Source organism: Melospiza georgiana, chromosome 3 (assembly GCF_028018845.1).
Source record: "Melospiza georgiana isolate bMelGeo1 chromosome 3, bMelGeo1.pri, whole genome shotgun sequence".
NCBI lineage: Eukaryota > Metazoa > Chordata > Aves > Passeriformes > Passerellidae > Melospiza > Melospiza georgiana.
The window spans coordinates 66,052,058-66,328,072 of NC_080432.1; the positions used below are offsets into that span (position 1 = coordinate 66,052,058).

Consider the following 276,015-nt stretch of genomic DNA (forward strand, 5'->3'; position numbering starts at 1 on the left):
AAACACTGGCTATCATACCATTTGTGGTTAAAGATGAGGGGACAGAGGAAATCCCTTGCGGTGATGTTAAGGTTTTCAGTTTGTCAATGACAAAATCAGAAGTACACAAACCCCAAAAGTAATTTCCTTAAAAAGGAAAGCAAGCAGGGTAGAAATATCACAAGAACCAGCTGATATCCAGGCAGATAGGAACATTACCACCAGAAAATGTTTGCCATCCATCCTGTCATGTGAATGACACAAGGTATGATGGAGCTGGTACGTGCACCACGTCCAGTGGAACTTGTGGGTACGGTTCCTGAAAAGAGAAAGTGCAATGGCACCTGGCTAGTTATTATTCAGGTTGTTCCAGCACAGATTTATCATCTGCTTTAAAAGTATTTAGGTGCTTGACAAGATGCAGAATGCAACAGAAACAATCAGCAACTTTCTAGTCTGCAAAATTTTATTAAGCAACAGCTGGACAACTCTTACAACTCCAAATCATCAAGGAAAAATAGGGCAATCAGTCCATCTCTCAATCATGTAGACAGTAAAGAATCTGGACAAACCACATTTTTATAGGGAAACCAACAATACTTTCTAGGCACCTCCTGCAAAATCTATTACACAAGATACATAAAAGGAGAGGCAGATCAGGGTAGTTTTTAAGTACAACGGAAACCAAGTATACCACAGTATATTCAGGAGAAAAAAAAAGAAAAAGGAGATTTAAAAAAATGTAATTAAAAAATAGTCTAGGTAAATAAAGTTCACAAATGGTGTACCAAATTTTCAAAAGCCTTGAGAAAAACATGCTGGGCTTGCTCACTTAAGAATGCATGCACCTGCATGACTCTATGCTCATTAAATTTAAAAGAAAAACTAACAACCAAAACCAAACCAAAAAAAAAAAAAAAAAAAAAGGGAAAAAAATCCCAAATCACTTTCAAAGTTATAGTACCAAAATAATGCATTTATAAACAAATGCAACTCCCCTTCTTTTTCAGGAAACACTACAGTGCCTTTTCAATCGAATGCATCCCCATGCTATTCCACAACACCATATATTGTATCTACAATAAACAACGAGGTCTTGAACAGACATACCCTTCCCCAAACACACAACACACAAACAGAAAAAGAAGCAGCAAATGCTGAAACAGTGAAACAGAAATGAAAAGCAACCAAAGGTAAATCAAGTATCAAGCAAACTAAAGAAACAAAGGGCAAGTTAGAAAAGTTCTGAACAAATAGTTTCAAACAACATAGGTAAGAATTACTGGCCGAGCATTATTCCTGTGAAATACTTGAAACTCAGGTGTCTAGACACTGTTCCAAAATGTTTCTCTTTCATTATTATTTTAATCCATATCTATATCTTAAGCCGTCTACTTGGCCAGTCAGATAAAATTCAAAAAAATAGACAACCTTTCTCAGGATTTAGAATTGCTGATCAGTCCATATTTTAAAACTGTAAACCAGAGGATTAAGAACAGACTGGCAGGCTTTGACATCACACCATCAAAATTTTCATTGAACACTCTGGATAGGTAAGTATTTGGTGTTTTCATTTATTTAATTTTGTCTCACAACAGCATGTTTTCTTGATCCTGCAGTCAGCTCTGTGACAGCAAACCAGTGCACTTGCACAGTGCTCCCAAACAATCAATTTGCCTTGAAACACAAATTTCTCATTACTGATTCATTTGCCAAATCCAAAGTTAAAGGGTGAAGCTTTTAGTTTTCTTAGCAAGAATTGCTTCACTGAATCTTATTTAATTCTTTTGTTTCATTAATTGCTTTTGCTTTAAAAATTTTCTAGATGCAGCAACAATCAAACCGCCCAAAGAAACTCCTGATATATCTTCAGTAATATCAGGCAACAGGGAAAGCAGTCTTTTAATCTTAAAAACATCTCTGTGGGACTTAAGAATATTAAATAAATACAAAGACAAAATAATTCACATAGACCATTGTTCACGAGTAGTAATTAATTTTATTCCTTTGAGAATGGTGCATGTAAATTCCAATCCTGTAAAGAGGACCCGTGGTGCCTCCCTGCAGACTACTCCTGAGGGCAGCAAGACTCTAAATTGGTATTTACTAATGAAGGTTGGTGCCTTGAAGGGGAAGAGACATGAACACAAAAACCAATTTGTCTACTGGAATTTTCCCATTTTTGTAAGCAGTATAGGTGACTTGCTCTCTTACACTGGGAAAACTATTATGCCAATCTCTAAATAACATCAACAGCTTGCCCTCCTGTCCTGTGATGGAATCCTACAAATGGGAATAAAAGTCAAAAATCTGAATGACTACTCTGTGGCCAGGATTTTACTTCTAGCATTCTTCAAGGAGGGTTATATTGAGCTGTCAACATGGCTATTGGGTAATGCTCTATAATTTCCTTGAGTGGATATGCATGGGTCACACAAGTCAACTTTTATCACACAGTAATGGGGAAGTACTTTTTGGGTTGGATTCTGGTCTCTTATGCATCTTGGTGTAACCACGTGGTGAGGCTGGAAGTTGGCTCTCTGTCAGCATGCCACACAAGGGTCTCATCTCTTACCAATCTCTAAGTCTGATTTACTGGTCTGGAGTAATTTGGGCCCTTCAGACATGCAGTTCCTGACTGCTGCTCTGGGAAACACATTTTTTAAAGTTAATGAAAATTTACTGTGTCTTCTCTTTCATCAAATCAGTTTTTGCATTTTCTGCTCTTTTTATATGAGGATGTAAAATGTTTCTGAGAGGTAAGAGGGTACCAAGGTAACATAGGATCACACACATCAGGCTGCAAAAAGCAAATGCACAGAAATTGTCTGAGGCAACAGTCAGGCAAGCTCCATAATCTCCAATGTTTGTAATTTCTGAGGACACTAAAAAGACACTTCAAGGAAAGCCTGGATCTATGGAAAGTTTAGGCTGAAGGCTTCAGCAAAGTTAGATATCCTTGTCTGACACCTGTAGACCTTCATGCATCTTCATAAAAACACTGTTTTACCTGTGGCCACATCACAGGAAACTTTTGTAACTGAGCTTAACCTGTATGCAGATTCACTGATATTCAGGCAGCCCATGGCACATGATACTGCAGTCTCTGGAAGTGAGTGCAAAATTGCTAATGTGATAATGCCTTTTTTTCCCTATCTCTTACCCCCCACCTTCTCATAGTTTCTCAGCATGTTGCAGAAACATGCATTCTCACAGTTTAAACAGTAAGAATGCAGAAATATGTATTCTTACTGTTGCCCCTCCATTTATGCCAGACTTTAAATATCAATTTTTGGATTCTGTTTGAGATAATAATATTCCAAGGATATCACCATTATTTTTTCAAAATTATCAGGTTTTTTGTTTCATCCCTTTGCAACTCCAGCAGAGCAGATTCTGACTTCACACGGACACCGTGGCTGCTGGCTGGCATCGGGGCTCCCTCTGCCCAAAGCTGCTGCAGCCAAACTCCATGGCAGCTTCATGCTGCTCTTGGAGCAGACCTAGAAGGATGAGTGGAGCAACACCTGCTCCAACAGATCTCCTATGGAGCATCCTGGAGAGGCAAAGCTGCTGCAGGCAACGTCAGGGCACAGCTCCATGAGCTCTGTGCAGCTCCTGCCAGAAGCACTGTGGCAGTGCTGGAAGCAGCTGAGCCCAGCTGCAGGAGGAGCACTTTTAGGCTGAACAGAGGAAAATGCTTCAGAGGAAACTGCTGCACTATTCCTTGTGCCTCGGCTGATTCCAAGCTAGTTTGCCTGTACCTCCACCTGGCACTGAATTGTGCCATCACCAACCCCAACTGAACTACAGTGACCTCCTTTCAAACAGCCCATGCCATCACACCCTCTCTTATCACATAACTCACCTTATCTTGTACCTCAACAAAAAGCAAACCATGCCTTCTATTTTTCAAGCCACTCCCAACCAGAGTATAATTACAAATAAAGAAGGAAAACAGAGGACAGATTTCTGCAGGTCCCAAAGAACTCCTCTAGACTCTGTAGTCTGCATAGCTCTCCATAGCAAACTCATTGTGTTTAGCTGCCAAAAAATATTTTTGCCTGCATTATGAAGTTTTTGCATATTATCCAGCAAAACCAGGTCTTCCTATAAGCAGTTTTAATTTCTTGCAGCAAAATATAACTGCTAGCAAACAATTGCTTACAAAGATGCTCTTTAAACATAAATAAGTGTGTATAACTCACTGATAGATAGTAAAAAAATAATCCCTAAATCACTCATTACCTAATGCAAAAAAAAAAAAAATTGTTTTTTGGACATTAACAGGAAATCTGCATTAAATTATCTTCAAAAAAACCACTCAAAACTCCCTACAGAAAAATCAAACTTAAACTAAAACAAAACAAAAGACCAACCCAAAAAACCCAAAAGACACTCCCTAGACTGTTAAAATTATTGCACAACTGAAAAAAATAGGCTTTGGAAAAAACATCCTTTACATCCTTTCAGTGGAAGTTACTGCATGTATAAAATAACTAGATATTCCTGAACACTTTGCTACATTCTTCCTAGAAGTACTTAAGTTACCTACAGAAAAACGTACAAAATAGAAAATGTAACATCTATCCTTCGGCTGAACACAATAGCAGTCTTCACAATTTAAGGGATTAAGTGGGGATATTCTTACTTGTTTCCTAATATTGTATCTCAATTTAAAATAAAATTACTTTCATTTGTTCTTTTTATAATTTAGGATCCAGTTGCACACTCAGATTTCTATGTATTTACCATTCCTTTCATTAACATTCTATATATTTGAGAGTATTTTCTTCCTCTAATTGGGGATTCTCTAAATATTAAAATCCTTAATTAAAGAGACTCGGCTAAATTATTTTCAAAAAGATAAAAGACTATCTTATCTTAAAGAATTTTCTGACAAGTAAATGGAAAGGATGTTGGAAATAGGATTTATTTTCCCATTTTTTTGGCAATTATTCCTTGTTCTTTGCTGAGGCAGAAACCAGAGCTCTTTCTGTGCCATGGCTCTTTGTGAGTGTCATCAGAAGGATGCAATCATGACCTGGACCAATGAAACCAAATTACTAACTCTGTTATTTTTTTTACTGGTTTAAATTCTTGGTTCTCCATTAGAACAAAACTACTGATAACTGGAAAAATTTGGCAATAAACATAGTGAAGAGGAATACTATTCTCTGGAAGGTTAGGAAATTGCAAGCAGAACTCCTTATTTAGATTAGATTTTCTTCAGAAAAGAACATTCACATTGTTTCCAAGTCCTAATAATTTTGGCTGGTGATGCTCTTCCAGCAGAGTATTTCTGACATATGACTAAGTGGCCCTTCCCTCAGCAAGCAAACAAGCCAGCCCTGGTATGTTTCTTGTCTTACAGTGTTCACTGTGTGCCTGTCAAACACTAATTAGGGTACAGCTGGTTAGCACAGACCTTAGGGCAGGTGAGGCCTCTCACCAGCCAATTTCCCTCCTTGTGCACTGGAATCAGTGGACTAAGAATTCAACCTACTGTTTTTACAGCATGTAACTCAATATAGACAAAGGGCTTAATAGTGTTTCCTCAATAAAAAACAACAAGTGAAACATTTCCATTGATTTTCAAGGGACCAGAACCAAATCTATTTCAGTTCCTCTGCTCCACACACATTAAACATACAGGCACTCAAATTGTTGAGTAAATCAAGCACATGAAAAAGAACACAAGTGGGCCCAGACAATTAAAGAAAACAAAATTAGTTAATTAAAGAAAACACCTTGATAGATGCCAAAGGTAATGTTGGGCCTGACCACTCCCACACACAAGCAGAAGCTGCTAAGCTTTGGGATAATACAGGCATGGTATCTACTGCCCCACTCCTTCCTTCCTACTTCTCCTTCCTCCCTTCCAATGACACCATCTCACAGGTGGTTTTTCCTGGACCTACCCTGTGGGGCATTATCCAATCTAACTCATCACCTCCCCTAGCAACTCTCTGAAACTCCTCTAGGGACATTGCTCCTCCGTGCTGATCAGCTCTGGAAACCTCAGAAGAGCAGCTCACTGCATACTGGCAATTTCTACTACAGCAGGGTCCTATGTGAAATGTTCCTCTAGAATAAATCAAACACAACACCCATCAGCCCTACTACTAGGACTCAAGAAAAACAAAGAGAGAAAATCACACGTATTCATCTTAAGTTATATGGGCTTTTTCAAGTAAAGAAGCTAAACCATGGATGAAAGACAAAGCAGCTGATGACATCTCAACCAGCATATCTTTCCCAGTGATCTTTTAACTTCAAAAGATCCATTTTTACAAAAATCTGCTGTGATGTTTTGTAATCTAATGTCCAAATAATTATATGAATAGTTTGGGGGTTTGTACATTACTGGTGAAACTATTTCCATATCAAAACATATTCTGTAGCAAAATGCTCACAAGAAAAGAGAAAAAGCAAGTAAACATGTGCACAACACATGGACAACAAAGAAACTCTTCTGTGCAAGCAACCTTCTGAAATGCTCAACACGTCCACATGTGCACCAGAGAGAACTGCACAGTCATACTACTGGTATTAAGCTTTCCTCCATCACACTCCATGTAGACACTGGCTTCCTGCTCTTAGCTGGAGCAAGTAGCAAGGTGGGTCACAGAAGACATGATCCTGTCCAATTTTTCCTTTCTCTTTCAAATAATTTGTTCTCCAGCCAGCCATGATGTTGTTTCCTGCAATGAATTTGCTTCTCTGATGAAATTTCTTCTTGTAATGACTTGCTACACACTTCTGTCTCCTTCCTAACTCAAGCACTGCTGTAGAACTTGATTGATACTGATTGCTAAGACGACTGAATGCACTGGGTCTTCTCATTTGCTGGAAAAGCTTTGTTTACATGGTATAAACACAATGAAATGAGGAGCAAGCACAGGCATGGCCTCAGAGATACATCTGATCACACTGTACCTCTCCCAGCTACAGGCCAAATTATATAATACTGCTGAACAATGTGAACAAAAAAGCAACACTCATGATTATATCCTCTCCAGTTTTTTTTCACCTACTGAAAGATGTTTATGCCAGTAACAAAAGAAGCAGTGCTTGTAACTGCTCCTCTGTCTTCTGTCACCTTCTGCAAGATGTTTATCCCCCTTAACAGCATACAAAACAAACAGACATCAACTTCTTTGATGCAGTAGGTTTTTAAACCCTGGTTCTAGCCAGGCCAGAGTTAATTTTTGCGGTAGCCAGGAGAGGGCATGGCTAGAATCTAGAGGCTATTCTATAGCACCTCCAATCATTTTCTGGGGCCATGGGAAGGGTCCCATAGTGTGGCAGCACACTCAGGTATTGGCAGAGGCTCCCCTTGGTGAGCACACACGTGTGAATCCTTCACCTCTCATGCACTCTGTTATTAACATTGATGCTGTTACTGTTTGTCTTCTTATTTCACTGCTATTTGCAGTACATTGTTCTTTTCTCTACCTGTGATCTTTACCTTTTGTGCCTCCAATTCTCCTCTCCATCCAACTCAGGGAAGGGAAAAGGGGAGGGGGCAGTGAGCAAGTGGTGCATGGTTTGAAGTGTTTTGGTGGAAACACTAAATTGGAGAAAACCATTCCTAAACCATGACAAACACTCACTGGAAACAATTTTTTCTCTTTTGAGTAATATATAACTGTTTATAAATTAAATGTTTACCTACATAAGCCTCCTTGGAAACTGTGATGCTCAGTTAATAGCAGGTATCAGAGAAGAAACACGTCTTCAAGTATTATAGCTTCTTTTCTTTTTTTACTTTTTTGCTGCTATCACTGATGTTTTAGTAGTAGAAGGACAAACTGGACCAGAAAAAAGTCATGTTCCCTGTTTTAAAAAGAATAGCATGAGATAAGGCAGTCTAAGAAGAGCAGTCTGTTTTAATCCCCCCATGAGCTTACATCAGCTACTGTAGCACACACAGCAGAACCACCACAACAAGCCAAAAGCCACACTTCTCCACGTAACACTGAACGCTTCTCAACCCTTTGCTCTTTCTGAGACCCAGCACAATGCTTGAAAAGAAAAAGAAACCAGAAAACAAACAAGCTAACAAACAAACAAACAAACAGAAAACAGCCCCCCACCCTCCACCCCGTGACTGATTAGAGTTAATGCCCTTCTGGTGGGCACCAAGAGACTTTTCCAGTTTTACTGCCTTCTTAACTCCCAGGCATCTCTGCACACCTAAAGCAGGCTGCCCTGACATTTCCCATTTGGACTTTATGAGAAGGTTAACATTTTCCTCTCTCCAGTCTCTGCTTTTTCATTTGAGGCGTTGAGTCACATTAGCCAGAGCAACAGCAAAGGCTTGCACTGCAGAAAATGGATACTGAAAGTCCAAAATGTAAGCATTGCCATCAATTCTTCCAAACTGCATCACCTGGGAAGCAGGGGAAGAGGAAAAGGAAGGGAAAAGAGAACAAGGTCAAAAAAATGAACCACAGAAAAGGAAACAGAGAAGAGAATAAGAGCAAATTTTTTCTGCTTTGTAGGAACACCCCCCTTTCTCAGGTAATATGATTGGAGCTCCAGACAGAATGGGGTATGATGCCAAAGAACAGTGAGAGCACTCTACTTTTTGTCTATATAGAGAATTTGACTGCAATATTTTATTCCACAGAGTAAACTGACAAAATATGCTAGATTGCATAGAGCATTGGTTCAAGTAGCTTGTCACCAAATACTTCAGCAGATTTGGGTACACCAGCATCATGCTTCCTGCAGGAAAGTACCAGTCTCTCCCTTGGAAATATCCTACCATCAACCCAACAGGAAAACAGGCTTTGTTTTCAAAGAAAGGAGCTTTCAGGGAAGGGGAATAACCTATTTCCCTACTCTAGCACTTCATAGCTGATAAGGTGTTCATTCTTTGCAGTTCTGTTTCTCTCTGCATAAATATCTTCACTAGCACGTAATTACAGCAAGAATAAATTAGCTAAGGAGCAGTGAGAGCTGTTTGAAATGCAAAAAAAGCAAAACTAGTCAGGTTGTTCATTGCTCTTCCTCAGTGAATATCTGCAGTTTGGCCTGTTATTACTGTTTTTTCATTCACTTCGTCAGAAATCCAGATTTTATTTGCTGTACAGTGAAGATGCTTGAGCTAGACTGGGGACTGACTGTGCAAGTCAAGGCAGGTTTTGTTACCCCTGGCAAGAAAAAACCCCTTGGTTGGGTGGCTTTGTACAGCTGCCCATGGGCACATATCTACAGCCATTTAACTGAAGAAGAATGGCTCTGATTGCTGCCTTTGAGCTGCTGTTTCATACAAGCAAAACCAAAAGACTTCCACTGGTCATGCATGTTGGATACTTAAGACATCTAACTCCCAACTTATCAGAGGAAGTCGAGAGTCTTGGTATCTTTAGTAAACCAGAAGTGACTTACAGCTGGAGAAGGAAACAAATGAGAGTCTCCTGAATCTCAGTCCAGCATCCTGCTAATTAGCACCACTTACAAGCCTGGGTTTGGTGTAGTAGTAGTAACATACCACTGCCAGGCCAAAATTAAATGTTTTGATTTTTTGAAATAGCCATTGATCCTTCTGTCCACAGGCAGTTCAAAAGTGGCCCAGGAGCACTTTGCTTTGGGGTGGGTCAGTGTGTCCCTCCTCTAGCATAGAAAGCCAACCCCAAGGGCCCGGTAGCTGCTCACAAGTGGAAATTTTGGCACGAAGGGAAGCTAACTGCCTTAGCTATGTGCTGCCTGGCTATGTGAGCAGGGCAAGAAGGAAACAGTGATCACTCAATTAGCTGCCATCCACAACCATCACTGATGGCAAGTGCAGCTACTGCTGTGAAGAGCCATTGTGTTTATTACAAAACCTTCAGCAGCGAGAGCCAGCCAGACTAAAGGAGGCCCTTGTTCCCATGTCTGACTGCAATAAGACCAAACATATTTTGTGTATTTACTTTACAGCTGAACTTCACCCCATGTGCTGAACTTAGACCTTTGACAGCTGTTTTTTATCAACCATATGGCAAAGCTTTTTTTTCATGGAACAGCTGACACAAGCAAGAAGCACTTTACAGCATGAGTGACAGCATATTCCTGGCATAGCTTTCCCACATCCTGGCCCCCATCCCAGCAAGCATGTGCCAACCCTTCCTACCTGTCGTCCTTCCAGCTCAATCTGGAAGTTTTTTGCCGACTCCTGGGTCACCCGCCCTCCGAAGTCCAGCTGGTAGACTTGCGTTGCCTCGTTCCACAGTGGCTGCTTGTTGGCCATCACATACACAAAGCCTTGGCTTCCCAGGCGCCCATCCTCCTTCTCACTGGCCTTCCGGCACTTGAATTCATCCAGCTCACTGGCTGTCCTCAAACTCCTTTTAGTTTTCCAACCCTTTTTACTGCCCTGGCTCTGGTTCATCAGTTCATCTCCGCTGATAAAAAGCTCCGGCTCACTCTCTGAACTGTCCTGAAACTCATTTGTCTTGTTTAGTTTCTTGGACTTCAGCTGATCTTTTTGGCTCTTGACCTTCTTTTTCTCCCTCCCCAGCCGAGGGCTGGCTATCAGTGAATTGAAGTCAGTCAGTGTCCTTGCCTCCTTTTTGACCTTGCCCTCAGTGATAGCCTGCACATTTCCTTCCTCGGCTCGACTGTCCAGGCGTTTCCGGCTCTTCTTGCCAAATTTGTCTGTCCTTTGGGGAACAGGGCTTTCTGTCAAGGAGAGCACCTCCTGGAAAGTGTCTGCCGTCTCCACCATTACCTCTGTGCCCACGTGGCCCTGCAGCTCCGCCGGCGGGGGAGACATCACCGGCTTCTCCACCACGAGGAGCGGCTTGGGGGGCAGCGTGCCCTGGGGGTTCTGTACGGGCGGGCAGGCGCCGTAGGAGCTCCAGGGGTGCAAGGCGATCGGTGGCAGCTGTAAACTAGAGCAAGTGCTGCTTCCCGGGTACATGGGCGGCAAAGGGCAGTAGGGGAGGTTGGATGAGTAACCTGGCTGAAGCACAACTGAGGGCTCCTGCTGTGCAAACTGTGTTGGGGCCAGAGCTTCTTTGGGGGAGCAGGGGGCCTGCATTCCCTGAAGGGGTGGGGCGCTGTAGCTTCCTGGGTAAGGTACTCCAACCCCATAACTCGTCTGAAAAGTGGCAGTGGGACTGGTTGGAGACTTGGGGGAAACAAATGGCACTCGAGACATATCCAGATGTTGAGCTTGACCAATGATGAGAGGAGGAGGTTTTAGAGGGTTGGGCACTGAGCTCTGAGATGTCCTTTCCTGAGGAACCCAGATCTCTTCGCTCACCATAGGGTCCCACTGGTACGGTGGTGGCCGTTTTACACTCAGGGTAGCCTCTGTCAAGGACACAGGTACGTGCCGTACCGATTTCTCCACTGGACAGTGCTGAGAAAGGGCCTCATCCTCCGTGAAAGCGGAGTTGATATAATCCGCTCGGTCACGGGAGTTGTCAGGCGGGCTCAGCAAGCTGTAGGAGGACTGGGAGGCCAGGGGCGAAGTACTGACAGAGTGAGCAATGACAGAGCTGTGTTGGGAGACACTCCCTGTGCTCAGATCTGGTCTCATGGCACCAATGCTGGAAGCGCTGCTACCAGCAGCATTGGCACCAGCGATGTTGCCCGCGCCACCAGCGCTCGCACTGCTGCTGCTGCCAGCGCCACCACTGCTGCATTGGCTGCAGGTGTACAAGGCCGTGGGCACTCTCTGCTGGTACTGTGCTGACACAATGTTGCTCTTGGCCTTAGGGGGAAGCTGCAAGGTGGCTCTCTGACCATCCATCAGCTGAGCCATTTTCAGGGCTGCCTCTCTGCTGTTCCTCCGCAGAGTAGCATGAATGATACTGCTGTCCAGCCTCTGCGCCATGCTTCTGCCCTGAGACAGCTGGCTGGCAATGTCAGGGTAGGGCGGCGGGTCCCCGGCCGGGATGGAGTAGCGGGGCACCGTGAGCCGGTTCAAGGTGGCGCTGGCACAGGGCTGCTGCATCTTCTTCTCGGCAGCCGTGATGCGCAAGGTGGCGGAGCTGCCGGGGCCCGGCAGGGTGTAGGTGCTCTGGGCACAGAGCATCCTGGTGCGAGGCCGGCACACCTCCTCCACGTTCCCGCTGCTGTCGAACGTCGTTATCCGCTCGTAGCCCAGGGGCGTCTGGTAGTGCCCCGCCGGGTAGAGGGAGAACTCGCCCTTCTTGAGGCAGAGATCGAGGGGCGGCTGCGGGGGCCCGGGCGGGGGCGGCAGGGGGGTGGCGGGCACGGCGGGGATGGTGCCGGGGTAGGGCGGCGGCGGGTTCATCTTGTTCAGCTGCAGCTCCTGGGCGGCCCCGAAGATGACGGCGTCCCCTTCCACCAGCGGCGGCCCGGGCCGCGGGGCCTTGGCCTTGGGCGGGGGCTCATGCTCGCGGTCGCCGTGGTCCCGCAGGTCGGCCAGGGCGATGGCGGGGGGCGCGGGGGGCGGCGGGGCGAGCGGCGGCGGGGGCGGGCGGCCCAGCTCGCCCACGGCCAGCGCGCCCGCCCCGGGGCCGGGAAAGCGGCCCGGAGCCCCCGGGAAGGGCCCCGGCCCCTCGCCGCCCGCCTCGGCCGGCGGGTTTGCCAGCACGTCCAGCTGCACGTTCTGGTTGGCGAGCAGCGACTGCACCAGGCCGATGCTCTGCGTGGGCGACATGGCCTGCGCCGAGCTGTGGATGGGCGCGATGGGGATGTTGACGGTGCAGGGCGGGCTGCTGGCGGGCGCGCCGGGGGCGCCGGGCACTGCAAGGACAACACAGAGCGTCACCGCCGCCCGGCCTCCGCTCCCGCCCCGCACACCTCCCCTGCCGTGGCCAGGCCGGGCCGGGGCTGCCCCAGGCACAGAGGGGCCTGTCAAATGTTTGCTGCCTGTAGGGACTCTGCTGCTACCTGCTCCCAAACCGGTGGATCAGACCTCAGTGGGAACACGTCTCCAGCCGGTGACTCCCATCACTCTCCCTGATGACTCTCACCACTCCCATCGCACAAGAGTTTCTTGTACCAGCTGGGGACCAGCTTTAAAGCCACTTCTTGGGAGTGACACTTCAGAGGTCAAGCTGTGAGCGTGCTTTCAGCCTATACTGGATCCCCATGGGCTGTCATGATACCACTCAGCATTCACTCATGATCAGGTTTTAACTGCTTCTGCTCAAATCAGTAAAAGTTTTGCTAAATCAGGACTCATTAGTTTTCAGGGAGGGACTTCCGATAGTAAATGCAACAAATCAATAAAGAACTGAACAAAGCAAACAAGCAAATAAACAAAATAAGTGGAGGCTAAGAAAGCTGAAGACCTGCACTGAAGACACTGTATAATATCTAGTATAAGGTTCCTAGACTCACTGAGCTGGGGAGAACCGGAGAACACAGACAATAGTGGGCAAAAGCTGAGTATAGTGCGTGACAAACCTACCAGCCATGCAAAAGCAAGGAAGCTGAAACAGAGAGAGGGGAATATGATAGAATGAAATGCAGACAAAACTTATAAAAATTGTCAGATTTGTAAGGAGAAAATGTGAGGAAATAGATGGGAAGCGAAGAAGATTCAGGAAGTGGGTACTGTAGTCAGGGCAACTGCAGCATTAATGTTTGGACAGGCTGCAATCAGAAATGTATAAAGAAGCATATGCATATGAGGAAAAATTTCACACATGTGGTGGCACTGAAAAAGGGAAAATGTGGCAAGAAGAAATTCGCATGATTTTGAGCAGAAGAGTGAAGAGTGCTCAATTGTTTGCAGTTCCTTTTGCAAAAAGTGATTGTTTCCAATAGGAACTACCACTGAAAAGCTGAAGCAGGAAAATGGAGACACTGGATCCAAGTAGAGGTGCAGTAGTCAAGAAGGAACAAAACAGAATAAAGGGGGAAAAGAGTAAATACCATATTAGAACTTCCAAGAATATTGCAAGTTCTTTATTTTTTATTAAACTTCCTGTAAAAAACCCCACAGAAAATGCTGAGTGAGTTGTATTAGTAAGTTTGTGGAAGGAAAAGAGACCAAGGATCTAGTGTCATATCTAATTTTTATCCCGTTCTATATCCATATTTAAGCGTGCCAAAATCTGTGGAGACCTCTGATTTGCAAGCCCAGATCATGTAAGAGATCCATTAGTCAGGACCCCTCCAAACACTGCCCCATTCCTAAATAATTTCTAATTAAAATTCAGGTAATCTACCTATGCCCTATGATTACATTTTTGGTAACATCAGGCTTTTAGCAGCATCAGTCATGAACATGGGAGGAGTGTACAGACAGCACTGTGACTGCACTGGCAAATCCTTATGGTAGTTCAGTTCATTCCTTTAGAGGAAGACCAAGAGCCAAACTTAACTGACCCCAAGGCAGTTCTGTGGTTCTGTGCTTGGCTGGCAGGCCATGCTTTCACCCTGATGCCTGCAGGCTTAGCAATTTAGCTGCCAGAGCCTGAGGTTTAATTGTTAGCTTGGCTTGAGCAGCCCCAAATGTTGCTGTCATTTTACCTTATCCAACAAAATATCATTTGTTGTGGTGTTGCTTATTACTCTTGAGTGTTTAAATCCAACGTTTTCTTCATTTCTCCAATGGTTTTTAATTGATTAGTTTGCATACTTTGTAAGTGAAATCAATTCACTGTGCATTTGTCTTGCCAAATCTTTACTGACCACATTAAAAAACACCTGTCCCAAGTGTACCTCACTATGAACATTGCACTGCCCAAGAGCAGCTTTCTACCATGTTTTTTCTAATCTATCAGGTAATCATTATTTACTCTGCAATACTTTTTCCTTTAGTAGATGGTACTTTCTTCCTTTATATGCAGGCTTTAGAAAGGATAGCTCCAAAAACATTTTTGAAGATTTAAGTAGCCACCATTTACTAAGTCAGAAATATATTTTCAGAAGAAACTAGAAAGGAAAAAATAGACAAGAGGAAGGCTGTTAGAAGGACAGAGTAGTATAATTCTTTTAAAGCCTTCTCAAACAGCTGTTGCAAGAGTCTCTTATAATTTTCTCTCTGTTTACGTACCTGCAATTATAAGCACCATTTCATCTCTTAGTGCAGATTCAACCCAATTTTCAGGAAGAGATGTGAAAACTTTGCATTAACTTCTTTTCTATTTAGTTTTTATACTATTTTCTGACAGCTTGGACTGTGTTTCATAATAGCAAATGTTGGGTGCTTCCTGTTAATAATATATATATGGTCACCAATGTCTCTATTATTTTCTTCAGACACGACAGGTGAGTATCATGTAGACAGAAATTAAGGAGGACAAGTTCCCTAGATTGTGAAAAAAATGGGCTTAATTTGAAACATACAAGTATTTCTTTAGCAGTCCTGAGGACTGTTCTGATGCTTGGGTCAGACAAAAGCTTTGCTGCTGTCAGCAGTTGAAACCCTGGTCTGAAATAATGAGAACATTTCCATTTATTTCAGTAGATTTTAGCACTGCTCTTAATTGCTTTGCAATGCTCACACTCCTTCCTTTTTAAAGGGTACTGGCATGACAGCCACTTCCATAGTTCCAAAAACCTGTGACCGGGCAACAGGAATGTCTCAGTCATATGAAAATTCTGAAAATGTATTAATTTATCTTATTTTATGTTGTTTGTTAATTTTATTGGTATGATGACTTTGTTTTGATTGGAGGAGGTCTTGAGTACTTCCAGTCCTTTCCCCTTCCACATCACATCACCTGCACCCAAACCTTCCCTGCACTGCTTAAATCTTCTGCTACCTCAGTGAAGTGAAAAATTCTTCCTGATCCTGCTTTGTTTGTTGACTACTTTACTACTTTAGCCTCTTAGTAGTGATAAAAATCCAAATGAGCATTTATCACTTCTCAAAGGGTGGCTGAGTTTTATGGGAACCTGCTCTCTGACCCAAACTCCTGTCAGCTTTGATGCCATCACGTCTCAAGAACCGCCTGTCTGGATTTCCAGCAGATTACAATTCTGTCCCATCAAGATGCAGAATGCAAAGCTTCAGTCTGTGGAGAATTCCTAGCAAACTAAGATGAATTAGCAGATGACTAATTTCCCAATGAACTTGAAACTAAGGAGCTCTTTATGGATTATATTTTCCACACATCATAGAAAACAATGTCCATAATACATATGTAGCCTTATTCTAACTCAGTTCTACAGAACTCCATCAGACTAAAGGATTTTGATTTGTGTGTTTGCCAGAGGGGACCATGACACAACCAACCTGACCTCCATCTAGCTTAACCCATAACATGGCAGCCCTCCAGCTCCTCCTTACCTGGTAGATCATCTTCGTCTTCGCTGAAAACATTTGGATTAAAGACAGGCATGTTAATGTAGTCCATTGAAATCTTCCTCACTTCTGGGAGATATATTGTCATTTGCCTGGGCTGCAGATGCAGCAGACTGGTTTTATATATTACTAGAGAAAGAACATAAGAAACAAAAAAGTTTGTTACACAGATAGCATGTAAAGCCAAGGAAGAAGCAATTCAAAGCAGACAGAAGGGCTATGAATATAGTTATTTACTGTATACATGTGCATGGGTGAGCCATTATTTGTCAAATCACTATGTAACACTTTGCATAATAATGGGATAAAAGAGATTGTTGCTTTCAGCTATTTCTCTTTAAATGGAAGCAGCATCTCTGTGATTAAATAATTAATTACTTCATCTTGTATTCACAGCTATTTTTATGGAAGGGAAAAAACTTCTTATGGAAGAAAAGACTTTTTTCCATTCTACTTTTGAAACTTTTCACCACAGGATGCTACCAATTTACAGGGGAAAACTGGAAAGCTCTCAGGAAGGAAATCTGCTGATGGTTACCACATACAAAGAAATCTCACTGGGCTCAGGAAATCCCTGGGAACCAAACCATTGGAGACTGGGAGAACATTTGAAAGAAGTATCACTATCCATTTACTCTACACTTAAATCCTTCCCTATCTGCCACTAGCAGTGAGAGAATTAGAATGACCTGTGATCACTCAACTGCTGACAGCAGGCCATATAGCCACAAAAGCTATCCACCTAACTCTGCATCCAGGACACCTTTATGTACTCCTGACCCAACTACATAATGCAGCATGAGACAAAATAAGTGTTCTAAAGAGCTCATTAGACTGCTAGACTTGTGTTAATATTTCAGTTCAGAGCTCAGTTCTGCAGTGTGGTACCCTGTTTTTTATCCAGCCTTCTTCCTTCCCAACAAGACTATTGGGCAGAACTGGACTACCCTGAAAAAAGGTTGATGATAGACAACTGCTGCTTTTAATGATGGCTACCAGATTACTGATGCTCCAGCAGGAGAACCACATGATGAGGCTCTGCACTGACTTAAAGAATCTTGAGCATGAGGCTGTAATAGCTTTTTCATAGAATTTGTAGCTACATAACTATAAAATCTGACTTTAAAAAATACTTCTATGGCAGTAATTTAAACCTATTATTTCTATAGTCCTCTTGCAAAACCCTTTTTTTATTTGTGTGGGTTTTGTTCCAATAAACTATAAAAATAGAGGTCTGGGCTCAAATGTTGATTTACTGTTTTATTACAAGTGAGACTTTTAGCATTTTATTGATATCTCCTTATTGTATTTATAGATTTTAATCTTCTTTAGTTACAGTGAATTTAATAAGATCTAACTCTCACTGTCCACAGAAAATAAGTGCTTTGATCACTTACAAAAAATCTCATTGCATAAGTTTCTTGTTTGTTAGAAAGAAATTGATATGCAAAAAAATCAACAGTTTACTGTTACCTGCACCAAGGTTAGTTGGTAGGAAAGCAGCCAAACCCACAATTTTAAATTTGGTTCCCCAGATATTAGAGGTGACCTGAGCAAGGTAGTTGTGCTGCAAAACAAAAACAAGATCATTTTTATCTGATAAAATCTGTATCAAGCTCTAATAAAAAACTGCACAGCAATCAAGCTATTGCAAGTGATAATGCAATTTCAGTCTATCTTGTTTTTATTGTATTGAAACAGCCCAAAGTGCCTATGTAGCAACAGTTTTATCCAGTCATTAAGAAGACTCATTCTGATATCTTAACACCATCAGAAATGATGTATGCATCAGCCACAGGGTGATTAGAGCTATTGAAGATCTGAACAACACTTAGTGGAGAATGCTTGTTTAGTGAGAACAGGTCTGCTTTCTGGCACTTGCTGCTCCTGCCCAGCAGGACCACGGCTATTCTGTATTTCAGAGAGTGATACACCCTGCCCGTTGGTTCTATGCTCATGAATCACTTTATAGAACAATAAACAAGACAGAAATTAATTACTCATAACAACAAACATATATTCCCCTGGAGCTCCTAAAGCAACTTCCCAAACCACTGTTGCCATGGCACACATATTTATGGGTCTGAAAGACCAACAGACTTTTCTCAAAGGCCAGGAGTTATGCTGCTAGTATCAGGAGCAGGATCTAATCCTCAGGTCTTCTGCTCTACTCAAAGGGCTTCTGGTCCTAGCTTCGTGTAACTGTTTAGAATTTTTCACAAAAAGGAAAAACAAGAGAGCAGAAAAAACCAAGCCAAACAAAAGAAAATTACAATAACACAGGCTGTTACTAATGAAATATACAACCTAGACAGTTCTACAGCCTGCTAAGTTTCATTTTCCCAGAGGACATGAATACCACAAAGAGCACAAAGTGGTAATTCCTTTCCTTCCTTCCAATTAAGACTGTTTCATGTTAATTATGAAACGGACTATGTGGTCCTCTGAAGCAAACATTTCCTTATCTCTGCAATCCCTAGCAAAGCAGAGAATCATGGTGGCATTAAGATAGGTCTGAAAAACTGATGAAGTGTTTTCACATACACTTTCAAAAAGCCAACAACATCACCTAGAATAAAACATCTCACACGGATTCACACTGACAAAAGTAACTGCTCCTGGTACTTGCCAAACACCACCTCATACTGGCACTTTCAAACATTAGTACTGAACTGGAAGATGCAATTCTCTAGTTCTATCTACTTATTGTAATATAATGCAAACTTTCATTGCTGATCATTTGATCTCTACCACAATATGCTGCCTCATGAAAAAAAAAAGCATTTGAATCAGGTATGGTAACAATGTGCACAATACCTGAGTAATGTCTTCTAAAGGAAACTCTCTTCGTGTCAGGCTTGGAGAACCAATAGAGGGTTTCCTTATTGGTAACCTTGGTGATCTTGAGATCTCCTGTGCAGCTCGTGACATCTTTGGAGATTTGCGAGCTTCTATATTGATTCTGCAGGTAAAGCAATACTAGGAATCAACAATGAGCAGGCTAAAATGCACAAAACTCATGTCTTTGAACGAAAAGATGTAAGAAGAAGACAACTGGTAGGATGTCCTCAAAATGACTAATAAAGACTGTAGAGCCTGCAGGATGGAAAATTATGGGTCAAATTTGAAGACCTGACACACTTGCAGTAACTCATGCTAGATGTTTTCTAATTAATCTAACAAAGCTTCCAGCAGCTCTGCCAGATACAATTTGTCTTCCACTAATCCCAAAAAGGTGTAGAGATGAATGATCTCAGCTATGCAGACTTTGAGCAAAGTCTCAAGAAATGAGAACATGACACCTCAGCTGACAGATTTTCACATTAGTATATACAGCAAACCAAAGCTCCACAAATGTTGTCAGTGTTCCTACCCTAAGCCAAGTCATCTCTACCTCCCACTACACAAGGCAGAGTCAAGAATACCAGCTCAAGCACCTAAAGAGTTCACTGGCAGAAATGTAACAAACAAAAGTAAAAAACAGTCTGTTGAAAGGACAAAAATATATTCCATGGTGGCAAGACAGAAAGAAAAGGAAAGGTGGGAGAGTTTATAAAATCTTTCTTTGAGACTGCCTGGGGAGAAATTGTGCTCTATTGTTTCCCATTACATTGTGTCCCAGAAATCTTCCCATAAGTCCAGCTCTATGCCAATCTCTGAGATCACCCCAGAACTGCACATTGCAGAGCATCCCAATCTTACAGAGAATTCCTATTGCCCAAAGGAGTTTACTTTTCATTTTACAAGGTGTCAGAGAGGGAAGGAGAGGCAGGGAGGAAGAGAGGCCACTTGAGGAAAAAGAAGAACTATCCAAGAGGTTATTACCTGGGGAGTTTAGGTGATTTGCTAGCTCGGCTGATTTTTGGAGATTTCTTTGCTGCCCAGTCATCGCTGAGTTCGATATCGCTGGAGTCAGAGCAGTTGCAGCTGTCAATCACAGCGGAAATCAAGCTGTTTCCATAGATTTCATCTATCAAGACAGGCCCCAGAAAATTTAGGTGCTGCTTCAGAAAACTGCTATAAATTATAACTCTCAGTCATCAGAAGCATAAACCTGATCCACAGGCAGCAGTTGAAATAAAACTTTGCAGAGGGAAATTGAATGTTCTCCACTCTGCCTTCCAACTCCAAATTTCCAATGGTTTGAACTCAAGTGAACATTATTCAGAGGGATGAATAGCATTCAACTGACTTCGAAATTGAGACTAAAGAATATTTTCTGCTAATTAGCAATCTATATTCCATTACTCAGAATACAAGAAGTTCTCTTCTGTAAAACAGAAGGCAGCAGGGTATAATTTCAGAAGCTTCTAGGTCACGCAAAAGATTTTTTTCACATCAGAAAAAAATATCAGATGCCACCATCCATGCTGCACATATGTATTTTTTAAAACTCCTGAGGATTTAGTGTCCAAAGTGTTGCTAAATCATTTTTACACAGAGCAACAACTGAATCGTACCTGCTTTTCCGTCTGTTTTAGGATCCATGATGACAAACTCCGGCCGCAGCTTGCTGATCCGACGTCCTTTGAGGATGGGCACCAGCCCCCCAAGGTATTCCAAGTACAGTGTGTAACAGGGACCCCCCACCTCCGGGTCATCCTCCGTCCGCTTCATGGTGCAGTGCAGCCGCTCGTTCCCAGCTGTTGGGTAGCTGACAAAATCTCTCATATTGTTTGGGTCTGGGATTGGAGGCTTCATTCAACAGAGGAAGGAAAGAGAAAGTTTTCCCATATTGGTTGGGGTTCTTTTCTGTGGTGACTTAATCCCAACAAAACCAACTGAACTTGAACCCAGCTCTAATTTGGCAGGTGAAGATTAGTATAGGTTACTTCATGAGTTATGCAGGACCCACATGCAAGATGGAATGGCAGTGTGTTATTTAGTTAGATCAAAAGCAGTTGTATACAGAAAATAAAAACTAAAACTAGTTACATCAAAAAGGAAGGTTGAACCTGTGGTCAGAGCACTGAATGAGACAACAAACCTGTCTTCAAGTTCCAGCTCTTATCAGAAACTTCTTTTTGAACCCTAGTAATGTGGTCAAGTATCAGAGTATCTTGTCTCCTGCAGGCCCTGGAAGTGCACCTGAACACTCAGATCCCATTCCTGGTTAGTACTGGTACATGCTATGCCACTATGCTACAATGCTGTCAACTCTGGAAGAAGCTTGTACTTTTTACATCACTTCCAAGCACATGTCCCATCCTAGCTGAGGGCTTATTTGTGCACCATGTAGAGAAATACAAACACAAAGCTTGGATTACTTTGCCCTGTTTGCCTGCAGGCAAACTTCCAAGAACATGTCCCATCCTAGCTGAGGGCCTATTTGTGCGCCATGTAGAGAAATACAAACACAAAGCTTGGATTACTTTGCCCTGCTTGCCTGCACACTGTATTAATCCATGAAAAACTCAATCCTAAAGCAGTAGGACTGCTTTTGTCTAGGACAATATAGCCTGTATGACACTAATACTATTCATGTGTGTAAGTCAACAGAGTTTCTTTCAAAATGAAAGCATAAGGAAAAAAAGGTAGGAAAAAAAATAGGCTTCCTTTACCTGGCAAATCTGTATAGGCTCAGTAGTGATCTGTAATGTGGTCTGCAAGCTGGAGGGGGAAGAGGAATATTTGCAGGGAAGTGGGTGCCTTGCCTAGCACTGAAGGCATGGCTGACAAGACAGGTTCAGTGGGTGACTGAGATGAGCCAGGGTAAAGCGTAAGTGCTGATGAGGCTCCAGAAACAGCCATGAAACAGGACAGGCACGTGGCTTCTGGAAACCCTGCTCCCACCTCTCAGCTACACAACACCACGACCGCTTTGCATCGTTGAATCTCCACTAGGAGGTGACACAAGGACTGCTGGCAGTGATGTGTCCCTGCACTGCCCTCTGACCCCCACCAGGGCTCCCAGCCAACTGCTGCCTTCATCCAGCAGGTGGTACAGGAAAAGATGTGATACCTGGCTCATTATCCCATAGCACTATTGGAGCAGTAAGATTAGCAGAACTCAGTGTTAGTAGAAATGTTTGGGCAGCCCCAGGTCTTAAGCCTAACCTTCCTGGGAATATAAGCACTCCTGTGACATGTAGAGGGGGTACAGTTCTATCCCTGTAACCGTGACAGAGCATTATCACCAGTATGAGCTTCTTCAGAAGTCTTTGTGAGTCACCAGCATATTTTACCCTTGTTACGTACTTGGAAAGGCCATCTCCATGGAATAATGCAGATCAGCATGTGTGAGCCTTCTTTTCAGATTTTTAATAGGCACCAAATGCATCAGTGGGGCCTTGAAGAGGATGCGAAAGCTTTTAAAATGATAAAATCTTATCATTTAACCATTGCCACTTAGGACCACCGTGGAGGGGAGAGATCTAGCAGCACTTCCCTCTTCACAGCACCCATCTCTTTCATTTTACCTTGATTGTTGGTATGAAGGCAGTGGTGAGGTACGAGCAGAGCCGAGGGGGCAGGGTCAGCTTGCTGATGTCCTTGTCGTCCCGCAGGCAGCTGGCGATGGTCTGCTGGCACAGCAGCTGCAGGCTGGAGACCCTGTGCTCCACTCGCACCACGTACAGCGCGGGCCCAGAGGCCATCAGCAGGCGGGAATCCCTGTGACCCCAACAGATGGAGATGATGGGACGCTGCACGAAGAGCAAAAGGAAACAACTTCAAAAGATTTTGTGCAAAAGAGCTTTTTCCAATATGGCTGCGCAACAAGCGATCACATGAATTCACACCGATCACATTAAGTAAAGTCTTCCAGAAACTTCAAGTGCCCATCACTGCCCCTAGGAGCAGAATATGAGCATCTCAAATTGTAGGAAAGACATTCTGTGCTGTTCTTGAGAGGCAGCAAAGGCCTCCTGAAGATAAAGGAAAGCCCCATATCTCCCCTGAGGAAGATACCAAGGTTGTCACCATGGAGACACGATGAAGGAGAGAAAGTTAAGAGATACAGACTCTAGCTGGCTCACAGAATGACCTGGCTCCTTGGTCATCCACTGAGAACTTTGTTTCTTTCCTATAACCAATGGGCAGTGAATGTGTATGTTAAGTGAATGTAAATATCTTGGAAAAGTATAAAAACAGCATGTTGCTATAATAAATCTCTCTTGCACCCTTTTGATGGAGTTGTGATACTTTGTACTGTGTCGTGCTCTATAACGACATCAAATCATCAAAAACAGCAGCTGATGTTTATTCAGTGCTTTTTACTCAGGATGCTTAAACTCTTCACGCAAGAAATCAGCTACCAAATTCAGTACCTAGATAGGATAAGTGACTTTAAAGACACAGGGTGTTGAGAAGTAGGATTTTTTGATGCCCTATCCAAATTATTTATTCAGTTATCTAATCAGTCTTCACCCACTGGTAACAGCTCAAATTTTACAACTGAAAAGTTAAATTATATGCCTGGAGACACTTAAAAAACAAGTGGACAAAACCCAACCAGCTTTCTTGTTTTGTGCCAAGTCTTCTGCTGCAGCATCTTTTGAACTATTCCCGGAGGAACTGAACTGTGAAAGAGCACCAGGAATGCAACAGAGAATGGCCTTTTGTCTTCTACTTGTCTACACTCAGAAATGTCCAAACCACGACAGTAAAACCAGAAAGAGTCAGGGCCAACTGATACGAAATGTCACAATGTGGAACAGAATAACGATGAACAAACCCTGCTGCTTAGAACATTTATTTCCTGCTTGCAAGGAGCTCCCTAAACTTTCCTTCTAAATCCCATACTTTTTTGTAAAGTACCAGTCTGTTGTGACCTCCTCCAGCCTTATCATCATTACTTTTGCCCTTAAGTGTTACTTGCATCCACCTGTCATCTCTTGCTTTCTGGGTTACAAAGCTCCTGTATTTGCTTATATACACACACCCTGTGGTATTTCAATCCCATCTGCTACCTCTGTGCAAATAACATAAAGTAAAGATGAAGCTCTAACTCCATGAAGAATGCTATACAGCAGGTTGTCATCAGTGAACTACAAAAGATTTACTCCTTTCTGTGAAGGTCTACCTTGTTTTCACCATCTGTGACACTCAGAAGTTTAAGCAAACATGTTTTGCATCTAAATAATGAACTGTATTTATTGAAAAGTCAGGGTATCTTTGGAATATCTTTTCACAAGACACATCAAACAAGCAGACAGGGTCAAGACAGCAGCAATAAGAGCTTTTATTCACTCCTCTATTAGCAGTATGGTCCCAGATAGCAGGGTTAGATCAGCCCAGAGATTACTCACCCAGTCTGGGGAAAGAGCCTCCCTTCCATTTACAAATTCAAGATGCTTAAAGGCAAGAAACTGGGCAAAGATTGGTTTATGTGACTGATATGAAGCAAAATGCAGCTGGCACAGCACTATACCAACATTTATCCTCAAGATAAAGCATTAGCTGAAAAACATAAGAGATCTTCCCTACTATGTCACCTTATCCTAGATTTAAATTCTGAGGAAAATATTGATTTTAAAGTAGGAGGAATGAAGGAACTTCTTTTTAATTACATCTAGGCAATACCACACACACACCTCCACAAAGGCACAAATCTTCAGGCTGACTGATACGCAAATAGAAAGAAGCAACATGTGAGTCTTGAGATTTTCACAGTAATTGTTGAATGCATTTTGTAGTGGAGAACTTCAAAAGAATTGAAAAATCCTTTGTGTACCATCAATAATTCTACATGGCTTGCCATAACCATAATCTGTGGGATACAGCCTTGCATTTGAGGAGAGGCCACATGAGGTATCCCCTACTGATTGGTATTTTCATGATTTGTGAGTGTGGCTTGGCCCTCACACTGTCTGGCAGCAATGAGACAGTTCAAGCTGCTTACCAAATAAATGCAATTGAAAAGGCACTGGCACAAGGTAGGTACCTGCCACATCTATTGCATGACAGCCTGAGAACAGCACAGTAGAAGTGACCCTGATTTTCCCCAAGAGCTGAACCCCAGCATGGACAGCACTATCTACCTGATCATTACTGAGGGATCCAAACTGCATCCTGCTGTTCACTTTGCATCAGCTGCAGCTTACCTACAGACACAGTCAGGGGACAAACAAGTATGTGCCTTGCCACACAAATGTTTATTTATTGGACAGACTGTAATGGCAGAAGAAAAGTGGATATCCCAGCTATCATAATCCCATACAGTACACCCAGACCTGATGTCTCATACTGCAGCTATTATAACCCAATATATCACACCCAGGTAGGACATTCTTCATCCAAACAGAGTCAAATAAAACCACCTCTTTCCTCAGGTTACTGCTGCACACAGAGAGCACCAGAGGTGCAGGCAGTAGCAGTGTAGGAACCTCAGCCATTCAAAACACTGTCTCAAGGAAAAGGTTTTTCAGAAGCTTTGAAATGCAGGGTAGGACCTCTGGCAACATAGCACTGGGGAGCTCTGAGGAGTGGAAAGTCAGAAGTTGAAAACTTCACCACTGTTTCTCTACTGGCAACCATAATTCAGTCACCTTCTAAACTTCTCAATGTATGATGCTTCTATGTTCTGTTTATGAATGTATATGCAAACAATATGTGAGTGGGTGGATGATTAAACAAACACACACACAATACCTACATGTGCTGCACTGTTTGTAAATCATGACATTTCTACTCTTCCATTTGTACTATTAGTCTCCCCACATATCTCATTATGTTTTAATATTTTCAACCTCAACAAAGAGCACTTGCACCACACCACCAAAGGAAGACATACCTTGCCTTCCTTTCTCTGAAATGGTCAGACCCTTGGTACTCCTCCAGCCCGGTGTTCAGCAACATTTAATTTACAGTGAAGGGCTAAGACTTCAGATGAGCTTCAAGGAAAATTAGCCTGTCATTACAGGCTTGGAGAAATAAAAGATCACCCAAATGCCAGATCTGACCTGACCTTTAAAGTACTGCTCCAATAATATTTTTCAATAACTATCCTTCCTAGTCTTTCCTTTGCTGGACAAGAGATATGAATCAATTACTGCAGCAAGTCAGTTATGAGCTGGCCACAGCTTTCTTTTCAAACTCTACTGAGAAAAAGCAATTGACCTCAAACATCCAACATAAAAGTATTGTTCCTCATAAAGCTTCCACTTTGTACTGTTTTAGCAAAACAAGGAAGGACAAAAGTTGTTGTATCCAAAAGTTGTTGTAGCTACCTGTTAAAAAATGAAGAAGCAGAATCAAGGACAGAAGAATTTTATTTTCCATGTTTGCACAGTTGTTTTTTTTTTTCTGCTAGGAACGAAGAAACGCAGCTACAAATATAACATGAAAATTTCTAATCTCACTTTGCATATAAAAATATCATCAGGTTTTGAAAAATCTCAGCATAAACTGTAAATACCTGAATGAATTCCAGGGTTTAAATACCAACATGTAGCTCTATGACAATTAAATATTAGAAACTATTGGCTGAAGCACAAGAAAAAAAATGCTTTATCAGGAGAAATACTGACTGAAAACACATCTCAACAAGTGACTAACACGGAGCTCTTTTGCCATTTCTTTCCAAGTGGGCTCGAAAGTGAGCTACAGTTACTCAAATCTGTACCTCCAGCTGGGATGTTGATTCCCCTTAGAAGAGCATGCAGGAATGGATATTCCCACTCAAAGCCCTTGGTTGCTTCTTATGAGTCACTCTAGTGCCTCTATTACAGGAGAGAACATAATATACATACATTCCATCACTTGTATGCAGTTCAGTCAATGGAAACACTGTTCTAGCTGATTCTTGCTGCCTGCCTTGAGCTCAGAAATCCTGAGCCATGGGGTCTGCCTGCTGCTTGAACTAATCCCTTGTTTGTTGGCACTGGGACTCCCACTGGTAATGAAATAAAAATAGTATTCCAGGGCAGAAAGCCCAGGAACTAGCAGGACTTTTCTCAGGAGGAAGAACACAACTGCAAAATGGTATCCAGTGAATGGCATGTGTAAGCAGGTTGCCTGCTTGCTCTCACTCCGGGCTGCTGATGTGGAGATGCACACTCTTCCCTCTCAGAGACAAGCTGAAAGCTGCAATGGCTGCAGCGCCCACCTGGCTCTTGCAAGTTGTGTGTGCACACCTCTGTGCTGCCACAGCACTCATGGATGGTGTGGGAAAGCCACTCCTTCATTCTTCTGCTCCTCAAATTTACAGTGGGAAAAGTATTAACTGCTAAGAACTGATGGTGACAAATGATGAGAAATCAGCCACTGCTGTGGCCTGATATGATTTTTGATGTCATAAACTCTTTTTTGATTTGCAGCTGTTTCTTATACCCTCTCTACTTCTACAGTATCTTTGAAGAAATCAATACAATAAGATTCCATTTTAGCAGAAAGAGTTGCTTAGAAAAGTGTCTTCAATTTCCAGTGCTGATCAAAATCCATTTGTGCAGCAGAGACGATCCTGTGCCTATATAAAGAACACCAAGCTCCTTACTGATATACTAAAGCACGTTTCACCAGTAAGTTCTAAACTGTTGCTTTTTCTCCTGTAGGAAAATAAACTCTTCTTGAAGCTTTGTTGTCATCCCATAACAACTAAATAAAATTGATTTTAGGCAATATAAATGAAAGGCAACATAAATTCAGATGCAACAAACCTGAAAACTCTGTGTGAAATAAATGAAGAAAAATAAGCAAGGTCTGCTCAGCAGAATTACATAAAAAGCAGCCTCTTTTTTCAGAACCTTTTGATCTGAATTAAACCTAAAATTGCACCTTCCTTCTCTAGCCTTTACAGAACTACCAGGTTTCTGCAGGATCATATAATCTTCAATCTATTCATTTAGATGCTGGGACATTTCCAGCAGAGAAGCAGTCTGTGAAATGCTGACAGCAGCAGGTCTATAGCAAGCTGGTTTTCTTCTCAAAGACTTCTTCCATAAAAATTTGGTCTTTGGTACACCACTTTGAATTTGGTTTAAAAATATGACACAGATAAACATGGGTGTTTTACATTTAATTTTGTTGTCTATACCACATGTGAAGCTTAGCTCCCTCTCATCCTCCTTCACTGCACTCGAGATGTAATCTGTACTCGCACCAGCTACACAGAGATATAAAACCTTAAAGTCACGTAAATTTACTGTAGAATTAAAGGTGTATGGAGGAGATCTGCATTGTAGCTTCTAAATCTGTACTCTTGCTCCCCTGGTCCTCTCTGGGGCATATTAAAAAGTCATAAAACCTGAAGAAGAGACCAAATATAAGCCACAAGACTGAACCATTACAAAGAAAAAAATCAAAAGTTTGTTACAGTTAGATAATGTTGAAGAGATCCTGTAGGAGAGTCCCATTCAAAGTTCAGGATATAGGAAGATATGAAGCATCTGTTTCCAATCAGAAGTGACAGCAGGTAAAGTTAGTTGATATAATAAAGACCTGTCTGCACATTAGAGGAGATCTTCTAAAGTGACAGAACTGGGTTGCAGCATTTGGTAAACAATCTTAGCAGGACTATAAAACAGTCTTAAAGGAGTTGATTATTCTCATCCCTGCTTGATGCCAGGAACAGGTTGTGAGGACTTACCAAACAATGTAAGAAATTAACATCCTTCCAATAAAAACATAATGACCAGCAGGGCAGCCTGCTGTTGCAATCTCATTTTTAAATCCTGAAAAGGCAGGACAATGAAAAACCTGGGCATATTTTTGGTACCTCACATTGGTGTTTGTAGTGCATACAAGGATGGGCATAGTAAGAGGTAAATTTTACAAAAACTGATAATATGTTTTTGAATAGCCATCAGCTGATCACCAGCCCTTAAAATATGCTCTCTGCATAGAATTTAGTTCAGTTTTTGACCAGCCCTTACCAATGCTTTTTCAGCTCTTTCCACTCTATTCTGCAAACACATCCTTGCAGGATGCCAGGCTGAAGCCCCAGAGCCAGGAACAGGAGTGAATGCTACACTATGCCAACTCTACATTCTGGATGTTTATGGATGTTGTTTTTCACGCAAAGCTACTGCTTTTATTCCAATACTTCTAAACAAGTGTGATTTCCCTATCTACAGCTTTATAGTCAGCAAAATAGGTTTATGAACTATAAATTCCTACACTGAAGGTAAAAGCTTAAGAGAGTTAATCAAACGAGACAGAGGATGCCAAAACCACACTAAAGCTAGAGCAGAAGGCAGCATATGGAACATCTTGAAGGGATCCATGACAGCAGTCATCATTGAGATGAGTTACCTGCAGTTCCCAAATCTATTCTACCACTGGGGTTTGCAGTGACTTTATGTTCAGCAACACTCTAGCCAAGTTGCATATAAATCCTGTCAGTCTTAGACTGAGTTTTGTTATAAAAAATAAAATCTGTTTCCTGGCTATCCTACCAAAGACAGGACAGACACACAGCAGAAACAACACAGTTCAGTATATTTTACTGATAAAATTTTCAGACATGTGTTATGTCAAAGAATTGGGACAGAGAACCACACTGAAAATCAGTTTTGTAACTGTAATCCATTATTTTTTATATTGATGGTTGTTTTATTTTTCCTGGCTTTTGTATTCAGAACAACAGTCATTTATAATCAATGTGCTTTTCCAGTCACACATTTGCTTCTTCACAAGAAAGTCTTAGCAGAAGAGTTCAAAATGAGGAAATTCTTTTATTTTCTTCTTTTATATTTTTTTTTTTTTAGTTCAGTAACCAGTGATGAATCTTATAAAATCCCATTACAAGGCTGACTGTCATGGTACAGAAAACTAATTAATTTATTCTGATGAATTTGTCATGAGACAAATTACTAGGACCACTGACTCACTCTCATCTTTGCACATACATCTTTGGAGCACAGGCACAGCACAGCAGAAGTTACCAGTAATTTTTTTGCAACACTGGTTTTTCTCTGGTTTTGTCAGTAAACCAAATACTTAACAATGTTGCAGCATACCTGTCATTTAGCTGGTAATACTGCTAAACCAGCATTCAAATACACAGGAGAATAAAATCCATGAGAGCAGACACAGGTGTTCCTCTGAAAGATCACTCACTTCCTCCTGCAGCTGAGTAAATATGAATTTAGATGCACCAAATCAAGAGACTAAATGCTGACTAATAAGAGAAGAGGCGTGGCACTAATTTTAGGTAGGTTTATGCACACAGCTTTTTAATAAACATAAATACATCAGTTTGAATGTTACTTTTATTCTAATTTCCAAAGGAAATGAGACTCCTTGATTCTGCTATTAATTGGTGGTTGCCTCTCCCTGAGTGTCCTCATCCTTCACTTAACAACCTGGCTTACAACTTCTGAAGTTGTTGGCTTTTAGTCTGCAGTTGACAATGGTGGAAGAAATCTCCATTACATTAAAATATTGCCATTCCCAACAAAAATAGCAGCTGGAAAGAGCAGAAAGGCTTATATTACTACTTCCACTATTGGAAATACTGCAGTACAAACTTGGCATGCACCTGTTCTGTCTGACCTCTCAGCTGCCCTGTAAGCACTCACATAATGGCAGAATAATTAGCCCCCACATCAGGCACAATATGTGCTTTCTCCCAGCTGGTTGGGTGGAGGAGAAAGGAAAGAGCTGAAAACATGAAAAGAAGTTGAAGCTATACCTGGAGAACTAGAGGAGATGAAGGTATTTAAACTAAAGAGAATTTGAAATCAGCAGGAAAAAAGCAGTGAGGGAAAAGCCTGCACACACATAGGTCACACCCTGACCTGGTGGGTTCTGATGCTCAAACCACAGAGTGATTTCACAGCCTGGCACCAGAGGGTTCAACAGCTGATCTGCACATACTGAGTTCTGGTACTGAAGTAACAGAACAAGGTTTGCTTTCACCTGGGCTGGGAAAAAGCAACACTGATATAAATATGTTTTCTTCAGAACTGACCCAGAGAGGAAAGGGCTGTGCTACTTTGCTGCAAGGGCTACGTTGGAGACAATACAGCTGTGTTTATGGGTGAGTCCTTTAGGTACCTAAATCAGCATTAGACATCACTGTACATATTTAGGTTGGCTTTAGAGACCATTATTTTACACTTTACACAACTAAAGAATTCTATCTAAATTAGAGTGCTAAGGTTAATAAGCACAGGTTAATGCTAAATATAAGCAAACACAAAGGCTTGGCAGATGGTTTACTATGTCACCCTTTTGCATCCATTCCAGGTCAGGGTACTGGAAAAAAAATGATAATACATGGTATCATCATTAAATATAATAAATATATCTACAGCATTTTCCTTCACTTTTAGATTTCAAAGCTATCATAAAGTTTCATTACTAGCAGCAGAAGTCAGAATGGAGTCATGCCTATTCTGAGAAAATGACACAATTCAGCTGGGCTCTGAAGTATCAGCAAACACCTATGAAGCATGTTGTGCTCCTGAGCAGCTCACAGACCATGTGCTGGCATTTACTTGGCAAGTTACATGACTGAGGTTACTGCATCACACCAAATGATTGTACATTAGAAAATTACAATAACAGAATAATCCTGTAGTTATGATACTGGACTTGGAATATTTTTGTCCATCTCTTGGCTCTGCTACAAGATTAAGCAGGTAATACAGTTTTTTTTCTCCTCAGTCACTTATCCATAAAACAATGGAATTTTCTTTTTCTGTTTGTCTGTTCTTGGCCCAGTGAGTTTGTGAAACAGACTTTCTCCTTTTGTATTTCCACAATGCCTAGCACAGTGGACCTTAGAATCAGGTGGAGTCCTGCATGTGTCCCTTAATGCAAACAATCATTGCTTATAGGTCATTGTTTATAGCTTATTTTTATCTATATTGTGTTTTAGGATGGATTTGGGATATTTTGCAACCTTTTCCACATAGCAATGAGCTAAAGTGGGAAAAGCATGTCAGCAAAGCATGGAGAACAGACTTTAAAAATGCCCCCTACCTGCACAGGTGTCTCCAGGGTGTAGATGTGTTCCCCACGCACGTTGTAGAACTTGACCAGGGCACTTTTCAGCAGGGAGCCATTGCTGAGGTCAAGCAGCTGGTTCTGCTTCTCCATGCCTGCCACTGCCAGCAGGTCTCCTTGTGTGCACCACTGCACCACCACATCTGAAACCACAAACATGTCTGAGCCACCACTGACAAGAAACAACAGGAACAGCACTTCCAGATGCTGCAAAGTGACTTGAACAGATAAAACATCGTCTCAGAAGTTCCTTAAGTACTTAGAAACCTATATCCTTCCATTGAAATAGTAGAAAATATGCCACAGATGCACTTTTGAGAATGACTCTTCATTTTGTAAACTGAAAAAAATGTGTAAAAAACATTATTTTCACTCTATTGTGAGTCTAGAATGTAATCAGTAGTTGCTCCTGAACACTAAGAACTAGAATTTACTAGAGATGTTGAAACTGATGTGGAAGATCCTACATACAGCTTTGGGGTAAATAAGTGGAATCAAGTTAATATGCAGACAAATAATCTTACTAAGAGAGTAGCAAAGAGTGTTTGCCTGGAAAGGCCTATAATACAAAAAAGCAGAATATCTGGCAATGCCTCATGTTCTCATGGCTGTCGATGTAACTTTTAACACCACTCAAACTAGAGTTACAACAGTATAGCATGAACCTCAAAGCACTTGGATTGTGTCCATAAATACAGATGGCCCACATCTATATTTATGTTTTCATATGTTATATGTTTTCTTTTGCCACCATCACACAAAGATGATGAGAGCTCTGGAGAATCTCTCTTACAAGGAGAGACTAAGGGAGCTGGGTAGGTTTGGTCTAGAGCAGCCTGACAGTGGACCTCATTATTATCTCAAAGTTTTGTGCAGAGAGGATGGTGCCAGACTCTTTTCAGTGGTGCCCAGTGACAGGACAAGGAGCAATGGCCATAAACTAAATCACAAGAAATTCAACCTCTTGAGGAAGAACTTCTTTACACTGAGGGCAGCAGAGGAAGAGGCTGAGGAGTCTCCCTCTCTGGAGACATTCAAAACCCGCCAAGACAACCTGTTCTGCAACCTGTTCTGGAGGACCTACCTTGGCAAGGGGGTTGGACTGGCTGATCCCCAGAGGGCCCTTCCTACCCTAATGATTCTGTGATTCTGACTTGTAAAAATCTACTCAGCTGCATAGCAGGGTTTTACTGGAATCACACAGGGGCTGCTCAGACTCTCATACACATGGATATGAATATACATATCAGTTACTTCTCATACAGGCACCTCACGATGAGGGACGCCCACAGCTTAATTTGGGGATGCTTATTTCAAACCCTTATATCCTCTAGTTCTTTGTCACACTTCTAGAGTAACTCTAAAAAAGCATTTTGCATTTCTGCATGTGTTTCAAAGGCGGATTTCCATGTTGAAGGAATACCAAGCTAGTGTTTAAATCTTTTTACTCTTAAACTAGAGGTGAAAGGCAGTTATTTTGTGCTGAGACAAAGTGAAGGTAAAGACAAAACTTTGTGCTCTGGGATGCTCAGTCTGCCAAGAACCTTTTGAAGACACTTGTGGGCGAGAAGCTGTCTTCAAATGAAGAAGCAAGAGAGAAATGAGAGTTGGCAGGAAGGATCTCAAAATTGTTTCAAGTTGTCAACTTGTCATTTTTAGGGACTTTTATGTGCAATTTAAAATGGTTTTGTATTATTTCAACTTTCTGATATTTCTCATGGGAATTATGCTTCTGTACATATCAGAGGGAAGCCGCATGTTCCTCAAGGTAATTTTTCCACAGCTAGGCATTGTATGCCTCTTGTTTTCTCTTAGCTTTCAGCCCTCTAAGTAACCTACAATGGGATTTAATTAATGTTTCTTAGACAGGAAAAAACAGACAGGTTAGAAATAAACAAGGCAAGCTGAACAACTCCACTTTTGATAACTGGATAACTATGGAACTACCACAATGAAAAAACTGTCTCCTTTGGATACATGTCCTCAGGTAAAACTTTCAGGTGATCTCCATGACAAGAGGAAGATGGGTGTCCAGCAGTTTTCTCTCTCTCTCTCCAAGTCCTAGATTAGACTGCTGCAAAGGGGGTGGGTGTGGACTGCAGCATCCCTCCAGGGCAGTGTGGCTCTACTGACAGACTTGCAGTGCCAAGAGGCTCTTCAATGACTACTGGACCTTTACACAAAATAACTGCTGAACAGGTTCTCAGCACTAGCACAGAGATTAAAAATCAAATGGAGGTTTCATTTAGGGTAATGGTCTACAGGTGAATCAGTGGGTCAGTCACCCCTACTTTCCAGCCAGCACAGGCATGGAAATCAGCAAACCTTGAACACAGAGCACTGTAAATGTGCAACAGCTCTGCAGGCAGTGGTTGTGGCCAACTAGTACAATTAATAGATGTAGCTCAGCAGTTCTGCAGGAAGCAGTGCACTGAGAATCAGAGTTAAAAGCACCAAAAAAATAAAGGATATATTTGAACAGTTCAGGACCTCCACTAGGACTCACAAACTACCAGGACTGTTCAAGCTGGATCAAAAGAAGTTTTATTTGGGTAATCAAATTATCAAGGTTTTTCCTCTGTCAATTTAACAGAAATATTATCAGTAAAATGAGAACTCTGCACAACTAGTAGAATATGTATATTCTCTATATATTAAAAATATATTGCTACTGCTTGAAATAATTTCATAGTTGTCTACTTTAAAAATACAATGAGTAGCCTGCAGCAGCCAATAAAGGCAAGATATCTGCTGCAGAGATCACAGAGCAATACTTTGAGATTTTAAACACAAACACATGAACAAGGACTTGCAGTGGTTTTGCACTTTCTTGCCTGTGATAAAATCCAGTAAAATTTACAGTCACTTGAAAAAAATTATGAAGCTACAGAAGTGTGAACATCTATATAGAACCAGACATAAAATACTTTCCACTGTACAGTGCTTAAAACAACAATATCCCAATCATCTTTTTCTATCTCACACACATTCCCAATCCAGTAAAATGCTGCATGTTTTTTGTCTACTGATGACAAAAATGTAGTCCAGCTTATAACTAATAAAAATATTCCTACCCAATCTAGCACATTAATATTTTGCTACAGGAGGGCAATATACTTAAGGGATCTTTTTTGTGCTAGTGAAAGCCAGTGGGGAAGGAGAAACAGGACACACATCCTCAGCAAGATAGAGCCCTGCAACTCTAAACAGAGAATAAGATGGGGTCTGTTTCTCCTACTGTTTCCAGTTGAAAGCTAGACTAGATGACAACTCAAGACTGCTCAGTACCCTGATTACTCTAATATTGTAGAAATGCTGAACAGATCCATTGGTGATTATCACAAGAGCTTTTTTAAGTTGGCCCCAGTTCTCCACACTTTTGGGTTCCTTTCAACTGATGAAGTTTTCTGGATTGTAGGGTTGTCTCATGATGCTCCATTTTGGCACTCACATATTTCTGGGGCTGGCACAGAAGGAGAAAGGAATGGAACAGAAACTTTAAAGGTGATGTTTTTACCTCCCAGGACTACTGTACATAACAGATCACCCAAGAACTATGGGGACAGTGTTAGGGCAACTTTTCACCAAAAACAACCCACTATTTCAGAACAGCTAAGAGTCTGCTCCAGCAGCCTAATTCTCTTTTCATCTAATTTAAAACTAATTCACCTGTGGAGATGAAAAAGCTTCAGTGGAACCTATATTTAAGCATGTGCCTATGTGCTGTATTGAATTAAAATGTCTCTGCAGGCAAAGCACAGTAAATTGCACACAGAGTCCTGGCAAAGTAAAGGACATTTTTAACAGGTAAGAACAGTAAAAAATTCAATGTGAGCTAAAGATTTTACATGGAATACTGATTGTACAAACATTGGTGCACATCACTTCGCAAAATGTATAGTAATTAATCACAGGAATGTTTTCTCTCTCAGAACAAGTTGCTTCTTGACAATTAATAATTCTAGCAAGTTTTCAATAATTATGAGAACCAAAGCAGCATTGCAATTTATACCAGGTTGCAAAAAGCACGGAAGACCTTGTGAATTAGACATGCAAAGGAAGTGTTATGTAGCAGAGACATTCACACAAAGAACCATAATCATATTAATGCATTCTGCTGGAAAACTGCAGAACAGATCAGTTTTCCTACAAAACTGCCATGAAAACACAATCTCAAAAATAATGTGAAGCATTTTTTCAAACACAGAAACTCCATCAGCCAAGAACTGCTCTTCCTCCAGCAGGTGTCACTGCTGGAAACGGCAATAACAGCGCTCAGGGCTCCTGGGTTAAGGAGCAAGAGGCACAAAAATGTATCCTATGCACACATCATCAAAAATACAGGAAAAACAGGGCATAGGAGAGGGAGAAACAGCTTCTTATTGGTACCTTTCAACCCTGAGCGGATGATAGTGGGAGACAAGTCATCGTAATTGTTCATTAAACTGATGTCTCCTGACGTGAAGCTGACAGTCAGCAGTGGCTTGGTGTTCTGCACCGGCACTGGATAGGCAGCTGGGCCATCTGCAAAACAAGGCTCTGAGTGAGCAAAAGGTGAGCAACCAAAAATAATCACATCCAGGTCAAAACACACTGTACTTCAGCCTATCACCATCAGGAGCTGTTCCAAGCCTCTCTACCTGCTTATTTCTGCAACATCTGTGGGCACAAACAAAGCAGGTTTAGCTAGTTAAGCTTCTCTGTTTCTGTGAAACCTCAGTGCTTTTACTTTGTCAATTTTTACTGCTCCACATCCACAGTGATTTATGCATATACTATTATGTTACATAGTGGTGGTTTTCAGTCTTCATTCTCAATGCCTCAAAGTGACAAAGAAATGGAAAACCAGTGCCTTGGAAGACTTTCTTGGAACCCCAGCTGAAAACCAGCATGATGAACAACATAATAACATTAAAAGTGATCTGCTCTATACCCTTTTTGCTTGGGCAGGTACCAGGGACTCCTCCTAAAGTCACACAGAGACATTTTAAGAATTTCAAAGAGAACATACTGACCTTTCACAAATTACTGCATTCTAAATGTCTAGGCAGCAGCATGAAAAGATACCTGCCATTCTGCATAACAGGATCCAATGCACCCAAAAGGAGAGGGGAGCCCAAATGGAACACTTGGCTTTAAAAACCATTTCTGCAAAGTCTCTGGTCCTCTGGGCCTGTTTTTCAGCAATTCACTAAAATTCCTTTGCTCAAATACTTCATGACCAATATTGGCATCTGCAGCTTTTGGTGTTTAACTCCTGTTTACAGTTTCTGAGAGGAGATGCCACTGGTCCCTGATTAAGTGCCTGTCAAAGCCCAGCCAACATCTTTCCAGTCAACAAAAATGTCAGAACCAGTTAAGAGTAGTATTGTTTCCTGAACTCGTAAAAAAGCTGATGAGAAAGAATTTTGGAGAAAGATGTCTAGTAACTGGCACCTCCGTGTGTATATAATTTAATAAGAAAATCCCAACAAACTTCTAGTCCTTCCTACACATCTGTGTGAGTCAAAGGCTTGTCACCTTTGAGAGGTTTATGCTACATCTGCTCTAAAGAAAACACATCATGTTTGGGTAATCATTAAAATAGGCTTGTAACGAGTCCACCCACCCCCTGACTGACTCAGAAAAAGCTAACACACACATTTGGATCATTTAAGCTCTCATCTGCAATTTCACCATCCTCCAAATGGAAACCTCAGTATTTCTGAAAAACACAACAAAAACCCAGGAAAAATCCAATTTATTGCTGTTGTCTGTCTTGCTTTAGGAGTTTGCTAGGTTGAAGTTAGTTTCTTTCCTTCTAAGGTAAGAAATCTTACCCAGTACCAGCAGTAAGGCATGAAAGCCAAAACAAAATCCAGTTTTAAAATATTCTAACATTTTCCAGGTGATCAGATTATCTTCTTTCAATATTTGTTAAATACATAAGCTTATTATATAGACACATATAGTGGAAAAGATAGATTTTTTAGTGTGAATCCAAATTAGAGTTAAAACTGCAAAAGTCCTCAATTCAGAGGTTCACATCCAAGACCCAAATTCAGAATTACTTCTGAATAATTGTTATGTATTTAAAATTTTCACTGTACAATCACTGACTGTTATAGCAAGTTAGTTCTTAATGCAGTTCAGGCTTTATACACTGAAATACAGTAACAGCTCACCTAGAGCTAATAAAGTGATCAATCACATAAATGGAAAGTATAATCATTACTTGAATGAGAAGGGTGGGACAGACTGTGCATGGACACCTAGGCCTCAGAAGTCTTTGCTACTGATGATTTCCAAAGACTTTAAAACCAAATATTTCACCAAATGAGTTGTATTGAGACTTAAGGAGAGGGAAGGATTTATTCCTGACTCTCAAACTGGCAATGTGCTCTGAAGCATGTGAATTAATAACTCCAGCCAACTCCAGTCACCCTGCTTCTACCCCATGTCATTGCAGGAAATGTCTTGATTTCTGAGCCTTCTGCAGTATTTATGGAACTCTTGATGTCAGGACTATGAAGGATGGGACTGTAACGATGAGCATTACAGAAATCCTACAAAACAGAGATAACACTAAATACATAGTACTTTACACCGTGTCTAGTACTGCTGTCTTTTCACATGAATCTATATAATAGTGCATTAATTTCTGTGACTGCACTCTGTACCTCCACACACACCAACCACTGCAATACCTCATATCTGCTTATCAGTGAAACCTGACATGTCCCTGTCTACTGTTTTTCACTCACCCTCACGGAAAGCTTTTGAGCTTTGTGATGTTATCTCATTTGTGCAAACGGAGGCAGAGCAGCACAGATGAGGCAGCAAGGCTGGTGGCACAGCTGGGAAAAAAGCCACTCTCCCATACCAGCCCTTTGCTCCATGAGAGCTTGAAACTGTGGCCACCCTGCTGGTTTTGTAGGGCATGACATCGCCCTGGCATTTGGGCTGCCCTCATGAGCAGGTGCAAAGCTGAAGCAGAAGGATGTGCCCATGACTTACCCTGTGGTGGGGAGTAGTCGTCGGAGTCCGTGTCGCTCTCGCTGCTGTCCTCCACCAGGAAGCTGGGGTAGTTCCAGGACATGTTGAGGATGCCATCTGACTCGTGAAGGAGCACGTGGGCCAGCATGCGCCCGTGGCAGTCCATGACAATCACCTGGCCATCAGCAGTGCCAAACAGAACCTGAAAATGACACAACAACCCTCAGTCCCACCAGTTGTCAGCCACGGGGCCCTCCTTCAAACGCATCTTGTCATTAACCAGCTACCCTGGAAATACACTGAAAGCAAAGCAGTCATGGATGTGAAAGGGTGCCAGAGTAGGACCCTGCAATCAAAGATGAATGTGAAGAATGAAGTTAAAGCAGCAGAGTCTACAGGTAAGTTTGTAAAATCTGTGAGCAAGTAACGTTTCATGGTGGATGCATTTCATTCACTTTAATGTGAGACATTACACTTAATTTGAACTTGATCATCACCAAACTGAAAGTGAGCTAGCAGAAAGGCTACCACAGATTATTTAGTATTCTTGGATACTACAAAAACTCCTAAACCTGGTGGCAGAAAAGGTGTGCATCAGTCGTAACAACATCAAAAGAAAAGATACAGCTGACAAAAGTGAAGTTCTAGCAGAAATTTCAAATGGTTCATGAGAAATACAAAGCTGAATAGAGGGACAGGTTACTGAGCTGATGAGTTAGAGAAATTGGAAGAATGCCTTCCAAAAAACGCAAAAGCAGCATGATCAGGCAGCTGGAAGTAGATTAACACAGGCCAAGGGGAAGGCAATAAGGCAACATGCTGCACATCCAGTAAGAGATGAGAAGAGCTTCCACCCACCATTTCAAACACAAAATGGATAATCCAAGTTTTTTCTTGCACTTAAACCACTCCATAGCCAATCACAGACTGAAGTCAGACTGACTGGAACCAGCCAATTTCTTTTTAAATAAATTCTTCTTGAGGATTTAAGAAAGTTAAGATCCTGAATATTTGATGAATTTTAAGAGAAAAATCAGGAAATAAGGACTAATAAATCCTAAAGCAATAAATGGATTAGCCAAGGCTGTTGGTGCCATCACATAATTCTGTATGAGGCAAATACACTTTAAAGCAAGTTTAAAAGCACCCATCAACTTGAAAACTAGCCAGCATTAAAAATGAAGCTCAAAGGAAGGTCAAACCTTATACTTGCTCTTCAGTCAACCATCTATTTCCAGTATATTTAGGGTTCTAACAATTGAATGCCCAGGCCAGAAATTCACCTAGCCTTGGATCTTACCTGTAAGAGTGGTCAAGTGTTTGGAGAAGAGTGAAAGAACAGGATGCACTGAGCAAGCATCTCCCCCGCATGCTCCTGCAGCTTTCAACAAAAAAAAAAAACCCACAATCCCTCTCTCTGATAACTGATGATTTCATTTGGCAACCTTTAGCTCTTTACATTGAAAGAAACATGAATAATTGTTCCCTACTTACATTGGTCACAATTTTACAGACCTCTATTACGTGACTCCCTGGTCATCTCTTTCCCAAGCTGAAGAATCACAGCCCACTTAGGATCTCCATGTACACTTCTTGTTCAAAGCCTGCAATCAACCCTTGGTGACCTCTGCTGTCAGAGGCCTTCTTTTCTACCTTCCTGCTGAGAGGCTGTGTCAGACTTGCAGCAGGCAATGTGTGCATTATATCACACTTATTCAACAGCAGTCTCCTAGGAAGCCATTGTCAATATTGCACTTTTGAAAGTTTCAGAAAGGAAGCATGGTTTCCTAAGCCTTAGTTAAAAAACCCAACCAAACCAAACAAAAAAAACTCCACCACCAAACAAAAAAAACCCCCAACCAACCAAACAAAACCCAAACAACCCAAACAACTACAATCCAAACCAAAAAGAAAAATACTGGAGTTCTTTTTATTATCAACATAATGAAGGTTATAAACTCGAATGGCAATTTAACAGAACTCCCATAAAGTCATTAAAATCTTAAGGAAAACAATGGAGTTGTTTCCCATTATCAAAAATATTTTTAAAAATCAGTATCTGTCTGCCTTACCTGTAATCATTACATGTTATAAATATTTTTGTGTTAAATAGTTGCTGGGTTAAAACAGCAACTGAAGTTTGCTACAAGCCTCAGAATACTATTCTTAGGTGTAAAAGCAAGAATTCAACCTTTGTTCATCTCACGCTATCCTCCCTTGTGATCCATTATTCCATTCTTCTTCCACTTGTATCACCACATCTCCTTTCACACTGTTCACTATTTCCACTGTTTTCACATGCATGATCAGTGCACAGCCACTGTCACTATTCATTTTCAAAACACAGCCACTCTCTGATCTCAACAAAACAAACTTTTACAAAGACAAAATCTTACCAGTTGTCACTGCTAGCTTTTCACACCACTCTCAGTCTACTAGAGATTAGTTTCTAACTGGTCTGCAAGAAGTTTTAGAACTGCAAATACCCAGACAGGGGAGCTCAACCTCTGTTGTTACTGAAAATAGCAGTCTGACAAGAGTCTGCCTCCTAAAACCCTGCAGAAACATTTTATAATTGGGTAGGAACAAAATCTTTGGATTCATCACTCAACAGTTCAGTCTCATCTCAATCTAAAGCTAATTCTTTTGAGTAACACTACCCCCAAATAATTTAAAATTATGAAGTCCTTTGTAATTTCCAGTTCAGAACAGCTGCATGTCAGCATCTTAATTCTTGCACTGGAACTTGAGAGAGCTCTTTAGCAACCGAGAAATATCAGAGGGCACACTTCATCTCTTCAGCCAGGCTGTAGGTTTCAAGGAGCAGCTTTAAGTTTCAGGGTTATTGTAGCAATACAACCTTTAAGATGAAAGCATTTATCAGCCTGATAGTCCTGCTGGCTGAACTCCTGCTGAAGCTGTAAAAATGTCTAATGGTGTTATCATCCATAACATTACTCAGGTTATAAATGCCACACTCAAGCTACTTATGTCAGATGAATAAAACTCTCTTGACCTTCAGACAAAAGGTTGAGCCACAGGATACCCCTAAAGGATCTAACAGAGAAATTAAGAAGTTACATTTTAGATACTTAAATAATTTTATTTTTGTGTGTGTTTGCAGATCTAGGAGGTCAGACAGAATGTTGGAAAAGGGAACAAGTTATAATGGTTTGTTATCCCTTGAACACAAAAGCTAAGTGATAATAAGAATAATTTAAAAAACCCAAGTACTTATTTTGAAGTGGTTTTTTGGCACCTTGTTCTGTTCTTCTCTTGACTCATCTCTTCTCCTTTCTGCTTGTTATCACAACTGATCTTACATGTATTACCAACTGCAGAACTGCATTTGCAGAGTAGGGAAAATCCGATAACCCAATACCTAAAATCACCCAATACCTTCTGAGTGTGAGTCAGTAGCACAACATAAATGCAGTATGTCTTTACCACAATATCACACATGGCCAAGCCGACACTCCAGTGAAGCTGCAGCTGATTAAAAGTCACACAAATGCAGGGCTCCTGTAGTGCCCAGATGTTGTGTGCTTTCCAGGGAAACTGTGGTAAACAGCCCTGGGAAAGCACACATGGCTTTCCAAGTGTACCAGGAGATGAAAGGGGGGCTCAGTTCTGAAACACAAGTGTCTTAGTTCTCCATGAAATCCCAGCTTGGGGTGACTTCTATCTATTATAACAAATCTGAATACCTGACAAACACCCTTCTCTGGAACGCACTGACCTCTTTAGTCTATGTGCTAACTTGAGGTGAGTTTCACAACCTAGTTTTGGTAAATTAATAGGTTTTTCAAGCAAGATTTCTGAACTATCATCCATGAAACTTAGCTTTCAATATCGCAACCCCCTTAAATGCCCATGATATCAAAGACACTCCAACTAACAATCTGAAATACACCAATTTCTAAAAGACATACGGTAAGCAAAAGATGGGGTATTTTGCTCTGAATGATTCCTCTTATGAAGAGATTAATATTACAACAGCCAAGAAGCTAAAAATTCAGCTCAAGAGGAACAGCTTGGACATGCTGGGTGGCTTTGCTATGTAAATTTCAATAATATTGCGCTGAACTCCTCAGTTCTGTAAGATCTGTTGTGATGCTGCAATGCTCTGGACCAGACACAGCACCAGCAGAAAGTGGTTTGGCAGCACCAAGATCCACAAAGCTACAGTGGAGTGACCAAAGAGCTGGTACATTGAAGGTCCAGCTCAGGAAGCCCACTGTTTCGTAGAAGTATTCTTTTCTAACAGCAGTGCTTTTTTGGCACATAACACATTTTATTGCTATTTAATTTAGCTTAATGTAAGTAAATAGAACTCATCAACAGTAAGAATGCTCAAACTTTATCATAATTGGAATACATATGAGGAGTAGAAGGCAGAATTATTCCCAATCTCAGGTTTTGGTTGTACAAACTGAACAGTCAATAATGTTACAGAAAGATATTGATAAAACAAGATGCCTCCCTTCATGACATTTAGTACTAACACTGAAGGTTTCTAATGTTGCTGGTTAAACAAAACTCCCAGGAAATCTAATCAATACATTTTCAGAACAGGGACTGTCATTCTGCATCAGGGAAACAACCAAACCTTTGACTGAAGCTGAAGTTAAAGCATTAGAAGCTGGATTTGCTATAGCTGCTGGAAGAAATATAAAGCTGTTGGAGGCTACTTTAGGGTAGCACTTTGCCAGTGAGATATTCCAGTATTGTGATGTTGGAAAGCTAAAAAAGGAACAAGCATCTGTTTTACTCCTGCTGGCTTGGGATTTTTAACAGATCCTCTTGACTTTCTACAAAGAACAAACATCTGACAACTCACAAACACAAAACAACTCATAGACTCCATTAATTTCAACAGCACTAAAAATTATTCTAGCAAACCCCATCCTAGTACAATCTGGTTCTTAAAACCCCAAATTTTCACATACAGGCAGAACTTGCCTTGTAGGACTATGCAAGGTGCATGACCAGATTGGATCTTAATTCCTGGACACACTGAAATATTCTGAAAATTAATGCAATCTGTCATTAAATCTTAAGTGCTGTAATCTTCCCTAAGATGTGGCTAAGCTGTCAGGAACTCCACTGAGCTATTTCTCAAGTTACAGATCTCCCTTCTCCCACAGGACAGGTAGCAGCTTTTGGTTTTTAACATTCTCCAGGGCTGTACTTTCAAAGTTTGAAGGACTCTTCTTCTTGGAAACCTTACCCTTTCAATATTTTGTTTTACTCTTTGCCTTTGTGTGTGTGTTTGGCACACACACCTGCTGAAATCTTGTTGCCATCATAGGAGGCTGTATCACTGCTGCCACTTAAAAACTTGTCCTGCACAGCTCTGCATTCACAGCTGCCTCATTTTATGTTTTGCTTCACTGATCTTCACTTTCTCAAATTTAGACCTGTTTTTATGCTTTCTTCTTCAGTCTCCTCCCCCATCTTCCCCTACAGGAAAAACTAGGCACCTCAGAAAATACACTTTGCAAAAATGCTAATAAGGTCAACCATTTACACTGTCAGAAGAGGCTGAGCAGTTCAAGGAAGCTGAATTACTTCTGTTTGCTCTGATTTAGCCACCTGGACAAACTTCAGTATTTATGATAAGAACAGCCTTCACAGCTGTCACCAAACTGCCATCACACTAACAGAGATAAATCTATTTTGCTGATTCAAAATTAACTGAACTATAAAGTGATAAATACACAAGATGATGGATCAACCTTCTATTTATGCAGGTAGGCTTAGAACAAAGAAAGTGCAGGGAAAATTATTGCCATGAATTATTTTCATTCATTAGTTGAACAAAAGAATGTCAGTCTTGCCAAGGCTTAACTCCAGCATTCTGCAGTCCATCTAGATGTAATATTAGCATTTTGCTCGGGCTTTTCTTGTTTACTGTTTCACCACCACAAAGCAGGAGACAGTGCAGCAAACTCCTCTTAGGATATGTTAAAAAGTGAAAGTTTGTTTTTTCTCAGTGTCATATTTCTGGCTTTCCTTCTTTTTACCTCAAAATACAGGGAGAAATAAAGAAAAGCAGAGTGAGGGAGACAGCTGGTCTCCTGCTGAATACTTTTTTTATTTCCATTAAAAATTCAGCCACTGTAAAATGATTTCTTGAACTGACACAAAAAGAGACATCACTAAAATTCACATACAAGCTCAGGGGGAAAGCACTAGATTTTTCTTGACTGCCTTTATGTCCAAAAATCTTAGAAGACTCTATTTCCTTTGGATGTGAGCAGTTACCAGCCCCCCACATGGCTGGTACAGCCCAGGATCATTCAGCTACCCACATTTATAAACATACATACAGCGGTGATATTCTCATTTCAGGTCATTAATCCTTTCAAAAGCAGCACTGGCTGAATTACCTACTTTCAGCCTTGTTCATTCTCCCTTTTACCAAGTCCATAGGATCTAGATAACTATTACAAAGCCATCAAATGAGAAGGCAAAGTAAATCCATCAGAGATCTTGGTGACGAATCCATTTAATAAATATTGAAATAGCAAATACTGAAATACCAAAAACTGGGGATTCAAACTGCACTGGCTTTATTTCCCTCTAAAATAGTATAATGTAGCTGAATGACTGTAAATGAGATACAGTCTTTCATGCCACTTCAGGAGTCAAAAATATAAGTAGTCTTAAAACCAGGACCTCAAGCTCTTAACTACTCTGGACATGTGGGGATAGAAGCAATTGTCCAGGCAAAGATGTTTTATGAAATGTTATATGAAAGCATTCTAGCAAATCACAGAAAGACTGATTATTATACATTCTTGTAATTATACCTGGACTAATTCTGACTCGTGTACTCCAGGCATACATATTTCTATATGCTTCTTGACTCTCAAGACATTTTTGAGCAAGCATCTTACAGCAATTAGATTTTTAAGTGAAGAGTTGCCCTCCTATATAATGTTCATGGCATTAATGATATGCCTCAGTTTACTTAAAATGTGAAAAAATCATATTCGAAGCAGGATGCAAAATGAATAAAAGGCCAACAGCTGAACACCTTCTACAGAGCATCTTCTGTGACAATTAACTTGGACAGGACTCCAAGCCTGAACCACTGAGTTCCCACAGCAGAAATACTCTGGGATATTCTTCGAGCAGTGTTGTTTCCTGATTGCCCACAAAACTGCCAGGAAAGTCTGTCTCTGAAAACACATATTCTTCACAAATATGCAATTATACATAGCAACTAAAACAACATCTGGTGGGAAAATGCAATTAGTTTTACCAACAAACACTCAATCAGGAAAAGAAGTCAACTGATACACTTGGCAGTCTCCTGCATTATTCCCATGTCAAGTTTTAGTTATTTCCTGAAAGATATGCTGACTGCTGAAGCTAAAATCTCATTCAGAGCTTTAGAAGTCTGAGAGTTTCTGCTGGGGTTTTGTGGTGTGTTTTTTTTCCCTAATTGAAAATAGTATTACTTAGAAACAAGGACAGCACTCTCAAGCAGTGAAAATGCAATACAAAGCAGTTTAGAAGCAATGTCCTTGCTGTTTTGAATTTCATAACATAAAAGCAAGAAGTCCCTGGGTTAAGCTATACACTAATGGAAGTCAGTCCCTCAACTTCTGCCCTCTCCTTCGAGGTCTCGGGTGCTGGCAGAGAGCAGTAACTCAGCATGGTCAGGAAATAGGTGCAATGGGTGAGGTCAAGTGTAACTGAGTCAACATGGAGTCAGGCTGAGTAATAAACTGTTACCGAATCAGGCACTGAAGAAGAATGACTATTCTCTTAAAAAGCAAGGAAAGCAAGGAAGGATTAATTCCTTTTTAGCTTGCCAACAATCACTCAACATCTGAACAGTGACAAGAAACTGGATCCTGGACAAAGAACAGAGAGCTCAAGTCGAACACATGCAGGATGAAACATTGATGGGAAAGGTTTTAGAGAATAAAGAGATATTGCTCCTGCTTTCCATTGGTATACTATCTCTTTTTGTCAAATCAATGGAAAGACTATGTGGTATCACTTTCCAAAAATATCACCTTTCCTCTGCTATTACTATGAAACTTGGCCTTGCCTTCCCAGACAAAACCTAGTGCAGAAATCCACAATATCCTCCTCGAGATTCAATCACTCTAATCCCTGTTTTCAGCACCAAGGTTTCAGACTATTTGCAGGCTTGAAGACTTCTGACCCCAAGTTCAAGACCCCATTTGGCTCCTGGTCTTCTTACTAAACTTCCAAAAAATTGATGGATTAAGTACCAGTGATGATAAAGTTCAAATCAACCACACTGGCAGCTACTTTTTGTTTGAAGTGAAAAGACCACAAAACTCTAGATGAACCCAAGGGATCCTGGGGCCAAAGTATTGTCAGTCAAGTGGCTTTGGCAGTGGAATAATGGACTCTTCCTGAAAAATGCTGTAAAACCTTCACAGTTTGGAGAGCTTTCCCTCTGTAAGAATTACACTTCCACTCACGTGCCCTCTCCTGACCAGTTCAAAATCTGAACAAAGCAATTTTCCTACCCTACATATGACTTCTCCTTAGAGAGCACCTTCCTGCAGAAGGTTCAATTTTTTTCCCTACACTGCCTAAAACACATCCTAAGTGCATGCTGCTCCCTTGCAGAGGTACACTGCACGGCCTCATGCTTACTATGTGCCTCAGGGCTGAAGCATAGCACAGAGCTTTTCAAAACCACAAGTTCAAGTAAACTCCCTGTCTCAGAGAACTAAAGACTTCAGGCTATAGAAGCAAAATCTTCTGTACAGGTGCCAGCAAGGTGAGAGGAGAGGCAAACGACTCCTTTCTTCCTGACACCTCCCCCACAGAGACTGGTCTTGTTTCTATTTGCACTCATCTTTACTTTGCTGACTCAAACATTGATGCTTCAAAAATGTAAAACAGCACTGGGTTTAAAAATGCTAAGTGGACACATTAACTGAATAGCACAAGTTTTCATCTCTCCCTCCATCTCTGGCTTGTCACTGCCATCAACATTCCTCTTTCCTGAGGGAGGCAAAGACGTGGTAGAATGCACAGCATTTCAGCTTCAGATTCTAGTCAACTAAAACAGCAATATTGTGACCTGAGAGTCAAAGGGAAGGAGTTACAAGGCGCACTGTTGAGGCTGATCTGTACATCCTAGTACACCGTGCTTCCAAAGGGATGCAGAAATCCATTCAGGCATTTGCTTTTTGCACTAACAAACATCAAACACCCTGTCTACAAGGACGAGCAAAACATTAAAACAGTTGTATTGTCTTTCAGACAGAGTCATTAAGAGAAAAATTTCTGTGCAGGACTCATCTGAAACAGCCCTGACACGAAACACTGCAGGAGCTGCTGAGAAAACGAGCCCTGACGCCGTCAGCCCATAAACAACCCCCATGGCACAGCTCTCATGACTGGAACAAATGGCAGCATCTCGTTAGCTCTCCCAGTGCCTTGCCTCTGCAGGCTGCATGAAGAGCATCCAGGGAAAGATTAGGCAAGGCACAGATGAAGCGAGTGGGAAGAAGAAAGCACATTGAAGTATCACCTTATTGCTCTGCTCCTCCAATTACCCGCTCAGTAACTGTGCAGCACAGACCAGGCTTTCTGGCAGGAAAAATTTGTCTGGAATAAACCCACAGATAGATACCATAGCTCCTGAAGCTGTGGATGAGCCCTAGAGGCTGCAAGGAGAACATCCTTGTTGCCTACCCTCCACAAAACTCAAGGCAAAACCTAAAAAGTTCTCATCTGAGCACAAAAATCTGCAGTGTAGCTGCTCGTTGCTAGTGAAAAAGGAAAGCACAACCAAGAAATGACAACAGTGCACCAAGCTAAGTTTTCTCCTTCCTTCTTTTTGGAAGTTGTATTCTCAGCAGAATGATGAATAAAAACCTACTTGAGACAAAAAGGCAAAGGAAAAATAATGCTAATACAGCTATACACTGCTATCAGAAAAAAGGGGAGAAAAAAAAGAGTTATCTATTATTTAGGAAATAGCACAATACAGCCTTGGAAACAACATAATAAAAAGAGATGGGAGAAAGAAAGGCAAAATACCACTTAAAATTCACATTACTTTTCCCACAAAATCTGTCACTATTATCTACCATCATAAAAATCAAGTCTCCCAAGCAAAGAGCAAAACCAATGTTACTATCTTCCTCCATGTATAAATATATAAAACTCTGCAAAAATATTTAAACATTTTCAGTTTATATAACCCCCCCACATATTTTGTTTACAAAAGGCTGAAATAGCTTAGTAAATATTTACAGACCCCTTAGCACAAGCAAGCAGAAATCATTAATTTTAATAGCAAGTTTGCCACAAAGGTTTGAAATGCTTCTGAAAACAGTCCAAAATATTAGACAGTTAAGCTGGGATGGGTTTTATCTGTTTGTTTTATATAACAAACGGATTTATCTCCAAAGACAACTGAAGTCTCCTTCCCCTGTCCTCTTTCTGCATTTTAATGCTGCTGCTCAATTATGCAGCATGCAATGCTAAAATGCTTACATGTGATTTAACCATTGTCTGCAGTCCTTGTGGCTTGAATAAACTGCCTAGTTAATTAATGACACGTCTCAAATGCTATAAAAAGCCTCCAGCCATTTTTCCCAGTAATCTGAGTAATTCATCCATCAATGAAAATCAGATCTTCCTCAACAACTGTACCTTACAGTGCAATTTTGAGTGGCCCTAGTCATTGTAACCATCATTTGGTAACCTCAACAGCCAGAACTGCTGGGAGAAAACAATGCATTTCTATATGTTAAGACACAAAAATACAATTACTCCCTAGCATCTTTAAGGCTCCTTTATGTGAACCTATAAATCCTTAATAGGAACAAGAATTATTTGAATAAAGACCAAAATAATTGCTTACATTTTCAAAATTTACAAGATGTAACCTTTTTCATTTTGGCCTTCTTTCTCATTCATAACAATTATGGTAAACAGCTACCTTCCCCATACTGCCCCAGTTGCCCCTTTGTAGCTCCCTTTCATCATTCTCTCAACTCATTAGAAGGCCATCTTCAAGACTTTTTTCCACAACTCCAGATGTCTGAGAATAATTAAACTTGACCAGTGTGACTACCATAACAGCAAGGACTGCCCAAACTGAATGTGTGCTACAGCACCTGAATAAAACCAAAGCAGGAGGGTGAGTGGGAGCACAAACATCTCATTTCAGAGCCACAGGCAAATGCAGATGTAGGTGGGAAGGCAACAGCAGGGCCCAAACTGATGCAACATTTTCAAACACTTATAAATCTGTGTTCTGGAAGCTAGGTAAGGCTACTATCCTTACTTTCAGCTTAGGAGCTGTTTAGAACACCATTCCCTTGAAAACGCAGTAGCAACTGCAAATCATAGTTCACAGATGAAAACAGAGGATCCAAATGCAGACTGTACTAAAGGGGATTTATTAGGTAAAATTCCTGCCAAGGACTAAAGCCATGCCAAACTCAAGAACTCTGAGAGAGCAGCTCATGAAACTCCCGATGCCACTGGTAACAATTTGACAGCACCTCTTGTTAATCAGCTCCTACTGCCCTGATCCTGTGCAGGGACCCGTATGGCACTGTGTGCTGTGCCAGCACAGGGATGTCACCCCACCCCACTGCTGGGCCCAGGGACAACACACATTCTCTTCTTCACGTGGAGCTCCCTTCTGGCTCCACCCTGATGCACTGCCGGCAGGGGGAAGGGGCTGAAGGCTGCCCTGCCTCCTGCTCGCCACGGAACAGAGATGCTGCTGAAGCGTCCCTGCGGTTGCCATGGGAATAGGATGGCAAGAGCTGGGAGCAGGAGTGAGTAACAGCTTAGAAACTGCCTCCCTGCACAGCTACTGCCAGCTTCAAGAGACTCCCAGAAAAACAACATACAGAGCTCCTGCGCCCTGCTTTGTGTTTGATGCCACACAATTCATATGCTGCTGCTCTCTCTGTTCTCTTCCAGGGCATTACAGGACCCTTCAGTGCACAGGGCATCTGCTCCTAACACAGTGCTGCTTTTCTGTTTCACCAAGAGCATCATTTTGTCTGATTAGGCACAGAAGAGGCTGAACCTTGTGGCCTGTATTTACACATTTTTAGTACTGGTGCATGTTGCATTGCAATGGGGCCAGGTACAACAGTTAGTGCTGTACCCAGCAGGATGCAAATGAGATTAGCCTACCTGCTTATATACTTATTTTCAAACCCAACCGAAGGAAGCATGCTGGCAAAGGTCATATATACCTGTATATGTGTATGTATATATATATATGTGTGTGTGTGTGTGTATATAAGCACATATATACACATATATGTATACATATATATGTAAACCTGTCATGTCCTAGCCAGAATCCTGTCCAGTCCCTGAATTTCCACCAATAAAAGCTTTCAACAGGAAAAGGGGAGGGGGAAAAAGCAGAATTAGGCACTTACAGCTGTCAGAAAAGTCTAATAATTTGTACTAGCAGAGATGCAGGGAACAAATATAGGTTACTAGCACCTCCTGAGATATCCAGGAATTAAAATACATTAATTCATTTTCATTGAGGGTTTCCTCTATTGGAGAGTGATTTCCCTTCTCACACACAGCAACAGCAACAATCCCAGGGGAGTTCAAGGAGTTACACTATATTGCTATAAACTAAAGGATAATCCTCTACAGTTCCCACCCACTTCTCTGACACTGTCTTTCTCCATCATAAAGAGAGATAATCTCTTTAATGAGTAAAATATAGGGAGAAGAAGAGGGAAAGGGTGGCCGGGCAGTAGATGAGAGAAAAATGTCACTGCAAGCTCAGCAAACACACAGGAAGGGAGATAAAGCACTGGAAAGAGGTTTTGTATGACTTGTGGGTTTAGGGAAAATTCTCAATTACTTATTGACATTGCTTCTATAACTATAAATAAACCCTTTGGTTAGACAAAAGTCAAGATTTTCTCACTTATAAAGTCCTCAATCTGCTTGGTATGTACACTCCCTCTTGGAAAACAAGCATGGGAAAATGCCACAGAACTGTCTCAAGACAGGACACAGCATTCTCTGATATTTCAAATTCAATTTTCATTTCATATATACTTTTCATTCCTAACATGATCGTAGGTGAGCCTGCTCACCAGAAAAATACTCCACATGACTCCTATAGCCTCTTGTAGCCCTGAAAAAAAACCATTTAAAAACTGTAAGGAAAGTCCCACTCCTGAAATCCCATCCATCCAAGTTTAACACAAGAATGGCTCTCTGCCTGAGAGACAGACAGCCCAGTCTTATAAAATCTTCCATTTGTACATCCCCAAAAGCCCAATGGGGCCATGTTTTGGCCAGATATGTGCTCTGGTTCTAGGGTACAGGAGGAGGAAATGCCTGAATGAGTGAGACTACAGACACACTGTGAGGTGAGAAAACTGATTTCTGGTCCTCTGAACTAAACATGCAGAATCACATTCAAAAGGCCTATGTATAGAATTAGCTGAAGAAGCCCCCAGCTCCAAGTCCATACTTGAGATCTGGGTGTGAACTACAGCAGAAATCTGCCCATGACCTTCATGACAAGTTCACCTGAGAGAGATGATGCTGAGGGAAAGCACTGCAGTCAACCATGTGACTCAAAGTAAGTTTGTCCCCAGCAAACAAGGAGAGCTCAAAAAACCTGAAAAACAACTCAGCCACAAGAAGAATGGTAACACTCTCTTCCTAAAAGAAAATGTAGAACAATTTTGGCCAGTATTAATAAAATCAGCCGATAACTTAACCAGGGCAGAGTATGTACCCCATCAGTTAAAACATATAATTATATGCTCAATTTCAGCAGGACTGTAGTCTACCCTGGCCACCTCTCTAGCTCTCATCCCATCTCTACACATTAGCCACTACCTCAAAGGTGCTTTACTTCAAGCACAGTAATGACACAAACCCAGTGGCCACACACACTGTCAAGCAAGATGATGGTGACAATATTGCAGCTCCAGCCTTTCCTTGTCTCCAGCAGAAAGGTGGTGGTAGGAAATTACCCTCCTCTTGCAGAACTGCCACACAGCCATCCAAGCAAGGAGTGACAGAGGTGGCAGCTTACTGGTGCTGAATATACAGGAGAAAAGATGGAGGAGACAGGAGAAGCCACCAGGACGCATGCAGAAGGGAGTGAAGGAGAAAGTCGAGAGAACTGAAGAGTGAAGTGAACAGACACACACTATACTGAACGGATTTCTATCAGGATAATAGAAACATGATACTGAACAAGACAATCCCCCTGGAAATGTAAATTTTAAAGATAATTGTGTTAAAGGTCATGGGACCATGGTGTACAATACTTTCCAGGAATACTTTCACTAGCAACCTTCAAGGTGCCAGAGGGGTAGCAAAAAGAATAGTAGAAAAGTCTAAATTTAAATGCCAACATTTATCTTTCAGTCACTGTACGGACAAGCAGAGTACACTAAGCAATAGGGAAGATGCTGAAGATACTGTAGACTCTGTTCTCATTTGCACACATACCAATCAGGAGAAAATTTGGGTGAGGCAATAAGCTAGTAAGGGTATCCATTTCCATAAACATTTATTTATGTATAATGTATGCAATGTCCTCCCCCCCCGTTTGCTATTTTTAATTTGAACTGAGCAGCAGTCTCTCACCCAGCACCTCTGTGATTCATGTTTCCTCATGCCTCCAGAGGCAAGTACATCTAAATATATTTTAGAAGATCACTTCTTTCCACCAGCTCCAGGGAATAGCACAAAGATCCATCATCACTTAACATGCAAACCCCTGCAAACCACATAGTTAGGGAGAATTGTGCAGAGCAATATCAAACTCGAGGCTGGTTTGGGTCTCTATTTCAGTGAATTTGTCAGCAGCAGAGTCTGTAAGTCAAGCAAGTCATTTTCACATAGCTGGAATTGGCCATTATGTTCAAAAGCATTTATCTGGACGCTGAACAAGTGTTTGTTTCCTGGAATAACCACTTATGGAGCATCCAGATTAGAAAGTACAAACATATTGGCTAAACTGAATTAAAGGCAGTCAGCCACTCCAAATTAAACACTCAAGTGAAGATATTTCCAAATACAGTAGCAACAACTGAGCATCACACAAATGGGGTAGCCTCATGTTTAAAACATAGGACTGAGAGCTATTAGATCTCAGCTTCCCCTCCTACTTCTGCTGCTTGTCTCTTCCTCTTGATCTCAAGTAAATTATTTATTGTCAAGATTTACATTTCCCTAGATTCAAAAATAGGCAGGCAGGCTCGCTGGCTTTAAAAAGCAGTGTTGCAATAATTAATTCATTATTCTATGCAGAGTACTCTAAAATTATTAGATGCTGCTGCAGAAATGTATATTATTAGTGCTATTATATTCCACTAGCAATTCCCAAAATAACTCTACCTTGGATGAATTCATAGTATTCTAAATTGAGTGGTACCTTGAGTCTTGAACCAGAATCTTTTCCATGGTGGTGTAAAATGAAGGAAGGAAAACAATCCAGCTGTGATCCTAACAGGGTTTCTCTCGGCACTATTCTATGGCTATCATTTCCTTCAGCACTGAATTATACACCCATCACAACCACAGTGGCAGCAAGCGTGAGGAAGGAAGGACCAATCCAATCAGCTCAGCAGTGAAAGGCAAGGGAGCAGTGTAAATCCTGCAAATGAAACCAGTGCTCCTGCTCCAGCCATGCTGGAAATGCTGCTGTGCCCACTATCATATAATTGTTCAGGAAAATGGTAAAGAACATTTTTTTTAACTGGCTTTTTCAAAGCTCAGCAAAACTTATTCTTTTAAATTTTATTTGCGTAAGGCTGAGACATCTCTTCAACACTCAATTACATACATTTGCTTATGCGAATGCAAAACATAACCATATGTGCTGCTGGAACTGCTTTTACTACAAGTGCAGACTGGACAAATCCACACAAAAACATCCAATCAGATGTTTAACAGTCCAGGCTGTATCTCTGCTCAAATGCAGTTATAAGATAGCTGTAACAACAAATTAAGGATACAATTAACAGATTCCTGTCTCAAACAACTAACTTTGAATAAGACTGTATGTGAATCAGGGGGAAAAGTGATGATAGGGAACTTGGTACACTATCATATTCACCTAATAAGAACAACAGGATTAACCAAATTTTCATTATCAGTGGGAGCAGCACTTTTGATGGAAACTGATCTTACTACGTGACCATTTTACTTGGTAACTTTTTAAGAGATGTATTCCATAGCACAGCAGTGCAACCCAACTGATACCCCTAAATGCCCCATTTTCATTACCTGTTGGTCATCTGGAGTCCATATGCCACAGGTGATCTGACTCTCCAAGTTTATTTCTGAAGACCAGTGTCTTTGTCCGCTGACTGAACCGACCAGCACAAATCCATCTCTGTAGGAGATAAGTGCCTGAGTCCCATCGTGGCTCCATGTAAAGTCGCTCACCTTAACATATCAAAGACAAGAAAATAGATATATGAGCCATGTAGGATCTCTTTTGTTGTTTTAATAAAAGGCAGCAGTGCACAGAATGAGACAGGCCAACAATCAGCCCAGCTGAAGCTCTGATGTCATGCCTACTGGAGAAAGCACTGTGCTTGCCAAGTGCCTTTGTGACAATTCTTGCACGTTCCTTCCAATAAGCAAATGTTTCATTTTCTCCTGTGCTTTTTGAAAGGTATGAAGTCTCATTCCTTGCCCTCTTCATTTGGCCTCTCAGGAGCTGATCCCTCTTGGCTGCAGAGAAAACATGCATACCAACCTGTGCCCCACGATCGTTCACGAGCTCCACAGACCATCTGCCTTCGTATTGTATCCAAACAAATATTCCTCCATCTGCATCGCAGGTTGCTAATTTCTGGAATGGTTCGTTCCACCTCACCAGCACAACCTTAAAAGATTACAAACAAAACCAGCATTACCAAAACTGCATGTTGTGCTAACAGCTATTTAACAAGAACCAGTTAGACAACACTGCCAGATAAATATCATTGCATTAAACCCTAAAGATGCACAAAATAGCAATTTTTGGCCCAGCATTAGGCACCTCTCAAGAACAGCTGGAATCATTTTGCCATGGTTGTCAGGAAATGCACAATCTCTCACCGTCAGGCCTTTTTGGAAGGAACTGCACACTTTCAATAAAATCACAGGGAGCACTGGAACACAGGACTCCATTATAGAAGCTGCAAACAGGAAGGTCTGCACAGATTATCCAGCACTCCCTCAAATGATTCCCCCACTGTAATCTCAGAGACTGTCAGACTCTTCATCAAATCATCACCCCTTGCTGACTTCAAATAAAGCTGTATGCTCTGCACACAATTTAAACACTCAGATTGAATACTCATATTCAAAACAACCCCTGAGAGTCTCAAATTATTAAAAAATAGAAATTTCATAGGGAAGTTGCTTTGCTACTGAGTGCATAAGGAATACAAAGCAGCTTTAGATTCTTCTCTCCACATTAGAGCTATCTGAGCTATCTGAGAATCTAATCAAGTCTAAACCAACCAACTGCTCTCTCATTTTTAATTAATACCATTTTAACAAATACAGTATCTCTCGAGACCTCAGTATAAACTGAAAATAGCATGTCATCCTAGTGTGTGAAGTAAAAATTAGCAATAAAACAATTTACCTTCTGTTAGTGACTTTTTCTTAAAAAACATTTTTTCCAAATTACTTTTTTCTGCAAATTTTTTTTTTCCAAATCAGTTTTCTTTCAAAAACATGCAGATATATATGGGACACTTACATTCACACAAGTAAATTCCCCCCCCAGCTATTTTACTGAGACAGAGAGTATGCAAACAAAGTAAATATATATTAAATATTCAATTAGTAGAGTGTCATTTCAACTACTTAAAAAACATCCAGCTGTAATGACACTTTTTCATAAAATGAAATAGACAATTAATCATCTAAAAGCAACAAGCAAAATTTTCCTGAAATATATTTTGCTGTTTACAGAGACAGACTGATCCTCCTAAAGATTCTAGCCCCAAGATGAGCTCTAAGTAGACAGACCCTTCCCACTTCACAAAGAAACCAGCAGTCGTTTTCAGGACTAGGATATAGATATGCATACCTAAAACCTAAACCTGACAGCTGAGGGATGATCTTGCACTATTCAGAGTGTCAAGGTCACAGCTTAAGAACGTGTCTACCAATGGAGCTCACCAGCCTGGAGCATCAACCCTTGACCCACAAAAAACCACAGGAAAACCATTTCTTTGTTCATACATAAAGCTTATGGGGAGAAGCAAGTATGACAAATCACCTCTCTGTTGTTACACTGCTTAGAAGAATTCCATTTGAGATTTTGCAGAAAAACACTGGCTTCTACTTGATATAACCTTGCAGCTGCACTCTAAGTCACCAGTCCTGTTTCCAGTTGGCGAATTATACAATGCCCCCAGATGGATTATATCACACTCAGCTTTTTAAAAAAATTCTTATGTTGGATGAGCAGTAAATAAAATATTCCATTATAGCAATGCAAGCAGATGCATTTTGTTGGAGGTTTCACTGTGTCCTTTCCACCTAAACAAGAATAGCACAGATTTGTCAAAATTTTGTTTTCATTTTGGTATAAATCAAATCCACAGAGCCATAATTTCATTTACCCTGAGGCAAAATGCAACAATGAAGTAAGTGTACTTGCCAGCAACACCTAACAGTATTATGAAAGAAGTGAAGAAAAACTCAAGGATAACATTGAAACAAATCTTCATCCTTAAAAGCTGGGAGCTGCTAAGGCTAATTATGATCATTATTGAGTGGAAAGTACTTCTCACCACCAAAACACCAATCTTTAAACACTTAGACACTGCTCATGTTTCACACATCACACCAAATGAATTCTGCATCAAACCAGAATGAATTGCTAGGCAAAATTTAGGGGAAAAAAGAGAACTAGTTGTTCAAATAACATGAATGCTTTAGCTAACACCATTAAGAATGCTACTACCTCTCCTAAAATTGCCCTGTTCAGTCTGGCTAAGATTTGAGATCAACGCACTATTTTATAAATTAGACACACAAGCTGACTTTGTAATATGAATTATGGGCAAAGTGACAAGAGTCACTTTGTTGTGTTTTCTTTCTTTTCTCTTTTAAGCAGGAATCTTGTTAAAACTTGAAAATTTTAATTCAGATTCTGTACAACCTGTCTTTTGTTTAGACTTGATAAAATATCCAAGAGTACATTTGAATGTAAACAAGATTAACTAGAGCCTCCATCCATCTCAATTAGATACAAATTAGTAACTTCCAAAATAAACTTATTGCTTTATAATGAGAAATGAAAGCGAGACAATGATTTTTCTATGCCTTCTGATAACAGCCTCAAAAGGAAGCAAATTTGTAATTTGAAAATTCAACCCATTTAAACACAGAGCAAATGTTATCTTACGAGGTCATTTTAAAGATGATGCCATAATTTACATTTAACATCTGACTACAGGTGCTGAGTCCACAACTGCTTTGAGTATTTCCAATTTCATTTTAGACACTTAGCATGCTGAAGAAGAGATAAAGAAAGGAAGGATTGCCCCAAGTATTAAGGCTCAAATGTAAAGCATATGAAAACAAGTCCCATTGATAGTGCACTTAAATAACGCATAAGCTTGAATTACCCCTCTACAAAGAGGAATTTTACTGCTAACCCATAAATGCAAAGATATCATTACTTTCACTAACAGCTTCAAGTCACAGAGGACCCATTTCTACTTCTGCCTTTATGGTCCTCTGCTTTCTACTTAGCATCTTCACACAGGTATTGAAGGTCTGAACTGTTTTATGTTGAACTCAAAAGAGCGAGAATGCTGGTACACAAAAGTAAGTTCTGTGGACCATTTATGGTCCACACAGCCTTTCTATATTGTCTAATTAGTTTTGTTGGTTGGTTGGTTGGTTGGTTGTGGGGTTTTTTAATTCTATAAAAAACACAAATTGTGCTTGTTCTACTCTTGAAAAAAAAATGTATCACAGGTATTAATCAGTTTCTAAACAACTGTCTTACACAGGATAGGATCTCTCATGAATAAAACTTGGCCTGAGATATTAAATACAATGTAAAAGCCAACAATTTGCCCCTAAACAGGATGCTGTCCACAAAGCTGTGAGCTTTTGAGTCAGTCTTATGTTTTCTTTGAGCTCCTTTTTATACAAGGAATAGTGGTAAAAAAGTTGTTTTAAAAGTTCAGCATTCAGGACCTTCAACTCCTCTGGTTTAATTACCAACTTGATGTTTTGGAATTAAATTTAATTAATCCTAAATGTGCTAGAAACTCTACCCAATAATTGACTGCATACTTTAATGCTGCTAACAATGTTATTATCTATTTAAGATTTTAGACAAGAAATTTTGAGTAACTGAAATTTTGGAGTAGCAAATGTGTGAGTTATAGTAAACGTGATCTCTTCCCAATAGAAACCAGGTTTGACAATCTAAATTTATTACATGCTATTGAAACTTTTAAATATTTTTTTCACATTTTTCTAACACAATACAAGACCACTAAAATCCAAAACATTTGGAGAGCTTTTGTTATTCCTAATTTCATTATGGTTTTTGAAGGACATAATTGAAAATATGACACCAATCAGTTCTGCAAGAGCAGAAGTCCTTAATCTAGAATATCACACAACAGTCATTACTGAAATCTTATTTCAGTACATACAGTACATAATTGCTAGAGAAGCAAGGGACAAACATTTACAAAAAAATAAAAGAGGTAAGTAACTAGGGCAATTAGTTCCTGGAGTTCCTTACCAAATTTAGATAGATTTCATTATGGATTTACTGTAGTGAGTCACAGTGACTCATTTTTTCAAATCTCTGATCCTCCATCCATTTTACTGGGGAGAGGCATATGCTCTAAAGATAGAGGTCTTCTCCAGCATTCATTTTCACATATGCTATGGATATGTGAAAATGGATATGCTTGCAGATGGACTGCCACAGCAACAGAGAGCAGAGAATACTCCATGCCAATGCTTGATAACTGCCTAATTTGCTACACCTGAAGTGCCACATTCCTGTATCCAGCATGAGCATTTCTGCAATTACAAATGAAGATGACATCTTTGCACAGTGCACAGGATGAGATGCATTCTAACTCCATTGAGCATATGGAATAGCTGGCCTTTCCCTCCCCAGATAAATCATACTACATTTCTAATGCTATTGAAAGTTATTGAAATAGTTCCCCCTTCCAAGCAGCGGCAGCACGAGACCTAACTGTTCCCAGGACAGAATAACAAAGGAGATCAGGCTATTGCCTACAGCAGCAGAGTACAGCACTCAGTCTATCCAAAGGCTTCCTCCAATCCTAAGCTTTTAGGAAAGTACTCAGCTTTTTAAAGGAACATATAAAGGTTGAAAAAAGCACTGACAAAAGGGGTTGGACAATCTACCTGGAGTCACTGAGCATCACCTGTTTGCTTTATCAAGTAGTCCTGTTATGCAACTCCCTAATAAATACATTGGTCTTTAGTCATGGATACAACTAAGGATAAATATGTGCATACAGTAGGTGCAACACACTGGCACACATTGCAGTTTATTACTGGCCACAGAGCTGAAAAATCTCTAAGTGTATCAACTAAAGAAAAAAGATGGGTGGGGAGTGGGGAGCAGAAATGGAACACTGAAGTACAAGAACCAGAGAAAACACCTTTATATGCAATAAAGGCATTTCAGTGCCTCTCCCTCCACTGTACAGAGAGATACAGCTACACATATATACACATATGTGTATATACATCACATACATATAACACGGGTATGTGCATGAATACACATCCCTATCAATCCTTGAGGAACCTGTGCCAGCTTTGTACATTCACTAGCTAACTAACTGAAGTGAGCTAACTGAAGTGGATTTTTGTGACTAAAATATAATTTGGACATTGGAACAGGCACCCAGAATAAGCAGTAGAGTTGCAGTTCATAAGCTGTTGCTTCTCACCACACTTTACCTATAACCAATATTTAGTTCTGCAAATTTTTAGTTCAATTAACATTTAACTGTCTTTTAAATATAAGTATTTTTTAGCATAAAGGTTCTCTAAGTTTTCTCTCTCCTAGTTTCTCACACTGCAGATTGTTTGCAATTGTTCTTACTTTCACCTTCCCTTATGACCTTTATTTCGTGCCATTACAATAATGCCAGGATTATTCTCTCCATTCAAACTAATTCAATCACACAAAGAGCATCAAGCAAGTATTTCTCCTCCTAATAATACCAGACAAAAAAGCAGCAGATGTGGTAGACAGCAAGCTGGCATCACCCATTTTTCCTATCCTCCTTGTCTTCTATTGCATTCTCTAATGACACTCCCTTATCTCTCCCACACCTGCAGAGCTCTGACTTTTTGTTTCCAGTGACATTATAACCGGATGAAGTGCCTCATTTGCATGTGGAGCTGTCACCTTCCTAGGTATGATACCCATCAAGGAATTATTATTACTAAGAAGAAACTACTACTATTAATAACAAACATTGTGCTGCAGCTAAAGAATGGCAAATCTGTAATGGCATTTACATTTCTTGAAAAAAATTGCCAGCTCACAATAAGGGCTGCAGGTTACAGAGGGCGTATATGAATGGCAAAGAAGTTCTGGGAGACAGAAAACACCAAAATTCCAAATTCTTCATGCTTCTCTAGACTAAACAATAAAAGTGAGCTCTCCTCCTAGAAGGGCTGCCTCCAGATATCTGAGGGACAGATGTCATACAATATTCCCTATCCATGCCTCAGGATAGGCTTTGGTCAGTGGTGCCCTGTGCCGAGGGCACGGCAGCTGCTCACAGCCCCCGGGGTTCAGCTGCTGCCACTGGCACAGCTTTCCACTGCCACTAGTACATCCTGTGTCCCAGGATCCTACATTTTCATTGAAAGAGGTGTATTATCCTGTAGCTGCTGTCATCTTGCTTGTTCTGCTCTTTGAAAAGAAGTTTCATTTATTTTATTTTTTTTAAAGCTTACACTCTGATTTCATGGTATAACATTGTCAATAAGCTAAGCATGTCCCTGGGGACTTAGCCTTGTGCTAAATGAAATCAGAGGTAAGGCTGGACCAGCAAGAAAGTGCTGACATTAATGGACATGAAAGGTCCAACCCTGTACCTTCTGACCACAGACTTCTCTGTGGCTTTCATGTGAAACCCTACTCCAAATCCCTAACTCAAACACCTCAGGTAAAGCTCTGAAGTTAAGTTCAATGTAGGATACATCAGAAGCTCTGTGCCATTTTAGTGGACACACTTGCTCTAACTTTTTCCCCCTTTCTCCTTGGTGTCTGTTTCCATAATGCTCAGGGCACACACCAGGCTGACAAAGACTGGGATCACCTGTGCAGCTACAGAAGGAGAAGGGGCCAGGTAGGAGCAGTGCAGCTCTCCAGGAACAGCCCTGTTCCTGTGTCCGTTCCCCCAGTGCTCCCTTACTCTGTGTGTCAGTGGCTGGCAGCCTCTGCAAGTAACAGTGTGGTTTTTGCTCACCCACTGGGAAGAATGTTGATGCTCCCCAGCAAGTTTTGTTAATTTGCTTTGCAGATGAATGACAAACACACCTATTTTTAAAAGGTATCTTGAGGCTGGCATCCAACCCACCACATATACCTATTTTTGAAAGGTATCATATGGTTGGCATGAAATCCCCAATGGATGCCAGTCTGATCTTTAAAAGCTTGAGGAAACGATTTTGGCAAATAGACAATGGCAAAACAAAAATTCTTTGGAGGGCTGTTTTGAGGAAGGAATGCCTTTAGTGTAAGATGTTGTCTTAAAAATACCTAGACTGTCAACATCTCACTGAATACATTTAGGGGCCTTGATAGTAAACTGCCAAGACGAGGACTCAGAAAGGCTCTAAAGCTTTACAGGTCTCCTTAAGTGATACACTTCATTTTAAGAAATACACCCTCCTCAGTGTCTATTAGTCCCAGGGATTTGCCACATAACCATTTTATTTGTTCACAGAACACAGAATGTGTTACGGTATCGCCTACTTCAGAGGAAAACAGGCCCAAGACTCCTCACAGGTACCAAACAAGAAGTATCACGCTCCTATGAATGAAGTGGCTCACAGTTCTAAAGGAATTACTCTTTTCACTTTGGACTCACCACATTTAATTGTGACTTCAGAGAACCACAGTTTTGTGGGACATTTAAAAAAAAACCCACACCAACAGAAATTTGCTGTATCCAAAGTATATCCCATACATATGTTTGGGAAGCAGAAGATTTGACAGGTCAGAACAGAAAGTTGGATGTGAGAAAAATAACAGGTGATATGAATCTAACATGGATGAGAAGATGTTGGTATCTAGCTACTGGTTCTCAGTTGAGTAAGTTTGTTAACTATTCCTTCAAGAGCTAATAAAGAAAATAGTTGGTGATAATCTGAAGGAAAATAATTAAGCATGAAAAATTAAGACTTAGTCACCCATATGCACAAGATAGCTGCACACTATTATGTTCTTGAAAGGGAAATTGGTGGAGGTCTGCTCTTCTCCCATCTTACACACAACAGTGTGACAGTGAGAAGGTCATGGTGTGCTTTTGACTCCTTTCCCTTTACTGGGATCCTCAAGTCCCAAAAGCTCTTTCACAGAAAAGACAGCTGTTTCCACAGAAAAACAGTTTAAGTTAAGCCACACTCAGCTCCATGAGGCAAATTCTCTTATAGCATGCACATTCCTACCACTGTCTCTTGACAATGGTCATCCTGTACTTGGGCTGTAAGATGTATCTGTTTAATTGCCCATACATACTCCCTTTAAATGCAAGGGCAGGTCCAAGTTAAATAAAAATAAATCAAAACTGAATGTTGGGAACGATGAGCAAAGAATAAAATAGTACTTTCATTGCCTTCCTCTGTAAGAAAAAGATTTCGCTTTGTTGTAGCTTCCAAACAGATAAAACACTGCAATAAATAATGCAGAGACAACTATTTTAGCTCAAGATGAACAACCATTTTGCTATAAGATCAAAAGACCAAGAACAATATTGTTCCCCCTCCTTCTAGCAAATCACTGATGAGCACCATTGGGAAAGGTTCCTTCCTGTTAAAATAAGACATGCAATAACTGTGCTGAGCTGGAGCATTTATGGTGGAGTATTTTCTCACAAGAAAAAAAAAAAGGCAGTAGATTTAAAATCTCTGGTATTTAGTGTACACTAAATTAAAAGTACATGAGCCTAATGCTCATTTAACTAACATCTGACAAAATTACATTACAGATGGTATAAATCAGGACCATTTCAGAAACCTAAACATTTACATTCACTTTTGGACTGAGTATGAGAAGCTCATTGTAAATGAACCTCATGCTTTAAGAACTAAAATAACACTCACTGATATCCACCAATGCCTCATCAGGGCTATATGAATTCAGAATCCATACACATCTTTGTTAGAAGTTTTGAGAGAAGAAAAAATCCAACCAAAACACCCCAAGCATAAAGCAGATTTAAAATACTATATTTTTTTTTTACCTGGCTAAAAATAGAGAAAAATACTGGATGCAGAGATATAGAAACTTTGTAAGAGAATCTATGGCTTTTCTTGTCTCTCTTCCTTTTAAAAATACCCAAATATCCACCTTCTAAAAAATCCCAAAAAATCAAAGAGGAAACAGGCTAACAATAAACACTACTGAAAACCATTCCAACTCTGAATGAACTAGCTCTACTCTACTTTCTAACAGCATCTACTTATGAACTCCTGCACTATCTTCCCACCTTGTAAATGGTCTCTGTTCAGGAATATCCCCAGGGCAATGTATTGCTGCAAAAAGCCAGTGAAGTGACTATGACAGACAGACTCTCCCTTATACTCAATCTTCCCAATCCAGTGGCTAAAAATTCCTGATCAAGTGTTCATATCATAGTGAAATATAATGTTATAACTTTACATGCATATATTAACTGAAAAGAAACTATTCAAGAAAGAAAAATAATCTACTAGGGAATTTGAAAAGAAAACACTTAAAAATGTCATATAAATTCTGTTATATAAAACTGTGCTAGTTAACAAGAGGAAAGAGGTAACATAAGTTCTTCACTTTCTGGAGTCTATTCTGAGAAGTGCCAGAAAAATAATGGTGTCTCACGACCACACACAGAGGATCTGCCCCTATCAAACACACTAAGTCTGTCTATCTCAAATATACCAAGGTGACAGATCACATTTCTGCACATCAGATATTCAAACTCATACAGCACAAGAGCTAAGTAACATTATTCCAGGTTTCTGAGCATCATCATTAGCATTTGTGGTGGACATTTTATAATCAGAAGCTGATCAGTGACTATCTTCAGGATTTTCCAGGTTAGACTATAATTTAGCTTGGACTTGTTTAGATGAAATCACTGTAAATGTCCACCAAACAAGCCTTAGATAGAACCTGACTGCAGCACAAAATTCGTGCAAACTCTCTCCAAGGAGAGGAACTTCACTCCTTAAGAGATACAGTAAAAACTTGATTTTTGTCAGCAATGTAAACAGAAAAAAACTCAAAATTCACAAGGAGCGTCAGAGAGTGTTGTCCAAGCATGATTACTTCTCCAAGAGCCACAATACTTCAGCCCTAGTTATTTTTTTCAAACACAAGGAACTAAAAATAAACCAAACTTCAGCAGAAGCACAGATCAGCTCTCCAAATCTCTTATGATCTCCCAGGTGATAATAGCTGTGCACTAATGTAATTAAGCTGAGTTATAAGGTGGATTTGAGACAGATGGTACAGCTGGGCACTTCACTGCTGGAGTGGGACTACTTTCCTCTCTGAAATACCCAACTATTGTTACCCCAATCATCAAGCCCACTCATATGACCTCTGTGTGAGTTACACACCATTATAGAACTTTTCTGTCCACCTGAGGAATGCTGGTGACCTTAAATTAGTCACAGATACTGAGAAAAGAAAGCAATTATATTCATTTTTATTGGACTGCCTGGACTGTCTTTGTGTGACTCATGGAGACTGTGCATCCCTAATCCTTTTGTGAGACTGAGGAAATTCCACCATGTTATTTTGCAAATTTTGCTCTGACTTCAAGCACAAGGGCACACCCGAACCCCATCTGCTGGCTGGCCCAGTGGGGTCACTCATACAAGGTTCAGCTAGTGGTGTTTAGGACATGTAAACAGTTGTGTTTATCAGCTATTGAAGGGACTGCATAATTGCTGAAATGGACATGGAAAACAAAGTGGAAAATGAAATAGTGTCTACTTCCAAGAAGGACAATGTGAGGGAGCAGTCATTAAAACAGGGAATGCTTTCTGCAGTGGCAGAACTGCCACTCAGCACCTGCACCTCTCAGGACAGAAAGGTATAAAGAGAATTAAATTAACAACACAATAACTAAAAATCCTAATATTTACATGCAAGACATTCAGCTTAGCATATTAGAATAAATAAGACAACACATACCTACCAAGAATTATTTTGTTAATATATACACACATATATTGCCCCTGTGGAGGCTCTGATTCAGGCTTGAGACACACTGGCCCACTTAATTTGCAATAATATGATACAAACTTCTGACAATGTGAATACCAGATAAAGAAATGCCATACTCTAGGAAATGCCAAATAGCAGATTTTCAAAATGCTATCCTTGCTTTGGCTGGCCTGCAATTCTGCACAGACTGTTTTCAGAGCAAACCTCTCTTAGGAAGTTTTATCTACATTTGCTAATTCTCCGTGAAATAAAAACTGTATCATGATGCAGTTGGCCAAGCGACCAATAATTTTCCCTGCCCGACTTTCCAGAGAACACAAGGGAGCTATAAATACAGGGTTAAATTTGTTACTTGGACAGGCAAAGTGGACAACCCCAGAAAGCACAAATCACTGCTATTGCTCTTTACCACCATGGCACACAGAAGTCTCAACTAAAACTGACCCCCATGTTGTTGGAACTGTACATGTTATGATCAAGCCTTTGGAGTTTTTAGGCTTGAAAACAAAGCAAAAACCAGGCTAGGGAAGGTTTGCTCTACAGAACTGTAAAATTACTATTAGCCTCAAGAGGGGTGAACTATAGTTGGGAACATAATCCCTGGGTTGTAAGGGTCACCGTGAAACTGTCAGTGCTGGCAGGAAGGGTGACAGGCAACACATACCTAAGGACAGTATCACACCTCACCTAACGCAAATATTAACAAATGTATTGATTACCAGTGGTGCAGAAAGCAGTTTTCAAGGAACTGAGGTAGAACTGACTTGCAGAGACCAAAGAGCAGCAATATTCAACCTTTAACAACCCAACCAGTAGAGGAACCACAGACTAGAGATGGAAGTTGTCTGATCTGTATCCAAGAGCCTGAGCCAGCTAGCTTATATGCACTGCATCACTTGAAAGTAATTTTTATAGTCTAGTTTATCCTTTGCTTCACCCCAAAAAAGAGGGAGGAAAAGCAGTAAGTACAAACATTTCTGTTCTTTTTTTTCCCCCCTCAGTAATATCTTTAAGAAAATTTCACCAGGCAAAATGAGCAGATGTTTTCTATCTCAAGTCACTTGCATGTCAACCAGCATATGGAATATTTAATGTTTAGAATACATTGTTGGGGTCATAATTAATGGGGTCCAGTTGGACACTTGTCACTAGTGGTGTCCCCCAAGGTTCAATACTGGGCCCAGTGTTGTTTAACTTGTTCATGAGAGACTTGGATGAAGGGACAGATGCCTCTTTGGAGATTTCACTGACACTCAAAGCTGGGAGGAGTGGCTGATAGCCCAGAGGGCTGTGCAGCCCTCCAGAAGAGCTGGAGACGGGAGCATAGAGAGGAACTGTCTGAAGTTCAGCAATGGCAAATGCAGGGTCCTGTCTCTTGGGAAGAATAACCCCAGGTACCAGCACAGGCTGGGGACTGACCCGCTGGGAAGCAGCTCTGCAGAGAAGGTCCTGGAGGTCCTGGTGGATATCAAGCTGTCCATGAGCCAGCAGTGTGTCCTGGTGGCCAAGAAGGCCAATGGCATCCTGTGTGCATCAGGAAGAGCATTGCCAGCAGGTCTCTGACTGTCACAGTCCAATGAATTCCAACTCAAAACCAGAAAACACTGACCCCTTATCTACAGCATTACTTCAGACAGGGCTGAGGAAAACACTTGCCTTCATTCTATGCATAATTTCCATTTCTTTATGATTTACAGATTTTAAAGTAAGTTTTGTGCTTCTCAGAAAGAGTTTTAAAGCATGGAAAGCAATAAAAATTTTGAGATATTGTATTAGAGGTAAATAATAAAATAAAAGAATGCATACTGGCAAAGTAGTCATGTAAAGGGTCAGCAAGTACTGGAATGACATGAAAAAATAAGGAAGGCACGATATTATTAAATGTTACTGTAAGAAATAGAATGATATTCAGGAAACTGCACTTTAGGTTAAATATCAAGCAAAGCTTTCAGCAATGAATGGAATAGTTGAACGGTCTTCTAACAGAAAAGGTGGAATGAAGCCAACCTTTGGAATCACTTCATACAAATTTTCACATATTGTAAGGAGGTATATTGCAGGGAATTTTTTTTAAACTGATGTGGTTATTGAAGTTCAGTGGTTCTCTTATTAAAACACTGTTTTCTTATTCATTAACTGAGAGTTAAGAAAAATAATTGTGGTTTATTGATGAACATAAATTACCTTAATTTTCTAATGTTTTTACAGAACACTATGACTTTAAATTTTATTTCAGTGCTGAAGTGTTGCACATACATAGGCTAAAGACATTATTTCAGGATAAGTATGTGATAAAGAAAAAGTCCTATTCTGTACAGCATACAGAACAGTCCTATTCAGTGCAGGAGAGTAAAGAGGAATGATCTTACTTAAATGTGTGATTAAATCACATTTTTGTGTCTGTCTGTAGTCTGGGGGTATAGAGGCTGGCTGTCTAGATGGTCTGAGAGCTATTTTCATGTCTGCAAGCAATGAGTCATTCCAGTAAGTTTTGCTCTGTGTGTGCTCTTGTTAAACTCTGAAATGTTAGTTTGCCTGCATTTCCAGATCACAACATTTCCTACAGAGCAATGGAGTGAAAGAGCCCAGGAAAAATTCACTTTCTCAGAAACGTTAATAATTAGAGCAGTGACATCACTAGCAGGATGACCAAACAGCTCTACTTGGAAATTGTTTGTTCATATCAAGCAGCTAGTGGTCTTGGGAGAGAGACTGACTGTATGGGTGGTTCTGAGTGCATCACATCATAACAGAGGAATCAGGTGGTCTCCCTCTCTCCAAAAGCAGGGAGATGGGGTGCTAGAGCCACAGATCAAAAGCATGGAATCAACACTGGGACCCTAGATTGAACAGAGAGTGCTTTTCACAGAGTTCTTTATGCAGTACCAAAGAGTACTCTGTGCTGGACTCAAGGATACTGCAGGGACCATCAGGTACCTCCATGTTTAGATGCAGGAGAGGAGGAATCCCAGAAAGCTGACTGATGACCAAGCTCAGCTAGCACAGGGCAGGAGATGGAGCTGAGCTGAGAAGGCTCCAGCTAAGCACCCCCAAAGAGTGGAGCACAGAGATCCCACAGCCACAGCTCTCACCTACTAGCTTCCTCCATCATCCACTACCCCAGAGCTTCAGCTGGAAGCTGGATATGCAGCTCATGGCAAGAGCTGCTTCCTCCTGCTTTGCCATGCCAGCCCACCAGCCAGCAAACCTCCGTGTCAGCACCAACCACATCCTCACAGTTATATCCCACTCTGCCATCATTTCTATACAGTAACTCCTTTCAAGTACATTTCTGTAGGAAATACCAACAAAAATGTTGTGCCCAAGTATCCACGATGCTCACACCTGAGCACTGCTTGGCATGAGCCACGGCAGGGCATCCTGCCTGGCCTGCAGCCACCCTCCCAACCATCCTGACACTGCATGAATCACCAAATCCCAAACTCAGTATCAGAAGAATGATTTTGCTGCTAACGTGGAATTTGCCAAAGCTGACACTTTTGTTGAGCAGGACAGAGCCCGATTCAGGGAGCCCTGGGCAGAGTCGCCCTGCAGAGTCAAGGAGTGCAGAAGAGGCAGCTCCTGAGAAACCTTCAGTGCCCAGCTTCACATGATCTTGAAATATTCCATTTATCAGTACTAAAAATAAAACCATGTGATGTGGACTCATGCACTGGAGAGTCTGCTGTTAATGCCATGAAAGCCCAGCAGCTGAGACACTGTAACCATAAGCCAGCCATCTAGAGTTAATAATCTTATTTGCATTTATGACCCAGTTAGTTAACGCTATTTTAACAGAAATCATACCAGCCTTCTTAATCTTTCCAGAATTCTGCTATTGTTACTGCAAAGGCATATGCACAATTTATCAGGCATTGATTTCCCCAAACTCTCCAGTAGGGAGGGTTTTTTTCCATACCATTTCACTGATTCCAATCAGCAGGTTTGCATTATCCTTGCCATTTGAAGGCCAAATATCAGCATTTTCCATTAACGTTTTGGAATTACCTTATCTTCTGGCAATTAAGCAGAAATTAGTTTCTTTTTTTTTTGCATATATAGCTTTCCCTTCTCAGGAGGATTTGCTTACCAAGGTATTTTCAAATATCTAACTCATACCTTTGAAATTTGTATACAACATCATTAATAATTGTTCAGAATATTTTGAATTATCCTAAAATATCATGTCACCTACAAAGAAGCACAAACTAAGAGAATAACTACGCCAGCTCTGAGCTGGATGTAAGACTGCAGGTATTGTTCCTGGGGAGGTTACTATCAGGTGAAATGCAGGACTCCATGACTGACTAGCTGATGTCTTGCCAGCATCAAATTCACATACAGACAAATATAATTTAATGCAACCAAACTCTTGACAAAAACTATGAACTGCTCATCACTATGTACTTACATACACATACAGGCATATCCATGAAAACCACAAGCACTGGAACTGCTAGTGTTATTGTAGGCAAACAAAACCAATAATTTTCTCAGCTTAGGTTTGATTATTTCCTTTAATCATTTAACTGAAGACTTCAGGCAAAGACAACAGTTCCTTACATCATGCCTTCCAGTCACTGTAAGTGAAACAAACTCCAGAACACAAGTGCAGAAAGCTCTCTTGCTTTAGGGCCTTTTTAAGAGACAAAGATCTTCTACTCACATATGTAATGCCCATATGACCAAAAAAAAGCAACTTAACACTTTCTACCCAGATATAAAATCGCATCAGTTCCTGACCTGACATTACACTTCTGAAATCCCATCCCTGCAAGCCACAGACCTTGGCGACTTCAAGAGATGCTGGGAATGACCCTTACCTGGGTTACTCTGTTTCAATGCCTGAAAAGAGACCAAGCTGCTCTGAATTCAGGCACCACCCACACCGGGGTGGTCTCTAGCTTGCTACTGAGAATCAGAAGTGTTTTCACACCTTGCAGACAACTATTAATGAATTACACCTCTAACCTAACACTTTCTGTTAAGAAGGAAGGACAACCAGCAACAGAACATGAAGATATCCCTGGCAGCTAGTCTTAAAAACTTAAGTCTAATATTCCCTCCAAAAGTATCCAACACGGATTATGGGAGCTGTATATATTTCTGATATCCATTAAGATAACCTTTTAAAAACCTTGTTGAATTCTTCAGCACAACAACTTAGTGCTGTATTGACTTTCACACTTTAATCACAGATCTGAACAAGAATTTCCTTTTATCAGTTTTGGAATTTCAACCTCCTGATTTCTTTAAATAGTTATTCACTTTAGTGCTTTAAGACAAGCAAACAGAAACTTACCCCAATCTACCTTCTCATTACCATTTGCTGGTTTATACAGTTTTAGCATGCCTCTTCTCTGACTCATCTGCTTTCTAAGGTAAGGAGTCACAATTTTCTTCAGTTACTCTCCTCGAATGAGACTTCCTGAATTCTTTTTCAGTTTCATCTTGTGTTCCAGAACTCCCACTAACTCTTGAATGTTATTTTGAGGTGAGACAAGGGCGTTCTAGACATATCAACTTTTATTTCTGGTAACTATCTCCATGCTGTTCTTTATTACTTTTCCTATTCTTAATGGTCATTCCTAATTACATGTTTTCAAAATCACTTGGATTGTTTCTATTACTATTGTATTTTTCAAGTCAGCCACATCCCAAAAAAGAGCTTGCTATTCTCAGGTCCAGCTCCTTCCTAAGTGGAGTTCTCCAAGTGGGGGTGTAGGACTGACAGCGTCATAGCTCTCCATGCTCAGGGACCAGACACCATTCAGGCAATTCCCAATTCTGCCTTTCAGCAGGGCTAATGGGGCAGGCAGAATGGCACAACTGTGCTGTTTCATGCTTCTGAGAGCAGAGCAGTGCCCACCAGTTTGAATTAGGGATCTATCACAACACCACAGTTAACAGACCTAACTGGGTAATGCACCTTTTGCTTCTGTGTTCAACACAGGGTTTGAGCCATCTTAGTCATACCCATGTTTCTTAATAACCACCCAAGAAGGACAACGAAACTTTCTAAAAGCTTTCATGATTTGAATCAAATTATTTTCCATATTCCAAAACACCTTTCTCCCCATCAGTCTGGCATCATTTCCTCCTGTGCAAATCTCAGCAGCTGCAAGCTATGAATTGTGACCTGTAAGTAATTCTTATTTCAGCTAATTTCCCAACTACCAGTATAAGCTTACTGGGATGTAATTCTCTAGATGCTTCCTAGAGCCTTCTAACACATCTATAGTTCCACATTCTTATGATGTGGACTTCATATATTCTGTCTAACACCTCAGGCACCTCATACTTGATCTCTCAATAAATTTGGACACCAATCTGCGGTGAGGATTGCTACTAATAAATAATTTAACATTTCTGCAATATTCTGCTTTCTTGAACTGCTACCTCTGTGCACAGCAATTCACCCAGCAGGCCCATCCATCAGTTATCTCACCAACTTCAGCTTCTCATTCATTTAAAGCACATTCTGTTATATGTTCTTCTTTTTTCCTTCAGCTGTGTGCTCCACTGCCAGCATTTTGGCCTTTTGGGGTTCATTTTTATGTGCAGTAGGATTACTTTTTGGGCTTACTTTTCTTTTGAGGGTCCCAGAGTTAAGCACCTTCTGAAGACAGTGGTTTCCTTCTCTCCAGGAAATGTACAAAAGAGCAAGGAGCACACAAAAAAACATCAGGTTACTGGATCTCAAAACCTCAGGGCAGAGGTACTGCCCAGATCTACTGTGGATGGAAGAATAGATTGCCTGCTTCTCTCAGTTGCAGGACTACAGGAGAAAATGTTCCTGGTGTTAAAGCCTGTGCAAGGAAACACTTTTACTGTAACTTTCTCCCTGTTTGTCAGATTTCAAAACACACCAGAAGGTTACAAAGTAATCTCATTTATAGATGAACACACAAAAACAATTCAAGTATTTTAATGTGGTCATCAGGAGTAGAATAACAAATATTAACAGTAAACAGACAAAAAGCTGTAAAAGTTTAATATTTTTAAGTTTAAATTTGGAAATTTTGCATCTGAGATGACTTTTGAATGCTTGAGTAAATGAACATGATAGACATTAACGAAGACAATGAATTACTGAGAAGGTCTATCACCTATAGACCTTATCTCCCTCATCCTACAGACCTGCTCTCACCTTTTCTTGCGAGATAAGGAGAGTTAACAGCTCCACAAGAGATTCAGGCTTAATCACTGGGTCTTACTCTTTGCCCTACTCATCACAGCTACATAGTGTCTGCATGTAAGAGACTTTAAACACACAGTGTCCCTCGGCAGTCTCTAGAACAGCAAGTAGAGAATGTTAAAAGTAAAACATATACAAAAAACAAAACAACAACAACAACAATCACCCCACCAAAAAAAAAAAAAAACCACAAAAAACCAACCCAACAAAAAACCCTGCCCTGTTTGATCCTTTTGTTCCTCTCAAGAATTACATGTCTTTCCATTCTCTGTTACCTACGCTGAAGAGGGGTTTATTAGGCCACTCTGTAACAAGGCCCAAAATAAATAACATTTGACTTGCTTTAACAATGCAGGGCATTGCCTTCCCTTACAAGTAACCTGAGCTGACAGTCACAGTATGGAATCCTCCTGTTTTCTAAACAACTCTTGGAGTAATTCTTACCGTAGCACTGAACAGAATGAACAGTTCAGCTGGAAGTGAAACAAGAAAAGCATGAAATGGCACGACATGACGCACGGCTTGAACAAGAAGCTGGCACTGTTGAACAGCGCCAGGGCAGTGCTTAGGATCTACATAAACCCTCTCAGGCTGGTTGAGAGGACTCTTCTAAGCACCATTCTTTGTGGGAGACTCAGGAAGAGCTGCAGTATAAATTTTCTTCAGAGGGCAAAATTCCCACTTCAGCTGCTTGTTCCCATGGCTGGTTCCTGTCTTACTGCTCCTTCATTTGGGCCAATGCAGTTGTGTGAGTGGCCACACCACACATCAGATTGCAGAAAGAATGCCTCACAGCTATTAAGTTGCTGCTGAACTATGGTGCAGGAAAATAAACTTCTTGAACAAGCTGTGATACCACCAGGCTGCCCATGGAAGTGCATCCATGCTCCCTGGACAGCATGGCAGTGACAGAAGCAGCCTGGTGTGAGGTAGAGCACATTCATCTGATGTTTGTGGCTCTTGTGCCCAGTGCTGCTCAACTTCTACACTGAGTTCCACCTATCTGGTTAACCCTGGAGCCAAAGGCAGGCTACAGCCCCAGGGAGCTCCAAAACCTGGCTTCTTCTCAGGGAGCCCTGGGCACGCCTGGCCCCAGCCAAGAGGAAGCCTGGGCTGGTGTAGGGCCCAGGCTGGAGCACCAAGCACTGGAGAACAAACCCCAAGGAGCTGCGGTTTGTTTGTACAAGCCATGAGAACAGGGGTCCTCTCTGGCCATTAAAGGCAGCAGGAGGACACGAGTTAAAAGAGGGTGATCTGCTCTTCCCATCACGAGGATGATGCATGCCTCAAGACTCTGTGTTTTGCTTCCTGACTATAATCTGAGAAAATATTCAGATCATAAGTGAGACTGCTGAATTTTGGGGGATTTTAGCACGTCTATTTTGGGTGCAAAATTACTGGCACCTTGCCCCAAACTGGCATTGCAGCCAAAAACAGAATTCATGATTGAAAGGTTTATTTTTCTTTCTTCCACAGTACTCTTTCCATCTCCCACACTCACTATAAATAATGCACAATCCTCATGTGAAGTGAATTAATAGAGGGTGAAGGCCAGAAATATATATACTCCACAAACAGATCCTAAAACCCCTTTCTTTTTGGGCAGCTATGTGATCCAGGTTAATTCACCCTCTCACCATGTACCCAAAATCTAGAGGATATAACAATTTATCTACAGAAAAGAGTTTGTCTTCCTTTTTTTTTTTTTTTTTTTTTTTTTTTAGCTAAATCCACACTGTTCTAAGACTCAAGCTGTGCATACTCTTAGTATTTAACAAAGCTCTCATTTGAGACTCATCCCTGCTCATACAGCCCAAGCATTTGAAGTCCACATAATACTTTTAAGCCATTTCTGGTCTCAGAGTCCAAAACCTGACTCCCTGGATGTAGGATTTAAGTAATTCTCATTTTTATCACGATCCAGCAAAATGAGAACCAAGCTCCAGAAATAAGGGTAAAATTGACAAACCCCACTTTTTAAAATCTGAAGTCTACAGTCACTACACTAAGGACACAGCAATGCTACTCTTAAGCACAGGAAGAAAGATTAAAAGGCTCCCATGGACCACAAACTACAATTACTTCATTAACCTTCTTGATTTTTTAATTCTCTTGCTAAAAAAAAATCCGATTCAGTTAAATCATCTTTTCTAATGACATTCTCTATTCCTGAAGCATACACTAACTACATTTTGTAGTTAAAAATAAGCATAAAGCCCACTTTGTATCACCACTGCATATTAACCACAATTTACAGTACTGTATTTTGTTCACTAGCCAAGGTATTTCATGACTGATAATGGCAGACATTAGAGGTTCTTATTCTAGGACAAAAGTTCTCAGCTGGAGAATCATGAAGAGCATTCAGGAATTACAGCCATGCTCTTCTGAAAACCAATGAGAGGAAGATATTAAAAAAAATTAGTTTTCAAAGAGAGGTCAGTCTAGAAAGAAGACCATTCTACAGCACTGGACTGAACAATCTGGAGCGGCTTAAGGGACTATTTTCAACCAGCAGTGCACAGAGGGAAATATTATGACAACAGGTAAGTATGATAAAAGCAACAACATCAACTTGCCAGGGAGGGTTTTAAGAGGGTTGTAAGAAAGGGGTCCAGCCCCAGAGCCAGATTTGCAAGGAAGAACTGTGTCATACGGCACAAAGACAAGAGCTCTCCCAAGGTAACGCTACATTATATGGAAATGTAACATAAAATATATAGTTACCTAATATATTTCCAATATAATGTTTTGTGAAAGTTTCCCCAGGAAAAAAAAAAAATCTGCATTTGTACCTTTTCACACAGATTTGAGACAAAAGAATATCAAAATACTTTAATACATATACTTTATATATGGATTATATATACCAATACTTTAAGTTCTGGCTTCTGTTACCCAACAGGCACAGGTTACAGAGGAAGAGCTAGGACAGAAACAACTAAAGAAAGAGGTTTAAAGAAATACTGCAGTTGAGAAAGATATCAGCCTCTAAAGTTCACAAGCATCTGGTTCTTCAAAACCAGCTGAATTGGGCTTGTTCCCAAAAAGAACATCTAAGCACTTTAATCTGCTCTTGTACCAGCTTCCCAGAAGGGTTTGGAGCTGCTTTGAGGACCAAAGTTGCAGAAGCTCCTGGGAGCAAAGCAGCAGCACAGACACTGGGCTGCAGAGCCAGTCTACCATCTGCTGGCTTCCTGCCAGGCTCACTCTCATGAACAGAGGATCACAGAATCTCAGAGTGGTTGGAGACTGGAAGAAAACTTGAAGACCATCTCCTTCCAGCCCCCTGCCAGGGGCAGGGACACCTTGCACTACTAGACCTGGGTTCTGAGAGTGCCATTCTTGAACACTGCCTTGATTCTGGCTTTGAGCACTTCCAGAGATGGGGCATTCACAGCTTCCCTGGGCAACCTGTTCCAGTGCCTCACCACCCTCACAGTAAAGAATTTCTTCCTATTATCCAATCTAAACTACCCTCCTTCAGTTTAAAGCCATTTCCCATTGTCCTATCACTACATGCCCTTGTAAAAAGTCACTAAATTTCAAGAATAAAAACAACAACCAAAAAGAGCAGGAAAGAAGGAAAGATTCTAATCTAATACAACAAGTGGTGTTACTGCAAGACCTTAACAGAATTAACTCTGCACTTTCTCAGCCAACTGCCTTTTGAGCCTGACTACTTTCAAGGACTCCTATGAATCCAGCAATTCACTGATTGCTACGTCAAAAACCAGAAGTAAATGAGAATTTTCTTGATCTCTATGCCATATATGATAGCACCTTCTCCTTTAACAATAAGCCATACCAAAAGCTTTCTGACCTGAGCATGTTCCTCAATGACAACTCTGACAGAATGACAAGGGTTGAACATATTCATAAGAATCGTACTAAATATAGCACATAAACCACTGAAAGGCAATTGCTTCTCAATGTTAGATACCTTTGACATTGACACGGTTTCTCATTTGAATTCAAATCCAAATTCATACACACAGATACACACCATAAATCAGCACCTGAACCATCTACAGTACAGCACTGAGGTGCTTTCTCTGCTTGAAGAGAAAGCAAGTAGTAAGAAGAGCGAGAACAAACAGGAAACAAAAAAGCTGTCTTGTTCAAAGATTGGCAGGTGCACAGAGTTCTTAAAACATTCATGTAACAATGTATGATGTGCAATAAATGTGCTATTCTATAGTTTCTCCCTTCCTAGTCCTGTCTCTCAGCCTTCCAGGTTCCCGTGGTGCTGCCTGATCCCACAGCCCAAAGATCCCAGCACGCGCGGCACCGTCACAGCAGCTACAAACGTGCTCTCGGTGCCAGGGTCCAGCTTGCTCACAATTACTTAATAAAGCCAGGTTCTTTAGAATGATTTCATATAAACTAAGTGTCATTAGGGAGGTCTGTGTGTCTTTGAAATGACTCCCTACGAAGTCTGAGTCAGTCCAGCCTGCAGACACAAATGCATCCAGTTTTGGCCGAGCAGTGAGTCTGGATAATAAGACAGAAAGCTGTCCCTGTTACACCATACCTATTATCCTCAGCAGTTCCTTTCTTTCTTCTCAATTTCTGTCCTAATACAGTCACACAATGGTCCAAAGAGAAAAAGGAAACAGTCACCAGTCAGATAGAAAGAAACTGTCATTAAAAGCACAACCAGCACTTCTCAGCTCTTCCGTGAACTGTGGCATTCGTGGAGCTCAATGGCCTCTACAGAGGGTGGTTAGAAATCATTATCCTCAAATTATTCATGGGGAAAATAAAGCACATTCTGGTAGATTAGCTAGTCCAAGATCACACAGCCTGTGAGTGGCCAATTTGGGATTAAACCCATGCATCTGGGGTACCAAACCACTAGTATCTCCAACAGGGTGGCAGGTTCCTACATTAACCATATAGTGAGAATGAAGAGGAGCTGACACTGCTGAGGACAAATGCTGGCCTTTAAATAGCACCAAGTGGATCAAGTGGATAAAGTGGTCATAATTCTGTTGGGATTTTCAGGTTCTTCTGTGTCTCACTGAGTCAAAATAACTACCTAAATTCTTCTGGTTTTTTCCCCACTGAATGTTAATGGCCTGCTGTGCCCCAGATCCCCCCTCTGCACAGTCCTGGGGGATTTTCCTTGTGGCCTTTCCAGACATTTACTGACAAGGGACTCATGAATGCAGGGCTCATCATGGCAATGGCAGGCCATGGTGTTTAACACTGTTTTCCCTTTCATACCATGCTTAAATTTCCTTAGCCCCTCTGTATCCAAACTCATCCTATTTCTTCCCCACCACCAAATCTTTGTACAACCTCATTCTAGTTTCCCTTCCTCTGCTTCCTGGAATGGTGTCCTTGTGAAGCACTGTCATGGTTTGACACCATTCCTCAACCATTTCCTTTCTTTCCCCCTTGACAGTTCCCACTCCCAGTCTCCTTGATGGGCTTTCCATTTCAAACCCCCCTTAAGCCAATGCCTTTCCTGACCTTCCAGTCTCATTTGCCACAAAATTTCACGTGTCTTCTCCCACCACAGCCCTTCCCCATGAATTCTGCCCTCTCCTCCCAACCATTTCTGCCTTCAGATGATACACATCACTTTCATTTTACCTGCTCTCTCTTTTCCCTATTCCCACCCTCAGCTTGGTTGTTTCAATGTAGAAGCAGCTGGAGCAGAAACCCTCAGCCCAAGCTCATCCCTGAGGCATCAGATACCATTGCACTGAGTCACTTTGTGGGATGGATGCATGGAGAGTTTGACCCACACAGGAAAATATTTAACTGCTAAAATTTAAATTTCTCCCCTCAGATTTCAAGAAGTTATAAACTGGTCTAAAAGCAGACCTGGGGAATATGGAGACAGAAATCCCTATTCCTTGATACAGAGATAACAGAAGTGTTCAAAGAAAAAAGAAGGATCATCTTGAAACAAGTAATACAAATTTCAGCCCAGGAGGTCCCAGCTGACAAAGCTGTAAGCACTGTAAAGCACAGTGGCTAACCAGAGGTGTCACACCACCTCAGTAACAGGCAAGCCTTTCCACCAAGAGACGACCTTGCTGCTTCACTGAGGACATCAAGATAAAATTCCCCTTCCAGCAAAATCTGTGCTGCTCACTGAGGCTGTGCTGGCTCTAAGGAGCAGCAGAGGACACATCACTGCACCCACTCCTCCTGTGATTCACACACTACACCTAACAACCTCATGCCTGCTCTGCTCCTCAAACACATCCTCTGCACACAGAACTCACAATATGGATTTTCCAAGCTAAATGCAACTGTACCAAAGCAGATCTCTCTATATTATATCCAGTGAAGTGTCCATAGCAGTATCTGGTTTATTCACTGTTACTGTACAACTATTTGTCTTTAGACAGATTAATTTTAAAGCCATTTAACAATAAAACCTTCTGAAATTAAAATTACTTTGCTTTGCTTTCCTGAGAGTTTAACAACTGTTCATCTTAAGAAGAAGCAGCGAGGACCCTGATTTTCTGGCAAAAATTTGGTGCAGAGAAAGAAACACCTCTGAAAAAAAATAAGTGTAATGCTCCCAATGCAGGTTAAGTATTCCATGCAGTTACATCACCTAGTGTATTCTTTTTCTAGGCTCTGTTCCTGCCAAGCACCAAGAAATGAGAGGCTTTGAATCCTCCCCACATTCTTCCCCAGCAGTTCTTCTCTAGTAAGCAGCCAAAGTAAAAACACCGTATACCAAAAATAATAAAATTTTGTTCTCAAGTGAGAACTCAGTAACTGTATACATGACAAAAACTACCTTGTGAGCTGTGATATTCCTGCTGTAAGTCAGCTAAAAGCAAATTAGATGGAAAAAAAAAATAGCCTGGATTTGTTCACATATATGCAATGATGTTTGATTTCACTTCAATTAAATTTTTTTTTAGTCATGAACAATCCATTTAACTAATCAACATCTGACTTACTCTAAGGAACACTTCATTTGATGTAAAATTAAATATAAAATGAGAGCAAAAAGTAATTAAAGGAGGACATTGTTCAGCTGTTGATTTATTCTTTGCTTTTTGCTTAACTATTAAGTAACTTCCAGTATTTGCTGGTTGTAGATCAAAAACTAAAGCTATGCCAAATAGAGTTCTCAATTTAACAGTTCAGTGCAAGGAAATTACTTTTAAAGGCAATACTTCCGAGGGGTCTTTCTGGTGTTAAATTACAGGCTGTGTTTTGCTCTTAGAAACTCTCAGAAAAAAAAGTTATGTACAAAAATACCTGATGCATGGATGAAGTTTGTAGAGGGGCTTGGGACACAATGTAAATGAAAACAATGCTGGATTGTTCTTTTCCAAAACTAAGCAAATAACCATATTGGTGCTTTTTTGCCTGAGGCATTGGAGGTCATTCATCCAACAGGATGCCTAAACAAATAAACAAGCAAATCCAGCAATCATTCAAGTAAGGAGTTTGTTTTTTTCAGATACCAAAAATACCCTGAGCAATGCTGCCATGACTAACACAACAGTGCACTGGGGTTATTATATGCAGTTCCAGCCTGCAACCAAGTTCAAAGAGGAGAAGCCTTGCTGACCTGCACAAGTCCTGCCTGGCTTCCAGCATCACTGTTAGGAGCACAGAATAGCTCCTCAGGGAGCAGCAAAACCAGCAGCTGCTCTCCTTCATCAACACCCATTCCCTCCACACCGATTTTGAGCAAAAGAGCAAAGACAGACTCAGCAAAGGTTCAGGAGCGCTCCTATTTTCCTTCAAGCTGGCACCAAATGACAAGACAAATACAGGGAACATATCAAAACATAAACCCATAATGCAGTCACCTAAACACCTAAGAAATATCAGGAGATGGAATTTCTCTAAAGCTTGCTAAAGACAAGTAAAAATAAACCCGGTAATAGGAATTTAGCATTTCAGTCAGAATGGTTACAACAAAATCTATTCTATTTTAAAATCTATATCAAAACCTCACCATCTTAAATTTAAAGAGCTGTTCACACTGCAGTCTCACTGAATGATCCATCAAAGGCTAATGCTATCCCTGAAGGATTACAGATCTATGCATGACACTTCACATTTCCATAGTGCATTTATAGCTCAGGGTGGCAATACATTTTTCAGGTCTTTTTCTTCCCCAATTATTGTAATGGTTTCTTGAAAGAAGGAATTTTAATTAGCTCTACAAAAGTTAAGGCAATGACAAATCAAAAGATTTGTACAAGATTAAAAATAGTAACATGAGAATTACTCCCCTCAAAGTGCAAAGGCCAAACCCACTGAATTCAATCATGCAGCTGTGCAAAGACACCAGATTTTTCATGCAAGGTCTCCTACAAGGCTCCAGGAAACCAGCTTTGGCATTCTAATAGTTCCCAGTCCATAAAATAAAACCTGGAACCTTTAATTACAAAAGCTTAGTATAGGAAAGAGCATGACCCACTGCTCTGGCCATATGCTAATACAGGCAGAAATGACTCACCATCATATCAGAAAATGTCCAACATCACAGACTGAGAAATTAAGCCTACAATGGGATTGCACCTTTTCATTGCCATCACGTAGGAAGCAAAAGACTCAGATCTATGACTTTCAGGAAGAGGAGCAAGGGGGAAAAAGGAAAACAGTTTTAAGGAGGGGGGGGAAAAACGCAGCTATCTCAAGCCCTTTTTTACCCCAAAGTGGTTTATAGAAAGTCACAGAGACAAATTCAAGAGTCAGCAATACATGCTTCAGTCTTGGTTTACGTATCTGTATGAAGGTGCTGAACTGAATGCTCATGAGGTCTAGAGCATGAAAAGACACTATATAGAGATTCTTCTGTTTCCTGAGCAGATGAGAACCATGGTTTTCCTCTTCATTGAATTAACATTTTATCAACAGTTTAATCAAGTAGAGAAAATCATCTACCAAAAAGGCAACCTACTGCCTTACAGGAAATCTAGCCAAAGAGATCCTGGTATTTCAAAGAAGTGACCCTATTTAACAGATCAGATGGCATATATAACTGAATAAACTATGGATCAGTACTTCTTACACGTGTAAGAATTAGAGAGAAAGAAAAGAAAATTTAACTACAAATGAAACCCCAGTAATCAGCAAAAAATGGTTGGTGGCTAGCAGTTTATATTTAACATTAACCCTCTTCCACCTCTACATCTAAGACCAGAGATTTCCTGGTTGTAAAACATCTCCTCAGCCATGGGGACATGAATTTCTAGCAAGCTGTGAGCTACTCCATAAAGGCTAGGACGAATACCCTGATTTAACCTAACAGACAGACAATTCTTTTTCTTTTACATTTTTTGTGTCTATCAGGCACATTATACATTTTGTTGTATAAAGAAAACTTCATAAATAAAATAACATTTGCTCCTGCCTTAATCTGACTCAATGTGAATTATAAGGCAAGTCAAAGGAATGCCTGGGAAGGGAGGTAGCAGACCAATATTTCAACACATTTCCCAGAGTATGGTGGCTCAAAGCATGGGCCAGGTGAAACCTCCTTCCTGGAAACCATGGTTAGGCATGTACATATGGTATTCAAAATACTTGGGAAAACACCTTCATTTCCAAAGAGTGTAACAGGCAATGCATCCTTCTGTGAACAATAACAGCACATAAATTCTGAGGAAGAGTGAGTCATTCCTCAGTCCATTTCTTGAAGACCAAACAGGTTAAACTGGATTTATGACAGAGTTCTTGTTCCAGCTATGAAGTATAACCCTGACATTAGAACATAAACTGATATTAATTTAAAATACAAGTTCCTATGGTATGTATATTTTCCTCACCTTTATTCACCCATTTAACACCTGTGACACTCCATCTCCTTTATCTGTGTATGGCTCTCCCACTTCTGTACTCCTGCCTCTCCTTTCCCTACTTTTTCATTCTTGCAATGATTTCAGTGGTTTACTTGCTCTTCAGCACCATATGATTAACTACAAAATAATTTCTTTTTGTTATCTGTGCCTATTTGAAAGCTCCAAAATAGCAGCTGCAGTCAAAGCTGATAAATGGCCCAGATGGATGGCAGTGCCTCTGCCAGGCACAGTGACCAAGGGGGCACAAACCACATGGTGGGATGTGGACATGGAGGTCTCTGCCGAGCACAGTCTCAGTGTCATAAAACTATCTGCAATCAGCTGCTTACAAACACACTTTTAGGAAGTTTAGGAAGAAAAATAAGGACAAACAAAAACTGCAGTCCTTCTGTTTTCACTAAAATATCTTATTACTTTATTCCAAAGTAATCATCCTTAGGCACCAGTCCCTTCTCTACAGGTTGGTGGGTGTATTTACCTGTGCCTTCTACATGACACAGTGTACTGCTCATATTGATATCTGACTCCTGGGCTGGCAAGCAAAGAACAATACATGAGAGAGAACTAAAGCTTTACAGACTAGGAAAAGGATAAACAATCTAAGTTTACATTTGACTGCAGGGCAGACTTTGCTCTCTGCGGTTGGTTTCCTTCAGTTTTTAAAAGAAATCCTGAAGATGAAATCTCAGAAATACTACCTACAATAGCACTGGAAAAGTGAGGTAGAGAGCTGAGGACAAGTGGAAGAGCAGTGTCTTGTGGCTGAAGAAGAGCTCTACTACTCTCCATACTGTTGCTTCCATCTTGAAACCAAGGACACTTCTGCCTTTGGCTGTTAAGGGCTAGGAAGCTTGAGTTCAAACCTAAATTAGCACAAAACTGTATCAAACTTAAAAGATAAATCTTACTGAAACCAAATAAAATCTCTGCATGTAATTTTTTTTCCCATTCGGTAAATTCTGATATTACAACATTAAAAAAAGTGGATTGCCCATGGTAGCTAATTAAGACCAATTTGCTACACACTCCTTTCCTCCAATAACTGCCAAGACTCTCAGCTGGGTCAATGAAAAGTTATCTTCAGCATCCAGAATCTGCAAATTCAAGCACTTAAAAAATACATGGTTTTCTTAGCATTTGAAAAATGTGGCTTTTAAATAATAACTACTACTTCACCTGTTAAGATGCTGAATTTCATATCATTTTCTTTTACAGGCTTATTACACATCCATGGAAGGTGCTCTCTCAAGCCTGACTGAAATCTGAGTCAACTGTCTCAATCAATTGGCCCTTGAGAATTAATATTATTAAGTGTCCAACTACTAAAAATCAAAAGAGATTAAAAGAGTGAAGAAAGAGGTAGAAAAACCAGTGGTGACCTGGAGAAAACATATGAAGAAATGCATCCAGGGAAAAGGCAATCCTATCTAGGAAATTAGCCTGGGCACTGACAGATAAAACACACTTTCTACTTAGAGCTCTGCCCATGAGGAATCATGGTCAGTAGGTCTTTGTGGCCCTGCAGTCATACAAATGAGTCTCAGGTTTACCCTCCAAATTCGTTATTGCAATGGAATTACAGTATTTTTTTAATTGTCTTTTCATCTCAATTAAAAATAACATATAGTCAGACATAACTGCTTATGAAGGGACACTGTGAAACCTGATAAATATTACATGTCAGTTACTCTGGTGTCCCAGTTCTGACATCCAATGCCACAGGGGGCATATCAATCATTCTTTTTTTTTTTTTTTTTACTATTCATAAAATCTTCAAGGAAGTACTGACTCACCTCTACATAAACAGGGTGTGGTGATTTCTTTCCATTTCAGAGGGAAATTTTCCATGTGATTGAAAAGGCAAGTAGCCTGGGAATACAGCACCATTTGTTACTCTTTTTATCTATTTAGAGATTCTCAATAAACTGCTCTTTTTAAACCAAGTCCTGGCCACAAGGCCATTTGATTTCATTAGGAATAAATGGAATGCTATATATAAACTGCTTCATCTGTTTTTCTAAAGAGGTCTGCCTGTGGCTGCCCTGGAAGCGGACACACGGAATGCCATCAGCAAAAGAGATTAAAGTATCCCACATGACAGCTTGAGAGGCAGTGCTTCAGAAAAATAATTTAAGGATGACAAGATTATTGCACAGGCCTGCTGCAGCCTTATTACTTTTTCAAAGGCTTTATGTAAACTGTTTATGACATGAAAAAAATATTACTGCACACATTTTAAATAAATGACACCTGTACATATGCAAACATTATAAATTCCTACAGTTCTATGTAGTATTACAGTAATAAAAATGAAAACATATTCCTAGTCACTAGGTATAAAACTGACCAAAGCACACAGAGTTACATGGCTGTGCCTGGGTCCCTTTATAATTGTGAAGCTCTTTCTGACATTAGGAAAATAAAAGGGCATGAATAAAGGCAGCAAATTGTCCATCTGATTTCTGTGATTGAATAGAATAACAAAAGCACCATTAAATGTAAATAAATATTACCAATAACTCTAGCTCAGTACTGCACTTAAACCCAAACATTAACTGTGTTTAGTGTAGCAAGACTGAAGTATATGCTCAAATGTTTCCATGGAGTGTGGATCATAAAACTTGGCTCATCTCCCTTCCTGTCCCATATGCAATGTTTTTTACCACACACTGTGCTATTTGGACTCAGGGAAGTTGTGGAGTCACAATTCCCAGAGATGCTCAAAATGTGACTGGACACAGTGTTGGTGCCCCAGCTGACACTGCTTTGAGCACAGGGGTGGCACCAGACAATCTCCAGAGGTCCCTTAAAATCAGTTATTCTGTGATTCTGCATAGTTACAGGCTTGAGTAAACTCAGGGGAAAGAGGCTTTATCCCATTCAAATATTGGTGTTGGAGTGGAAAGGCTTTTTTCACAAATATAATCAGACAAAAGGAAACCACTGTGGTTACTCTACCCCATTATAAGCATACACAGAACTACAAGTTTCATGTTCATGCACACAAACACGAAGGGTTTTGATTTTGGCTTTTCTTGGGTAGGTGGGTGGAGTGGTGGTGTTCATTGTTAAAATACCCCATATATTTTCATATCAGAACTGCCAAGCCTTCTAAGCCACTATAAAAATATATCCATATATGAACATCACACACTTTAAAGATCTGAAAAGGGAAGATATTTTTTCCTTCAGTGAATAAAACTCCTCATTATTTATTTCTGACGGGCTACAGTCAAATACAGGCTGGACAATATTCCAGAAAAAAAATCCTTTTTTGTTAAATGTTTCATGCAATTTCTGCTTTTCATGAAAGTTTGAAAGAGCACAAATTACCTGGTTCTCCAGTACAATCAATAAGTACAGTAAGGACAAACATGATTATGTATCTCTGAGAATTTTCTTAAATATTGAATACTTCAGGTTATACACAAAAAATAGCAATAAACTGCTTTCTTCTCTCCTACATTATCTTCAAAAGTAAGGTCCACAGGTCAACAGCTTCCTCAGAAAAAGCCTAGTTACAGAGCAGCCTTTAACATGATGGTGTTATTCAGTTCCCAAATGTACATGTGTCTGTAGAAGCATACTATAATTTAACCATTTTGTGACACAAAATGACAAAGCACCATCCTTTTCTTCCTTTTCCTTCCAATTCCTGATATGTAAGATCAGGAAGCCCAACAGGCAGAAGCACATTTCTGGTGTTGTGCTGCCCTAACCCTTTTTCCTCTCCTCACATCCACATCAGTCACTCAACACCAGTGAGTGCATCCTGTACCCATCACATGTATTATTCAGGAGGTCTTATCAAATTGTGGACATGCCAGTGTCAATCCTGTGACTTCAGTGTCTCTGCATGTTCCACACTAACAATGTACTCCCACTGCAATGCCCTAATACAGCAACACTCCACATTCTCAATTTAATATTTTAAAGCCAAAGCACCTGAATCTGAACGGAAATCTCAGAAAATACAGATTTTTCAAACCTTTGCTACAAGGCTAAACTATGTTGTTCCTAGTCAGATCCTTAGTTCCCAGGGTTTGTTAGGGTCCCATAGACCTGAATGACACTGCTGAGCCCATCTCACTGAAGGCTGCTCCAGAAAGGAACTGTTCCTGTCTTGCCTTTTTTCCTAACACTCACATAACCCCTGCTTCAGGGGCTAAGCTGGCACGAAAGTGAAAAATAAATAAAGTCATCTAAAAAAACCAGAAAATAATTGGGATTGGGAGAGAAGCCTGCTTTTTGCCAGTAACCAACCACTAAACTGGCACTGCTGTACAGGAGACCACATCCTGTCTCACAGTCATGACTGTCATCATCACTCTCAGCTACATCTCTTCATCAGGCCTTGGAATTACATCACCGAGGATAAAAACACTAAAGGCTTATAGAACTATGTATCTACCTCTTAAACCTAATCTTCCTGAAAACATCTTCTAACCCATTACTTAATCATAAATGCATATTTTATTTTGCCATAGTTCGTCTTCGAGCTTTTTATTTCAACATCCACATACACTCACAAAGATCCATCACAAGCTAAATTTTGGCAAGAAAATCATTAGGAGGAGATGTGTAACAGTGATGATAATTACCTGGCTAAACTACAGCCAATCTATCAAGCTCCTAAAAACAGCTAATCCATGTCTAAGCTCATTAATACAATAATTGAAAGCTGCCCCAAGGCCTAGAGTATAGAAGATTTGACTGAATGTTTACAATGGTCTGCTCTAAACCCAAAGGCCTGTGCACTCCTGGGGAAGAAACAACCTGAAAGAAAATACAACTTCAGAGTTCCTGCCCCACGCCTTCATGGCCCTGCAGAGGGAGGGGAGAAGTTGTGCTGACCACAGTGCTGGCCCAGCTGGTGTCCCCAGCCACCTCCGTGACCAGCGAGCCTCCACCCTCCATGGCCCTGCAGAGGTGGCTGCCCTGGTCACTCTGCTGCCCAAATGTGGCTGCCAGGGCCAGGGCAACACAAGGTACCAGCTGAAAGGGACTGCTCCTGCTGCCATCCTGCCTCTCTGCCTTTCCAGGAGGGAAAAGGAAAAGAACTCAAAACCACCCCAACATTTGATCATTAAAGCAATGCTAAAACAACCATTTTTGAATGAACCCACTGATGGGTATGTGAAAAATTCCAGCTATGGACAATCTAGCACCGATTCTTTAATTTCAAAACCTTTAAGCACCTGCTAACTTCCATGATCAACCTCTCTATTACATAGAGTTGTACCTAAACTGATCATTATTATTGATAACATTCTTGTCACACCCATCCTGCCTCTGATTACTTACTAGCATTAACAGTTCTACAGATGTTCTGGAGACATTTAAAAAAAAAATCTATGGCCATGATCTGCCAACATTTTTTAAGCCTCCTTTACATAACCCCAGCTCCCCTTGTACTCAGAATCTGTGCATGACCCAACACTTTCAGCACTTTTTATTAAAAGCCATCTCTCTTTGCTACCTCATCAGAGAACTGAGGTGAGAAGGGATCTCTGGAGATCACCTGGACCCCTGCTCTGGCTCAGGGCTGTGTCCAGTCAGGTTGTGAGTAGCTCAAGAGTGGACACTGCTGCCTCTGTGGGCAACATCCTCCAGCATCTGATCACCCAAGTGACAATGGCAACACAGGATTCTGCTGCAGTATTTAGAAGGCTAACTTAATTGTGAGGAGGAACAGTAGGCAGAATTAATAAACAGCAGTAGGTGGATATGTGCATTAAAGATGCTATTCCAAGCCTTGATGGACTCCAAACACTCTGCATGCAAATACTATGCTGTTTTTTATGTGCCACAGATTTCAGTGTTCAGCTTTGAGCCTCTGAAGTTTCAGTGAAATGAAAGCTACACATTGTTTCCAGAAGCTAATTATCCTCCTGCTTATCTTTTTATTGTTAGCATGACTCCCAAATTATTTTACAAAAATCTTTCCATATTACAGAAAAGCATAATATAGAAAAATTTTGAAGTATACCCAGTCTTTTCTCCAAACTATGTTTATTTATTACTCTTCTGAACAGTAGATACTAACTACTTTCCATTTTCAGCTCTAAATTTGGAAAGCAGGGAAGAATATAAATATTTTTTTTTTTACCTTTGCTGCTGCTCATCATTATGCTGAGGCATATTGCTATTTGCCAGGAGGTAAAAGATGAAATTAAGTGGGAAAGAAGTCATGCAAATGGAAGAGATAACAGACTGTGAAGTGCACCAGCCAAGAAAAAAACAAACATAGCATGCTTTCTTCCTTCAAGACAATTATTTTCAGATGACCTTTCTCAATTTTAAATCAAGTGCTACAGACCAATAATGATGCAACTTAAAGAGATCAGCAAAATATGATTTCTATGCAAAAAAGCATGTCCAGAGACTGATTACTGCAAGTACTGCATGAGGAGATATAAAAAAATTCTACAGATTGGTAAAGCAAGTGTGGTAAAGCAAAAAAAATGTTGGCTGCAAGTTCAGGCTAACATATAATAATGCAAACATTAGGAAAGGTCAAGTTTTTAAAAATTCTTTTCGTTTGCCTAATTACGCATTTTCAGTATTCTGTGTTGTAAGATAAAATAGCCCAGTGCATCCAAAACTCACTGCAAATAATCCCTCTTTCAACATCTCATTTAAGAACATCAGATCTGACTTATAAAAGTTACATAATTTCAGGAGGAAAAAAATGGCTAAACTGTAAGAACGCACCATTTCCTGGCTGTGGAGGAGCCTGCAGGGCTGCAGTTATCGTGCTTATTCCCAGCCCCTTGCCAAGATACCCTGTTGTCATCCATAATTCTTCCCATTATCCTTCCTCCTCCACTGTCTGTGTTCCTGTCATCCATCCACTCCTCACCATCGGTATCTTGTTTTGGTGTGCTTCCTCCTATTGTCAACTGGATTTCCCTGAAGCATCATCTGTCACACTGGTTTAGCTCCAGGTTTTCAGTGTTTGCTGGGACCTTCTCTTGGGACGTGCAATGTGAGGAAGTCTTTCTAATGCACAGTGCTTCAATTAATTGAATTAATTGCCCTTTTTACAGCCCTAACACATATGAAGAAGAAGATCTGAGGAGGACTAACAGCCTTAATTCTAACATTACTTCTCAATTTCTCCATTTCATATCTATGCTTTTTTTCCAAATAAGCATTTCTGGTTTTCTTCATTTTTATTTCCTGATTTTTTTCCTGCCACAGAAAGATTCAGAACTGCTCTTTCATGACATGATGAGCAACCATGGCAGCAGGTCTGAATATATAATTTTAGGCATGGACAGAATGCCATGTAAAGCCCACACAGCCAGGTGTGCAAACTTACTTAGGTACATTTCCATGACACAAAGTTTCTAAATGACAACTTCAGTATGGCCTGGAAAGGCATGGCAGGCAACAGGACTCAGTCAAGAGAGCCTAAATTGCAGGTAACTGAACACAGCCATAGAGCTACCATAACATTCAAATATGCAAATAACTATTTGCAAGTTTGGCTAAGAATTCTTAGTCTCCAAGAGGGTCTCTTTTCCTTTATCTTTCCCCCCTGCTTTCTTTCCCTCAATTTCCTTCAGAAAAAGACCCTGTACCCGAGTTAGAAAAATAAACCTTCCACAAAATATTTTCATTTATTTGAGTAATGTTTATTCACAGGTAAACAGGAATGTATAGTTGCTAAAATGCAGGCATCTACCAGTTGATTTTCTAGGTACCTGTGGGAACTCAGCACAGCAGTCCTGATGTGCAGAGTCACCGAGACAACCCTTGGGGGGCTCGGAGGTCCTGGAACGTTGCCAGAAGTGTTTGGTGGCTGGACTTTGATCCTGCACAGGACGTAACAGCTGTATGAGGATGGGAGGATCACACGGGGATAAATGGTGAAGAGACAGATTAATTATAGTGTGAAACACAGGTTTTGGAATTTCGGTACAGGGGGGTTTTTAAGGGACAAGATGGAGGAATTAGGGCGTGTCCTGTCCTTCTTCTTCTTCTTCTTGTCATCCATCTTTTGTGGTGGTGGTGGCACTTTGAGATTGGTTCTTACTGAATGTGCACTTGTCAATAAGGGTGAAAGGTATTGGGAGGAAAAGGTAAATATCTTATACGTAGTTTTTGGTATAAAGATAAATGACCGCCCCGAGGGCTCTCAGTGTGCTCATGGCTGGCTTGCTATGCGGACCTCTGTCGGGCCGGGAGAAAATATTGTAGATAAGAATTAATAAACAACACTGAAGACCGAAAAACCTGAAGACTCCTTTCGTCCTTTGGAGTGCGGGCTGCCCCAAGGCCATCCTGAGCCTTTCCAGGCCATTGGAACAGCCGAGGAACGGGACAGGTACTGAAACTTTCTAGCAAATATAAATCTTTATATGATTAAGGTCATGGAGGATCAGTAGCCTCAGCAATTGTAGATGCAGCACATTGCTCTCCCAAGGCATTCACCTTGGCTTTTTCAAGTATAGATAAGTATAGATTTTTTTTTTTTTTTTCAGATAATCCCCATCATGTACATCATGATTTAGCCACACAGCACTAACCTGAGTGCATCTGTCTGGATCAATTTCAAGAATGGTTTTCATCCCTTACTCTTCCATATTAACAGAACTTAAGGAGCAAATTCAGGAACAAAGACAATACACTTACATATAAATGAGCAGCATTCTAGTTCCAGTAGCTTCATTCCGTGACTCCTCTAGATAATTCAGATGCTATTTTTATTTCTGCAGCAGATTATCTCTGTCCTTCAAATAAGCAGATATATTGAAGGTCTGCCCAGGTGCTTCCCTAACAGATTTTATCCACCAGGCAACTTATATTTTAGCTCAGCAGGAGACTGTGTCTTTCAAAGTAAGAAATTAGGCTAGTAATGAAGTGAGACAAAATCTGAACTGCATATTTATGAACTGAGATTTTAAAATGAGCTAATAATCAGAAAATTAAATATTTATTAACATGTTTTGTTTCAGCAGGCACTAAAAATACTATTGCAATATTTGTCTATGGAAACACAGTGGGGAGGGGGAAGAGAGCATTTATATCTATCTTAAAAGACAAATTTCTAGTTTTGCTCTTTCTGATACTGCAGAAATACCAAATACCATTTTTATACATTGTAAGGCTTTCCAAGTAAACCAAAAATCCCATCACAGTTACATATATATATATAATAATACCATATATATACATATATATATAATAATACCATATATACCAACATCTGCAAGTGCAACACTTGCACAAAATGCAGAATTCAGAGGTAAGCCTAGATATAAATCACATTAAGGATAGGTTACTAAAATGCTGAAAGTCTTGCTTTAAATCATTCCTGCATCCCAAGGGATCTCACTGTAAGAATGTCTCACATACTCTAAAAGCTTCCTGAAATCTCATGCATCATTCAAAAATTCTGCCTATTTATCTGTTTAAGGATTAATGGCTATGTCATCTTCCCCCACTCTTTCTAAATTAACAGGGACTGATGACTTTTGCTCTGTAGCAGAAAATTCCATTAAGAACCCAATGCAGAGGGATGGCCACATCCCAGTGCACCTGAAGGAACAGTGATGCAATCCAGCTTTAGGAAAGATGACAGTCCTTTTCTTTCAACACAATCACCACTCTCCATAGGGAAGAAAAAATGCCACATGGAAAGGCTTTGCTAATCAACATGTAAGGCTTTCTTTTTGTTCTCTGGCTATAAACTTGGGGGAAAAAACGATAGAAAATACAGATTTCTGCATGTTTTAATTAGTCAGCCTGGTCTGAACTAGAATACAGCACAGCTCTCTGACCACTAAATCACATCACAGAGGACCAGTAGTTCATACATTTTAAATTTCTGAGCTTAGAAGAAAGCCAAATACATGAAATTTAACATTAACTCCAGGACTTTTCATGTTTGGGGGACTCTTTCCTTAAAGTCAGGCTGTATGGCTCCCAGTATTTAAAACATTTTTGTAGATTCTCCTAAATTAATTGTGCACATTCCAAACATGACTTTCATCTTAATGAGGGCTTGCACTGGGAATATATGGTTGAAAAATTAACTCTCTAATAAATTCAACTTTTTTTCTGTTGCGTTCATATGATAACAATTTCCTGATTAAAGCCTTCAGCAGTCTGTGGGGACTTACACTAATACCAACCTAAAGAGCTCTCTTACTTATTGTGAAGTTTATAAATAGGGAATGGAGCTTATTACTTCTGCCACTTCTTATGACAGTGCTCTAAGGCTTCAACTAAGACAAGGATCCCACAGTGCTAGATTTTGTGCAAATACTCTACAAAAAAGCATCCCAAAAGTTTAAAACCTATATATGAACAAAAGGGTGCAACAAGGCAATTAATATTACTGATGCTTTATAAAGGGAAAATCAAACCAGAAAAAGATTGACTGACCAAAACAGTCACTAACCAAAGAATGTGCAGTTGGAACTGGTACCAAATCATCAGCTACTGGTGACTGAAAGACTCTCATCTTCCTTGGCAAGCTTTTCTAGATAATGCTGAGAACTCATGGTCACTTGCTACATGGGGAGCAGCTTTCTTCATTTATTTGAGTAATGTTTTTCACAGGAAAACAGAAATGTATAATTGCTAAAATGCAGGCATCTACCACTTGATTTTCTAGGTACTGAAACTTTCTAGCAAATATAAATCTTTATATGATTAAAGTCATGGAGGATCACTAGCCTCAGCAATCCTAGAGGCTAGTGAGCCTCTAAAGGAGCAACCTTTGAAGGTGCCTAAATGAACCCAAAACTTTTATCTACATATAAATCCAGCAGTGAATTAAAAGAGTAGAAACAATTCACTGCAAGGAGATGACTGAGCAAATGTCTCCTATAACCCCAATAACATTAAGATTGAAACTGGAAAAAGCAAATCCTTTCCATTCCCTCTATAAGCCAGACCTGCTTGGCTGAGTTAACACTAAAGATTCAGCTCAGATGAGAGCACCTAAATCAAGAGAAGTTTATTCTGAACTTTATGCTTACCATAGCTATCAAATAACTGATACCTAATTTCAGGAGAGCTCCTCAGCCAGTTTTGCTGCCGCGTTTCAGAAACAATGCCACTGGTCCTAAGACAACTCTAATGGACAAGAGCCTCATCTGTCCTATGACTACATGGGCTTAAATTAAAAATTCTACTACCTCCCTTGGCAATTTAGTTTACTGGATAACTACTCTTGCATTTTCAATCCATGCACCCTTAATTTTCTAGGCTGCAGCAACACAGGTTCATTATTTCTTTTACCAAGAACAGCCAGAGCAACAAAGATCCCAACTCCTACAAAACTGCCTTCCACACAGCCTTCCTTTGGTTCCTTTCTTACTCCCCTCTAAAATGCATGATGGCTTTGTGATTCTCTTGCCTCCTCATTCAGAACTAAACACAAGGCCACATTAAAACCCCAATCACTGCCACATAAAATGCACATGATGAGTTTTACAGGTTAATCTTTGCAGTGTACAAGGCTGAAGAGCCCACAAACTGCTAAGCACAACCCAAGGAGAGAATCAGTGAACAGCTCATACACACAATGATCCGAATAAGTAAAATGGACAGCAACCTCCAAAAGAGAAAAAATGACAGTAATTCCTCTACAAAATTAATTTTGTAGGGGCTCAGGCACTGCATCTGACCCTCCCCAGAGCTAACAAGCACTAGGTCTGGTGCAGAAAAACTGGTGAACATAGTTATCTTCTTGTCCCTTAAGATAATCTCTGCGCTTGTGTAGAAGCCTGTACAAGCACTCACTCCACTGCAGCATTTGGGGAATGCAGCCTCAGCCCAGGAACTGACTCCAGAAGAGATCAGTGCAAGCAAGGTCAACTATGAGATCAAAGCCTATTCTTGTCCTATACTATTATTATAATCATTATTATAATAATGATTATATTAATAGTATTTACAGTATATATATAATATTTATACTACATAATATACTTTTAATATATTGTATATTATATATATTCTATTTATATTATATACTTTATTTTATATATATTTTATATATATATATATACATATACTATATTTTATATATATATCCTACTAATATATAGTATATAATAGCAAATATTCTATATGCCCTGTACAAATATATATTACATTATAATTGCATAATGTAATATATATTTGTACAGGGCATATAGTGTATTTTCCATTATTATGTATTATGCATACGTAATGTCTTACAATATTTTATCATATAGTTTCATACTTTTATTATCATTATGAAACTATTATTATAGTCTATTACTAACAATGAAATTCTAATCCTTCAACACCTACTCAGGTTGATTCTTCATCACTAGCCTGTACTTACACTTTTTAAATTTATGCTACTTTAAGTATAATACAAAGCAGAAACACAATTAGTTTTGTAATTTTTAGCACCTTTCATTTTGATATGTGAAATGGGCATTGTTCTTCACAGCTGCAAAACTCCTGACATAAATTTCTGTGGCTATGTGTTACAACTCTCCTAACCTTTACACCTTGTTAGCAAACTGCTTACTGCATGCTGGTCAGGGATTTAAACACTAATTTTTAAACAATTTCCCAGGGATCCTGCACTATCACAGACAACTGGCAGTGACAAACATTTATCATAGGTTGGTACTTCTCCTCCATAGGCTTTTTGAAGTCTTTTTAATTTTGAGCACCATTATAACAAGTGATGATGCCAAGCTTCCACAGTAAAGGCAAGCAGGCTAAGTGCTCTGCTGTAGGAAAGAGAGAAAATCCCACTTTGTGGCTGTGTAGGTAAAGATTTGTTCATGAAGCCTCTGCATAAAGTAGAAACTTGTGTTACAGACAAATTTAATTCAGGAATTTTGTGACATTTGGGCACTCAGTGTTTCATCTGCCATAGTGCTCTTTCACACTTATTTTAAAATATATTGTACCCACTCATTTCAACACCAGAACAGGTGCAACATGCCAAGCAACAGCTTAGCATAATCCTACTTTAGGTAAAATGAAAGCATTTAATGAGTAAGAAGGTGGCTTACCAGCACAGATGCTTTCAATTTCAAGACACCAAACCATTTGGGGATTGGACTTTCCTCTCAGAATAAAAGATAACCAAGAGACAAAAAAAAGAAGCTTATTCTAGACTACTTCCTCTGTAGTAATATAATTAGTGACAACTGCCATCTGTCATTAATATGCTGCAAGCAATAAAAAATTACATAAAAATATAGCAATGTTTCTTTTATTACTAGCTCATCCTCCTGAAGAAAAATCCTAATATACAATAATTGTTACACATAATATTTTTTAAGGCTATGCATCCTTTCACAAATACATTATTCATTGTGAAGCTAAAACCATGACTGATTCTACTGTAATCAGAAGAGAATTTTAATTGTTTTCATTGAGCATCTGGAGGGCTGACATACTTCCTGTGGCTCTGAAGCCAATTTTTGTGCCTTGCTTGGGCACTGTATGTCAAGAAAAGTAGAAAAAATTATGTAATTCTTTTATCCATGGCAACTGTCACTGTACAGACAGGGCAGAAGTGGCCAGCTTAGCATAGCCCAAAAGGAGGCATAGATTGTTAACCTGATTTACAGAACTATTAAGCAGCCTTCAATCCAAGTGGCTTCACTGATGTGGCTGCAGCTCTTCTGAGAGGAAAATTTGGCTCTTTTTCCCAGTCTGCCTGCCCAGGACTGCAGGAGCTGGAACTGCTACAGAGCTGCACTCTGAGGCCAGCATTCAGCTTGGCTGTCATTCTTCTGCTTCAATATGAAGCAGTGGTGACAGGCTCTGAAGTAATCCCCAGCCTATTGCTAGGCTGAGAAAGAAAAAAGAGCCACAACCAATCCATAAGAGGCAGCAATAGAAATGTAGAGAAATGCTATCAAGTACTTCTTGATAGAAATACTATAAACTATTTGAGACTCCAAAATTAATAACTTACTTTACACTACTAAAATGCATGGTAGCACCGTTCCCCTAAACGCAGAATAGAAATCAAGTTTAAGGAGGATGACCAAAATGAAATAGATTTTCACCAAGCTCCTCACAAAAGAGTTCCGTGTTTAGATTTAATAATTTAGTTTCTCACTTCAGAAAGTGCCCTAAAGCCTAAAAATCTTGTAGGTGATAATCCCTGTACCTGTTTTAAGGTAAAAAAAAATAAGCAACATATAAAACAAACCAAAATATTCACATAAACATATACTCCCAAGAACAGCTATTATACAGACAAGTTTTTTCTTTGTCATAACCCACCCTGAATGCATTCATTTTCTACCAACTTCAGATAATTTAGGTGATTTTCCCACTATGTTTAAGAGGTCTAACTCAGCTGCATTGCACTTGTATTTTGAACCCCCCACAGTCCATATACAAGTGGCAAAAGGCAGCATGTGTTGAGACATCTCACCCAAAGGATTGGTTTTGGGGCACTTTTGGTAGCAATTCAGCAATCACATGAAACACTACTTCAATTTTCCTTTGCCCAGAGGAAAAGACTGAAATAATTGATTTTGTGAAATATCTGCAGTCCTTGGTTAGAGCAATAAGAGACACTTAAAAAGCTTCTGACACTGCGAGGAAGACAATCCTGGCAGTGGAGCATTGGTTATCTCTGCACACAGGTACAAGCAGACAGCCCTGGGCTCCCATTAACTCCCACCAATTAATCTGTATCAAGCAGCCTCTGCACTTCTCCTGACAGCTACATGGCACAGGGTTAGTACTTCGGTAGTACTTTGGAGCAATTACAGATTATCAATGAAGTTGCCACTAGATATTTACTTAGAGGTAAGAAAAAAAATCACAAGGACTTAAAAATTTCATTTCCTCAATGAAATAGAAACTTGCAAAACCTGAGACAAAAGTAGCGGACATTTCTAAAGTGCAAAAGAGAATTTTTATCCAACACAACTTGTGTGATGAATTCCCAGTTACTGTATTCTGCAGTGAACTTGGTATTACAGTTTGTGACCTGCTGGTGACCAGATTTGATGATGCACTGTCCTGTTTCTTTGGGTTCCTACCACTTTGAAGAGTTTAATTCTTGCAACTCATGATGTAAACACTGACATAATGATTAAAAGAACTCATCATCATAGCTTGCACTGACATACTAATAGTACTACTACCAATTTGTTTTCTGTAAATGGCAACCTGCAGAGTACATCTACATTCTTTCTCCAGAAGATTATATAAGCTTATTGACTTTTGCAGCTTTCAATCTCTTTTCTTTTTTTCAATGATTTCTCTAACGTTAAAAAAAAATCAGAGTTGCTTATTTGGTTTTTTCCTACTGAACTCCTAGAAAAGAACCTTCAAAAGCAGAGTTCTACAAATAATGAGAGAATTGAGCAGTGCTGGCCATCACAGATCTTTCAAGAAAATTATAATAACCTAAAATTAAGCACATTAACAACCCAACAGCTTGATCACCTATCTAGAAGTCACTGCAGCTTCAAGTCACCAACCACTTTTAAAAAATTATTTAAAAAAAAACTTCTAACTTTTGAAACAACTCAGCAGAAGCTTCCCAAGGCATGGAAAATGCGAGGACCAAAAGATGCTAATATGAAAAACAAGCTTTTCTCCAGTGAACTAAAAAAGTAAAGCATTATAAATAGATCATAACAAAAATAGCATCTGCCTATAAAAAGAAACATGCAGCCCTAGTGTTGAACACATCTATTTACTCACTACTGGAAATTCCTGGAAGACAGCTGCTGAAAAGAAAGGCTGTTTCCTGTTCTGCTTCAAACACTACTCAGTACCATCAAATAGGAAAAGGGATAAAGAGAACAGGGAGTCTTGCAGGATATTTTCTTTTTCATTATTATTGGAGTGAGCTTCTGCTTTAATCTCCTTTCTTCCTCTGCTGTGTTCTCCCATCTCATTTCTTTCACCACCCTGAAAACACAGGCGCCATTGCACAGCAGCCAGAGAGAGCATCCTACATGCTCCCCCAGCAAGCCAAACCATTTAACTTCATGGTGCTTGCTACCAGACCTCTAAAGTGAAGTTCCTGCTGTGAATAGCTTCTGCTAAATGGACATTATTATTATTATCACAAAATTTTTTTTCCAAGCAAACATATGTCAGACCCCCCAGAAACATTTCTTTTTTCCTACTGACTGAAGCAATTTTATCCCAACTGACTAGTTTAACTTGCAATTAACTTTTTGAATCTTTTCCATTTATGAGCCAGCACAGAATCTGTAATTGGATGGTTTAACTTTTAAAATTTGTAGACAGCACCTTTTCCCATAAATGCTGAAATCTAAATAGGCCAACTAAATAGGAACCAAGATGTTGCTCACCCCAATTTTCCTTTTATTTCCCCCCCCCAATATTAAAACAACCTTCTGTTTCCATGGCATTTTCTTCTTTCAAAGACATCTACAAAGGCAAAGTCTGGTTTCTCACACAGCAAAAAGCAATATTCTTTTCATAAACTTAACCATTCTTTCTTATTAAAGTATTATTTCAAGTTGCTCCATAAAAATCAAATTTATCTTGTAGCAGGCAGCAAGAGAGTGAGCTGAACTGCAGATGGATTTGCATCTATCAGTTACAGTTATGTGGAGAGGAAATATAAGAAGCAAAATCCAGTATCTTGAAAAACAATAACTTCTATATCAAAGCAAAGATGCAATTTAAATTTTATTAAACTCCACAGTCACAGAAGACTCAAGTGTTATGTAAATCTCTGATATGGAGAATGAAACACAATATATTTGATTACTGCTGTGTCACATATCAGGGAATTAAGATAGCATTTCATATTAGGTATGGGGTTTTTTTAAGTAATAAAAAGATACTTTTGCCATTCAGAAAAAAAAAGTAAATAAATACTAACATTTAGATTTAGACATAGCAAAACAATGTAAAGTTTTGAATAATCTCAAAAAAAGAACAAACTAAGAAAAATATGAATATATTCCTTATGGAAACTAGCATCACAAATAGTCATTAAGTGATTCTGAGAAAAATTATGAAATATTCAGCTTTATTCCCAGCTAAGCCATCTATTCCAAGCAATATAAGATGTAGGTATGAAGATAAAGGGAAATCACAGGGAGAGTGAAACTGGAGCACAAATTAAAGCAAGTAAACAAATTGGGGCTAGTGGTCCAAAGATGCAACACCACTTTACACTTCCACACCTTCTTTCACATTCAAAGCAATGAAAATGTGAACTAACTAAAATAAAAGAATACTGTAGTATTCTTTTTAAAAGTTACAATTCAGCTCAAGCTACACTGATAATTACTAATGCAAGTCATAGAATGAAACTGGAAGAAGCTGACATAAAATTTCCTTCCCCTGGAAGCTCCTTCTCTGCTCTTCAAGCCAAACCTCATAGAAAATGCAGTAAGGTCAGCCAATTAGCTTGTATCTCTCTTGGATCACACATAGCATTCTGTGTCTTTGAAAGCAGGCTTTTCCTCTCCAGTCCTCTCCAGAGGGCTTTACCTTGTCTAACTTTGCATGCCTGTAACATTTCTGTCCCTCAGTAAACTTTCAATCAATTATTTTTTCATGTCCCTTATCAAAAGCAAATAACATTCTCCCAGTCCACAGCTCAGAGGGAAGGATTGATTTTAAATAAGTATTTCTTCCTGAAGTGAGTCATCTTAAAATGCCAGTGCATCACATTTTAGTGTCAATGTCATAATAATTTTAGACCAAGCACTGATGCCAATGGATTTACACATGAAGCCCTGCCAAATAATCAGATTTGGTTGGCAATTAATCTCTCCATTAATTTTGCATTTCTACTTTAAAAACATAATTTCTCAGACAAAAGGCTTTAGATCTCGCCCAGGAATACATTAGTAAGCATCCCAGTGAGTCAAACACTGAATACTCAGTGCTGCTAACAAGGCCCCAGCAAGGTTGTTTCTGAATATTATCCTCCATAATAAGATGTTTAATCAACAGTGCCATGCAAAACCTCTATTCTGCAGCTAGAGAACATAAAACCCCCGATTCACACTGGTCTGAAGCTTCCCTTTTGCCCTAATTTATCACTGAAATAAATAGTTTTAAACATTTATTTGGTTGGAAAGCTCATTTTAGTATCTACAGGTGAATGTATCTTTTTACAAGTATCCACTATGTTGGCTGAGCACTTTATATGCAAATACCAATAAAATGTTCCTTTTTAAAATTAAAGGACATTTTTGCAGAAATACAGCACAGCTGAGCTTGGAAGGGACCTCTGGAGGTCATTTGGCACAAGCCCAAGCTCAAGGAGGGTCAGATCTAGACTTGGCTGCCTGGGACCATGTTCAGGTGGCTTTTGAGTACTTCTAAGTTAACAACCTCTTGTCCCAGAGCTCAGTCATCCTCCCAATAAAATAGCATTTTCTGATGTTTAAAGAGAATTTTCTGTGTTTCAGTTTGGGCTTGTTACTGGGAATAATTCAACTCTCTACTCAGACAAAAATCAAAAATCTAAAAAACCAGAATTTACAAGGACTTAAGGGACAATAAAAATAAGTGTCTCTAACATTTCAAAGAACATTTTAGGTAGCAATTATGCTATGAGAACTTCATTTATGTTAATGTTTACATTCTCCTTGCAAATTTTCTCTTTTTCCATTTCCCAATATAATGACTTTAAAGACTTTAGCCCTTTAACTATTATTGTGTCCTAGTTTTTTCTGATCTTTCCAAATCTTTATCTTATGGCAATTTCATTCCTTTGTACATGAGCTATAGTTTGTAGGTGCCTGTGTGCTTCACCTACTCTTTGCCTTTTAATATCTTCTCAAAGAAACACGCTCATTAAGCTGCATCATTTCCATACATTTATTACATTCAATAACACAGGTATTTGACATTTAATGTCTTCGTCTCTAAAACTTTAAAAAAAGTTTTTTAACATGCTCACCATTTTCCAGGATGACAAATGTTACTGAATTATTTGATCTGCTAACTGAGATCAGAGTATGCACTGCACACAGCATGATCAAAGCCAGGAAAGTGGACACTTCCATTAAAACCCAGAAATCAGTTCAGTGCATGAAATCTCTCTGAGAAAGGCAATCACAAAAACCAGTCACCAGAAAACAGATCAATACTTCAGTACACCAGTGTTACCATGGACCAAGCCTAGCCAAGTATATCGTACCTATTCTCCAGTCAAGAGACAAGTCAAATGTACTGTCTACATGCACAAATATTTTAGTGCTCACATTTTAAAACAAATAAAGATGATCTTATTTCTTATGACAAAAGTAAAAGATACAGATAACTGATTACACAACAACATTAAATACATAAAGGCTAGAGATGTCAGAAAGAAGAATCTCCCAACATTACAAACACATGTATTTCCATTCACTTGGTACATGAAGAGCTGCTCTGAATTGACAACTGTTTAACAAAAACCCCCTGATCTTCTAGCAAACAGGTAACTGACTTTGCTTTAGCTTCAAGGCTTGATGCCACTTAATAAGATTTCTCCAGGGATGTTGGATGGATTTCCTGAGCACAGACACACCTCAGCACAAAACCCAGTAAGAATTCAGGTCCCTGGGAAGGCTCAGTGTCCTGGGTTGACTTTATGATGCTTGTATCCCCAATCGTCTCATTCTGTTTATGTTGAATAATAAGTTTTGCACCTTTAAGAGTGTTCCAGAGAGTGAAGGGGGGGAGAGAAGAAGCAGCAGTTTGTTTTCAGACACTGCACTCACTCCTCCACATTCCTGCTCCTGGACTGTGATGTCTCCGGACGGACAGACAACAGGACAGAGCTCTCCTTTGCTTTTAGTTAGTGTTAGCTAGCTGAGGTGGAGAAGTTCCCTGGACTGTTTTTTTCCTTTTTCTTTGGACCTCTTGAAACTGCTCTGGACTGAACGCCCAGGAGAGCACTGGCAGCTGCAGCTGTGGCCCACTGGGCTGGGCCGGGCCTGGCCTGCGACAATTCCAGCACCGGAGGGATTGATCAGAGACTGAGTGAGCTGAGAAAACCTGGGGTTTTCTCAGTTTGTCATCTCTTTTAGAGTGGCAAGGGGTCTCATTGTTTGATATTGTTTTGGTTTTATTGTTTAATAAACAGTTTTTTTCCACCTTTCTCCAAGGAGGTATTTTTTCCGTCCCGGACCAGTTGGGGGGAGGGGCCGATTGGATCTGCTTTTCCCACCGGAGCTCCTTTGGGGGATTCTTCCCCAAATTTGCTCTAAACCTGGACACTCAGGAACGAGGGCTCACAGCCTGCGACCTGCTTGCTTTGTGCTCTCCTACCATGACTCCACTACATGGAAAAGTGGCCTCTGTTCCTCTGCTGGCCTCCCTGCAGGCTCCTCAGAGCACTGGCAAAGGCAGACTGAGGCAGCAGCTGTCCTGCCTGTGCACCCTCATGTGAAGCCCCATGCAGTGAGCAGCTCAGGAGCACCCCAGGGCCAGGGCAGCAAAGAGGCCATGGTGCACAAATGCTGCACATCTCCAAGACAGAAACATGGCTTGCAGGGAAAAAAACAAATAAAAGAAAAAGAAAAATTAGATTTAGTGCAAGCCTCTTACGAGACATGTGAAGATGCAGTCCCAGCCAAGCAAGCCAGCTGTTCCCTGCAGTAGTCTTGTCAAATCAAGCTCCCTTTACCCCCATGAGCAAACAAATCTTATTTCAGGTCCCATCTGTACATACAGGACTCCAGGTCTGCCAGTATGATTTTGACAGTCTGACTGACACAGCTTTTGAAGCTGTTCAACTTCTTTTATCTGCCTGTGTGCATGCTGAATGCAGCCATCCTTCACACTGAAAATAAAATAAATACATATCATCATTCATCACCACTGTTTTGACAAATATTACATGGAACAAAGAAGCAGGAATTGTACTGGGATCCCATGTCAGGTCCTCTATCTGTCACCAGTAAAAATGTTCCCCACTAGGCTTTCTTTCAAAGAAACACATCAGCCCTAACTATAACAAGTGGCAACTGTCATTATTATATTGGCCTTCATTAGCAACTGTGAGGAGGTGGGGGAGAAGGGGAAAACAGAGAGCAGCATTATGCCACTGTAGGGTTTTCATTACTGCTACGTGTAGTTGTTGTTCCTCTAGTCTCAAAACGCACATAAATCAACTTCAAAACACTCAGAACAGGGAAAAAAACCCATGATTCAGATGTAGGGGTACATTAGATTCTGTATGAGCAACAGACTAGCATGATTCAAATCAGGAAAATAAATTACTGGAGTGGCATGAATAAATAATTAACAACTGTTGCAACCTTTTCCAGTGCAGAAGAAAAAAAGACCATTGAACAAAATCTGAAGTATGGATATTTAAACAACAAAGGAAATACTTTTTCCACACAACCCATAGGTAAATTGTACAAGTCATCATGCAGGATGGGTCAAAATTTTACACTTGATACAAACAGCAGTAAGGCAGATTCACAAAAGAAAGTCATAAGAACAAGACCTGTGAGCCTGGCCCAGAGAGCTCCTGAACTGCAGACATCTGAATCTGTACCAGAAAAGCAAAATTATGAGCAAACTGGTGCTTAAACTCTTTCCTGTGTGTTGGCTACCACTCACTGCCAGAGCAGGAAACTGCCATCAGGATGTTTGATCTGATACCCTACGGATGCTATTAACCACTGTGGACAAAGCCCTTAACATGTAAAACTTCATTCTGTCCTGTCTCAAACAAGATGACAATTAATTCTATTATTAATTCTATTTTAGGATTAATTCTAAAAATTGTCAGATCTAACATTAACCTTTTTTTCTCCCCGTCTCTGGCAAAATCTGCTCTGTATTTCTTTTTCACTCCTGTTTTCAAAAGGTCAATATTTGAAGCTTTAAGTATCTTTTATTTTCTCATCACATCAAAAGTTCAATTGTATCATAAAGTTAAAATTCTGTCAAGGGTCATTTTAAGAACATTGAGCAGTATATCTATAAGCAAGCTAGTATACACAGGCAGCTTGACCTACCTCTTTTTCTATAACACGTCAGCATTGAGCCTTACCAGACCAAATGCTCAAATCACAATTGCAATAAACACCTGAAGACCTTGTGAAACTCCTTAAATTGTCTTAACACTATAAAGTTCAGGCAGAAACCTCTGGCCCAAACAATTAAGCAGAGGGCACCTAAATGGCACAACAAAGTAGGACTGAGCCATTTCAGAAATACAGATGGGGTTTGGGGCAGATGCAATTAAGACAAGGAGTCAGATGAGCCAAAATAGCACTAAGACTGAGGTAAAGCTGAAGAGTTTCATTTCCAAATAAAAAAATACTAGGAAAATAGAAAAGCAAAACTAAAATGTGGTTAATGACAGATTTAAAAAAGGGGAAAAAATTATTCCATTTTTCAAACAGTACCTTCTCAGAAAGTTCAGAAGACTGTTTTATCACAACCATAAAACCAGTACTACAGTAGACCAGTAATAGTGACTTCTGTCAGAAGTCTGACAGTATGCCAGTGAAGACCATGAATTGAGAAGTGCTAAACAGCAGATTACACACAAGGGTGTAAAGCAGACTTCTTTGATCACACTCCTTTTACCTGCACCCCTGAATATCTGGGAATAGCATCCATCTGTGGATCCATTTGAAGCTACAATGAAGAGGATGCTTCACACTGGCATGACAAGTTTGGACTGACAAATTCAACTGCAGTGTCCAAGAAAGCTTCAACAGAGTCAGAGCTCTGCTTGATACAACACAAATCATTACACTGCTTTTTAGCTATTTCAATTAATGTACGTTTTAAATTAAAGCAGTCATTCTATTTTTAACTTAAAAACACCAAAAACACATTAGTAAGGAAAAACTGAAATCTCCAATGTCTCCCTACTTTATAAACCTTCAGCCATACTGTGTATAACAACCCTTGGATACTGGTCATAAACCAGAAGGTTTACAATGCTCCAGTTTACAGAAGACTCTGCAGGTAAGAATTCATGGCATCTTTTAAGTCACCTGCAGACTGCCTTGCAGGACTGTAATGACTGAAATCTCTCACTTAGAAGACAATAGACATGTGCTCCTGATCCCAATGTATAGGCAATGCCACACAGAAACCACCCAGCACTGGCACTAGGGATTGCACCAGGACTGCTGGGTGAGTATAAACCTTAAAGGCTGAAAAAATTCTTGCAGCTGTCACATTTTTGCATATTCACTCTGACTGGTATCTCTCTCATTATCCTTCAGAATAGTCACCCTCTAGCTTTTCACAAACACTGAGCTCACATAAAGAGATTCAAAAGGAATAGAAGAAGAAAAGGCAAAATATGGTAACTTAGTTTAAAATATTTTTAAACAAAAAGGGTGAAACTGTAAGGGGGCAGGAAAAGAATCACAGAAATGTCACCTGAGAAAAAGTAGCAGTGAAAATAAAAATGATGATGATTGTTGTTACTATTATTATTATAGCTACTACCATCATCATCATTTGCTTATTTGTACCATTTAAATAAACATCTAAAAGGGTCACGTGGAAAAACCCCCCATCAATAATGCCATCATGAGGTGGCAGCCATGCAATGCAGAAACCAATCACAGGTTGCCAGAAGGTATAATTAAAGCACAGCATGATGTTCAGGGTGTGCTTGTTTAGAAATTTAGAGCTGAGAGCATGGATGGACCCTTCCAAAGTCATGTTATAGACTTTTCTTCTGTCCTCAATCATTTAACCTGCTTGCAGACAATAATTTGGCACAGGTAAAGGATTACAGTTCAGATAACAAACATGGCAGCAACACAGATTTCATTTAAATTATCTTATAACAAGGAAGATCCACTTATGGAGAAATCTATAAAAACCAGGATGATTTAAATAAGGCCTTGTCATTGATTTTCAATTGCCTATAACATTCTGATGGCTCCAAAAGGCTTTCCTTGGGAAAGACAGAGAGAAGGTATCACCCAAGCCAGTAACATCCAAAACCTCAAAAGGATGCATCTTTACACTTCTGGGCTTCATCCTACAAAACAGTGAATTACATGAGTATTCTGTGCTTAATGGGTGGATAAGGGTCCTGATACAGCAATTCCAAGCAAAGCAAGCAAACTCACATTTCAGAAAAGCAGCTTTCTTACTTGTATCAGCACTGCCATCTCCTTTCTTGCAGCTGGTCACCCATGGGCAGGTAGAAAGGGAAAATCAGGCCAAATCAAACTGCAGTCTGCAGGTCAGCAGGGCAGCCTGCCCTGCCTGCTCTGGATCAGGCCCAGGATGCCCCATTGCACCATGAATTCCACTCCTGTATAACAACTCACATTTTTGTGTTAACGTTTCAGCATGCACTTCTTCTCTTGCCCTTTTCTGCAAGACTTGTTTATTACAACTGAGCTATTTTTATCTATTTTGCATCCCCTCCCTATGCTCTTTTATCTGCTACTCATATTTTTTCCATTCCTTTCAGTAACTAATCCCTTTGTGGGTGGCTTGCACAAGGACAAGCCCAACAGACCTCTTGCCTGATTTTTATTTAGTTATTTATTTATTTTTAATCTTGCCTGGCTATGTATTTTATTTGGCAGCTTTATGGAGAGATTTCCTTTTAGTGTTTTAATTCAGGCCATAGAGGCCTCAATAGGAAACTTAATAAATGATCTAAAATAAATAACTATGACATTCAAATGGTTTCACACCACACACAGGCAAGAACAGAGTTGTTGCAATAAAGCATTTCAGTGATAAAGAACTTCACAGGCCCAGACAAGAGGTAAAATCTAAAGGTGCCATTATCTAATGCCTTTCATCTGAAAGGACCCTGGAGCACATTGTTATACAGCTTTGTTTATAAAAGGGAGATCATAAAATAGATTAATATCCTAAAAGATCCAGCATTCTATTTCTACTAGAGTTTGTCATACAGTTGTAAATTTTAACAGCTTTTTGATGTCATCTGGTTTGGCATCCTTGTGACTGAGAGATCCTGCCTCCATCTTTTCTGCTCTGTAGCTTGACTTGGTCACCTAGTGCTGGCATCTCTCACTGAAAAAAGGCCCTGCAGAACAGGGGAAGCAAGCAAAGAGCTTCTGCTCCAGCTTCAGGGATAGCCTGGCTCCAGGAAGAGATCAGCTCCAGCTACCTCCAACACAGAGTGTTGTGGACATGCAGTGGCTCCTGCAGCTGTGTAAGGCAGAACCATTTATCATCCCTGGAGGTAACAACACAGAGGAGCCAGGCAGGCAGAGCTCACTCCTCAGCAGGGCTGTGCCACAGCCCCTGGGCTCCACACACACACACCACCAGCAAAGCTCACTTGTGAGCCCATTCTCCAGCTCAGGTAACTCCCACCTGAGGGGCAAACACAAGCCACTGGTACAAGGTACGTGTCTGCTTTCATTGCCTCTGGGAAGGACATCACAGCAGTGCCCCACACCAAGTCCAGCCATGTAGCAGAGGAGAAGCCAAAGCACTCGATTCTCTCTTAATGCCTGAATAAGGTCTTTGTTCATCTGCTTCCAGAACAATGACAAAGTGACAGGAAATTTCAAAAGAGCAGCAAGAGTTATTAGCTTGCTAATAACCACCCAAAAATGAATACATATTGGTGAGCAGCCTTCTATCAAACACTTCTGTGACTGTCGTGACTAGAGTTGCTCCAAAAATTTTCAGCTAATTAAAAAACCTCAAAACAAGCCTCTTATCTTCAACTATTATTGGCTCACAGAAATAGAAATCTGTGTCTTCAATTTTAAATGAAGTGTTTTCAAGGCTTCCCTTCCTTACTCATCCCAAATAGTGAATGAAGAAAGCAGCAGACTATTTTTTAATGAGAAATACAAAGATGAAGAGGAGGGAGCAAATGGCTTTCCAAAGCTTTTTTGTATTTTAAGTGAAAAGTTCAAATACTCCCAATTTGTAAAAACAAAACCACAAAAAAACCAAAACAAAGTTGTCACTATAAACAGATTAGACTAAAATTTCACAGAATCTAACACATTCCACTAAAAGCAGCACCATCACAAATATTTAAAAAATAATAACCCATCTTTCTCTGTTAGGGAAAATACCCATTTTACAAGAATAGTAGCTAAATCTACACTGACAGAAGCTAGCCATGAGTGCCACAGCACAGTATAATGGAGCTGTCACTGTTAAAGAACACTTGTAAAAATAATTTGGAAAATCAGCCATCATCACATTGGACAGCGAATCCGAAAAAGCACTCTCTGCCACAGCCTGGAAGTATAAAAATTTTTTAAAATACATTTAACCCTCTTTTTACAGCCTCCAGTACAGTTCATGCACCTTCTGCAGGTTATTTTATGGGCCTCTGCTTCATTTTGGCAATGCAAGGACTACAAAATGCAGCCTTAAGGTTGATTTATTTAACAGCAGCAGCTGTACACTCAATGAATTTGTTCCCATGTGTATTCAAAACTCACTTCCACTGACATTCAAGATAAAAAGTTAACACCTCAAAGTCATCACAGTAAAGAAATGCAACAGTATGTTCCATTAAACACACTTAAACCTGTTTGAAATACATGTTTCACAGAATATCTAGGTGAGCAAACCTACATTAACCTACAAAACCTTCTTTACTGGTGAGGATTAAAAGCTCCACTTGGTTTTTTGGACCAGGGAGGTATTTGCTGTAGTGGTGAGGATACACTAAGTTGACTGATAAACTGCCAAATTTCTTATCATTTCCCATCATTTCTCAAGTGATTCTGGAGCTAATTGGCAATAAGAAACTTCAATTACTAACTGACTTTCTTCTAGCTTTCACGCCTACCCAAGGGAGTCACACACCATCTTTCAGACTCAAATACCTGTGATTCTCAGTCTTAATAATCACTGCAGCACATAAATACATCACAGATTATTTTCTTTTTCAGCATACTTTTAGAAGTCAAGCTTAATAAGAACATGTTAGATCTGACATCACTAATGTTATTACAACAACACCAAACTCAATTATTAAAACCTCTCATTGACATGAATCATGTTATCCATCCTCTGGGCACAATCCTCATCATTACAATTGGTCTAAAGCTCAGAACAGGTGATTTGTAAGCTGTTTAACTGACTGAATCACAGTGAGCTGGATGTATAACATAGCTAAATATCCCCTTACTCTGACTGCTGTACACCTAGGTTTTGAGCTTTGAAGGTAGCTATGCTGTCCATTGAGGAATTCCTTGGGATTAGCTAGATATATACCAAAAAACCTCACTGCACTGGTGCCCACGTTCAGTGGGGTCAAACGTTACTCATGATCAAACTCTGACGACAAGTCATGAAAATTTAATTTTAAATTGGCTTGTGAAATCAGATACTCAGAAGAATACCAAGATTAAACTGACAAAGACAAATGCCAAGAAATGTTGGCTACCTGTGTAGAATTACAGTATCAGATCATTTAATGAAAATTAATTGATTCATCTTCACAGTTCCAAAGACAGAAAAATTAGAACTACCGTTCTTCCACTTTTCAGAAAATGAGAAATACATCCAGGTTATGGTGAAAAAACAAAAAAAAAACAAAAAACAAAACAAAAAAACCCAATCCTTCACAGCAACACTAAGCTGCTGAACTGTTAGACTTTGTTTTTTTCATGCCCTTCCCTGCATACTTACTCCTTTCCAAAACAAGTAATATGGAACTTGTTTGGGCAACTTTCCCTCACCCACAGACACTGCACAAGCACTGAATGGAAGAGAATGACAAGGAGTCAAAAAAAAAAGAGTATGCATCCAGGTAATTGAAAACTGAATCACAATATGCGTGCACCAACACATTCAAAGAAATGAACTGACATGGTAAATCAAGTGCAGCTAATGCTGACATTACATAACTTCTGATAGCTCAATCTTTCTCTCTGATACACGATGGCTGTCTGACAAATTGCTAAGGTTTTACAAAAGAAGTAGGATAAACCTACATGTTTCTCCTGACATCCACCATCAACCCACAAGGCGATGAGCAGGACTGATATCTACTATCTGCATGTAACTAACAGCTATTAACGTTGTCATCTCTGGTTTGGATCACTCACTGCAGAGGATGAAGACACTGTGATGACATCTGATAGCTGTTTATGAATTCAGGACATCACAACTATAGATCCAACCCCAAGGCCTGGCAGAAAGCCACATTAGAAAAGCAGCAGGCAGGATTGCCCTCTTCTCTGACATCTATTTCCTCCAGGTATCCCTGCATCTTGAATCCAAACAGTCCCAAAACTCCCACCCTACCTACACTTCAGGCCCATTCCCACTTCTACCTAAATTCTGAGCTCTTTCCCTCTTCTCATAAAAGCTGCTGTCATTAATGTGAAATTAATTACATATAAGATGCCTACGTCAAGTAAGCAAAAACCTCCACTGGAACAGATTCTAGTAAAAGTACTAATGGATGCCCACTAGGTAATACTATATATTTTCCAATAGCAAAATAATAATAATGATGATGATGATGTAGTAGAAGTACAACTAGCAGTTCAGTTGCTACCAGTATTTGCACCAATGGTTTACAAAGAAAATTTTAATAGCAAGGTATTTCTGATATTACTAGTAGTTTTAGAAAAAACAGCCTAGGAGACTAGAGTGCTTTACATATTAAATCACTTTCAAATTTCTGTCCTTAAGATTAAAAATGTAAAGGCCACAAGAAACTTAAAAACCAGCTGACCAAACCCATCAAGTTTAAAATATTTTAACTCTCTGTCTTATTTTTTTCAAAAAAGAGATACACTTGCTACTAAACGTTGGCGCATCTCAGTATAAAAGTCTCTTGCTCAGAAATTACATTGAAAAAATCTCAAATGAAGTCATAAAATGCCTCGTGCATAGCATACAAATTCTTTCTATTGTGCTTTCTAGTTTATGGACAAGATGGAAGTTTTTCAAATCAGGCAAACCTGTTCTGATTACTGTTACAATTATGCATCAAAGCTGCAGACAGAGCAATTAAAATGTGAACGAGGCATTATGAAAATATTCTGTATGTATGGAAACAAAATTAGACATATTTACCTCAAATGGTAGTACAGGATCACCTGGTTTTAGAGAAGCCTCTTCTCCCTTTTTATGCTTTAGATGGCTCATTTTAGCTGTCAGTAGCAAGACCTTCAGGATGAAAAAATTACTTCCACCTGTAATTCCTGACACCCACTGCCTTGCAGTGCACACAGTCATCTCCCCAACCAGTGCAATCCCAAGTAGATCTCACTTCTCCACTCCAGGAGGAGCCTGGCTGAGGGAGGACATTTTAACCCTTACTAAGTGACCACACAGACTAGAACCCTTACCATAGTTAACTCAAAGAAACACCAGCCTCAGAAAGGTCCTTTAATAAAACATAACATTGTGTCAAAACCTAATTCGAATCTGTTTATTCAACAGAGTAACTTTATGGCAGCCATAAGGCATAATAACAAGGTATAAGTGGTTTCATAAATAGTATGTATGAAAATGACAATATCAAAATCTCATTTGTTAACCTCCCTGCTGGATTTGTTTCTTCTGGAGAAAGGTTAGGACAGGAGAAATTCTGTCATTATGAACAATTCTCAATTTGAAGCACTGCTTCAAAAGACTTCTGATTTCCTTCCAACATGAACATCTATGTATATGCCAATAGGTATTCCTCAATAAACAAGCCTTGGTTTACATTTTTATAACTTGCATAATTGTTGCTGATATTCAAGAAAGCTAATGACACGAGATTTCTCTCACAAGTGAAATGCAGAGTCTGGAATCTCTAATTAGTAGGAGAACTACTAAATCTGAGGAAACCATTGAGAGTATTATTCTGGAAACATTAAGAATGCTGGAAATGCAGTGAAATGTAAATAAACACATAGATGATGATTTTTCATAGGAAAACAGTAATTCCTACTCTAACATCTGTGATCAATGGGGTACCTTCTGGCCAAAAGCAGAATTGCTAAGATAATGTAAATGAGAAAACATTTATCTTAGACACCAATAAACATAACTTATGCTAAGGCTCCATTTTGTACAGTAAACTAATTTGAGCCTGGGTGGAAGAACAACAAATGTTCTTCCATTTCATACATTTTGCTCAATACTGGTCCCATTTAGGTTATCAAGCATATGCCTAGCTCAAGATATTACCAGAACAAGAAGTGACAGGTACCCTCAATCTGCAGCCTTTCTTAAGCCACTTAATCCTCTGCATATTTTTAAGATACCTTAGTTCAAGGACCTAAACCTTTTGAGCATCCATTCCTTAAAATAAACACAACTCCCTCCACAGCAACATCCTTTATTAATGAATCAGACATTTGGGATTCTGATTCTGTGCAGCAGCTGGAACCACAGTTCCATTGTATGCTCATAGGAAACTGCTCAGCTGAAGAGGAAGATATTTGTATATTATCAGGCTCAAAAAGTACTGCACAGGACCAAATCAGAACTGGGGAAAGGGAAAGAAGAAGAAACAGGATCCCTTTTCTTTATGTCCTGTTGTATCCCTTACAAACTAAGCTCTCTAGTACGCCATCAACACTCCTTTTACCCACAGCAGAGCACCAGAAAGCAGTCTCACTCTATCCTCTGAACAGCTTCTGGGGTATCTTCACATGTGCACCCCTGACAGATAAGGTCATTCCTCAAGAAAGGTCCTCATTAGGGAAGCTACAAATCACACAGAATCACAGAATGAACTACATTGGAAAAGGCCTTTCAGATCATCAAGTCCAACCTGTAACCTAACACCTCCTTATCAAACAAACCATGGCCACACTGAGTGCCACACCCTAACTTTAGTTCTAAACACATCCAGGGACGGTGACTCTACCACCTCCCTGGGCAGATGATTCCAGTGCCCAATCACTATTTCAGTGACAAATTGTTTTCTGATTTTTAACCTAAACTTCCCTGGCACAGCTTAAGGTTAAATATCTCCATTTTTAGTATTTTGTAATCTAATAATCAAGATTTTTGAGTCTCCTTTCTACCTTTTTTTTTTTTTTTTTACTGACATAATTCTCTGTTGTGTATCTACCTGAAGAATGACCTTGATATTCCTTTGGGGTGAACTGGTTTTCCTGTAAAACTCAACCTCCTCTAGCTCTTTCACGTTTGAGGCTTTAGAGCTGTCTCTTCTCTAGGTGGAAGAACTCTCTTTTTGCCACCTTACTCAGAAGACTGCATTTCTTCTTTAATAGGCTGAAAAATTCACTCTTTCCCAACTTCTCCAACATCTCTTGCAGGTGCTTATATTTGGCCCCCTCTCCAGGCCACCACTCAAGCCATTAGCAGGACATGGCCACACTGCTGATAATCAGCCTTCTGCTGTTGGCCATTATCCTCTGGAAGCCACATCTGTGCATCCGACTGCTGCCTTCTGCTGACTGCCAGAGCCTGCCAGATCCCCCACACGTTTGCTCAGCCTCACAAGAGCCAGGGCCATTCTCCACCCTGTGACAGCATTCTGAGACTGGCTGCACTCCAGCTGCACCTGTGGCTCCTGCACTTGGGCAGGGGCTTGCACACACCTCTCCCAGGCACTGTGCATCTGCTGCTGCAGGCTTCTTCACACTTCTGCCTTGTCTTGCCCAGATGAAACAATTGCTTGCCATTTTCTCATTTAACAAGCAGATGAGCCAACTCAGCAACTGGAGCACTGCTTGTGATACAATTTCCTCCAGAAGTCTCATCTTTCAGTGTCTACATTTAGCATTTTTATCACTTTGTTTGAAGCAGGGCTGTAGGTTTCTATAGCTTACAAAAGACTCACGTTCTGTAGCTTCTTCTAGAACCTTTCAAACACCATGACTTGTGCATCTAGACAGTTCCTTCTCTTCAGCTCAATGACAATTTTCCTTCCCAAATTCTGTTTCTCTTATGAAGTCACTCACATCCAACAGCTCGACTTTCTTCTGCATTTTAATAACCTCTGCCTGCAATTCTGCATGAGGATTTTGACTGTGCTCTCCAACTCTTTGACTACTTGGGAAACCATATGGATTTCTCCTCAGAAAAAAAAATCCTCCTCTTCTAGCACAGCAGTTTGTTCTCGTTTTAGCCAAACTTGAATGGATTCTCTCCACACTTCTGTATGCTTAGCACTTCCTGCCTGCCTTCAAGAGCTTTTTTTTGATGCTGCTTCACCAATTTCTGTGCAAGAGATTTCACTTAGATTCACAAATATATTTCACAGAGTCTCAGAGCAATTGGGGTGGAACCTCTGGAAATTCTGAGCTCCCTGCTCAAGCAGGGACGTGGATTTGCTTGCCCAGGACTGTGTTCAGATGGCGTTTTTGATTATTTCCAAGGATGGAGACTCCAAAACCTCTGGGCTATTTTTAAGCCACCTGCCTTCACAGTAAAAAAAAACATTTTCTGATGTTCATGGGGAACCTCCTGCAGTTTAGTTTGTGCCCTTTACCTCTCTCTGGGAACCACCAAAAAGAGCCTGGCTCCATCTTCTTTGCACCCTCCCTGCAGGTACTTACATACATGAATAAGATTCTTCTGGACCTTCTCTTCAGGCTGAATAGCCCCAGCTCTCTGTCTTTCCTCACAGGTGAGGTGCTCCAGTCCCTCAGTCATTTTTGTGGCCCTTCATCGACCTCTCTTACTGGGGAACCCCCACCCCAGAACAGGATCCTCCAGGTGTGGCCTCCCCAGAGCTGTGCAGAGGGGAAGGACCACCTGCCAATACTTCTCCTGATGTCACCAGGGACACATTTGCCCTTTTTGCAGTAAGGGTTACACTGCTAGCTCATGTTCAACATTCTGATTAGGGTAAGCAAAACTGTGTTTTATTCTTTAGTAAAGCCATCCACATACATTTAATATCCTTAAAATAATAACAATAATAGAAAAATCAATGCATAAGGATACTATTTCCCAGTATATGAATTTGTCAAGCAGTTCTAGAACTGGAATATCACAATTCCGATGAAAATCATAAACCAGCATTTCTTTTTGAAAATACACAAGAATTTCCCCAAGTCAACTTCATTTTCATTACTTCCCATAACAACTGTATTATACAAGTGGATTATTTCTCTTTAAAGAAGTTCCTAATGCAAAGAGGATATTGAGAATTTCCTCAGAAGTTCATGCATGTTCACAAAAGATTGCTATTAAAGCAGAGATGCTGGCTGCCCAAGGATAAGCGCCTATAAAATATCTTTTGTCTGTCCTACTACATTTTAGCTACACTTGACAAGCAGTTACTTGGTACTCTACATTCAATTATATTGTGAAATGTTTACAGTTTGTAATGGGTATCTTATCTGTTCAGACTATCTGTAATTTGATGAACTCCTCTGGGAACTGCTTAAACCAAGGCAGTGTCCTTAATGATTATAATGGCTCAGAAATGCCATCATAAAACCGAATCTCTCTACTCTTCAGATGCTCAATATATACAAGGCCTTGAGAAGTTCATAATAAATTCTTTGTTGAACACTTTACTCAGAAAGTGCTCATGTTCCAAGCTTGGGTATCCACTGTCTAATAGGTGAGTAATCTTGTCTATTCAGTACATCAATAGATCCTCATCATAAACTTATGTTAAAGAAAATGCATTTATTTTCCTTGAACACACAAATTATCATGTGGAACAACTGCTTTTGTACAGAATAACAAAGAATTTTCACCCTAATTCAAAAAGCAAGAAATGCCCCTCAGGCATGTCATTATCCTAAAATATGCATGTTGTTATCTTTCAGCAATTTTTGGAAAAAAATATTGGAGTAATTTCTGATATAAGTGAGCTTCATTCCACTTCAAACTTTTCTGAGTAGAATTATCTAACAACAAAACTATAGCTACATTTTTTTCATGATAAAATTTTAAACTGCATGGATGACCCACTTACAAATATAATTAATTTTGTTTAAAAGCTGACAGTATTTTTTCACGTTATATATTTCTTTTTTCCTCAGCTTTCGGGGTAATTATCTAGATGCTTATTATTACAAACCAGAAAAATTTAAAATTTTCCAAAGCTGATGACCTAACCTTTGCAGGAAACAAACTGCTGCATGACCTACAAGAGCAATTTCCAAGTAGCAGATCAATGCAGCATTACCAACTCTCATTACTCAGCAACAATTGTGGCAATACTGGATGGTTTGCTTCAAAGTCACAACTGCATAAGAATAAACATTGAACAGACAGGCTTAGATTCTGAGGCAATTGAGAAAAATGGACAGAAAGAAAGGCTTTTCACTAAAATATTTGTGAAAGTAGGAGCTGGGTGTGGCTGGAAAAAAGATAGTACCACAAAGAAAAAGAGAAAGACTTACTCAAGAGAAAGTGGTCACAGTTCTTAGAGTGAACGAACTATACAGCAGTTGTGCTGGTACACAAGTTTAGGCCATACCTTGGCATTTGTAAACTGACACAGGGCATAGAAATGGTAAACAGCAAGACTGCTATTTGTCATTTAAGGGGAAAGGATCAACCATTTCCAACTTATTACTCCATTTATTTTCTTTAACAATTCTCCTAAGAGAAGGCTATGAAAGACACCTCTGCATGCCATGGAGCATGTTTAAACTTCAGCAAAGGTTTAAAAGACTGATAAAAGACTACCAAAAAGGTTTAAAATGTATTTTGGCTCTTTTAATATTTGCTTGAAGAAATAAAAGCACTCAAGCACCCAGGCTGATTGCAGAGCAGGCAGCTCAAGAAGGTGCATCACGGAGCCTGCATGACAGCCCAGCGTGTCTGTCCTTTCTGCAAGCAGGCAGTGACAACAGCCTGGCAACACCAGCCACAGCTCAAACCAAACAGAGCCAGCACAGGCAGGCACGGCACCTACTGTCCTGCAAGTCACTCCCCACTAGTTCTGCCTCTCTGCAGCACCATTTTTCTGTAGCCCTAATAGCCTAAGGACAGAGGAAGGGCATGGTTTGAAGACAGATTTAGCATTGTATCAGGTAGGAGGGATATAAAAACCACACAGGCTTTCAGAAATACAAGCCCTTCTTCAGAACCTTGTATGCCCAAAGCTTGTCTGTCTTTTCCAATTACACTAGCTTGCTTTAACAAAGAGACAGTATTTCTGCCAACAAACGTCCTGTCTTCTTTGTGCAGTGACAGAAAAACAGAACAGAGATCTGCAGTACCACTGCAGTTTACAACAGCGTATGTCTTGTACCACTGAGACTTCGAAAGCCAAAAGGGATCATCATGGCATCATTCCACCTCAGGATTTTTTAATTATTCACCAGTAACAACTGCTCCAGCTGTGTCTGAAAGCAGCATTTGATATGAGGGATCCATACTGTAAAGAGTCACATGCGGATTCAATTCTTCTGTCCAAGAATCATAATAAAAATCACATTTAACTTTCAAATGCCAGTTACATTAAAACAAAGTTTAAACAAACAAAAAAGTTTTCCTATATTGTTTTTCTGTATTCTTCCCAGTGACACTACAAACCAAGAAACACTACTGAAAAGGCTTATTTGTTTGGGTTTCTAAAATTTATTTCCTAAACAAGCAACAGACTGCTGGAAAAAATCTGCTCTGCAAGATACATAAAACCTCAAAAAAATGGGACAGGATAAAGAAAAGCTTTCTTTCTTTTTAAAACCAGGAAAATACATTTTAAGCTCCTTCTACTCTAAACCAAAACAAAACCAAGAAGTGTGCAGACTTCCATAACTAATGCAGTACGAAAACCAACATCTATTGAATCTTTTTAAAGGACAGTGTTCCTTTGAAAAGCTGTAACTAATTCATTTGACAGTCCAGCTGAGGTATGTTTACATCCCTATCTCCTAAAACCTGTGCTAAATGAAACAGGGTGGGTTTTTTGCAGCTGTAGATATGTGCTTGGAACACTGAAATAACGACAGATGAAAATAAATAATTTCCTTTATCTTTACAGTAAAAAATGTTATATATGCTCAATGATGTATTCAGCTTGTTACTTAATTCACTGCATCTAATTTGCATATACTTGTAATACTTTTTAATGCCTCAGTCTAGCAATTAGCATACTGATTCTTATTAAATATATCAAAGATGTCCTTTTAGTTAGCACAGTCAAAAGTAAATGTACACCTGCAAAACATTTTTTTAAGCACTAGCAATTTAAGAAACATTAAGTGCTATAAAAATTGGTACCATCTTAATACACTAGACACAACAGAAACCATTAAAAGAAACACTTACAATGGCACCATCCAACCAATTAGATTTGCAAAATATTTCACTGGAAGGAAAATCCCTGTAAGGCTAATTGAAGCCTCCTAAATTAAGTTTGGGCCTTTTTTGTAATTATCTCTCAGAAATCCTCCTGTAAATCTCTCCCCAGAAAACTCAAGATGGATCAGATAGTGAAAGTTGGTATCTTTGTAGCACTATAAAAAAATACTCAGTCCGGCACACTTCAGATCCTACTGGTCACAATTTTGTATCACAAAATGCAATATTTTCACCCCTTGCCACCGAATAAATAAGAACTAAGCAAAACAATTGCAGAAACATAAGTGTGGCTCACACTACAATGCTTTTAATTCTCAATTACTGTTCAACATGATGAGTCATTCAAATCCAGCACTATAATATGCATGTCAGTAATTCAGTCCTGGGGATTCCACATTCTTGTTTGCTCTTATAGGCCACAGGCATTTCATTAGAGCCAAGAAAATAAACCAAAAAGATTTCAGCGAATCTCTTCAGCAGTCATAAAAAGATTGCCAAAATCATCACAAGCATTCACCTTCTTGACTTACTTAGAAATAGTCCCACATTCTTGCCAGAAGCACAGTGCTGCCACATTAGCTCTTCCTGTAGATTTTCACTTTAAATACAATGTAGTGCTCTGCCCACAGCATATTGTTAATTACACTCTAAATGGAAAACATTTATATTGCTTCTATATTGTCACTCTTCCATTCTGTTCATTTCAGCATTTTATACTTAATAATTGAACACATACTAATGTTGAAGTAGCACTGTATGACTGAAAAGCAATAAACCTCACTTGGCACCCTAGCTTTATCCCAGAGAAAAATATAGGTATAAATCCCCATTTATAAATCAACTCTAAAATAGGTATAAATCACCATTTCTGGGAACAAGACAACACAATATGCTTCTAGAACTAGTCAGCAAATCAAACAGGCTCCTATGAGTTTTAAGTCAATCACAATCTAAGGGCCCACTCTGTGCAACGAATGTGGCTTTAATCAGACACACATAGGTCCTCATCAGACACACATACCAGGATGTGCCTGCAAAATCAGCATTTTCCATTATGGATGGTGGTACACAATAGAGACCATGTTGTTGTTGGCTTTTTTTAACAAGACAATAAGAAAACAAAACATTTACTTCTTCTTATGCAAATAGTAGCAATAAGCACTGCTGTTCAATATTTTCTTTCAAGAACCTTTCAGCAGACAGAAAAATTTCGCTGCCCATTGAACTACATATCTTTAACATTCTTATCCAAACCAGTGGGATTCTCCTATAAAAGGATTAAATTCAGTAAGCCTGGTGAAGAGCGCTGTGCAGCACATCATCTTGTAAAAATGAACTTTTATTTACAACGATGGTCAGAAATACATGACAGCAGGAAAACCTGATAGCAGCCACAGACTCGTCACAGAAAGCTAGTTCCACTAAAGCCACTTCTCTATCTCACCATGTTAGTTTTGTTTTAGAGAGACACAAATTGGAAGCCTCTACTCTGGTCATTGACACAATTCCTGCTGTCAGGAGCATTACTTACAGGAACACACACCTTTACTAATCCAAACAACCACAACAAAAAGATTCAGAAAGAGAAGTTTCATTTCATTTGAATCTCTCTCCCTCATGCCAATCACTGTTAGCTGAAAGGATGTGCAAACAGCACAGCTAAATCCACGCAGCAGTGATGCAATGACCCACAAAGAGACTCCAAGGGCCAACGGAGTAAATAAAGCAAAACTAGCCAAACCCAAAGGCAGCATGCATATGAGCATCTTCTCCACTTAAATGGGCACATACTGAAACCTGGTCTTGTATTTCCAAGTTCTGCAATAAGACTTCACAGAAACAGAAACTTCCTATATTGTTCCCAAAACATATATTACACAAAAGAAGAGAAACAAGTGCCCAGGTACACTGAAAATTTAGATAACAAAATATGGAGAAATGAAAAGTGATTATTGTGTCACACACACTTAAAAAATAAAATGCAATTTGTAATTGAAAATTAAACAGACAACTAGCTGTCATTCAAACCAAAACGCTGGATTCAAATATCATTCTTCCCTTTGGGAAAATGTGGCTGTAATTTCTTTGAATGAACCTGATACAAATATATACATGGATCTGTCTTTCATCTATACATATAGAAGTCTGTATGATTTACCATACACCCACACACCTTCATACACACAAAGCATGTGGAAGCAATTATTTCAGACTAAGTATTTGATGGCTGCTCCCTTTTTTTGCTTAAAAGAGGATTGTTACTAATGTTACTCAAGAACCAAAACTACCCACTTCTGAAACTTTGGTGCAGCCTGGGTTGAAAGGGCAACATACATTCCCAGAGTCCACCCAATAAATAGCAAAAGAGACAAGAAAAAACACATTGTAAATTTGGTGTATCTTTGGTTTTCATTTCAGTACTTAAAATGTCATTCCACCCACCAACCCAACAGCAAATTTTTGATTTGAACAGATTCTTCTCAAAGAGCACATCCAAACACATCCTAACTAAAAAGCAGAAACAAACTAGGTCCTCCCTGTTGTCTAAGACACTTGGTATGCTACTGGGCATCACCTGCACTTTCCATGAAGCATTATACAACGAGATGGGTGCCAGGAAGATGATAAAGCACAGCTGAAATACCAGTTTAAACCAACATATTTATGCCTTTCAGAAATCATGAATGGAAAAGTTTTTGTATCATTGTACTCAGGACAATGCTTTGCACACTGAAGTTACAGCATTTTACTGCAAGGCACCTCAGCATTTCTCTGAGAAGTCACACTTGGCCTTTACTCTAACAAAATGAGAAGCTTTTCCAGATAAAGCAGCTATGTCCTGTCACAAGCCATTCCAGTTTGCAGCTTCTGAAAACCTGGCAGACTTCAAGCAAGCTTTTCTCCTATTGCCCTGCCTTTCCATTTGTCTTCCAGCCCAGACTTCACCACCGTGTAAAAGCAGTTGACTCTCACAGCTTTCAACTTCCATTAACATGCATTTATTGCATTTGCTTGGAAACTGGCAGGTGCTGGGGAATGAAGGAGAAAGTAGGCCAGACCAAAACAAGACACATTTCCAGAGAACCTCCCACCATCAGTCGTGTATGCTTGAATTTACCAGAAAAATTCCAATTGACCCAAATCCCATTTGGATTAGTCTTGAGCCTCCTTCATACCACTCTGTCAAATTCCAAGCAGAAATACAGAGGAGAGGAGAGGAGAGGAGAGGAGAGGAGAGGAGAGGAGAGGAGAGGAGAGGAGAGGAGAGGAGAGGAGAGGAGAGGAGAGGAGAGGAGAGGAGAGGAGAGGAGAGGAGAGGAGAGGAGAGGAGAGGAGAGGAGAGGAGAGGAGAGGAGAGGAGAGGAGAGGAGAGGAGAGGAGAGGAGAGGAGAGGAGAGGAGAGGAGAGGAGAGGAGAGGAGAGGAGAGGAGAGGAGAGGAGAGGAGAGGAGAGGAGAGGAGAGGAGAGGAGAGGAGAGGAGAGGAGAGGAGAGGAGAGGAGAGGAGAGGAGAGGAGAGGAGAGGAGAGGAGAGGAGAGGAGAGGAGAGGAGAGGAGAGGAGAGGAGAGGAGAGGAGAGGAGAGGAGAGGAGAGGAGAGGAGAGGAGAGGAGAGGAGAGGAGAGGAGAGGAGAGGAGAGGAGAGGAGAGGAGAGGAGAGGAGAGGAGAGGAGAGGAGAGGAGAGGAGAGGAGAGGAGAGGAGAGGAGAGGAGAGGAGAGGAGAGGAGAGGAGAGGAGAGGAGAGGAGAGGAGAGGAGAGGAGAGGAGAGGAGAGGAAAAGGTAGCAATCATTTTCTTTAGAGTGTAACACACATTTTGCTTACCTCACTGTTGTGGCCCCTCAAATTGAAGTTGATTCTCTGAGGGGTGTTCCGGTCCCTCCTGCAATGGCTGGAAGTGAAAGTGACGCCCACAACTCCTCTGCCATTGCCCGTTGCCAGCCAGCCTTCCTCATAGTACCGCCTCCTGCACACCGGTTTCTCCTTCTCACTTTTGGGGACTCTGCCTTTCCAGGAGAGGCAGAGGATGTTGGAATCGCTGCAAAGAACAGGCCCATGTTCCACTGCTGCATACATGCTTTTTAAATATTTTATTTTTTGACATAAGAAAGTAATATGTCTAGTGCACAAAATTTAAATCAATTTTTTTTTTTAATTGATAAGACTGACCTGGATAGATCATTGAAAGGGAGGAGGATGGGGTCAGTGTTTATAAATATCCACCAAATGCATAGTGAAAAATTCCTCTATAAAAGATGATGGCAGTTGGCTAAGAAAAAAGTAACACTTAAAAAAAAATTCAGGTTCATTTTTGTTTTGAGTCTGTAGAGTGGGGGTGCACTTATCCTTTGGAGAAACAGCTACTTCATAAGAGGCGCTCAAGAAATGGTTAAGTCATCTTTTTGCTCAACTTGATATAATCTTTATTCAGCCTGAGATTCCAGTTTAGTGTAATGCAATTCCAGAGACAAAGAGTTGCAAATGTGTAGGTTTCAAGTAACTTAAGGCTTTTAAAACTTCCTCCAGTCAGATTTTCTTCAAAAGTTCAGTTGCAGAAATTTAAACACACACACATACATATATATGTATATATATGACATTCCTCTTTTCCAAGCTGCCCTCTGGCATATCTTTTCCATCTGATGTATTTCTGCTGCTAAAGCTGAAAGAGATTGCATAAAGGGAAAAAAAGGCACACAAACCGTGTGAAACAACAGACCCGAACTTGTGCAGGCACTGGTGTGCCAGGCCAGTTGGGAAATCCCTCTTGGTACTGAACCGCTCGTTGGACTCAAAAGTTTTTGCAATCCAAAGCCAATCCAATTTTCATCGCAGCACTTTTTTTCCACCAGAGACCCAACACAGCCTGAACTGTTTATCACGCTATCTTGCCTGCTTTCCCACTTTTTGCTGCCACACACGAATGAAAAAGAACCCTCTCTTCATTTATAGCAGAATCAAAAATGCTCTAAAGCTTTTAGCTTTCAAAGTAGGTAAGTTTGCCTCAGGTGAACCATGAAGTTCTCTCTCCTGTGAAACGGGCTACAATGTCAAGCTGTTTTTCCTTTACTTTTCCCTTTTTTTCTGCTACAAGGAATCACAGACTTTTCATTCTATCATAAAAAAACAAATGCCAGAATTAAAGCACATCAAGTAAGCACTCTTTCAAAATCTTCTAGAATTCAAGGAAGGAAGAAATATAATCATGTAAAAAAGAAAGAGAAGCAGCATTAAAAATCTGACTTCCTGGGTTCACTATTTCTCTAGGTATTTTCCTTGCTTGTTTGACAGGATCTTTCCTTCTTGATGCTTGTCTACAGCACAGATTCATAGTTCCAGACACAACATTTGCAGCTGTACAAGAAGGAAACATATGAAGTATTCCAATCGTTTTATTTGAATAACATTTATGAGCTCAATTAGCTAGTATTTATATCACACTACGTGAAAAGAGGAAAAAGGAGAGGGAGAAGGGATATGCAAGTTTGATGACCTGGTTAACTCAAGAAGGACGGCGAGGTTTGCTCAGTTCAATGCCCAGACTTGTCCCATAGTTCCTCAACTTATTTACTTCCAGTCATCATTGCTCAGCAGAAGGTCACGATTTATTGTCCATTCACATCCACTGAGCCCAAAGCAAAACGTGCCGAAGACCATACATTATTCCTCTGCTAGAACTAAATCAGTTTCCTCTGCCCTCTTGATTCTTCTGTTTCCCTCACAGCTATTGATTTAGATTGTGGAGGTATTTATTAGGCTTCTCCTGCACAGAGGGTGTTTTTTCTTTCTCTTCTTGCAGACTTTTTTCACCCGTGAAGACCATGCGGAAAGTTGAACATTACTGGCAGGTGTCCTTCCATGGATTACTGATTCCTGTGCTGCGAAGGTGCTCCATCTGGTTCTCAAATTAATTTTCATCAATTGCAAAGCTCTCAGGAATAGGCCAGAGCAAGTCTACGTGATGACAAAAACATGTGCGTTTTCATGTACATGCAGTGCACACACCAGTCTGGTACTCAGAGCTGCATCTCCCTTTTCAGTTTAGGTGTGGTAATCTTGCAAGATGCCTGCTACTCAAAACTTGAAATCCCTGGATTCTTCCAATTCTGCAAAGCAAAGCACACACACAAACACAAAAAGAAAAAAGTGAATAAAATAAGTCACAACAAGTTAAAGATACTGGTACTACTGTTACAGTAACTGAAGTATTGTGATTAAGGATTATATACTGGACTCCTACACAGTGTATTATATATAGATAAAGCATTATTCAGAACATACATGTTTGCTATATTTGTATTTGATAGACACACAAAAACAAAATACAAAATTTTCTTTTTCACTTCCAAAATTCCCACAACTTTTCACAATGGACATGTATAGCTAATGAAATGTATCTGGGAAGCATACTTTGAGGGGGGGAGAGGAGGGGGAAGAGCTTTGTCCTGCTCACAGTCTCTGGGGCAAAGTCTTAAAGATTTCAGAGCTTTGAAGTGAAGATGGGGAAGGGAGATGTCAGTGATAGAGCAGGCACAGGGTCAGACCCTGAGGCACACACAAACAGAATCACAGAATGGCTGACCTGGAAGGGACCTCTGGACATCATCTAGTCCCACCACTGTGCTCAAGCAGGGTCACCAAGACTCAGTTACCCAGGATTGTATCCAGGCAGTTTCTAAATATCTCCAAGAATGAAAACCCTATGAATTCTCTGGGCAACCTGTGCCAGTGCTCAGTCATCCTCACAGAAAAGTGTTTCCTGATGTTTAGAGGGAACCATCTGTGTTTCAGTTTGTGCTCATTGCCTCTGGTTCTGTCACTGGATACCACCATTAAGAGCCTGTCTCTCTCATTCAATTCCCTCCCATCAACTGAACACAACAAGAAGATCTCCTTAAGCTTTTTCTTCTCCAGGCTGAAGTCTCAGCTCTCAGACTTTCCTCAGAGAAAAGATGCTCCAAACCATGAAAATACAGTACTGAACTTATTAGTCTCAAAGAGACTGGGAAGATTCCTCCAGGGCTTAAACTACTGCTTTGAAGAGATCTAAGGTACTTCAAAATTAAAGCTTAAAAGTCTGAATCAATACAGATGAATTTAAAAACTATTCAAATGCTGCTTAAATCTCCATTTAAAAAAGGGGAGGAAAATTCCCCAAAGTCAATTTTATACAAAAGAGTGTACACAAATAAAGCACAAGAGACCAAGCAAAAGGCCATTCAGGATATTCCAGTAGTTGTATCCGAAGTGCACACATATGGAGTTATTGCATCTACACAGTCACTGCTAAAGAGAGCTCATTTAAATTCAGAGCTGCATTCATAATAGTCATCAGAGCTGTAAAAATGGTCTTGTCTTTATTACATAAAGCACTATACTAACCTCATGTTTCCTGTAATTAACCACTTATTTCATTCTAGCATGGACATATTAATTAATTTTGTTTAAAAAAAAGAGACCAGATAAGAAAACAAATTTACAGACACAAAGGCAAAGTTGTGAAGTAGTTTACAACATTACACAGTTGGCTGACTTATCAGAAACACTGTCCCTGAGATCTGGTGAGTCACTGCCAGACCTCTTCAGCACTACATCTCACTGAAGTTTTAAAAACAATGGCTGCTATTAATTTCTTTTTCATCATGGCAAGATGATGATATGACAAACGTCACCTTTCCAAATTCCTGGTGCTTATCAATTACAGCCCAGAGAAAGTTCATATATAGGAAAACATAGAAAAACTTTCAGAGTACAATGGTTTGTAGACAAACTTCTGCATTTATCCCATAAGCAAACTTGATCCTCTGAAGGATTAGTGCCATTGTTTCCATACTCACTGAAATCTTCCTAACAGACATCTGCATTCAAAAGTTGACATTTTATATTAGCAGCATGAGTATTATGATGCAAGCCTTTACTAATCCTACAGAGAAATAAGAAAAAATGTTTACTGAGAAAACAAAGTCTCTGAAATATCAGAGCAGAGATAAGCACTAAACAGAGTTGTTTGAACTGTACAAGAATCCAGAGTTCACAAGTGGATTTTAAAATACAGTTAACTATAGATACAGTGGCTTTGCATAAAATCTGTATGCAACTTCTGTCTGTATTCACTGCATCTAAGACTAACAAGGTTGAGAAAAGGACTCATCTGCATCTTGGTCAATAACCTCCTCTCACCTTAGTTCCATTTACCATCACTTTCAAGATTAGACAGACTAAAGGCTTCTCCTCTTGAAAATATCCTAACTGCATGAGAAATGTTGGTCAGGGAGAGATGAAAATCTAAAATAACTACAAAAGTAATAAAACCAGCCATTATTCAAATGCATTATTCAAACACTTTCTCAATACAATACAACCTATGAGAATATTTTACCTTTGAGTCACTGAGGATCGACACTGTCTTTATGTTACATTCAGAAACAAGAAAAAAAATACTTTTAAGACTGTAGTATCAAACACTCAAAATACAGACTGAATTGAGATTACATGTATTATATATTAATGCTTTCCATTCCCTTCTTCATTTCCATGCACTCTGTATTTCCTAAGAAAGAACTTAACTAAAAGATTCAAGTGCTTGTCTTCTCTTAAAAAAATCCATAATTTAGACACTCCTCTTCTACCACCATTACAGCAGCCTTACAGTTCTGCTCATTTTCATATTTTGAAACCAAGCTTTTCCCCTCCATGGAACAGGGTAATGGCTTCCACCTCTGTTGTGAAGTGTGTAATATCAGAGGATAAAAAGCATGATAGAAAGAAGAGCTGGGTGTTACCTGCACAATCCTACCACTGGCCCAAAGTCAGTTTGGGCTCACCACAGAAAGAGAACTTGGCCTTCCAGATGGAACTCATCCAAACTAAATTTTTAACTGAAGATTTTTTATCATGAAATTTTATGCACCTTTCCTTCCACAGCAGTGCAAGGACTAATCACAGAAGTGCACCACCATCTGATTTTGCTGGAGAATTGTTTCTGACACTACTAGGACAATAAATATCAATGAATTCTCTACTTTCACTCTCACCTAAAAGGTAGTTGAAAATATCTTTTCTCTGGATTTCCCCTTTAACAAAGGAGATGCTACTTGAACTCATCCTCTAATACTGCTGAGTCTAAACCCAGTGATGTAAGACATTAAAGTACAGACAAAAACACATTAGACCTGTGACACAGGAAAGCAGGATCCACAACTATTTTATTTCATTTTGTTTTGAAAGCATAGTTCTTCTCAAATGCAAAACCCAGAAGCAAGTTACATTTCTGCATGACAGAAAATTTAGGTGCTAATTTTTAAAAATGTGGTTATAAACAGTAGCTCTCTTACTGTAGTGTCAATATTTAACTCATCATTTTTATCTTCTGTTCCTACCAACTTATATAAAGTGTGTTAAGCCACAGTTGGACAACCAGAAAAATATTTGTTTGTTCTCACGCGTCTTTCATTGAGGTGTCTCTTTTGTTGACAGAAAGAAGCCAAGCACAGCCAAATGTAGCAATACTGCAGCAAGCTCTTCAGTATTTAATATTTATTCAAACCCTTACTCTTCAAGGCTGCAGAGCAGAGAATCTGAAGGCGAGGATAAAAGGGGACTGGGAAGGGAAGGAAAGCAAAGAAGGAAAAGTGAAGTGAGTACGCACTATTTCTCAATTATTATCTCCAAGAAACCAAAACAAATAGGGACTCACAGCCTGCTTTCGGAAGATTCTGATGACCCAAACATTTTAAGGAAAGAAATAGAAGAGTCTTTGAAAAGACTTCAGGATTTTTCAGCCTAACCAGATTCCCTACCTGCCAAACCTGCATAAGGTCAAAGGAAATTGTAGTTTGGCAATAGATGGCAGATGATCCCACCAGCTATCAAATGGGGACTGTGGGAGCAACCCCTAAGGTCACTGCTGAACACTACAGTACAAAATTGGCACATCATGTAATAGAGTTACTTTATTACAGGCTAAATAGTATAGAGACAGAAGCTGGTAAGATGATACAAGTTGTTATACAGTCCAATCTCTAAATTAACAAAAATCATTAAACGATCCTATCAAAAAAGTGAAAGGAAATTATTTAACAAGAATAACTACTTTCCTAAAAAGCCTGAAGAAAAAATTAACTGGCTTGGAAGCTGATCTCTCTGAAAACTTACTCGCCAAAAACAGCAACTGATTTTAAGCGAGCTTCCCTTCCTGAAGTCACCATGCACAAAAGGGTTAGGAATTCTGGCAATAAATTTCAATCAGTTTGATCTGTGCCCAAAAGTTTTTGCTCTTTTAAGTAGAATCAATCCCCGCCACAGCCCCAGTGTTGTCCCACATTCAGCTGCACTGGCAAACTGGAAAAGGCACAAAACAAGTGAGAAAGAGAAGGGAGGAGTACCTGCAACTAGTATGGCCACTTGTTATCAATAGATAACAAAGTTTGGGCACAGACTATTTCTGAACTCAGGGGTTTGTCCTTAGAAGAAAGGGAAGCAAAGTTTTTCCTCTTGAGGATGTATTTAAGATGGCTTGGATGTCCTGGAGCCAAAGCTACACATGAGCCATGAAAATATGCCTCATTTTCAAATTTTAAAAAAGTGAGCTGAAATACTCCAGGACAGGTGTTGAAAAACCTGCTTCAGGAGATAAAATTCACAAATAACACATAGTAGCCCTTTAAAGAGTTGGGAGATTCACACCACTGAAAAACACATCCAAACTTTAGAGATTCAAAGAAATTATCAAGTGTGACCAAGAAATTCCTGACACTTGTGTCAATCTTCTTTCTCAAGAAAAGGCTACAACCCTCACAGCACAGAGAAGCCCCAGACAATGTATACTTCACCAGTCACTTCATCAAAAAGTGGCAACAACTGTGTCTCACTAAGAATATTCGATGACCTTCATGGGAGGGCGCCCCAGCTCTCACCGTCTCTTTTCCATTGAACTGACTGCGCTGACCTTGCCTGTAATTACAGCGCAATTTCTTTCCCGTAGGAACATTCTGCAGCCTGCAAACATCCCTCGAGTCTGCAGCAGTTCCAGCTAGTTCCTAATTATCTCCAATATCTGCCCACAGGCTCTTTAATACTTTCTTATGAACATACACTGATATTTCGATATTCTCCTCAAAAATCCCAATGTACCTTTGCATGTGACGCACTGCCACAATGGAAACAAACAACACAAAAAAAAAGGAAAGGGAGATGAAGGGAGAGAACAACAGATGTCATCAGTTTTTAACATTCAGAAGAGCCTCATAAACAAGAATTATGTCTTTTGGACAGCAAGACATATTTAAGTCAGAAACCTGATAATTGCTGAGAAGCAGTGCAAGGGCAGTGTGCTGCAGCAGAGAGGCAGCTTCTGGTGATGCCTGCAAGCTGCACCACAGGTGTGAGATGGATTCTGAGATTGTGTGCGTGCATTTAAAAATACAAAAAGACAGGAGATCCATTTTTCAAACAGCTTGGGTTTCTCAGTCTTTGGCTTTGGGATGAAGAACTGAACTCCAGTCCTGGCTGTCCTTAACGTGCTGTAACTCAAGATTCCAGGCTGGTTTGAGGACCTGCACTCACCTCACCACCACTGCTTAGAAGTGCAGATACAGAGCAGGGATAGTCTGCCCCTGCAACAAAGAGATGCAAACCTTAAGAACAGCTTCATCTCATCCGTCTCTTTTTCTCCAAGTTCCATGTTTTTTCCTCTTGTTTCTGGAAGGTCATGTCAAGATCTCTGGATTAAAGGAGGCATATAATAGAATGGAAACAGACTAACTCAAGGAGCAGTTCCTTTAGAGGCAGCCTTGATAATCAAGAATCACTAAAGAAGCATTTGTAAAAGTCAAATGCTTTAAACAAATGCAGTAAAGTCAGGAGCTTTAAATAAATGCTTGGAGCAAAGCAAAGACCTCTGAAAGTTGCTGTTTCACTGCCAAGACTCAGAGGGCACAAGATCAGCTGCATACACTTGTGCCCTGTTAGGTGAATGATGGTTTTGATCTGCTCTGTATTAATATGCCAAGTGTTGACTGCTCACCTGTCCAGACAGAAGCAAGGAGGTCAGAAAGACACAGGTGTCCACCAGGCACAGTCATGGTCTGGTGGGCGAGCTGAAGGCAGATCTGCACCTAGGTAAATTCACAGAGCAGTCTTGTGCCCAAGCAGTTTTATTTTATACATGTCTTCACAATTCTCTCTTCTTACTGGCCTAGCTCTTGCTAGACATATGAACTATGTCTATTTCATATAAATATGAATATTAAATAGTAGATATCTTAAAATACAAAATTTTGAAGTGAGGATAAGAACTAGCAGTATATTGTTCCTCATGCATGACTAGAACACTACAACCTTTCTATTAAGAAATCCATAACAGTCAAAAATTGCCAGTTACAGAGGAATTAGGTGAGATGGCTACCAATGACTGTCTTCTCTTTCCTTAAACATGAAAAATCAATGTGTTAAAATGATCACAGATGAAAATGAATGAATAGGAAAAGGGTTGCAAAAACTCTAGAAAAGTATATTCAAAAAGCAACAAGAGTTATCAGTAGGAATTCTGAATATTTCATTCAATGCCCTCTGTACAACTTCCAGATAGTGGAATCCAATCTCTACAAACTCCAATCTCTACAAAACTATGAAAATGCTCTTCCATTGAACAAGTGTTCATGTTTCATCAAGAAAGTCAACAAATGTTGTAAATTAGTGTGGGTTTTTTGAGGAAAAGTAATATTCTCATTACTTGGTAGCTAGTGCTATAATTAACTTCATTCTGTTGTTTTTATCTGCAGGAAGTTACATAAATGAAGTAACTGTCAAACTACTTGGACCCAATTACATCTCATCGTCAACAGAAAACTCTCAATGCCTCTTTAAATGCACCTTTACCTAACCTATACCCAAAGGGAATTTTTTTTTGTAAAGCTCAGATTCAGAGTCTACAAAGCATGAGAATCAAAAGGGAAGACTCATCATCACAGTTAAATCTGATCTTTTAGATAAACACTCACATGGAGCTAATGCACTCACATACAATTAAAGCTAAAGTTATGCATGATTAAACAAGAGAAAGAATGCTGGTGTGGGGTTTTCTTCCCTTTGGATTTTCTTCTTTCCCATTGCCAAGTTACAGCTTACTGCCTTTCCCAAGGAACACCAAGATCTTCAGAGGAAGACAGTAAACTTTTCAAAATAGTCAGAGGAAAGATTGATTTGGTTGAAGAATATCAGCTTCATACATTTTGTACTTCATTTTAGAAACTTGGATTTGGGAAAGTAATATGATTGCATTTAGCAGATGATGTGCTACTTAGCAGACAGCTCCTGCTAAATCTGACAAATATAGGTCAGAGTCCTGCAATCACACTTTGCTCAAGCACGCTTTGCATTTTCTAGTCAAAAGTAACAATAAGACAAAAGCAATCTGAGGTAATTTCATAATTTTGATGTAAAATTTTATTGTTATCTTAGTTACTTTTCTCCTTCTATGCCAAAGACTACTATATGTTTAGACAAGCCTATTTCAGTACAACCTTGTTTTAGTTAAATAAGTACTTCACAAAGTACCACCAGAACTGTATGAAAGCCCAATATTTACCATGTTAAGAGTTTTGAGAAGAGGTGAAAGAGCAGAACAATCAGAGAAAAGAAACACCATGTAATCTACTCTGATAATTCCCTCTGTAAAACTCAACATCTGTACTGAAGGTTCAACATCTGTACTAAAAAAATCTGCTTGCAAACTGTGTAAGGAGAATTCTGCTGCTTCTTCTGGTAAGCAGCTTGGCAAGGTAACATCATAATCTTGCGGTGTCAGTCATCCCCTTGAGCTTACAAAGTCTATTAAAACAAATTACATGAAAACATCTTTTTCAGGATTTTAATTCAGTAGCTTAAGAGGATCAGGATATTCCAGTTCCCTCTTAGATTCAGGGAACATAAGACAGTACAGTATTTCAATGCCTAATGCTGCACTGACACCTTAATACATTTTCCATTAACTGTGTATTATTCACAGACCACATAATCACAGGTTACTATGAGGAAACTATATGCTCCGTTGTTACCTCTATTAGCTAGATTACAATGAATTCAACAGTTCAGCATCTGCCTGAAACTGACATTACATTTGATCTGTAACAGATGGATGCACACAATAAACATTAGAGAAAAAGGTTAAAATATGGTATTATATAAAGTATTTTCATACAATGCTTCTGAAATTAGGTAACCTAATGATATTGTAACTCAATAACTAAAATTATATATTACTTTTCACTTACTCTTCTACCGAATGACAGCATGAAACAAAGATGATGAACATACAGAAATTACAATATCAGAATACAAAAATTCTCTTCCTAGCTATTAAAAGAATTAAATACCTAAATTAAATATGGGAACATCTAGTTACTCAGTGACTCTAAAACCTCAAACATTACCTGACAGATGCTGATTTCATTGGATTGTCAACCTAACAACTCACTACTTAGCTGTGTGATTAAAATGCTGCAAGATTTAAAAAAATTCAAAAAGATCTGTTACACTTAATATATAATTCACAGATAATATGTTTGTCTGAAATCTGTCTATTTCTTTTCTAAAAAGGCATAAAACAAGATTTCCATTACATGTGAATATACTGCCTTGTTTATACCTGTACACTGTCACAGCAGAGCTGTTTCACTGCTGCTGTTATTTCTCCTTACATCTACATTGCAATGTATTTATCGTGTAAAGGGGCTGTGTAATGCTTGTGCCACTGGTCAAAACAGAATGTGGAAAGGATTATCTATAAGGAAAAAAAATAATAATTTCCTCATTACATTCCTAGGATGAGGAATTCAGTGTAATTAACAAAACCACAAGGCCATAAGACAGTGCAAGGAGATGGCATACACCATTCCAAGAATGTTAAATAACCCTAACATAGAAGTGAGTGGAAAATGTTCCACAGTAAGCTTGCAAAAAGCAAACCCCTAAAGGCAATCATCATATAGGAGCAAATAATTTTACAAATTAATGCACCTGAGAGATACGTGCATTATCTCACAGGTGCAAATACATTAGTTTTGTTTTTATTCCCACAGTGTCAATACCACAGTAATCTTACCAGAATCTATCACTAAGAATTGGAATAAACAACATTTTACTAATGGACAACCCATAAAACAAATATTCCATTTTTTCCTGTCAAATCCCTATTGTAAACAAAATCCTTAAGCAACTTAGCCACAAAAAAATCCTACACAAATGTGACATTTAAGGGGCCTGCAAATAAACCCAAAATGTTTTCCCCCTGTTCTCAGGAGTGATCAAAGCATAACACTAGATTTAAGAAATCTCTTAATACTTCTTTCTTGCTCCTATCCATGCAGACTGAGATATTCTACCCTCAGTGTTCTAAGGCAGCTATAAATTATCTGCAAAGCCTATCTAGTCTGTTTAATTATTATGCATATAATTTTTTATTTCTAATGGATAAGTAGGTAGGAGGTAGTATTAACAAGTTTCATGGATGTTTCCCTCCGTTGAAGAGCAGAATGTCAATAAAATAATATCATTTCCAATCCCTACGATTTTGCTTCAGATGCTAATTGTAGTTAAATACTTTATGAAGTCTTGTAATCAATGGCAGCAAAAAAGGCTGGAAAGTTATGTTATGTTGATTAAAGCTTGAGAAGCTAGAGCTCACATCCAAAAAAAAACCAGTTAAATTGATTTTTCAGTTGACTGAAACCAATAACATAGGTTTTTATAAATCCAACTCACAAGCTTTATTTTGCACTTGCATGTTTACCAATTTTCATTTCTGATGAGGAAATCTATCTCACAGAAAGCAATATGAACCATAAAATGAAGCAAGACACTGCTAGATTCTAAACAGACACACTAGAGCAATGCAGAACCGCAGGGATCTGATTACAGACTCTCTCCTGCCAGCCAGTCAGCCTCCCACTGGGATGGGGAGCACATCTGCTGGGATGTTCTGCAATAAAACAGTGCTTCTTATGTAGAGCCTTACAGATGTTGCAGGATTATTCTCCCTCAATGCTTCAACATTTTTTCAAAATTTTTCAGCAGAGCATAGCAAGGCATTTACTGTTTAATAACATTCCCTCATGCAATGTGCTCTGTGATTCTTGGATCTGTTGCTTTCCTTGCAAGAGCCAAAAGCCAAACTACAAAGCAATTGTTCTGGGTTGATAGGGAATGTCCTTTATTGCTGCTTCTCAAAACAGTACCCAGATCAGCAAGAGCTCCAGCAGACAAAAAGCAAACCCAAGCCTATCTCCTGGAAGACCACATGCAGATGCAGAGAAAATAATTTCAACATTTATTGTTTCTCTTGCTCTGAAGCAGAGCTACAAATAACTGACACCTCACCCATTTTCAAATGAAGCTTCTATAATTACATTGCTATGCCCTATGGAAACACTACTGGGTTTCTCATAGCAACCTCCAATGACTCAGAGAGCCCTGCTCTTACCACAAAATTACTAAGAGCACTACATCCATCCTCAGCAGAAGAGCTGGTACGTGACTGGCAGAGACACCACTACCACTGGCAATCCAACAGCTTTATGACATCTTGTCTCTTGAGAAATAAAGTTTTATGGCCAAAGTAGCAGTACATTCCATATACAGTAAGGCAGGATTGCTCCTATAAAATCTCTCACACCCCATGATGCCGTGAATGCACACACTACAGAGTCTTTTTAGCAACTCTGTCACATAGATAGGTACAATTCCTTTCCCAAGGCCTGCAAGACAGCAAACTGTTCAAAGAAGCCTAAACTGTAAAAAGACTTCTTAATCTCTGACACCTGAGTGAGCCACTCCAGTTTCCCTTCCTAGATCCACTTGGCCCCCATCCCTGTTTTCACTGCCAGGTGCCCGTCCAACCTCTCCTTGGGCAGACTCAGTTTCTTACAACACCACAAAATAAATATTTTAAAAAGTGAGAAATATTCTGTGGCTTTAGGGATTTGGATTAAATCACTGATGGGCCAGGTGAGTGCTGGAACTGCAGCTAAGGAGCAGGCACAAGACTGGGGTGCAGGAAGACCTTTCAGAAACAGAAAGATGTTAGCTCAGCTCACAGAAGTTCCATGGATTCCAGCACCATGGAACTTCACCCATGGGACAGAGCTGGAGCAACTTTCTTAATACTGAAGGGAAAAACAGCATTCTTCATAAATGAGAAGGCAAAATTTAACACTACTGGCTTCCAGCCTGTGGTACGACCCCTGAGTGTAGCTCATCTGATGTTTTCCAGTCTATTTCTATCTTGCTTCAAAATATTTGTCCATTTCTAGTCTGCATTCAAAAAATGAATGGTTAAATGGTCCTTCCTTCTGGAATAAGGTTTTCCAAACTGCCATATATGCCCCACTGACACACAATGTATGCACATATAAAACTGCAAGTGCACAAGGTACCCCGAAGTGCTGTAAGCCCCGGGCTAGAACAAGGCTGACAACAGCCCAGAATCTAATGTCTCTCTAATCTCCAACACTGCTGGGGTAACAGAAAAAAAATCCCCCCAAAAAAGTAGTATTTTAAAGAATTGCATTTTAGGATTATCTTCCAAACTCACAATGGTATCAAGCTACTTTCAAAGGAAACTAGAATTCCATTTACAGAAATCCAAGGTTTAGAAGATTTAGAGAATGCCACTAATAAAACTACAATACTAGATGTTTTGGTTTCATATTAATAATGTTTTTAATTGAAAATTAATTTGTTTTTAAACAAAAGGAAGGGCTACCTTTAGCTTCTGACCTGAGGTGATTTTTTAGATGCTGAATCACTACATCAGTAGAAATAGCTAATCTCAACATCAAATTTCTTTTTTTTTTCCATTTTCCAAGAAGAAAACGATCCTTTTCAGTTTCTCCTTGGAAAAAAAACCTGACATAAACTATACTGAAATAAACACAATTTTTCCTCTATGCCTGAAGAAAATCTGTTGCAAGCTGATCTGCTCCTTCAGCAAACTGAAGCCAGTTATTTACCCAGCAATTTCCCTCATTTTAGTGATCTGTGGCACTTTTAAAACCTCAGCAAAAACATTTAAGCAATACATACTCACATAATTTATTATTAAAGCTATTTTAATTCAATTTGACAGCTTTTATGAAAGGCTAAATTTACTACAATAGACTAAGACAAAGAAAGTCCTACTTAAAAATAGTATCTTTTTATATCCATTTTTAGCCACCCTGTAAATGTTCTCTAATGCAGCATAGTAAAAAAAGACTTGGCAATGCTATTGCCATAGGCTCCTCTTCCATTACAGACCCATGGCACTTTCATCACAACACTAAAAGGTCCCAAATCTCAGTTGAAAATACTGAGGATAAATCAAAAAAGCCAAATTCTAAAGTGAATTGCACAAGGTACAGGCACACATCCTCTTCTAACCATTCAGCAGCAAACCTGTGAGAGTCTCTACCAGGTACAGCAGGAGAAGACATATTGAAAGGACAAAGCCAGACTTCAACAAATTTTGTCTGCTTTACAGACAAAATATCTCTTTGGATGTATTAGTTTTATTTATTTAAAGCTTCAGGAAAAAAAAAAGCCTTCATAATTCCAATCTCAACATGCACAAGATTTCAGATGGATGAATATGGCATGAGCAATGCATATATCCTGTCTATAAAAGACATGCTATGCAGAAATTTGTATTTCTACTTCCCCTCATTCAAGGCCACCTACATATGCATATGACAAGAAAAATTGCAATGGTTATCTGCCAAACCCTGCAGTGTCATATGGCAGCAGTGAGCCCATCTCTAGAAGCTGGCTCTAACCTGACAGTGGCTGATGTGCTCCCCTCCAGCTGTGACATCAGGTCAGGACAAGCACTATCCCAGTCATGCAGATGATGGCAGAGCTGGAGGGAATCCCTCTAAGAGGAAAGCAAAGACAAAAGGAGCAAGTTTCCTTCTGGGAAAATGGGATGAATTAAGGAATTTTCATACTGGAAAGAGGCAGGTGGTGCACAAGGTAAAAAGAGCACTAGAGTAACATGTGGAAGTCATGCAGTTTCATTTTGAAGCCATGATGCTAAAGTTCTTGGCCAAAAGGCTCAAATCAAACTTCAGGCATGGTATCAATTACCTTGACTGAGTAAACAGGCCAAGAATCTGTACATACATGTTAGAGCATCATCAGGCATCTAGTACAAGGGATGTTTAATTAGCTAAGCAGGGATGCAGGGTTTGAGGGGAAGGGACGTGCGAGAATCTGTGCCCTTCAGACCAGTAACAGTGTTTGTAAGACACTTTTACACTCAAAAAACTCCCAAAGAAACCCACCATCACCCAAAAACAAACAAACAAAAACCAAAAACAAAATCCCAAGCAAACAAACAAAAACAAAAAACCAAATCCAAACTATATAGAACCAAAGTTGCTGATGTATTTTCATCAGCATGCTAGTGAAACGCTACATTGTTTTACATGAGAAATTACATGTCCATAAAATCCACTATGCAAGACAGTCCTGTCTCCATAAATCAGATACTAAGTTCACATAGGGAGATAGGACTGTTTTATTTAAAAAACAATGTACAGTCAGCAATTAAGCAAAACAGAGGAAAATGCTGAAGAAAAATTTAGGAGGGCAGTGATTTCCTTCATATTATTCTCCGAAAGACTCAACTGATAGAAATATATAATAGGTGTTTGCCTTAAAAAATTATACAGATTGCATGCTCCTAAGAGAAGAGTGTTATCCTCATGCTGGATTCTTTCCAGACATATTTTTGGCTACTACTGTAACCACAAAACACAGCTGGGGGAACAGATTAGGACACACAAAAAAACCTCTCTGACAACCAATACATCTGTCTCAGCCCAAAACCTGTGTACCTTTGTTTCATTTTCATTTCTGCATTACACAAACATGCAATAACAACAACAACAAAACCAGCAGTAGAAAGCAGGAAGAAATCTTTCCAGTTGAACAAGGCCTAGGTTCAGCAAAATATGTCTTTATATTCTCAAGCCATGAACACACCATGATACCCTGCTGATTGTGGGTATCACCACAAAGAGTCAGGGCATTTGACCAAAGGATGTCACTACCCTGTTATACACAACCAATTTCTATGACACAAAGGACCTAACAAGCACTGACAATCAACAATGCTTTTCTAGCTGAGAAAGCAAACTGCAGTGGGGCAGTACTTTCAGGCTTTCCACTGACATCATGCTAAGAAAGAGGCAATTGTCCCAAGGCAGATTTAGACTTATCACCAGCATGAGAGAATGTCTTGTTTATAATCAGTAAAGATTTTGAATCTTGAGGGGAACAAAACAAAAAAAAAAAATTAAACACAGACTAAACAAACCTACTTGAGGAAAACCTGTCCACTTTGTTACTAAATACTAGAAAAATTCTGCAGAAGGTACTGCATGTGAATGAGTGCTAGAGCAAATAATTCACAATTTGAAGTATCTTATTCATTAAGCCTTTGATCCTTAAAATAGTAGAAAGAATGGTCCAAAAACCTCAACATTAGAAGGGAAACTATGGCTTTCAGAGCAGCGTCTATACACCATTTTTTTGTCTAAATACTGTTTTGGCCAGAGTTCTGGGCCTGAAATTTTCTAAAACAGTGAACAAAAGGTCTCTGGCTCTCAGTTCACAGCAAGTGTGCTGCAAAGTGCACTAGAGAACCTAATGCTGCCAAACAAGCTGTGCACTTCTTTGCGTTTCATTTGGTATGGAATCCAGCATTTCCCCCAACTTCTCTCTCCCTGTTATCACCTATTCTACTTTAAAACAGACAGCTTTGAAATATCCTGCAAGAAAAGCTTGAAAGAGAAGACCTGAGTACTATGGTACAGGCCACCTAACAAACATCACAGTCTAGAGAGCAAAAACCTTAACAGTCTCACTTTGAGGATCTGTGCACATTTTCATCCACCTAGCCACAGGAGCCTGTCCTGAAAGAACAACTCAAAAATGCAGAGGGGAAAAAGGAAGACAAATGACAGTGCTATCATCTTCTGATGAATTTAAAACCCTGAGAGATCCCTGAATTTACTCAGTTACTCAAAGAATACAAGTAAATCTGCAAAGGCAAAGAAAAAGTCCCTCAAAAAATAGAAAGAAAAAAGGATAGGTGAACAAGAGATGTGAACAAAGAGAGGTAACAAGTAGCTCAAGGTGAGACACACAGGAAGCTTTGCATCACAACTTGAGAAACATAGTGAAGAAAATCATCAGAGGAGAATGTGATTTTGTTCATTGCATTTTTCATGGCATGTTTCATTTGTTCAGGTGAATTTCTGAACAAACATTTGCACCTACACACCCATAAACCACAAAAAGAAGAGCTCCTTGACTTTTCCTACTCCTCTCTGTGACCTGAGGAATTTTATATTTGCCTCTTTGCCTGGAGTACAATTCTCTTCTTCACAAGGTCTCTGCCTATATCCAGGCACACAAAAACAGCAGGCCTATTAACAGTGGACTGTGTGAGAGCAAGCCTCATACCTGCATCATGAATTTACATCTTACTTCCTCTGAAAACACCACTTTAATATAAGCACCCATCTTCACATATAATCCAAGGACAGTGCTGTGTGGAATTTCAGACTACATAACCCTAATGTTTCACTTTCATCTTAACATTGACATTGATAAATTGTGTTTTGCATATTGTACACTGCACTGTCCAAAAACAAATCTGAGGCATAATAGCTGAGTTAAGTATTAAAGAAAATTGTAACTGGAATTAGCAGTCTGTTCTCCAGAAACAATCCCAAACAGGTAGGCTAAGACTATCCAACAAAAGAGCATCCCTGCTTTATTTGTACTGCTTGAGTAAATACAAACATTGCTAAAGGACTGTGAAAATGAAAACTCCCACAACCTTACATAAATATCTGCAGCCAAAAAGCGTCTCTAGGAATAAAGCTGAACACTCCACAGATATGGTTTCAATTACATAGGGGTGAATAAAATGCACTAACCTTTTCTCACAAATACACCCTTACCAATGAATGAGTGATAAAGACTTGTCACTGCTAACTCCCAAAGCTCCCAACACACAGTACTCTCAGCAATGCTGTGGATCCCGGGATTCACTGTCTGCTACAAACACGTGGAGGAATTTTTCAGTACAAGTGCACTTCAGTGGATATGTTCAAATACATACTCTGTCTGGGTACCTCATCCAGCCATGCACTTTTGCCAGTATTAATAACATTTGGAAGTATTGTAACTTTAGCAGTGTTGTTCTGATGGTTTACAGACATTAAGGGATAAGCCAAGAGCTCACAGTACCAAGAATCAACAAGAACACCAGGAAATAAGGAATTGCATAACTGTACTGATAGTTTCACCTGTCCCACTTCAGGCCCCTCTTTTTCTACAACCTTTTTAGCTTAAGGAGTACCTAGACTAGTCATCTTCAGTTGAATGAACATTTGGCTCTATTCCAACTACACCATGATTTCTTTTAACATGACTCTGATATTTTAAACCCTTTATCCAGTGTCCTTGGAGTGCTCTACTAGTGTCAGTGATTCCAAGAAAAGTAGTAAATAGCATTATTCCCATTATACTGCTAAGTAAAAGACAATATAAACATCTCAAGGCAGTACATAAGCTTTATGGCAGAACTGAGAGAGAAGTACAGGAGTTCTGCCTCCTAGTCTGCTGCTGTAATCATCAACTAGTGAAAAAAAAAAATCAAAATTTAGGTGTTATTTTAGACTAACATAGGATGGCTTTGGTTTTTTCCTAAATTATCATTTCATCAGAACACCCATTTGCATGAGGTTCCAATTGTTTTTTAAGTTGTTGCACTCACATGGCAGCAACCTCCTACAACGTACTTCACCTTCCCAACCACAAGACCCACAAGTAAACAACAAACAAGCTGAGGCAGAACCTCAAACACACCCTTAGGAATTATTGGAATACCTGAGGTTACATGAAGATAAGCATGGCTTCCCGTACAAAAACAATTCTGAAATCTGATCCAGAGGATGCATTTTGATGCAATTTGATTTTTTTAGGAGAATTTTCATTAAAAAAATGCTGACTGTTTCTTGCTTTCCCTGTGCATCCTTGGATGATAAGGATGGACATAATTTCAAATCCAAAGGAGGCAACAAAGTTTTCCTAGTATTTCTGGAGCTTGAACAAGTAATACTATTTTAAAACTGCAAGAGCTTGTTCTGGCATCACAGCACCAGACAATCAAATCACAAATATTTTCTCTCCAAGCCACCAGAAATATTTAAAGCAAACTCCAAAAGGAGAAGGGGAAGACAACTATCCAACCTTTGGAACATAAACTTCCTACGACAGAGGTAAAAGACTTCACTGTTGCATCTCATGGAAATAGGAGACTATCTTTTATGAGATCTTGCAGCATTAATGGTCACTTCTAGCCCAGAACAACCACTATTTATTCAGGTCACCTGCTTTCTGCATTAACAACTGCAAAACAGACCAATATATCACTGAAAATGAAATTGTATTTTAAGAATTTTCTATACATCATCTTCCTCAACTCCCAAGCTACAACATCACTCTCTCTTCAGTGGTCTCTCACTTAAATCCTTGGAAGAAAGAGCAATTTCCAATTCCTTTATTAATAAAATTAAGTACTAGTTTGGGGAGGGGGAGAGATGTCTGTTATTGCCTTCTAATTCATAACAACTAAGGAAACAAAGTCCTTTGTAACTCCTTAAAAGGATTTAAAAGATACCATGCAAAAGCCACAGCAGCCAGACTCTAAAATCCTTTCTTTAAAAAGTCATCGTGCATCCTAGCCATGAGAGCCAATATGGTTATTAAATTCTCATACTGCTTCACTTCACCCCTCTCTGCATCTCCACCATCTCTCTGTTGGTTATTATAATGTTATTATTATAATGTTGGTTATTCATCCATTGGATATGGGTATTTTTTGACAGAATATGTTTTCCTAAAGGACACAGTCAGCAATTTGCTGCTGCAAAGTATATAATACACAGTTCTCATGATAATATGTGGATGACATGTGACTGTACACTTCATCTTTGCTAGTTTACTTATGTCTTCTTTCTATGTTCATGTCCTCTGCAGAAGAGCATACCAGCACCTTTCTAATCAGACTGCAGCATGAAGGCTGAGGTGTTTTCCAGGAGATGCTGCCACTGCACTCACCCAGCAGGAGCCCCTGAGGCCTCTGGATGGAGGGACTAATACTGTACAGGCACACTCCTAGCACAAGTACTGAGCTCAAAATATACTTTTTTTATACAGTATACTTTCCTCAATCTTATTACAGGTCCAGTGAACAGACTTTCAAATTCAAATTCTTTGCAACACTGAGAAATAACTTGTATTGGATTTAATACATGTTCCACAGGGTTATTCTGCTGGTATAAAGGAAGGCAGGACGTCTCCTCAGCGGGCTGGCAAAATCTGGAAAGAATGCACCTCTAAAAGGTCTGCAACACAGAGAAAGAAGACTTAATCCTATGATTTGTATTTGCTTTTAATGGAACCCTATTGCTGCATCAAAGCTTTGGCTGTTGAGAGAAAGAGACTAATTCTTGCTCATAATGCTCTGCTACAATTCACCGTAAGACTTTGTGTAGGTATCTTCAGAAGAACCATGTCCCTTCCCCCACTGGTCTAATCTATTTTTAATCTATTTTGTATCTTCATCTCCACTTTGGAAAAACAACAAATGGTTCCAAACTGCATACCTGTAACATGAGCTGGTTTAATTTTATCTCTTGATCATTCATGCAAGTTAGCAGATTTTCACTGCGTAGATTCCCGTGTCAATATAAAACACAAATGCATTTATTTAATTCTCCCCTAGAATTCAAACACTTTAATTGCTATAGCAAACTGAATTCATAAACACTTACAGGACAATGGACGGTGTAGCCCCATTTTCTGATGAGAAATTAAAAAAGCAGAAATACATGTATGTACGTTCCATAAAGGATCCTCTGCCTTAAGCATCAAACATCATTAAAGATCTTCTAACAAACCCTACCAGATAAGAGAAGGAAACAGAAATCCAAAGCAGGGATAAGTCCACATCAAACTAGAAAAGTCCTCAACGGACTCCAGCCCAATCCAAGCTGGCAAATGCAAATCAAATCCTTCCATTGTTATTTCTTTACAGATTAAGTGAAAGTTCCTTTACTGACCATAGGAAAGAGCTATTTCATTTACACATTGTTCTGTTTCCAAATTATTCAGGAATGTCTTTTCTTTTTTGCATGACTAATGGGACAAATATGCACACGATACCAGTCTTCTACTATGCAACTATAGAAAGGCCAGCTTTTTATGCTTACAGTGTTTCTACAGGCAGAATTCATATACAGTAGATTGGAACCACACAGTCTTTACAAAAACAGAAACATTGTTAAGAGCAAAACTCCTATAAGAATTTCTCAGGTTCCATGTTAAGATGAATGGACTTTACTCAAAGTGAAAAGAACTTTTATGAAGAGTCCTTTCTATATATTTCACAGCAAACAGGAGTTTGCATACAAGGCCTGATATTCCATGTGTTCCACATCAAGCACTCAACTTTATTCACAAAAATTTCTTATCCAATTTTACAAATTGAAAAAAAACAGGGGTTTACATCAAACAAATTAGATGCATGGAAGATTTTAACTCTCAAGCTGGCAAGAGACAAATTAAAAATGTACATGTTAAACTTTTGTCATTCTTTTGCCGCAGGATGCTGCAGATGCTAAAGCAATCAAGGGTTCAAAAAAAGAGATGGCATAAATTCACCACAACTATTAAAACACAAATGATTAAATACCTGCCCACAGAGCCCTAAACTGCACCCTGCTAGAATGCAGTGACACTTCCCTTCAGACACTCAGCTATTTGCACACCCTATCACACTCTGCCCTGGGCATCTGCTATCATTCACTGTTAAAAACAAGATACCAATGCAGAAACACCTCTGGTCTCAGCTGATATGCCATTCATAGGTCCTTATTTTTGTGCCTGGGAAAAAAGAAGGTACAATATCTAAAGCTGGTTCAACACCTACACTGTTCAAGTCCCTCATTTCCAAACACTATGTAGGGCACTTGTATGGCAGCCAGGATATTTATATAGTAACAGTTCTTAATATACTTACATGACTCGTGAGAGCTGGGGAAGACACCACAAGTATGTAACTCTTCCTCCCTCTCCCTTAGCTGAATTCACTCCCCCTTAAAAGTTTTGCTTAACACTTAAAATAGCTTTATGAGTAACATTTTTTCTATTTTTATACAACAGCAACTATTACCCATACCCTCTATGATCTGCAAGACAGGATTTGTGTAAGTCAATCTACCTTCTGTGTATTTTAATCAGATTTTAGATAGGTAGATCTCCAGAGTTGTGGTTCATTTTTAGTTATTTACAACTGAAAGGATTTCATAAAAGTCATCCCACCATTCCAACAGAATAGAGAGGTCTGTTCTTTATAAAGCAGAGACAGCAATAACATTGCTACTAATGCTTGCATGCTCAAAAGACCAAGGTTCCCTTTGTATTAGATACCGCATCCAAAAGAGAATAAAAGTGAGAGTGCTTTCTCCCTCATTTAAGAATTTTGTTAGTTATGGTCTTTCCCCAACTAAGGAGTCTCCTGTGGACTGTGATCCATCACAATCACAGCAGGCAGTCAACCTTTGCTTTTCCCAATAACTTTACTTGCTACTTATCTTCAAAAACACTGCTCTTCTATCATATTCTTGCTATACATGCAGACAGATTCTTTTCTTGCATATTGTGTCCAACATTTATGGCTCCTTTTCGTGTCTTTTGTCTGCTTAAGTGGTGCCAGAGACCCCTAGTAAAGTACTTGTACCCATTCTCTTTAAATGGCTATATGCATGGATTTGGCCACCTTTGAAATGTACTGTTCAAACTAGTGAAACAAGAGATAAACAAGGGTTTTATTTAGAAAACAGTTCAGCTGCTAGATACTTGCTTCACAACAAACATGTCCTGAAAAGAGTGTTTTCAAAGGAGAAGAATCTATTCCATGGCACATACAAAGCAGAGGAGGAACTGATAGGATGGACTGATGTGAGAATTGAGAAATGCTAGATCTTTCTATTCTAATGGGAGAGTCAGCCTTCAAGTGAATGTTTTGCAAAGAGTATTTTGCACTAGACAAGGATGTTGGAGACTACTCCAACCCAGGGCACAGGAAAGTGTATGACTACCAGCTGGGTCTGTTAGCTCCCAAACTATGCAGAAGGCAACAAAGGACCTCCACAGCACACAGCCCAGCTTTCCACTGGGAGGTTCTCCAGACCAGATCTGATCTACTACAGCTTTCAAGGATATGGCACAAAGCACTGTGTAATACTGAGGCCTTGCACGGGTGCGAGCACAAAGTGAAAACTATTGTTGTGAACCACTTAAAAGATACTAAAGTTTTAAATACTGCAAAATTATGTAAACAAAGGCATTAATCAAAAATGACACAATAGAGAAACAATGGATCAAATAATAACAGCATGGATCAAAACAAGAGTCAAACAAAAACAATGAGCACAGCAACAGGCAGTTTCTTGAAACTGGACTTCTCAAAACATTTCCTCTTGGACCTTTTTCCAAATAATCCAAAGCCACACAAATCTTAAGTGAATCTAGATGCAAGTCTGCCAACAATGCATTGTTTCTACAGAGAGCCAATCATAATCACTGACTAAACCTGCCCAACTTCTGACAAGCATTTTATTACAGTAGCTAAGCCTTAAAAGGTTTACAACTTAGATCTAAGTTACAGATCTTCTATAACTTCTTCTACATCTTCTTAGATCTATAGTTATGGCTTCTGTTTCTTGATAGCATTGCACTGTCTAGAAATAGTTTCCATATTATTTGGCATATATGTATAAACACTATACAGTTTTCAACTTATAATCTTTCTATAATCAAATTTACCATACATTTCCTAATCAGTATTTTATCCCTAAATGACAATGGCCTAATATATTATCTTGAATTTTAGAAAAACCAACAGCTTTTTGTTTTATTTTCCAACTATCAACCCATCATAAGACCTCAAGTCCTAAGCAACTATGAAAATGCACTAATAATGTAATTAGTAATAATCAACTGCACATCCCAACTGATAGAGACCATTGGAAAACAACTTAAAGATGTGTACTTCACATCCCTCACATCAGAAGTTGTTCTGCCACCAGATGCAATACGAAAGTGAGACACTGATAGCGACCCTAAAAAATGAAAGGTTCTGTACCATTTCTACCAGCTCTATCACAGTAGAGATGAAGTAAAACACATGAGAGGATGCTGGCCATGTACCTCACTCATTCACACACACACCTTTTTTTATCCTGGTCGATATCAAGAGACACATGGACAAACTCTCTGAGCAGCCAAGCTGCCTGGGAACTGAACTAGAGACATGCACCATTAGTACCTGGATCACCTCAACAGGAACTGTCCTGGAACACTTCCTAACTCATCAATGAATTTAGTCAAGCCTTCAGCAAGGTTTCTTCTGACACCAAGAAGAGAAGTCTGTCCTCCATAAAGCATAGGCTTAGCTCCCAACACTGGCATGGAAGGTATGGTATGAAATTAGGTACCTCAGTCCTCATTAAATGAACAACAGAAACAGAAAGGTGAGTTTGTTGGGGGTTTATTGTATCAAAAAAGAACTAAATCAAAAAGTCTGATTTTATTATTAGACCTTCATATAGAGCTTCTTATAGCAATCACAGCAGACTATGATCTCTTTATGAGCATTAGATAACATAATAATTACCCTAAGAAGAGAATAATTACACTGAATTCTTTTGCAAGATGCTTTGAGACCTACTAATGAAAAGCAATGCTAAAAGCTGCGTATTGTAAGTATGCTTAATAATTTCATAAAACAAGTACAACTTTTTCTAAAGGCTAGCTATAAACAAAACTGATTTTATTTGAAAGTTCAGCTGAATCAATCAATTTTTTGTGATAAAAATGAATCAGCTGCACTACATCAGCTTTCTTGGTGCAAGTTCACAATAGAACCATTTAAATCTATTCATTGCCTTACTGAAGGAAATATAATGAATATTTCAAGCTGTCCACCACAGGCTCAGTATAGTTCAACATGAGTAGGGTTTTCATAGAATAATGAATGTGTAAAGGGTTTTACAATAAACATCTGTTGACTAGGTGAGAAATCAAATCTGTTGTCAGAAGCAGTGACGCAATATACAAAAAAAAAATAAATTGTCTTTCTATGAAAATCATTCATAACAGTTACAGTTGTCAGTTTTCTAAGCTATTTTTAATCTTATAAATAGCTATCTATATATACTATCAACCCACTATCTCCTTTCAGCCCCCAAGAAACTGCTAATGACCTTCTTACAAAATTCCATTGGGGGCGTGGGGGAATATGCAGTTTTTTGAAATAGCTCTACTTTGCCTGACATTCCCACTGCCTGTGAAAAATGAGGCCCACTCGCACAAATGTTCCTTATAAGAGCAATCAGGTTAGGAACTGCTGGCATGAAGCTATTTCTTGAATTAGGATTACAGGATCAAGCTGATAGCTAGCATCCCTGGGGATCACCATGATTTTGCTATTGTGGGAAAATCTGTGATGGTATCCTCAAAATAATTTTACCAGAATTCTTGATGCAATGAGACAACAATTTTAGTCTTTAAGCTTAAGTATAAACAGTTAAATGTTAGTGGTTCATATGATCATCTCCAAAGCTGTCAATTTTGTATTATGACAAAACACTTGCTATTTTGACATACGTCTTACTATACTTCATTTTATTAAACAGATAATTTAAGATCAAAATTTTGCAAATTATTTGTAAAAACAAACATTAAGAAGCATTTTTTTTAATTTACAGTTTTCATAGATAGAAAATATCCATTGCAAATACCCCTTACCCATTCAAAACACAGGATGTTGCTCATGAATCAGTAATCCTTGGACAGGCAAATTTAATCCTGGCAAAATGAAACTACCTATGACAATAATATGAGTGCAATTGTATTTTTTAAAAGATAAACATTTTCTATTAAGAGGCCTTTCTTTAGTTCTTGTTTGAAAAACATGTATATCTAAGCCACGGGCAAAAAAGGACTCTTAAATACAAAAACATCACATTTGACTCAGGCAATCCCTTAACCTCAAATTGCTGGAGGCCTGGCTGGTTTCCCAAAGAATCACAGCACGCTCACCCTGTTGTTATGGTGTTTCCTAAGCATCTGCTATGTGCCACTTGCAGAAGCGGCAATCCAAACAAGACAGACCTTTGATCTCACCCCATACAGCTGTTTTTAATCGCCTGTTCTACTGCCTCAGTCCAATTTAAAGCACCGAACTGGTAAAGGATCCTGCACTTTTTGGGAAGCCTTTCGGGAGCCGAGGTGCTGGAGCACGTTCGCGCACAGACGCTTAGGGAAAGGCACGGCGAGAAGGCACAACACAAAGAACGCGAAGGAGTTGCGCTGCCGAGGCGGCTCCGGGCACACCGCGGGCACGGCTCCGAGCCGCGCGCCCCCCGCCACCCCCAGCCCCGCTGAGGCGGGGGCACGACGGGCACGGAGCGGGAAAGGGAAAAAACGGAAGAAAAAGACAAAAATATTTACAAATGGCAGCGCTACGGGCGGCGCACGGAGAGTCACAGGTGATGCCGGAGCCGGCGCTTCCCTCCCCGCCGCCGCCGCCCGGGGCTCCCGGACCCCCCGGCCGCTCCCGGAGCTCCGGGGGAGGAAGGGCGGCACCACCCCTGCCCCACGGCCCGGAGCCGCAGGTGCACGGGTAGGACGGGGGCTCCGGGCGCCTCCCGCCCGCCTTCCCGGGGCTCATCCCGGCCGGTGCCCGCCGGGCGCGGGGGAGCCGCGGCGGGAAGGACGCGGCACACGGCGGACGCGCACGTCCCGGCGGCGCAGCGGGACCCCCCACCCGCAGGGAGCGGGACCGCCCTGCCGGCGGCCGGCGCCCACCGGAACAAAAGGAAAACAGCCCCGGAGCCGCCCGCGGCCCCACATAGCGCCGGCCCATCCCGCCCCACCTCCCGCACTCACCTCGGCGCGGCAGCGGCGGCGGAGCGGGCGGCGGCCCCTCGCGCCCGCGGGCTCCCTCCCTCCCGCTCCCTGTTCCCCTCCCTCCTTCCCTGCCCGCCCTCCCGGCTCCGTCTCTCACCGCTCCCGGAGCGGCGGCGGCGGCGGCTGGGCCCGGCTCCCCCGCCACGTGACCCCGCCACGTGACCGCCGCCCTGCCCCGGCCCGGCTCCGCCCCCGCCGCCCGCTCGGCCGCGCCGGGATGGGCCGGGATGGGCCCCGCCGGGAGCCGGGATGGGCCGGGATGGGCCCCGCCGGGAGCCGGGATGGGCCCCGCCGGGAGCGGGGCTGCTCCGCAAGCCCGGACCCCGGGACCCGGCCGGGCCACGGCCACGGCGGGCACACACCGCAGCGCGGCGTGGGAACAGCTCGTCTGACGGGGGAAAATATCCCTGTGCCCCCCCAGCCCCTCACCGCCCGCTGAAACCACAATAGCGGGCGTGATGTGCCATCAAAGCGCTGAGAGCGGGCTTGCCCCTCCTGCCTTCAGGGCTGAGAAGGAGGAGAGTAAGTGGGTGCCAATATCTGGGGCACCGAGCCCCATCGTGTACTTCGCACTCCTCCCCGCAGGAATAACAAGCGCGGTATTCCTGCATTTTTGACTCGCACCAAACACAGCGAGCGAAAATTAACTGTGCTGACCAATGTTCCGTGCTAAGCGTAACCTTTGGTCCCAGAAAATAATGCTTACAGTAATGGGTCACGGGGGTGTCTTGTCGGAGAGAGTGCCTTTATCCTTCAAACTTGGAAATTCGGGATACAGTCCAGAGATAGCAGTACTACAAGACCTGGGGGAGCCTCGGTAAAAGCAAACTGTGATGCTGTGCTCTGCTATCACATTCAATGCACATTCACTTTCTTCAGAAAGGAATGACAAAATGCCTGAACATGAAAGGTGTGAAGCACTCAGTAGTTTAAGAAAACCTCGAATGAACTGCAATTATCAGCTCCAGAAAAGCCATCCAAGGGATAGTACATGGGGAGCAGGAAGTGAAAAGGCCCTGGCCCCTGCTGGCTTTAGTACCCAAAACTTACAGACCATTTCAGAAATTAAAAAGGTACATATTTTTCACACCATTGCCCAAAGCTCCACGAGGATTTTATCTTACAATCTATAGCAAGAAGGGGACAAACTTTGTGCCAGAGGACCAGCTACATGTGCAAAAATCTGAAAGACTGAAGCCTGAGATAATGTGTTAGAGTTGGGTATACATTTTGTCTGTTAATGAAATTCTCATTTAGAAAAAAAGTTGCTTTTTATTGAAGATTTTCAATTACACTACAGAGCTAAACCCTGGGACACCCCTTAAAAGATCCTATAGGTAAATAAATAAAAGCTGTCAGGCTCAATTTCTAGGTGCATTACAGAGTTGTTATCAACTGGTGAGCTGTGAAGACCAGGTTCTTCCCTGAATTGCTCACTGGATATTTTCACAAGACAGCCATCACCACGACTGGTAGGCTTATATTTCAGCAGAAAATTTTGAGGAGCAATTGAGTTCAAACCACTGTTCACTCAATTCTTGTGTCTGACTTCAGCTATCTGTGTCTTAGCTCAATTCCTAGTTTATTGGCCATCATAAGAATTAAATTTAGGTAGGAAAGAAAAGAAAATCAAAGAGAGGTTTGCAAAGCACCAGTGCAGCTTTAATTGCCTTTGTAATCCTGTCCTCTTCACCCCAGGCACATTAACTGTGGAGCAAAATGTTGCCCTGCCCACTAATCCCTCATGAGCTGCAAGAGAAGTTGTGGCTGTCCCTAATCACAAGAGAAATCTGTTTGTTAGTTGTTCACCAGCCTCTGCACACTATGACCATGACTGATACCTTGCAGGAATCCCACCCATTCTGCACCCTGTTTTGTGATGAGGAGCGAAGGAAAATACATGGGAAGATGTTTGTTCCGTCTCACTCTATCAACATAACACGTTTGTTTTCCAAAATTGAATTTACACAGATGCACAAGAGTGCATCCCAGGAACTAGAACCAGATACTTCAGGTGTTTAAACCTTGCAACAGAGGAACAATGCCCCATCTTGTTCATCTGCATGTGTGAATCAACAAGATCTTTTTCCATGCTGGGAATGGACTGCAGCAATCCTCCATGTGCAGAAGGGAAACTATAGCAATCTCAGATGAAGTCAGTAATCTGATTGAGTGGAACCCAGGGGTATCCTTACAGATAAGACAAGGCCTCATCTTCCAAAGTGAAAATAGAAGTTAAGATCTCTACTATTTATAGCAATAGACCATGGCCCTGTAACTTGCCTATGGGACACTGTTGCTCTATAAATGCAACAGGAGATCACTCTTGGGAAAATACCACTGTATTGCTGTATTGCATCAGGTTTGTGAAACTATTTTGTACTTTTTTGAACCGTATTTTACTGTGATTAAGAGTACCTCTTTAGGATAATGAAGCATTTTAAAGCATACTTAATTCACACTTCACAATATTTCTTGAAAATATATACAAAACATATAAGACCCAAAGGAAATAGACAACTTTTTCCTTCCCTAGCCTGTTCATCCCTTCCTCCTCCAGTCTACTAAAGTCCGACCTAAAGTACCAGTTCATTGGATTATGGTGCTAACAGTATAGAAATTAAAAGAAATAGAAACATTTCCTTTATAGGTTGTAAAAAAAAAAAGGCACATAGAATTCACCTTGCAGAACACTACCTCACAGAACCTAGAATAGGTACTGAAGTGTCTTGCTATGCAAAAGCTGCTTTTGTAGATGCCTCCATTATTCTACTTTCCTCCTTCACCTCTATCTGGATTTACAGCATGAATGACTGTCCCATTTTTAATGCATTAGAGAGTTTCATACGCAAAGTTGCTCTCTTTTTTCACACGCAAATCTATTCACTCCTTCCACATGTAAACTCAATGCATTTTTGTTAGTTTCATATGCTCAACTGATTTCCTTTTCCAAAAGGCATTTCCTTTTGATGTACCTCACGCTGAATTTTCATCCACCACAGAGGAACACATCAAAAAAAGAAACAAGTCAGCTAACCAGGGCAGATTCCCCAAGAGAGCAAGGATTTCCTCCGTAGCTGAGGGAATAGCCAAGCTGGAGGAGGATTGACCAAACCCTCCACTTGCCTGTTCACTCCAGCTTCCTCCTGCCTCGTTTTTGTTGTGAAAGCAGCTCCAACCTTCCACATATATTTTGCCCCCCTTCTTCAAGACCTGAACAGGGAAAACAAGACCTGCAGCCCCTCAGAGAGAAGTTCACACTGGAGCAGGATTCCTGGTAGGACTTGTGACCCTGTGGGGAGCCCAGGCTGGAGCAGGCTGTGCCTGCAGGGCTGCACCCAATGGAGCAGTGACTCACACTGCAGCAGTTTGGGGAGAACTGTTGCCCATGGGATGGACTCACACTGGAGAAGTTCATGGGGAACTGTCTCCTCTGGGAGGGACCCCATGCTGGAACAGGGGGATGACTCTTGTCCCTGAGCACTGGGAGAAACATATGGTGATGAACTGACCAGAACCCTCATTCCCTGTCTCCCTGCACCGCTGAGGGGGAGGAGGTGGAGCTGGGAAGGAGGGAGGGGTGGAGGGGAAGGTGTTTTTAAGGTCTTATTTTTCTGTCTGATTTTGTTAGTAATAAATTCAATTAATATCTCTAATTCAAGTCTGATTTGGCCATGACAGTATTTGGTGAGTGATCTCTCTCTGTCCTTACCTCAGCCCTTTTCTCTCCCATGTTCAGTTGTGGAGGGGTGTGATAGAATTGCTTTGGTGAGTCCTGGCACCCAGCCAGGGTCAAACCACTACACTGCTACACAAGGGAAATGTATTCATGTGTGGGTTGTTTTTTGGGGTTTTTTAACTTTACACAGTGTTTCAAATTATGGCATACAAGATAAATAACTGAAGAGATGAAGGTTAGTACAGATGGCAAGGGATTGGAACTATTTAAGTGTGGCAGTGGGTGCTGCTCCAAAGAAAAGAGACTGAGGAGATACAATAAATGGAGTCCCTGAAGAATTAGTCATGATACTGTCCTTTCTAATATTTTTGTTTGGTGACCCTAGAACAAAAATATGAGTGTGCTAATAAAATTTGCTGATCACACAAACCTGAGGATCAACAATACAGCCTAGACTCAAAAAAGATAAATCATTCAGAAAACAATGGATGACCCCCAGAAGCAGACCACTAAAAAGAATAGGATTAAATATGATAGTACAAAATCATCAATTGAAGGACTTGAAAATTTTAAGCTGAAGACATCAAGTGAAAAGACAGGAGGAGAAAAATCTACATCTGTCAGTCAGCAAGAGAATACCTGTAAGGTGTTTGATGACATCATGAAAGAAGCTAATACTCCCAGAATTTCAAAGAGAGTTCTGGAATATGAAAAAGAGTGTGCTGGTCCATACAGTGTGTTGATCAATTACATTGAAGAATTAAATTAAACTTGAAATGAGTACCAAGGAGGGCCAGGAGAAATAGACATTACTATCTGTGTGTTACTCTATTAAACAGAGTAATTTTGCCTATTTTACTTACTGCATCAGGTTAGGCTCCTTTTTTATGCACTTCACAAGAAGTCCAGCATTATGAAACCCTAGTTCAATGTGAGCCCTTTGAATATGTCTAAAATATAAAAAAGATAAATTAATATCACTTTCTCAGCAAAGAACACATTAGAATATTAAAACAAATAGCAGCTGGTAGAAATATTTCTAGGTCACTAAGCTTTTCAGACAAGTGCCTTAATGGCTGAGATATAAATTTATATCTTTTTCAGCTTAAATCAAAAGAGACCCATACCATATATAATTTCTTCAAAACCTCTTATTTCCAAGTGTGGTCTCATGAGCAGCTTAAGTAAAAGAGTAAAAGGACAGTGCAGCAAAACTTAAGCAGTCTTTTTTTTTTTTTTTTTTTCTTTCCAAAATTCAATGGAGATAATGTTCAAATACAAAACTAAAGAGAGAAATCTTGAAAAATGTGAAATAAGAGAAAAGGCACCAAAATATTCAAGGTCTTAAGCACAGTTTAGCACCAGAGTCCCAAATTAGTGTACTCTGTACTGTCACCTTCCATTTTAGAAGATATGACAAATACAGAGACTGTTGCAAAAACAAATGTTAATTCATTTTAAAAGCCACCCAAATTAAACCCAGCTTAATTACAGCATAATGCCTGCATTATTGTGGGAAGTTCTACAGAGAAACATGACCAAATATTTAAGTCCATTTATTCCACTGGAAAAAAAAACCAAAAAAACCCCACATTTCAACCTAGATATAAGAGTAGAAAAATACACTGCAAGAATATGATGACTTTTTGCATTTTTAATGGTTTTAGCAAAATATAATACAATGATAGAAAGCAGCTCTGTGTCCAAACAAAATTATTTAAGAAACAACCCTTACTTTCATGAATACCTGATTAGGGATTTCACTGATCCTTTTAATCCCAGTGTTAGAAGGACACAAAAATAAACTCTAGATGTGAAAGGTCTGGTTATCCTTATTAGCATTCAATTTTCTATGTTTGTTCCCCCTTGAGACCTCCACCTTACAGTAATGCCACTCAGTGTAAGGACTGCAAAATCCCTTTCCTCCCTAAACGTTAAGAAATACTGTTGGGCAAGGAAAGGTCTCTTTCTCCCAGAGAGTAAGCATGCTGTAGAATCATAGAATCATTAAGGTTGGGAAAAACCTCTAAGATCACCAAGTCCAACTGTTAACCCAGCACTGCCATGGTTGCCATAAGACCATGTACTCAAGTGCCACATCCACATGCCATTTGAACACTTCCAGAGCTGGTGATTCCACCACTTCCCTGGGCAACCTGTTCCAATGCCAGACCAACCTTCTGGTGAAGAAATTTTTCCTAATATCGAACCTAAACCTCCCCTGGAAAAACTGGAGGCCATTTCCTCTTATCACTTGTTACTTGGGAAAAGAGACCAACCCGCATCCCACCACAACCTCCTTTCAGGTTGTTGTAGAGAGTGATAAGGTCTCCCACAAGACTTCTTTTCTCCAGGCTAAACACCCAGCTCCCACAGCCATTCCTTGTAAGATTTGTGCTCCAACCCTTCACCAGCTCAGTTCCCCTTCTTTGGACTCACTCCTGTGCTTCAGTATCTTTGTTGTAGTGAGGGGCCCAGAACTGGACACAGGATTTGAGGCGCAGCCTCACCAGTGCCGAGTACAGGGGGACAATCCCTGCCCTGCTCCTGCTGGCCACACCATTGCTGATCCAGGCCAGGATGCCATCGGCCTTCTTGGCCATCTGGGCACAGCTGGCTCATGCTCAGCTGCTGTTTTCCAGCACCCCCAGGTCCTTTTCTGCCAGGGCACTTTCCAGCCACTCTTCCCCAGCCTGTAGCCCTGCCTGGGGCTGTTGTGACACAAGGGCAGGACCTGGCCCTTGGCCTTGCTGAACCTCGTACCACTGGCCTCAGCCCACTGGTCCAGCCTGTCCAGATCCCCCTGCAGAGCCTTCCTGCCCTCCAGCAGATCAACACTCTCACCTACCTTGGTGTCACCTGCAAACTGATTGAAGGTGCCCGAATGCCCTAGTCCAGACCACTGATAAAGCTGTTAAACAGGACTGACCCCAGCACTCAGCCTCCCACAAGTGACAGAGTGCCAGCTGGATGCAGCACCATTGACCACCACTCCCTGGGCCCTGCCATCCAGCCAGCTTTTTACCCAGCAAACAGCACCAGGCCAAACCATGAGCTTCTCCAGGAGAATGCAGTGAGAAATGGTCAAAGGCTTTACTAAAGTCCAGGCAGACTATATTCACAGTCTCCTCTATTTGTTTTTATGACTCGCTTTGGTTATGATATTCATGTAACTACAATGACAATGCAAAAATGCATTACATGAAAGCTTCCTTCACTGTTCCAAATTTAGAGTGTAGTGGATTGCTTCTCATAGCTACCAGGTCAAACAGTAAAAGTTTTTTTGTTGGACCTTCGCAGTTTCTTTTGTTTTATAGTACATTAAAAAATGAGCTAGAATAACTGCACATTGAAAAGACAGTCTCAATTTGGTCTAGTTTTTCATACTTGCAGCAAACTACTTTAGAAACCACCTTCTGAAACACATCCACCCTCAGAATTGTTCCTTCCCACTCCCTACAGCTCCTTCTGGCTCCTGCTGTCACACAGCAGGCTAAACAGGCAGAAATAGCTTTAAAAAACCCTACTCAAAGCCTAAAGAGGAAACATTTACTGATTCCAAGACTTCAGGTTCCCTAGTCCTCCTGACAGGTTTGGTCAGATGCTTGGCTTTGCCCACTCCTCATCCCTCCTCTAGGGCTCCTCTCAAGTGCTATTTGCAGCTCCCTCTGCCCAAAAGGCAACCTGACCGACACTAAAAGCTCTCACAGTCCTTCATTTCATTGGCATTGATGTGGTTGTGCTTAACAATATTGAGTTCAAATATTCATTAAGAAACCAGGCTTCTTTTTTCTTCAGTTTTATACTGACTTTATAACTTTCCTAATATTAAAAGATAAAATTAGTCTCTGTTTAGACCAAAAGTAAAATCAAATATAGGGAGCATGCTTCATTTTACAGCTGAAATTTTTCTTTCATATCTGGTTGATGATTCAGAAGGTCATCATTATTCCAGGGTTACTCACTTCTGCTGAAATTCTAGCTTCAGGAATACCTGTATAATTAATGATACGACACACAGGCAAAACATGTCTTACACACAATAAAGTTGCCAGTGTAGGAGAATTAAGAGATTAAGAGGAAGCTAAACTGAACTATCATTCCACAGAAAAAAGTGGTCCCATTCAGGACAGAGCCAAGTAGACTAGTAGGTGTAATATTAAGAGAGGTAGGTGAAATATTAATAAATTACTATTTAATATTTCATAAACTTTTAGTATTTAATAATTAATATTAAGAAATTGATATTGAGAAATATTAAGTAGGATAAATATTAAGAAATATAATTGGTCTCTGGTTGGATAAACACAGAGCCTTTTGTAAACCAATTAAGATCTAGTTAATTGCAAGTAAACTTTTTGATCCTTATTCTCCTTTTAATCTTGTTAAATTTCAGAATTAACAGGAAATACTAGTTACAAGCCTAAAATACTCTTCCCCCTCTTTCCTGCCTTTTTTCTCTTTTGCCCTCCCATGTCACCGCTCTAGCTTTGGTACCTCAGGAGCAGAACACAGGAAATGTGAGAGATCATTTGCTCCATGTGTTTACCTCTCTACTGACAGTGTATGAGCTGTGCCAACACTGCAGAAACGTGCACCACTCCCTTATCTGCAAGGGAGATCTTCAGGGCTGCAAAGGGTGCCCATGGCTCTGCACATCCTGCCATTTACAGCTGGGGCCATCTTTTCTGTAATAGAAAAGTGAACAGCTGCACAGCTCTGACAGTCAGCTCCTTCAGTCTGTAGTCATCCAGAAATGTGGCTGTTTCTTTCCTGAGGGCTAGTTATGTGGCCAATCAGTGATCTGTCAGTTTTGGTGTTGAATGGTTTTTCTTTGATGTGTTCAAGCACATTCCTGCATTGGTATTATGAGTCTTAAGACTTCTTCCAGGAACCTTACACTTCTTTTACTAAAACCTAGAATTGCTGAAGCACAAAAAGCTAAAAGCTAGCAGTAATGCTCTAAAATTGTCACTTTAAATTTTTTTTCACCAGGCAGCAATTTTATAGTCTGTTTCTAGTCTTAATCTTCTTTTTAGTGCTAAGCAATCAGAAGTGAGAAAATTACTTTTTCCTTCTATATGAAAAATAAAATCCCTAATATTCAAAGACAATGGGAGGGGGTTGCCCCTCATATTAAAACTTAATTGGTAGGGGTTGTAGTTTTTTGTTTAGTTAGGGAATGTACTGAATTTTACCATTACATATCTGTAAATCAATAAAGCTTCTCATATGAGGGCCAAGGAGGGAAAAACTTTCTGTATGTCTCACTTCCATGCATTATCAGCAACACTGTACAGACAAAGATGCAGAAATCCCCAGTGCAGACTGAAGTACAGTAAGATTGAATGTTGTATGGTCTTCCACACAGTATGATGCATGTGATTTGAGGAACAGGTACCCTACAATCACATGCATTTTGTATTATGAGGAAATAAAGAGGAAAAGATTGATAAATCTTACTTCTTATCAACAATGAATTCTTTTCATTTACACTCACTAAAATCTATGTAACTTAATAAGGAGCAACTTCTAAAGCAAGCTCATGGTGTGGAGATACACAGACATACCAGTATCATCTGACAGCAAGAGCACATTTCAGACTCATCATTTTAGTGTGGCACGGCTGTGTACCTATGCCTAAAGAGAAAACACTGGATACCTAAACAGCTACGAAATTTCTGAGCTAAAAATATTCCAAAATCTCCAACAGTGAATATCTTTTTAGAAGGACACTTTGAAGCTGAATATTCATCTCTAGCTGAAAGCATATCTGATGGTCCAAAGTACAGTAAGTCTCTGACCTACCACTGCCCAGACTCCCACAATTTTTTCAAGAAGCTTAAAATATTGGCAAGAGCTCCCCTTACTGGTCTGCTTTCAAACTATCAGCACTTCAGTCCTGAAAATCTTTTATTTGAAACAAAGATGGGTAAAACATTACTCATATTCCACATTTTGGAAAAAAAAAAACCCTAAAAACCAAACAAAAACCCAGGTCTACATCAAATTTATATCAGATATCCTATTGTTTACATTTCTGATTAGCTGCTAGGTCATAGATAATGACTTAGTGTAGGAAGAAATTGTTCTTCCATCACTGTGAACCTTAACTGATTTTGAATCCTTGATTTTGTACAGCACATACAGGCCTTGCTACAGGCTAAATTACAGAACAAACATCCAATTCTAACATACTGAGTAATGCACTCCAGTAACCACCACCAGCTTCAATGGGATCATTTGTGGGATAGTCAAGAAGTCAGCGTGGAAATTTGGAACTACAAAAAAAATCTATTATGAAAGCTTACTGCTTTCTTCAATGGCCTATTATTTGAATTTAAGAGCAAAACACACCTCTCTGACTGTGCTGGTTTATATGATTAAAGAGTGTTTGAAATACATATCTAGATATAGATGTAGATATGTATGTATACCCATTCATATATGATTTTGAGTGCCCTGTATTTGTAAATTCAGCCTAGGGGCTGACTGAACTTTTATGGTGAAGATAGATTAAGATCTATCTAAGAAAGATTAAATATAAGTAATTTTAATGTCATCATGAAATACCATTATCTTTAATTCATAGCAAACAATCTTGTTTACTTCAGCTCACAGTAAACAATCCTGTTAATGCATAAAATACATGTTCTCTGAGTTGTTCTCACACACATGAGGTGGCCCTGCAGAAGAGTGAGAAAAAAACTAAAATCTGTTGTTATGGCACATTAGGAAAAAAAAAGAGGGAATCAGAGGATATGCTTTTGAATGTACCCTATAAACCTGGAAAGACTGTAAAGCAGAATTTCTTAATGTATAATAGCACTTGGAGAAGATTTAGAACAGCACATCAGACAGCATCTAGCTCTCACCACTAAGTACCAAAAGCCAAAAATCTGAAATAACCCCTCCCAAGTCCTTCAATTATCATTATAAGTACATTAAACAAATAAACAAACCCACTATTATTCAAATGGATTCAGATGCCTGCTTTTTTTGGTGAAATACAGGCAGTTTAGCTACAGAATCAAATCCACTCTCTGGTAAAATGGTAGAATTTCCTAAAGCATTCTCTACTTTCTTTCTTGAGGACACATCCATTCTCTCTAGTGATTGTTGGTCATTTCCTCCTTTACTCTACTGGACAATTATTCTTCCTGGGCTAGCTGTTGTACCAGAGAGAAGGAAGAGGGACTCAGGCATTGGTCACAAGTGAACCAAGTCATTACAACCCCTATCTGTACTGACCAACCAGGGTCATAGTCATTGTGCTGCCAACCCCTCTGCTAAAACAATCTCCTCTCCAGAATTAGCTTATCCCACAATTTATAAGACTAAATATGTGACAGCATTTAGACTTATTTGCTTTTTACACAACTTTGTTTGAAGGCCATTAATAAACAATTTTTTTTAAAAAAAATCTGAGGTTTTGAACAAAAAAACCAAAATGCCCAATAGTACAATCTTCAATAAAAATGAAATGTTATTGCTTTATTTCACTAGGAAGCTGCACTTCCAGTTTCCATCCCTCTCTTCCCACACATGTTGTTTGAGTTGTTCAAATTCTCTTACCTTGCTTTAGAGATCTGTCTCACCCTTCTATCAAATACAATTCTTTAGCTTCTGCATGTGTTAACAAAAGAATTTATGAGCATGTTCAAGTTACAATAACTACAAAAAACTACATCACAAAATGCTAACAAGTGAACTTGCAATCTTATTTACATTCAAGTATAAATAAGTAGCAAGTAATAAAGGAAGTTCAAGTAAGTGTCTTTTATGTAATTGTACTACTATGCTCTTCTTCCAGTACACAAAATACTTTCAACTCAAACTGAGAGATAAAAGTGAGTAGTGAAAGCCCTTCAAGATAAAATTTGGTGCTTTACAAGCAGCAACAAGTCTCTCACTCAAACTTTAGTTTTGCTGCTCAAGCAGGACCTGAGAACACTAATTTTTTGATAGACACTAGTAAAGAAGTGAACATATTAGTTATGGATACAAACATTAAATTAACATACAATATTCCAAATACAGTGAGAGTTGACTTTCTCACCCTATCAACTCTTTCATCAAAGCATGGATATATTTAAACAGATCTCCTACAACTTTTATTCTCAAATGTTTCGAGACTTTAAAAAATGTATCTTTAACACAGTGTTTCATTCCAAGCCGTACTCACCAGTAAAATTTTGCACTTGAATGAAAACCAGCACAAACATTTAAAATCTGTAAGTGTAAATACTGATTATCTCAAAATGTATAAATATTTTTAACATTAGTGTCTACTCTTCTCCCATTATGGCAAATATTTTTGTTGTTGTAGAAGCATGAAAGTTGTAGGACTACATGCATTTAAAAACAATCAAGACCTTTCAGAGGTCCAAGTTTATTCAAATCACGGAAACCCTTGCTTGGGTTTTTTGTTTGTTTGCTTTTTAAAATCATACACATACTAAATTTCTAAAAGTTTCCTCGTTGGATTTCCTTCACCATACCACCTGACTCAAGATTCTTTTTTCTCTAGGAACTACAGTGAACTCAGCTCCTTAGACTACATATGATGATACCAACTTACATTTTTACATCTTTTGTTTATTCTTCCAGCACAGAATGCTTATGCCTTGTTAAGGTACAGGAAGGATCAAAAGTATTGACAAGTTTAGAAGTTAAAAGTCCATTAACTTGTTTGCTCAAAAAAACCAAATTGTGGACAGAAAGTAAAAGACTGTACGCTCGACTGTTTAGTTTATACAATTTGGAACTTCTATCCCTCTCTATTGCATAAGCCATTTATCAATTGTAAATATAAGCTAAAATACAGGGAGTACAGCAGCAAAGCTGTACAGTTCACCAAGAGAAAAAGACAAGAACTGCAAGAAGTTTATTACAGACTGAAAAGGGAAGTCACAATAGAAATGGAGCACTAGACATGTGAAATACAAAAAAGCTTAACACGTGGAATTCCAAACCTGACTTTTCAAATGCTGTCATTTGAAGAGAGTGACGGATGATTTACCTTTCAGCAGAATCAGGATGGAAAACAAACTAGGATTCCAAAGAAAGGAAACAGACACTTCTAAAGAAATTGTACTAAGCTATAATGCCATATAAAACTACTGATTATTTCTCCATTAAATGAGCACCCAATAATATTCCAAAAAAAAACAATTATGAGGTCAATGTTTGATCTGTCTCTTGAGATAAATCTCAAGAAATAAGGTAAGAAACCATAAACCAAGAAACCATAAACCTTTATAAATAAGATTTAAACTTCTTATTTCAGGTAAAGACATGTAGCTGGTTCTTAATCTACATGACTGGAGAAGCATTGGACCCAAAGAATTGGAACCCAAAGTCATTGTTCTATACAGTCAGAGAAAAGGGAAAGTACCAGAAATGTCATTAAGTTATATTTTACAGGGCTATTTGCTCATCCACATGAGCCTGAACATACACAATTCTACAGAACTTTCTTTGGACAGCTTTTTGATTAAAAACATCAAGTGAAACTTCCTTCTTCCTGAGGAAAAAAATGCAAACCAAAAAACCAATCTGAACAAAAAACAAGGACAAACCTAGCAATTAATCTGATATCTACTGGACAAGAGAAAACAAGCAGTAGTGGGAGTGTCAGTAAGGAAAACTGTTCCTTATAAAAGCCTTTCTCTTTACTCTTGTTCTTTTTCTCAAAGACAAAAAGGTGCCATCTATCTAATGTACATGAGCAGGTCTCAAAACCAAGCCACTGTCTGAGCTAACATTACAAATACAGTGTAAAAAAACCCCAAACAACGAAACCATGACACTACAAAGCTTTTTTTCTTTGCAGCAAAAGATAATATGGGAAAAAGAACTAAGCTAAAAGAAACCCCAAAATCATACCCAAAAATCCAAACCCAGCTTTCTTGTTTGTTAGGTACAGCATGGGAGTCTGATCACATAACTTATTGTGACTATCAGCTTCAGAGAAGAAATACAATCGTATCTGTAGGACTGGTCTCCCATTTCTGTTGCCCCTTTAATTTATGATGATCTAGGGCAATAGATTCTGTTGTCCCAATCACCCCATATCCCTCCTTCCCCTCCAAACCCCCTCCACTTCTCCTCAAACTCAGAACAACTCAGACAGCTCAGCCTTGGTAAAAGCTGGCAAGGAGGACGGGGCATCATGGTTTTTACATTTGTAACATGTTCTAACAAGAAAACCCCAACACTCCCAACCCCAAACAACACAACAAAGCACTCAGACCAACTCTCATCCTGCTGTATAAAACCAAGTTAGAGCAGTACCTGGCCATGCCTCCAGTTTAGAGATGTCCCATCAAGCACAGATTCAGCAGACATTCTGTACTTTCCGTCAGTCACGCTATAATCAGATTCAGTCACACACAGGAACACGACAGGTCAGCAGGCCTCACAGAGCATTCCAATACACAAACACTACTCTACTTTATGGGCCACATCATCTTGCAAGATAAAAACCTAAATGAAAACCAGAGCATGCATCAAAAATTCTCAAGGGAACTCCTCAAGTGTATAATTTTAAGTCTTTTAATAAAGATACCACATTCTTTCAAAATGAGAAACAAAATCCAATTCCAGACTATTTTGTCTATGAAAATGATGCATTTTCTATAGTAGCCACTTCTATGTAGAACTTACATGCCACCGTGTTATCTATTAAAACAGGAACAACTCAAACTATTGAAATTCACTATTCCAAAACTTGCAGTAATCTCATTTCTCTGGTTTTTCTCATTTCTGAGTAATAGGAAACGAGTTCTGGTCCATTAGCTCGCCCACTCTCTCCTGGAGGAAGTTGACCAACTCAGCTAACACAAAGACATGAGTTTCATCCAGGTCTTGTATGATGAACTTCTTTCCCAAAGCATTTGACTCATCCAAGTAGAGCAGAAACTGCTTCATTGCAGGGTCACTGTAGAGACAAACACACATCAGACCCCAACTCACAGGTACAGCTGCAAACAGAAGAAACACCATTCAAAGACATTCCCAAAGGGTTTAGAAAAAGTGAAATTATTTTTCACAGCTTAAATACAGTTTGTTTAGTAAAAGTTGTCTCTTTCCAAGTAGTTTTGGTTACTATAGAGACAAAAATAAAATGGCAATAAAGTCTAATGAGTAGAACCAATCTCTGCTTGATTAACAGAGAAGATTTTGTTTGCTGCTGCTAAGGCAGCTTCAAAAACACTCAAACCAAAACTAAAACTCAAAAGTCCAACCCTTAATAAGGCAAGACTTGAACTTACATTTTTGATTTCAGCAATAGCCTCATAAAAACATGTTTCCTTAAAGCATAAGGATAACCAGAGGAGAGGAGAACACAGATCTCACACAAGTAGTAGAGCACAGACAAAGAATGCTCACATAAGAATTATACATTTCTCACACTCTAACTGAACAGTCACAATGCCACCTTCTAAACAAAAATTTAAATGTTTAGAAGAAAACATTTTGGAAGTATGGAACTGCTTTTGTGCAGATATAGATTGCAAACATATTAAGAGATAAGTGTACAGCAGAAATCTTACACATCACATAATGCTATACAACGACCCCACAAATCTTGAGTGAGGCTTCCTTTAATTTTGGGGATAGCCAGGGGCCCGAGTCTCAGTCCAGAGGTGAGATTATATGAAAACAGATACATTGCACCTACACCAAAAGCTGACATTTACCAGCTCCAAGCACATTCCTTTTGAATTTGATCTACAAACAGAACCACATGTTTGCCTTGCATTGAATTCAATCTAGAGCTGATTAAAAAAAAACAAAACAGGAAAGGAGAAATGAAAGATTACTTTGCCTCCCTCAAGAATCAGTAGAGAAATACTTTGTTCATAAACAACAACAGCAAAAAACTCTGTTTGCGAGCAATACAAAGAACAAGAGGGAGCATCTAAAATTTTCAAGGAAAAATTGCCAGGATAACTGGATCACTTGCACTAGGATAAGTCATACCTGTCAAGCCTATAGATAACTTACATACATAGCTAAAATTTTAACTTGTGTACCTTTCAAAAAATGTTAGGGGGAGAATATTAGGGGACCACCAGACATGGTAGAATATAGCTTTGAAGCATAATTTCTCATAGTTAATGCTCATTTTAAGTATTTTACATCCTTTTCTCTACTTTACTTAATTATAATAATCTGCAGACTGTTATATATTTTGAAAAAAACCTGGATTTTTCTAAGAATGTGATTGCTAACTTCTTCACCATCCTATTTTTTACCCCATATTCATGTGCAGTTTTCTTTTCTTAAAGAGGTTAGACATAAGTGGAAAACAGTTGCTTGAATAGAAAAACGGGAATTTGGCATTAAGACTTTCTACAATTGCCTTCTCCTTCTTCCCCCAAAGGCTGCACTTTCCTCTGCTTGTTCAGTACCACCCTTCCCACAATAATTCCTTTTGTCTGGGCTCTTCAGTTACTTCCAGGTCTAAAGAAACAGAGTCTTTGACACAAGGAGAGGCAGGAAAGGCTGTTGTTACTCACCACTCAACCAGAACACCTTTCAGGACATTCACCATTTTCCCGGCTCCCTCACGAACGCTGAAGAGTTGGCAAGAGCAGCCCCTGCTCTGGATCCCACTGTGAAAACAGAGTTCACTCTTTAGAATTTTTAGATGTTTAATAAAGGATAAAAGAAGGACAAATTTCCAGTGCTGGAGTGCTTTTGGCAAACGGCCAAAGAGCACACAGGTAGCCTAAAATTAAGTTGTCAATATATAGTTACATTGCTGGGGTTACATGCATATCCATTACTTTATACATTAGTCAAATGTTCCTCTGAGATTTTGATGTTTCTCTTGCTTGGTTTTAACCTTTGACTCGTCTGCAGGACATTCTGTAGATTAGGTCCATATGTTTTATTTCTTCCTGTAGTTCTATCCGGTTGTTTCACACTTCCTGATAGCAAATAATCAATAAATCCTTCCCAGATTGTTATGCTGTTTTCTGTCACTGTCATCACTTGCAGAAGCCAGTCCGCAGATGTAAGAAACAACATAATTGCTTTACACCATTCTCTGAGTTATCTACATAGAAGGATTTTAGTCTCTATTTTAACAGTTTGCTAAAGCTTACGATATAGCATATTTATCACACTATTCATATTCATATGAACTATACAGCGCAAACACAAACTGACAGGTTACAGTATACAAAAGCAGTTAAACTAAGTATAAATTGTACCGTATCAAACTACCTGTGATGCAAAAAGCTAATCTATAAATGCGAAAACCAGTATTATATTATCATCTATAACAGCACTGGCGACCACAGGAAATCTGAAAGCACAACACGCCCCAAACACCCAAATCCAAACAAACAACGCCTCGGTTAAACTCAAAGACCCTTTACGACAACGCTACTCCCCAGAGGAGCTGCTGGTACATCCAGCCCGTCACCTCCGCCTTGGGCAGAGAGGTCCCCGGGGGCTCCGGTCCGCTCCCTCACCTCCGCCGCACACAGACAGTTTCCCCGGGATCCCCTCCCTCACCGCCGCCGCACACAGACAGTTTCCCGAGATCCCCTCCCTCACCTCCGCCGCACACAGACAGTTTCCCGGGATCCTCTCCCTCACCTCCGCCGCACACAGACAGTTTCTCGGGACCCGCTCCCTCACCTCCGCCGCACACAGACAGTTTCTCGGGACCCGCTCCCTCACCTCCGCCGCACACAGAGAGTTTCCCGAGATCCCCTCCCTCACCTCCGCCGCACACAGACAGTTTCCCCGGGATCCGCTCCCTCACCTCCGCCGCACACAGACAGTTTCCCGGGACCCGCTCCCTCGCACCCACCCTCCTTCCGTGCCGCTTCCCTGTCGGCGGAAATGCCTCGCCCGCGCATGCGCAGGCGCGCCGGGCCCCCGGCAGCGCCCGCGGATTGGCCGGGGCTGCCGGCGGCGCGATGGCGTCACGCAGCGTGCGGGGGCCGCCGCAGGGAGCGGCGGCGCAGGCGGAAGGTGCGAGTTGCGGCCCGGGCGGGGGGCGCTGGGATGGCGGGCTGGGGCTCCGGGTAACGGGTGCGCTGTTCCTTCCCGTTGGAAAGAGGCACAGAGCCACCCTCGCCTGGCTCCTTGCCCGTTTACGTGTTGCATTGCTTAAAGTTGGGTTTGCGGTGGTGTTTTTGTCCTTTTTTTTAACACGCCCCAGCTGCGCAGTCACTGGCGGGTGGGTGGGGACCGCAGCCCGGTGCGGGACGGGGCTCGGCGCTGCCTGGGCCGGCTGTGAAACGGTGCGGAATGGCTCCTTTTGCGCTATATTTGCATGTGCCTGAGCGTGACCAGCCCAGTGAGAGCCGGCAGTGCGCGCTCGCAGCCCCCAGAGCAGCCGGCTGAGGCAGGGCGGCGATCCTGCCCCCTCTCCGCTCTGCTGAGACCGCGCCGGGGCTCCCCCGCATCGGCGGGACACGGAGCTGCTAGAGCAAGCCTAGAGAAGGGCCACGAAGTCGCTAGGAGGGCTGGGGCACGTCCCTGTGAAAGCAGAGCGAGGAGGTTGGGGCAGCTCAGCCTAGGGAAGAGGAGATTGCATGGAGACCCCACGGCAACCTTGCAGTGTCTGAGGGGTCCTCCAGGGAGGCCAGAGACTGATAAAGTCCTGCACTTAATCAGGAACTGTGGTGTAGGACAGGGAGTAATGGGTGCAAAGGAAAAGGGGAGACATTTAGATTAGATATTATGAAAGAAATCGTTGGCTGTGCAGGTGGTGAGACACTGGAACAGATTTCTCAGGAAGGTTGTGGATGCCCCAACCTTGGAAGTGTTCAAGGCCAGGCAGGATAAGGCCGTGAGCAGCATGGTCTGGTGAGAGGTTCCCCTGCCTATGGCAGGGGTGTTGGGATTAGGTGATCTTTAAGGTCCATTCCAGACCCTTAACATTTGATAATTTGGTGCTTGCTCCCAGACTTGAACAGGAGCTCCTGGCAGCAGAGCAGCGGTGCTCACTTTGTCCTCCTGTGTTTGTAGTGCATGTTTGAAATCTTAGCAATTGTGGCACCTGCTGTCACTGAACCACGTGTTTATTTCAGACTGTGGTTAGAGAGAAGAGTAAATGTGAGTGTGGTGGTGTTCACAGGGGTCCCAGGATGAGGGAAGAGATGAGAATCTTGACTCCATGTTTCAGAAGGCTGATTTATTATTTTATGATATCTATTAAAAGAAAATGATACATTGAAACTATACTAAAAGAATAGAAGGAAGGATTTCATCAGAAGGCTAGCAAGCAATAGAAAGTAATGGAATGATAATAAAATCTTGTGACTGCTCACAGCCTTGACTGGTGGCTGTCATTGGTCATCAAGTAAAAACAATTTCAGATGCTGGGTAAACAATTCTCTAAATCACATTCCAAAGCAGCAAAACATGGAGAAGCTGAAGCTTCTCAGCTTCTTAGGAGAAAAGATCCTGACACAAGGTTTTTCATAAAATTTGTCTGTGACATGTGAGTACTGTGATTCTGGGAGTAAAGGTGGTAAAGGAGCTGTCATGAGACAAGGAATTTGGAGGCAGGAGAGGTGTCTCTAGAGGACTGATGGTCAAAGTCTTAAAAGTGTTTCATAGTGTGTTGTGCTCTGTTGAAGGGAAAGGATAAACAGTGTTGAAATGACAAGTCAAAAAGCAGTCTGCAGTGATTTTGCCAATGCTGGGGTAATGCTGTTGTTTTTCAAAAATCTCCCAAACACAAGCAAGACAGAAGGGAAAAATCAAAACTGTTGGGGAAATAAGAGAAGAGGGAAGACATGTTAAAGGAAGGACACCAAAAGAGTTCCCTTGTCCAGATGTTGGACACTGAGGTGTCCAACAAGTGATATAAACACTTTTCTTGGTCTGCAGAGATTACCTTAAATTCAAGGAGGTAATTGAATTTAATTAGGCTTCCATATTTCAGCATCAGGTTTACACATGTGACATTTTATCATTTTGAGTTGTGATTGTGTCAAATTGAGCTCATTTGACAAGAATTTGATTCATATTTGAGAGATACTGGTGTGTTTTTCCATCCTTATAAACACATTAACTCAATATTTCAGTTAGTATAATTGCACCAATGCAGACACTAAAATTTCACTTAGAAGATAGGAGTTTCATGTTACTTCTGCACTGTGTGCAAAAAGTGTTAGTTTTAATGTAGTAGCTCTTTAATTCTTGTTAGTCAAAATAAAACTTGCCAACACAATAAATGATGAACTTTTAAAAGGGGTTGGTTACTAAGTTGTATTAAAGCTCGTGTCATACTGAGTAATGTCTTGATGGAGATAGGACCATATCTGGTATTTAGGGAAGAGTGACTAAGAAGTAGGAAAGGAAACTTAGAAGCAGAGAAGTTAATTGGAGATACTAAGTCACTAAAATGAACAGTAACATAATTGATAAAAAAACTGCTTTAAACTTCTCTTATAATTGAAAGTCAGCCCATTATTCAGCCCATAATTTGAGAAATTTATTGAGTTCTTTAGCCAGAGTGCTTTATATGGAGTGAAATGACACAAACATGGTTTATTATGACCTTTCCCGTCATGACCTTTGCTGTAAAAAGTCAGGGAAAAAATGCTACAGGATTTCTGCTGTAATTCTCAAATCAATCATTACTTTTTTTTCTTTCCCCCTCAATATGCAGAATGTCAGTGGCTGCTTATTGTGTATTTTGCTACAGAAAAATAGGAACTTCTGGTCCAACCACAAAAAAACGCCTACCCTGGTATGACATCAGTAAGTAGAGTTCATTATGTATTGATCTGAAGTGTTAATAAAAAGGAATGACATGACACCATGCTTAATTAAACAATACTGAAGTTTTAAGCCCTTGAATGCTTAGTGATTAAAAGCTTCTGTTTGTTCCTGCTCTCTGCTTCTGACCTTGCTTTGCATGGTGATATGTAATATGACACCAGCAGATTATCTGGGAACAGATATGAACGCTAGATGAGGGTCTTTCCCTAACTAAATGTGATCTTAAACTATCTTCAATTCCACTTATATCTGATTTTTTGTAGTCTCTAGAGCCATGAAATAGTTACAGTCATAAACAGTGAATAAAACTTGTTTCTATTATTTCTTTTTCCTTTTTTACTTCAAGATCTGCTTAGTCTCCGTTTTCTTTGGTGTCTTCAGCATATAATGACAATTCTTACAGTTCTGAAATTTATTTCTGAGCATTAAAGATAGGATATTTCAATTTCTGCTCTACAGGAAGCATTGCATTTTTTTTCTTTTTCAAACTTCTCTGCCAGTTATTTCTTTAACATGTAGCTGATGCCTCTTTGTCTGCATGCAAAATTCTTATGACCTCACAAAGATGGAAGCTGATAGCAGTGGTTGTGGGGCAAGTCTCCCAATTCATGCTGAGGAAAAGAAATTATTCATGATAGGTGAGATGTGTTACAGTGGGTTTGCTGCTGCTGGTAATAAGTATTTCTCTGGATAGAGATCCTTATATCCAGATAATCAGATGGACTTTGTAGATACAAAGTAGCTGAAATCTGGAAGGAATAGTTTTATTTAAAAGGCAAATTGTTGCAAACAGCATGTATTATCTGTTTGCTTTATAGATTAGATTCAATTGAATTATTTTTTTAAATGTATTTGCTTATGGAGACTCTGCAGGACTTCTCAAAAACATACATAGTCCTGTATGTGATAATATACACTGAAGAAATAGCTGCAACATGTAGGAAAACGTTAACTCCTTGAAATGATTTTGAGTTCCAAATCACTGCTAGTGTTACAGGCAGAGAAAGTTCACTGTTGTTTCTGATAGCTGAGCAGTGCATGCAATTGAGAGGTAGCAATATTCAAAGTAAATGGCACTGTCAGGATACATGTTTTATCATCTTGCTTAGGAGAGCAGGAAATCTGAATCAAGTAATGTTTCTCCAGTTGTAAAGTTTGGTTAATAATTTCTTGAAAGCTAGAGAGCAATAGAATTTTTTTTCTAAAGCTTGTTCTTAATGATTTGTATTCTTACTGTCTGATAATCAAATGGTAACTGTGCTTATATTGAGGTGATGCACACAACTTTGTTTGACGTTTGGTTTTGATTTTTTCAAGGAAAAGTTGCAAAGGTAACTGGATCACTTATACTGGGGTAAGTTGTAACCAATGAACATATATGTAACTTAAAGATAAGGTTAAATTTTAATATGTATATCTTTCAAAAAATGTGATAGTATTAGGGGACATTAGACATGGTAGAATATAGTCTTGAAGCACAATTTCTGATAGTTATAACTAATTTCAAGTATTTTATAGCCTTTTCTCCACTTTGCTAAATCAAGATAATCTACAGACTATTATGTATTTTGTAAAATCTCTATCATTTATGCCAGTGTGATTGCTAATTTTTTTCATTATGTTGTTTTAGTTGATATTCATATGCAGTTTTTTTTTTCTTTAAAGAGGCTTTGTATTCATTACCTATCAAGTCCTGTCCTTAAATAAGTTACTGAAAATCGATACTCAAGCTCTACATCAAGAAAAACTGAAATCCTATATATACGTACGTACAGCTTCTCTAAGCCCAAGTGAATATCAAGGTAAGATGCATAATTGTTTGAGTTCTAAAAACAGAATTCTAAGAGAGTAGAATGTTTCTGGAGGTCACCCTTATATAACAAGTAAAGTTATATTTCCTGAAATCTGTTACCAAGAAATGTCACCAAATTTATTTTAAGCTGCTGACTGGTTTGGGGTTTTTTTTAAGATGGTTCTTTCTATACATAGTTCTCTATATATCAAATAATTCTCCTTATACAATGTCTATATGTATATGTGTGTATATTTCTTTTTCCATATATTTACAAAATGTGAGGTGAGGGAACTGTCTTTTAGACTTCCAGTAATATAACAATACTCTTGTAGGAATTACATACAGAGCCAGAAAAGAAATCCATAAAGCAGTGAGGAGAATTCTAGAAAAAGAAGCTAAAATCTTCCGGACATCTTTTAGTGGTAGGTATTGAAAGTAGGACTTTATCTATGGTTATTATTTTTTAACAGTAAGAAGTAGGGCAATTAGGAAGTAAAACATTTTTTCTTACAAAGTTAACATGTTCTTTGGTCCTTGAAATTGTGATAATATAGCTTACAATTTCTATATTTATATGGATTATCAGTCAGTTGTCTATTTTCTGTGTATTAGAATAATTTATTTTCTTAAAGTAAGTGAAAGTGATGGCTATGAGGATATTTGAGGGTTGTTTTTTTCCTTGTTCCAGAAGTGATTTAAAATTTAAGATACCAAGTTAATATTTGATATCATTTTTGTGTAAAAAAGGTGTCTGTGGGATGAAATACTCTCAAAATCTCATTCTAGAAAAGTATGTATGCTTTCATCAAAATTGACAGTATTAACTGAAAGCAGCACAGTTTTTTGGATCAGTGTTACTGCTTTTTCAAGTAATTTGAAACAAGAATTTCCATTCCTATCAGAAACTCTGCTCCTGAGGCATAATGTCTATTCTCATTTCACTCTCTGTTAAATGATTATAGCAGTGTGCATCTCCACTGTCATCTTATGAAATTAATTCTTCAAGGTCAGAGCCTCAAGAGTTGCTAATAATTTGCAGCTCCTGCAAATTTACATATTTACAACTCTGGTTGGTAAGTGCCAGCCAGGGGTTGTGTCTGTCATGTAGATACATGAAATACCAACTTGGTGCCACTAAAATGAGACTATCTCAACATTTTAGGATCAGCATTTTACTGATGTCATTCTGTCCTTGTTCATTGTACTAATTTAATGTGTACTAATTTAGAGTGTACTAATTTACACTCTAAATTACTGGGAACAAGTAATACTCAAATATTTAAAAACTACATATTTCCATACTCCACTAATGGAAATGTGTCTGCTTAAAATGCTCATTAATAATAACTTGGATTTCATTTGTTTCCTGGTCAAAGAACAATTCAGTACCTTTGATGGAGAAGATCATGAGTGTGCCTTATGGCTTCTCTTAAAGAGAACTCAGTCAGAAGACAAAGCAACCCGACTGCAGGCTGTACAAGACCTGGCAAGCAACAGTCACTGGCATGGTAATGTATGCTGATGTAGCCTAATTTGTCCCAAAAATTCCACAGAGTCTCAGTTAGCTGTTCCAAGTCTGCTGACAACATGAAGAAAAGCTAGTAGCTGCAAGAAGCATAAATATGCTCTGAAATTTGTCTAAAATGTGGGGGAATTATTTACATATCAAGTAGCTGTTCTTTCCTAATACCCTGATACACTGAGTGTCTGCAGTGCAGGCATCTCTGTTTGCCCACCACAGGATTGTAACCATTGCTGTGGCATGGAGAGCAGTTCATGCTCTTCAGTTCCTTGGGGTTTCTGTTGGGATTGCTAATGCAGTCACAAGTTTTGGCAGTGGTGTTTTTATAAGCCTCTGTAAGAATGAGTTTAAGGTCATTGGTTATGTTAATAAAAATTGGTTAGGAGCTGATAGGTAGTAATGACAAACCAGAGGTAGAGGGCTGGTACCTGCAAGCATTATCTGTAAGACAATTTTTGCCCTAGTTATTATTTAATAGTAATAAGTTCTCCCTCTTGCTGTAGCAGCAAGTATCCTTGAAACCCCAGGCAAAGGGGAGGTGTGTGTATGTCTACTTGTGTTTCCTCCTTTCCCCTCCACCACCAGGCTACATAAACTAGGTGACATTCCATTCTGGACTCTGGTTTCGGTGATTTAGTCAGTTGTGGATCTTTCACTTTTCCAGTGCAATTCACACCATGGGATTTATCTTGTTTCAGATTGCCTTTTTTAAATTCTAAATCATTTCCACGGGGAATTTACACCAGCAAACTGTGTTTGAAAATGTTTCAAAGCTAGGATATACCAAAACTGAGTTTTGTTCTTTGTAGATGAATACTCTTAGCAGGTGTTTTCAGAGCACAAGATGTCCATTATCAGAAATTCAGTGCCTTTTGTTATCTCCCTTTCTCTGTAGTGCTCATTGTTGAAATATTTGGACATTTCACAAACACTAATTATTCTTGCCAACTGCCTCATGAGGGAAACAGGCTTTTTTTAACCTGATGCTTCAAAACCAAGTCAAAGAAAGTTTAGGACTGAAAGTATGTGCTGATTTTTCACAACTGGGACAAAGTGTTAGGTTCCAGTGAGTTCAGTTTGCAAGTATAAATTACCTCCACCAAAGGAAAAGTGTTGCCAATCTATGACTGTGAAAAGTATCTTTTAAATGGCTTGTCAATTTTGTTCTAGAATTGTATAATAGTAACAGGAATAGAAGGAAATTTTTGTAGAAAAAAGCATTGATCCACTTCAATGTTTTATTTTCTTTTCCTTCAGTTTGCCACTGAATTATCAAACTGTCCTATAATGAACAGTTAGTGCCCAAGTGTATTTCAGCTCAGTGTAGTGCTGGTCTAACATCTGCAGTTTTTGGAATTTGTGGTTAGAAAATCAAAAGGTTTTTGTAAGTAGACTGCAGAGAGATGGTTTTTCTTTTCAAATATATTTGCAAAGTAGATCACAAACTACATTTAAAACAAAATTAAGTATCTTTAACTTTTAACTCTAACATTGTTGTGCAACAGATTATCAGTATGTCACAGTTGCTCAAACCTGTGATCAAAGGACTGCTATAGGTTTGGCTCGATCCAAAGATGTTGACCTTCGCTTTTTCCTGCCTCCACCACCATTGCCAAAAATAAAGACTGTAAGTAAAAGAAAAGTGGGTATTAGATGATTCTTACTTGCTTACTTCTTTTTTGCTACTTTTGTTGTTAACTTTATTGAAAGTGAAGTTCTTCTAAAGTAACTGACGAGTAGTAAAACACCAAAATACAAAACTAATGCATGATGCACCCTTGGGGTATATCTGCATTAGGGAGTGCCATGATGGAAAGAAATAAGGTTGGAAGTATTGATCAATTATTATTCTTGGACTGTTATCCACATGACATATTTACAAGCAGTGAAGTCTGAGCCACTTACCAGTCTGACAGACACACTGCTTGTCTCTATCCAGTAGGCAGTGTGAAGAAATCATCCTGGATTGCCTTGTTGACACTGACAGAATCCTACACAGGAGCAGAGTGTGCTCCTGGAGGCCTTTGCCTCCTCAGTAGTACTTGGTGCTCTACTGTAGGCCCACCTCTTCACTGCCAGCTTTTGGGTGCCGGCAGATCCTTACTGGATACATTTGGCCTTGCTTCATTTTAAAGTTAAAAATTAGCTTAACACACTTGAAATGTATGTATATGTTATATATAGGATGGTCTGAGGAGTCATGTCATCAGCTTCTTCAACAAACAGAGCTGGCATATGAAGTATAATATACAAGGTGTTTTGGAATGCTAATAGAATGAAGAGGGGCAGAAGGCCCTGTCAGAAAATGCCTGTGTATCTTAACCAACAGAACTCTGAATATCAGCTTTGATTGGGTGTGATAGTCTCAGTTTTTGCTTTCTTGCCTTTGTAAGATGATGCGATAGTGGATCTCTCCCTGCTAGTCTTTAAATACTAGGTTACACCAGTATATGGTTGTGGATACATTTTTACAGCAATGTGATTGCCAGGTGATTGAAGCTAAGAGTTGCCAATCTGCTGCTCAGGAAGTTGAAGCAAATCATTGTGGCAGCTCTACGCAAATAAGTCTCCATCTCTGACTTTTTCAAAGAGTTAGAGTAACCGCAAGTTCAATGATGGTGAGCAAATGAAATTACTTTGTGGCATCTATCAATATATGGATTGTTATACTGATACTTACATTAATTTTTCAGACCAAACTTTAAAAGAAATGTTTTCATTTTTTACTAATAATTTATACATTGATTTTAATGTTGCAGTACCAAAAGTACAGCATCACAAGTTGATGGATGAGGAAGGTGATTGTCCCACTCTGCTGTGCACCGGTGTGGCCTCCCCTTGAGCACTGTGTGCAGTTTTGGGCACTGCAGTATAAAACAGATATTAGACTATTAGAGAGTGTCCAGAGGAGGACAGCAAAGATGGTGGATGGCCTGGAGGAGGCCACATGAGGAGTGGCTGAGGTCACTTGCCTGTTCAGCCTGGAGGAGACTGAGGGGAGACCACTGCAGTCACAACTTCCTTGTGAGGGGAAGCTGAGAGGCAGACACTGATCTCTTCACTCTGGTGACCAGTGAGAGGAGCTGAGGGAATGGCCTGAAGCTCTGTCAGAGGAGCTTTAGGTTGGATATCAGGAAAAGTTTTTCACCCAGAGGGTGGTTGAGCACTGGAACAGGCTGCCCAGGGAAGTGATCATGGCCCCAAGCCTGACAGAACTCAAGCAGTTTTGGACAATGCTCTCAGGCACATGGTGTGATTCTTGGGGTGGTCTTGTGCAGGACCAGGAGCTGGACTTCTATGATCCTTGTGGGTCACTTGCAACTCTGAGTATTTTATGATTCTATGAGAATTTCTATTAGTTAAGGATGAACTTGTAAGATTCCTCTGCCAAGAGGAATTGGTTTTTGTTCTGGTCTTTGGCACCATCAGGATAACGTCACCAAAATATGAAATGTAAAGCTTGCTTTTTGTCATTTATTTGGTGATTTTGTAATTATCAGTTTCTAAAGTCTTTACAGATAAAACTATTAAATGAAGTTGCAGAGCACTTAAGTCCAAGGTTCAGATTTTATGTCCTCATTGGTATGGCTGATTCCATTATTTCAGATATTCCTCTCTTCTGCATTTTGCTTCATAGTTTGAACAAAACAACCTAAAAGCTGTTCATGCTTACTTCTCACAGGATGATCCCATAGAAGATGAACTTCGTTTGTTGTTGGTGTCTTTACCTCAGACTGGTCTTGATCCATGTGTCCAGTACTTCACATCCCTTGCGTTACGGGAAAGTAGCCAGACTCTTGCTGCACAAATGGTGAGTTCCCATCTGCAGAACAGACCTGTTTGGGTTCTGTGTGCCTGCAGAGCTCGAAGATATAAATATTTTTCTGTATTTTTTATCATTGTAAAAGGAAGAGAAGTACAGACACTTTGTGAATGTAGAACATCAGCAAAATCTCTTCTAAATACAGTCTGTCTGCTTGAAAGCTTGTTTATATTTCCCAGCTGTGCTAGTTGAAAGGTGTAGTTAAGGATTATATCTTACAAGCCTTCCCATTAAGCAGACATTTCAACACTGTCCAAAACATTCCTTCCCCTTATAGTGCTCATAAAATTATTTTTCACATTTCATCTTACTGTTGTTTGAATGTTCTTTTACTGATGAGATTATTAAACCTCTCTTAAATCTCTAGTAAAATGGTAGGTTATTAGCACACCTTAAATAGTAAACTCTGTTACATCCCTTGGAAGTGCCTCTTTGAAATAGGTCCCCCAAACCAGAACTGCAGTAGTCTATGGTCTGTTCGGACCTGGATCTAGGAATTCTCCAACTGTGTCTGTACAGCAACTTTCTAACTGGCTTTAGGAATGTGATTTAAAGTGCCATTATTGTTTAAAAATGTTATTTATGTCAGTTTCATCCACTCTCTCTTGTGAGTTTTACTTTTTGTGTAACTTCCTTAATCAGTGATTTTTATTTTTTAAAAGATGCAATAACAACCATGAATGTCATTTTAATAACAGTGCTTGTCAGTCTTTGTTTAGAGTTTCCAGAGTGCAGTAACTCCTTATTTTCTATGACAGAGTTATGTGTGCTATTTTTACACTATCACTCCTTTACTGTTTTCACAGCCAGAGCTCGTGCTACAAAGGGAGCTTTGGTAAGACATCACACTTGGAAGCATTTTGATTTTTATTGAGGTTATGTTGGTCTTTCTGCTGCGTGGTGGAGAGACTGGTCTTCTGAGGCTGTGCCACATATTGAAGACCTTTCTTCCTCCTCTTCTAAGTTTTGCAAGTCTAGAGTTACGCTGATTCTTGCTTTTTTATGCTTAAGCAAATGATCTTAAAAGATGACATTCATTAACAAAATGAAAATAATACATTTTTCCCCTTTATTGTATGTTTTGAAGTTAATAGACTAAGGAGACCATACTGAAAATGTAGTTAATATTTCCAGTTTAAAAAAGTAAATACTTTTATGATGTACTGTTGTGTAATCTGTACATTTTGAGAAGTGCATGCATGCTGTGCACTCTTTAAATCAATTTCTATAGATCATTACACACTTAACATTCTAGATTAGAAATCCTTTTTTTTTAATGTAGCCATTTGAAATGTGTTACTATTTTTATGGTTTTTCATTTCAGGGAGGCTTATGGTGTTTTGGAGGAAATGGACTTCCATATTGTGAGACATTGAGTATAGTCCCTTCAGAGACAGTGGAACTCTTTTGCTTGCAGGCTTTAGTACAGCATTCTAAGGTAATTTGTCTTCAAATTGTAACTGAAAAGCTGCATTTACAGACATTCCTCTCTAATGCACTCTCATGTATTGGGAAGGAGTTGCATTTCCTTGTCTCCTACACCTTTCTCCTTCTGTAAGAATGTTTAAACAACTGAGATGGGTGTGAAATGAGCACTTTCCTGTTACATGGTAGGGTTTTTTTTCACTTGAGGAAGTGTCTGTAAGTTTTGTTGTTGTTTCTCATTCACCCTTACAAATTCCCCTGTACTATAAAAGTATGTGTCTTTGAAAAGGTAAAAGGGCATCTCTGAGGATGTAATGCCTGGTTTTCACAAAGCAAAATAGTGTCATGAATTCACTGTAATTAGAAACCAGAACAGAATGCAGACCTTACCCATACACAAAGGTATTCTTTGGGCAGAATATTGCACAGCAAACAGCTAATAATACAGTGGTCTTCCCAGGACCCGTCTGCTTTTGCAGGCACGGATGAGGAGTATGGAAGACATTTTGTAACAGTGTTGCTTCTTGTTTCCTATTGCTACGTTTTTCTGTGTACACTTAATTGTTCCGAAGCCTAGAATACTGAAAAACAGTGTTGAGAACACCAAATGGTTACTGATAGTTGGGATGGATAAAGTGCAGCTTCCTGGTATTCTTTTCACATCTTCTACATACATAGAAATTCTGACTTAGTCTAGAATTTGTTATATTTGCGATTTTCAGTTTATACAAGGTGTGTGTACTCATTCCAAAAGCCTGTTGAAAGCCACAGGCTTGAGGATATCAGTAGTTCCAAAGCTACCCTGCATATTCATCTGGACTAAATTGTTTGTCTTAGGATAAGTAATGATAGCAGTATTATTTGGAATGTAAAAAAGTCTTTTTCATTTTGAAGAGAAACAATTATAATGATTGCATTTTGGGTGATGGACAAGTGGCTCTGGTTGAGATAGTGCTTTAGCAAATACAGACGATTGACCTGTTCAGACTCTCGAACTTGAGTTGAAATTTGATCATGCCAAGTGGAGACCATTTCATCTCCCTCAGACATGAAGAAGGGTAGAGAGTTCATACTCTGAGATTTTCAAGTTGTCAATTCATAGGAATTATGCATGTTGCATAGTAAAACCTTTATTTCCTCTTCAAATATGGCATAATAAATTCTAGATTAATCTAATTTATATGCAACAAGGGGTGTGTTATACCTACTTCTTAAAACTCTCTAATTTATGAATTAACAGCGTCTAAAAAACCTTTTGCAGAATGTCTGTTTATTGTCACTGCATTTACTTTGTAATGCCAGATTTCCTCTCACTGTGATAAAATTGAAGCTAAAGGAGGCCTTCAGCTACTGCAGAGGATATACCAGCTACGTAAAGATTCTGCAAAGATCCAGAGGAACATAATCCGCATTATTGGGAACATGGCTTTGGATGAACATCTGCACTCATCCATAGTACGTGCAGGTAAAAGGAAAGCTGTCTCAGTGGTAGATTTCTGCTCCAAAAGTTTCAGATAAATAAAGAAAAGAAATAAATAGAAAATGTCAATATGCAATTCTGTAAGTCCAAGCTGATGTTTGATGTTAATTACAGTGTGCATTTTTACACAAAAGAGAAGTAGCAAAGGCATGGGAAAAGATGGTGAGGGTGATTAAAAATTTGCAATGGCTGTGATATGAAGAACAAATAACTAGACTAAGACACTTAGCATTGAAAAAGCAACTGGAAGAGAATATAAGAGATTTATAAAATTCTCTTCACTGGCATAGAAAAGGCAAAGAGGGAATGGTCATTTGCTTTTTCTTGTAATGCAAGACCAAAGATTCTTGTACATTAAGAGAGAACAAATAAATAGTATTTTCCATATATTGCATGACCAAAATAAAACTTGCCACAAAACATGGTAGTTGAAGACTCACAGAGCTTCAAAGAGTGATGAGACAAATTCATGAAATGAAAAATCCATAAAGTTCTACAAATGGAAACAAAGTTGACTGCTGAAAATCTGAAGGTATAGACTAGAATCAGAATTGTATAATTGTCCTTTTGTATTCTTATTCTTATATTGGCCTGCAGCTTCCATACTGCTCACTTCTGAAGAAAGGCAGCTGGACATAAAGGCCTTTGTTCTGGGCTCTGGCACAATTCTTAAATCCTAATGATTGCTGAAACCATACATGTAGAAGAAGAGATTGAAGCAGGAGTGTCAGCATCTCCCTGGGACAGAGCTCTCAGTACAAAAGGAATTTTAGGCAGTGAATCAAACTCCAGAGATGAGCAGTTGGATACTACTAGTCCAGAGTTGATAAAGCTTCTCTTTTATTACTGGATGATGCATAAGAAGAAAGAACCTCTAAGGCTCTTTTTCTTGCAAAAGCTGCTGGCACAGGAAGAAGAAAAACAGTAATGCACTGTGTAGTAGCTGTGATGGGATATCTGGGAGTAGAGCACTTACTTTTGATCCTGAACAGTTATTTTTGACTCTTCATCTTGACTGAGAAATGCAAAACCAGAGACCAAGCTAGTTTTAGTCAGACTATCTTCCATTGTGTTTGGAGAACTGAAAGTAGACTTCAGATAGTATTCTTCTTAAGTACAACTTTCACAGTGGTCAGCATATGTTCTGCTTAGAAACATAATTTAAATACATTATTGTTAAAAAAGAATGCAGTCCTCAAAGGTCCTAGTAGTTTTGTTAGTTTAAGGCAAAACTCGAATGTCAATTTGTTCTTTTCCTCAGTCTACAGTAAATGGTTTTGAATTAGCAGTTTACCGACTACACTAGTAACAAGATAATGTAATGGTTTTGAAACAATGCTCATAAAGTAAATTCCCAGGTTTTATTTATGGACTTGACTGTAATCTAACTGATTTATAGGCTGTTTTTGCTAGCAACAACAAGATTTATCAGGATTTTAAAGAAACGTGTGCATATGCATTTAAAAATATTCCTTTACATTTCTCAGTAGTCTGTGATAATTCCCTTCCATGTTTGAGAAAATTTTACACCTTAGGTGGAGTATCATAAAGTGTTTGTAAGCCATACTACCTTTGACTTACAATCCTCAATAAAATTTTATCCAATTTAATTGTGTTATGTTTCTAATGTATAAATAGTATACAAATTTTAGAATAGTGAAGATATTTTAATCACATAGTTTTTCTTATGCTGGATTTTAGAATTAGAAATTATTGTACTTTCACAACAAGCATCACATTTTTTTACCTGCCATTGCTTCTGTAGGTTGTTTTCTATACCTTTCTTATGCTTTAAGCTTCATTGTCTCCATCTTCCTGGCATTTTAGCTGCAAAAAGAGATCTGAGATCTGTTCTTGCTACAGCTATACTGACCTGCTGATACACTTTCTTTTTCTTCTGAGAAAGGGGTTCTTCTTCAGATCATAAAATGAACAGTAGTAAAATACATCTGAATTTTAAATTTAGGAGATTCCACTTAGCTAGCCTTGACTTTCCTGAGGTAAAGAGTAGATTGAAATAATTTATTTTGACGTTGCCATTCTTAAGTTTTAACATCTGTTTTCAGTTGTATGGTTTGATGGTTGATGTTTCTGAATTCTGTTGTTCAGATGATGTTTCTGTTAGTTGACCTGCCCCTTCCTTTTCTCAATGTAGGTTGGGTTTCTGTTCTTGCTGAAGTAATGAAATCCCCATACATCATTCAGTCTTCTCATGCATCCAGAGCTTTGGCTAATCTAGACAGGGACATGGTGAAAGAAAAATATGCAGATGGTGTTTATGTCTTACATCCACAATATCGTAGCAGGTAAAGTAGAAGGAGTCATTGTACATGCTGTACTTGGAGTTACTTGTTCTGCTGTTCTGTTACAAAACTTTGGAAGAGTTGACATCAGAGTGCTGCTGTACTGATGTTACCTTGCCTCTCCTGTTCTTCGGTGGGTTGAAAGGACTGAATTTAGATTCTCAAGTAGAAGAAGAGTAAAGGGGGTTGGAGCAGTCCCTAGGTGTGGGCAGAGTATTACTGTCATGCATGGAAAATCTGAACACAAGACATGAAATCAATTGCTGCTTTGTGTGGGTTACAACTGTTTAACCTTTGCACTTTTTCTTGGGATACAGTGCCTTGTAATCATTCTACTGGCAACAGCACATGTTGGCCTAAGTTGCAGTAAATTTTCATCCTCAGTAACAGTGATTGTGAGTCTGGGACTAAAGCAGTCTGGGTGTCAGTAGTAACTGTTCCCTGGGTCATTGGTGTTACTCTGGTTACAGTGAAGATCTAATGTGATGATAAGGCTGGAGCTACCAAGCCACATGAACAGTGGCTGGCAGGAAAGATGTTTTTCATTATAAAGAATTATGATTTATGATATGGATACTTTCCATGCCTCATTTTATATCTTTCTTCTGTGTGGTTCCCTAATTTTTATCTGAGTATGCTCTTTGAAATATTATGAAATGTTGTCCATAAGGTAAGAAGTCACATGTCATGTTAAAAAAAGCATTTTGGCATCCCTTAGGTTAAAAGTTTCAATTTGCTAAAAGGACAGGTACCACATATCTCTTACAATTTCCTTTTGCTTGATCAGCCAGCCTGTCAGAGCAGACATCCTCTTCGTTCATGGGCTGTTGGGAGCAGCATTTAAAACCTGGCGGCAGCAGGACATGGACCGGCATTTGGATAGAAGGGCCTCAGAAGGGGAGGAGGAATACACTCAGTGCTGGCCAAAGGTAAAAAGGCAGTAACATTTTCACATGTGGCTGCTGCTTGCTCTTTCAGGAGAGCTGTCCCGAGCATCTAGAAGGACACTGTCTGGCAGATGTCTTTTTTTCATTCAATTACTTGTAGTTTGTTATACAAGTGGCAGTTTCCAAGTTCCTGATTATTGTTGTTCTTGCAAGGAAAAATCCCTGCTAAGTTTTATGTTCTCAACATCATTCACATGCTACTGAAAGAGGTGGCAATGGCTGCTTTCCTTATGCTCTCTCTTCTTTTTATTTCTTTTTTTTAATGGAACATTATTGCTGAGGAAGATTTATAGAATAACATTTTAAATGAAGTTCCTTTTCTTACCGAGGTGTCTGAGTACCTTATTTTGTGCAGATTGCTATTTGAGTGTTGTTGGTGAATAAGTAATTACTGCTCCAAGCAAACACACTGGTATAGCCACTAGAAGTATCTCTGTGAAACTTGAACTGATCAGTCCTGTTGGCAATCTTAGTAACTTGTTTCACCCAGGAGAGGGAGCCAGGAATGCACGAGTTAGAGATGAATCTCCATTCTTTGCCTGCTTTGTGCCTCAGAAACAATCTAGAATTCACCAGCATGTGATAAAAGAATGACAATCCAGGTGTAACATATATTTGGGGATTAACTGGAGAGCAAAAGTCTTTCTTGATATTGTCCCCATAGTAACAGCTTTTCTCCATTGCTTTCAAGAATTTAAGTACATCAATTATAAGCTCCTTTGGTTTTACTTTTCTTTAATTTAGACATGGCTTGCTTCAGACTGTCCTTCCCTTAGGATCATATCTGTGGAGTATGACACCCATTTGAGTGACTGGAAAGCAAAATGTCCTGTGGAGGCTCAAAGGTAAGAAATGCAGCATCTGCAGTTTGGAGGCAGGGCCAGGACATAGACCTGTAAAGCTGATCCTTGGGATCACCTACTCTTAAAGAGTCAATTTTACTTTTCCTGTTGCTTTGAAAAATCAGATTACAAAAAATATTAAGTATAGTCATGGTATGCTGAAGATTTTAGCCTCATGGATAACCACATGTGGCAATTTCATGAATTCTTAGTCTGTTTTGCTTTATATTAAGGGCGATATTAAATTATGCTATTAGTTAATGAAAATGCAACTTTATCTCTTAAGAGGTGTCTTTTTTAAAGTGACACAATAATGCTTCATAAGCACAGCAAAAAAATCACTGTACTGTGGCTTTATACTCCTGATAAAATGAAGCATATATTTTCATAGAATCATTTAGGTTGGAAAAGACCCTTCAGATGACCAAGTACAATCATTAACCCAGCAGTGCCAAGGCCACCACAAAACAATGTTCCTAAGTGCCACATCCACATGCCTTTTAAAAGCTTCAAAGAAAGGGGAGTCAAGCACTTCTGGGAAGCCTGTTTCAGAGCATCACAACCCTTTTGATGAAGAAATTTTTCTTTGTATCCAACCTAAACCTTCCCTGTTATCTCTTGTCCCTGTCACTGTTTCTGGGAGAAGACGCCAACCCCCTACCCAGCTACACCCTCCTTTCAGGTGGCTGTAGAGAGTGGTAAGGTCCCCCTGGGCCTCCTTTTCTCCAGGCTAATCCCTCCCTCAGTCTCTCATAGGAATCGTGCTCCAGACCCTTCACTGGCTCCATTGCCCTTCTCTGGACCTGATATAGAGCCTCAATGTCTTTGTTGTAGTGAGAGGCCCAAAACTGAACACAGGACTTGAGGTGCTGCCTCACCAACCCTTCCCTAGACCTGCTGGCCACACTGTTTCTGGTACAAACATACTGTTATTCAAAAAATGTTACTTTGATGATAAAATACAATAACTGTATCTGATTCAATCAGAGTGTAATTGTCCTTGCTAGAGGAATGCTGGTTTTACTGACCTTGAACAGGGTAGGTCAGAGGAAGATGCTACCACCAAACATGTTGAAAAATAAGAACACTTTGAGCCTGTAAAGATTTTTTTTGTCTTGAATAGAATTTGGTTATTAGGGTCAGTGATCTTTAAATCAGAATGCTTCGAACATTTATGCAGGTATTTAGGCATGTAACTAGTACTGTAAATTCAACTTGTGTACTGCAGCAGGGGCAGGTGCATGGCTGCTTACAGGTTAAGAATCTGAAAATTAATAGTGGTTTTTTGTGCAGGGAAAAGAAAGAAAATTCAACATGTATAATAGACTGGGAACTTGGTACTTGTTCATTCCCTCCTCTCTCTGGCTGTATGAAATATTGCATTAAGGAAAACATGTGAGCAGGGAGAAAATAAGGAACACGTGACTGTTAATGTGCCTATTTGAAATTAGGCAGAAAAATTACAGTAAGGAGCACGTAGGTGGTTACCTGTGCAGGTCCAAGAAGACTGGAATTGGCTGTAAATTGCACCAGGGGAGGTTTAGATTGGGTATAAGGAAGAAATTCTTCACTAAAAGCATTGTCAAGCCCTGGAAGAGGTTGCCCAGGGAAGTGATTGAGTCCCAATCCTTGAAGATAATATAAAGACAGGCAGATAAGGCTCTTAGGGACATGGGTTTGTGGTGGACTTGGCTGTCCACCTTGGGCTAGCAGTTGGACTCCATGATCTTGCAGGTCTTTTAAATGTAAATGATTGTATGATTCTAAGAAAACTCTTCTTGTGTCTGTCTGGAGCAAGTATGTTAAAAGAAAAAACATATATTTCCTTTTTCTTTCCCAAAGATAACATCTTTTTCATTTCAAAATGGAAAATTACATTACTAGCTATTTATGATCACCCAGCCATAACATTTGATAATTTTATGTGGTTAATAATAAATGAGAGATATTGAAGATATTTGTAACTAGCAGGAACAATGAGGTTGCAGTAGAAAAACAACCTTAGGTTTGATCTTAAATGTACAGTGTCATTCACTGTTTCAGAAGTGAATTTTTGTCTCTCTGCTAGCCTAGAGCGTACTGTTCATCTGAAAAGACACATTTGATTATTCTTTTCATATGTGTTATAAAGCAATTTCTAGTGAGAATACTGAGACCAATAGAGATGAAGTGAATTATTTTGCACAGTGGTTGCCCCCATATCCTGATGTTTTCATTACCCAAGGACCTTCTGTGTTTGATTCTTGTTACACTGCAAGGAGCAAAGTAAAGTGCAAGTGTTGCACTTTCAGGCTTGGATTGGGCATTGGCATTAGTTTTGTTTTGGTTCTACCACAGATTCATTTTCAAACTTTAATGTGTAGCTTATCCTTTCCAGAGCTCAGTCTTCTTGTTTATAAAATGGAGATTATTGTGCTTTCATGCTATTCCAGTAGAGAGCATTTGGAGATTGTCTGGCAAGTGTAACTGACATTGGTTGTGATTTTTTAAATGTATTGGTTGATGATGCACTTAGTTTTTAAATTTCTGTGCATTGCTCCATATTTTGAGCATTGTACAGCAAAGTGTGTATGAGGTTTGTTCATGGTGCAGGCTGTAAAGTTCATTATGTGTTGATGTTGCTTTCACAGAATAACAACTGTTTTGCTACAATGTGTATACTGAAACTATTTAAAACTCTATAAAACAACTTGTCAAGAAAACAGAAATGTTTGCTGAGCAAAATTAAAGTAAGACTTCCTAGCAAGAGCAAGAAACTGAATTTAGCTCAATTCCCATTGTCCTTGTGAAGCGATCCTTAGAAAAGTTCTGGCCTTTTTCAATGTAGAAACAATAATGAAATAATTAATATTTGTTTACCTAATTCACTTTCATAAACGTGCAGCACTAAAATTCATTGTGTTTTAGCATTGCCTTTTAACCTGTCACGCTCCATGATGCCTGTGTTTGTTTTCTCTGTGCAGGGAGTCTATTGCTTTCAGGAGCAGTGAGCTGCTTGACAAGCTCAAAGCTGCTGGGATTGGAGACAGACCTCTGGTGTGGGTATCCCATAGCATGGGTGGTAAGCGTGTTGCCTGTTTGGTATAAAGCATTTATTTGCATTAAAGGTTTCAGAATAAGCCATTAACCAAATTCAGGTAGAAATGCAATTATTCAGAATAGTGTATTTAAAAAATTGGCGAAGACCTAAAAATGAAAAACAGATTTCTATTTTCTTAATGCATTATATTTAATAGCATATACATTTTGAAAGGATTGTTATTGCTGTTTGTTCTTACTGTGTTGATTTAAAAACTCAATGAGTTGAAATTCATGTAAATGGAAATCCAGAGGCAAAATTTTCTCCATGATCAGGCACATAGTAAATGTCATTAGCAACACATAACAGAAATCAAATTTGGATTTGCATCATTCATTGACATTTTATTTTGATGCCTCCTCAAGCGTGATTTGGGTTTTTTTCAAGTTAATCTTACATATTTGACAATCTAAGGACCAATCAACCAAGGCAAGAATATGGCTAGTTGTCTCATGGTTAATATAGCATGGTCATTATTTCCCAGTGATTTAAATCCCTGCATTAATTCAGCTTCTGTTGCCAGGTCTTCTAGTCAAAAGGATGCTGGTGGATGCTTCCAAGAATCCAGAAATGGATAAAATTGTAAACAACACCAGAGGAATCATATTTTATAGCGTACCTCACCATGGTTCCCAGCTGGCTGAATATTCTATAAATGCCAGATATCTCCTCTTCCCATCTGTGGAGGTTAAGGAGCTCAGCAAGGGTATGTTCACTTTGCTACCATCTAGCAACAGGAACTCTGCTAAGCTGTTCTTGGTGCTTTGGGTTTTTTCATTGTGCTGTCAGAGAAAGCTGGGGAAAACCAACAAACCTCCTTTTTATGTTTTGGGTTGTGTGTTGAATTCTGAGTAGTTGTTTCATTTGATTGCAGAGGTGAGGGGAAAAGGGGGAGTCAGAAGAAATTGTCGCATATGCTAGTTGGAAAAAGGGATTACAAACGAAATGCTACACCTATAATTGTCATAGTAATAAAAACATCTCTCACCCTTGCCAGAAGAATGCTGTAATCTTATAACACTGTAAAAATTATGTTGCTCTTTCTCAGATTCTCCTGCCCTTAAAGAGCTGAATGATGACTTCTTGTCTTTTGCCAAAGACAAGAAATTTTCAGTGCTGAGTTTTGCAGAAACCCTACCCACACATATAGGCAGCATGTTAAAACTGCATGTTGTACCTGTAGAGTCAGCAGGTAAGTGAGAAATAGCCATTTAATTTATTTAATTTGATATCTGTTGATGTAAACATCAATAATGAGAAAAGGTTATAAATGTTATGGTAAAAATGTAGAAAAATAAGGCTAGTACAGTGTGGGGGGTTTTGTTTAAACTTTTGACTACTGAGATCAAAAGCAGCTACATTTAGATCTTAAAATAACAGTTGTTTGTTTTGATTTTGTGAAATCAGAATAACATCTGTTAAAAAAGCAGGGTAGACCCTGGTCTGATGTTGGAGTCCTTTCATTTGGAATTATGATTAGTTGTAGTTTATCTTTGTATGGGTAGGCTGCATAGTGTTTCAGATGCTTCTGTAAACTCCAGCTGTTTTCTCCTTTAAAAAACTAAGAAAGAAAATTAGTCAACTGCTAATGGAAGGAAAAAGTCACAAAGCTGGTTTTCAGTGTTAAGAATCCTTTACCTTCCACATCTCATGAACTCCAGCAATAGAGTTTGCCTCCTGAAGAGTTCCCTCCATCTTTTTGCCTTTTTTAGGAGAAGGGGAAACCAGACATGTTTTTCCCTTGCTTTTATTTATGGGTGTTCAACTTGGAAAACTGTTTTAAGTCTTATATGTTCAGTCTTTCTTTTGCACTGCCCGAGGTATCTGTAAAGCCAGAAGCCACTGCTTTGTTAGGTTTTAGATCAGGCTTTCCACCAGCTAAATCACAAGCTTGAGTGCAGGGTTAGGTACTTTGGAAAAGTTGGGCTGTACATCCCTGTTTATCTGAGTCACTATTTAGCAGTTTTTTGTAGCAGATCCTCTTGAGCAGCAATGCTTTGCAAAAATGTTGCTGATGCAGTTTTGTTGCCAGGGACTGAAAAACTGAACCTTTTTTTGTTATTATTTAACAAAATAAGGTTAAAAAGAGGGCTGAATAACAGAACCCAAGTGAGTACTGTGCACTTGTAATTTTGTAGCATGTCTCCTCTTCTAGGGGTGACACCTAGTGCAGCACCTGAGTGCTCTTGAACACCTTTAGAGGGCACATGGCAGGTCTGTAGCAGGCCACTCTGTTCAAAACACAGGCTGATGGGTAAACAGCTCCCTGTTTTCTTGCAGGTCTGCTTGGGCACATGAAAGCAGAGCTTCATCCTGCTCTAGTGTAGTTTTACATGGTTTGAGATACAGAAGTCAAAGCAAAATGGAGGATTGTCTATTCTCTCATTCTGATGAGGAAATAGACAATAAACTAGAATGTGGCAGTCACAGCATCCTAACTGGAAAGTTAGTAGTGATGGCTGTCAAGAAAGAAAAAATTTTGTACTGTAGTGTGCCCAAAATCAGCTGAAAATGGAATATTTGTATTCTACAATTAAGCAATGTAAATATTTCATTTATCTGGAAATGTGCATAGTGATTGGCAGCATATTTCAGGTTCATTGTAGTCCAGATTTTAATGTCCGTGTCAGTTTGTGTAAGGGATATGGGCAATTAGTGGTGATCAGGTTCAGGTTACTGTGCATTAAACTACATCCCTGATCATATCAATGCTTAAACCTCAGTTAGGACTGTGCTATCAGTAAAATGAAGTTTTGTTTCAGCAAAGTTGTCTGTATGGAGAAATGTACATTTGTGTATTTCAAAAAAAGAGAGTAGAACTCTGACCTAATGGTGTCTCATGTGCCAGTGTGGGTTTTGTGGCAGCACAGAGCTCTATCAGGCCATAACTGTGTGTACTGATGCTTTTAGCACATGAAAAAATAATGATGGACAAAGAGTTTTACTGAAGATAGGAGAAGTTGTTTTTACGAGAGAAATTGCTAATGCAAGATGTTCTTTTCACTCTAGGCTGTCTTATGAACTTGATTTTCTTTTTTTTTTTCCCCTTTTCCAGACATAGGAATTGGAGACCTTATTCCAGTGGATGTTAATCATCTAAATATTTGCAAGCCAAAGAAGAAGGATGCTTTCCTGTATCAACGTACACTGAAGTTCATTCAGGATGTTTTAGCCCCAGAACTGTGAGACTGAGGTTTTGCCATCCTTTCCTGCTTGTGTCCTGTGTTTGGTGTAACACAGAAACTTCTAACATTCGTTAGGGGATCTGCAGAATTACAAGGGTGCTGTGTCAATAGTATCTGCTGCTGAATAATTTCTTGTATATCTTGAACTTTAGGCACCTGTCCAATTTCTTTTTCAAAATACATTCAGAACAAATACAAACTTGGCAAAAAGAAAGTGTGTGCCCAGGGTATCTTCATTTAGCAAAAAAAAAAACCAAAAAAAAAAAAAAAACCAGCTATCCAAGCTTGCTTTGAAAGCAGGTAAATATACACCTGGGATAAAGTCTTATAGGCAGGACTAGAAACAATTAAATGAGGTGGTTATTTGTTGTGTTAAAGGGCAGAAGCAGCATGTGGCTGCTGCAAAGTTTTGGTTTACTGTCCATGTTAGGGTAGCCTGACTGGAGCCTGAAAAATTAGTATTCAAGTGAATTAAGGTAGCACTTTGGCCTAGTGACCCAATTTTAGGAGGTTTTGTCATTTGCCTTTTCTTTTAATACATCAGCCAGATTGGTCAGCAGACACAGCATCTGTTTTTCTGCATGAGAAACAGACAGGTTGGTAGCTTGCCTTGCTTAGAAAATTGTGGTTGTTTTAATGAAAATAAAAGAAAAGAAATGTTCATCTTCTTGTACATTTCCCTCCTAACCTTAGCAACTTGTGAGACTGCTTTCCTTAGGACAGTGTGTATCTGGTCAGACAGGGCAGTTCTGTGCTTGTTCACATTGAGGATGTGTTTGATGAGCTCAGCTCTTCTTCTTTGCTCTTGGGAGACTCCAAGAAGTTGGTGCATTCAAATCCCTGGCTCGTGTCACTCATACAGAAACTTTTCTGTAGCTGATTTAAAGAAGAGCATTGAAAATGCTCAGATGGAGCACAATAGGTGTAGGCCCTGACAAGAAAGCTGATGCTTACAGTTTGGAGCTGAGGTGGAAAAAGGTAAAGCAGGAAGAAAATCAGGTGATTGTAAGGCCTCACTGGAAATTACCACAAATGTTTTGGTTTGCTGGGGCCCAAATATGTCTGCTGGTGTAGATACAGAGAAAACCAGCAGTGTCTTACTTGAGTTTGTTTGTTTATGTTTAGGATACCCTAACAGTACTGATGAGAAATCAGTATATTTTAGATGAAAATATGGCAGTGCACAGTCACTTTTTTGAAGTCTTAAATAATTTGCACTGTGGCTAAAAGCAGCCTCATGTTATTGTGGTCTCTTTAGTCCCTTTCTTTACACCTGCATCCCTCTCTGAAAACAAACATGGGCTGTGTAGAGCTGTACTGCCTTTGCTGACCATTTGTTAAATGAGGTCTGTATTGATGACAGGCTTGAGGTGTCTCCTCATGCCACTCCTGTGAGATGGATCCAGTATTAGTGTCCTTCAAATGATGGCTCTGAAAGCTGCCAAGGAGGTGGGGTGCACCTTGCAGTTCTGCATGGGCTTGGTGCTGTGGGCACTGCAGTCCTGCCAGGTCCTGAGAGCAGCCCAGGAGGACACTGCAGCTCAAAATACTCTTGAATTTGTAGACTTGAATACAGCTTTACACTGGAAATTGAGGGAACTGCAAAGTAAAATTCTCAAGAGCAGTACAGAGACTGTACAGCACTACACTGGCAAAAAGAGCATTTCCCCCCCCTAACTGAGAGGTAGGTAAGAACACTGCATGGCAGTATTTTGTATAGAAAATGTAACAGAGATGTCATTATTCCTGAAGAGGTCTATATTTTTTACACTGGTTTAGACTTCAGAGTGTAAATATATTAGTACACTTTGTATGCACAGAGTAGAGTATGTGGAATTCATGGTGAATAGACAAGACTTCTAATAACTGAATGCTTGTTTCATGTGACAAATCTATTAGTTTTAGTAGACTCCTTTGGCTTACACAGATTCAGATCAGTGACTTTAAACATTAATCTTAGCAAATGCATCTATGTTTTGTAACTGGAATTCTTAAGGCAATGTTCTCCTTTTTGTAACTGTATTTATATATGTGTAACTTCTAAAACTAATATTTGGTGGGGGTTGTTGGGTTTGGGGGTTTGGGTTTTATTTTTTTGGAATATACTAATGAAATGTGATTTAAAAATGTCTTGGATATGTCACAAAGTGTATTAAAGGTTAATGATCTGCCAGCTGAATACTCTGGACCATGTTCTTTTTTGTTAAAAATCTGCATATTTTTTAGTGCTTGACTTGTGCTGGGAGAATGTGACATTACCCTTTGCTTGGGTAGGAGGCACAGTGCTGGGGGGTGGCTGGTCTGGCACGTTTTGCCAAACTGAGCAGTTTGTCAGTTGTGCTTTTGGATTTTGCAGCAGTGTCTTCTGAAGTGTGTACAGACATCAGTTTGAGAGCCAGCAGCTCTGTGGCTGAGCATTCATGTCTGCTTCCCATCAGGAATTGGATGCTTTTATGCTTCCTGGTGTCACATTAATTGAGAGTAGTGTCTTTGTGTAAATTCTCAGGTCTCAAAGTACTCTTAATGCCATCCAGTGGCTCAGCTGCAGGTGTGGCAGGCAGGTTGTGTGTGAGTTGTCTGAGGAGATGATGTTTCATCTGCATTGTGACATCCAAGAGGAAATGGTGAGATGGGAAGGGAAGGCTAAAAGGGGTTGGTCAGTCCCCTTGCTCTTGCTGTCCAGCAGTCTGGTGTAACTGTTGGTGTTTCTAGCAGTAACAGCAACCAAGTATTCAATTGCTGTGGTTACAGTGCTGTGAACTGGCTTCTGCTGAGATTTGTGCTTCCTGGTGCACAAATGATGATGAGAAATTTTCCATCTGGTGAAAATCCCAATTCTGGATGAAAAGGGAAAAGTAAAAATGTTGTTTTGTCAGAGTGAAAATTCTGACCAATGTTTTGGTTCTCTTTCTTTTGTTTGTTTCAGTGATAACCTCCCAAAAAAAGCTGAATCAGGCAGTTGCTTTACCAAGGAGAGCCACTTAGCCACCCCAAACACAACTGCAGCAGAGCCACCAGGGTGCCTACAGCACCTTGAAGCTGCAGAACTGCAGCCATGGGCAAGCTCACGTGTGGTGTCTTGCCAAAGCCTCACATACTAAAGGCACACACTTGTAAACTTGTCTGGTAGATCATACCTGGCTTCACAGCTGCCATCAGCAATTTTTGCCAAGTGTAAGAATGTTACAGGATAGCCACTCCCTACAACCCATTATATGCCCCTGAAGAGTGACAGCTGTCCCTGAGGACACTGATTTCCATTGATTCTGTCCCAATGAGGATGGGCAGCAGAGCTGTGCTGTGGGTTCCCTGGTTGGGGACATCAGGTAGTAAAGGGTTCAGGTTACTTGGCCTCTTTTTGCATGGTGGGGCCTGGCTTAATCCCAGGTGAGAAGGAAAGAGTCACTGCCTCCTGCAGTCTGAGTTTTCCATAGTGATTTCCCAAACATGGAGCAAGTCTGGCTCTGCTTTGCTTCCTCTGACCATTGAAACTAGAACCAGATCACAAGCAGGTCACAAGCTCCTGCCTCTGAGAAAACACTTGGCTGGGATGTTGGGCACCAGTGTGGAAGGTAATTTATTGGGACAGGAGATTCTTCATTCTGTGCTGTAACCTTTTCAGCTGGACTGTCTGTCCCCTTGCCTTGATTTGCTGCGACTGAGCAATATCTCCTGTCACTGATAGCATAAAGCAGCGAGCTGCCGGGATTCATCCTTCAGTGGGCAGCTTGCCACAGACACAGACATCAGATAGAATGCTAAAGGCCACATCCGTCTCTTATTCAAGGAGAGTAATAAAGCAGATTTTATTTGACTTGTATAAATCCAGTTTAATTGGCTTTCCTGCTAACACTTTCATTAACATGTAAATTAGCTGTCCTAGAGCTGTTAATTATCTTTGCAGAAAATGTTGGATGTGATCATATACCGTACTCTTTCTTTTTTACTGCTAATGTTTCATACTGAGATGTGCCCATAAATATTCACTGTATTTTTTAAGAGGAGGACCAAGAGGCAAAGGCTTTGTGTCATCTTGTAGGGAAATGAGTATCTTATATTATTCACCAGCCTGCAACCACGTTAAGCTGACACGCACAGGAGAAGCTTAGCACTGGGCTTTATGGGCTTGGCCTTTGGAGGTTCTGGGGGTTTTTTTGAAGTGTCTGGCAAACGAGAGAGCAGAGGAGGATGACAGGTGCTCAAAGGCAGCATCCTCTCTTACAGGATCCCTTGTGTTCAAAATCTGGCAGTGGCAGAGAAACAGGTAGGCATTGTGAGGAAGAAAATGGCTGCATTCCCAGTGTTCGGGAAGCTCAGAACAAGCTAATTAATTTTCCTGCAGAAAAAGGAAAAAAACCTTAACTTTTTTAATATATCTTAAAAATTTTTTTGAAAATTAGTTGTTTTTTCAGCTTCACCACCTGCTTAAAAATGTTCTTGTTCCTTTATTAATGAAAGATCTTGATGCTTCTCTTAACAAGTTACCATGACAAGTGGCAATCTGGTTATTAGCTGCCTGCTTTGCACAAATGGCATCCATCGTGCACAGTTCTGCCCCACAGGCAAGGCAGAAAGGACCAGCTCGCTCCTCATCTGCTCTGTGGAAACAGAAGACCCACGTGGCATTTGCTTGTGAAGAGAGTGGGAACAGGGACGCAACTCCTGAATTGCTGAACTGCCTTTACAGAATCACAGAATCACAGAATTTTCAAGACTGGAAGAGACCTATAAGATCATCTAGTCCAGCCGATGTTCTAACTGTTCAACTAGATCATGGCAGCAAGTGCCACATCCAGTCTTTTTTTAAATTCTTCAAGGGCATAAGACATGCCCATGCCAACACCTGTGGCATCAGCTGGTCTCAACCATTCCCATATTTCCTTGGGATCTGCACAGACAATGCACAAGCAGCCTATAGCATCTCTTTACACTTCCTTTCAAAGTGTGCTATTGGTCATGGGCTTGGGAACAAAAACCAGGGTGAGTTTTGGAAACTTGCAGCAGAGCAATACCAGTGTTACTGCTCTTGTTGTTATACTGGTGTACATTCCTCCTTGGGATGTTTGTTCCAGAATAACTGGCAGACGAACTCTTCGAAGTAAGGATGCTTTATTTCAAACAACAGAAATTGATTAAAATATATATTCCAAAGGAAAATGTTGGGGTTTTTTTAAATGTCTTTTTTCCGTACATCATTACATGTTCTTGCATATGATTTGTACCTGAAATGAAATAAAACATCTTAAGATGGATTAATAAAAAGAAATAACTTAGAATAAGGAAGTTTTCAGATGAGCTGTAGGTAATGTTAGGTTGTATGTACTTCATATACTTCCCTCCAGGGGCCGTATCTTTAAATGTGAAAATGAAATGTAGCATGGACAGATGATCTATTTCATTAAATATAAAAAAGATTTTTTCTTAAAATTTTGCATCATAATTATGATTTCTTTTGGAACCCTAAGGGAGTAAAATTTTACAACTCTAAGTCAGTATTTGTTTTCTTTAAGGTATTTTTGTTTTGTTGTAAGACGAGCAGTTTGTTGAACCCGTCTGCCACTGCACTGCTGTCTTCATCATCACTAAATGTAACCCAGTGACTGAAATCTTTCACATTGGGGTGATTTAAATTTTCTGAAGTGTGTGCTGGAGAAGTAGCGGACGGTGCCTGTGTGGAAAGAGGGAAGGAAGAATGAATGTCCAGGTCCAGCAGATTGGTGTTCTCTGGCAAGGAGCCGGTATCCAGTTGTTGTGGATGCTGGCCTGCTGGTGCAGAAGGGCCCTGGAGCTTCCCCATCAGTTCTGCAGCACTGGGGGCCAAGGGCTGAGTTGTGCTGTTTGTGGGGCTGGCCGAGGCTGTGGGAGCCGAGCGAGCAGGGCCGTGAGTCTGGGGGCAGGAGCCAGGGTTGTTGTTGTTGTTGGAGTTATACACTGACCCACTGAAAAGGGGGCTGTCCTGGAGAACTTGGAGATGAAAAGCTGCAGGAGCCGACTTCTTCCTTCGTGGTGGCACCTTTGGGGCAAAGGGAGCGTTCTGGGGAGGCAGCACAATGGCCTCAGCTGTGCTTGCTGACAGGGGCTGCCTTTCACTGCTCCCCCTGCTCTCTTGAGGCTTCCCAGCTTGTGTTCTGGGTTTAGGGATTGGAGTGATCTTGGTTGGTCTAAGAATATCTCCAGCATCTAGATGGGGCTCTAGCAAGCCAAAAGGAGACTGTGCTGTCTGTTGGTCGAACTGGTCTTCTGGAGACATGGCCTGAGGAGGAAATAGAAGAAGAAATGTGAGAACAAAAAGGGACCTTAAACTCTGAGTCACTACTGGTGCAAGTCTAATTGACAGCATTACTAAGAACAGCTGACAGTCCTGGAAGGAAAAAAAAAGCACTACAAAGAGGAGGCTTGACAGCACAGTGCTCCACTGTACCTGCTGGGCTCTGGGCTCATGCATTGCACCTTGCACTCACCTTCAGAGAGCTAGTGAAGGACCAGGACCCTACAGCCTGTTTAGTCACAGCTCCTTCTGACCATGTCCCTTTGCAGGTTAGAATTTTTGCTCTGGGCCAAATTAACACAGTTCTGAGGAGTTATTTATTGGTTCCATCTCTCTGCTGACTAATATTACTTAAGCAAGATTGCATAGGGAGGCCCATGCCTTTAGGTGTAGCTTTTTTGGATAGATAAGGTTGAAGGAGAATTTGCTTAAGCTAACCCCATAAATGCATTAAGGGCTTTGTCCTGTGTTATTGATGCTGGCAACTGAAGATAAAAATAAGGTCTCAAAGTCCAGTCTAGCATACATCCACCATTTAAAAGTATATAAATAACAAGCCCAGCTCAGCCTAGGAGGGCAAAGACTGCTTCAGATTTCTCACACTCTGTGTGACTGAATGAAAGTATTTAAATTCTTTATTAATCTTGCATAGTATTAAAAGATAATGTACAGGCTTTTTAATGCAGGCAAAATATTTAGTCAGTATCTCATGCTGGACATATCCCTTGCCACTTCTTCCTATGTGCTGTTAAGTTGCCTGCATTTGACTGTGGTGGAGGGGGATTGGGTAGAGGTTTTCAAGTACACACCTCCCATCTGACCTCCCTCAGATGGAGGAAGGAGTGGAATTCCAGGGCAGTCAACCTGAAATAGATCTATTCCTGCAGAAGCTCCCACATAACTAACACCAAAATAGCAATCCCTCTCAGCACCTTTCAAGAGTGACTTGGGAATGGTGACAACCTAAACAAAACACACTGACGATCCTCGGCATAGACTGTGCTGTCTGGGTTGGGATTTTTGGTGAATCTGTTAAGTAAAGAGAGCACAAAGTCCATTATAGAGAAGGGGTGAATGCCTTTACCAGAGGAAGGTAAGGCAGGAACCCTAACAATTTAGAAGACAGCTTCTTTAGCAGAGATTCTGTCAAAGGAAGAATATAAATGCTGTATTTGTCTTTCTTCTTGTGCTCAAACTGCTTTACAAATTAGATAATCATTTTAGCAGCTCTAGAGGTGAACTATTGTCTCCATTGTAGAGACCTGGCATACATTAAAACCTAAACACGTACAGCTTTGTATTTTTGAGAACATGAACTCTTGAGTAGACTCCAGAATTCAAACTGAAAGGCTGAATCCCATTACAAGGTGTGTAAGAAAAGCAAGAAAGGACACAGGACACAGAACTGATGAAGAAGCTGCCTCAAATCCTTACAGAGCAGACCACTTATGGTCAAAATTAGAGACTCTGATAAAGAACAAATGAGTCTTAAATCCTGACAAGGTTTAGACAAACCAGAAGAACAACAAGAGAATGGACTGACAAATAGAAAAGCCGCATATAGCTTTCTTTCCAATCTTTCTTGCATTTTTATGCCTTTGTCACTATAATACACAATATTATCCCAGCACCTGCTGACTTGACAGGACTTCCTGTAAAAAACCAGTCATTCACACTGGTTCCAACCTCCATCATTCTTTCACACTGTGTAATGCAGGCTGGGTGCATTTTGCTGCCACTCTCTTACATTTTCCCCCTTGACTCCTGTCCTTTGCAGGGGCACTGGCTTCTTTGGAGTTGGAACTTTGGGTGGTGGACGATGAGGCACAGGCACCGCTCCTGCAGCTGACTTTGTGATGCTGGGAAGAGCCTCAGGTTTGCAGGAAGTTTGGTTTCTGGCTGGAACAGGCTTTACTGCATCTTCCTGTACTCCTGAAAAGCAAAAGCAAAAATGGCATCTCAGCCTGATCAGAACATAGATTCAAGATAATTTCTTTCACAACCATGTCTCCCAAAATGTTCATGCCTATAGGGCCAGCTCAGGTTTTGGAACTAAGCACAGAGCTTTGCAATCCTGTAACATCTGTAAGAGGCTGTTGAGGGAAAACTTCCCTGTCTGAAATAATTTCATGCCAAACCAGCAGTGCTGTGCCACCATTTGGCCAGGTGGATAAAACACTGGCTGGGGGCTCAGGAGTACTGGGCTCAAGCTCTGAGCATCCTTTTGCCATTATCTGGAAAACCGAGTTAATGATACCAAGTGCATCTTGTAGAGTGTTTTAGAAAGAACTGTAAATGCCAACTGGTGGTACTGTACAAGGGACTGGAAGTGATGCTGACCAGAGTAGTTTTCTTACCCACACCAAATGAATCTGAATTTCAAAATCAATGGAGAATAAATCTGATTTCAAAATGAAATGAACAGCCCTGAGGAACAAACATCAAGATGCCTTTTTGATATTTCTGAATAAATGGGATTATTGCAGATTGTATTCATTCTAGAATGAATGTATCAATGAAGAGGGGTGGTTTTCTCCTAAACTGAGAGCCTTGCAAACTCAGGTAGCCATTTTCATTCATACAGCATCAGCAGAAAGACTGCATGCAACCCTGGGGGGTACATTCACAGTACCTAAGGTAGTTTTGTGCCTTAACTTGCCCTTGCAAGAAGCTCTCCTCCAGGGACTACACAGAGAGCCTAAACACAGAGTAGCCTTTTAGCTTAGCTATTCAAGCTGAAGTAGTGCAAGCTTTTATCTAGGTTACAGCTGTACTTGCTGTCCAAATGTGAAGAGAATCCAGGTTATTCCTCCTAGAGCTGCATTTGCTCTGTAGTTCTGCTTGGAATAGTGAGCATTCAGTAAATAGAGCAGCAAATATCCTTTATGCAACTCTGAGCTAACACAGGCACCATCAGTTTAGTAAAACTCCATCTTTATATTTTAATTTTTCTGACTAAATCTGGGCATAAATAACCCAAGGTTCTACTACTAGCAGTTCCTACAACAAAAAATAAAATTTGAATAATTTTGAAAAAAGGTTAATATTATTAGAACTGACAGAGAATACCACATACAATCTTGCAAGAATATATTCAGGTGAAATTCTGAATACGAATCTGTGCATCTGGGCTATGGTGAGATGAATACACCTACATTTTTCTTTATTTAAAGATTTTTTAGAAGTCAGTTAGAAAGCTGTGCTTACCTCCTTTGGCCTCCATAAGACATCTAATAGCTTCTTCTGCTTCCTCAGCTGTGGTAGTTTTGATCTGCTTGACGTTGTAAGGTTTGCTTATTCCAGTCCGGACTTTGGGCTTTAAAAAATAAAGGAGAAAATCATCTTGAGAAAACTGATTTTTCTTGTACACCTCTAATTTTACAGATAAGCTCATGCACCTGTGAAATTCTGTTCTTGCAAATGGCTATTCAGTGATCTAAAAATACTAAAGAAATGGGAATCTTTTACCGAATGGTACATCTTTGTTGGCAGCTGACAGAAGGGCAGTGCCTGAGTGCCACAGCTGGTCCCTCAGCCATCCCTTGTTCAAGGCATTAGGATCCTCATCCAGCAAGGCAGGAGTGAGGAGGCATTTCCACATTCTGGTCTTGGTCGCCTCAGGGGACTAACAGCCTTGCTGGCAGTGGTCAAGACTTTTCCTGCATTCTGGGCACTAGCATGGCTCACCAAAACAGAGGTGAGAAAACAATTAAACCATACGATGATAGTGTTAAAAATTCAAGTTAGCATCTGTCAAAAAGCAGCAACAATGCCCTGGTCTTACACCACTCATTCTCTCTCTCCCTCTTAGGCCTTCCTAACTCCTGTTCATTTATTAATGTTTTTGTGCTGCCTAACAGGGCCTACAGTTTAGTATTACAGTACAAGAAGTTATCTTGGCATTTTCAGCTCAGGCATGTGATGGACTTCCTTCCTGGTGTGACAGGAGCATCCTGCAGTGATTCTCAGTGTGGATGGGAGGGAACAGGCCAGTGCCAAGGGGCCATGCTGGGCAGCAGGACTGACTCACTGGCTGCTGAGGGGCTCCGGGAAGCAGCTTTGCTGTTGCCAGGATGGAGCAGGTGGAATGGCTTCCTGGAGAGAGGGAACCATCTGAGGGGGACTTTTTGCCTGATGTTCCAGCTGGAAGAGGAATAAAAAATGGCTTTTTACATTCAAGAGCCAGTACAAAATTTTATCTGCAATGGAGCAAAACCAATGTGCATTCCATCACCCTCTCAAAATCTTGAACTGTTTCAGGAAACAGTTTTGTAGTTAGTCTTTCTTTCATTTAATTAATTATATAACCTCAGCTGAGCATTACCATTGCATTCTAGGCACAGAAATACACATAGCAATGTTGGCACTTCTATGAAACAGACTCAAAAATGAATGGGAATAATCCTAAAGAACTCATCTTCTATCAGGTGAGCATCACAGAACTTCTAATTTGAGTCTGGAAAATGTACACAAGAGAGAGAATTTTGGGCTGCAAGAAAAACGTGATGTATAGCTTGTCTAATACAGGAGGCAAAGGTGATTATGCTCATCTAGCAATCAGCTTTCATCCAGAAGTAGCCATAAAAACAGGAGCAGCACAGCTCTGGATGGCATCTCAGGGGGGCAGAGCTAAGGTAAAAAGCATCACTTCCCCTTGTGCCTCACTGAAAATCATAATCCACTTTGTATTTCTTTCATAAACATAAGAATTGCTTGGGAAGAAGAAAAGGACAAAAACTGTCCAAAATAAGTATTTTGTCAAAGGTTTTTAAAATTCTGATTACAATTAATTCAGAATCCAAAAAACAGCAAGAAAACACTCAGTGACTGCAGAAGTCAGCAGGCATAAATACCAATTATCTTTATTGCCACAAACTGGCTGCTCAACTTACTAACCTGAGCTAGTATGAAACATATTGGCTATTCTATCCTTACTAAAGACATTTCTTTTGCAGAGTGTCTGTCCTCCTGAAGACTAACTTCTCCCATTACTAACAGCAGTAATACTCAGGCTGAAACTGGCTGGGAAGCAAGTCCAAGTCCCTCGACAACCTGACATTTCAGAACAAGGTATGACCTTCTTTGTCACCCAGACAGGGCAGGCTAAAGCTGTTCAGCTGGGGCCAGCACCACATTAGAGAGAGTTCAACTCACCGGGAGGGGGAGGCCTCTGTGGTGGCTGCAGTGGCCGAGGCCGGGTAGGGATGGACAGAGACCTGCTGGGAATGCGGCGGCTGCGTTCCCCGCTGGCCTCCAGCTCCCGCTTCAAATCAGCGAGGTCTGCATCATCTAGGGACATTTAGCAAGTGTCTGTGTTAGATACACTCTGGGTGAGGCACAGCAGCTCTGAGAGATCAGGAGAGAGGTGACCACAAGTGGCAAGCCTCAGCCAGGTCTCGCAGCAACACGACAGCTCCATTCACATTTTTTGCTCTCCCCCAGTGTCTGCCTGCTCCCACTGCAGGAAACATCTCCCCTTTTGTCAAATGCTTCTCTCTCTCTCTCCTTTTCCACCATTTATTAGCTGTTTGCACCAACACAAAGAATGCCTGCACCCCATTCCAGGGTTATTGGGCAGCTTGTTAGATTCTGAGTGGCAACCTGCTCCCATTCAAACTGTCATGGCTAGTCATGGTGAATTCCTTGCTTTCCATCCCAAACACAGGAATTCCATTTGAGGATCAGGCACCTCTTCTTGCACAGGAGAACTGTTTTTATATCAGAGAAAAATCTGTCTGAACAGTTCAATCATGACATCTCTGCTTTCCAGCAACATCTCCTAAAAGGTACAGCTGCCTCAATCTGATGGCTCTTGGCCGCACCTTACATCACTAATTACTCAGTCTTTCATCCCACCTAAGCCTTTCTGACAGCTGGAGAGGGGTGAAGTATGGATTGCTTTATTCTTCTCCATCTGCTATAGTGTGGACTTTGATTTCAGCCCTCTCACCCTGCCATGGCTGCCCAGCTATGCAGCTCTTGTTCTTTAGAGCTCCAAGATCCACTGGGTTTAGTTTTGTCCCTGTGTTTTGGAGAGATGGGGAAGGAATTATGCAGCAGCAGTCTCTTACACTTCAGGCATTTGTAAACAAACCCTTGTTTTTCGGAGAACTGTGCTCTGCAGGGGATCACGAGCTGCCTCACAGCTTCCTGCTCCCACTCAGCAGCAGATGGCAGCCACAGAGACAGAGCCTGTGGTCTGCCCAGCCCGCCCTCCCGTGCTCTCTGCATTTTCAGTACTTCTAAGCTGCAGATTTGGGCTCATCAGCAGGATCCGAGGAGTCATGCAGGCACCTGGAGGCACGGTTTGAAGTTCTGGCAGTAAAACTGAACACAACAAAAGCCAGCCATTACCACTCAATTCCATCCCTGAAAGGCTGCTGGCAGGGACATCAGTTTCGTGAAGCTGCGCCCTTTTCTGACCTCAGAAACACACACACACTATTGTGCCTGCCACTGTTTTCTATCCGTGCCTACCACCAGCTACACAGTCATCATACCTTCAATTAGAAGGTTTTCAGGCAGAATTGGGAGCTTATGGAGGAATCTGAAATTGCAGACACTTCAAGATTAATTGAATAGATCATATTTTGAGTTATGTGAGACCATGACCCCTCCCTGACCTCCTTCAAACTATACTCCATTACCTCTATTTACTTTGTGATATTTTTTGTGGAGAAGAGTTAGTGTGAGTGACAAGATTCACTGCAATTCTCTGTGGCTTAATGAATCATCACACAATAAGCCAGAGGTGATTTGAGGGCAAGGCACCCTATAATACAAAGTGATTGACTTCACAGTATTTAATAATGACTGATCACTCCTTTACTCAGGGATAGGCTTCTGGGTCTGGCCACACTGAACCCAGCCTATGACTCAAGGTGGGCAAGAAAGCCATAAATCACTCTGTTTGGAAAATCTGTCTGTGTAAGTGTATGAATTTCATTTAATCTTTTTGAACTCTACTTCTGACTCAACCTTTGAGGGTATTAAAAGTTTTCACTTTTATGTCAGAAGACAAAGCACTTCTGAGAGAGTGCAGAATGACAGCTACTGAATCACTGCTGTCACAATCAGGTGTTTAATACATATCCCAGCCTGTCAATGCTCGGCCACTCAAGCACGTCCTGATCACATCCCATTGTAAGACTGGCTTGGCTCATTCCTGCCTCAGTTTTTATCAGTTTTCTCTCCACAGCTTTATCTTCTTTTTACCAAGTCACTTCACAATAATGTGCAAACAAGCCAGGTAACTGAGGAAAAAGGCTACACATTCATGAAGTACCTAAAGAATTATTATTATATGTATATATATTTTATGAACCTCGACTCCTTCAGGAATAAATCAAATGGGAACAAAGGAGAAACTTCAGGCCTCTGAAATAATTTGAACACAGCAACCTCCCAGCTTACAGCTAACTCTTCTGCCACTGCTACTGCTCAAAGGACAGAGTTGAGCCCATCACTGAATCAGCAGGATTCTTCTGGTTTGATTTTGCTTTGGCCCTCACTAATAAGAAAACAGCATGCAATTTTTTTGTTGTATGTTCTGGTGCCAAACAACATCAAATGGATAAAAAGATTTCATTTCCTCTGTCTAGAAAAGCATTTTTCAGCTTTCCTGCCTTGCCCTAGCCTAGAGAGAAGGAGAATCATCATGAATTTCATCATTTGTATTGCTGTTATGCCTGAGGACCTCAACTACAGTCAAGTCACTAACTCAAGGGGAGTTGAGCATGAATAGGTATTACAGGAGAACCTAGAATGAAAATATAAATGAACAGGGAAATACATGCAACAGGAGAACAAACAACAATCCTTCAGGTCTTACCTTAAGGAAGGTGGATACTTTACCTTTATACAGGCGGGGGGTTTGTCCAGATTTGTTTGAAAGAGCTGTGGATGCACAGTGTGTATCTTCTGCTGTGTCTGCTGCTAGGTGTTGACACAGAGCATCCTCTAAATAATCATCATCATCCTCTATATCACCTGGATTAAAATATTAGATAACAAAGAATTAATGAGAAAAGGCATTCTCTGTCTCTCTACACTCTCAATTAATTAATCTATACTATCAGTTAATTTAATAATTTAATATATAGGTCGGGCAAGATTCTTGTGTAACCACGCCATGTGTTTCATTCCAGTGTCTCTCTACAGGCAGCTGTATCATATATTGAATTTGCTAACATATAACACTGAATTGACAGGATAATCTAAGTAACAGTTCTGTGCCCAGGCACAGCCAGGTCATGGCTTTAATTACAGTTGTCTTTTTAAGAAGTGTGGCTTCATTACAAATTAAGGTACCATTAACACTCATACTGTCCTGCACTGACTCTGTGCAACTAAAGTCAACAGAGCAATTTCTCACTACTTAGCTTAGAAGCATGTTGTTTACCTTCTGACTCATAGTCCAAACTTGAGAAGTCAAAATTTTCTTCCAGAAGGTGGGAGTTTGCCGTGGGGGACATGGGGACAACGCTGTCCCGTTTTCGAGCAATTTCCTCCTGCAGGCCCTTTAGCCAGTCCTTAGTCTTGGGCTGGATCTTCACTGTTCTGCCTCTAACCTAAGCACAGAAAGAACTGTTTCCCTTTGCCAAGAACCTTCAAAAAACAAGAATGCTTGAACAGAATAATCAAGTTCTGTCAGCCTGTTCAGAATCTTCTTACCCCCACAACCAAGTTTTCAGACTGTAAAAATATTCTTGAAAGAAAATGAGCTTCACAGCTCAAAAGCACTACTGCTGCTTTTGGGAAACACTGGAGGAACAGGTGATACATCAAATATTGTCAAAACGACACTGGAATAGCAGTATTGGCATGAGAGGGTGCTGGTTTTGAGTCAGCAGCTTTGAAACACACATGAGTTTTGTATCTACTGCTACCTGTAAGGAGACTGACAGAAAAATCTCATATGTGATGTACGTGGAAGGTGTATTTTCAAACACATTAGGACTTCAGCTGCTTATGTGTGTTGCTCTATGACATTTAGGATGAAATGCAGACAAGCCAGCAGCTTTGACAGGAAAATCAGTTTAAAAGTTCCCAACTCAGATTCCCAGCACCTTCACATACTGTGTGCACACAACTGTGTTTCAGTCTATGCTTGAAATTACATCAATAGCAGGAGTCAAATTAGAAGATAAAACTGCAAATATGAAAGAAGAATGAGAGTTAAAGTCCATTACTTCAGTATTAAGTTTACAGGGCAGTCACAAACAGTTTTTTCAACAGGGGGTCGATGATTTGTAGAGTATGTGTGTGGGAAGGAAAAGCAGGGGATGTAAAGGTAAACTCCTACTGCTAATGCTGGATTTGCCATGGAAGCCAATGAATCATGTTGTTACAGCTTAGCAGAAGGAGCCTATTTGATACTGAAGAAACAAAAAATCTCCAAACCACAATCATGAGGATTCTTTGGCAACAGTATGAAGTCACACAGAATGTCAGGAGAACTGCTTCAAGCAGCCACAACCATGAACAAGTCTGTGTTCTGCACAGGTGTCAGAGGCCAAATCCTAAGCACTGCTTGGGATCCATGAAAAGTCACCTCATGCCATCCTGACACTAAAGTACTGCATTAATTGCCTCAGCAGATGTGAAAGTAAAGGACTTCATGAGCACTAGCTCTTTGAAATAATGCTACTTGATTTAGGTAGAAACTCAAGTACTTCACTCTAAGCAACCACTTTTGAGAAATTTGTTATGAAATTATCATTATTATAGGTTTGAGAAAGGCTTACTTTGGCACCATCTATATCCATAACACGAAGAGCTGACTTGCTGTCTGCAAATGTCACCAGCATTTGACCTCCACAGATCCTAATGAAAAAAGGCAGAGGAGAAAAAACATTTTATTTCACCATTGAATAAAATCCTTTGAAGGCTAGCATGACAGAAATCTACCATATAGATCTATATACAGGATACATATGCAATGCTATGCAGTTGGTCTTAGTTGTATTTTCATTCACAGGTCTATTTTTGGAGGAGGAACAGGTTGTCTATGAATCCCACCTGGGCTCCTTTTCTCTCCAATCCTCCCTGTGTGACCCCAGCACCCTGCCCTTTTCTGGATCACCCCTGGAACAGCAGGACAAACATCTCAGTAGCTGTTGGCAGGATACCCAGCCCAATAGTTACACTCCCTCTGGACTAACTTCTGTGGTTTTGTATATCCTACACCTCAGATGACATGTGATGTTCCCAGAGTAGTATTCCAACAAGATCTAAAGCAATTAAAAACAAAATAAACCAAGAACAATCCACCAAAACATGTTCTTTTCTTGCTCCTTTCATTTACAAGCAAGGTGGTGCTGTTTTTCCTGAACAGCTGCTTTGGAACCCTCAGTTTATATCAGTACTTCATAAAACTACACAATAACAGGTCATCAGCTTTCTGCACTAACAAATGAATCAAATAAACATGAACAAGTTTTTGGCAGCGTTTCCCAGAGGTCACTGTTAGGTCTTTTGCCTGTATTTCTCAAAACAGAAGTCTCACAGCTGTGCTGGAGCCCTGTAGAGAATCAATCAGAATGAAATAAAGCTGCTCTGCCAGAAGGTATCACACTCTCCCTCTCAAACCCAGTGGGTGATAGCTCTGTGAGAAGCTGTACTGTTAACAAACAAGCAAAATGACCCCCAACAGGAAGGAGAGCCAGCCAGGAATTCCTGCCAAGTGTGAAAGAGTGGTGGAAGAGAGCAGACCTCCCCAGAGGAGGTGAAGCAGGGCCCAAGGATCCACCAGAAGCAGCAATGCTTGGAAATGAGGCCTGAATCTAAAGATGATGATTTACATCAAAGTTTCTGCTTTTATGGCATTGTACTGAATAAAATTCTCTTCCAGTCAGACAAGAGACCTGCTGGATTACTTCTTTAAAAGGTTGTTGAGAGGTGTAAGATATTCAAAACACTTGCATTCAATTTCTAATGAAGAACTGAAAGTGCAGTAAAGGAATTCAACATACCTAATTTTCCAATACAAAGTTAACTCTGTCAGGACAGCCTGTGGTTTTTAATAGATGCCATGCCATTTCACATGACACACTCACCTGACCAGAACAACAGTGCCATAATCCTCAAACATCTGCATAAGCTCTGTACGCAGGTCTTCAGGAAATTCATTTTTCTCTTCAGGTGTTGGTGACAGCAGATTCACCACTACTGTGGCATCCAGTGGTCCCTGGAAAGATGACACTTCTCGGAAAACACTGTCACGGGCAGCTTCATTAACCTCCTGAACTTCCACTTCTACAATAGCTAACACTGGCCTACACAAAACAAAGGAAAAATACTTATTTAAAAATAAGAACTGCTTATATAAAATTAAAATCTATATAAAGAAGGAGAACAGGTAAGATTCATTTTTTTCTACAGTGGTTAACATCATGTCTTGAGCACTATTAACTATATTTCCCAGTCCTGCATTAGCTGAATGTAACTGAAGACACACCATAAGTGACTTGAAATAACAATTGTATGAAGCACTTATGGCAAACCTACAGACCAAAATTTCAGGATACTTCACTCATTATCAAACAGCTGTGGCCCCAAACATCTAAATATATTATGTTATTATATATTATTAATATATACAGAAATATATGATTTTCTGTTAGACAAGGCCACATATCTTCTTATAAAAAATAAGGACGAGGTATTCTAGATGTATAAGATTGTCATGTACAAATATGTGCCACTTCATTACACTAAAGCAGCCAACACTGCAAACTTGCTTCTTGAGCCATTTCTTACAAATTACTTCTCTGTGTGTTAGATTTGAATAAAATTGAGAGAGCTGGCTGAAAGAGTAGAACTCATCTCATCTCAGTGGGTGCAATCCACACTCTCAGATTTTCACCTGCATATACACACAGATCAGTGACTGGGACAGCTGCTCTTACAATTGTGTCAAAATTGCTGCCTTCTACTTGCAATAGTCCTGGCTCTTGAATACACATTACCAGAACACATGAAAGCAACAACAGCAGGGCTAGAAAGGGATAACAGAGGGGAAAAACATATAGGAAGCATTAACTATTTCCATAAGCATTGTGAATCATAATGCATTTCCATATGTCACAAAGATACAGCTATGCCCTTTTTCTAGCACAAACCTTGGGAAAGTAAAGCTGTTGACTGTAATTAAAAAGCAGCTTTTGGAGTCAAGTTTGCTGAAATAGAAAAGCATGTATAACAGTCATGTTTCACAGATCCCATCCTCAGGGTCCTACATAATGAGAGCAGCAGCTCCGCTGCGCTTTGCAGAACATAGCAATGTCAGAGCCTTGACACAGAGAAATTGATTGCAAGAGGCATGTTCCTTCACTGCTAGAGGAACACACAACAGTCCTGGCATGCAACAGCACCACCAGAAGCACCCAGACAGCTACTGGGGGTCACTGAGCATTGCTAGGAGGAGCAATATTGTAGCGTTTCCAAAAGCGTGCAAGGGGTGAGGGAAATATTCTGAATATAAGGGACCTTTTAAAGTGTATTTATCTCAGAATTTTTTTCTCAGAAGTGGAGAACAATTTTATCAAAGATAGGTCATTCACATCCCTAAAGAGAAGTCAATTATATAGATCAACCAGAAACACTGGCCTTTGATTTTTCTACCTTTTCCCATTTTAAAGGAGGCACAGAAGCCCCACACTTGAGTACTTGAGTGAAGAGGCCAAACTTGTCCCTGTGTGGCCTGGCTTACACCTCTTCAGGCCACACAGTCCCAACCTCCTCCTCTCCTGCAGCAAGCTGAGTGGAAATCCATCAGAGCAGCTTCCTTAGGTAACAGAGCTTTTCAAACCAAATAACAGAAAGCTCTGTTTTCTATACCTCTTGCTGCAACTTATCCAACCCTAGCTGCAATCGCCATGCAGGAAAAATAAATACATGACTTTAGATACTTGCCACTCTAGTACAGAACTCACCATGAGAAGAAAAGACCCATGAAGCAGATACTGAACATGGAATAAAGGTGTAATTCCTGTTTTAATCAGACTTAGTCCCTTGATCTGAAGGTGTAATTTAGCATGACACATTTTAAGCTGGCACATTTTAAACTCTCTCTGATTATTTAGTTACCTGTGGTCGGATGCTTGCAGCTCTGCTCTCCCATAGTACATCAAGGCTCCAGGAGTCCAGGTATGCCTGACTTTAGTATCAGTACTCAGATCACTGTCCAGAAGATTGATCTCTCCAGCTATGCAGCACAAAACATAATTTAAAACTCACTCAAATCGAGTTTTAGTAGCAGTTAAACACTATTTTATTAGGAAGCTCTCTCCATGGACCCTACTAGTGGCAGTGGGGGTTCTTTAATTCTTACATATATATCATTCAAAGAAGAGCTTGTATCCTACGAGATTTACAAATTAGGAACTAGAAAGAAAAAAAAAAGAGAAAGGACTGGGAGTGAAACTGAGACAGCTGATCAGTAGAGTAAGACACCTGCAAAATTGTTGACCAGAATGTCACCCAATTAATTATCTGTACAACAAGGGTTGATAGAGTCATATTAGTATTTTACCTCCTACTTCAACACTGAGCATAAAACCAGACATTGCACTTGGAAACTATTTTGTAAATCTGAGTATTAGACAGGGATTGGAGGAATAATATACAAGAGATATGAGAAACCAAACCCACAAAAATCCAACCTTCAAATTATTCCATTGCAACCCTTAAGGTACAGAAAGTGCTCCAGACATGACACTAAAGTGAGGTATTCTATTGTTGTTAGTAACAAGGAAGTTTTTGGGTCACTGTTTGACTGAATGGATAACTCTGTCCCTCTTTCCTGTGAAGCTGAAAATGAGTTAATATGGAATATGGCATTTTGTCCTAATCACTCACACTGGGGCTACACTTGTTTCTCATAAAGCAAGCAGTCATTTAGCCTATGGCAACAACAAGATGCAACACAATAAGAGCTGAGAGGCAGAAGAGCCTTGCCACCAGCACTAAAGGAGAGGAACTCTGGCAGCAGACTATGAAAGTTGTGCAGGGCTGGGAATGTACCAGGCAGTTATGGACCCATGTGAGCCAGCTGGGGCAGACCTACACAAGAGGGCTATTTTAACTTCCTTATTATATCTCATACAGCTTTTCTTCCCTGGACTGCATCTCTATCAATGGTTCAGGCTCCTCATTTTAATTTGTTTTTCATTCCTTCGATAAGAGGGAATAACTGTATCATGATGACATGCACTCTTTCACTGCCCCAGTTTTGCTTTGTAGTTTTTACACTTAATATAGTCATGGTATGACTTAGATTCCAAGCAGAAATTTCCAGGCATGTGAAAAACCACATCTGCAGGCACAGATCAAATTAACTCTCCAGCAATTACACTCCTAATATGAATTTATTCCAATTTTAGAAACACTGGGGGATAGATATTCCTGCAGACTAAAAGAATGATTATGTGAACTATCTCTTGATATGCAAAGAAATACTTTTTATTTCTTAACTGCAACTTTTGAATAACAAGTGAAAATGGCCTTTCTGTTGTGTCAGCCACTCATGAATCCAAAGTACTTTATAAGGACTAATGAATGAAACCTCCTCAATTCTATAAACTAGCAGAAATACTCCTAAGAATTACCAGTACAGAAGAAATTACAGAAAACTGTTTCTACATCTACTGAGAAGTGCAGTTTTAACTATCTAGCCATTATAACACAGAAACTTCATGTGGACTAATGATTCTGTTGAAAAACAACAGAATTATTTCTGTACTACTACAGCTGGGCTGTTTTCAGTTCCTTAGTGAGCTCCCAGCACCTGCAGCATAAAGCCTTTGTTCACACACCCTCAAGAAAAAAGGGCCTTCTCTATCTCTGGCACTTAATCCAGTGAAGCTGAAAGAACATCTGCATGAGTAAAGCACCATTCAGTAGATTAAGCCCCCTTTAATGGGTTCTAGGTGAATTCTAACACAACTTTCAGATAAAGAAGGATTCTACACACCTGTTTTTTCAAAGGGCAGTTTCTTTCTCCACCAAAGCACTCTGTCAGTCCATGCCGGGGTTCTGCACTTATCACTTGTATCATAAGCCTCCGAGCCAACATCGTATTTATATGTTGGTCCAAAATTAATAGTCCCTTCATGGAAGTCTTTAAAAATCTAATTAAATAAAGAACATCTCTTTAAGTTACAGATGAGAAAGGTGCCACTGTGATGTACCAACTTCCCCACAATGCTCTGATTTTTAAACCAATTGCTGCATTCAAGTGCTACAAACAAGGGTCTGAAATGCAACCTCTTTACTCTCTCAAGGAATAAGAAAGACCCAGCCAACATGCAGTTATTCAAGAAAATGAGACACACTGCCTTACTTTTCCACTGGATTTTTGCTGCTGTAGTTGATCAAATTCCAGAAGTGTCTTCCAGTCTTGACGTTTGAGAAAATAAAAGACTTCTTCATACGTTAGATCAATGCGATAGTTAAAATCACCACACCAGAAGACATAGTCATGGGAGAACATGTTCTGCCCCTAGTTTTGAGGTACAGAATACTGTTAATGTTAAATCACATTCATGAAAACACCTTTAAAATGCACTGAAATGTAGCACTCGTCTCTCTGACTTACTAAATACTGGACCTACTTGTCACAATTTATTTGTCAAAATACATTTTGTGCTAAAATAGAATGGTTCCTTCTCTGGCTTTGGCACCCCACTGAGCTGAATTTTGTAAACAATAATGTCAGACTCTGACCCCTCTTTCCTGAAGGTATGTCTAAGCTGGATCCTAGTTTTATATTCACAATTTTTCTCTCATGAATATTCAAAATATGTTTGTTTCCCTAACACATTTCACATGCATATATTTGCATATTCTAAATATAACACAAAATGTGTTTCTGGTACCAAGGCAAATTTAGCAACAAGCTCCTGAGTAAGAACAACCTCCAAATTCGATCTTACATGCACGTCACAGTTTTGTAAAGGTATTGAAATCAAACGTCAATTAAAATTCACTCCAGTTCTAAATTTATCATCCTATCCTCTAACCAGTCTTTTTTTTTTCTTCCTTCCCAGCACAGCAATAAGCCTCTAAACACCAGAGATTCGTAAGGGAAACGTTCCAGGCTGTGGCTGTCACAGCACTAGAGGGCACTCTTTATATGCATTATACACACAAGGAACCTTCAGCTGCTCTAAGTGTAAAGGACATCAAATAGTTAACGAGTTAGAAGAAAAAACTCCCATAAGCACAACTTTACGGCCATTTGGAACAGATCCTCTTTGCAGGACGTCCAGTCTGTCACTATTAGCTCCGACATAAACCAACTGATTGATATGCTGCACGTGCCAAGCCTCTAAACCTTACAAACAACAGGAAGGTAAAATTTTATGCTTTGCAACCTAAACGCCATTTTTTGCTGACTAACCAGAATACACAAACTCAACCAATCCTGTCCTGGCTTAGGCCTTTACAGAGAGGCCCAAGAAAGAAGGTATTGTGGAAATTAAAGCAGTCAACATTAAGGGCAGCAAAGGAGCCCTGCCACCAAATCCCATGGGTTATCAACTGGCCTGAGGAGACAAGCTGGAATTAAAACACTAGGGTGACTGATCTGACACAATTTAGGGGAAAAGTTATTCATGCAGACCAGTGGTGCCTATTGCCATGCTCTGAGAGAAGCCAGCAGTTCCTTGAGAGTGACACATTCAGGAGGACGAAAGGAAGGGAACAGAGGGTACCATGCCAGTGCCCAAGAACTGATCCATCATACCCAACCAGAAGCAGCCAAGGCACTGCTGCACTGAATGGCATGGATGGTCTTTCAGGAATTCTCACTCACTAGAGCCAGCAAGAGCTATCAATATCGCTCTCCAGCTCCAACATCGGTCATCTAGAGCTTAACTGCTCAAAGCCAAGGACTTTTCAAGCACTGGAGCAACTCTGGGTTTTGAAAGGACTAGTACTTTTGTAAAGCAAGTGCCACATTGGGTAGTACCTACTCTTCTGTGAAACATGCTTCCCTATTTATTTATTTATTTATTTACTAACATTTTCTTTCATGGTACTGAGATGCCTTCTTTGATGACCTGTATCAAAGACAGCCTGAGACCAGCTTTCATGATGTAAAGATACCACCTTTATCTCCAATACTTTTAGCACACATACATCTACACTTACCATTGGGAAGCTGAGTTTCTGTGTGATTTCTTTATAATCTTCATTCCTCTCTTTCACCTGAGTCTGCCCAGCAGTCAAGTGACTGCATATAAAGCAGAAACTGGTGCTATAAAACTGAAAACGAATGCTCACTGCCCCTTTATTCCCAGCTTTTCCTCCCATTCCTGTCTTCACGGTGTCTATTGCTACATCCCTGCATTAAGAAAAAAATAGAAAAGGAACAGAGTAAAGGGCTTCAGGGACAAACATTCAATTAACTTTGACTGCAATATAAAGGGAAAAGTCAGTTTACAATGCCATGTCTTTTCCCCTCTAGAAAGCTTGCTGGTTTTAGGCACATCTTTTAGTTTCTTGATGTTCATGTACTTATATTTCAAATTAAGTTTAATACAATACTACAGAAAACTATTTGAAAATATTTTCTTCTTTTCTCGTCCCTTCCAAACAGACCAGCACGACCTAATTTCTAAAATACTGGGAATTTCTATAGAATATACTTTTCAAGTTTCCCTCTACCATGATCCTTAAAATATTGACAATAACTAAATTTTACTATTATCCTTCCTTTTACTTTTGAACATATGGGAATATGCTTTTCAGACAGTTAACAATTTACTGTTCATATGTGTTGAAACCCAACTTCACAATTCATGATGGATTTTCCATTTAATTAAAGAGCAGCAGATCATAACCCATACTTCATTAAATCAGATGTGATAAAATCAGAGATTATTGGATACAACTATTTATATGTAACTTCTCAAATGAGTTCTGTACTGATGACAAATTGCTTAAGGTCTCCATGTTGCTAATCACTTAGTATTTCAATGTGATGATTAGCACATACTTCACTACAGAAAGATAATTTGATAAAGCAGACCACCTGCTCTCAGGGTAATTTCTCCCAAATAGCCAGGCTACTCCAAGAACAAAGCATGGCTGTCTGATCAGATAAGTAAATGGTGAGATCATTGTTTTAGCCAACCCTAGTACAGTGCATGCCTTTCCCAGTGAGAAAATTTTACTTTCCAGAGAAAACATCAAGCAGATCTGACAAGAATATTACTGATGTTAAAAAGGGATGTGCAGAAAACTTCTAAGCCTTATTTGAGTTATTCTCAGAAATTCGTGATGTAAATGATGCAAGATGTTACAGGTCTCCTTTTCCCACCCCTTTCATTTTCCTCTCTCTTCCTCCCCCATCTTTTGTACCTTTTTTCTCTATTTTTAATTTCCTGTCTTTTCCTGACAGCAGGACACCACCAGAAGACACCCTCAGGGAGGCAAAGGAGGAACATCAAAGTTTTCTATGAAACAATGGGTTTTAAGCACTCCTACAGAAGCACGATGTTCATTCTTTTCACTCTAAAGTTCTCCCTTCCTGCTGCCTGCCTACCCATCTCCTGGCTGGTATTCAACTGATTTTCATTCATGGCAAAGGTTATGCTGAAATAACCCGCTGTAAATTCAGCTGCTTGTACTTCATCAATCATTTCACTGATGTATAAACCAGCTATTGTCTCATTATTTCTCTCTTCTCTGTCTTCTGTCTAAATCTCTTCAATCTCTGTAAGCATAGAAGCATTTTTTTGCACTTCTGATCATTTTTCCTTTCCTCTTCTAGACATGGGAAAAATATGCAAGCATACAGGTTAGATTTGATTATGCTCACATAGCAGCACATTTGCATTAAATAATGAAACTTGGTCAGTAAAATCAACTTCCCTTTTTCTCTTGAGTTTCAAAGGGCTACGTCCAATTTCCAGCAGAACCACTGTGATGTTCTGCTTCTGATTTCCATTTAAACCACGAATTTCCTACTGGATTACTCAAATTTTTTTAAGCCAGGTGAAAAGTCACAAACTGAGAGAAACACTTCTCCTCTGGACTGCTTCATAGCAGCAGCAAAAAAAAAATTCTTTAAATAATTTTGAAGCAAGATTACTGGAAAGCAACAACGCAAAACCATCAGAGTTACCTGCATTGTATTGCTCTGTCTGGCCTACAGCCCCTGATGCTGCACAAGCTCTGTTCTGAGGTTTTCAGTAGATATGAGATCACAGGGAAAAAAGAGGCAGCTTTTGATATTTTAATCACAAAATGCAGTGGCAATCAGTGCCCTATTATGGGGCTAGAAAGGAGTGTTTGGATCTCGGGGCTTTAAGGTCAGACAGATGCCCAAAGATAGTTTTGGCTAATTATTCACTTCCTAACCATTTACATTTAGCCTGCATCATTCTTTTACACTTAGCCTGCATAATTCTTGCCCACAGCAAAGGCATTTTAATTCAAGTATCCCCATGGGTAATTTTCTAGGAGGAGTTTGATCACTCTCCAGAGACAGCTGAGCCAGTAAGCAGAGGATACATAGCTCTGCACTCTCCTGACTGGGCACACAGTTCTGGTTCTCATGTCATCTGGGAAAGACAAACACTTCACAGGTTCTCTTACCTCTATAAAATGTCAAGGGCCAAAATCAGGTCTCTTTCCCCCATTCTTTTTAGGTCTAGAACTATCCCTGTTTCCATAAGGAATCATGGACAGGGCTAGAAGTAAAACCTGCCCTTCAGGCAGAGGCAGGCACTTCCTTCATTCAGTGCATCAAACGCTCTTGGACTTACTAGCCCAGGTCATTCCCTTCCCAGGAAGATTGCACCCAAACAAGGTGCTCCACCCTGACTGCCCACCTGGAGCAAGCCTGGCTTTGCAGCTACCTGGAGGAAGGCACTGAGGCTGCCTGGCCTTTGTGCTACCCAGGGAGTTGGACTCCAGCCTGTTGCTGTCTGGAGGCATGTCCCTTCTCCATGCTGAGCAGAGACCAGAACACAGGTTTGCATGACTCCCACCAAGATGAGCAAGTCCACCCCATTTTCTCTGGCCATGCTACAACACCAGATGTCACTGAAGACACAGGGTGAGTTTTGGGGCTTTTTTGTTTAGTTGGTTTGAGGTTTGTTGTTGTTGTTAGATTAGTTTTATTTTGGGGTGGGGTTTTCTTGTTTGTTTTGGTTTGCTGGGTTTTTTGTTTTGTTGTTGTGGTAGTTGTTTGTTTGGTTTGGCTTTTCTTTTTACCTGATGAAGGGGACATGATATGGTCGTACAAAGATGAAAAGACAAACACCAACAAGCTGTGCTGATGTCAGCTGAATGTAGCGATGAGTCCTGGAAATAGCTTTCTGAAGCTGCTCTCCCCACATTTTTCTATTCGTTGTACTGGAACAAACATAAAATCATTTAATGGAATCAAAACAAACCACATGCAGTCAATAAAATGAACAGACTAACTGTGCCTTAGGTTTACAGACATCCCATTAGGCTGTAGAACATGAAGTGTTGTAGAATGCATGGCAGAGACTGATAATACCTCCTTGTAAGCCAGCCTAGAGTTAGCAGGGTCAGTGAGCCCAGGCACAGCACACAAATACAGTTATCCTGCTTCTGGATGCATGAGGGATTTATCTAATACACTTAGAAACACCCACACTCACATGACATTGGATACACCCATTCACTGGGAATAACTGGAAGCTGATTACAGCAATCATAACCATAAAAACAAATTTCCAAATCAATCTCATGACTTTTAAGTTTTTCTGTGACTGTAAGGCGACTGGCTACTCACAGCTGTTGGCTGTTCCTAGCAAAGGTTTGTGAATAGCTGCATATACCTTCACTTTTTCTTTTCTCCAAAGTCAACATATCCATGCAGATATACCACTAGCCCAGCAGCCACACTAAGCACTGCTGTAACTTGTCATTTCCAAAACAGACAACTAAGTGGCCAGCCTAATGAATCAGCATTGGAAACATGATCTTCAGGGTTCCACCTCCATTCAGATTCACTAGGATCAGTAAACACAAAGGCCTACTGCACATGCTGATATGCCAACCTCAGGCTTTGCATTTAACATCTTCTCTACAATTTTCACAAATACAATTAGCCACAGAGACATTTTTAGACAATTTTAGAATTCCCACATGAATGGCAATTATATTTGTAGTCATTAAGCACATTTTCCCAACATCAGACACAGCTTTAAGGACAAGTGTTAGATCAAGCTCAACCATCAGAATTCTTCTCTGACAACATAAAGACTTAAGAGACTTAGGAAACTAAGCACTTTCAACATCATCTCAGTGACATTTTTAATGGAAAACATATTTCCAGCTATGGTTGCAAACAACAGACTTGGAACTGAGTGAGCCCAGTGACCATAAAAATGAACATGGCCAGTTCCTTTGGGGAAGATTATGTTCTTTTTGTTGGGGTTTTGTTTGTTTCATTGGGTTGGGCTTTTTTACAGTTGCAAGGGGTTTACTTGGTTGGTTGGTTTTTTAGGTTGGTTGATTAGGGGTTTTTGTAGGTTTTGTCTGTTTGGTGGTTTGTTTGTTTTTTACGTACCTGGCATTCACAATGTTCCCTGCACTTAATTCAACCATCTCTTCAAATCCCACTGCAAATATGTCAGGAGGGCAGTTATCATCATCTGTTGGCAGATAGGAAAAGTCATGCCAGAATTACAATTTTGTTGTTTCTTCTAATGATTTGTATTCTAATTTCTGTCAGAGATCCTTCCTGTATTTCTATCTTGTGTATCCCCTGCCAAGCTATACATATTCATAGCTCCTTTAATCTAATCTCATAAAACATCCCCTGCAGTTCCTCTGAATTTTTTTCCTGCTTTTCTCCCACCAGTTGGTCTCCATCTCTCCTGCAGGAAGCAGTTCAGAACAGAACATTATACTGTAGCAGTGTTAAGCCCTCTCTCCCACACCCCACTCATCACTAAAGCCACAACACCTCACTAGTCACCATCTCTTACCCTCTTGTCATTTTATCCAACGTGCTCCTCCTTTCTGACATAGATTCCTGTGTAACTGAACTTAATTGTCTAGACATCAGTATGACACCTCCATCTCAATGCCTTTAGCAAATTTATCTAGTTTAAGGATGCTTCTGAAGTTTCTTCTTGCCTTCTTTCTTCCAAGTCCTTCTTAGATCACTTATATTTAAGGTTAGATCACCCTAGAGCACAATGACCCCCACCCCTATTTCCCTGGCTCTGTGGATATTACTCTGAGGAAACATCAAAGATCAGATGCTGTGTGAATAGTGTGAAAAATAGTGTGAAGCAAATCTGTTGACCCATTAGGTCTGTCCATTGCCTAAAGAGTTTTAAATTTTTTTTAAAGTGTCATATGACCACAGTGACCGTAACTTAATTCAACATGAAGATCTAAATGTAGACAAACATAGGAAGCTAAATCAAATCTGACTCAGAAATCACACACAAAAAGCAGCATATGCAGCAACTCTGTGCAGACACAAGGGTGAAACTAGCATGACAGCTAGCCTCCTTTACTAGCTTAACCAGACAGGCACTGTCATGTGTATTTCCCATTAATAATTTTGGACATCTGTCTTTGAACACTTGCCCATTTGTGTAGGCACTGCACTGGCATTAACATGGATTCAGACATTTGCATGGTCGCACCCTAGCCCTGCCCATTCACATAACTCAGCTCTCTTCCAGAAGCTGCTCAGACCTACCATGCCACAGCTGCCTGCTCCTCTGCTTCTCTCAGGGGACAGTCTGGCAAGGCTAACACATGACAGGCTCTCAACAAATTTTAGTGTTATGGGCACAGTCATGTGCTAACACATCTGAAGTGTTTCTGAAAAAGACTGGACTAATCACTTACCTAGGCTGCTTAGAATACAGTGGTCTGCACCTAATCACATACCACTCAGGAACTAAGGGTTCAAATGAGACAACTTGTATAAGGGAGCCAAGGATTTGAGGAATGTATTCCTGAGCTACAAGGTTAGGTACAGGACTATACCTGTGATGCCTGCAGAAAACTAAATGTTCCACGATAACAACAAAAGCATGGGTTTTGCAACCACTCAATTTTTAAATGACAGAATGTTCCCTTCTCGTTTACCTTAATAAAAAAATCTGTAAATCAATTGCAATTCCTGACCTTGTTCCATAAATAAGAAATTCAGCAGCCAATTTCATCAAGCCACAAGCATAAGAGTTCTCTATACTGCTAAAGAAAGAAAATATTGCCTTCAACAAAGTAAATCTTTTTGTCTGAAGGCTTTGATAGCAACATTTCCAGAACAAGCTCACAGTCCAGACTGCATAGATATGTTTAGCTCCAGATGACAGACCGAGATGCTCTGATGGCACCTAAGCACGTAGCTCCTGCTTACGACAAAGAACAAAGAACAGAGATATGGAAGAAGAAAATTATATACAGAGTGCAGAATAGGTAGATACATCTCAGGATGGCATGAAAGAGAGCTCTGAATTCTGACCTGCTGAAGGTTTGAAACAGTCACATGGACTGTTTCAAAGTGTTCAAAGAACTCTGACTTTCAGGAGCTCGCACACCATTCCACTTCTGCAGGGCAGCAAAAGCTTGGAGAAGCTGAATATACCCCTGAGAACTGACAGAAAATGACCTCCAAAATGTACTGCCTTTAAAAGGCTGGTCAAATCTTGTGTCCTGACTCACTGTCTCTAGAGATGCCAGCAAATACTGCTTACACATTTTGACTGTGAAGTCTTACCCTGAAATTCTGAAACTCCTGAGAGCTTGGGAGAGTCCAGCAGCCAGTCTGTCAGCTCACTGGTGCCAAGGATGTTGCTTCGAAACTGCTTTCCCCCATTCACATTCCAGGTCCCCGTGGCAACACGAACGCGCTTGGAGCTTGTGAATTCAAACTGACGCTCTGACATGGCCTTCAAAATACTTGGAGTTACTGACAGAAGAGGGGAGAGAGAAAGATGGTGTTTAAAAGAAGAATGTGCTGTAAAAGGACAGAAACCATCCCCACTGCAGCAGCACAGTCACTCTGAAATAATAACATTACCCTAGCAGCAACAATACAAAAGGTAGGGAATAACTCCTATGGCAGTGGCAGTAGCTACAAGATAACTGGGGTTTATGTCAGCAATTTCTCTTCCAGAAACCAGGCACCCTTTGAAAGCTTGGGAATGGCTGCTCACAGGCTTTCAGCTTACATTTTTCTGTACTTTTTCAAGTAATAAGCAAAAATTCTTTTATCTCTCATAATCTTTTCAGTTTCGTCTATAGCACTGTCATGGTTTAACCCCACTGGGCAACCAGTGCTTAGTAGTACTTATCCCAGCTCATTCCCTGCCCCTGCAGCAAAAGGTGGAAGAAAATCCCAAGAGTAAAAGTGAGAAAACACATGGACTGAGATAAAGACAGTTTAATGGGACAGAAAAGGGGAAAATAAAAATAGAATTAGAATATACAAAACCAGTGTGGCACAGTGCCCAGCCAGTTCCAAAGCAGCAGCCCTCAGGGGGAGGGGGAACTTTCTCCCCCTCACAATACCAAGAATGGCATCATTTAGTATGGAACATTCCTCTGGCCATTTGGAGTCACCTGTCTTGGCTGCATCCCCTCCCAGCTTCTTGCAGCCTTCTGCATCCCCTCCCAGTTCCCAGCCTTCTGAATGGGAGAGCATGAGAAGTGGAAAGTCCTTGACTTAGTATAAACACTATATAGCAACAACTAAAACCCTCAGTGTGTGTTAACAGCCTCCTGTGGTTTAAACCCAACTGGCAACCAAGTACAACACACAAGCACTTGCTCATACATTAGTCTCAAATCCAAAACACAACATTATACCACACACGAGGAAGCCAATGAACTCTATTCCTGAAACCAGGACAAGCAATCAAGCATGTCATAAGTTACAACTTAAACTGAAGCCCTTAGAAGTTTAGAATGTGGAAGGAAAGATGGAGAGCAGCACAGTCTCACATCAGTACAAATCTAGCACTGCCATGCCTCTCTAGCTGGGCAAGAACTCTTCAAAAAAACCCCTGCTATATTCACTTATTTTGCTGAGTACAGAAAATTAGCAATGTGCTTCTGCTGTCTAAACAAATAAAGCAGAGTTAATCATTAACTACCCAACTTGCAGGCAGGCATAGAGAAGTAATCTATATTTTCCTTGTGGTCAACATCAGGGAACAAGCCCAGGACTAAAGTGGTGCTGAATGGTTCTCTGGAATAAACTGACCACCCAATACTTGTTGTGGGTGAAATTATTTTATATTTTGCATGCAAATATCTTCTCAGAGAGAGCTGAGTTTATTCTAGATGGGTGCAAACAAATATGTCTATGCTGTGGACTATTAGGGGCCTGGAACAAAGCAAGAAATGAACTAAAATAACAGAGATGTGCCTTTAAAGATCCAAATGGCTAAAAGCATGTGCAAAGAGCAAGGACACAACTAAGGAGATAAAAGGGCTGAGCTCAAGAGACTTCTTCAAGACAAACTCAGGGCAGACTGGGAATATAGCCCTAAAATCCTTCCCTCTGGTCCAGCTCTAAGATTGGACCTCAGATGTCAACTGTCAGAGATTATCACTATCAAAGAACAGAAAAACATATTCAAAAGTTCAAAACAAAATATGAGAAATAAGCACAAGGGTTGTGCTATGGTCATTTGAAAGTAGTGCTTTAAACAACAGATCTGTGCAACAGCAGCTTGTATATTGATTGAGGGTACAATTGCTTATATCTGACAGCTAAAAGCAGATGCAAGAATAAAGGGGAGCATTTAGACTGGCTTTACCCAGCAGTGCAGTCTGGTCCATGAGCATCTTGCCTTTGTCTGCATATTCCTCACGGTAGAAGTCACCCATGAGCAGCAGCTCAATGGCTTCCTGCTTCACTGTATCTAAGAAATTTGACTGGATGCTACGAGACACAGAGCGGGCACCATCCTTGAGCTTCCCAACCTGCAGCAGACAGGAATTATGAATACAAGTGACACTGAAGAATAAATAGGACATCTTTCTTTACTTGTAAATAAAGAGCTTTGCCATTTTTCTTTACCTTGTTCTTCCCTTCAAGGGCACGACTGCCACTAAATACTCTGCTCAGATTTTGACCATTGAGAGTCCACATCTCCTTGTAGGATTCCACAAAGCGCTCAATTATAGGTTTAGAGTTCAAATCAAGGCTCTCTAATTGAGCAAACAGTATCTGGATTAGGTGCAGAAGGAGAAAAAAAACACAAAAAAGAAACCAATATTGTTTTCAAATGTGTTTTTGCTTTTTATCCTCAGTATTCCAGCCAGCCCCATTCTGTACCATAGAGCGGCAAGACTGACCTGCATAACTGAGACTTACAGCCTCTTTCCTGTCTTTCCCATGGAACAGTCAATGTATGTACTACAAGTATCCCATGGAAGGTCCTCTGACACACTCACCTCCTGTGCAACGAAGGACTGTACACTATTAGAACGATCCACGCAGTCCAAACAATTCATTCGAAAAGTACCTGTCTGCAGACTTTGGTAACCAAAGAGGAGGGAGGAGAAAATGGTATATTTTAAAATAACATCTAATCATGACTTGATTGAACAAGATCATCAAATGTTCAGCCTGAATACACCCACCCACGTATTGACGGTGCAAGCACACTGTGCACAATATATTCCATTAACACATCTAATTACTTGATTACATCTGCAACACTATATTAGCAAATCCACGCACTGGTAAATTTGCAGATTTGAAACCATGGAGACGCAATTAAGCCAAATCATTGATTTAGCACCAAGACTACACTTTGTCTCAAAATTTTATTTCAAGATGGTCAATTTATGGTCATGGTCCAAACAAGCAAGAAACCTGGGAAGGCCAGCACAAGCAGTGCCCAGCTACACTGGGACAGAGGGGCAGAGACACTCACCGTGGACTTACATGCTCGCCCTTTGTGAAGATTCCAAAGTCTTCCCAGTGCAACTTCAGCTGAGGCCTTAGCAAATTTTCCAGTTTCTCAGTTTTCCCACCTTTTGCAAATTGGTTGTAGTCAAAGTTTATCATGGGACTGTCTTCTGCATGGGAAGATGCCCATAGCAGTTTCTGTTTAGATAAGAGAATGAAGGAAAAAAATCCTGCTCAAGTCACGTGTAAGGATTGATATCAGCAAGCTTTTATCATTAATTAGCCTTGACTGTTAATCACATAGCTCGTAGGGAATTTTGAAAGACCAGACATGAAAAAAGCAACTGACGTTCCCTGTTTGTTTTCTTCACAGAAGTAAACCTGACTGTTAGAACCCAATTTTCCTGCAGGAAAACTGTAACTGCAAAGTATACATTAGAATTGTGCCTTGGCTGGCGGCAGCCCTTCAGCAATGGGCTGCTGCTACCTCTGTGCATGAGGTGAGGACAGCACTAGCAATGCTCTAGGCAGGCTCAGGGGGAGGAAGTAAGTGAGCAATTACACTCCAGGAAACATACTATAAAGTGTTTGTGGTAAACTGCAGAAGTGAAAGAAGAGGCACAAATAGCCTCAAGTACTTCATCTCCAGTTTCAATGACCTCACATGCATTTCCGTAACCACCACAAACTTCATTAAGGTATTTGCAACAGTACATCTATATCATTAAGGTATCTGCAACAGTAATACATCCTGTTCTCCACAGGAAAGGCAGAGAGAACCATTGCATTAACTCAAACTGTGCAAGCCTTTGTCTATTCTCTTCCCTCCTGCACATTCTCACGCCAAGAGATGGATGATTTTCTCCACTTACATTGTGACACACACTGGACAAAACAAATCTGATATTACATTAAAAGTGTACATGTAGCAGTTACACCAGCATAATTGTATTGAGTAAGCCATTAAGCCTTTCCTGCAGAAAGAAATTTAAAGGCAGTGCTTGGAAAGAGACCTGTAAAATGTATTTCATTAGACTGTTACTGTTGACACCCCAATCTGCCCTGACAGATGCTGGCACTAGTAATGCACTTGAGGATGGCATTTACCCACTGCTGCAGTGTGAATTATTGTCAGAGTACTTGCAACTCTACACTACAGTCCTGCTTTTACTGTAAACATAATTACATCTGTTATAGGGAAGGCTTGTGAGAGGAACAGCATATCCTGGGAACAGTATTGATTTTTGGTCTGGTCTGATTCAGGTAATGCATAATAAATGGTAAATGAATGGTGGTAACTGTGACATTCTGATCAAGAGAGCCCAGCAGCAGTAATTACAAGAATCATTTGAACCAACGCTGATAAGAATTGCTAAGGTTGAAGCAAGAGTGAAGAGAAAGAAATAAAAGCAAAAAAAAGATGGAGAAACTAATGACAGGAGACAAGCTTGCAAACTTAATCACACTCCTATGAATTACTTTATTTTTAATTCAAGCCCTTTAAAATCATCAAATTAACTCTATATTCTTTCCCAACATTCATTTCTGAAAACAAAAAGGTAAAGAAATGACCAAGGAATCATTCTGAATTAGTACAAAACTTTCGTTTTCAGTGGTGTCAGTCTAAATTCTTTGAGCTCACAGGTTATTTTCAGAGTTTATTTATTTCTAAAATAGGCAAAAAACTAACAATTTAGACAAAACAACTTAAAATTTATTTAAATTAAATTAACAAATGCAAGGTCTTTATTCAAGGGATGCCCAGTCTCTGACTTAATGTCTGGTTGGATCATATTGGCTAGAACATGATCTTCAAGAATGTGAGAGTTTGAGAAAATATCAGTATCAAATTATCAACAAATGTAATTTTTTATCCATGTAAGTTATTTCAGCATTTTAGAATTTGTTATCTTTAACCTTTAAATTTCAGTAGGGTTTGCAAAACAAACAAGCAAAATTATTTTAAGGAGATGGAAACCAAAAGATTACAGAGTCTTAGCCATGTCATGCAGAAATTCAGTAAGCAGCTGAAAACAGAAACCAGGACCAGACTCCACTTTTGTGCCTTCCTCACTGCCTGGCAAGTTTTAGTCATTAATTACTTTCTTTGGCCACATTCTGTACAAGAGGAGACCTTCACTTTATCATTTTCTGCTGGGGAAGTAGATAGTCCTTCCCAGCTCTTTTGCAGGAGGAGGAAATGGTCACACAGAAAAACTGACAACAAACTTGACACTCCCTCTAAAATTCACTATTGCAACAGAGAGGGAAAGAAATCAGGGACTATTATTTTACCACTATTTTTATTTTGTTTAGTTTCACATAATAAACGATTCAGCTCAGAACTGCTGGTATCATTCTCTACCAATGAAATATACATGGCACTTACTACAGGGGTGTACTTAACTCATCCTATCATTAGTTTTAGGAACATAACTTCTGAAGTATCTAAGTCAGTTTGCTAAAGCAACAAGCACCTAAGGAGGCCGACTTCCATCAACCCCCAGCCAGATTCAGGCAGCTATTGCACTGCTGCAAATCCCACTCGGTGCCAATCAGCAGCTTTAAGTTCACACTAAGTTTAAAAAGAATACCACACTAGAAAGCAGCATAGCTTTAGTTCTACAATGCCTGACATCCTTGCTTTCAGGTATTAGTTGTGCCTGGGGACACTTAGAGGCCAGGAAAATCTCTCTCTGTATACCAAATTATCATCTGGTGCTCAGGCAGCCAACTCCCAACAAAACAGTGCAGATAGCTATTTCCCATTACAATCAGAGCAAGACAGCTCAGTGATGCTAAGTCACTGTGCTCAGAGATCAAGGCTCACCCAGCCCCCAGACACTCCGGCAATCCCAGGGGACTGCATAGGTGGCTGCATACAATGTCAAAGCTGGCTATGACTCACTTTTGCAAATGTGAACTATCCTTAGGAGCATTCAGGCAATTTCTTTTAAAGGTGGTTAAGAGAATGTAAGCAAATGTATGAAGAGGTAAGCAGAGAGGTCATGCTGGAAACTAAGCCGTGAAACCAAGAAGCACTATTCTCAGTAGGTAACATGTGGTAAAGAGTTAACATAATTTCTTTAGAAATATTATTCATCACCTCCTGGGGTAGAAGGAAAACAGAAGAACATGGAGGCTCAAGAGAAATCAGAGGTTAAAAAGAAAATCATTGCTTTTACCTTAAAAGCTCTGTTGAGCACCTCCTCTCCTCCTCTGCTTCCCAATAGGTTAACGATCACTTGTTTTCCATACTGCTCTTTCAGAAGCATCATATGCCTACAGCAAAAGCAACCATAATAGGTACTAAACAAAACTAAGTTATTTTGCCTACTGCCATTTTCAAAATACAAAGTAGAGATCACTGGTTGTTTCATCTAGCAGAAAGTCTTTGCCATATCATCTACAGACATCTTTCTCAATTTCCTTGCAATCAATTATTAAAGTAAGAATGGTGAAAGTGCGCAATTAATAGATATGGTATTCTGTACTGAAATTTAGGAAAGAAATGTCTTAGAAAACAGGCCCCAAATCTTTTATGTCACTGTTAGCTTTGACATTGCTCTTCATGGTTCTACCTCTTGGCTGTTATCCTGGGAACTACACAGGAAAGACAAGAAGAGAGGAAAATGTATTACACTTCAAAAGGAATTGTCTGGCATCTTGCAGAGCTGAAACTACTAAGAGTCAGCAGCAGCAATGGGGCCTACAACTCCAGTGCCAAGGCCAGAGAGGTCCAAACACACGTCACAGGTGACAGGGTTCAAACATCTCTGAGCTACTGCAACATGGAGACGTTCACTCTGAACTCAAATCAAGCAGGAAGATGACTAATCATAAGAACTGCTGCACTGGCTCAGAACAAAGGTCCTTTTAGCCAAGTTGTCTGGCTCAGAATCTGCAGGAAAAGCTCAAAATAGGACAAGTATAAAGTGGGCTGCATTTTTTGGTCTATGTCACTAAAATCTCAAAGCCTGACATTTAGGGACTCAAGTTAAGAGCTTTAAGCCAGATGCTGAAACACCCATTCTCCCCTCAAATATCTTTTTCAAGTTGGAATGCATGGTCTGCAGAAGCTGTGCTGGTTCATCAAGACAATCAGATCTTAAAGTTGATTTCCATCATGTACAGACAACACTGTAGTAGTACTAAGAGGAAGCTGGATGGAAACAGACAAGAAAAATAAACTCACAAAATTGAGAAGTTATTACATGCTGCAAAATATCGTGTAATGGCAAAGTGTGCGAAAACCAGGAAGCATACAGCTTCTGGCATTACTCTTTAAATCCTTTAACAGAAATAAGTTACACAGAAAACCATGGAAGGGGAGAAACGAAAGAAGTCATCAGCATTGCCTTCAGAAAACACAGCTAAATATATTTTCTGGTGCACTCTTGATTCTGCAACCAGTTCTCTGTATGCCAACTCATCCCATACAGTTGGCACCCTTCTGATACCAGCATCAAGATCCTACCTCTCTGGCAGTGTTGCTTCCTTACAACAGAACTACTGAAGCTCAAGTCACCTGTTTGAATACTGTAAGCAAAGCTCTCTGTGGATTTCTCCACAGAAATCTGTCTCTCTGGAGAGAAACAGAGGATGAAAAAATATCTAACAAGATTACCATCCATTTCTCACATGGTTAAATGTAACAGGCCAAATTAATATCTTGGAAAAGCTGTAGCAGGTTGTTAAATTCCAGTGTACTTTTCCATATAAGCAGTCACTTCTTTCTTGCCCATTTTCAAAGTACTGTCTTTTGCAGATCTGTTAGAAGAGAGATCCCTAAGTCCATCTAACTTACTGGCACAAGGGAAAGAAGGTATAGTGCAAGTTTTAGGAGAAAGCTATTCACCAGTTGTACTAGGGTCAGGACTAAAAGGTTGTTACTTCCTGAGGTACTCTCAATTCCACGGGCAGTACATGAGGATGCTAAATAAGTTACTGTTTTCTTGCACGAAATATCTCTGCTGTGGAATGCAAACCTTTATGGATGGAGCTTCAGGGACACTGGCAGGGCAAGTTATCACATCACCAGATGGCCATGAGACCAAGGGTCTCAAAGGCCATTGAATTCAGTAGGATTTAAGATCCTTAAAAGCTTGGAGAATGCAGGCCAAGAACCTCTGGAGCAGAAACTGCTAAGGTGTATAGTCCCTTTAGATTCTAATCCCTGTTTGGGGTCTTCAGTGTAGAAAAACCATTAACAGTCAATAACGTCCTGTGTGCTAACAGTTGAGGTAATAAAGAAGCCTTACATAAAATCAACATACAACCTGATCTGCCAAAACCAAACCAAAACAGAAATTAATCACTTGACCTGCATTTACAAGATGAAAATTTCCCACAGACCAAATTCTTCATGTGCTTTTCAGGCACTGTTCCCATGGATATCAGTAGAAATATACCCTTAGAGGATAGCATTTCCTAGTCAGACATCCAAAGGAATCAAGCTAATGCATTTCTTTTTCTACAGTTTCTAGCTGACAAACAAACAGAGTCTCAATGGTTTTAAAATGTTTGCAAGCCAGTCTTTGCATAAAATAGAAAGCATCAGCATAATAGCATCATACAACACTGGTCACAGAATAAGGCATTGCTATTTCTGTGTAGGAGGAAAACAATGAAGAAAAGACCAAATGCAGAATGGAGTGAAAACAGTGTTTACCCTTTAGCTACTTCTGTTAGAGTGGTAAAGCACACATATCCTGTGTACCATAAGTGTAAACTCACATCTGTTGGCTCACAAAGGTTTGCATAAACACTTCTTTTGCATATCACTCAGTATTCCTAAACTTTTACAGAAATGAGCCAGAAGACCAAATTAATTCAATTACCACTGAAAACAAGAAGGGAAAAAAGCACCAAAAAAAGTCACTAACTTAAGTAAACCAGTTTAATAATCTGCCACACCTGGAAGATTTGCCACATCATCTGAGAGAGGTTTCTCAAGATTTCCTAGGAAGACAAAGTTATGGAACCTTGGATACATGCCAAGCTGCTGTGTTGATGCCAAAGTGGAATGATGCTTACCTGTCAAAGGCAGGTGCATTGGCTTCCAGACCTCTGTTGAGCCTTAAATGGCGGGAACCAACCTAAAATAAAATATTAGAAGGCCAAGAAATAGAAAAACCTTCTTAAACTGCTAGAGTCCTAAGTCACTAGATGTCTCCCTTTTTCCTTCAGAGAAAAACATTTTTTTAACAGCACCAGACATGTCTAACAGACTCCAACCACCCCCACACATAATATCCTTAACACAAAAGCCCCATCTTTTATTAGACAACATTTACAATTACAAGTGAAAACACAATTACCATTAAGCAAAGGGATATCTACACATCTTTTTATGGCCAAACAAATCACATCTCTTTGCCAGCTCCCTCTTGCAAATAGCACACACTGCCTCACATGAGTATTCTGTGAGCCTAGCATTCTTACTGCCCTTGCCTTGTAGAGAGGGATACATTTATGCCAGTTCCATGGGTTGTGTATTCTGACTTCTTTGAAAAGTATCAGAACAGTGATTCAAAATATGAAGGATGAAATTCTATACCCTCAAACTAACAGGTCTTTTAACATGGATGTCAACAACAGTAGCCTCAAGTTCCTTTTGAATGGTAGCTACTGTTACAAAATTATTACAGAGGGCTTATTTCCTCTCCAAAAACTCCTAAATATGTACAGGATCATGCATTGTTTCCTATACTTGACCATCTTTATTTGTTTTTCATGAGGTTGGATCCGCAATTCTTTCTACTGGTACCAGTGCCAGTACATTCACACACAAGGAGTAAGAGTATATAATCTAATCCAATTAGGCAAAAAACCCAGGCCTACTAAAAAAATATCAAAAATTATGTTTAACTAGAGATATTACCCAATAGCCAAAAATGCTTGAGGGCTCTGTAACATACAGATCAACAGTGCTACATGATGGATACAGCTACACCATGGGCACAATCATATGGACTTGCACACTCATATGGACTTGCACAATCATATGGACCATATGGACAAACTTGCTTTATAAAAAGAAGCAAGTATTGCACTGGATGGTGTTGAAAGACAACAGGGATCCTTTAGTCATTTCCTTTTGTGCTAAATCCAGTGCCTCTGAATAGTACATAGGTTCTAGTTTAATGATCAAAAAAAGTATCATGTAACCTTTAACGTATCTTTAAAAAACCAGTTATGTAATGTACTTTCTCTACTAACAGGCACAAAATATATGTGCATACTGATTTCAGCTGCTTATCCCTCTGTTAAAAGAATGCAAAGTGTGCTAGGAAGATTCTTATTTGGCCCTATGACAGTATATAAGCTGCAAGTCACAGACCATATATTTGATGCAATAATCTTGTGATGAAATCCTACATCTCTGACTCACAAAAGATCAAACTAGATCATTTTCACCCTTTTGACTGAAATCCCCAAAACACACCATCCAGACATTTTACTTTGTTTCATGGTAGCATGCTCCTGTAGAGCACTGGTATCTCTAAATACTCCAGTTGTATTATGGAGGTCAATATTATCAAGAAAACCAGGCATTTCAGAGGAATAAAACTGAAAATGTTACAAAGATATAGCTGTAAGCTTCAGTTTATAACATTAGGACACAGTCCCTTACAAACAGTTCCCTGTAGAGGCATTCAAACACCCAAAAATGTTAAACTTCAGTCACCTACAGCCATTTGTCTGGTATTGTTCTGTTTATCTAAACACACAAAATTTCTACAAGGCAAACCTAAAATGAAAGAGCTCATCACTTTCACAGAATGAGCTTTGAAGCTCATATTAAAAAATAATATATATATTTATGTTAATTCTAAATTGTAAGTAGCAAGAGACAGAAGCAAGGTAGGCTTTCTGATTATTTCCTTACCTGAAGCCTCGTTTGCTCCCAGAACAGTGGAACAGAACCTCTGATCTGCACAAAGGAAGAGACATCATCATCCAAGTAAATTGTCTGCAAAAATAAAAAAAAGGAAAGTAGTTCTGCAGTTAGATCTATCAGCCTGTGGCCCCTTCATCAGGTGACAGTTAAAGACACTGAACTCAAAGGGTAAAAAAAGTAAACCATGTATCTCCCTGTATCCACTTACCGCTCAGCCTCTTTTCCATAGTCTCACAGGCAGTGGAACAAAGCACAACGTATTTGCTTTCATGTCATCACAGCAGATTCAACTCACTTCTCAGCAGAAACAGGAGAAAACTTCAAACACCACCACATCTTTCACCCACAATTAAGATGGATTTGAGCTGCTGGTGGAGACTCTCGGAAAGACCAGGCATACACTCTCCTTCTGTCCCTCTCACAAAACTCAACTGTGCAAAATGTCATTGCTCCTTGTGACTGGTGATGGGTAACGTCAGGTGGGGGATAAGCTTATCTCCTGCTGTATTTACCATTTCTTATTTCACTGCATGCTGTGCCTTGTCAGAGAATCCAAATAAAACTCTGTGAAACCAGCAGCTTTGCCACTCCCATCCTGAGGTACAGTGAGCAGCAATGTGATCTGCTTCTTTTCAAGGGGGCTTACAACAAGAGGTTCCAAATTCTCCTTTTCCCAACCTGACCTCAAACTCTCCCTTTATGAGGTCTCAGGACTACTGTTAACAAGCTGATTTGGGTCAAATCCATATGAAGAACAAAGACCAATTTCCCCTTTTGCCTACCCCATCCACAGTCCCCAGTGCAAGTGTTACATTATGTTAACTTAGCATAAAAGGTACTATCGTCAGATTGAATATGACCACAGAGCAACTGTGCAAAGCCCAGCTCCCTCCTCTGGCCTATACTTAGCAGTGGAATCCTGGCTGCTCTCCACGGAGGATACATGATACACATGATACACATCTCTGTTATCTCATGCATGACAATGCCTGCTCTGCAGCCCTGGGGAGGAATGGTATCCAGGTTATCCAGGTAGCTACTCTCACCACATCATATCATTTGGCACAGCTGCTGCCAGCTGGCTAGGAGCTCTGAAAATAGAACAGAACATGAAAATGGATTTCTCTACAGCTTTAAAGTGTTTTTGTCTTTTTGGATTTGCCACTAGATGTGGCCAGTGGCTGGCTCAGGGAAAGTACCTCACTTTGACCTCTCATCTTCATAAGCATTATCAATGTACAGTTTTTAGAGCTACATGTGGGAAAAAGAGATATTTAGATAAAATTGATGACAAAACATTTATCTAATATTTACCATATTTTTGCAGAGCACTTGAAACTGTCTCCATTTCACTCAGATGATTTAAGTGGCTTCATCATGGACGCAATGTTAGTGCTAGAAGGATAGCCAGCCCAGCCATAGTGCAAAAACTATGTTTCCCTCTTTTTAATTTCTCACCAAAGTACTAAGAACCCTTTTCTCTGTTACATTCTATCCTAGCACAACCCCCTGCAAGAGAGGGGTTGCTCAGGGAAGCTTTCTTTCAAGGCCTGTGTTACAGTTTGAGCAATGTGGCTCTAAAATATGCTCTCCCAGTAAAGTTTTCTGAACATTATTGGCACCTGAGTGCAGGAGCAAATTTCCATGGCAACACACTGGTATGCCTTTTCTTTGTACATTTGTGCTCAGAAGAGATCATTCCTTCTGCAGCTGGACTAGGAGAGGAATAAGCAGCCCCACCTTCTTCCTTTGTATCACATTCTCCCTGAGATAGGTCGTGCCAAGATGAGTCAGAGACTTCTACACAATGAATCATCTTTTCACTCACAGCCATGGACCCAAAGAAGCTCACTCCAAGGTAAAGCAAATTAATAGCACTACTACAGTCCCAGCATTACCCTGACTAATACTAAATGAACCTGAATCTGTGCAAAAAAAAATCAGGACTGGCCTACTTAAAATTTTGGCAGCAATCATCATCTTAACAATTACTGAGTAGAAATGAAACACTTAAGGATGACAAATACAGACAAAGCTTTACCTGAAGTACAAGGTGGCCACTCAAATAGCTTGCTAGAGATGATCAAATGTTCTTTACAGTATTCTGGGAAGTCCCTGTTTCCATACCTAAGTGCAAAACTGACAGCTCAAGTATGTCTTTGACCAGTTCTTTTAGGCATACAGCTGCAAATCTCTAGACCCACTGATAAATAGATAGTGATCTAATTCAGTATCTGCAGTTTAACATCCTTCTGAGTTACAGTTTAAATGGAAAGTATTTCCTCAGTTACAGACCATGAATATATAACCTATCTTCTTCCTGCTAAATATAGAAGAAAAATACTGACCAAACATTTATTTCTGCATTAACAGATGCTCTAATTCCACTTATTAGTGAGTTAACAGATGTTTGTTACCAGTACCACTCATATTTTCTGTTCACTGGTTTTGACCCATTATCTCTTCTATTTTCTGCTCTATTAAGCTGTCCCTTTAGAGAACTGAACAGCAACCAAAATATTCAAACTACTTGATCATTCCTGTAACCTAAACAGGATGCCTAAACCTTGATGTGATGGGCTGGGGGATCCTCTGTGAAGCTGAGTTCTAATACAAGGTACTTTTATGATGGCACAGCATTTTAAAGAAGCTGATATTTTTTATGTATGTTGCCGTGCAGCTTTTAGAAATCAGATGAGGTTTTTGAACTGGGAGCACATCCTCTCCAACAGTCATTCACAAGAAAGTGCTTTTTTTCCTGTTCACTTACAGGGCTCATCATTCTGTTCTCTGGAGCAGTTCTCTGGTCTTTCACAATCCTTTCACCTCATTCTCATGACCCAAATGAATCCAAAATTATTTTCTTCCAAGCTGCCAGCGAGTTGGAAAAAGACTTAATATTTTTTTAATGAGTGGGAGACTCATTAAAATGACTTTTCTGCCAGTCATTCCTTCCTAAACAGACTCTAACCATTTCATTAAGCATTATAACTGTGCAAATCTTCCCTCAATTTCAGTTATACCCACTATCCTTCATTCACCATTCCAAGGAACATGACCCTTGATCTTGACACTGCCTTTTAGTGTACACATCTCTTGATCTTACAATATTAGTGGCAACAGACTTCCTACCAGCAGACTTGTTAAGAAAGCAGGTTTAAAGACTAACACAGCTTTCCAGATCAGGAATGGATGCAATCTTAGCAGCCACATACACTGTAAGAAACTCTATTTGCTAAAATATTAAATAAGCACTGATAATATATTTAGATTGAAATTACACTCATAAAGAAAAGATCCCAACTTTGTTGCTTATGCATAGACAAGTACAGTTTCTTTTCTCATATTCTTCACAGCCTTGATCAGTTTTTGTGCACAATGTTATGTTTTCCACAAGCACACATCCATCCCAATTTTTTGTGGCTCTAGTATTGACTTTATTACCCTGTCCTCTAGCAGAGCCATCTCCCTTCTTCTAAGGTACTAGATAAAAGATGAACAATTCTTTTAGACAAGAAACTTAAAGAAAAGTTAAATGCCTTATGTCCAGAATTTTCCTGTCCTCTGTTTTCCTTTTCTCATGGACAAGAAGATCATACTGGTTTTTCTCTAGAAATTCAACAACAATCAGTTACTTTTGGGACAACACTTGCTCATTAGGATTCATACATCCTGCTAAATCTCTGTCTTTGTGGAATCTTACCTCTTGTCTTAGGTCCAAAATGACAGCAAGTTGGTGCCTATGTACCCCAGCGAGAATGTTCATTCCTATCCAATCCTCAAAACACTTGAGGTCTACTTCATTAATCTCAAGGGTTCTGGCCCATACTACAATCCAACCCAGTCAGCTGCATGAACATCCAGACCAGGTTCCCATCAGACAGCACTGTAGCAATTGGATAGTTAACCCATGTGGAAGACCTATTTGCCTTAACAATAGATTACTTGGCCTCTGACCTCTGGTGTTAGAATTTGCCTTGTTTTTCTTTCAGCTTCTCTGGTCTTAGTCTCTCTTTGTGGCCTCTTTCTCTAGCTCAGGATTAAGGGTGATAGTACTGACAGTTCAATGGGACATTTTTCAATCTCTCTCTTCTGTTTCATAGGGCCAGACCTTGCCCCTGCAATCCAAGGATCTTTCCTGGTAAGCAAACTTCATGCACAGGTTATAGAACATAATGAAGATAGTGTAGAAAGTAATCTTACCCCTAAGGAGTTGCAGCTGATTAGCAAAGATTAGGAACAGGCCTGACTTTAAGAGGCCACAGCTGTAACCAATGAGAAGAGTGCTATAAAAGAGTGGGGTGGCTGGTTGAGAAGGGAACTGGAGTCACTTGGCTGCTCTGTGAAGAAGAAAGAGTCAGTGCTCTGGGGAGATGCCCATGAGAAAACACCAAGAAGGTATGAAACTTTTGGATAAGGAGATAACAGTATGTAACCCCTGCAAGAAGATGACAACACAGGTACTACTAAAAAGCTTCTGAACAAGAAGCAAACATCTGTGTCAACCCACTGGTGTTCTGATCCCAGCATGCTGTGCCCATCTATTGCTAGGAATAGTTTATTCATTCATCTCCATCACCCACCTTCATTAGAAATAATAATCATTTGGTCACAACTTCAAACAGCAAAATTCACTACAAACTCAAGGAGTACACAGAGACACAGTACTTGATGAAATGAATACTCTGATGGCTTATTGGGGGATCCCCAGCTCTGCCACACAGAGTGTGGACAGCAGATGGCCTAAACACTCTCTGTGAGTGCCTTTAGCTCAGACCATGGGACCCAAGGGTATATCTGCCAAAATAATCCTTTTTGCCCTGCCTGCGGTCATATTAAAACTTGATCCAGAAAATAAATCAACCACATGATTGCATCCATTCCTCTCCTGGAGATCTATCCAATACAGTCCAGGAGGTATTGTGAAATAGGGATCGTTTTCCTTAATCCATGTCTGACAATTTTTTCTGAAACTGGAAGAAAGGGAAGGTTAATTCAAATTCATGGCATTTCCTTTTAGTGCTTTCTCAAGGTTGCAATTTTCTTTACTGAACAATTCCACGAAGGAGAAAAAACTGAAACAATTTATTTGTCTTTGGTTAATTAGAATTGTTCCTTGTAAACCACATACTAATATTTTGGCATAACTCTTTGGAGGATAACTGGGAGAAGAGCTGAAATGTAAACAGTAACAGGCACACAGACTAATTGAAGAGAGCATTTCTAGTTCCTCAGAGGTATCAGAAGAAAAGAATTACAAAAATGCAACACAGTCTCAACTTCAAAGGATTACTAGGAGAGGAAAAAAAGGTGAAAGGGAACATTTAAGCTACAACTGAAAAACAGACTGATTTAAAAGCTGCTTGAGAATTAACTGCAATACTGCAAGAACTGCAATCAGAAAGGGATACCATCCCATTACAAAATATTTGTCAGCAAATCTGAAAGTACACATTGAAGGGTTTGCCTTCTCTTCCCTTCATTTTCTTTTTCCTTAAGTGTTTCCTATAATATTTTATTTCTTCTTTCTTCATAAAGGCACAAGACAAATGATCAAAAAGCTTGAATATATAGTATAAGTTGTTCTTATTTTGTTTAAAGAAAAAGTGAAGATATTTTACTTTTCCCCCCTTCTTCTCAAACACTGACTCAGAGCAGTTAAGTGAGCCCACAAAAAAATGAGTCATTGCAGAGCTGAAATGCCACAAGGCTAACTCAGTGGGATACAAAAGCATACCATCTATGCATAAAAGAGCTGCCTGGAGATAAGATTAATTGTTTCTCCCTCTTCTAAAAACAGAAAAATGTTAGAAGCAATTCCTGCAAAGAGGGGAAAAGTCCTGGGTTTTCAGAATCCTAGGGTGTTATTTATCCATGAAAACACATAGCCAACATGCCATTATACTGTATAGGCTCCAGCAAATGGAAACAAAATGTTATTCAGCCAAGATATTACCTCACAGGAGATTAGTCAGTCGTTTACTATGAAAGTAGGAGAGAGTTTATTCTTGGACTCTTCCTTCCTAATGGCAAGAGGATGCCAGCTTGAACTAGATCTCAGGCATCCTAGTGGTTAGCCCAACTTTGCTTTCTTAGGACATGCAGCTTGGTAAAACTAGTGTTTAGCACCATTAGTAACAGCAACCTTTTCCTTCTTTGCTTTGGTTTTTGAAAACAAACAAAACCACACAACCCTTTAAAACTGCAAACTCTTGTTATAATTTTGAATCTGCTCAAGCCTTTCACCCTAAAGCCATTTCACTCTTGCACTTTGGCTTACCCAGTTGAAAAAAAAACACTTAAAAGCCTTCAGTTTGCCCACTTCAGCAGATGGCTGAATGGGAACAAAACACAAAATTCCCATGAAGAGCCTGACCCAGACCCAGCTAAGGGAAGCATCAGCAATCAAGTACTGTTTTGCCACTCACCAGGAGCCAGTCCTCAGGTTTTCTGCTGGAATACAAAGGCCAACTTATTTTTCATGCTAATAATTTGTAACATGATGTACTCCAGGAGTGTAACAAAATAAAATGAGTTACTTCTGACCCACCTAGTGAGCAGGATAGCAAAAGTATTTCACATAATAAGTCAACTGCCAAGTGTGGTGCCACAAATGTGAAACTCACTGAAAAAAAGCTGACAATCCTTTCTAAGACTTGCATTTCATCAAGAGAACATTCTTCAAATCCTGAGTAACAGGATTAGTGCTTTGCACTAACATTCATAAGAAGATGCTCAACTAAAATAGCAGAATGTACCAGGTATCACTTAAAATGGCAGATGTCCCTTCTTCTGTCCCCAGGTTCCAAAGGAAAATTCCACTTTCCAGTAAGCAGACATAGCTGAATCTCCCAATGCACTGACAGACTTTCTAGAAAGGTGTAGATGTTGCAAGAGTTCACTTGCAGTTGCTTTGGAGCAGTGGCACACAAGAGAATTATTAGCAGAGAATTCAGAGGCTGACATTCGAGACCCAAGCACTAGAGGGGAAGAGCTTCACATCCAACAGGCACAATTTGTGGGAGCCTGAACACTAAGTGGAAAACTGTCAGCCTAACTGAAAATGCAGGCAAATCAGGAAAAGGAGGGACATGAGCAAAAAGTCACCCGCATGCCCAGACAGAACTCTGACCACTGGACAGAAAGTCACATGTGTAACATTGGGCATGCTTTGAGCACCTCTTGGGAATCAAACCTCACCAGCAGGCTGGGGAATACCAGTCTGCAACTCCTCCAGGCATCCTCCTGAGGATCAAAGCACTGTCAAATCTAAGGTTGCTCTACATGGGTCCTTAGGCAGAACCAGGTGAAAGGGTTAAAGCAGTGTTACAAAGACAACATCTTAGAGGAAATGCGGAAAGTACCCAAACATGGCTGGATTTTGGACAAACAGTTGCCTGAAGGCATGCCTGGCTCATGCAGTGGGATAACAGGAAGGAGCTCACTGGGTGAGAGCTGCTACATTCACACATTGCCATGAGGAAATACTAGTGCAGTCAGCCCACCAAAGTGTGGGCTCCTTTGGGAGGAGGTGCCTTCCTTAACCATCAGGCACAGGCTTGCAATGACCATGCTGCTCTCACTGTTTCATGCTCCCCTTATGAGCATCACAGAAGCAATCTACTTTCATTGTACATGCACCTACATATACAGACACATCCAATCTACACCACTTATCCAGCTCTGTAGATATGCCCAGAGGATGCTGAAAACAACCAAATTTTAGGAGCAAATCCCTGTTCTTTGTTGAAAACTACCAGCCATTTGTCTATTCGGTTTATACAGTGATCCATTTCTGTATGATGGTTCTGACTGCTAGTAATTACTACTTCAGTTCAAAAAGGAAAAGGTGATTGTACTTGAGTAAGAAAGCACTCACTTCAGCTGGCACAGAAGAGTTCAGATTCTTCATGGTCCAGTGCTTTTTACTGAATTTCAAGGCAGCAAGCTAAACCATGTGCAATAAAACCAAGTGATTCAATTGTTTTGTTTGGCTGTGCCAATCAAGGGAGCCTGCTGAATGCATTTCACACACATAATTTGTCTCAGCATCAGCTGGAAATGAGGCTTTTACCACATATGTATAAAAACTGTCATACTACCTCACATCGGAGAGAATCCCCCACAAACCAGTGGGGAATATAAAAGCAGTCTCTTCCAAAATTAGTTGAACTGGAATTTGGCTGACTCTGAGAAGATGTCATTTTTTCAACATTTTCTTTACCAGAGAAAGATGATTTGACAGTGAACTTTACCAATCAAAGATGAGGTCCCAGCACCTTTGCTAGACACCTTCCTGAATGGTTTAAAAACCCTAGTCTACATTTCACTACAGTATCAAATGGCCAGACTTTCACACTCAGGAAAGAAGTGAAAAGTGTTAGTGAAAACCGTGTGAATGGAAAAGTCAGAAACAGAGAAAAAGAGCAGATTGCAAAGAAATGCTTAATGGACAAGAACAAACAGATCTGCCATGCAATAATATTTGAAAAAAATCTTGCTAAGTTTCTTTAATTCTCATTGAAAACTCTGCCCCAATTAAACATGAGTGGACTAAGTGATGCAAAGCCACTGGATACAAGCACTTACCTGCTCTGTCTCAACAAAGTTGGACACGTGTCCATCATCATTGACCCCTCGGACGTGGAAGCGGACGCCGGCACGCTCACAGCTGATGCGGGAGATGAGGCAGGCTTTGGCCTTCTTGTGGGAAGCATAAACAGTGCGGATGTCCACGACCCCACAGACCACCTTCAGCAGCCAGTCGGAGCAGTTCACCTGGTAGTGCTTGAAGGGCACATGCAATAGCTGGTTCCTGAAAGGTTCAACAACATACAGAGACATTACTGAGCAAAACAAACAGAGAGGCATGGGCGCCACCTGACAACAATAGCTAATTTAATCAAGTAATGTTTTATGACCCCTTTTCTGCTGTACCTTATCTCTGCCCAGGAAATACCGAGAAGTATTGTGAACTACTTGTGAACTACTACAGTGAACTGAACGTGGCAAATTTTAACCACACAGCTGCCACCAAGGTGCTGACTTTATATCTTGTACCTGTCTTATAAATTTAGATGCAAATGTCACCTCTTTCAGCTCCAGAAATTTATATTTGGTAATCTTTTAATAAATTGCAGTAATGTCAAGCTAATCACTTTTTTTGAAGAGTACTGCCTGGACCTAAGCATTCATTACAGGATGAAGAACTGGTTCAAAATCCACCAGGATTTTCAGAAAAAAAAAATTCCAAGCAGAAACTGGATCTGTAAGTCAGTGGAGATATTGCAAAAAGTACTACTAAAATGAAGAGGAACATCTGTTCTAACCTTCAAGATCAACAATTCAAGAAACCTGTCACATCTAATTAACAAATCTAGTCTCTTTTATGATGAAGTTTTTCTTTACTTCATGTCTCAAAAGGTGCCTTTAGTTACATAGGAGGGCCAGGATAATATCTTTTATGGCCCTGCATTGCTCAATAGAGGGTCTGTAAAAGAGAGTGAAACCCCTAAAGAATTGTTCTTTTAGAGTACAGCATTTACCAAAAAAGGTGCAAGGCATTGTTACATTTTTAATCTAAATATGTAACAGAAAAAGCAGCTCCTTTTTTTAGCTCGATTTAGCTCTTTTTAAGCTCAATTTTTGCTATCTCTTCCACCTCTTTCTCCCACTTCTACTTGCATAGGAAGTCCTCACTCAGGCAAATTCCAGTAGAATTGTTTGTTGTTGTTGCAGTTCATTAAACAGGCAGTTTGCATTGCCTATAACTAAGGTCATCTTACACTTTTCATTGTATAACTATCTCATTCTTTACTTTCTTCAAGCATCTATTTTTTTGTCTGAAATTTCCCATATCACCTAAATACCCCAAGATAAATTGTTTTGGAGCATCTTTTTGCCTTTAATGTGATGTTGTCACCACTTTTCCCTGTTCTACAACATACTGCAGAATGGAAACTCTTCAGAATTTACTTCTGGATTAGCCAGAAGCAGCAAATACACTTCTCTTCCAAGAAAAAAAAGTTTCAAAAGACAGTAGAGGGAAAAGGAGATGTTTTAAATGTTCTTTATTATGGGATATTGTCATCTTAGCAGTCTCATCATTGGAGTACAACAAATTTCTGCCATGTGTCTGACTTGACAATGCTTGGTGACCTTTTGGAGAGGGATGCATCATTAGCACAGTTGAAAGCAAGTATTTGTTATGTATCTTTCTTTAGTTTTAAAGTCAACCCACTAAATCTCACCAGTCAAAATCACATCATAGCAGGAAAGATTATTTAGCCTAACTGAACTGCTCTCTCATGTTAATTTATCACCCATTATGAACTTTTTTGCTTATTTAATATTCACCTACTTTGGGCCACAAGCTTCACTGCACATTCTAGCAGCACATTCACATTTAACCCCGCCAGTTATTTTCCACCTACATCAAACCCTCATTTATTTCCAGAACAGCTATGCCTGCTGTGTGACTTTTTGTTTAAAAAGAAGGGGGCAGGGGTGGGAAAGGGTATAGAAATGCAAGCATTATGCCAAAACTTGCAAAGCAAACAAACTGAATTACATCAACCCAGCATTGTGTTTTCTCTTTTCCCCTCAACCAATACTTACCACAATATGAGATAACTTTCCTTTGCTTTATAAGCACAAGAAAGTAAAAAGCACAGAGCATTGTATCACAGCAGTTTTGTTTTTTGTGACTTGTGTTTGCACTGAGCTGTAAACATATTAATATTGATGTTTTCAACATAAAAACTAGTGCACATTACTGAAACAATAAACTACAGACTTCAAACACCTACTTCTAAAAAATAACACATACTTCAGTGCAAACGATGGGATTTATGAACAGTTCAAGCACAGGTTTCCATTAGATAACTTTAAAGAAAAGTATTTAAAAGGACTGCAGGGGAAACTATTCATGACATATAGAGAGATGTTTCTGTAGTATGAGCAATAGATATCTTGTATTTCCCCCTTTAAAGCATAATATGTCATTTTATAATGGCACTTCACTATCAGATTAATTTTAATTAAACACAAGTTACCATGAATTCATTAAATCCACCTGCCCTATAAAAAGACATGTCAATGAAATGAAAGGAGATGCACATGTTCACTTCCCTCTGAGAAAATCTGAGCAATGAGATACAGGTGGGGACAACAGAAGACTCAGGTAGAACACGCAGTACTAACCAGAAGAACGAGTTACCAGATTCATAGCTGTTATCACCCTGCTTCTGAGCCCGCACAGTCAGGTCAAAGTTTGAGCCTGCATTAGGCCACGAGAAATAGAACATCCCAGAGTTCAGTATTTTCTTCAAGGCAGTAACGCGCTCGTCTTCCTTGGTTTCTTCCTGGAGAGGACAGAAATCTGTTGCAGTAATTTTGTAAACTTCAGCATCCAGGATTTTGCCCACCGACGTACAGCCTGTCACCAGGACCAGAAAGTGCAGCCGAGCGTTACCTAGAAAGTGACAGACAGTTACAAAAGGGTTATTTCCAGGGGGACTCGGCTCCTCACCAGTCCTGTCACATGCAATGCCGACAGGGCTCCAGCAGAGGCCAGCGTCTTTGCTTCACAAGAGAACAAACAGGAAAAACAGGCATGCAGGCCGCGTTCTTCACATTTCTGAATTCCTCTTAACTGCAGACAAGTGACTGCAATTGCACAATATTCCATAACACTTCTCCATCGACATCCTTTGTTGCACTAGAGTGTGTTTTCCCCACTGACTTTATGAAGAGCAAAGTGCTTACCATTGGAACAATACTCAAAAAGTCAATTTCATCACCCTACAGAACATAGAGCATTCAGATTCTTTACTGGCTTCAGCTGAAGCTGGGCATGTTCAGACATTTGTAAAATTTCAGTATTACCAATTCTTAAGATTTTGCTTTTTGTATCACTAAAGCATGTACATGATTCAACAACAACCTCAGCTATCACTAAAACAATTACAGCTGCCATAACTGTGAAATCACGAAGCAGCTGAACTTCAGGTCCCCAAGGCTAAAAGATAAATTTGGAGCTTGAGAACATCACTGTAATCAGATCTCTCATACACAGAACCATCTCCACCTCTGCTCATTCTCTCTGAAATGGTAATTAAGAAACAGTAAAACAATTTTTCTGGAAATGCTAGTTTTGCTACAAAGAAACTGCATGATTCACTTAAATTGGCCTGTAATGGAGACAATGTCATCCTAGTCACTCTAGCTAGTAAGATAAGGTGGAAATGAGCCAAGATTTATTAATTTAGCACAGCAGAACCAACAGTTGACCTGCTGAGAGCAAGTTAATTAGCAACGGGCACAGTGACAATCTGGGACAATATGGCTTCAGACCGCAAAAGGGAACACTTAGGATCACTTTTCAACCCTCCAGGGTGACCCACTGTCTGGAAATGCACACCAGCTCTCACACAACAACTACTCTTTTTCTGATACACCAGTAGGGGAGTCCTTGCTTTCAGATAACAGGCTGGCTACAGAAGGTAGAGTTAGAGGTGGTTTTCAGCAGGGCCAGAATATTTGTGTAGGCACGTGGGACTGGAATGGCAGGACAAGGTGGGAGATTAGATCTTATTCATTCTGTTCTGCTGACTCCAGTTTTGTATAAAGGCCAGTGTAGGTGGTATTTACTAGAAAGCTCTGTTCATCACATTTCTTTCTGTAACAACGCTGTGCCGTGTTCTCCTTCTTGAGTGCTTTCAAGACGTGTATTTTCTGTGCTTGTGGTATCGCAGCAGAGGGCCAGAAATACTGATGGTTTATTCCTCCTTTGCACATGACTTTATGCAAAGGAGGAGACACGTCAGTTATCATCACAAGAGTTCATAACTGACCAAATACTGCCCTGCAGCCTCCAGAAAGGGTTAGGAGGAGTTAGTAGTCTCTCAGGATAGCCAAAAGCTTCTGTGACTTAGCTGAAACCATGCAAAACTGATCAGCTCAAAGTAACCTTCACTCACAAGACTTTGGAAGCAATACACAGAAACACTATTAGCATGCCTTAATATCAGTCAGCTTGGTTAGTCACAAAAAACCAGTAGTGAAGGACTTGGAGAGCTGCCTGGCAGCAATGCTGAGACAAAGAGTACAAGTACTTTCATTGCCTTCGGTGACGTAAAGCTTTCCTAGACGGTTCAGAAGACATCAAATGAGAAAGTCAACATCAAATTAGCCAAAGAGAACAAAAGCTTAATAATACAGAGTTTATTCCCTGTGGTTCTGTCCTGGTTGCAGGTGATTGCAACCAGTGGAAAATCACTGAATCTAAACAGAATAATCCTCTAATTCAAGAAGGAATTGAATAGGAATATTTGCCTTAGCTAGAAACTTGCTTTTTCTTACCAGAGACTATAAACTCTTTTTACTTTTTACTATCTCCTCCACTCAACCACTCACCCCCAAATGGGGTACTCATCCACATACTGCAAGGTCCAGCATCTCTACTCCCTTAAATCACTAGCTAAAAAGCTCTGAAAAAGTAATCATGAGAAGGTATTGCATTTTCCCTGAAGTGTAAGGAGATTTGTTTCCTAAAGCTGTGATACGTTTCTGCCACTGGGCAGCAGCTCCACAGGAAAGAGTCAGGGTTGCTCAGCCTGGAGAAAAGAAGGCTCAGGGGAAACCTTATTACAGCCTTTCAATATTTGAAGGGGGGCCTATAACAAAAGATGGAGAGAGACTTTTCACAAGGGCTTGTAGTGATAAGACAAGGGGCAACAGTTTTTCACTGAAAGAGGGGAAATTTAGATTGAATATAAGGAAGATATATCTCTTTTACAACGAGAGTAGTGAAACAGTGGAACAGGTTTTCCAGGGAAGTTGTGGGTGCCTCACCCCTGGGAAGTGTTCCACACCAGGTTGGAAGGGGCTTTGAGTAACCTGGTCTGGAGGCAGTGTCCCTGGCCATCACAGGGGCATTGGGAGTAGATGGTCTATAAAGGTCTCCTCTGACTTGAGCCATTCTACAGTTCTATTCACACAGAATAATCTCTTGACAGTACTCCAAATTAGAGAGCAACTACCAGGCACTTCTCATGATACCTTTGAACAAAGACAGGCTGGCAAAGGAGCTCACACTTACAGCCCAGAAACTGGAGAAAAAGGACGAAAAGAAAGATTTAAGGTATGTTAAAGCTAGCCTGCTTTGCTACTTGGTCCTCCCAGGCTGCTCTGTGAGTTGAAGTGGTCTTCAGAACAGCTCTAACTTCTCTTATTTGCTTAAATGACTCAGGATTTGCTGCAAAACAGACAATGCAGAAACCCAATAACATCATAGCCCCAGCTCAACACAAATCTCTCTGACTCTGTACCTTGCAAAAAAGTCCCAAGCCCCATCCTCTGATAGCACTTTCATTCCAGGTGGTATTTGGACAATGGTCCTGGGACCAGCTCTGGGCTATCACTGCACTGTCTGCAGGAGGAAGATCCCTGCTTGATGCACATGTCCTCTTGGAACAGGGAACAAGCTAATCACAATATCCTATCCTCTGTGCCTGTGTCCTGCCCATTTTATTCACAGCACAGATGTAGCCATTGGGTTCTGAATGGAGGTAATGCTTCTGTCAACCTTTCACCCTTTTAGAACCTTGCACAGCAGAATTAATGCTGCCAAAACACTGCTCCACTATGATCTTTTAGTCATGTTTCCATTAAGGTATAAGAAATTACTCACCACTAAGCTATACAGCTAGACACAGAGAAGGCTTTCCTTGTCTTCCCTTCTTTACCAGCAACATCTAGATAGGCCTACAGTTTTAAATTATAACATGAAAGTCCTTCAGATTTCAGTTGCCTTTTCAGGTCAGTTTCTCTTGGTACCAATCACCAAACACCTCAGCTGTAGACTATTTACCATACCCCACCTTGGAAAATAAAAATATTTTTATTTCTCCTTTAACTTACACAAGTAGTTTAAAGTAAAATCCTCATTAATACTAGCCTTCTAAACTGTACACATAGAAGAAAGTAATTTAGGAATGTAAGAACTTCAGTTGAAGGTCACAACTGTAGAAATGTCCTTCCTGTCCTTGGGATGCAACATGGAATGTTTTAAAGAAATCTCTGAAATAATTTTAGAGGAAGAAGTGAAGTGTTCCTTTCTGGTCATGCTTTCTACAGCAACACATCTATGAAAAAGCAAGACCCACATATAGTACTAAAAAAAAAATAATTTCAAAGTTATGGCCAAACTTTGATTTCAGATAAAAGGGTACAAATGTTCATGCATTGTGACCAAGATCATTATTTTGCCCTATTACAGCTATCAATCACTACAACAATCTGCAAAGAAAACTTTTGAAGAAATGTAAGAAATGTTTTGCTCACAGTGATATGAGCTGAATGCCCTTTTATTAGGTTGCACAAGAGAGGCAGAGGATGAAGAATATTTAGCACAGAAACAAGACAATAATAATTTCCATCCGTTTTTTCAAACGTTCTGGTGAAACCAACTGCCTTTATCCAAGTTGAACAGGAAATGCAGTTCTGGTACGTCACACTGTACAATAATAAGCTGCAGTTTCTGTATTTAACCTGTCTACACAACTCAAGGCAATTGTTTCCCCTGCAGCTTAGGGGATGATTTCAATGTTGCCTATTTTGAGCTATAGTGAAAAGGAGTCCAATATTCAATTCTTATTTTGTCCTTCTTAACTGTAACTATTTCACTCAAGACTGCCTTTTCTTTCCAAAATAATTTTCTCCAATTTTTGCTCTTTCTCCATTCCATCACAGTCATGCACTCCCTCAGACTTTTCCATTTCCACTCCACACATACTCCATTCCATTTTGTAGACCACTAAAAACCAATTTTGCCTCTCATCTATCTTCAAAAATAGCAACAGAACACAGGAGAGAAGTACATTCTAACCATCTAGCTGAAAATTCCTGAGTATATCTACAACAGAATTATGAAAAGAGCCAAGACTTTCCAAACTATCATTTTAGTCTCAAAGATACTCCTCTTTCTCTTTCTTCTAAACACAACCACATTTTTAGGATATGTGCAAAAGGAACAGAAGACAGGTACTTAGTTGTCCTTTTCAAAATATCTTCCTTTCAACTATACACTGTATATGTACAAGAGTGAGAATATATACACAATCTCATGAATTCAGAATGCCTCCCCAAATACAGCAGCTGTATTAAACCAAACAACCTATGTGCTGATGGTGTTAAAATATCCCCTTATATATGCATCTCTTCCTGACATCACAGTATCTGAAAAAAACACTGTAAAGCCAGCTCTTTTAACACTTTGCTTAAGATGTATTTGTCACTGCTAGATCTTCTTTGGCAGCAAAATCTTGGCTGAGGTACAGCTCAGAGAGACTGTACAATTCATTCTGCTGCCATCCATCTCACAAAAGAAAGCAGAAGAACTTAGTGAGTCATGTTAACAGACATAAGTACATACAAGTGAATGTTATTACTGGTGGGAAACATTAACTTTGTGAGTCAGTTTCACATATTTCATCTACTTTCTTGTGAAAAGCATGATCTATTTTGGCAGGCATACAATGTGATTTATTTGGATTTCTAAGTAGCTATATTTACAGATTAATTAAAATGTTCAGAGACATCTTTCATGTCTTGGCAGAAAGTTTTCCCTTCTGCTCTACAAATATACTCTTAGCATCTCAGTGGAATGTATTTTCACAAATACTCTCAGTTAATTTAATACTTATGGTCTGCATGTTTCCAGTAGTAAGAAAAAATGCTGATACTTCTGAACAAAGTCTATGCAATCACTGAAGCTCAGAGAAGAGCTAGCCAATTATGCCTTTGTTAGCAGCTGCTAAAATACATTATACAAAAATGGAAAAAGCTACACTGCATTCCTGTGGTCGTTTGACTCACCCTGGCTGGATACCAGGCGCCCACCAAAGCTGTTCTGTTACTCCCCTCCTCAGCTGGGCAGGGGAGAAAAATAAAATGAAAGGCTTATGGGTCAAGATACGGGCAGGGAGAGAACATTGAGCAGTTATGGGCAAAACAGACTTAACTTGGGGAAATCAGTTTTATTTATCACAAATCAAACCAGAGTAGGACAATGAGCAAAACACCTTCCTCCACATCTTCTTTTTCTTTTTTCCCAGGCTTAACTTTACTCCCAATTTTCTCTTCCCCAGTGGTACAGGGGGATGAGAAATAGGGACTGTGATCAGTTCATCACACATTGTCTCTGCCACTCCTTTCTCCTCATGGGGAGGACTCCTCACACTCTTCCCCTGCTCCAGCATGGAGACTCTCCCATGGAAGACAGTCCTACTTGAGCTTCTCCAGCATGACTCCATCCCATGGGCTGCAGTTCTTCACAAACTGCTCCAGAGTGGGTCCCTCACAGAAGGTGCAGACCTTCTGGAACAAACAGTCACAAATCTGGCCAGTAAACTTGCTCCAGGATGGGCTCCTCTCTGCATGGGCCCTTCCAGGACCCTGCTCCACAGTGTGCCTCCCAGAGGGTCACAGCCACCTTCAGGCATCCCCCTGCTCTGGCATGGGCTGCAGGTGGGTCCCTGCTCCACCATGGATCTCCATGGGCTGCAGGTGGGTCCCTGCTCCACCATGGACCCCATGGGCTGCAGGTGGGTCTCTGCTCCATCATGGATCTCCATGGGCTGCAGGTGGGTCTCTGCTCCACCATGGACCCCATGGGCTGCAGGTGGGTCTCTGCTCCACCATGGACCCCATGGGCTGCAGGTGGATCTCTGCCCCACCATGGACCCCATGGGCTGCAGGTGGGTCTCTGCCCCACCATGGATCTTCATGGGCTGCAGGTGGGTCTCTGCTCCACCATGGATCTTCATGGGCTGCAGGTGGGTCTCTGCTCCATCATGGACCCCATGGGCTGCAGGTGGGTCTCTGCCCCACCATGGATCTCCATGGGCTGCAGGTGGGTCTCTGCTCCACCATGGATCTCCATGGGCTGCAGGTGGGTCTCTGCTCCACCATGGATCCCCATGGGCTGCAGGTGGATCTCTGCCCCACCATGGACCCCATGGGCTGCAGGTGGGTCTCTGCCCCACCATGGATCTTCATGGGCTGCAGGTGGGTCTCTGCCCCACCATGGATCTCCATGGGCAGCAGGTGGGTCTCTGCCCCACCACAGACCCCATGGGCTGCAGGGGCACAGCTGCTTCCCCATGGTCTGCACCAGGGGCTGCAGGGGAATCTGAGCTCAGGCACCTGGAGCACCTCCTGCCCCTCCTTCCTCACTGGCCCTGGTGCCTGCAGAGCTCTTTGTCTCACATATTCTAACTCTGCCCTTCTCCAGCTTCAGCTGGGCAGTTTTCTTCCCTCTTCTTAAATCTTATGCCAGAGGCACTACCCCTGTTGCTGGTGGGTTCAGCCTTGACCAGCAGCACATCTGTCTTGGAGCCTGCTGGCATTGGCTCCATTGGACACAGGGGAAGCTTTTGGCAGCGTTTCAGAGAAGCCACACCTGTAGCCCCTCCTACTACCAAAACCTTGCTACACAAACCCAGTACAATTACTTTGTAGCGTTAATCTTCTACATAAGCAACAGCTAAAGGGATGGAACTCACGTGTAAGATGGAAAGTCTAAACCAGACTGTGACAAAAACTCGGCAGACGTGTATCTTTGCTTTTTGAAACGTTCAGAAGCAGAAAAGGTTTGCTTACCTTCACTTACCATTACAGCATGACCCTCTGACTTTTCACTGAATTTTAACAATCCCTTCCAAAGCAAGTCCTGTACCAGAACTTGTCATCTAATGCTAGAACAAGGCAGAGGTACAGTGACAAAGCTCAGAAAGGAAAAACCCTCACACTTTCAGAGCACTGAAGTTAAGCATATGTTGTTTGAGAAGAAGTAAGGACATGAGAAACAGTAAGGCTGAGAATATTTCACAGCCCATTTGAAATCATTCACCTTTTAACATGAATACGAAAATTGGATATATTTGGTTCCCACCACATACAAAAACTACCCTTATATGTAGCTTGAAGAGATTGGATTAAATAGCTACATTCCTTTATTACTACAACAGGATTCATTAGACTTCTATGAAGAAAAACAGACCCATGTGCCAAGAAAAACTAATCACGAGTCCTCCGCTTTAAATTACATTAGCAAATTGATATAAATCTCCAGAGAAATGTCTAATTAACTCCACAAGAAACAAAACAAACAAAAAGTCCACATTCATTAAAAAAGACTAGAAGGACCTACAGTTTTAAATTATGACACAAAAATTCTTCAGATTGCAGTTGCCTCTTCAGGTCAATTTCAAGCCATAGTTTTCAGGCTGCAAAATGGCAAGCAGGGTATAAAACTACACAGTTATATCTACTGGCCTAAATACACCAGTGCTCACACCACTACTGCCTTTGGTAGACTCCTTGACCAAGCATCAAGTTACACGGAAAAGTCTTGTCATTTCTCCAAGTGAAAATTAGGGCTCATTGTACCAGCCCGGGAACAACGTGTACAGTGCTTTTTTATTTATGCATCTAAATCATCTGTGATTTTTAAGCACTGTGTAAGGCCCTATTATCTTCAAATCAATCACTGCAGTTCTCTTCTTAAAACATGTTATTTCCATTAACATTCCTGCAGGCAGTGTAATGACAAGTCCTTTGCTAAATCAAGATTCCCAAACTGTACCGAAATTTACATTGATGACAATAAACATTTCTCACTATACTAATTGAAGCCAGAGGCCTTCTTCTGCAAATCCTTATTCATATGAATGATTAAAGGCAATTAGGCATTACAGCAAGAACTGGCAATCTGCAGTACTGTACTCTCAGATGACCATGACAATCAGTGTCTAAACATGATCCTTAAAGAAGAGAAGAATTAAGAAATCATAGCTTGCCTTGGACAAATGTGGTAGGGGAAGAAGAATGGCAATTATCTTCAGGCAGCTAAGAATGTCAGACAAAACAAATTAAGAAAAAAATCCATCCATCATTCAGTAATATGGTTTTGGCCCAAAACAGAAAAAGAAACAAATATTTTCCAGACTGTACATGACAAAGTGCAACTAGCTTTCACAATTTAAGGAATTAGACAACTTTAGCCACTTGTTGTCATTTAGAATTGTCTGGGCATTTTATAATCTCAGGCATACAGATGGTGACTTACCACATTTAAGCTGAAGCTCTCCTAAGCAGCCGAAAGCATCCACGAGCTTTTCATACTGTCCTTTAATTGCATCCTTTTCTTCTGGAGCTAAGGAGCAAAGAGAAAGGCAGGAAACTTAGTTATCCAGTAAAATTTTCAGATTGCTTTTATTCCTATTGCATAGGAACCAATGTTACCTAAGTTGATTTTTCTCAGTCAACAAGACTACAGTGCAAAGGTAGGTTTAAAATGCTGTAAAACTATAGAGATTAAAACATGAAGGGACAGAAATGCCCATCTCCACACACCACCCTAGAAGAAAAAAGAGCGCTCGCTTTATTTTCAAATCAACCTGGTTGTTAGTAGCAATTTTATTCTATGGTTCAGATGCCACAGATAAGTCAGAATAAATAAAGAAATACATGAGCACATGTAAAATTTACACTGCTCTAAAATAAGAGCAAGAATAAATCAGTCTTGCCATAAGCTAAAATATGATGACAGTATATTGATATGTCTTGATGTACAACAAGAGAGAGTTTATACTTCCAGACTCTCAGTCTAATTCCAGACAGAACTGGATTTTTTTATGCAAGATAACATGATTTGATGTAGACACAACACCAGATGTTGATTTCAAGAGGAATTACACATATTTTAGTGAAATAAGAATTAGTTAATTAAATAAATAAAGGGTCAGATGCTCATGTTCTATTTGTGCATTTCTGCAACAAGCAAATTCAATGGGCACATACTGAACATTTAGACATTAAGCCAGACCACAGATCAAACTTGCCACTGGCTACTTTAACATAAAACCAGCATACTTGCTGAATGAGTAAGTCTTCATTTTGTATATATTTCCCAATCAGGAGCAAGGTTAATCTCCCAAATGAGGAAAATAGACTGTAACCCTCAAATGTCCTTTTACTTCTTGAACTACAGATAAACAGCAACATAATACTTTCAGAGATTTGCTAATAATATGCAATCTTATGCTCCTAATTAACTTCAGCAGTTAAAACCTGAAACCTCCGGGTATAAAAAGGAAAAACCGAACTGCTTGCAATGGATGATAGAAGAGCAAAGAAAGAGACTTCTCTTTATAAATCTCAAGAGGCAAAGAGCTCAGTGAGAAACACAGAAAACAAATAAATATCCCATATATTGCTGACACTTTGAAGTGAAATGAAGGACAATTCCTCTTGCAAAATTCCTTAGCAGAGGCAACCCCCAAGAGTAATTAAAACATGTTTATCTCAATTTTTGCATTTGTGACAAATAAAGAAGACTTGTTTAACTCTTTCTTAATTTTGTTTTTACTACCATAGTTTCACAATTTACTTACTCTGCTTTCTTAGAACACTGAGTAAATCGGAGAAACTAGCAAAATGTTGATACCACACACACCAGTGAAGCAAAGCATAAGCAGCAGACAGAGGATAAAGTGATTTTTATTGCATAACATAAACCTCTGGACAATAATGGTTTAAATACTCAGTAATGGCACATTTTAAGGGCTGAAACTCAGCAAGCTCAGTTCTCAGGCACTTAAAAAAAATCTCAATTTCACAAAACCAGTTTAGATAGACTATAACAACATTTCCATCTTTGAAAAAAAAACCTCCCTGTCAAGGCTTTCTCATGTATTAAAAAAAGCAGGTTTTAAAAGGTGATCTTTCACTTTCCATGGCATCTTTACTAAGTATAAAAGAGCAGCAACAATATACTGACAATTTTTTCTTAAATTTTTTCTTAAACCCTCCTTTAAAAGCTGTCTACACTAAAATAATTGTGCTACTTTAAAATAAAAAGGGAAAACCAAAACCAAAATTCTTGCTCCAAACATTCCAGCTTTAGGAAGAAATCTAAAACAAGGGAAACACCAAGAGATTCAGATCTGAGACAGATGTGGGAGCTCATAAAGCTGCAGGCCAGGCACAACCTGAAAGCATTTCAAAAGTCACTTAAAAAGCATGGCAATGCTCTTCGAAATAGAATTACAATCTGGAAAGTTGGCTGTTAAAGTGTCTGGTAAGAGCACAATCCAAAAGAATGGAATTTATTGCAGTGCAGAATTAGGCAACACATAGCTCATTTCACTGCTGGCCAGAAGTACCTGCCACTGGCATGTATGGAAGCCACTGGAGTTTCCCAGGTCAAGCCAGTGGCACCACACACCCATCAGCTGCTGGCACAGGACTGCTCTAAACACGCAGCCAAAGAGCTGAGTTTTGGCAGTCCCGGTACAGGAACGCTGCTGCTCCAGGCAGGACACTTGTCAGAGCCTGTGCCTGCACAGCAGCACCAGCAGAGCTGCCTGCAAGGAAGGAGCAGGACAGGAAGACACTCAACAGACACAGCCATGCCTGTGGGTCATGCAGAGAGAAGCCAGAATGTCTTAGTGCCTATGGTCCACATTTGGGGGCATGGTGTGTGTAAATTCCCTTTGTTAAAGATACCAATGGAATTTGAAGCATCCTGTCTTGTTAAACTCCTTGGTGCTGCACAAAGCACATTATTGAAGAGGGCCTGAGCCAGGTTCATATCCTGTTATTAAAAAGAAGTATTTATAAATCTCAAAATCTCAAATAACTGTTATCAAAACCTAAAAGATCTCCTAGGGCATTTGAGGAATGCTAGGACATGAGTGAGAATCAGAAAGACTGTGGCTACACAGAGAAAAAACTTGTATGCTACTTGTGTCACTGAAAACTGACATAAGAGTTAAAGGGAAATAATTCTATGAAACACTGTAACCCTTGTAAAACAAGAGACACGCAATAATTCAATGAAACCAAGCTGCAATATAATAAATTAAAAGTGACGTTTTCCATGCATAAAATATTTCAGAGCCAAAAAACCCCACACCATGAAAAGACACTCAACTACATTATACCATATGGCCTGACCAAGTGTGACTTCTTGCTTGTAAAAGCTGCAATTTCAATTTACCAGCTAGAAGGAACTGGCCAAACAAACATATGCAGTTTCCTTCATTCAATCCCTCCCTAGGGCTGAACCCCCAGACTTCAGCAAGAATCAGCACAACTCTCAAGCATATGGACCCCAGAAAGGTCAGTGACTGGAGTAAGAGGGTAGAGAAAGGTACCAAAATTCCAAGTCCAACACTAAGGACAGACACAGTAATACCTGCAACTTCAAGATAAAAATGAAGGAAAAGTTCTTGGAAAAAAAAAAAAAAAGAGTCTGAGACTGGGTTAGGAATTCTGTTTCTCCCTTGTGATTTCTCAGCCCAATTCTGGAAATAGTCACCTGCTTGTCTGTAGGGTACTGCTATAAAAATGTAATATCAAGCATATTTCTAAGTACTTTAAGAAACATAGAATTGGTGTCATGGGATGGCTTTATTTGTGTAATTTAGCATTTGGGAGAAAGAGGTGTGAACTTTCCCCAGAAACAGGGAAAAACTATAATCAAACAGAAGTTTCATACCAAAACTCCCATCTATACATTACAATAAGCACCTTACCTAGAAATAAATCCAATATCTGCTGTTATGTGAGTTTAGATGATTACCTCCAAAGTGTGTTTTCAGTCATCTGCAGACACATTTAAACTATTTTGTTGTATTTTCAATATCTTTCACCTCTAAAATCTTCCTGTTCACATTCTATCCAAGCTACACAGGCATTATGAAAGTCAGACTGTATTCAGAAACACCATACGGGCCAAGCAGTGCAGAGTTGGGAAGAAGTCTGTGGTCAGAGCTACAGTTAAGAGAATCCAAATAGTTAAAACATTAAGCAATGTATTTACTAATTTTCTAGTAAGATACATTTCTGATTGAAAAGACCATGAACAAAATAGAAAATTGGCATTTTGGAAAGACCAGTTCCCTGGCTTTCTGTATTAGATTGAGAACAATCTGCTCCTAGTGAGAGATAATGTTTGCATACTTGGATGTGCATATATGAATATATTAATTCACAATCAAAGAATAATGGATTAATGAAACCACCATGTTTCTACTGGCCAGCTTCATGCTGCTGCAGGCAGTCACGAAAATAAAAGGGAAGTCCCTAAGTGATTTCTCTGAAGCTTGGCCATTATCTTTATGTGGTTTCTGCCATAGATGACTCATATTTGCATAGAAACTTGCAGCAGTCACTACAGACATAACCACTACAAAGAATTCATCCATCACAGCCACTGCTTGTCTCCTAGCATAGAAAACAAGCCTTGTAATCAACACCCAACACTTACACGGACACATCTTCCCTCCTCTCTGCACCCAGTTTGCATTTTGACAATAGTGAAAGAATTGCAACACACACTTTTTCCTATCATCTAAAGCAGTGATGTTCAGCCTGAGAAACCATGGCTTGCAAGTGCCCAGTGCCAGCATAACCAAGGAAGACAGGACTTGGGCTCTGGAGACTGCTTCCACAAATGGAAAAGTTCAAACACCACTAAACTACAGAAAACTTCACAGAAGTTTGTGCTAGCTGTATGAATATTCAGGTGTAGGAGTAGAAGTGAGCCAAGGTGGAGGGCTCACTGTATTGGATAGAGTGCTTAGAAATGCAGTCACAGTACTTACACAAGTATTGGTGCTTGATTTCCACACCCCACTCAGTGGCACAGTTGTTCACATAACCACAAAACCAAAGCTAATTGTAAACAGTCAATGTACATAGAGCACAGAAACAGCTTTCTGTACAGAAGAAGGAAAAGATAAAGCACAGGTAAATAACTGCTACTTCCTGGTGTTGCAAGGCTTTACCCTGATTTCACTCCGCTGCATCAGAGAACCACACACCTGCAAGTGAAGCAGCAGAGGAGGCACAGAGCTCCTCCTCAGAGTGTACACACACCTTAACTCTATGTAAGTTTGTCTCTAGTAAAGGCTAACTTCCCAGATCTGTGGGTAAAAGTCAGGAAAAACCTCAGACATATTTGAAAAAACACACACTGTATCAGCTTTGAACTTCTGTACTTTCCAGACACCATGGTCATTTAGGATTTAACATAACAGGTGATGTAACATCCTTTATAAAACAGCTGCAGAATCAAAGAGCTTGCAAAAAAAAAAAAATCTCTGCAGCCTTTGGCTCTGCCCTTGAGAAAACATATTATTATGCTGAAATTCAATAGCAGAGCACTCTGTTGACAGCTTTTCACTGAAACTACCTGCCATAATAAAGTTAAATCACCATATTTTCAGCACTATAGCCTTAGTTTAGTTTAGCAATTGCCTTGACAGCAGTCCAGAACTACCTTGTGCAGTTCACTTCATCTGCAAACCACTGAAACTGTAACGTGTTTGAACTAGGAATAGCTTCTCTAACTATATTCCCTGCTGTATTAAGCAGAAATTTCTAAATCAATGACAATTTTTCTTTATCCTTCATGACTCTAGGTTTCTTCTGCAGAATATATTGATCTTCTAGTTCAGAGAATTCCTGAAAGAATTGTTTCAGGCTGTCACCCATCCTTCTGGAGATGACTGAAGCTTTAGGATTGTCAGCAGACAGAGGGGAAAAAAAAGCCTCCAGCAAAATGTGTCATTCAATTCAGAACAGTGAATTTTACCCTCCACCCTACAGTGACATCATGAGAGAAGGAAAACAAACTCCTATCCTCAAAAATACTATTCAATTTACAGCAGAACAGAAAACTCTTCTGTTGATATCACATCACTATGCAGATTAAGGGGTTTAGGGATATGCAGCTAGGTTTCCTGCAGTGATTTTTGATTTCTTGATTTTTCCAAAAGTTTTTAGTTTAGGTTTCCATTACAGGACAAATTCTCACTTTATAAATTGCTGACATTCAGGCAATTAGAGATCTTTACAATACTTTCCCACTACTGGAAAGGATGCAAAGGATATCAAGGATATCAAGGATGCAAATATTTTTCAGATATTAAATCTGTGATGCAGTAAGGAAATTATGAAACATAATCAATTTGTGACTAAAATAGTCATCATTATCTTTATAAGATATCAAGAGAGGAAAAAGTATTAAGTCATCCATCCACAAGACAGCATCAAATTGTTAGCTTACACATTTGAAAGTGTTTATTTCAATGAGGAGTTTGCCAGCAGTCTATAGCCTGTATTGATTCTGCACAAGTGTGTGTTTTTTCAGATTTCTTTTTTTGTAACACCACTTCTAGGACAATCCTCATTCCCTTCAGCCACTGGAACTAGGTTAAATTCAACATTTAAATTTCTTCCAGAACAAAATTATTATAGAAGCAATTAAACTTTACACAAGTGCAGATGTCATGCCTGTTCAAGGGCAGAGATACTTGGTACCCACGGGGAAAAAAAAAAAAGAGCAATGACTAAAATTTCTTCTCAAGCCTTCACTGTCCATCTATGATTATTCCTCTCTACAGTTCTGTTTACATGAGGGTGCAACTGCAAAACTACATAAACTGTTGTACAACTTAAGTGTTCCAGGTATACCAATCTGTTTTTATTTATTGTAGAGGTTTGCATAAGGCACAGTTGCATAACTCCTTCTCACCACAGGTATGCAATTTTTAAAGAACTTTATTTTAGAAACAGAAAACTAGACAGAGAGGCCAAAACTAACACAACCCTAGGACTAGTATGTCTGAAACCACACATATACAAAGTTTATGTTAACCTCCCACTGCCAAGTTCTATGGTTAGCAACAACCTAAAGGCAAGTCAAACAAAACAGAATTAATGTTGTTTCTGTTACCACCCTGCTGTGAAGCTTCCTCTTCATAATTCTTCTAAATTCACCAGCACAATACCTACTACTGGTTTTCCCTCCTTTTCTGGTCCTCTGCTGCATAAACAGAAGTTATCTAAACAGGCTCCACTGGACAAACTAGCTCTTCCCACAATACAGGAACCAACCCAGGAAGGAATAGAGGAATTAAATGAAATAAAATGACAAAGTTATTACCATGGAGTGGGCTGAATGCCAACACAGACATGATTGCAGTTATCTCAAGACATGACACTTGACTTCCAAAAGGCAAGGCAAACAGGCCCTTTACCCTATACAAATCACTACTTCAGAATTCCTCTAACACATTTTAAGAGAGACTGTATAAATTCTGTAATCATAGAATCACAAAATCATTCCGATTAGAAAACATGTCCAAGATCATTGAGCTCAACCATTAAACTAGTACCACTGTGTTCATCATTTAAACCATGATTCCCAGCTTCCACATCCACGCACTTTTGGATCACTTCCAGGCATAGCAGTTCCCTCATAGCCTGTTCCTGTGTACTTGACCATCCTTTCCATGAAGAATTTTCTCCTAATATCCAATCTAAACCTGCCCTGCTGCAAGTTGAGGTTATGTCCTCTTGTCCTTTCACTTTTTAGCAGGGAGAAGAGGCCAACCCTCACCTGGCTACACCCTCCTTTCAGGCAGCTGTAAAGAGTGATAAGGTCTCCCCTGAACCTCCTTTTCTCCAGGCTGAACAACCCCAGCTCCCTCAGCTGCTCCTCACAGGGCTTGTGCCACAGATCCTTCACTGGCTCCACTGTCCTTCTCTGGACACGCTCCTGTTTAGAGATAGACCAGGATGCCAGATAGACCACTGGCCTCTTTGTTCACCTGGGCACACTGCTGGGTCATGTTCAGATGGATGCTGAGCAGCACCACCAGGTCCTTTTCATCTGGGCAACTTTCCAGCCACTAAATCATTTCAGGCATAGCAATTCAAACGCGATAGCAACACTGGGAGAGAAAAAACTACTCTATGCTGATGATTCCTTTAATTAGTGAGATTTCAAGTCATTCCAACCACTGGTCCTACAGGTGGCTCAGGGCTGGCTAGGTGAATACTGGACTCTCCCTTTTATTCACACACATTGGTGTTAGGAAGTGGAGCGGCTTTAGATTTTTATCAGAATAACAAAATACAGACCAAACCCCATTAGTATTCAGTTTTAATGTCAACAGGTTTTTTTTTTCAGGGAAAGTGAGTAAAGTTCTGCTCAGTACTGACTTTTCACTGCCAGTTCACTGAAATCTGACACAAAATCCCCCTCTAGAAAAATGTAACACATTTATGTCCACTATTACCAAAGAATTTTGCAAGAAACGGAACCCCCAAAATATTGCACAACATGAAACTCTAATAAAATATAATAAGCAAAACAAACAAAAATCCCTACAGTGTGGCAATAAGATCTTTTCCATACCTGGTCAAAATTTTCCCACTATCAGAACCATTCTTGAGAAAATCAGCTGCCCCTTGATGACTTTTCTGGCTTTCATCATTTTATTCTGCATGTCCTGCCAGTGTACATTGTGGAAGATTCAGCTCAGTGGACCCAGATCCTGAAGTGACATTGTGACAGACATTGTGCAAATCACAATGTCCACACAGATCTTACTACAAACTAGAGTTTGAGCTGCTTGAACACAGACTCCTACAATGCTGTGGACAGCAGCATGATTGCAGGCACAGGTATTATGCAGAAAACAATTTAAAAACACAGCACAAGCCTGTGTTCTCCTACATAGCTGTTTGCCCCTTGAATTCTCAGTCACCTCATTTTTCTGTGTCTGCCTCAACATTAGCGACATCAGCATTGCATTAATTCAGGTCCAACAAGTACCAAAAGCACAAAGTGAGACAACCCTGAGAACAACATTTACGAGACTCCTCCAGAAAAGCCAGACACTCAAGTAACCAAATAGCGTTCAAACCACAGGGGCAACACAGCAAGAAGCCAGGAGTTTTTTATGGGAGACAAATCTCAAGTCAGTCGTCCCAAAACACCTCTGTTGTGAGCTGGCTATCTTCAGTGGTGGTTAGCGCCTGATGTAGCTGAGTAGAAACTTCCTCAAGAGGCTGCGGACCTGATTTCATTACCTGGGCCCTCCTCTGCAGCCAAGGCTGTAGGGGACAATTCTTGTACACTAAAGGTGCCCTGTGCCGAGACCCCACCGCAGCCGGGTGGCCTCTCCTGCTCCTTCTACCCCGGCTGCTGGTGAGGAGGCTAGAGATGCCCAGAGATGGAACGCGGATCGGGAGATGCTGGGCAACCCTCCATGCACGGCACGTACCGGGGCTCACCCAAATGCGCCAGCAAGGGGCCAAGCCTGGAGGGCCGTGCTGGAGGCCTGGGGGTAAGTGAGGCGAGACGCTCCCCGCAGCCAGCATCCCACTGGAGGTGGCTCCGCTCCCCTTCCTCTCTCCATGCCATAGAAGGAAAGTGCCCCAATGCTCCTGGGCATCGCCTGCTGCCGTCGCACCCCACTGTCCCCTCACAGGCAGAGGTGGGCACGTACGGACACCCACGGGTCCCCAGGGCCGCCCCCGCAGGCACTTACTGAGCGCCGCCACGGTGCCGGCCTCCAGCAACAGGCAGTCCTGGCGGCTGCGCGCCTCCAGCAGGGCGCTCGGCCCCGGCTCCTGCTTCCAGAGCAGCCGCAGCCCTTTGCTCAGAGCCATGGGAGCCGCCGGCCGCGGGCAGGAGGGCGCAGGGGTCCCGCCGGAGACGGTGGCGCAGGAGCCGCACGGCGCGGCGCTGGGGGGCCGCCGGCAGCCCCGCGGGAGCCTCCCCGGGAACTCGTCCCCGGTCCTGGCCGCTTGTCCCGGGGAGGCGGGCCAGGAGGGCGGCCGTGCCCCGCTGCCGCTCGCCGGTCACCTCAGCGGGCCCCCGAGTGCCTCCGCGGCCGGGGCGCCCAGCGCAGGGCGAAGGAAGCGGAGCGGCCCCGCGGGCGGACCCGCCGCTGCGGCCGCCTCCTCGGGGAGCCTCGGCTGCGGCCGGCGGGGCGGGAGCGACCTTCCCCTTTGCTCTCCGCCTCTCTCTTCCCACCCACGGTAAACTTTCCAGAGTTAACTTTGTCTCTCTGGCTCCGCGGCTCCTCCTCCTCCGGCACAGGTAGGAGCCGCCGGCGGGGCGCTACCTCCCGCCCTGCCCGCGGGTGAGGGGAGGAGCGGCGGCCGCGCTGTGGGCCCGGCGGGGCGCTGCGGGGCCCGGCCCGGCTCTGCCCAGCCCAGCTGTGCCCGGCCCTACTCGCCCCGGCCCCGCCGTGCCGCTCCCCACCCCCGCGGGTGGCGAAGGTCGCCGTCGAGCCGCCGGGAGCGCGGCCGGCCCAGCAGCGCCTTGAGGCGCCGGAGCTGTTCCGCCGCTGCCCCGCTCCTTCCCGCTTCCTGCGGGAGCGGCCGCCCGGGATCCCGGCGCGCTCCCCGCCGGCACAGAGCTCCTCTCGGGGCTGCTCTCCCACTGCGCGCTGTACCGCGGTGCAAAGAGCTTCGGGCAAAGGCACGGCGCACTTGTTCTGGTGTTGCAGGGTTCTCATCACAGTTCCCTAGTGAGTCTGTGCAGGGTGAGTGCTGGTTTTTTTCCGGGGTTCACCAAGAAGGAGTGCACTGAGGAGGTAGGCACAGGTACGCCAGTGTGTTCGGATGAGAGAAAAACTGGCTGTAATCTCTAGCAGAACATGTAGTCCTATTCATACACGAGTAAACCATGCAGAATTCTGTTGGTTTTTGGTTTTTGTGGTTTTTTTTTTTTTTAACATCACAAATTATAACTTGAGTTAAGGTGTAGAGAAAACTGCAAACTGTTATTGTTGTCTCACATTTACGTTGAGAACGTCGGTCATGGCTGTGCGCTGCCAGGTGGAATGTCACAGTCCCGGCCTACTTTGAACGTGATGGAAAAAAAAATGAAAAGCAGATACTGCCTTTCTGTCACACACATCTGGTTTATTTATTTTATAACCAGCAGTAATTCCGAAAGGAGATTGATTTTATCTTTGTTTATGGTGCCTCCTTAACAAAGCATTCTGAAAGGGTCTGGTATGGAAAATGAGATTGGTGTTTGTATGGGGCTTCTCCCCCTGCCCTGATCCTAAACTTTGATTATAGTATGTAGGGTGAGATGAAAAGTACTGGGTAAAGCAAAAGAAATTACCCAGAAACTGTAGAAATTAAGTGACCAGGATGAAAAAAGCAAGATAGCACACAGCTCAAAGTTTGGGAGTTTTAGAGGATGTAAGAACATAGATTAACCATGCTCAATTTTAAACAGGAAAGAGATTCCTTTCTAACAGCTACCCAATGTGAATGGCAGACCAAAAATCAGTTTATGTCTTTGACATCTTTCACTCTTTCCCTAGAGAAAAGTGCTCATTTGAGATGAAATACTTAAAGTATCGCTTAATCCGTGCTGCCCAAGAGAGTTGTGTCACATTACTTTAAAAAGTTGCCCTGGATCATACACTTACATGTTTAAAAATAGCAGAAAAAAACCCCACTTTTTTTTTTGTTGTTGTTTGTCTGTGTGTTTGTGTGTGTCTCTTTGCCTTTAAGGAATTATTCTTTACAGTCCCCTTTAAACTCCATCATGAGAACAAACTCTCACTGGGAGGACACAGGTATGTCCCTCTCTTGCCTGTGTTTTAACTCCTTAGTAATTTTTGTTGTTAGTTCTTCTCACTGTGTCCAAGAACACACAAGTTAGGATTGTTAATAAAAAGGTTACTGTCAGATTTGTTGGGTAAAATACTGAAGAAAGGATTGGTGCACCTGGGATAGTATTTTTTAGCACCTCAAATCATTATGAGGGGATAAGGATGTGAGAGAAAAACTCAGATGAAGGTGGCAGACTGGGAACCTTTAGCAGTGTGTATGACAAAACACTGCTTCATAGGTGGCTCTCTCACCCAGTCTGTTCTAAGCTCTTACAAACAGGTCTCTTCAGTGTGTTCCATTGCAGTACATCCACTCAAAAAGCAGTCAGTCAGTTCATTAGGCTTTGTGTCAGAAACACAAGCCTGAGAAAGCAACAATCAGAAAATGGTGACGAGTAGCAGTAAATAGACCCATTCCTTTTACAAACCTCCTTCACAAAGACTGACATCTAAATTTAGGGCTTGTATGGGAACCTTCCTCCATATATTGGGGATGTGTTCTTTTTGATAAGATCTTTTCATCTAACCAGACTGTGTTTCAATGCATGGAAGTCCATTTTTAAGGGAAAGTGTTGAGATTGACAGATCATCTTTTAGTGGACATTTGGAGTTGAGCTGTCTTGCTCTGGACCTTATGTATGTGAGTATCATGGAAGCATTAATTCCTGCAGTCATTTGAGGAGTCCCCCAGGCCATACACTCTCATTACCTCCTCAACAATTTTTCATTTCATCCTCCTGTCTCTTTGGAGTTTTCCTTCCTTTTAATCTCCTGCCTTGACAATTTCATCATGCTAGCTGCTTTGCCCCTCTTCACCCATCTTTGGTTCTTCATCACTCTTTCTGCCTTTGAGCAGTCACAGTTGCATTGCTTTCTGAATGTTCCTACAGCTGAAAAGTGGGAGGTGATCTGCTGCTGCCCCTGCAGCCTTCAGCTGGGAGAAGCAACAGGTCAGTGGGCTCTCTCTGCTATTTGGCATGCATAGGATAGTGGGACTGTTTTGGGGGATGGAATATGTCTTGTCTGCAGCTCTGTCCCTTTACTTACCTTTTCTCTTTCCAACTCCTTTTTCCAGCTCCTGTCTTCATAGGGGCAGGGAGGTCCTTCTACCTCTGTATCAGAAGGGGAGGGATCCTTAAGGTCTGATGATGTTTGCTGACTGTGGAACTATGTGAAATGCAGTGCAAACAAAATTGCAGCAGTGGTATGTTAGGGGCAACCTCTATAGAAGGAAGACACAGGCTTCAGCTACTAAATCAAGTTCAGTTCCTGTTAACTCCTGTGGCATAAATTGTGTTGATGACAATGTCCACACTGTGTTTGTGCATATTTTCAAGCATTCAGCTGCTACCTCAGTGGTTACCTCAGTGTAATGTCTGAACACTTTTATCTTTTTCAAAGTCACTCCATTTGGTTTGAATTTCTAATCCCTTCTCCTCCCCAGCCCCTTGTTTACCTTGGAAGCATTGCTATGCATCAGAATGTCTCCTGCTCCCAGGTCCTTCTGGTGATGGGTGTTTCCAGAGTCTGGATAACTGCCTCCCTGAAAAGAGTCCTGCATGCCACCTTAGCAGGTGGCATTGTTTGTTTGTCTGAAGACCATCTGAAGAGGAACAACAGGGATGTTGCAAGACAGAGTTTAGAAGAACTGGACAGTGCAAGGAGTATTTGGCTTAGCTGTCTGCTCTCTGTCTGGAATAGCTGTGTGAACCCCATATCCTGGACTTTGGGGTATAGGATGGGTGTCCCTGTAGTATTTCTTGTCTGTCTTTATGTACTGTTGAGTGAACTTTGCAGTCTGGAGCTCTACAAAAAGCTTTGGTGATACACTGTAGAAGCAAACAAAAGATACTTTTCTTTGTCTAATATTATGCTACTGAAATAGCTTTTTCAGTAACTTTTGAAGCTCTGAGATTAAATATATGATGGCATTTCCTCAGGATTTTTGGCCACTTGCACATAGCCTCAGTGGTCACAAATTCCTCAGGAAATGTGTGTGTTTGCGAGGTCATTGAAAACAGTTTGGGTTTTGCCTTTTATGACAAACTTTTGACTCTAGCAAGTAAAGAAGAAATAGGGGAAATATCTTAGCATATTTTTTCCTGCACATGGCATTCAAAACAAGTAACTGCTGCTAATATGCAAAAACTTCCACTATGTTTCCACTTTTTCTAGCTAACATTAGAATGAATTTTATTTACAGCTGAATTTGACACAGAGAACCATTTATAACTTCTAGGCTAAAGTGCTCAAAATGGTGCTCTGAAAGTAACTGTGGGGTTTTAATGTCAACTCTTAACACTGTTGGTGAAATTGAGAGAAGAGCTTTCTATTCTAGTTGGTTACACTTCTCATGGCCTAGTAAAGAACTTTGTGTACAAAAGACATCTGGTACTTTGTTACAGAGACAATCCAATGCAGTTTGAGCTAGGTCACTGTTACTTACCAACATCCACTGCATTTCCTCAAAAATAACTGAAAAGCATGAGAAACATGAGGGGAAAATTAGTATGTTTTGTTTAGATTTTGACAAAGAACGTTTGACCATGCCATGAGTATAAGAGGAGAGATGCAGGGACATTTTCTTTGCTTCAGTTAGTGACCATATTTTCAAATTTCTGCTCCTGTTTACAACCTTTCCTGACACGCTCCCCTTATTCCTTGCCATTGGGGTCTGTGATCCTTACAACAGGAAAAGAAACTTCTAATGCTAATTAGTCTGTATTGTATTACTCTTTAATCAATTATTTGGAAGGGGAAGGTGGGTGGGTAGGCTCAGACCTGAGCTTCTGGTTCAGCAGGAGCTAAACGTATGTCTGACTTTAAGTATATCAGTAGCCTAAATCTTGCAGCCCCTTGCTTGGGTGAATAAACTTCCTTCTCAAGTGAATAAACAGTGCAGGTCTGGCTGCTCAAGGAGGTTGGACTGGAAGCAAACTAGCTTTAGGCTCAGACTGAGTCAGGGTCTGTGTGGCTGCAGGCTGTAGCTCCAGATTGGCAGAAGATTGGGCTGTGAATTCAAGCTCTGAAGGTGTAGCAGAAGTGGTTGAGAGATGCTCTGGTGGAGTGCTAACAGTTTTAGAAGTGCTGCTAATGAAGAACTATTGCTGGGAGGTCAGTGGAATTTCTCACCTCCTTTTCCACCTATACTTTAACTCTGTGTGATAAGTGAAAGAGGGCTCTCTGGAGAGGCAGATCCACTGCATTCGCAGGCCTTTTCTTATTAGGAGACTATTTTCAGTAACAGCAGCTGGTTTAAAGCTTAACATTCTTCATCCCAAAACTATGTGCAGAAGAGCAGCAATAGTCAGATGACGTTTATTTGGGCAGAAATAATGACCAGACTACCAGATAAAATTATTCTTTCTTCCAGACTGACATGCTTATGATTAGTTGTAGGTATCCTTTTCTTATGTTCAAAGGACTAGGAAGCCACAGTTTTCCACTGCTTCTTGCCTCATTTTTTGGAACTCCTGATAGGAAAAACAAAATGCTTAATAAAATAGAAAATTTTAATTTACTGGGCTGCTTAATATCTGCACAGGAAGAGCTGCAGCAAGTATGCTGGAAGTTTTTCCTCAGTGAGCACATACCTCTTCATCAAAAATTGTGCACACCTCTCTTGCTTATCAACAGTGAAAGCAGCGGTTACTGGTTACCCCATACCAAGGGATATAGATTTGATAAGGCAAAAGAAAAATGCCTTCCTTTTGTCCATGAATCAGCTGTGAAGAAAACTCCAGAAAGAGGCAATCCCACATTGCCAGTCATGGCATTTCAGCAGTACATAGTGGCCATCATTGTCACAGGTGGTGTGACACTGGACTGCTGGAAGGGACTGCCTGCAACAAAGGGATTCCTATCTTCATTCTTAAATAAGAATTTCACTATTCTGTTTGTGTTCCATATCTGTATGAAGGAAAAGCAGAGTTTTCATGGCTGTTCAGAATCCTTTAAGTTTCATTGTCTGTTGAGATGTTGTAACTAGACAGAGAGAAACAGATGAATACAAGAGTGGACAATGCAAGAACACAACAAAAAGCAGGTTATGATTCTGACAATTGACCTGAAAAGAAAATAATTTAAAATTATAAGACACCCCCACCCTTGTATTTTTAGAGTAACCAAATAATAAAATAATTAGGAAAGTCAAGGAGAAAATGCAGTCAGGCAAGTGACAGCAGGACTTTATATGTTTCTGGATAATTTTGATGGTACACTCTGTTTATTGAGGAAAATGTTAAATTTTGATCCCTCTTACTATGATTAATTTGTAAATGAATTCTGTTAATATAAAAATCTTTAGTTATTTTGTCCTATTTGGTAACACAGACTATACTTGAAAAAACAAAGGAGCATACAGGGTAGATGAGACCTAAAATGAGGCATTTAGAAATTGGGGGGGTGGGAAGAGAGAACAAAGAGAATGGCATTTCCATGTTCAGTTCATAACTAATGAATGTTAATTCATTTAAAGCTTATTGAACTCTAGTTTGCCCTCAGTGGGATCAGACATTCAAGGAGAGTATCTTTTATGAATTTTCTGTGTGTAAACTTTAGTGGGAGTTGATTGAACATAATAGGACATCTTAACTGAGTGTATGTCCAGTAATGGCTATTTACAGCTGTAGTATTTTATAAAGGATTTTGTTAATGAGATGAGCACATGTTCTTTGTTAACAGAAATGTATATATAAACCCAGTGGAGGCTTATATCTTAAAGTTCTCTCACATTCCAGTTCTGTTTTTTTTTCTTGTATATAAAACACAAAGCTAAAGTAAAACTAAGGTGGTTTGTTTTTTTGTTTGTTTTTTTTTTTGGTGAACAAAAGTGAAAGTTGGACATAAACTGTCCATTTAAAAGTTTCAGATTTATTCAAGTATTTGAATGAAAAAAAGGGGTTAAAAATAGTTTTCTATTTGGAGAACACCTCTTTAATACAATCAAATCAGCCACCTCACAACCAGTACCACCATACTACAACTACTGAGAAAAACCTTACATCTCTGGAATGAGTAGGTGAATTTCTCCAAAATCTGAAACAATCCAGAATCTCAGTCGGTACATCAAAATTCAGTTGGAAACATTCCCCAGGTTTAAGGTTTGGGATTTGTTTGCTGCATCTATCTAAAGATATAGAATTTCTAGTTCATGCCTTTGATAATGGACTACTGGTTGTATGCCAGATACTAACCCACAAAGCAAAAAGAGTCATTCAGTCACTGTCTAAAAGGAACAAAAAATGTCTTGCATGCATAGATTTGCTCTTCTGTGATCAAATGTTAAACATTTTTTCCATTTGAGTTGTTTCCAGTACAGCATATGTGGTGCTTTTAAAATGAAGTTAGGCTTCTTTCTCTCATTTCATTTTATAAACAGATGCTTTGTGGTGCTATGCCTCCCCATGCTTTAGAAAGCCCTATCCATTAATTTTCAAATTTAGCAGAGTTTTCACACCAAAGAGCAAGGGGAGCAAGAGGCAGTGTAGGAACACATTCCTATAAAGGAAGAGAACATATTTGTTTACCTGAAAGATTGGGGGTTTGGTCTTTTTTCAACTGCTTTTTGTAAAGTTTGCATGGCATTGGGCAATAAATCTCAGGTGTTCCTCTGCTTCTCAGCAGCTTCATGGCAAGATAACTTAGACTGAATAGTTTGAAAAGACAGTGAATGTGAAGTAGTTCAAATCACAGTAGTTAATGAAGTTCCTCAGTATACCACCAGTGTTGAACTGGAGAAGGTTAAATAAGAACTAAAATGGTAAAATAGAGCAAACTGGCTAAGGAGTCAAGCTATTTCACAGCCCCATTTATGGTGAGGGCAGAGTGAATAGCATATGTTTTTCTTGAAAGGAAAGGAGGACTGCAGAATGAAGTGTTATCTCTGTCAGTGCTGCTGTAAAGGGGTAGCTGACAAAGCACAGTGTGTGAGTGAGGGGAACAGACCAGAAAAGAGAAGAACTGAGGGAATACGAAGGTTCAAAGTTATTTGAACAAACATTTGGTATGTTACATTATTCCCAATGCACCAGTTAAATCCACAGACTCTGTGTATGTGCAAGATAACATAATTTGTAAACTCATTTGCAGGCTACTATTCTTTTGATTCACTCCAAATATGTGTGTGTTTATCTCAAAAGTTACCTGGGTGAAAGGGAGGTGAGAAACCATCTTTCTCTGTAGGCTGTGCTCAATTCCTAGGACACTTTCTCACTTCAGTCACCATTACAGACACCCCAGTAGCACCAGCAACCCGGGAATGCTGCTGTGCGTGGGAAGGGGTGAGCACAGAGGGCGAGCAGGCCAAAATACTATCAGCAGTTTGGTAGGGAGGGGGCATGTAGTGGAAAGACCTTGTGTGGGTGTGGCTGGAAAGGCTCAGCAAAGCTGTGGCTTTGGGAGAAAGCCAGCTCATGTCATCCCTCTGAATCCAAGAGTAAGAGCCCTTCTTCTGCCACAGACCTTGTCCACTAGGATTCACCTTGTGCAATGTGTTTGCTGCTGCTGTTGTTACCTCTACATGAGCAGCTCTCTGGATTGCCTTTCCTGCTGCCCTGCTGTTACCCTTCCTCTTCTCTGTCCCTCCCCATTTCATTCTCTGATGCTTTTTGCCCACTTGGTCCACTGATGGTTAGATTCTGTAATTAGTGACCCTGACACCTAGAGCTATTGCAATTACTTCCTGTGTCTTTTAAAAAGGTGGGTGCAGTGACAGATTTCCTATGCTGAGAGTACAGAGTAGCTATCTTGAATAATGTTCCCTGCATATTTTTGTGGGAGTTCAGCAGAATTATCTTTTTACTTATTCCAGGAATTTGAAATAGACTTTGTCAGGTCTTGGAGATTTATTGCAAACTACATGGAAGAGCCAGAACCAGTGCAGATCCTTTCCACATGGAAACACTGATGCAGAGAGTTTATAGTGTGCCTAAATAAAAGCAGAGATGCTTGTGAGTTTAAAAATGCCTCTGGGAATGCCTTTCAGATTAACTAAACTCAGTTTAATTGTAGAAGATGCTGCTCAGAATGGATGAGTCAGGATACAACATACTGCAGAGAAGTCTATATGACTACTTTTAAGCAACCTGCTGCTTTAAGAAGCACATCTGTACATGTTGATAAGGGTAATTACAGGACTTTTTGTTTATTTGTACTTGAACTAATATCCTAATGCTGGCTATTGAGTTGAACTTAGTGGTGGCTGGAGTCCCATAGGAGAAAAATCTAAGGTATCCTGAGACAGATTCCTCGGAACGTTTCCTTACCATGCCAGAAGTCAGCTACACTCACACTCAACACCTCCTCTCTGCCCTCAGGGCCAGCAGCTGTCCAGCACAGCCTCTTTGGCAAAGCACAGGGCAGAACCACTTTGCTGTGTAAGATCTCAGCTGGCTGCACAGGGTCAGCTGAGGTGTCATTGCATCTGATGGAAAGGCAGGATGGAACCAGACAGTGACAGTGCACACCTGTCCTGTCTTTGTGTGCCACACACACACCTGTTCCCAGCCACGGTTCAGCAGTGCACCTGAGCTGATTCCTGTTCTCTGGCTCCACAGCAATGAGAAACAGCCCAGGGCCTACCTGCTGGTGTCTGCTCAGACTCCCTTACAAACATCCACTACAGTGTTTCCTTGTGGGTTGGGTTTTTGGGGTTTTTTTTCTGTGTGACAAAAAAAAAAAAAAAAAAAAAAAAAAAAAAAAAAAAAAAAAAATCACTTCAGGAAGGGCTGTTTTATTTTAATATTTAAAAATGGCTTAAGACCACTAGTCATTTTTACTAGATTCTAACGCTAGATAATTACAATATTAACTCCTTGCTCATGGGAGCTGTGCCAGACAGCACCTACAAACAACTCTTACCCTAGGAGCAGCCCCTCAATCCCCTGTGAAACCACTGCAGTCCCTGTGAGTTGCCCTTCTTAGTGATAATTTTACAGCACATTCGAATGGATCCCAAATCCTGCAGCCATCCTGCAGGCTTATTTTGTAGTATAGCAGTTTGTGGATAGCAACCTTCTGTTACTGATTGTGAATTTGATTTAAATTTGTAAGACTTTCATGAACAGTTGCATTGTGGATTTATTTGTTTGGGAGGCTTTTTTGCTTTCTGCCAAGCATTAAGACTGTGGTTGTAAGCAGCAGACAGACTGGCACAAGTTGTTATTATTGCCAAACAAGCATAAACATTCTCAAAGTAGGGAAGAAATGTTCTAGACTTACCTCCTTCCTAGGGGCTTGGAAAAAAGTCCTTGTTTTAAGTTTGGTAGGTCCAATTTGTAACCAGGTAGAAAAGTGTCACTACTTAAACAGGGAAGACACATGAAGAGTTTTCTTACTCCTCAGTTCTCTCTGCTGGCATAACCAGTCTGGAATGGTGGAGTCCTGGTGAGTGCAGTCAGATGGGAATCTTCTGGGGCAGTTATGTCAAGCTCAGCAAATCCATCCCAGCAGCAAGCAGCCTGGCTTATATTTTCCTACTATAATGCAACAGATGCTATGTTTAAGTTTTCACTTCTCTCCCAGCTGTTGAATTTTTAAACAAAATCTTACTGAGTTTAAAAATATAACTCAACTAGTCAGGAACTAGTCAATAGTTAGAAAAATTACCCTCACCCCTATTTGGCCCTTACTTTTGAGGCAGCTTTTCCTTTTGCAAGAGTTTAACTTGATGAGTTACTGGATACACCAAGCTTGACAAGATTCTGTGTCTGGCTCGGAATTTCCTTTAAAATAATAACATATAGATAGATGAACACTGGGATACACAGCATCACTCCCTCATTTTGGGCTTTGTTTCCAGCTTGCCATTGGACATTACAGTGACATAAAAACCCCAACCAAACACAAAGTTTGGATTCTCACATTTTAAGGGAGTTTAAGAAATGCCAGTAGATATTTCAGGTTTATAGTAGCTGTGAGTGCTGATAGTATCGTAGGGGGGCGCTGTGCTTACCAAAGCCCTCACAACACTCTTATACAGTGGTAAGAACATACCAGCAATGACCCCCTCCAACTGCCCTGCAGCAGATACAGGGGCTCAGAGATGCCAACTAAGTGAATGTAGTGCAATGTATGTCAGAAGGACAATAAATTTTAATGGATCCAAAAAAGTCTTGATGAGCAGGCAATGCACAAGGATCATATGGGAGCAGGGAGATATTCTTCCTCCAAAGCATGAAGCAGAAAAGTGAATATAATGAAGCGATACATTTAATCTTTTCATTTAACAGGATTAAGAGATCAACTTTTATCTAGATTTACAAATATTACAAAGAGTTTGTGTTTCTTGAACTGTGTCTGAAATGGCAATATTATTTGCAAATTATTTTACATAATTATTATTCCAAATAATTCATAGTCCTAGAAACTGCTACTACTCCTCATATGAAGGGCTACAGAGTACAACAGCTAGTAATTAAGAAACATAAATCTTGATATAATTACAGATTGAATGAAGGCTGATAAATATTTAGATTTGCCATTGGAAGTACTGTTATATTTAGTATCCAGTTCCATCCACAACTGTATTTGTTTTGGTTTTTTAAACAGACTGATTTTCTTCCGTTTTCTTCAGATATGCTGTTATAAATGGTCACAAATAAAAGGCTTGTCTTCCAATTTATTACTGCCCTGTTTTCAACCTCTATCCTCTCCTGTGGTATCAAAAGGAAGAAAGCATGTTCTTTACAATCCTCATTCTATAAACTTCAGTCTGCTATCCCACTATTTTTGCATCTCCTGTGAGTGACTAAACTCATTAGTCATTGAGGCATCACATAATCACATAGGTGGGTGTGGGGGGCATGCTCTGACAAGCAATTTAATTGGGACAGGTCAATAACTAAGGTCAAATAACTAAAATACAATTCAAAAAAAACCAAACGACTTAATACTGTTTTTTAAAAAGTCCCCACAATCTTTTTATATTTTCTGTTATTTTAAAAATCTTACTGTTTGTGGTTCTTCTAAGATAACCTCTAACAAACCTCTTGGAGCTAGCAACTTAATAACATCTTTAGAATTACATACTTTTTAGGAAAACAGTTAATCAGATTTTGGGGTTTTTGGGAATGACATTTCACAAGACTAAAAACCACTGAAGAGTAGCAATTTTAGATTTAGATCTACTGAAATTTAATTGCAACATAAGGCAATGTGAATTAAAAGTGACCTTGAATTGAAAAATGCGTGCTATGACCAGTTTATCAGCAAATATATTTTAAAAAATTAATAGTTGTTGAAGATGGTAGGTATAAAAGGAAAACTAAGGGTAGCAAAAGTCTGTTGTTAACAGAAAATAATAAGTATTACATGCAGTCTTGCTTCAGCCCCAACAGAAAACTGTGACATACAAAAATGTATTTTAACAGAATATAGCCACAAATTAGAATATGGGAAGAACAGTATTTAGTAAAAATGAGAAAGCTGGCTTCAGATAGACAGGATCAGTTCAAAGAAACTAATAAATCCTATTGCAAAGCAAACAGTTTTTAAACCTGTAAATGAGAAGAACCTAGAGTTCAGAAAGTTCAGCAGGAAGGCAGTAAGAATATTAGCTGGAATCTGAAGGAACACAAAAAAATTAGGATAGTTTAAGAAAATCTGGCCAATCAGGAAAGATTAAAAGGCCCAGAAGATTAAAAATAGGCAAACACATTCTTTATAAGACAAGGAAATTAAGCCAGCTTAAATACTGCAAAATCTCAAGAGTCCCAACTCATGTGCAAAGAGTCATGGGAGTCAAAAAAAAGGGAAAACAGCTAATCCAAGTTGTGACTCAGATGTTCTCTAGAACAGCATGGGTGTAACTGACATTGCCACGCGACAGAATGGGTGGATTGGTCACCAGCCAGTCAATATATTTCTAATTCTATAAGGCTGCTTTTGTTAGGGTTGCTTAGACAGGAAAAAGGGGTTTTTCTGTTCCAGTGGTGACCTCAGTTGTTAGCATTAATTTTATCAGAAGAGTTATAGGAAGGTATGTGAAAAAAAGCACTGACAAAAGACCCCCGCACCCCTTGCCAATAACCAGCCCCTGCCGGTGCATGTGCACGTCTTCAAGGGAAGCCCTACAAAAAGCAGAAGCACCAGTGGCAGGACACCTGCCTTGTGAATGCTTCCCTTGCTGCTGGATTGCACTTCCTCAGCCTGTGGAGGGAGTAATTTTGGCCAGTCCAGACTGGCAGAGTGTCTGGTGCATGTCAAACTAAGCCACAGCACAAGAGATGCATCTCTTCCTTTGTGAGAGTTTTCTTTACAAGGCTGTTAGTCTGAATTCCTTCTAAGAGCCTGAACTAGACTAATTTTGGTAGCAGTAAAATTGATGTATTATTTAATTAGGATTTACAGAATCTAGTGTATATTATGGTAGTACTTTCTCAATTATCTTGTTACAAAACAGGAACTGCTCGGATGTGTAAAAATTTCCATACTCATGTAAAATTAGGACTTATTGAAGAACTCTCTAATTGCAGTCAACAGTACACTTCCAAAATGACACCCCATAACAGAGTCTACTGCTGCAGTCTAATTCCATGTTGGACTGCAAACAAGAAATGCAGGTATCCTTCCTCTCTGTACAGCTACATTTTACTTTAAAAAATGGTAGTAGTTGCAGTAACAGAATAAGCAATTAAAGTATAAAGTTAAACCCAAGAGCTTGGGGAGTTGATGTCTTTGATGAAGTCACTGGGCTAATGCCAGTGTTCGGCTCTCCCTGGAAGGAAAACATAAGCCAGGAAACAGTAGTAAGGCTGTGGATGCTGCAGACTAATTATTCAGCTATGACAAACGAAACACAGGAGAGCACTGCTCAAGCCTTGCACTAACTTGCTCTTTCTGTTTTATGACTACATCTTTAGTGTGCAC

General features: G+C 40.2%; 3 protein-coding genes across 5 annotated transcripts; 1 reads left to right on the forward strand and 2 right to left on the reverse strand.

Moving 5' to 3' along the window:
• Positions 1–427: 427 nt before the first annotated feature.
• TULP4 (TUB like protein 4) lies at positions 428–150,880 on the reverse strand. 3 transcript variants are annotated; one of them, XR_009114240.1, is made up of 16 exons: positions 150,726–150,785; positions 123,483–125,764; positions 55,818–55,946; positions 55,340–55,501; positions 39,095–39,275; positions 36,488–36,622; positions 32,075–32,241; positions 22,627–22,851; positions 20,668–20,902; positions 20,033–20,177; positions 19,025–19,169; positions 17,681–17,774; positions 16,193–16,336; positions 10,103–12,690; positions 8,179–8,374; positions 428–7,818 (listed from the first exon to the last, which is right to left on the reverse strand). XR_009114240.1 is itself a non-coding variant. In XM_058019966.1 (15 exons), the coding sequence occupies exons 2-15, from the start codon at positions 123,732–123,734 to the stop codon at positions 8,258–8,260; spliced, it is 4,719 nt and encodes a 1,572-aa protein (XP_057875949.1). In that variant the 5' UTR covers positions 123,735–125,764; positions 150,844–150,880; the 3' UTR covers positions 428–8,257. The 3 variants fall into 3 exon arrangements, 2 of the variants coding, with proteins under 2 accessions (XP_057875949.1, XP_057875948.1); XM_058019966.1 differs by lacking the exon at positions 150,726–150,785 and adding an exon at positions 150,844–150,880 and having other exon boundaries at positions 428–8,374; XM_058019965.1 differs by having other exon boundaries at positions 428–8,374.
• A 17,501-nt stretch (positions 150,881–168,381) lies between these two features.
• SERAC1 (serine active site containing 1) lies at positions 168,382–193,769 on the forward strand. Its single transcript, XM_058019969.1, has 17 exons — positions 168,382–168,423; positions 171,077–171,168; positions 172,507–172,543; positions 172,855–172,991; positions 173,317–173,406; positions 174,361–174,492; positions 176,012–176,133; positions 178,189–178,317; positions 179,654–179,767; positions 181,057–181,219; positions 183,390–183,540; positions 184,325–184,466; positions 185,229–185,329; positions 188,290–188,387; positions 188,929–189,111; positions 189,454–189,597; positions 191,461–193,769. Exons 2-17 carry the CDS (start codon positions 171,078–171,080, stop codon positions 191,589–191,591), a joined length of 1,965 nt encoding a protein of 654 aa, XP_057875952.1. The 5' UTR covers positions 168,382–168,423; position 171,077; the 3' UTR covers positions 191,592–193,769.
• A 2,913-nt stretch (positions 193,770–196,682) lies between these two features.
• Positions 196,683–252,846, reverse strand: SYNJ2 (synaptojanin 2). Its single transcript, XM_058019968.1, has 26 exons — positions 252,774–252,846; positions 243,845–244,115; positions 241,232–241,457; positions 232,631–232,714; positions 230,776–230,837; positions 227,925–228,021; positions 224,765–224,937; positions 224,280–224,361; positions 223,903–224,052; positions 223,640–223,805; positions 221,593–221,784; positions 219,415–219,499; positions 218,085–218,225; positions 215,013–215,205; positions 213,202–213,360; positions 212,833–212,989; positions 210,948–211,065; positions 208,916–209,134; positions 207,605–207,683; positions 206,260–206,428; positions 205,713–205,847; positions 203,013–203,147; positions 201,889–202,001; positions 201,066–201,174; positions 199,606–199,790; positions 196,683–197,843 (listed from the first exon to the last, which is right to left on the reverse strand). Exons 2-26 carry the CDS (start codon positions 243,946–243,948, stop codon positions 197,067–197,069), a joined length of 4,110 nt encoding a protein of 1,369 aa, XP_057875951.1. The 5' UTR covers positions 243,949–244,115; positions 252,774–252,846; the 3' UTR covers positions 196,683–197,066.
• Positions 252,847–276,015: the final 23,169 nt, after the last annotated feature.

Bases quoted from the DNA above. Each gene is read 5' to 3' on its own strand.
- TULP4 (XM_058019966.1), bottom strand. From the start codon at position 123,734: ATGTATGCAGCAGTGGAACATGGGCCTGTTCTTTGCAGCGATTCCAAC. The intron at 20,903-22,626 runs GTAAAATGAAAG...TGTTGAATGAAG, and splicing joins CCTTCATACCAACAATCAAG to CCTCCAATCCCAGACCCAAA. The intron at 8,375-10,102 runs GTAGGAAGGGTT...CCTGCTTCCCAG, and splicing joins TTGAGCTGGAAGGACGACAG to GTGATGCAGTTTGGAAGAAT.
- SERAC1 (XM_058019969.1), top strand. From the start codon at position 171,078: ATGTCAGTGGCTGCTTATTGTGTATTTTGCTACAGAAAAATAGGAACT. The intron at 172,992-173,316 runs GTAAGATGCATA...ATACTCTTGTAG, and splicing joins AAGCCCAAGTGAATATCAAG to GAATTACATACAGAGCCAGA. The intron at 189,598-191,460 runs GTAAGTGAGAAA...CCCCTTTTCCAG, and splicing joins TGTACCTGTAGAGTCAGCAG to ACATAGGAATTGGAGACCTT.
- SYNJ2 (XM_058019968.1), bottom strand. From the start codon at position 243,948: ATGTTCTATTTCTCGTGGCCTAATGCAGGCTCAAACTTTGACCTGACT. The intron at 224,362-224,764 runs GTGAGTGTCTCT...TGGTTACCAAAG, and splicing joins GGCGAGCATGTAAGTCCACG to TCTGCAGACAGGTACTTTTC. The intron at 197,844-199,605 runs GTAAGAGAGTGG...TTTCCTCCTCAG, and splicing joins CAGGAGTCAAGGGGGAAAAT to GCCATGTCTCCAGAAGACCA.